The 288,358-nt window shown below is 44.2% G+C and overlaps 5 protein-coding genes and 3 long non-coding RNA genes across 13 annotated transcripts; 3 read left to right on the top strand and 5 right to left on the bottom strand.

Annotated features, from left to right (window-relative positions):
• Positions 1–30,413: 30,413 nt before the first annotated feature.
• LOC118965013 lies at positions 30,414–32,258 on the bottom strand. The gene is made up of 2 exons (XR_005052379.1): positions 30,761–32,258; positions 30,414–30,723 (listed from the first exon to the last, which is right to left on the bottom strand). It is a non-coding gene; the product is annotated as an uncharacterized LOC118965013 (long non-coding RNA).
• Positions 32,259–40,980: 8,722 nt separating this feature from the next.
• Positions 40,981–43,499, bottom strand: LOC118965012. Of its 2 annotated transcripts, none has more exons than XR_005052377.1 (4): positions 43,286–43,499; positions 41,520–41,637; positions 41,434–41,481; positions 40,981–41,229 (listed from the first exon to the last, which is right to left on the bottom strand). It is a non-coding gene; the product is annotated as an uncharacterized LOC118965012 (long non-coding RNA). The 2 variants fall into 2 exon arrangements; XR_005052378.1 differs by lacking the exon at positions 43,286–43,499 and adding an exon at positions 42,012–42,031.
• A 109-nt stretch (positions 43,500–43,608) lies between these two features.
• LOC118965011 lies at positions 43,609–46,827 on the bottom strand. 2 transcript variants are annotated; one of them, XR_005052375.1, is made up of 3 exons: positions 46,704–46,827; positions 46,132–46,169; positions 43,609–43,809 (listed from the first exon to the last, which is right to left on the bottom strand). It is a non-coding gene; the product is annotated as an uncharacterized LOC118965011 (long non-coding RNA). The 2 variants fall into 2 exon arrangements; XR_005052376.1 differs by having other exon boundaries at positions 43,609–43,793.
• Positions 46,828–49,059: 2,232 nt separating this feature from the next.
• LOC110513770 (solute carrier organic anion transporter family member 3A1-like) lies at positions 49,060–95,305 on the bottom strand. The gene is made up of 12 exons (XM_036981816.1): positions 94,917–95,305; positions 90,245–90,704; positions 77,295–77,393; positions 66,467–66,739; positions 66,125–66,289; positions 63,913–64,111; positions 59,520–59,812; positions 59,307–59,316; positions 57,433–57,589; positions 55,751–55,923; positions 50,741–50,805; positions 49,060–50,165 (listed from the first exon to the last, which is right to left on the bottom strand). The coding sequence occupies exons 1-12, from the start codon at positions 95,070–95,072 to the stop codon at positions 49,789–49,791; spliced, it is 2,427 nt and encodes an 808-aa protein (XP_036837711.1). The 5' UTR covers positions 95,073–95,305; the 3' UTR covers positions 49,060–49,788.
• On the top strand, positions 83,693–84,835 carry LOC110515482 (high choriolytic enzyme 1-like). Its single transcript, XM_021594372.2, has one exon. It carries the CDS (start codon positions 83,793–83,795, stop codon positions 84,588–84,590), a length of 798 nt encoding a protein of 265 aa, XP_021450047.2. The 5' UTR covers positions 83,693–83,792; the 3' UTR covers positions 84,591–84,835.
• An 8,813-nt stretch (positions 95,306–104,118) lies between the features above and the next one.
• LOC110525059 (WD repeat-containing protein 93) lies at positions 104,119–174,627 on the top strand. Its single transcript, XM_036981711.1, has 15 exons — positions 104,119–104,784; positions 105,132–105,396; positions 105,545–105,773; positions 106,647–106,711; positions 109,305–109,383; positions 115,163–115,312; positions 118,013–118,199; positions 125,961–126,031; positions 130,800–130,889; positions 131,655–131,786; positions 138,893–139,118; positions 140,499–140,559; positions 145,422–145,578; positions 167,933–168,125; positions 172,913–174,627. The coding sequence occupies exons 2-15, from the start codon at positions 105,136–105,138 to the stop codon at positions 173,001–173,003; spliced, it is 1,992 nt and encodes a 663-aa protein (XP_036837606.1). The 5' UTR covers positions 104,119–104,784; positions 105,132–105,135; the 3' UTR covers positions 173,004–174,627.
• A 10,818-nt stretch (positions 174,628–185,445) lies between these two features.
• On the top strand, positions 185,446–232,289 carry LOC118965010 (zinc finger protein 710-like). Of its 4 annotated transcripts, none has more exons than XM_036981710.1 (5): positions 185,446–185,574; positions 217,426–218,967; positions 225,696–225,887; positions 228,040–228,211; positions 230,144–232,289. In XM_036981710.1, exons 2-5 carry the CDS (start codon positions 217,468–217,470, stop codon positions 230,332–230,334), a joined length of 2,055 nt encoding a protein of 684 aa, XP_036837605.1. In that variant the 5' UTR covers positions 185,446–185,574; positions 217,426–217,467; the 3' UTR covers positions 230,335–232,289. The 4 variants fall into 4 exon arrangements, with proteins under 4 accessions (XP_036837605.1, XP_036837603.1, XP_036837602.1 ...); XM_036981707.1 differs by lacking the exon at positions 185,446–185,574 and adding an exon at positions 185,731–186,058; XM_036981709.1 differs by lacking the exon at positions 185,446–185,574 and adding an exon at positions 210,823–210,952.
• Positions 232,290–242,410: 10,121 nt separating this feature from the next.
• On the bottom strand, positions 242,411–287,375 carry LOC110498619 (isocitrate dehydrogenase [NADP], mitochondrial-like). The gene is made up of 11 exons (XM_036981706.1): positions 286,887–287,375; positions 284,520–284,611; positions 268,399–268,564; positions 267,440–267,600; positions 267,190–267,333; positions 265,291–265,414; positions 253,196–253,360; positions 249,161–249,273; positions 246,537–246,634; positions 243,830–243,922; positions 242,411–242,653 (listed from the first exon to the last, which is right to left on the bottom strand). Exons 1-11 carry the CDS (start codon positions 287,002–287,004, stop codon positions 242,569–242,571), a joined length of 1,359 nt encoding a protein of 452 aa, XP_036837601.1. The 5' UTR covers positions 287,005–287,375; the 3' UTR covers positions 242,411–242,568.
• Between the last annotated feature and the right edge of the window lie 983 nt (positions 287,376–288,358).

Below are 288,358 nucleotides of genomic sequence, written 5' to 3'. Positions count from 1 at the left end.
ACTAGAAAACATGTAGTATTTGTCTCCACTGGCGACTACTAGTAGAAAACATGCAGTATTTGTCTAATGGCTACTACTACTACTAGAAAACATGCAGTATTTGTCTGATGGCTACTACTACTAGTAGAAAACATGCAGTATTTGTCTGATGGCTACTACTACTAGTAGAAAACATGCAGTATTTGTCTGATGGCTACTACTACTACTAGAAAACATGCAGTATTTGTCTGATGGCTACTACTACTACTAGAAAACATGCAGTATTTGTCTGATGGCTACTACTACTAGTAGAAAACATGCAGTATTTGTCTGATGGCTACTACTACCACTAGAAAACATGCAGTATTTGTCTGATGGCTACTACTACTAGTAGAAAACATGCAGTATTTGTCTGATGGCTACTACTACTAGTAGAAAACATGCAGTATTTGTCTGATGGCTACTACTACTACTAGTAGAAAACATGCAGTATTTGTCTGATGGCATGGTGAACTCTCTCCAAGCAGGGCCAACACACCCTCATTAGACCCAGTACAAAGTCCTATTTAACCTTTAACCCTAAAGCCACAGAGTCATCATCCCTATGAAGGATTACCCCACATACACACTCATTACCGGACTGACAGTAATACACACAGCAGATCTCTCTCACACGCACACACACACACACACACACACACACACACACACACACAGCAGATTAAGGGTGTTTTGTGGAAAGCTTTCAGGATAAAGTAACACAAGGGTTTCAAATCTACCAGTAATTTACCAAAGTTACCGTAATATTCAGTCATTTTGGTAATTAACAGGTAATCTATGGTAACTTTGGTAATTCATGTATTGTATCCATATTGTCCATGAGTTTTTAGTAGATAGTCTATATGGTGAAAGAGAAAATTAATTGTTGTGTTTTGCATGCATGAATGTGATAATGCAGGGTGTTGAAAGGTGCTAAAACAAACAAACAAAAGGCCACCAAGAACCACAACACAATCTACAAAGGTGTCTGCATGGAGAGAGTCTCTTCCATGAATGTGGAAGAGGTCTATTTATCCTGGGACACACCTGGCCCAGGTGTTTCCCATGTAGCTGACGACCCTCCCAACTCCGCCCACCGGCATCCTAATAAGGAAACGAGAACAAAGAGAGAATACGGCAGACAGAGTGGGAGGGTCGTCACATGAACAAAAGCATCTGATCAACAATGGCCTTTTATTTTCAGTTAACTCTGCAACTCTTCCAACTATTGGCTTTTTTTCACAACTGCCAACAGTTTGGCGGCAAAACATTTACAACAAAGACATGTTGACATAGTAAGATAAATGAAAGTGTGTAAAATACATAACGGATATTTCATTTTGAAACCCTCATATTAAACACCAGTGGTATTGATATTTAGGATCATGTTTTACAGCCTTGTCATCATGTTAGATATAGAGCCTTCAGAAAGTATTCACACAGCTTTACTTTTTACACATGTTGTTGTGTTACAAATTTTAAATCAAATTGATTTAATTGAGAGAGAAAAAATGGTCAACGATCTACACAAAATATTCTGTTGGGTCAAAGTAGAATAAAAATTCTAACATTTGTGAAATAAATATGAAAAATAAAACAGTATTATATCTTGATTTAATAAGTATTTAACCCCCTGAGTCAATACATGTTAGAATCACCTTCGGCAGCGATTACAGCTGTGAGTTTAAGAGCATTGGGTTAGGGTTAGAGCATTGGAAAGGGTTAGGGTTAGAGTATTGGGTTAGGGTTAGGGTTAGAGCATTGGGTTAGGGTTAGAGCATTGGAAAGGGTTAGGGTTAGAGTATTGGGTTAGGGTTAGAGTATTGGAAAGGGTTAGGGTTAGAGCATTGGAAAGGGTTAGGGTTAGAGCATTGGGTTAGGGTTAGAGCATTGGAAAGGGTTAGGGTTAGAGCATTGGAAAGGGTTAGGGTTAGAGCATTGGGTTAGGGTTAGGGCATTGGGTTAGGGTTAGGGTTAGAGCATTGGGTTAGGGTTAGAGCATTGGAAAGGGTTAGGGTTAGAGTATTGGGTTAGGGTTAGAGCATTGGGTTAGGGTTAGAACATTGGGTTAGGGTTAGAGTATTGGGTTAGGGTTAGGGTTAGAGTATTGGGTTAGAGAATTGGGTTAGGGTTAGGGTTAGAGCATTGGGTTAGGGTTAGAGCATTGGGTTAGGATTAGAGCATTGGGTTAGGGTTAGAGCATTGGGTTAGGGTTAGAGCATTGGGTTAGGGTTAGAGTATTGGGTTAGGGTTAGAGTTAGAGCATTGGGTTAGGGTTAGAGCATTGGGTTAGGGTTAGAGTATTGGGTTAGGGTTAGAGTTAGAGCATTTGGTTAGGATTAGAGCATTGGGTTAGGGTTAGAGCATTGGGTTAGGATTAGAACATTGGGTTAGGGTTAGAGCATTGGGTTAAGGTTAGAGCATTGGGTTAGGGTTAGGGCATTGGGTTAGAGTTAGAGCATTGTGTTAGGATTAGAACATTGGGTTATGATTAGAACATTGGCTTAGGGTTAGAGCATTGGGTTAGGGTTAGAGTATTGGGTTAGGGTTAGGGTTAGAGCATTGGGTTAGGGTTAGGGTTAGAGCATTGGGTTAGGGTTAGAGCATTGGGTCAGGGTTAGAGCATTGGGTTAGAGTTAGAGTTAGAGCATTGGGTTAGGATTAGAGCATTGGGTTAGGGTTAGAGCATTGGGTTAGAGTTGGAGCATTGGGTTAGGGTTAGAGTATTGGGTTAGGGTTAGAGTTAGAGCATTGGGTTAGGATTAGAGCATTGGGTTAGGGTTAGAGCATTGGGTTAGGGTTAGAGCATTGGGTTAGGGTTAGAGCATTGGGTTAGGATTAGAGTATTGGGTTAGGATTAGAGCATTGGGTTAGGGTTAGAGCATTGGGTTAGGGTTAGGGTTAGAGCATTGGGTTAGAGCATTGGGTTAGGATTAGAGCATTGGGTTAGGATTGGAGCATTGGGTTAGGGTTAGGGTTAGAGCATTGGGTTAGGGTTAGAGCATTGGGTTAGGATTAGAGCATTGGGTTAGGGTTAGGGTTAGAGCATTGGGTTAGAACATTGGGTTAGGATTAGAAAATTGGGTTATTATTAGAGCATTCGGTTAGGGTTAGGGTTAGAGCATTGGGTTAGAGCATTGGGTTAGGATTAGAACATTGGGTTAGGGTTAGAGCATTGGGTTAAGATTAGAGCATTGGGTTAGGGTTAGAGCATTGGGTTAGGGTTAGAGCATTGGGTTAGGGTTAGAGCATTGGGTTAGGATTAGAGCATTGGGTTAGGGTTAGAGTTAGAGCATTGAGTTAGGGTTAGAGGATTGGGTTAGGATTAGAGCATTGGGTTAGGGTTAGAGTTAGATCATTGGGTTAGGATTAGAGCATTGGGTTAGGATTAGAGCATTGGGTTAGGGTTAGAGCATTGGGTTAGGGTTAGAGTATTGGGTTAGGGTTAGAGTTAAAGCATTTGGTTAGGATTAGAGCATTGGGTTAGGGTTAGAGCATTGGGTTAGGGTTAGAGCATTGGGTTAGGGTTAGAGCATTGGGTTAGGGTTAGAGCATTGGGTTAGGTTTAGAGTTAGGGTTAGAGTATTGGGTTAGGGTTAGAGCATTGGGTTAGGGTTAGAGTATTGGGTTAGGGTTAGGGTTAGAGCATTGGGTTAGGGGTATAACATTGGGTTTGAGCATTGGGTTAGGATTAGAACATTGGGTTAGGGTTAGAGCATTGGGTTAAGGTCAGAGCATTGGGTTAGGGTTAGGGTTAGGGTTGGAGTATTGGGTTAGAGCATTGGGTTAGGGTTAGAGTATTGGGTTAGGGTTAGCGCATTGGGTTAGGGTTAGAGCATTTGGTTAGGGTTAGAGTATTGGTTTAGGGTTAGAGATAAAGCATTTGGTTAGGATTAGAGCATTGGGTTAGGGTTAGAGCATTGGGTTAGGGTTAGAGCATTGGGTTAGGGTTAGAGCATTGGGTTAGGGTTAGAGCATTGGGTTAGGATTAGAGCATTGGGTTAGGATTAGAGCATTGGGTTAGGGTTAGAGTTAGAGCATTGAGTTAGGGTTAGAGGATTGGGTTAGGATTAGAGCATTGGGTTAGGGTAAGAGTTAGATCATTGGGTTAGGATTAGAGCATTGGGTTAGGGTTAGAGCATTGGGTTAGGGTTAGAGCATTGGGTTAGGGTTAGAGCATTGGGTTAGGTTTAGAGTTAGGGTTAGAGTATTGGGTTAGGGTTAGAGCATTGGGTTAGGGTTAGAGTATTGGGTTAGGGTTAGGGTTAGAGCATTGGGTTAGGGGTAGAACATTGGGTTTGAGCATTGGGTTAGGATTAGAACATTGGGTTAGGCTTAGAGCATTGGGTTAGGGTCAGATCATTGGGTTAGGGTTAGGGTTAGGTTTGGAGTATTGGGTTAGGGTTAGCGCATTGGGTTAGGGTTAGAGCATTTGGTTAGGGTTAGAGTATTGGGTTAGGGTTAGAGTTAAAGCATTTGGTTAGGATTAGAGCATTGGGTTAGGGTTAGAGCATTGGGTTAGGGTTAGAGCATTGGGTTAGGGTTAGAGTATTGGGTTAGGGTTAGCGCATTGGGTTAGGGTTAGAGCATTTGGTTAGGGTTAGAGTATTGGGTTAGGGTTAGAGTTAAAGCATTTGGTTAGGATTAGAGCATTGGGTTAGGGTTAGAGCATCGGGTTAGGGTTAGAGCATTGGGTTAGGGTTAGAGCATTGGGTTAGGGTTAGAGCATTGGGTTAGGATTAGAGCATTGGGTTAGGATTAGAGCATTGGGTTAGGTTTAGAGTTAGAGCATTGAGTTAGGGTTAGAGGATTGGGTTAGGATTAGAGCATTGGGTTAGAGTTAGATCATTGGGTTAGGATTAGAGCATTGGGTTAGGGTTAGAGCATTGGGTTAGGGTTAGAGCATTGGGTTAGGGTTAGAGTATTGGGTTAGGGTTAGAGTTAAAGCATTTGGTTAGGATTAGAGCATTGGGTTAGGGTTAGAGCATTGGGTTTGGGTTAGAGCATTGGGTTAGGGTTAGAGCATTGGGTTAGGATTAGAGCATTGGGTTAGGGTTAGAGCATTGGGTTAGGGTTAGAGCATTGGGTTAGGGTTAGAGCATTGGGTTAGGTTTAGAGTTAGGGTTAGAGTATTGGGTTAGGGTTAGAGCATTGGGTTAGGGTTAGAGTATTGGGTTAGGGTTAGGGTTAGAGCATTGGGTTAGGGGTAGAACATTGGGTTTGAGCATTGGGTTAGGATTAGAACATTGGGTTAGGGTTAGAGCATTGGGTTAGGGTCAGAGCATTGGGTTAGGGTTAGGGTTAGGGTTGGAGTATTGGGTTAGAGCATTGGGTTAGGGTTAGAGTATTGGGTTAGGGTTAGCACATTGGGTTAGGGTTAGAGCATTTGGTTAGGGTTAGAGTATTGGGTTAGAGTTAGAGTTAAAGCATTTGGTTAGGATTAGAGCATTGGGTTAGGGTTAGAGCATTGGGTTAGGGTTAGAGCATTGGGTTAGGGTTAGAGCATTGGGTTAGGGTTAGAGCATTGGGTTAGGATTAGAGCATTGGGTTAGGATTAGAGCATTGGGTTAGGGTTAGAGTTAGAGCATTGAGTTAGGGTTAGAGGATTGGGTTAGGATTAGAGCATTGGGTTAGGGTTAGAGTTTGATAATTGGGTTAGGATTAGAGCATTGGGTTAGGGTTAGAGCATTGGGTTAGAGGGTTAGGGTTAGGGTTAGGGTTAGAGCATTGGGTTAGAGCATTGGTTAGGATTAGAGCATTGGGTTAGGATTAGAGCATTGGGTTAGGGTTAGAGCATTGGGTTAGGGTTAGAGTATTGGGTTAGGGTTAGAGCATTGGGTTAGAGCATTGGGTTAGGGTTAGGGTTAGGGTTAGAGCATTGGGTTAGAGCATTGGTTAGGATTAGAGCATTGGGTTAGGATTAGAGCATTGGGTTAGGGTTAGAGCATTGGGTTAGGGTTAGAACATTGGGTTAGGGTTAGAGCATTGGGTTAGGATTAGAGCATTGGCTTAGGATTAGAACATTGGGTTAGGGTTAGAGTTAGAGCATTGAGTTAGGGTTAGAGGATTGGGTTAGGATTAGAGCATTGGGTTAGGGTTAGAGTCAGAGCATTGGGTTAGGATTAGAGCATTGGGTTAGGGTTAGGGTTAGAGCATTGGGTTATAGCATTGGGTTAGGATTAGAGCATTGGGTTAGGATTAGAGCATTGGGTTAGGGTTAGGGTTAGGGTTAGAGTTAGAGCATTGGTTTAGGGTTAGAGTTAGAGTATTGGGTTAGGGTTAGGGATAGAGCATTGGGTTAGGGTTAGGGTTAGAGTATTGGGTTAGAGCATTGGGTTAGGGTTAGGGTTAGAGTATTGGGTTAGGGTTAGAGCATTGGGTTAGGGTTAGAGCATTCGGTTAGGGTTAGAGTTAGAGCATTGGGTTAGGATTAGAGCATTGGGTTAGGATTAGAACATTGGGTTAGGGATAGAGCATTGGGTTAGGGTTAGAGCAATGAGTTAGGGTTTGAGTATTGGGTTAGGGTTAGAGTTAGAGCATTGGGTTAGGGTTAGAGCATTGTGTTAGGATTAGAGCATTGGGTTAGAGTTAGAGCATTGGGTTAGAGTTAGAGCATTGGGTTAGGATTAGAGCATTGGGTTAGGGTTAGAGCATTGGGTTGGGGTTAGAGCATTGGGTTAGGATTAGAACATTGGGTTAGGGTTAGAGCATTAGGTTAGGGTTAGAGTATTGGGTTAGGGTTAGGGCATTGGGTTAGGGTTAGAGCATTGGGTTAGGGTTAGAGCATTGGGTTAGGAGTAGAGCATTGGGTTAGGATTAGAGCATTGGGTTAGGGTTAGGGTTAGAGCATTGGGTTAGAGCATTGGGTTAGGATTAGAGCATTGGGTTAGGATTAGAGCATTGGGTTAGGGTTATGGTTAGAGCATTGGGTTAGGATTAGAGCATTGGGTTAGGGTTGGAGCATTGGGTTAGGATTAGAGCATTGGGTTAGGGTTAGGGTTAGAGTATTGGGTTAGAGCATTGGGTTAGGATTAGAACATTGGGTTAGGATTAGAGCATTGGGTTAGGGTTAGAGTATTGGGTTAGGATTAGAGCATTGGGTTAGGATTAGAGCATTGGGTTAGGATTAGAGCATTGGGTTAGTGTTAGGGTTAGGGCATTGGGTTAGAGCATTGGGTTAGGATTAGAGCATTGAGTTAGAGCATTGGGTTAGGATTAGAGCATTGGGTTAGGTTTAGAGCATTGGGTTAGGATTAGAGCATTGAGTTAGAGCAATGGGTTAGGATTAGAACATTGGGTTAGGATTAGAGCATTGGGTTAGGGTTAGGGTTAGAGCATTGGGTTAGAGCATTGGGTTAGGGTTAGAGCATTGGGTTAGGATTAGAACATTGGGTTAGGGTTAGAGCATTGGGTTAGGATTAGAGCATTGGGTTAGGGTTAGAGCATTGGTTTAGGGTTAGAGCATTGGGTTAGAGCATTGGGTTAGAGCATTGGGTTAGAGCATTAGGTTAGGGTTAGGGTTAGAGCATTGGGTTAGGGTTAGAGTTAGAGCATTGGGTTAGGGTTAGGGTTAGAGCATTGGGTTAGGGTTAGAGCATTGGGTTAGGGTTAGAGTATTGGGTTAGGGTTAGAGTTAGAGCATTGGGTTAGGGTTAGGGTTAGAGCATTGGGTTAGGCTTAGAGTTAGAGCATTGGGCTAGGGTTAGGATTAGAACATTCGGTTAGAGTTAGAGCATTGGGTTAGGGTTAGGGTTAGAGCATTGGGTTAGGGTTAGAGCATTGGGTTAGGGTTAGAGTTAGAGCATTGGGTTAGGGTTAGAGCATTGGGTTAGAGTTAGAGCATTGGGTTAGGGTTAGGGTTAGAGCATTGGGTTAGGGTTAGAGCATTGCACACTTGGATTGTATGATATTTCCACATTATTATTTTTTTGTAATTCTTCAAGCTCTGTCAAGTTTGTTGTTGATCATTGTTAGACAGACGTTTTCAAGTTTTGCCATAGATTTTCAAGTCAATTTATGTCAAAACTGGAACAAGACCTCTCAGGAACATTCAATGTCGTCTTGGTAAGCAACTCCAATGTATATTTAGCCTTGTGTTTTAGGTTACTGTCATGCTGAAAGGTGAACTGTTGGAAAGCAAACTGAAACAGGTTTTTGTCTAGGATTTTTCCTGTGCTTAGCTCTATTCCGTTTCTTTTTATGATAAACAAAACCTCCCTTGCCGATGACAAGCATACCCATAACATGATGCAGCCACCGCCATGCTTGAAAATATGAAGAGTGGTACTCAGTGATGTGTTGTATTAGTATTTATTATGGATCCTCAGTAGTTCCTACCAAGACAGCAGCTACTCTTCCTGGTGTCCAGCAAAATGTAGGCAGTTATACAATTTTAAAAACATTACAATACATTCACAGATTTCACAACACACTGTGTGCCCACAGGCCCCTACTCCACCACTACCACATATCTACAATACAAAAAACCCAAATCACGGCTGGCGAGAAGGACATGGAAATCTGCCCACTCTTCACAGGATTCGGAGAACCCTTCATGGATGGGTGAGAGGCAGGATAACCTGAGCCCATTGCTCCTGGTGTAGGCCTCTGACAGATGGAGAAGCCTCACTCGATCCAGAGCAAGGATGGAAGGTTGTCGACTTCGAAATCGTAGGAGTAGGCACTGTGGCCGCAGACACAGGTACCTACAGCGATGAAGGTATAGGAAGATCAGGCTCCAGGACAGCGAAACTATTCGTAGTTTGTATCTGTTCCGGGTCTCTCTTTGGGAGTGTAGACTGCTTTGCGGGAGGCCACTGTCTTTGGCTTCCAAGGCTCGTTACATGCGACCATTGTTCATTGCCATGCTCCTCTTGCTGTGCACCTTCGACTTGTAGATACAGCTCCTGCCACATTGGAACTGTGATTGATCAGTTTGTCCTGAAACAAAGCCTAGTAGATACAGCTCCTGCCACGTTGGAACTGTGATTGATCAGTTTGTCCTGAAACAAAGCCTAGTAGATACAGCTCCTGCCACATTAGAACTGTGATTGATCAGTTTGTCCTGAAACAAAGGCTAGTAGATACAGCTCCTGCCACATTGGAACTGTGATTGATCAGTTTGTCCTGAAACAAAGCCTAGTAGATACAGCTCCTGCCACGTTGGAACTGTGATTGATCAGTTTGTCCTGAAACAAAGCCTAGTAGATACAGCTCCTGCCACGTTGGAACTGTGATTGATCAGTTTGTCCTGATACAAAGCCTAGTAGATACAGCTCCTGCCACGTTGGAACTGTGATTGATCAGTTTGTCCTGAAACAAAGCCTAGTAGATACAGCTCCTGCCACATTGGAACTGTGATTGATCAGTTTGTCCTGAAACAAAGCCTAGTAGATACAGCTCCTGCCACGTTGGAACTGTGATTGATCAGTTTGTCCTGAAACAAAGCCTAGTAAATACAGCTCCTGCCACATTGGAACTGTGATTGATCAGTTTGTCCTGAAACAAAGCCTAGTAGATACAGCTCCTGCCACATTGGAACTGTGATTGATCAGTTTGTCCTGAAACAAAGCCTAGTAGATACAGCTCCTGCTAATTTGGAACTTTTCATGTATTTCTCCAGACAAAGAGGGCTCCATTGGAAAACTCATCTGGGACTAACTTTTTTACATTGATGGCTAGCAGCTTAGCGGCTCTGTCAAGCTTCAACCTGTCTGTGAAGCAGGCTTCAACCTGTCTGTCAAGCAGGCTTCAACCTGTCTGTGAAGCAAGATTCAACCTGTCTGTGAAGCAGGCTTCAACCTGTCTGTCAAGCAGGCTTCAACCTGTCTGTCAAGTAGGCTTCAACCTGTCTGTGAAGCAGGATTCAACCTGTCTGTGAAGCAGGATTCAACCGGTCTGTCAAGCAGGCTTCAACCGGTCTGTCAAGCAGGCTTCAACCGGTCTGTGAAGCAGGTTTCAACCTGTTTGTGAAGCAGGCTTCAACCTGTCTGTCAAGCTGGATTCCGGGACAAGAAATAGCAGGGTCCCAGCTGTTAAAAGCTAACCACATCAGGGAATCCACACAAAAACAAGTTTGGTAGTAACCTAGGAGGAGAGGTACAGGGTGGCTATAGCAGTCAAAGTCATTGATGAAGCAGACACCTGGTCTGTGGGATTAATACTCAGTGACAACCAAGGCCCAGGGGATATACCCCTCATAGAAATGGGGCGGTAGCACCAACTTGGGGACGAAGAAGGAGTTGTAGAGTCAGATGGCAAACACCACACTGATGCAGAACCAGCCCATGGGGTCCACCAAGTGCTGCCAGCTTCATGGCTCCTGTGACTTTGGGACACAGAGGGAGGACGTGTCATTTCCTCCCTATCAAGCTGGGGATATGTATTGATAAACGTATTACCTCTGTTTCTGAGCACACCGGTTAACTTCTAGTGTCACGGTCGTCATAAAGAGGAGACCAAGGCGCAGCGTGGTAAGCGAACATACTTATTTAATAGAAGAACAAACACTGAACAAAACTAACAAAACAAACGAACCGTGAAGCAAGATGGCTAATGCAGAACAGGCAACTAAATATAGAATAACAACCCACAAAATAACCAAGGAATATGGCTGCCTAAATATGGTTCCCAATCAGAGACAACGATAAACAGCTGCCTCTGATTGAGAACCAATCTAGGCAACCATAGACATATAAGCACCTAGACTAGAAAACCTCTAGACATACAATAACAACTAGACAATGCAAAACGAAACAAACCACCCTTGTCACACCCTGACCTAACCAAATAATAAAGAAAACAAAGATAACTAAGGTCAGGGCGTGACGTCTAGTGGCTACTTCCGGTGGATTTGCCACAAACATACTATGTATTCAGGACATAAAGTTCATTTCTTTGCCACATTTTTTTCAGATTGTCCTCAGTGCCTTGTTGCAAACAGGATGCATGTTTTGGAATATTGTTTATTCTGTACAGTCTTTTTTTCAGTCTGTCAATGAGGTTAGTATTGTGGAGTCACTATAATGTTGTTGATCCATCCTCAGTTCTCTCCTTTCACAGCCATTCATCTCTGTGTTTTAAAGTCACCATTGGCCTCATGGTGAAATCCTCTCTCTGGCAACTGAGTTAGGAAGGACGTCTGTATCTTTGTAGTGACGGGATGTGGCACCTTAATTGGGGAGGAAGGGAAAGTGGAATGAGTGGAATGGTATCAAATACATCAAACTCGTGGTTTGATGCCGTTCCATTCGCTCCGTTCCAGACATTATTATGAGCCGTCCTCCCCTCAGCAGCCTCCATTGATGTATTGATACACCATCCAAAGTGTAATTAATAACTTCACCATGCTCAAAGAGATATTCAATGTCTGCATTTAAAAAAAAAAATAGGCATTGGAAAACCTTCCAGGTCTTTGGGGTGGAATCTGTGTTTGAAATGCTCTGCTTGACTTGAGCTTTCAGATAATTGTATGTGTAGGGTACAGAGATGAGGTAGTCATTCAGAAATCAAGTCCACACAACTTATTATGTGACTTGTTAAGCTTATTTAGGCTTGCCATAACAACGGGCTTGAATACTTACTGATTCAAAACATTTCAGCTATTCATTTTTCATTCATTTGTAAACATTTTGAAAAACATAATTCCACTTTGACTTTATGGGGTACTGTGTGTAGGCGAGTGACATTATGGGGTATTGTGTGTAGGCCAGTGACATTATGGGGTATTGTGTGTAGGCCAGTGACATTATGGGGTATTGTGTGTAGGCCAGTGACTTTATGGGGTATTGTGTGTAGGCCAATGACATTATGGGGTACTGTGTGTAGGCCAGTGACATTATGGGGTATTGTGTGTAGGCCAGTGACATTATGGGGTATTGTGTGTAGGCCAGTGACATTATGGGGTATTGTGTGTAGGCCAGTGACATTATGAGGTACTGTGTGTAGGCCAGTGACATTATGGGTACTGTGTGTAGGCCAGTGACTTTATGGAGTATTGTGTGTAGGCCAGTGACATTATGGGGTATTGTGTGTAGGCCAGTGACATTATGGGGTATTGTGTGTAGGCCAGTGACATAATGGGGTATTGTGTGTAGGCCAGTGACATTATGGGGTATTGTGAGTAGGCCAGTGACATTACGGGGTATTGTGTGTAGGCCAGTGACATTATGGGGTACTGTGTGTAGGCCAGTGACATTATGGGGTATTGTGTGTAGGCCAGTGACATAATGGGGTATTGTGTGTAGGCCAGTGACATTATGGGGTATTGTGAGTAGGCCAGTGACATTACGGGGTATTGTGTGTAGGCCAGTGACATTATGGGGTACTGTGTGTAGGCCAGTGACATTATGGGGTATTGTGTGTAGGCCAGTGACATTATGGGGTATTGTGTGTAGGCCAGTGACATTATGGGGTATTGTGTGTAGGCCAGTGACATTATGGGGTACTGTGTGTAGGCCAGTGACATTATGGGGTATTGTGTGTAGGCCAGTGACATTATGGGGTATTGTGTGTAGGCCAGTGACATTATGTAGCATTGTGACATTATGGGGTATTGTGTGTAGGCCAGTGACATTATGGGGTACTGTGTGTAGGCCAGTGACATTATGGGGTATTGTGTGTAGGCCAGTGACATAATGGGGTATTGTGTGTAGGCCAGTGACTTTATGGGGTATTGTGTGTAGGCCAGTGACATTATGGGGTACTGTGTGTAGGCCAGTGACATTATGGGGTATTGTGTGTAGGCCAGTGACATTATGGGGTACTGTGTGTAGGCCAGTGACATTATGGGGTACTGTATGTAGGCCAGTGACATTATGGGGTATTGTGTGTAGGCCAGTGACTTTATGGGGTATTGTGTGTAGGCCAGTGACATTATGGGGTACTGTGTGTAGGCCAGTGACTTTATGGGGTATTGTGTGTAGGCCAGTGACATTATGGGGTATTGTGTGTAGGCCAGTGACATTATGGGGTATTGTGTGTAGGCCAGTGACATTATGGGGTATTGTGTGTAGGCCAGTGACATTATGAGGTACTGTGTGTAGGCCAGTGACATTATGGGTACTGTGTGTAGGCCAGTGACTTTATGGAGTATTGTGTGTAGGCCAGTGACATTATGGGGTATTGTGTGTAGGCCAGTGACATTATGGGGTATTGTGTGTAGGCCAGTTACATAATGGGGTATTGTGTGTAGGCCAGTGACATTATGGGGTATTGTGAGTAGGCCAGTGACATTACGGGGTATTGTGTGTAGGCCAGTGACATTATGGGGTACTGTGTGTAGGCCAGTGACATTATGGGGTATTGTGTGTAGGCCAGTGACATAATGGGGTATTGTGTGTAGGCCAGTGACATTATGGGGTATTGTGAGTAGGCCAGTGACATTACGGGGTATTGTGTGTAGGCCAGTGACATTATGGGGTACTGTGTTTAGGCCAGTGACATTATGGGGTATTGTGTGTAGGCCAGTGACATTATGGGGTATTGTGTGTAGGCCAGTGACATTATGTAGCATTGTGACATTATGGGGTATTGTGTGTAGGCCAGTGACATTATGGGGTACTGTGTGTAGGCCAGTGACATTATGGGGTATTGTGTGTAGGCCAGTGACATAATGGGGTATTGTGTGTAGGCCAGTGACTTTATGGGGTATTGTGTGTAGGCCAGTGACATTATGGGGTACTGTGTGTAGGCCAGTGACATTATGGGGTATTGTGTGTAGGCCAGTGACATTATGGGGTACTGTGTGTAGGCCAGTGACATTATGGGGTACTGTATGTAGGCCAGTGACATTATGGGGTATTTTGTGTAGGCCAGTGACATTATGGGGTATTGTGTGTAGGCCAGTGACATTATGGGGTACTGTGTGTAGGCCAGTGACATTATGGGGTATTGTGTGTAGGCCAGTGACATTATGTGGTATTGTGTGTAGGCCAGTGACATTATGGGGTACTGTGTGTAGGCCAGTGACATTATGGGGTATTGTGTGTAGACCAGTGACATTATGGGGTACTGTGTGTAGGCCAGTGACATTATGGGGTACTGTGTGTAGGCCAGTGACATTATGGGGTATTGTGTGTAGGCCAGTGACATTATGGGGTATTGTGTGTAGGCCAGTGACATTATGGGGTATTGTGTGTAGGCCAGTGACATTATGGGGTATTGTGTGTAGGCCAGTGACTTTATGGGGTATTGTGTGTAGGCCAGTGACATTATGGGGTACTGTGTCTAGACCAGTGACATTATGGGGTATTGTGTGTAGGCCAGTGACATTATGGGGTACTGTGTGTAGGCCAGTGACATTATGGGGTACTGTATGTAGGCCAGTGACATTATGGGGTACTGTGTGTAGGCCAGTGACATTATGGGGTATTGTGTGTAGGCCAGTGACATTATGGGGTATTGTGTGTAGGCCAGTGACATTATGGGGTACTGTGTGTAGGCCAGTGACATTATGGGGTATTGTGTGTAGGCCAGTGACATTATGGGGTATTGTGTGTAGGCCAGTGACATTATGGGGTACTGTGTGTAGGCCAGTGACATTATGGGGTACTGTGTGTAGGCCAGTGACATTATGGGGTATTGTGTGTAGGCCAGTGACATTATGGGGTATTGTGTGTAGGCCAGTGACATTATGGGGTATTGTGTGTAGACCAGTGACATTATGGGTTACTGTGTGTAGGCCAGTGACATTATGGGGTATTGTGTGTAGGCCAGTGACTTTATGGGGTACTGTGTGTAGGCCAGTGACATTATGGGGTACTGTGTGTAGGCCAGTGGCATTATGGGGTACTGTGTGTAGGCCAGTGACATTATGGGGTACTGTGTGTAGGCCAGTGACATTATGGGGGCCAGTGACCCCAAAAAATCTAAATGTTATCCATTTTAAATTCAGGCTGTAACACAACAAAATGGGGTGTGAATACTTTCTGAAGGCACTGTAAGTTGGGCCTTGATCTGTGGGCAGTATGTGGACAGTGTTGTTGTAGTTACTGTAGTGATGCTGGAGTTGGGCCTTGATCTGTGGGCAGTACGTGGACAGTGTTGTTGTAGTTACTGTAGTGATGCTGGAGTTGGGCCTTGATCTGTGGGCAGTACGTGGACAGTGTTGTTGTAGTTACTGTAGTGATGCTGGAGTTGGGCCTTGATCTGTGGGCAGTATGTGGACAGTGTTGTTGTAGTTACTGTAGTGATGCTGGAGTTGGGCCTTGATCTGTGGACAGTGTGTGGACAGTTTTGTTTGGTATTTGGAATTTTATTAGGATCCCCATTAGCTGTTGCAAAAGCAGCAGCTTCTCTTCCTGGGTCCCACACACAACATGAAACATAATACAGAATTGCATAATACAGAACATCATTAGACAAGAACAGCTCAAAAACAGTACTACATACATTAAAAAAAGGCACACACAGCCTCCATATCACTACATACACACACAGTCTCCATATCAATACATACACACACAGCCTCCATATCACTACATACACACACAGCCTCCATATCACTACATACACACACAGCCTCCATATCACTACATACACACACAGCCTCCATATCACTACATACACACACAGCCTCCATATCACTACATACACACACAGCCTCCATATCAATACATACACACACAGCCTCCATATCACTACATACACACACAGCCTCCATATCACTACATGCACACACAGCCTCCATATCACTACATACACACACAGCCTCCATATCACTACATACACACACAGCCTCCATATCAATACATACACACACAGCCTCCATATCACTACATACACACACAGCCTCCATATCAATACATACACACACAGCCTCCATATCACTACATGCACACACAGCCTCCATATCAATACATACACACACACTATCTGGGACCAATAGGGGAGAGTTGTTGTGCCGTGAGGTGTTGCTTTATCTGTTTTTTGAAACCAGGTTTGCTGTTTATTTGCGCAATATGAAATGGAAGGAAGTTCCATGCAATAAGGGCTCTATATAATACTGTACGTTTATCTTGAATTTGTTCTGGATTTGGGGACTATGAAAAGACCCCTGGTGGCATGTCTGGTGGGGTAAGTGTGTGTGTCAGAGCTGTGTGTAAATTGACTGCAAACAATTTGGGATTTCCAACACATGAATGTTTCTTATAAAAGAAGAAGTGATGCAGTCAGTCTCTCCTCAACTCTGAGCCAAGAGAGACTGGCAGCATAGTATTAATATCAGCCCTCCGATTATTTATTTTTTCTTTTTTCTTTATATAGCCCTTCGTACATCAGCTGATATCTCAAAGTGCTGTACAGAAACCCCAAACAGCAAGCAATGCAGGTGTAGAAGCACAGTGGCTAGGAAAAACTCCCTAGAAAGGCCAAAACCTAGGAAGAAACCTAGAGAGGAACCAGGCTATGTGGGGTGGCCAGTCCTCTTCTGGCTGTGCCGGGTGGAGATTATAACAGAACATGGCCAAGATGTTCAAATGTTCATAAATGACCAGCATGGTCGAATAATAATATGGCAGAACAGTTGAAACTGGAGCAGCAGCACGGCCAGGTGGACTGGGGACAGCAAGGAGTCATCATGTCAGGTAGTCCTGGGGCATGGTCCTAGGGCTCAGGTCAGTTGAAATTGGTCATTAATTGATTAAAATTAAGAGCAATACGTGCCCCTCTGTTGTGGGCCAGCTGCAGCTTAACTAGGTCTGTCCTTGAAGCACTGGACCACACGACTGGACAATAATCAAGATTAGACTAAACTAGAGCCTGCAGCACTGGACCACACGACTGGACAATAATCAAGATTAGACTAAACTAGAACCTGCAGAACCTATTTTTATGTTGTATATCACATCATTCTAATACATTATGTTGTATATCACATCATGTTGTATATCACATCATTCTAATACATTATGTTGTATATCACATCATGTTGTATATCACATCATTCTAATACATTATGTTGTATATCACATTATGTTGTATATCACATCATTCTAATACATCATGTTGTATATCACATCATTCTAATACATTATGTTGTATATCACATTATGTTGTATATCACATCATTCTAATACATCATGTTGTATATCACATTATGTTGTATATCACATCATTCTAATACATTATGTTGTATATCACATCATGTTGTATATCACATCATTCTAATACATCATGTTGTATATCACATTATGTTGTATATCACATCATTCTAATACATTATGTTGTATATCACATTATGTTGCATATCACATCATTCTAATACATTATGTTGTATATCACATCATTCTAATACATTATGTTGTATATCACATCATTATAATACATTATGTTGTATATCACATCATGTTGTATATCACATCATTCTAATACATCATGTTGTATATCACATCATTCTAATACATTATGTTGTATATCACATCATGTTGTATATCACATCATTCTAATACATCATGTTGTATATCACATTATGTTGTATATCACATCATTCTAATACATTATGTTGTATATCACATTATGTTGTATATCACATCATGTTGTATATCACATCATTCTAATACATTATGTTGTATATCACATTATGTTGTATATCACATTATGTTGTATATCACATCATTCTAATACATCATGTTGTATATCACATTATGTTGTATATCACATCATTCTAATACATTATGTTGTATATCACATTATGTTGTATATCACATCATTCTAATACATCATGTTGTATATCACATTATGTTGTATATCACATCATTCTAATACATTATGTTGTATATCACATCATGTTGTATATCACATCATTCTAATACATTATGTTGTATATCACATCATTCTAATACATCATGTTGTATATCACATTATGTTGTATATCACATCATTCTAATACATTATGTTGTATATCACATTATGTTGTATATCACATCATGTTGTATATCACATCATTCTAATACATTATGTTGTATATCACATCATTCTAATACATCATGTTGTATATCACATTATGTTGTATATCACATCATTCTAATACATCATGTTGTATATCACATTATGTTGTATATCACATCATTCTAATACATTATGTTGTATATCACATCATTCTAATACATCATGTTGTATATCACATCATTCTAATACATCATGTTGTATATCACATCATTCTAATACATTATGTTGTATATCACATCATTCTAATACATTATGTTGTATATCACATCATTCTAATACATTATGTTGTATATCACATCATTCTAATACATTATGTTGTATATCACATCATTCTAATACATTATGTTGTATATCACATCATGTTGTATATCACATCATTCTAATACATTATGTTGTATATCACATCATTCTAATACATCATGTTGTATATCACATTATGTTGTATATCACATCATTCTAATACATCATGTTGTATATCACATTATGTTGTATATCACATCATTCTAATACATCATGTTGTATATCACATCATTCTAATACATTATGTTGTATATCACATTATGTTGTATATCACATCATTCTAATACATTATGTTGTATATCACATTATGTTGTATATCACATCATTCTAATACATAATGTTGTATATCACATCATTCTAATACATTATGTTGTATATCACATTATGTTGTATATCACATCATTCTAATACATTATGTTGTATATCACATCATTCTAATACATCATGTTGTATATCACATTATGTTGTATATCACATCGTTCTAATACATTATGTTGTATATCACATCATTCTAATACATTATGTTGTATATCACATTATGTTGTATATCACATCATTCTAATACATTATGTTGTATATCACATCATTCTAATACATTATGTTGCATATCACATCTGGTCAACAGGTCTGGGACAAGGTAGTCTGGTAAACAGGTCCAGGACAAGGTAGTCTGGTAAACAGGTCCAGGACAAGGTAGTCTGGTAAACAGGTCTGGGACAAGGTAGTCTGGTAAACAGTAAACAGGTCCTGGACAAGGTAGCCTGGTAAACAGGTCTGGGACAAGGTAGTCTGGTAAACAGGTCTGGGACAAGGTAGTCTGGTAAACAGTAAACAGGTCTGGGACAAGGTAGTCTGGTAAACAGTAAACAGGTCTGGGACAAGGTAGTCTGGTAAACAGGTCTGGGACAAGGTAGTCTGGTAAACAGTAAACAGGTTTGGGACAAGGTAGTCTGGTAAACAGGTCTGGGACAAGGTAGTCTGGTAAACAGGTCCAGGACAAGGTAGTCTGGTAAACAGGTCTGGGACAAGGTAGTCTGGTAAACAGTAAACAGGTCCTGGACAAGGTAGCCTGGTAAACAGGTCTGGGACAAGGTAGTCTGGTAAACAGGTCTGGGACAAGGTAGTCTGGTAAACAGTAAACAGGTCTGGGACAAGGTAGTCTGGTAAACAGTAAACAGGTCTGGGACAAGGTAGTCTGGTAAACAGGTCTGGGACAAGGTAGTCTGGTAAACAGTAAACAGGTTTGGGACAAGGTAGTCTGGTAAACAGGTCTGGGACAAGGTAGTCTGGTAAACAGTAAACAGGTCTGGGACAAGGTAGTCTGGTAAACAGGTCTGGGACAAGGTAGTCTGGTAAACAGTAGACAGGTCTGGTACGAGGTAGTCTGGTAAACAGGTCTGGGACAAGGTAGTCTGGTAAACAGTAAACAGGTCTGGGACAAGGTAGTCTGGTAAACAGGTCTGGGACAAGGTAGTCTGGTAAACAGGTCTGGGACAAGGTAGTCTGGTAAACAGTAAACAGGTCCTGGACAAGGTAGTCTGGTAAACAGGTCCTGGACAAGGTAGTCTGGTAAACAGGTCCTGGACAAGGTAGTCTGGTAAACAGGTCTGGGACAAGGTAGTCTGGTAAACAGTAAACAGGTCCTGGACAAGGTAGTCTGGTAAACAGGTCCGGGACAAGGTAGTCTGGTAAACAGGTCCTGGACAAGGTAGTCTGGTAAACAGGTCCTGGACAAGGTAGTCTGGTAACAGGTCCAGGACAAGATAGTCTGGTAAACAGGTCCAGGACAAGGTAGTCTGGTAAACAGGTCTGGGACAAGGTAGTCTGGTAAACAGTAAACAGGTCTGGGACAAGGTAGTCTGGTAAACAGGTCTGGGACAAGGTGGTCTGGTAAACAGGTCTGGGACAAGGTAGTCTGGTAAACAGGTCTGGGACAAGGTAGTCTGGTAAACAGGTCCAGCACAAGGTAGTCTGGTAAACAGGTATGGGCCAAGGTAGTCTGGTAAACAGGTATGGGCCAAGGTAGTCTGGTAAACAGGTATGGGCCAAGGTAGTCTGGTAAACAGGTATGGGCCAAGGTAGTCTGGTAAACAGGTATGGGCCAAGGTAGTCTGGTAAACAGGTATGGGCCAAGGTAGTCTGGTAAACAGTAAACAGGTCTGGGACAAGGTAGTCTGGTTAAGAACAGTAAATCAGACCGGTGCGCATGTGAAAGAGCATTATAACTCCATCTGGAAAACGACTCCATTCAGCTTTTATGGTGACAATAACACCCTCATTTGCTGTGTACTTTAGAGTATTGGAATTAGGCCAAGACAGTATCTAAGGAAATATCAACGCATTGATCACGTCTTTGGAGGGGTTGGCAGAATGTTCTTTTGCACTGACATTTGCTTCATCCGGAACCTAAATTCAGTGGTGTAAAGTACTTCAGTAAAAATACTTTAAAGCACTTTAGTAATTTTTTAAGGTATCTGTACTTTACTTTATTATTTATATATTTTTAAAACTTTTACTTTTACTTCACTACATTCCTAAAGAAAATAATGTACTATTTTCTCCATAATTTTTCACTGATACTCAAAAGTACTCGGTACATTTTGACAGGAAAATGGTCTAATTCACACACTTATTAAGATAACATCCCTAGTCATCCCTACTGCCTCTGATCTGGCGGACTCGCTGAACAGAGAACCTCCCTGGTCATCCCCACTGCCTCTGATCTGGAGGACTCGCTGAACAGAGAACATCCCTGGTCATCCCCACTGCCTCTGATCTGGCAGACTCACTAAACAGAGAACATCCCTGGTCATCCCTACTGCCTCTGATCTGGAGGACTCACTGAACAGAGAACATCCCTGGTCATCCCCACTGCCTCTGATCTGGAGGACTCACTAAACAGAGAACATCCCTAGGCCTCCCTACTGTCTCTGATCTGGAGGACTCACTAAACAGAGAACATCCCTAGTCCTCCCTACTGCCTCTAATCTGGAGGACTCACTAAATAGAGAACATCCCTAGTCCTCCCTACTGCCTCTGATCTGGAGGACTCACTAAACAGAGAACATCCCTAGTCCTCCCTACTGCCTCTGATCTGGAGGACTCACTAAACAGAGAACATCCCTAGTCATCCCTACTGCCTCTGATCTGGAGGACTCACTAAACAGAGAACATCCCTAGTCCTCCCTACTGCCTCTGATCTGGAGGACTCACTAAACAGAGAACATCCCTAGTCATCCCTACTGCCTCTGATCTGGAGGACTCACTAAACAGAGAACATCCCTGGTCATCCCCACTGCCTCTGATCTGGAGGACTCACTAAAGAGAGAACATCCCTAGTCATCCCTACTGCCTCTGATCTGGAGGACTCACTAAACAGAGAACATCCCTGGTCATCCCCACTGCCTCTGATCTGGAGGACTCACTAAAGAGAGAACATCCCTAGTCATCCCTACTGCCTCTGATCTGGAGGACTCACTAAACAGATAACATCCCTAGTCCTCCCCACTGCCTCTGATCTGGAGGACTCGCTGAACAGATAACATCCCTAGTCCTCCCCACTGCCTCTGATCTGGCGGACTCACTGAACAGAGAACATCCCTGGTCCTCCCTACTGCCTCTGATCTGGAGGACTCACTGAACAGAGAACATCCCTGGTCATCCCTACTGCCTCTGATCTGGAGGACTCACTGAACAGAGAACATCCCTGGTCATCCCTACTGCCTCTGATCTGGCAGACTCACTAAACAGAGAACATCCCTAGTCATCCCCACTGCCTCTGATCTGGAGGACTCACTGAACAGAGAACATCCCTGGTCATCCCCACTGCCTCTGATCTGGAGGACTCACTGAACAGAGAACATCCCTGGTCATCCCCACTGCCTCTGATCTGGCAGACTCACTAAACAGAGAACATCCCTGGTCATCCCTACTGCCTCTAATCTGGAGGACTCACTGAACACACATGCTTCATCTGTAAGGTATGTCTGAGTGTTGAAGTGTGCCCCTGGTTATCCTTAAATTTAAAAACCAAGAAAATGGTGCCGTCTGGTTTGCTTAAACTAAGGAATTTTTAATTATTCATACATTTACTTTTGATACTTAAGTTTATTTCAACCAAATACTTTTAGTATTTTACTCAAGTAGGATTTTACTGGGTGACTTTCACAATTACTTTAATCATTTTCTATTACAGTTTTTTTGGATTGCTTACACACTCAAATTAACAGTAGTACACTATTAGACCTTACACTCAAGAAGCAAAACATCAGCCCCTATTTGCACAACTATAAGCACATTGTCAACCTCACACTTGTTGCAAAACTATACACACAGTGATTTGCAAAACACTAAACACACTTAACATACATTACACACAAACATCTATCATGAAGTCACGTCCTTGCAATACCAAAGCACTGACTGTCAAATTACCACACCGTCCAACCAATTGGTTCAACACAGTCATCAGGTGTGCAAACACTCGTTTGCTTAACTGTAGACACACCAATCAGGTGTATAAGCACTATAAAAAGCAGCAGGTGAGTTCATCGGTCTTCAAGCACAATGGAAAGAGTCAGAGAAAGAGTAAGACGAGGACGAGGAGGACGAGGAGGACGAGGAGAACGAGGACGAGGAGGAGAACGAGGAGGACGAGGAAGAGGATGAGGAGGAGGAGGAAGGGGAGGAAGAGGAAGACAAGAAGGTGCTCAAAGAGGACCGAATCTGACAAATGAGATCCGCGCAACACTGGTTGACCACGTTGTCAACCACTGCCTGACGCTGAGGGAGGCTGGACTGCGAGTACAGCCAAATCTAAGCCGATATACAGTCGCAAGTGTGATGAGAACATTTCGACTGGAAAATAGGTATTGTAAAAATATCATCATATCAAAAACATCTGCACGGTTTCAGTAACTGCTTACAGTACTGTATTCTATGCACTATCAGCACTTCTGTTACCTTTTCCTGTGAAATTACTGTACTATTGTATACTGGGTTTTTTTCTACATAGGATTGAGGGTCAGGGACGACAAGGGGGAAGGCCTCCTATGTTCACAGAACAGCAAGAGAGGGAGATAGTAAACATGGTTTTGGCCAACAATGCTATAACACTCAAGCAGCTCCAAGCTAACATTGTCAATAACCACGCCATTTTCAGCGATATCCATCAGGTCTCAACAGCAACACTGGCACGCATCCTAAACAAAAAACATATTCAAATGAAGCAAATTTATCGAGTGCCTTTCGAGCGCAATTCCGAAAGGGTGAAACGACTGCGGCATGATTATGCAGAGGTATGTATTCACTTTAGCAGTGTGATCTTGCATACTGTCTCATAATCTTTTACTGTACTGTAATATGTATACTAGATCTACACTGAACTACACAATTTTGCCTGACACTGTTTTACGAATGGATGGAGAGGAGGTCCAGCATGAGTTCATTTACGTAGATGAGGCTGGGTTCAACCTGACGAGAACACGAAAGAGGGGAAGAAACATCATTGGCAACAGTCAATGTCCCAGGGCAATGTGGGCATAATATAACACTCTGTGCAGCCATTATACAGAATGGGGTCCTCCACCGCCATGCCCATATGGGCCCTTACAACACAGCACTCATACTTACATTCTTGGACCAATTGCACAACATAACAGCAGCAAATCAAATCGATCATATGCAATACATTGTTGTCTGGGACAATGTGTCTTTCCACCGCTCTGCTCTGGTTCAGAACTGGTTTCAGCAACATCCACATTTCACCGTCCTATATCTTCCACCATACTCTCCATTCCTCAACCCTATAGAATAGTTTTTCTCGGCATGGCGGTGGAAGGTATATGATCTCCGTTCCAGGCTGAGGTACCCCTCATCCAAGCCATGGAGGAGGCCTGTGACCAGATGGAGGTAGCAGCAATGCAAGGATGGATTCGTCATTCAAGATGTTTCTTTCCAAGGTGTCTTGCTAATGGCAACATTGCCTGCGATGTTGATGAAATTCTCTGGCCAGATCCAGCTAGGCGAAGAGGCAATGTCTAGTTTTTATGTTGTTTTTTTTTACTTACAATACGTAAAGTGACGTTTGGTTACAGTATTATGAATCTCCTTGTCAACATTTTGGGCGTGTTGAGAAATAAATTAGTTTCTTCAGTCTGCAACATTGGTCTTGTGTAGTGTTTGGTGAATTTACATTATATTTGTACTTTGTTGATAGTAGCCTACTCTAGTCATAGGGAAGTAGAAGTGCTAAAAGTGTTTTAGGTTTATCACAGCAGAGTGTAACTCGTGTCAACAGAGTATAGTAATGTGGAAACGTGTGTGTTTCATATGGTAACAAAGTGTTGTTTTTATAAAGAAGTGTATAGTTTTTACAAGAGTGTTTAATTTTGCAAAGGATCTGTAGTGTTTTGTTACTTGGGTGTTGTGCTAATTGTGTGTAGTGTTTTGTTACTTGGGTGTTGTGCTAATTGTGTGTAGTGTTTTGAAAACACGGGCCCTGTTTTGAAAATCGTGCTTAAGCAATCAAAACAACTGTAAGGTATCCATACTTTTACTCAGTGCTTAATTTGTAAATCGGGAGGTGCCGGAACAAAAAGTGAGTGTGACTCTGAGGTAATCTCCTTTTATAATAAAGTATTATTATCATTGCTTTAGCGTAGTGTCATAGAGTAGTTGTGTACAGGCGCTTGCAGAAGTTGCACACATGGGGATTTGTTTGTAGCCTGGGGTCCAGGAAACATGTGGCACTTTTATGAACTCATTTCATGCAATTCTACATGACGGAATCTTTTTTAATCAATCAATAAATAAATGTCACAAAGTACTGTACAGAAACCCAGCCTAAAACACAAAACAGAAAGCAATGCAGATGTAGAAGCACGGTGGTAAAACGTCCTAGTAAGGCCTAGAAAGGCAGGAAAAAACCTAGAGAGGATCCAGACTCTGAGGGGTGGCCAGTCCTCTTCTGGTTTTGCCGGGTTGAGATTGAACATCTTGGCCATGTACTGTTATAAATGTTCATAGATGACCAGCAGTTTCAAATAATAATAATCCCAGTGGTTGTAGAGAGTGCAACAGGTCAGCACCTCATCAGTACTTTTAATACCCTGGTATCGACGGCTGATCACGCAGATAGTCTTTCTGCTCTTTCTGGTGGCGTCTGTGATGTTTTCTATGATGGGTTTGCCTGTAAAATACAGTTGGAAATAAAGTATTTGTAAACAGTGATTTATTGCGTCCCACTGCTGGCCTGCCTCAGACGCTAAGCAGGGTCGGTTCTGGTTGGTTTGTTTGACCTGACAAAGATCCTTTTCAGATGGAAACGTCAATAAAGCAGGGAATTGGGAGCTTTCGCAGTGTTCATGTTCTTTACTCGGTCCTGGCTGGTCCCTTGATGGGAGACCAGATGCTGCTGGAAGTGGAGTTGGGGGGCCAGTAGGAGGCACCCTTTCCTCTGGTCTAAAAAATATATCCCAATGCCCCAGGGCAGTGATTGGGGACATTGCCCTGTGTAGGGTGCCGTATTTTGGATCGGACTTTAAAAGGGTGTCCTGACAAAATTCCCAATCTGGCCCTAATACAATCCCCAGTTTCCAATTGGCTCATTCATCCCCCCTCCTCTCCTCTGTAACTATTCCCCAGGTCGCTGCTGTAAAATATGTTTTCAGTTAACTTACCTGGTAAAATAAGGGTTCAATAAAATGTGGTGATGTTTTGTCTGTGGCTCTGTTTTCAACACATGGCAGACCAGGAACTGGATATAGTCTTAACAATGTGGTGATGTTTTCAGACCAGGAACTGGATATAGTCTTAACAATGTGGTGATGTTTTCAGACCAGGAACTGGATATAGTCTTAACAATGTGGTGATGTTTTCAGACCAGGAACTGGATATAGTCTTAACAATGTGGTGATGTTTTCAGACCAGGAACTGGATATAGTCTTAACAATGTGGTGATGTTTTCAGACCAGGAACTGGATATAGTCCTAACAATGTGGTGATGTTTTCAGACCAGAAACTGGATATAGTCTTAACAATGTGGTGATGTTTTCAGCTTAACAATGTGGTGATGTTTTCAGACCAGGAACTGGATATAGTCCTAACAATGTGGTGATGTTTTCAGCTTAACAATGTGGTGATGTTTTCAGACCAGGAACTGGATATAGTCCTAACAATGTGGTGATGTTTTCAGACCAGGAACTGGATATAGTCTTAACAATGTGGTGATGTTTTCAGACCAGGAACTGGATATAGTCTTAACAATGTGGTGATGTTTTCAGACCAGGAACTCTGAATAGTCATTTTCCAGAGGGTCTGAATACTTATGTAAATAAGGTATTTCAGTTTTATTTCTTTAATTGCAGAAATGTCTAAAAACCTGTTTTCGCTTTGTCATTATGGGATGTTGCGTGTAGATTGATGAGAACATGTTTTTATTTAATCAATTTTAGAATAAGGCTGTTACCTCAATCTGAAATTACATTTAAATTTAAATCGTGCTAGAATGCGGCCCTTCCACGGTTCCGGAATTAATCTAGCCCCAACCCTCTAGAATTAGAATGAGTGACCCAATTCAACATCTATTCCATGTTGGTTCAATGTCATTTAATTAACAATGTTCCGACAGACATAAATACAAATCAAATTGTTAAAATTACGAGCCTAGTTGGTTTAGCCACAGAAAAAGGCAGGAACCTTCCCACTAGCCATGTTTGGCTGAGATATTGGATGAGCTGGATTTGCCGGGAGAAGAGTTTGGATTGGTCTGCAATGTCGCATGCTTCTGTCTATAACGTGAGCTGCTCAGTATGTGTTGATAGTCCTTTCTACCACGTTGTTTTTGAAAGATATAACGTTAGCCATCGAGAAATACAAAAGTTTTGCTACTTTGATGCCCTGAATTTAACAGGCCCTATCAACAGATCATTTGGAAAAAGTGATTGGCTACTTTCTAAATACATGCCACGGTCAGTGTGAACCAGAGTGACTTGACACAACGCTGCCAAACAAGATGTAGCTACAAACAGAACAGAGTTAAATATTTCCAGTCAGTGTGAACCGGAGTGACTTGACACAACGCTGCCAAACAAGATGTAGCTACAAACAGAACAGAGTTAAATATTTCCAGTCTATCGTGAAGCGTTCACCCATTTTACGGGTAAGAGTCTAGCTACATTTTCAGTTATTCCAAGTTTCTAATTTTGTCAGAAAGTCATTTTCATTGCAGGTTAAAGCGTTCTGTTCGCTAGCTAACGTTACATGTATGATCTGTGTAGTAATACTATTCAAATCATTTGCATTGCTAGTTATAGCTGCAGCAGTGTATGTCTAGAGGCAGCGGGTTAAACCGCTAGACCACCCTAGGCCATAATCTCATGTCATTATCTATATTATTATAATGTCATTATCTATATGTTATTATAATGTCATTATCTATATTATTATGATGTCATTATCTATATTATTATAATGTCATTATCTATATTATTATAATGTCATTATCTAGTTATAGCTGCAGCAGTGTATGTCTAGAGGAGGCAGCGGGTTACACCGCTAGACCACCCTAGGCCATAATCTCATGTCATTATCTATATTATTATAATGTCATTATCTATATTATTACAATGTCATTATCTATATTATTATAATGTCATTATCTATCTATGCTATAATAACATGTCATTATCTAGTTATATTATTATGTCATTATCATCTATGTTATTATTATGTCATTATCTATCTATGAGGAGGCAGCGGGTTAAACCGCTAGACCACCCTAGGCCATAATCTCATGTCATTATCTATATTATTATAATGTCATTATCTATCTATGCTATAATAACATGTCATTATCTATATTATTATACTGTCGTTATCTATATTATTATAATGTCATTATCTATATTATTATAATGTCATTATCTATATTATTATAATGTCATTATCTAGTTATAGCTGCAGCAGTGTATGTCTAGAGGAGGCAGTGGGTTAAACCGCTAGACCACCCTAGGCCATAATCTCATGTCATTATCTATATTATTATAATGTCATTATCTATATTATTATAATGTCATTATCTAGTTATAGCTGCAGCAGTGTATGTCTAGAGGAGGCAGCGGGTTACACCGCTAGACCACCCTAGGCCATAATCTCATGTCATTATCTATATTATTATAATGTCATTATCTATATTATTATAATGTCATTATCTAGTTATAGCTGCAGCAGTGTATGTCAAGAGGAGGCAGCGGGTTAAACCGCTAGACCACCCTAGGCCATAATCTCATGTCATTATCTATATTATTATAATGTCATTATCTATTTATGCTATAATAACATGTCATTATCTAGTTATATTAGTATGTCATTATCTATCTATGTTATTATTATGTCATTATCTATCTATGAGGAGGCAGCGGGTTAAACCGCTAGACCACCCTAGGCCATAATCTCATGTCATTATCTATATTATTATAATGTCATTATCTAGCTATGCTATAATAACATGTCATTATCTATATTATTATAATGTCATTATCTATATTATTATAATGTCATTATCTAGTTAAAGCTGCAGCAGTGTATGTCAAGAGGAGGCAGCGGGTTAAACCGCTAGACCACCCTAGGCCATAATCTCATGTCATTATCTATATTATTATAATGGCATTATCAATCTGTTATTATAATGGCATGATCTATTTATATTATTATGTCATTATCTATCTATGTTATTATTATGTCATTATCTATATACGCTATAATAACATGTCATTATCTATATATATATTATTATAATGTCATTATCTATTTATATTATTATAATGTCATTATCTATATATGCTATAATAACATGTCATTATCTATTAATATTATTATAATGTCATTATCAATCTATATTATTATAATGACATTATCTAGTTATATTATTATAATGACATTATCTAGTTGTATTATTATAATGTAATTATCTATCTATATTATTATAATGTCATTATCTATCTATGCTATAATAACATGCCATTATCTTTTTATATTATCATAATGGCATTATCAATCTATGTTATTATAATGTCATTATCTATCTATATTATTATAATGGCATTATCTATCTGTTATTATAATGTCATTATCTATTTATATTATTATGTCATTATCTATCTATGTTATTATGTCATTATCGATATGTTATTATAATGTCATTGTCTATCTGTTATTATAACATGCCATTATCTATCTGTTATTATAACATGCCATTATATATCTATGTTATTATAATGTCATTATATATTTATATTATTATGTCATTATCGATCTGTTATTATAATGCCATTATCAATCTGTTATTATAACATGTCATTATCTATTTACATTATTAAAATGTCATTATCTATGTAATTATGTCATTGTCAATCTATATTATTATGTCATGTCATTATCTACTTATGCCATTATAATGTCATTATCTATCTATGTGATTAAACTGTCAATATTTATCTATCTGTTATTATAATGTCATTATCAATCTATATTATATATTTTTTAAATTGGACTGTACACTTGTTTATTTCATGTGTAACACTGTGTTGTACTACTTTGCTTTATCTTGGCCAGGTTGCAGTTGTAAATGAGAACTTGTTCTCAACTGGCCTACCTGGTTATTATCAATCTATGTTATTATACTGTCATTATCTATCTATGTTATTATACTGTCATTATCTATCTATGTTATTATACTGTCATTATCTGTCTATGTTATTATAATGTCATTATCTATCTTGTCTGATAGTGTTTGCTTTGAATTTAATCATGGTAATGTTACCGTGGTAACATTTATTTTAAATGGTGCATAGCCGAAAAGGGGCCATGGGATTGAATCCCGACCTTAGTATGACTGTAAGAGGTTGACTGTAAGAGGCTGTATGACTGTAAGAGGGGATGGATGGAAGAGCTCCTTTCATATGCCCAACAATTCCATCTGCCGGACAGGAAGGGAACATACTGTATGTCATAAACAGAAACTTCTCTTTTTATTCAACAATAACAATATATTTTTCAACAGGAACTTAATATATTATTTATAGTATAATACTGTAATAGAACATCAACAGACTATAAATACTGTGTTGCAGTAAGGAGGACCAACAGGGCATAGTAAAAACTAAAATAGTATTTAATGTATTTACAATGAACATACAATCATGTCATATTTTACAAGTCATATACAGAACTTATCATTGTTCAATATAAATGTATGCATTTTGAAAAAAGGTCAAATAAGTTGAAGCATTTGGGACATATCTAAAAGTCCGACATGTTTAAAATACAGGAAGAGGATATTTTCATATTTCAATGCTTTTTGTTTTAAAAGATTTCCTGCAAAGTGCCATGAGCTTTTGGTGTATTTATCACCTTCTAACGCGAGCCAACACCCCACTGCCCCATTCAACCTTAATGAACCTGGTCAGCCCAGGGTTCCCCTTCAACCTTAATGAACCTGGTCAGCCCAGGGTTCCCCTTCAACCTTAATGAACCTGGTCAGCCCAGGGTTCCCCTTCAACCTTAATGAACCTGGTCAGCCCAGGGTTCCCCTTCAACCTTAATGAACCTGGTCAGCCCAGGTTCCCCTTCAACCTTATTGAACCTGGTCAGTCCAGTGTTCCCCTTCAACCTTAATGAACCTGGTCAGCCCAGGGTTCCCCTTCAACCTTAATGAACCTGGTCAGTCCAGGGTTCCCCTTCAACCTTAATGAACCTGGTCAGCCCAGGGTTCCCCTTCAACCTTAATGAACCTGGTCTGCCCAGGTTCCCCTTCAACCTTATTGAACCTGGTCAGTCCAGTGTCCCCTTCAACCTTAATGAACCTGGTCAGCCCAGGGTTCCCCTTCAACCTTAATGAACCTGGTCAGTCCAGGGTTCCCCTTCAACCTTAATGAACCTGGTCAGCCCAGGGTTCCCCTTCAACCTTAATGAACCTGGTCGGCCCAGGGTTCCCCTTCAACCTTAATGAACCTGGTCTGCCCAGGGTTCCCCTTCAACCTTAATGAACCTGGTCGGCCCAGGGATACCCTTCAACCTTAATGAACATAGTCAGTCCAGGGTTCCCCTTCAACCTTAATGAACCTGGTCAGTCCAGGGTTCCCCTTCAACCTTAATGAACCTGGTCGGCCCAGGGTTCCCCTTCAACCTTAATGAACATGGTCAGCCCATGGTTCCCCTTCAACCTTAATGAACCTGGTCAGCCCAGGGTTCCCCTTCAACCTTAATGAACATAGTCAGTCCAGGGCTCCCCTTCAACATTAATTAACCTGGTCAGTCCAGGGTTCCCCTTCAACCTTAATGAACCTGGTCAGCCCAGGGTTCCCCTTCTACCTTAATGAACCTGGTCAGTCCAGGGTTCCCCTTCAACCTTAATGAACCTGGTCAGCTCAGGGTTCCCCTTCAACCTTAATGAACCTGGTCAGTCCAGGGTTCCCCTTCAACCTTAATGAACCTGGTCAGCCCAGGGTTCCCCTTCAACCTTAATGAACATGGTCAGCCCATGGCTCCCCTTCAACCTTAATGAACCTGGTCAGCCCAGGGTTCCCCTTCAACCTTAATGAACCTGGTCAGTCCAGGGTTCCCCTTCAAACCAGAGCTGTGTTCACCACAGGGTTGGTGTCCATTACATTTAAATTCCAGGCAATTCAAAAAGTAAACCAAATTCCAATTCCAAATTGTCCTTATCAAAAAGCATAGTAGAGAATTGGAATTTCACTGTACTTCCTTGAAGATGCAGTCCGGGATGGAATTGCACAACAACAAAAAATAAACATATCATACTAAATGGATGATGTAGTACACAAAACACTGGCTAACTACCATCAGGTCTTAATGGCCTGGTACTCAGGGCTCTATTGTCCCTCCAACAGGTCCTAATGGCCTGGTACTCAGGGCTCTATTGTCCCTCCAACAGGTCCTAATGGCCTGGTACTCAGGGCTCTATTGTCCCTCCATCAGGTCTTAATGGCCTGGTACTCAGGGCTCTATTGTCCCTCCAACAGGTCCTAATGGCCTGGTACTCAGGGCTCTATTGTCCCTCCAACAGGTCCTAATGGCCTGGTACTCAGGGCTCTATTGTCCCTCCATCAGGTCTTAATGGCCTGGTACTCAGGGCTCTATTGTCCCTCCAACAGGTCCTAATGGCCTGGTACTCAGGGCTCTATTGTCCCTCCAACAGGTCCTAATGGCCTGGTACTCAGGGCTCTATTGTCCCTCCATCAGGTCTTAATGGCCTGGTACTCAGGGCTCTATTGTCCCTCCAACAGGTCCTAATGGCCTGGTACTCAGGGCTCTATTGTCCCTCCAACAGGTCCTAATGGCCTGGTACTCAGGGCTCTATTGTCCCTCCATCAGGTCTTAATGGCCTGGTACTCAGGGCTCTATTGTCCCTCCAACAGGTCCTAATGGCCTGGTACTCAGGGCTCTATTGTCCCTCCAACAGGTCCTAATGGCCTGGTACTCAGGGCTCTATTCTCCCTCCATCAGGTCTTAATGGCCTGGTACTCAGGGCTCTATCGTCCCTCCATCAGGTCCTAATGGCCTGGTACTCAGGGCTCTATCGTCCCTCCATCAGGTCTTAATGGCCTGGTACTCAGGGCTCTATTCTCCCTCCATCAGGTCCTAATGGCCTGGTACTCAGAGCTCTATTGTCCCTCCATCACGTCCTAATGGCCTGGTACTCAGGGCTCTATTCTCCCTCCATCAGGTCCTAATGGCCTGGTACTCAGGGCTCTATTCTCCCTCCATCAGGTCTTAATGGCCTGGTACTCAGGGCTCTATCGTCCCTCCATCAGGTCCTAATGGCCTGGTACTCAGGGCTCTATCGTCCCTCCATCACGTCCTAATGGCCTGGTACTCAGGGCTCTATTCTCCCTCCATCAGGTCCTAATGGCCTGGTACTCAGAGCTCTATTGTCCCTCCATCACGTCCTAATGGCCTGGTACTCAGGGCTCTATTCTCCCTCCATCAGGTCCTAATGGCCTGGTACTCAGGGCTCTATTCTCCCTCCATCACGTCCTAATGGCCTGGTACTCAGGGCTCTATTCTCCCTCCATCAGGTCCTAATGGCCTGGTACTCAGAGCTCTATTGTCCCTCCATCACGTCCTAATGGCCTGGTACTCAGGGCTCTATTGTCCCTCCATCAGGTCCTAATGGCCTGGTACTCAGGGCTCTATTGTCCCTCTATCAGGTCCTAATGGCCTGGTACTCAGGGCTCTATCGTCCCTCCAACCACTGATATTATTGCAAACGTCATGGAAAATCACATGAAACACTTATCCTCAAAAGAGTAGGCCTATCTTACTTTTAAAACTCAGGTTAAAACAGTGTAAAACATGGTTGCTGTGGATGTTGTTTCAAAGCCTAATACAACAAAATGGACAGCGCTTTCTAAAGTGATGATTCAGTCAAAACACCCATATGTATATTACAGTTTATGCACAGGCTTATGAGCCCAAGCCATCCTTATGGCATTACCCATCCTACCGCATGCATGGCAGAAAAACATCAAACAGATTTAAGATGTCTTTGGTACATAATTGGTCTAGCCTATACTCCAACATTAAACACATTCTAGTAACGGCCTTAGAGTGTGGACTGTACTACTGGGCATACTGGTGGACTGGTTACCTTATGCTACACTCCAACATTTATATCCATGAGTCTGGCAGAGAATGTAAAGCCCTAGGCCATGCGTTTGATTCAATGATTGAGCAGGGTGGCTTACAGTTAGCCTACAATTAGTGAATTTGTATTTCATTTTGAATAGCCTAGTAATAGGGAATGTTTAATATTTGAATAATGAATTGGGTGCCACATTACCTTTAGCTATCCATAATACAGTATCTTACCACTGTGCGTTTGTTTCCATCTCCTCCTCTCTCTCCTTTATTCCTTTCTGGAGCACACAGAGGGGCTGTCAACAGTTTAGTGAAGTACATTTCGTTATGAAAACATGTTACTGTCGATGTTTCCGAAAAGATTTCACTTGGTTTCCAAAATGAAGCACTGGGTAGCTGCAGGAACAAGGTTGGAGAGCCCATCCAGAGTTTTGTCGGAGGATCACCTGTCGGGCAGTGAGAGGCTGGCTGCTCCTCAAACTGCTTGATGCTGGAGTGAAATAAGTGTTTTTGTGTGCCCTAAAACTGAAACAACCTGGTGTTTACAACATGCAATGTTAGGCAAGAGTTGCTGAAAGGGTCTGAAAAAGTCAACCAACCCAGAACGCAACGCAAGTTTGAGGACAAAGAAATCCTTTTCTACCCAAGCTATGGGTGAGTAGCTGTGTCTAAACGGGTGAATTCAAGTCGAACCACCTAGCCTCCATCTCCCATCGAATCGTGGGATCTAAAGGGTTTCATTCCTATGCTGTGAGCTCTGAGCTACAGAGCTGTCTGTCCTCAGAAGACCCCTTCCAGAGAAAAGGGGGGGGACAGACTCCTAAGGGACACGGACACCGGGAAGACGAGCAACGAGGTGCGCAGGAGAAGTGCGTCATCGAACAACGGAACGGTCCACGCAGAGAATCCCCGGAGATCACCCCCCCACGTAATTACATCATTAGATTCTGACCCATAAGAGCGGCAGTTTGAGGCAAAGCTAAGGTTAGAATAGCATAGCTGACAAATTCACCCAAATGTATAGTTCTCTCGGGTACTTTCTCTTTTTCTCTCTCTTTTGAAATCCCCATTGTGGGTAACACGCGCCATAGTGTGTTGGCCCGTTATACTAAGTTCTAATCAATAGCCTAGAATGTGTTTTGTCTATGTGTATCTTTTATTATCATTTTAGTTTTTAGTAAATAATTCATTAGTGGGACCCGGGTCCGTGCAGATTCAAGGGCTATACAACGATCAGATTATGAGACTGATAGAGGAAACTGGTTAATTAGCGGCTGTTGTAAAATCGATATTCTGATATCCTTTGAGTTAATTTGGGAAATAGAAACTCAATACAAACTAGTTTTCCCATGGTGCCCCAGGTTAATGAGTTAATAATTGGTTAACAGGTTAATGAGTTAATAATTGGTTAACAGGTTAATGAGTTAATAATTGGTTAACAGGTTAATGACTTAATAATTGGTTAACAGGTTAATGAGTTAATAATTGGTTAACAGGTTAATGAGTTAATAATTGCTTGATTCAGTTAATCACGTAATTAAAAACTTGTAATCATTCGATGAACAACAGTCGTCACTTTAACCAATACAACGTCACGACACTACATTTGACAGAACTAGACCGCATGGTACACTCTGCCTGTCTCCTAAAGATGATCCACAGAAGGGTTGTTTGTACCTTATGACCCAGCAGACAAGCAGGGAGACACAGCTAGGAGCTGACAGCTAGGAGTATATAGCCTCCACATTGACTCTGTACCAGTACCCCCTGTATATAGCCTCCACATTGACTCTGTACCGGTACCCCCTGTAAATAGCCTCCACATTGACTCTGTACCAGTACCCCCTGTTTATAGCATCCACATGGACTCTGTACCAGTATCCCCTGTTTATAGCCTCCACGTTGACTCTGTACCGGTACCCCCTGTATATAGCCTCCACATTGACTCTGTACCGGTACCCCCTGTATATAGCCTTCACATTGACTCTGTACCAGTACCCCCTGTTTATAGCATCCACATGGACTCTGTACCAGTATCCCCTGTTTATAGCCTCCACGTTGACTCTGTACCGGTACCCCCTGTATATAGCCTCCACATTGACTCTGTACCGGTACCCCCTGTATATAGCCTCCACATTGACTCTGTACCAGTACCCCCTGTATATAGCCTCCACATTGACTCTGTACCGGTACCCCCTGTAAATAGCCTCCACATTGACTCTGTACCAGTACCCCCTGTTTATAGCATCCACATGGACTCTGTACCAGTATCCCCTGTTTATAGCCTCCACGTTGACTCTGTACCGGTACCCCCTGTATATAGCCTCCACATTGACTCTGTACCGGTACCCCCTGTATATAGCCTTCACATTGACTCTGTACTGGTACCCCCTGTTTATAGCCTCCACATTGACTCTGTACCAGTATCCCCTGTTTATAGCCTCCACATTGACTCTGTACCAGTACAAGGAACACCTATGTGAGAATGCTGTTCATTGACTACAGCTCAGCGTTCAACACCCTATTGCCCATGAAGCTCGTCACTAAGCTAAGGACCCTGGGACTAAACAGCTCCCTCCGCAACTGGATCCTGGACTTCCTGACGGACCGCCCCCAGGTGGTAAGGGTAGGCAACAACACGTCTGCCACGCTGATCCTCAACACTGGGGCCCCTCAGGGGTGTGTACTTAAGTCCCCTTCTGTACTCCATGTTAACCCACGACTGAGTGGCCAAACACGACTCCAACACCATCATTAAGTTTTCTGATGACACAACAGTGGTAGGCCTGATCACAGACAGCGATGAAACAGCCTATAGGGAGGAGGTCAGAGAACTGGCAGTGTGGTGCCAGGACAACAACCTCTCCCTCAATGTGAGCAAGACAAAGGAGCTGATTGTGAACTATAGGAAAAGGCGGGCCGAACAGGTCCCCATTAACATCAACGGGGCTGTAGTGGAGCGGGCTGAGAGTTTTAATTTCCTTGGTGTCCACATCACCAATGATCTATCATGGTCCAAACACACCAAGACAGTCGTGAAGAGGGCACGACAAAACCTTTTCCCTCTCAGGAGACTGAAAAGATTTGGCATGGGTCCCCAGATCCTCAAAAAGTTATACAGCTGCACCAATGAGAGCACCGGTTGCATCACTGCCTGGTATGGCGCAACAGAGGGTAGTGAGTACAGCCCTGTACATCACTGGGGCCAAGCTTCCTGCAATCTAGGAACAATATAATAGGTAGTGTCAGAGGAAAGCCCATAAAATTGTCAGAGACTCCAGTCACCCAAGTCATAGACTGTTCTCTTTGCTACCGCACGGCAAGTCTAGGGCCAAAAGGCTCCTTAACAGCTTCAACCCCCAAGCCATAAGACTGCTGAACAATTAATCAGATGGCCACCGGACTATTACATTGACTCCCCCTTCCAGTTGTTTTGTACAATGCTGCTACTCGCTGTTTATTATCTATGCATAGTCACTTCACCCCTACCTACATGTACAAATTATCTCTAAACTGTATCCCCGCACACTGACTCGGTACCGGTACCCCTGTATATAGCCTCCACACTGACTCGGTACCGGTACCCCCTGTATATAGCCTCCACACTGACTCGGTACCGGTACCCCCTGTATATAGCCTCCACACTGACTCGGTACCGGTACCCCCTGTATATAGCCTCCACATTGACTCTGTACCGTAATACCCTGTATATAGCCTCCACACTGACTCGGTACTGGTACCCCCTGTATATAGCCTCCACATTGACTCGGTACCGGTACCCCCTGTATATAGCCTCCACACTGACTCGGTACCGGTACCCCCTGTATATAGCCTCCACACTGACTCGGTACCGGTACCCCCTGTATATAGCCTCCACATTGACTCTGTACCAGTACCCCCTGTATATAGCCTCCACACTGACTCGGTACCGGTACCCCCTGTATATAACCTCCACACTGACTCGGTACCGGTACCCCCTGTATATAGCCTCCACATTGACTCTGTACCGTAATACCCTGTATATAGCCTCCACACTGACTCGGTACCGGTACCCCCTGTATATAGCCTCCACATTGACTCGGTACCGGTACCCCCTGTATATAGCCTCCACACTGACTCGGTACCGGTACCCCCTGTATATAGCCTCCACACTGACTCGGTACCGGTACCCCCTGTATATAGCCTCCACACTGACTCGGTACCGATACCCCCTGTATATAGCCTCCACATTGACTCTGTACCGGTACCCCCTGTATATAGCCTCCACATTCACTCTGTACCGGTACCCCCTGTCTATAGCCTCCACACTGACTCGGTACCGGTACCCCCTGTATATAGCCTCCAAACTGACTCTGTACCAGTACCCCCTGTATATAACCTCCACACTGACTCTGTACCAGTACCCCCTGTATATAGCCTCCACACTGACTCTGTACCAGTACCCCCTGTATATAACCTCCACACTGACTCTGTACCAGTACCCCCTGTATATAGCCTCCACACTGACTCTGTACCAGTACCCCCTGTATATAACCTCCACACTGACTCTGTACCAGTACCCCCTGTATATAGCCTCCACACTGACTCTGTACCAGTACCCCCTGTATATAGCCTCCACACTGACTCGGTACCGGTACCCCCTGTATATAGCCTCCACATTGACTCTGTACCAGTACCCCCTGTATATAGCCTCCACACTGACTCGGTACCGGTACCCCCTGTATATAGCCTCCACACTGACTCTGTACCGGTACCCCCTGTATATAGCCTCCACACTGACTCTGTACCAGTACCCCCTGTATATAGCCTCCACACTGACTCTGTACCAGTACCCCCTGTATATAGCCTCCACACTGACTCGGTACCGGTACCCCCTGTATATAGCCTCCACATTGACTCTGTACCAGTACCCCCTGTATATAGCCTCCACACTGACTCGGTACCGGTACCCCCTGTATATAGCCTCCACACTGACTCTGTACCGGTACCCCCTGTATATAGCCTCCACACTGACTCTGTACCAGTACCCCCTGTATATAGCCTCCACATTGACTCTGTACCGGTACCCCCTGTATATAGCCTCCACATTGACTCTGTACCGATACCCCCTGTATATAGCCTCCACATTGACTCTGTACCGGTACCCCCTGTATATAGCCTCCACATTGACTCTGTACCAGTACCCCCTGTATATAGTCTCCACATTGACTCTGTACCGGTACCCCCTGTATATAGTCTCCACATTGACTCTGTACCGGTACCCCCTGTATATAGCCTCCACACTGACTCTGTACCAGTACCCCCTGTATATAGCCTCCACATTGACTCTGTACCGGTACAACCTGTATATAGCCTCCACATTGACTCTGTACCGGTACCCCCTGTATATAGCCTCCACATTGACTCTGTACCAGTACCCCCTGTATATAGCCTCCACATTGACTCTGTACCAGTACCCCCTGTATATAGCCTCCACACTGACTCTGTACCGGTACCCCCTGTATATAGCCTCCACATTGACTCTGTACCAGTACCCCCTGTATATAGCCTCCACACTGACTCTGTACCGGTACCCCCTGTATATAGCCTCCACACTGACTCTGTACCAGTACCCCCTGCATATAGCCTCCACATTGACTCGGTACCGGTACCCCCTGCATATAGCCTCCACATTGACTCGGTACCGGTACCCCCTGCATATAGCCTTGTTATAGTTATGTTATTGTGTTTTTTTAAACTATTTTTTACCTTCGTTTTTTTGGTAAATATTTCCTTAACTCTTCTTGAACTTTGTTAAGGGCTTGTAAGTCAGCATTTCACTGTGAGGTCTACACCTGTTGGTTAAGGGCTTGTAAGTCAGCATTTCACTGTGAGGTCTACACCTGTTGGTTAAGGGCTTGTAAGTCAGCATTTCACTGTGAGGTCTACACTGTTGGTTAAGGGCTTGTAAGTCAGCATTTCACTGTGAGGTCTACACCTGTTGGTTAAGGGCTTGTAAGTCAGCATTTCACTGTGAGGTCTACACTGTTGGTTAAGGGCTTGTAAGTCAGCATTTCACTGTGAGGTCTACACTGTTGGTTAAGGGCTTGTAAGTCAGCATTTCACAGTAAGGTCTACACTTGTATTCGGCGCATGTGACAAATACAATTTGATTTGATTTGATCAGAGTTCACCATCTAAATGAGGCCCCAGGTCACTACACTGAGCCCTAGATTCTATCAGATCAGTGTTAACCCACAGTAACACAGAGTTCATCATCTAAATGAGCCCTAGATTCTATCAGATCAGTGTTAACCCACAGTAACACAGAGTTCATCATCTAAATGAGCCCTAGATTCTATCAGACCAGTGTTAACCCACAGTAACACAGAGTTCATCATCTAAATGAGCCCTAGATTCTATCAGATCAGTGTTAACCCACAGTAACACAGAGTTCATCATCTAAATGAGCCCTAGATTCTATCAGACCAGTGTTAACCCACAGTAACACAGAGTTCATCATCTAAATGAGCCCTAGATTCTATCAGATCAGTGTTAACCCACAGTAACACAGAGTTCACCATCTAAATGAGCCCTAGATTCTATCAGATCAGTGTTAACCCACATCATTGTTTTTGTTTAGGCGATGTTGGAGGTGTGCATTGGAACAGTCACATCCACAAGCGGCTCCCAGCGTTATACCTATCACAGACATTGCCATTGGATGCACCAATTCTTTCAATGACTTCCAATGAATGGAAGTTTACAAGTACAGTAGAGTTCCAGTCATTTTAATTAACGCTAGTTAGCATTGGCTCGCAAAATGACCTCCAACTTCCTCCATACTGCCGAGATATAGAAATGGTATCCACAAGTTAATCTGACTCTGGGGAAGCAGAAAAAATGCCAGAAATTGGCAGTATGGCTTTAACGCTGATCTGATTGAATGTAGGCCTGAGTTGGGCCTTGGTACTACTATAACCTGGTCCTACATCCCTTGGTACTCTGTCCTACTATAACCTGGTCCTACTATAACCTGGTCCTACTATAACCTGGCCCTACTACAACCTGGTCCTACTATAACCTGGTCCTACTATAACCTGGTCCTACTATAACCTGGTTCTACTATAACCTGGTCCTACATCCCTTGGTACTCTGTCCTACTATAACCTGGTCCTACTATAACCTGGTTCTACTACAACCTGGTCCTACATCCCTTGGTACTCTGTCCTACTATAATCTGGTCCTACTATAACCTGGTTCTACTACAACCTGGTCCTACATCCCTTGGTACTCTGTCCTACTATAACCTGGTACTACTATAACCTGGTTCTACTACAACCTGGTCCTACATCCCTTGGTACTCTGTCCTACTATAACCTGGTACTACTATAACCTGGTCCTACTATAACCTGGTCCTACTATAACCTGGTCCTACTATAACCTGGTCCTACTTTAACCTGGTCATACTATAACCTGGTCCTACTATAACCTGGTCCTACATCCCTTGGTACTCTGTCCTACTATAACCTGGTCCTACTATAACCTGGTCCTACTATAACCTGGTCCTACTATAACCTGGTCCTACATCCCTTGGTACTCTGTCCTACTATAACCTGGTCCTACTATAACCTGGTCCTACTATAACCTGGTCCTACATCCCTTGGTACTCTGTCCTACTATAATCTGGTCCTACTATAACCTGGTCCTACTATAACCTGGTCCTACTATAACCTGGTCCTACATCTCTTGTTACTCTGTCCTACTATAACCTGGTCCTACTATAACCTGGTCCTACTTTAACCTGGTCATACCATAACCTGGTCCTACTATAACCTGGTCCTACTTTAACCTGGTTATACTATAATCTGGTCCTACTATAACCTGGTCCTACTTTTACCTGGTCATACTATAACCTGGTCATACTATAACCTGGTCCTACTATAACCTGGTCCTACTATAACCTGGTCCTACTTTAACCTGGTCATACTATAACCTGGTCCTACTATAACCTGGTCCTACTATAACCTGGTCCTACTATAACCTGGTCATACTATAACCTGGTCCTACTATAACCTGGTCCTACTTTAACCTGGTCATACTATAACCTGGTCCTACTATAACCTGGTCCTACATCCCTTGGTACTCTGTCCTACTATAACCTGGTCCTACTATAACCTGGTCCTACTATAACCTGGTCCTACTATAACCTGGTCCTACTATGACATGGTCCTACTATAACCTGGTCCTACTATAACCTGGTCCTACTATAACCTGGTACTACTATAACCTGGTCCTACATCCCTTGGTACTCTGTCCTACTATAACCTGGTCATACTTTAACCTGGTCATACTATAACCTGGTCCTACTATAACCTGGTCCTACTTTAACCTGGTTATACTATAACCTGGTCCTACTATAACCTGGTCCTACTATAACCTGGTCCTACTATAACCTGGTACTACATCTCTTGTTACTCTGTCCTACTATAACCTGGTCCTACTATAACCTGGTCCTACTATAACCTGGTACTACTATAACCTGGTACTACTATAACCTGGTCCTACTATAACCTGGTCCTACATCCCTTGGTACTCTGTCCTACTATAACCTGGTCCTACTATAACCTGGTCCTACTTTAACCTGGTCATACCATAACCTGGTCCTACTATAACCTGGTCCTACTTTAACCTGGTTATACTATAATCTGGTCCTACTATAACCTGGTCCTACTTTTACCTGGTCATACTATAACCTGGTCCTACTATAACCTGGTCCTACTATAACCTGGTCCTACTTTAACCTGGTCATACTATAACCTGGTCCTACTATAACCTGGTCCTACTATAACCTGGTCATACTATAACCTGGTCCTACTATAACCTGGTCCTACTTTAACCTGGTCATACTATAACCTGGTCCTACTATAACCTGGTCCTACTATAACCTGGTCCTACTATAACCTGGTCATACTATAACCTGGTCCTACTATAACCTGGTCCTACTTTAACCTGGTCATACTATAACCTGGTCCTACTATAACCTGGTCCTACATCCCTTGGTACTCTGTCCTACTATAACCTGGTCCTACTATAACCTGGTCCTACTATAACCTGGTCCTACTATGACATGGTCCTACTATAACCTGGTCCTACTATAACCTGGTCCTACTATAACCTGGTACTACTATAACCTGGTCCTACATCCCTTGGTACTCTGTCCTACTATAACCTGGTCATACTTTAACCTGGTCATACTATAACCTGGTCCTACTATAACCTGGTCCTACTTTAACCTGGTTATACTATAACCTGGTCCTACTATAACCTGGTCCTACTATAACCTGGTACTACATCTCTTGTTACTCTGTCCTACTATAACCTGGTCCTACTATAACCTGGTCCTACTATAACCTGGTACTACTATAACCTGGTACTACTATAACCTGGTCCTACTATAACCTGGTCCTACATCCCTTGGTACTCTGTCCTACTATAATCTGGTCCTACTATAACCTGGTCCTACTTTAACCTGGTCATACCATAACCTGGTCCTACTATAACCTGGTCCTACTTTAACCTGGTTATACTATAATCTGGTCCTACTATAACCTGGTCCTACTTTTACCTGGTCAGACTATAACCTGGTCATACTATAACCTGGTCCTACTATAACCTGGTCCTACTATAACCTGGTCCTACTTTAACCTGGTCATACTATAACCTGGTCCTACTATAACCTGGTCCTACTATAACCTGGTCATACTATAACCTGGTCCTACTATAACCTGGTCCTACTTTAACCTGGTCATACTATAACCTAGTCCTACTACAACCTGGTCCTACATCCCTTGGTACTCTGTCCTACTATAACCTGGTCCTACTATAACCTGGTCCTACTATAACCTGGTCCTACTATAACCTGGTCCTACTATGACATGGTCCTACTATAACCTGGTCCTACTATAACCTGGTCCTACTATAACCTGGTACTACTATAACCTGGTCCTACATCCCTTGGTACTCTGTCCTACTATAACCTGGTCATACTTTAACCTGGTCATACTATAACCTGGTCCTACTATAACCTGGTCCTACTTTAACCTGGTTATACTATAACCTGGTCCTACTATAACCTGGTCCTACTATAACCTGGTCCTACTATAACCTGGTACTACATCTCTTGTTACTCTGTCCTACTATAACCTGGTCCTACTATAACCTGGTCCTACTATAACCTGGTACTACTATAACCTGGTACTACTATAACCTGGTCCTACTATAACCTGGTCCTACATCCCTTGGTACTCTGTCCTACTATAACCTGGTCCTACTATAACCTGGTCCTACTTTAACCTGGTCATACCATAACCTGGTCCTACTATAACCTGGTCCTACTTTAACCTGGTTATACTATAATCTGGTCCTACTATAACCTGGTCCTACTTTTACCTGGTCATACTATAACCTGGTCCTACTATAACCTGGTCCTACTATAACCTGGTCCTACTTTAACCTGGTCATACTATAACCTGGTCCTACTTTAACCTGGTCATACTATAACCTGGTCCTACTATAACCTGGTCCTACATCCCTTGGTACTCTGTCCTACTATAACCTGGTCCTACTATAACCTGGTCCTACTATAACCTGGTCCTACTATAACCTGGTCCTACTATGACATGGTCCTACTATAACCTGGTCCTACTATAACCTGGTCCTACTATAACCTGGTACTACTATAACCTGGTCCTACATCCCTTGGTACTCTGTCCTACTATAACCTGGTCATACTTTAAACTGGTCATACTATAACCTGGTCCTACTATAACCTGGTCCTACTTTAACCTGGTTATACTATAACCTGGTCCTACTATAACCTGGTCCTACTATAACCTGGTCCTACTATAACCTGGTACTACATCTCTTGTTACTCTGTCCTACTATAACCTGGTCCTACTATAACCTGGTCCTACTATAACCTGGTACTACTATAACCTGGTACTACTATAACCTGGTCCTACTATAACCTGGTCCTACATCCCTTGGTACTCTGTCCTACTATAACCTGGTCCTACTATAACCTGGTCATACCATAACCTGGTCCTACTATAACCTGGTCCTACTTTAACCTGGTTATACTATAATCTGGTCCTACTATAACCTGGTCCTACTTTTACCTGGTCATACTATAACCTGGTCCTACTATAACCTGGTCCTACTATAACCTGGTCCTACTTTAACCTGGTCATACTATAACCTGGTCCTACTATAACCTGGTCCTACTATAACCTGGTCATACTATAACCTGGTCCTACTATAACCTGGTCCTACTTTAACCTGGTCATACTATAACCTGGTCCTACTATAACCTGGTCCTACTATAACCTGGTCCTACTATAACCTGGTCATACTATAACCTGGTCCTACTATAACCTGGTCCTACTTTAACCTGGTCATACTATAACCTGGTCCTACTATAACCTGGTCCTACATCCCTTGGTACTCTGTCCTACTATAACCTGGTCCTACTATAACCTGGTCCTACTATAACCTGGTCCTACTATAACCTGGTCCTACTATGACATGGTCTTACTATAACCTGGTCCTACTATAACCTGGTCCTACTATAACCTGGTACTACTATAACCTGGTCCTACATCCCTTGGTCCTCTGTCCTACTATAACCTGGTCATACTTTAACCTGGTCATACTATAACCTGGTCCTACTATAACCTGGTCCTACTTTAACCTGGTTATACTATAACCTGGTCCTACTATAACCTGGTCCTACTATAACCTGGTACTACATCTCTTGTTACTCTGTCCTACTATAACCTGGTCCTACTATAACCTGGTCCTACTATAACCTGGTACTACTATAACCTGGTACTACTATAACCTGGTCCTACTATAACCTGGTCCTACATCCCTTGGTACTCTGTCCTACTATAACCTGGTCCTACTATAACCTGGTCCTACTTTAACCTGGTCATACCATAACCTGGTCCTACTATAACCTGGTCCTACTTTAACCTGGTTATACTATAATCTGGTCCTACTATAACCTGGTCCTACTTTTACCTGGTCATACTATAACCTGGTCCTACTATAACCTGGTCCTACTATAACCTGGTCCTACTATGACATGGTCCTACTATAACCTGGTCCTACTATAACCTGGTCCTACTATAACCTGGTCCTACTATAACCTGGTACTACTATAACCTGGTCCTACATCCCTTGGTACTCTGTCCTACTATAACCTGGTCATACTTTAACCTGGTCATACTATAACCTGGTCCTACTATAACCTGGTCCTACTTTAACCTGGTTATACTATAACCTGGTCCTACTATAACCTGGTCCTACTATAACCTGGTACTACATCTCTTGTTACTCTGTCCTACTATAACCTGGTCCTACTATAACCTGGTCCTACTATAACCTGGTACTACTATAACCTGGTCCTACTATAACCTGGTCCTACTTTAACCTGGTCATACCATAACCTGGTCCTACTATAACCTGGTCCTACTTTAACCTGGTTATACTATAATCTGGTCCTACTATAACCTGGTCCTACTTTTACCTGGTCATACTATAACCTGGTCATACTATAACCTGGTCCTACTATAACCTGGTCCTACTATAACCTGGTCCTACTTTAACCTGGTCATACTATAACCTGGTCCTACTATAACCTGGTCCTACTATAACCTGGTCATACTATAACCTGGTCCTACTATAACCTGGTCCTACTTTAACCTGGTCATACTATAACCTAGTCCTACTACAACCTGGTCCTACATCCCTTGGTACTCTGTCCTACTATAACCTGGTCCTACTATAACCTGGTCCTACTATAACCTGGTCCTACTATAACCTGGTCCTACTATGACATGGTCCTACTATAACCTGGTCCTACTATAACCTGGTCCTACTATAACCTGGTACTACTATAACCTGGTCCTACATCCCTTGGTACTCTGTCCTACTATAACCTGGTCATACTTTAACCTGGTCATACTATAACCTGGTCCTACTATAACCTGGTCCTACTTTAACCTGGTTATACTATAACCTGGTCCTACTATAACCTGGTCCTACTATAACCTGGTCCTACTTTAACCTGGTCATACTATAACCTGGTCCTACTATAACCTGGTCCTACATCCCTTGGTACTCTGTCCTACTATAACCTGGTCCTACATCCCTTGGTACTCTGTCCTACTATAACCTGGTCCTACATCCCTTGGTACTCTGTCCTACTATAACCTGGTACTACTATAACCTGGTACTACTATAACCTGGTCCTACTATAACCTGGTCCTACTATAACCTGGTCCTACTATAACCTGGTCCTACTATAACCTGGTCCTACTTTAACCTGGTCATACTATAACCTGGTCCTACTATAACCTGGTCCTACATCCCTTGGTACTCTGTCCTACTATAACCTGGTACTACTATAACCTGGTCATACTATAACCTGGTCCTACTATAACCTGGTCCTACTTTAACCTGGTCATACTATAACCTTGATAAAGGATAAATATATAAAATGTTTCAGTGGTAGATAGCTCGACAGATGTTTTTGAAGCAGAACATATAAAAATTGAATGTAAGTTTTACTAAAAACTAAAAGTGAGACCTAACTGTGTGACCGGGTCAGTATTTGACCGTTATCCATGAGAGAACTGTTTAGTCTTGGTCACAATGCATTTTGCGTGATAAAGTCTTCTGGAACATTCTGGATCTGAAGGCTAATAACTGCTCAATACAGATTTAACCCTTGGTAAACAATCAGCCACTCCCATGTCCGTGCAAGTGACATACTGAATATATGTTTACATGCATAAATCAGCAAGCTTTTTCATCAAAATAATATTATCACCTGCTGCCACTGTTATTGTTTTTTAAAATATGCTTTTGGAAGTTATAGTTTTTTCTTGATGGCAATTTATGTCTATCAAGGAAAAACATTTTAAATTAACAATACATTAATATAATAAGCAGAACAATATCGCTGCCAAACAGCCAGAGATATGGTTGAACTGACAACCATTTTCCTTGATCATGACTAGAGCCCAGAGTTATTCCTGGTTAGAAAAGCTCCTGGAAAACTGATGAATACGGCGTTTTAAAAGAAAAATCAGAAGGTAAGGTGTTGAGTGTCCAAACAGTTGAACTACTGATCTCTGTCTGAATCGTGTGCAGTGATGTCAGATTTACTAACACCACAGTGAATGAAGTAAAGGGATCAGCGATATGTAGTGCCAGAACATTCTAGACTTCTTCTATAAATATCACTATCTTCAATATATCTTTAACTCTAACTAGGTTTGCAAAACTCTAGTGAAATGACTACGTTTTCCAGAAATCCTACTTGGAAGGTTCCCAGAATCAGGGTGGAATAAGCAGGACATCTGGAATCCTTCAACTAGGATCTCTGGAAAACCATGGAAGTTTGGGAAAATTACTGGAATTCTGCAAACCTATCTCCAACTCACCTGTAGTGGAACTCTAACCTGCTAACCCACTAGCCTGCTGGTAAACCTGTCTATCATCTGTGGTGGAACTCTAACCTGCTAACCCACTAGCCTGCTGGTAAACCTGTCTATCATCTGTGGTGGAACTCGAACCTGCTAACCCACTAGCCTGCTGGTAAACCTGTCTATCATCTGTGGTGGAACTCTAACCTGCTAACCCACTAGCCTGCTGGTAAACCTGTCTATCATCTGTGGTGGAACTCGAACCTGCTAATCCACTAGCCTGCTGGTAAACCTGTCTATCATCTGTGGTGGAACTCTAACCTGCTAACCCACTAGCCTGCTGGTAAACCTGTCTATCATCTGTGGTGGAACTCTAACCTGCTAACCCACTAGCCTGCTGGTAAACCTGTCTATCATCTGTGGTCGAACTCTAACCTGCTAATCCACTAGCCTGCTGGTAAACCTGTCTATCATCTGTGGTGGAACTCTAACCTGCTAACCCACTAGCCTGCTGGTAAACCTGTCTATCATCTGTGGTGGAACTCTAACCTGCTAACCCACTAGCCTGCTGGTAAACCTGTCTATCATCTGTGGTGGAACTCTAACCTGGTAACCCACTAGCAAACCTGTCAGTCAAATGAAACATTGGTTTAATGGCAGGTTCAACTAGCATCCTTTAAGAGGATGGACTAGGACCAAACAACCAGTCAGAATAAAAAGACAATCATAAGCCGAAATCATTCAGATGATCTAGTGGGGATGCTTTCATATGTTCATTGGGACTGGTTGGAACTGAAAGAGATTTCCTATGATATGTAGAGCTGAGGAGAACAGACACTCTGAGGTGGATCAGGTCAGGACTGACCCTGTGGATCTGCACCCAGAGAGGACAACAAGTCCACCCCCTGTGGCCCTGACAAAACCCATTGAATTCTACCCAGCCAGTATTACCACTGTGTTGTCTACCACTGTGTTGGCTCAGAACAGTCATCCCAGGAGGAGACCTGTTAATGTGGATAAAACTGATCAGAAATGTCTATTAAAGACCAGAATAAAGAGTGAATAGTAGTGTGTTGTGACGGCAACAGCAGTCAGCCAGCAAGCCAGCCAGTTAGCTTGCCAGTCAGACAGCCAGCCAGTTAGCTTGCCAGCCAGCCAGCCAGTAGGTTAGCTTGCCAGTCAGGCAGTCAGCCAGCTTGCCAGTCAGGCAGCCAGCCAGTAGGTTAGCTTGCCAGTTAGGCAGTCATCCAGCTTGCCAGTCAGGCAGCCAGCCAGTTAGTTAGCTTGCCAGTCAGGCAGTCAGCCAGCTTGCCAGTCAGGCAGCCAGCCAGTAGGTTAGCTTGCCAGTCAGGCAGTCATCCAGTTAGTCGTCTCCCGGGTCTTGGAGAAACTATAAAACAGACTCCATGTTATAACTCATCTCTGGTTCCTCCAGGTTATATATAAATGTTGTCCGGTTGCCTGGGTTCTGGGTGATCTCCTTGCCGAGGTTGTCCAGAGTCACGTTGGAGGCAAACAGCTGGGTGGGAGTCAGGTAGCCTTCACTGTTCTTAATGTATTTCTTATAGTTGGTCCGGAGACACTGCCAAGTGGTGGTGTAAAGGATGAAGGCGGTGGACTTGAGAGCGATGGCGATACTCACGTAGAGGTGTCGATAGGCCACGTTGTCGTACAGCATGCAGGCTCCCTTATCTCCACAGACTGTGGACCAGAACAGGCAGGTGGAGTCGATGCCCATGCCGAAGATCAGAGGGGGAGGGATGAAACCTGGGAGGAGAGGGAACATAGATCAGACATTAGACCCAAAACTTAGATGCTGTGATTGTCTGGTTTGCTTGGTTCATTGTGGCTTGAAAATGCAAACACTAGATCAGCCATCATACTTAAACACATACAGTACAGCTAACATTACATTGAATGAATTCAGCTTGGTTTGTATTGTACATAAACAATGGAAATAAAGCCATGTTATTGATGACAGTGATCTCCTACCTAGTAGTCTCAGGCCCAGAAACATGTTATTGATGAGAGTGATCTCATACCTAGTAGTCTCAGGCCCAGAAACATGTTATTGATGACAGTGATCTCCTACCTAGTAGCCTCAGGCCCAGAAACATGTTATTGATGACAGTGATCTCCTACCTAGTAGTCTCAGGCCCAGAAACATGTTATTGATGACAGTGATCTCCTACCTAGTAGTCTCAGGCCCAGAAACATGTTATTGATGACAGTGATCTCCTACCTAGTAGTCTCAGGCCCAGAAACATGTTATTGATGACAGTGATCTCCTACCTAGTACTCTGAGGCCCAGAAACAAGTTATTGATGACAGTGATCTCCTACCTAGTAGTCTCAGGCCCAGAAACAGAACTCCAAGAGCGTAGGATTTTAGCTCAGGGCTCACTGTTCTGAAACACAAAGAAACACACTATAGAAAGCAGTCAAAATGTACAGCAGCAAGCCGTTACATCAGCAGCAAGCCATTACAGCAGCAGCATAGTAACAGCAGCATAGTAACAGCAGCATAGTAACACCAGCATAGTAACACCAGCATTGTAACACCAGCATAGTAACAGCAGCTTAGTAACAGCAGCATAGTAACAGCAGCCTAGTAACAGCAGCATAGTAACAGCAGCATAGTAACACCAGCATAGTAACATCAGCATAGTAACACCAGCATAGTAACAGCAGCATAGTATAGGGCTGCATGGTAGCCTAGTGGTTAGAGAGTTGGACTAGTAACCGAAAGGTTGCAAGTTCAAATCCCAGAGCTGACAAGGTACAAATCTGTCGTTCTGCCCCTGAACAGGCAGAAAACCCACTGTTCCTAGGCCGTCATTGAAAATACGAATTTGTTCTGCCTAGTAAATAAAGGTCAAATATTTTTTTTAAAAGTAACAGCAGTATAGTAACAGCAGCAAGCCGTTACAGCAGCAGAAAGCCGTTACAGCAGCAGCATAGTAACAGCAGCATAGTAACATCAGCATAGTAACAGCAGCAAGCCATTACAGCAGCAGCCATCCGTTACAGCAGCAGCATAGTAACAGCAGCATAGTAACAGCAGCATAGTAACAGCAGCATAGTAACAGCAGCATAGTAACATCAGCATAGTAACAGCAGCAAGCCATTACAGCAGCAGCAAGCCGTTACAGCAGCAGCATAGTAACAGCAGCATAGTAACAGCAGCATAGTAACATCAGCATAGTAACAGCAGCAAGCCATTACAGCAGCAGCAAGCCGTTACAGCAGCAGCATAGTAACAGCAGCATAGTAACAGCAGCATAGTAACAGCAGCATAGTAACAGCAGCATAGTAACAGCAGCATAGTAACAGCAGCAAGCCATTACAGCAGCAGCAAGCCGTTACAGCAGCAGCATAGTAACAGCAGCAGGCCATTACAGCAGCAGGCCATTACAGCAGCATAGTAACAGCAGCATAGTAACAGCAGCATAGTAACAGCAGCAAGCCATTACAGCAGCAGCAAGCCGTTACAGCAGCAGCATAGTAACAGCAGCATAGTAACAGCAGCAGGCCATTACAGCAGCAGGCCATTACAGCAGCAGCAAGCCGTTACAGCAGCAGCATAGTAACAGCAGCATAGTAACAGCAGCAGGCCATTACAGCAGCAGGCCATTACAGCAGCATCAAGCCATTACAGCAGCATAGTAACAGCAGCATAGTAACAGCAGCTTAGTAACAACAGCATAGTAACAGCAGTAAGCCATTACAGCAGCATAGTAACAGCAGCATAGTAACAGCAGCAAGCCATTACAGCAGCATAGTAACAGCAGCATAGTAACAGCAGCATAGTAACAGCAGCATGCCATTACAGCAGCATAGTAACAGCAGCATAGTAACAGCAGCAGGCCATTACAGCAGCATAGTAACAGCAGCAAGCCATTACAGCAGCATAGTAACAGCAGCAAGCCATTACAGCAGCATAGTAACAGCAGCATAGTAACAGCAGCATAGTAACAGCAGCATAGTAACAGCAGCAAGCCATTACAGCAGCATAGTAACAGCAGCATAGTAACAGCAGCATAGTAACAGCAGCCTAGTAACAGCAGCATAGTAACAGCAGCATAGTAACAGCAGCATAGTAACAGCAGCAAGCCATTACAGCAGCATAGTAACAGCAGCATAGTAACAGCAGCAAGCCATTACAGCAGCATAGTAACAGCAGCATAGTAACAGCAGCATAGTAACAGCAGCCTAGTAACAGCAGCATAGTAACAGCAGCATAGTAACAGCAGCATAGTAACAGCAGTAAGCCATTACAGCAGCATAGTAACAGCAGCATAGTAACAGCAGCATAGTAACAGCAGTAAGCCATTACAGCAGCATAGTAACAGCAGCATAGTAACAGCAGCATAGTAACAGCAGCAAGCCATTACAGCAGCATAGTCAATCAATCAATCAATCAAATTTATTTTATATAGCCCTTCGTACATCAGCTGATATCTCAAAGTGCTGTACAGAAACCCAGCCTAAAACCCCAAACAGCAAGCAATGCAGGTGAAGAAGCATAGTAACAGCAGCATAGTAACAGCAGCATAGTAACAGCAGTAAGCCATTACAGCAGCATAGTAACAGCAGCATAGTAACAGCAACATAGTAACAGCAGCATAGTAACAGCAGCATAGTAACAGCAGTAAGCCATTACAGCAGCATAGTAACAGCAGCATAGTAACAGCAGCATAGTAACAGCAGCATAGTAACAGCAGTAAGCCATTACAGCAGCATAGTAACAGCAGCATAGTAACAGCAGCATAGTAACAGCAGCATAGTAACAGCAGCATAGTAACAGCAGTAAGCCATTACAGCAGCATAGTAACAGCAGCATAGTAACAGCAGCATAGTAACAGCAGTAAGCATGTGGAAATAAAGGGATATTCATGATGGAATAAAGTGTAAGAAACCTAATGTGAACTGTTACAGGCTTTGGTTTGACCATTTCTGCTTTGGAGTTGGACTTTAGCACAGATTGGTTTCACATCCTTAGTCAGTATGTGTTACACCTGTTCTGGTTGTCACCTCGTTAGTCAGTATGTGTTACACCTGTTCTGGTTGCCATCTCGTTAGTCTGTAGGTGGTACACCTTTGCTGGTGTAATCTCATTAGTGGGAAGGTGTTTCTACTGTGCTGGCCCAGGTGTTATTTAAGAGTGTCTGGCCCAGGTGTTATTTAAGAGTGTCTGACCCAGGTGTTATTTAAGAGTGTCTGGCCCAGGTGTCATTTAAGAGTGTCTGGCCCAGGTGTTATTTAAGAGTGTCTGACCCAGGTATCATTTAAGAGTGTCTGACCCAGGTGTTATTTAAGAGTGTCTGACCCAGGTGTTATTTAAGAGTGTCTGACCCAGGTGTTATTTAAGAGTGTCTGACCCAGGTGTTATTTAAGAGTGTCTGACCCAGGTGTTATTTAAGAGTGTCTGGCCCAGGTGTTATTTAAGAGTGTCTGACCCAGGTGTTATTTAAGAGTGTCTGGCCCAGGTGTCATTTAAGAGTGTCTGGCCCAGGTGTTATTTAAGAGTGTCTGACCCAGGTGTTATTTAAGAGTGTCTGGCCCAGGTGTTATTTAAGAGTGTCTGACCCAGGTGTTATTTAAGAGTGTCTGGCCCAGGTGTCATTTAAGAGTGTCTGGCCCAGGTATTATTTAAGAGTGTCTGACCCAGGTGTTATTTAAGAGTGTCTGACCCAGGTGTTATTTAAGAGTGTCTGACCCAGGTGTTATTTAAGAGTGTCTGACCCAGGTGTTATTTAAGAGTGTCTGACCCAGGTGTTATTTAAGAGTGTCTGACCCAGGTGTTATTTAAGAGTGTCTGGCCCAGGTGTTATTTAAGAGTGTCTGACCCAGGTGTTATTTAAGAGTGTCTGGCCCAGGTGTCATTTAAGAGTGTCTGGCCCAGGTGTTATTTAAGAGTGTCTGACCCAGGTGTTATTTAAGAGTGTCTGGCCCAGGTGTTATTTAAGAGTGTCTGACCCAGGTGTTATTTAAGAGTGTCTGGCCCAGGTGTTATTTAAGAGTGTCTGGCCCAGGTGTTATTTAAGAGTGTCTGGCCCAGTGCTCCAGTTGCCTTGAGAGATGTGTGGGGTTAACACCTGTAGTTGGCTCCCAATCTGATTTCTAGAAAAACATCCTTTATCTGATTTCCTTGGTTTAGTATTGCACCACCTTTTTGGTTTGCTTCCTGTCTATAAGTTTGGTGTGGGTTTTTCGTTGCCTCTTCTTGGGGAAATTTAGTGGGCTCTCATGGTGGGTGTCTTTAAGGTTCCAGTTGTTGTTGCTAGTCAACTGTCAGTGGACACCCCCATGAGTGTCTTTCAGAACCCCTCCTAAACCTGTTTGGTTTTGGTTGGTGTCAGTGACTCTTTGTTCGTTCCCCTTCTGTTTCAGGAACATTAATTCTTGCTGGGGACCAGAATGATGACATCGAGGGTTAGAGGATTTCATTGATTAGGACCCTTTGACTATTGCAAATCCAGCAGCTACTCTTCCTGTGGTCCACATAACACAGGTACGTCTGAGTGGTCTAACCTGATGAGTATGATAACAGAGGGGGTCTGGGTTAGAGGTTACCTGATGAGTATGATAACAGAGGGGGTCAGGGTTAGAGGTTACCTGATAACATTGATAACAGAGGGGGTCTGGGTTAGCGGTTACCTGATGAGTATGATAACAGAGGGGGTCAGGGTTAGAGGTTACCTGATGAGTATGATAACAGAGGGGGTCAGGGTTAGAGGTTACCTGATGAGTATGATAACAGAGGGGGTCTGGGTTAGCGGTTACCTGATGAGTATGATAACAGAGGGGGTCAGGGTTAGAGGTCAGGGTTAGAGGTTACCTGATGAGTATGATAACAGAGTGTGTCTGGGTTAGAGGTCAGGGTTAGAGGTCAGGGTTAGAGGTCACATGATGAGTATGATAACATAGGGGGTCTGGGATAGAGGTCAGGGATAGAGGTCGGGGTTAGAGGTTACCTGATGAGTATGATAACAGAGGGGGTGTGGGTTAGAGGTCAGGGATAGAGATGACCTGATAACAGAGGGGGTCTGGGTTAGAGGTCAGGGTAAGAGGTTACCTGATGAGTATGATAACAGAGGGGGTCTGGGTTAGAGATCAGGGTTAGAGATGACCTGATGAGTATGATAACAGAGGGGGTCTGGGTTAGAGGTCGGGGATAGAGATGACCTGATGAGTATGATAACAGAGGGGGTCTGGGTTACAGGTCAGGGATAGAGATGACCTGATGAGTATGATAACAGAGGGAGTCTGGGTTAGAGGTCAGGGATAGAGATGACTTGATGAGTATGATAACAGAGGTGGTCTGGGCCAGAGGTCAGGGTTAGAGGTTACCTGATAAGTATGACGATCGAGGGTGTCTGGGCCATGGCTCCGATCATGCTGCACACACAGATGACACAAAGGAAGGTGATAAAGGCCTGTTGGCAGCCTGGACTGGGACATTTCCCCGGCAACGCCACCGACTCCTCCTCCTTACTGCTGATACACATACAGCTGGTCAGGTTCTGGAGGAGGACAGGAGAGGATATTACCTATAGATAGACAGCTGGTTCTGGAGGACAGGAGAGGATATCACCTATAGATAGACAGCTGGTTCTGGAGGACAGAAGAGGATATCACCTATAGATAGACAGCTGGTTCTGGAGGAGGACAGGAGAGGATATCACCTATAGATAGACAGCTGGTTCTGGAGGACAGGAGAGGATATCACCTATAGATAGACAGCTGGTTCTGGAGGACAGGAGAGGATATCACCTATAGATAGACAGCTGGTTCTGGAGGACAGAAGAGGATATCACCTATAGATAGACAGCTGGTTCTGGAGGACAGGAGAGGATATTACCTATAGATAGACAGCTGGTTCTGGAGGACAGGAGAGGATATCACCTATAGATAGACAGCTGGTTCTGGAGGAGGACAGGAGAGGATATCACCTATAGAAAGACAGTTGGTTCTGGAGGACAGGAGAGGATATCACCTATAGATAGACAGCTGGTTCTGGAGGAGGACAGGAGAGGATATCACCTATAGATAGACAGCTGGTTCTGGAGGAGGACAGGAGAGGATATCACCTATAGATAGACAGCTGGTTCTGGAGGACAGGAGGGGATATCACCTATAGATAGACAGCTGGTTATGGAGGAGGACAGGAGAGGATATCACCTATAGATAGACAGCTGGTTCTGGAGGACAGGAGAGGATATCACCTATAGATAGACAGCTGGTTCTGGAGGACAGGAGGGGATATCACCTATAGATAGACAGCTGGTTCTGGAGGAGGACAGGAGAGGATATCACCTATAGATAGACAGCTGGTTCTGGAGGAGGACAGGAGAGGATATCACCTATAGATAGACAGCTGGTTCTGGAGGACAGGAGAGGATATCACCTATAGATAGACAGCTGGTTCTGGAGGACAGGAGAGAATATTACCTATAGATAGACAGCTGGTTCTGGAGGACAGGAGAGGATATCACCTATAGATAGACAGCTGGTTCTGGAGGAGGACAGGAGAGGATATCACCTATAGATAGACAGCTGGTTCTGGAGGAGGACAGGAGAGGATATCACCTATAGATAGACAGCTGGTTCTGGAGGAGGACAGGAGAGGATATCACCTATAGATAGACAGCTGGTTCTGGAGGAGGACAGGAGAGGATATCCCCTATAGATAGACATACAGCTGGTCAGGTTCTGGAGAGGAGTGGATACAATATATAAACTATAGGAATCATTGGGCCCTGGTCTTAAGTAGTGCACTATATAGGGAATAGGGTGCCATTTGGGACTCACCCACATACTTCTATATAACACATGACTAATATAGCTTGCTCCTACAGTTTTGGTGACCCTGATATGATGTACCCGATGGGTTTATGTGATCTACTATCATGTGAATGGTGATGCAGCAATTCATGGGACAGCTGTATAGGACTTTTAGAACATGGTCTACTATGGATGTCAATGACAATGCAGCTGGCTGTAAAGGTCCTGCCAGAAGACCAGGGACTTACAGGTGTGAGGCAGCCGGCGAAGCAGGCTGAGAGGTAGGTGATCCCGTTGGAGCCACACACAGGGCTCACTGAGGCTGTGTAGCAGTTACAGTTGTTGATGCAGGCATGCTCCGGTCTCTGCCATGACCGCAGGGTCCTGGGAACAGGCAAACAGGTTCTGTTATATAGAAACCATGGCATTATCAAAACACTGGAAACATGCTGTGTACAATGATAGCTACAGTGGGGCAAAAAAGTATTTAGTCAGCCACCAATTGTGCAAGTTCTCCCACTTAGAAAGATGAGAGAGGCCTGTAATTTTCATCGTAGGTACACGTCAACTATGACAGACAAAATGAGAAAAAATATCCAGAAAATCACATTGTAGGATTTTTAATGAATGTTTTTGCAAATTATGGTGAAAAATAAGTATTTAGTCACCTACAAACAAGCAATATTTCTGGCTCTCACAGACCTGTAACTTCTTCTTTAAGAGGCTCCTCTGTCCTCCACTCGTTACCTGCATTAATGGCACCTGTTTGAACTTGTTATCAGTATAAAAGACACCTGTCCACACTCCAAACTCCACTATGGCCAAGACCAAAGGACACCAGAAACAAAATTGTAGACCTGCACCAGGCTGGGAAGACTGAATCTGCAATAGGAAAGCAGCTTGGTTTGAAGAAATCAACTGTGGGAGCAATTATTAGGAAATGGAAGACATACAAGACCACTGATAATCTCTCTCGATCTGGGGCTCCATGCAAGATCTCACCCCGTGGGGTCAAAATGATCACAAGAACGGTGAGCAAAAATCCCAGAACCACACGGGGGGACCTAGTGAATGACCTGCAGAGAGCTGGAACCAAAGTAACAAAGCCTACCATCAGTAACACACTACGCCGCCAGGGACTCAAATCCTGCAGACGTGTCCCCCTGCTTAAGCCAATACATGTCCAGGCCCGTCTGAAGTTTGCTAGAGAGCATTTGGATGATCCAGAAGAAGATTGGGAGAATGTCATATGGTCAGATGAAACCAAAAATATAACTTTTTGGTAAAAACTCAACTCGTCGTGTTTGGAGGACGAAGAATGCTGAGTTGCAACAATACCAGACAGTCTTGTCTGTATGTAGCCTGTTTGTCTGCATGGCAGTTGTTTTAGTGGTGTCGGAGTGTTACGGATACAGTTATCCTGTGTGTGTATCCTGTGTGTGTATCCTGTGTGTGTGTTTCTTTTCTCTCCTTCTCCCCTCACAGGTGAAAATCATCACTCCCCAATCAGTCAACAATCAATCATCAATCAGAAGACACACCTCCTCCTGTTTCCTACCCTATCACAGTTCCTTCCCCATGGTTTAAAAACCCCATCATTTGTTTGCTCTGCAGCTCAATCTCTTTGTAAATGCCATGTTGGTAGATCTCTGTTCTTCATGGAGTTCAGTAGCGCAATCTCTTTGTAAATGCCATGTTTGTAGATCTCTGTTCTTCGCTCGCTCTCTGTGTATTAATTAACCTCTCCTTTTGTTTGAGCATCTCCATAGCACTTTGTCATCACCTGTGAGTATTGTTTTTGGTTATGGTGTTTGTATTTAATTGCTGGTGGGAAAAGGGGAAACCAAGACAAGTCGCCCATGGGCATACACTACCCGTAGATAAACTTTGTTAAACACACTAGTTAGAACTGGGCGGACCACCCACTGTAATTTTGGTTAGTTAGTTAGCTGTTGTTAAAGTAGGCTAGTCTAGCTTAGGGGTGTTTTTGCATATTTATTGTTTCTTTCCTTGGGTCCAGCTCAGCCCCTTTTCCTGCTCCCCCCATTACCGTGTGTTTATAAATAAACCCTGAGTTTGACGGTATTATTTCAGTTGTCGTGGTTATTTCATTCACACTTACTTTGTCACAGCTATAATTTGCATGAGATATGTTACGGGTCTCATTACCATCCCCCCTAGACTGTCGGGCCAAAAGAGATTCGTAACACGGAGCATGGCAGTTGTTTTGGTGGTGTCGGAGCATGGCAGTTGTTTTAGTGGTGTCGGAGCATGGCAGTTGTTTTAGTGGTGTCGGAGCATGGCAGTTCTAAACTATCATCTATAGAGGCTACACTGTCGTCTATAGAGGCTACACTGTCGTCTATAGAGGCTACACTGTCGTCTATAGAGGCTACACTGTCGTCTATAGAGGCTACACTGTCGTCTATAGAGGCTACACTGTCGTCTATAGAGGCTACACTGTCGTCTATAGAGGCTACACTGTCGTCTATAGAGGCTACACTGTCGTCTATAGAGGCTACACTGTCGTCTATAGAGGCTACACTGTCGTCTATAGAGGCTACACTGTCGTCTATAGAGGCTACACTGTCGTCTATAGAGGCTACACTGTCGTCTATAGAGGCTACACTGTCGGTCGTCTATAGAGGCTACACTGTCGTCTATAGAGGCTACACTGTCGGTCGTCTATAGAGGCTACACTGTCGGTCGTCTATAGAGGCTACACTGTCGGTCGTCTATAGAGGCTACACTGTCGGTCGTCTATAGAGGCTACACTGTCGGTCGTCTATAGAGGCTACACTGTCGGTCGTCTATAGAGGCTACACTGTCGGTCGTCTATAGAGGCTACACTGTCGGTCGTCTATAGAGGCTACACTGTCGGTCGTCTATAGAGGCTACACTTTCTGTCGTCTATAGAGGCTACACTTTCTGTCGTCTATAGAGGCTACACTTTCTGTCGTCTATAGAGGCTACACTTTCTGTCGTCTATAGAGGCTACACTTTCTGTCGTCTATAGAGGCTACACTTTCTGTCGTCTATAGAGGCTACACTTTCTGTCGTCTATAGAGGCTACACTTTCTGTCGTCTATAGAGGCTACACTTTCTGTCGTCTATAGAGGCTACACTTTCTGTCGTCTATAGAGGCTACACTTTCTGTCGTCTATAGAGGCTACACTTTCTGTCGTCTATAGAGGCTACACTTTCTGTCGTCTATAGAGGCTACACTTTCTGTCGTCTATAGAGGCTACACTTTCTGTCGTCTATAGAGGCTACACTTTCTGTCGTCTATAGAGGCTACACTGTCGGTCGTCTATAGAGGCTACACTGTCGGTCGTCTATAGAGGCTACACTGTCGGTCGTCTATAGAGGCTACACTGTCGGTCGTCTATAGAGGCTACACTGTCGGTCGTCTATAGAGGCTACACTGTCGGTCGTCTATAGAGGCTACACTGTCGGTCGTCTATAGAGGCTACACTGTCGGTCGTCTATAGAGGCTACACTTTCTGTCGTCTATAGAGGCTACACTTTCTGTCGTCTATAGAGGCTACACTTTCTGTCGTCTATAGAGGCTACACTTTCTGTCGTCTATAGAGGCTACACTTTCTGTCGTCTATAGAGGCTACACTTTCTGTCGTCTATAGAGGCTACACTTTCTGTCGTCTATAGAGGCTACACTTTCTGTCGTCTATAGAGGCTACACTTTCTGTCGTCTATAGAGGCTACACTTTCTGTCGTCTATAGAGGCTACACTTTCTGTCGTCTATAGAGGCTACACTTTCTGTCGTCTATAGAGGCTACACTTTCTGTCGTCTATAGAGGCTACACTTTCTGTCGTCTATAGAGGCTACACTTTCTGTCGTCTATAGAGGCTACACTTTCTGTCGTCTATAGAGGCTACACTTTCTGTCGTCTATAGAGGCTACACTTTCTGTCATTTAGAGGCTACACTATTCAATAACCATTTTGAACTTTTAACTATGGTAGAGATAATAAGGGAGTGGTTTTATGACCGGAGGAGGAGGAGGTCAGAGACCTGGCAGTGTGGTACCAAGACAACCTCTCACTCAACGTGGGCAAGACAAAGGTGCTCATTGTGGACTACAGGAAACGGAGGGCCGAACATGTCCCCATTCACATCGACGGGCTGTAGTGGAGCGGGCCTAGAGCATCAAGTTCCTTGGGTTCCACATCACTAAGGACCTATCAATGTCCAAACACACCAACGCAGTCGTGAAAGAGGGAATTTCAATGCCTCTTCCCCCACAGGAGGCTGAAAAGATGTGGCATGGGCCCTCAGACCCTCAAAAAGTTATACAGCTGCACCATTGAGAGCATTTTGACTGGCTGCATTACCGCCTGGTATAGCAACTGCTCGGCATCTTACCACTAGGTGCAACTCAGGGTAGTGTCCAATACATCACTGGGGCCGAACTCCCTGCCATTCTGGACCTCTAGACAAGACGGTGTCAGAGAAAGGCCCTAAAAATGGTCAAGGACTCCAGCCACCCAAGCCATATAGACTGTTATCAATGCTACCGCACGGCAAGCGGTACCGGAGCCAGCCAAGTCTGGGACCAAAAGGCACCTGAACAACTTCTACCCCCATTATACTGCTGAACATTTGATCAAATGTCTACCCTGACTATTTACATTGACCCCCTTGATTATGTATTACATACACACACACACACACACACACACTTGTATATAGCCATGTTATTACCTGGTACTTCCTGTATATAACCATGTTATTACCTGGTACTCCCTGTATATAGTCATGTTATTACCTGGTACCCCTGTATATAGCCATGTTATTACCTCCCTGTATATAACCATGTTATTACCTGGTACTCCCTGTATATAACCATGTTATTACCTGGTACTCCCTGTATATAGTCATGTTATTACCTGGTACTCCCTGTATATAGTCATGTTATTACCTGGTACTCCCTGTATATAACCATGTTATTACCTGGTACTCCATGTATATAACCATGTTATTACCTGGTACTTCCTGTATATAACCATGTTATTACCTCCCTGTATATAGTCATGTTATTACCTGGTACTTCCTGTATATAGTCAGGTTATTACCTGGTCCTTCCTGTATATAACCATGTTATTACCTGGTACTCCCTGTATATAACCATGTTATTACCTGGTACTTCCTGTATATAACCATGTTATTACCTGGTACTTCCTGTATATAACCATGTTATTACCTGGTACTCCCTGTATATAACCATGTTATTACCTGGTACTTCCTGTATATAACCATGTTATTACCTGGTACTCCCTGTATATAACCATGTTATTACCTGGTACTCCCTGTATATAACCATGTTATTACCTGGTACTCCCTGTATATAGTCAGGTTATTACCTGGTCCTTCCTGTATATAACCATGTTATTACCTGGTACTTCCTGTATATAACCATGTTATTACCTGGTACTTCCTGTATATAACCATGTTATTACCTGGTACTCCCTGTATATAACCATGTTATTACCTGGTACTCCCTGTATATAACCATGTTATTACCTGGTACTTCCTGTATATAACCATGTTATTACCTGGTACTCCCTGTATATAACCATGTTATTACCTGGTACTCCTTGTATATAGTCAGGTTATTACCTGGTCCTTCCTGTATATAACCATGTTATTACCTGGTACTTCCTGTATATAACCATGCTATTACCTGGTACTTCCTGTATATAACCATGTTATTACCTGGTACTTCCTGTATATAACCATGTTATTACCTGGTACTCCCTGTATATAACCATGTTATTACCTGGTACTCCCTGTATATAACCATGTTATTACCTGGTACTCCCTGTATATAACCATGTTATTACCTGGTACTTCCTGTATATAACCATGTTATTACCTGGTACTCCCTGTATATAACCATGTTATTACCTGGTACTCCTTGTATATAGTCAGGTTATTACCTGGTCCTTCCTGTATATAACCATGTTATTACCTGGTACTTCCTGTATATAACCATGCTATTACCTGGTACTTCCTGTATATAACCATGTTATTACCTGGTACTTCCTGTATATAACCATGTTATTACCTGGTACTCCCTGTATATAACCATGTTATTACCTGGTACTCCCTGTATATAACCATGTTATTACCTGGTACTCCCTGTATATAACCATGTTATTACCTGGTACTTCCTGTATATAACCATGCTATTACCTGGTACTTCCTGTATATAACCATGTTATTACCTGGTACTTCCTGTATATAACCATGTTATTACCTGGTACTCCCTGTATATAACCATGTTATTACCTGGTACTTCCTGTATATAACCATGTTATTACCTGGTCCTTCCTGTATATAACCATGTTATTACCTGGTACTCCCTGTATATAACCATGTTATTACCTGGTACTTCCTGTATATAACCATGTTATTACCTGGTACTCCCTGTATATAACCATGTTATTACCTGGTACTTCCTTTACATCGCCTCGTTATTTTTAAAAATGGTTTTACTATTTCCTTTTATATTTAGAAAATATTTGTCTTAATTTTTAACTGTACTGTTGGGAATGGGCTCGTAAATAAGCATTTCACTGTACATCTACACCTTTTGTATTCTGCACATGTGGCCAATAAAATGTTATTAGATGTCCTGTAGTTGAAGGTGAGGAACAACTTGGTAACATTGTTGAACGCGCTAACAGTGATACGGTAGGCTACTCACGCGTTGCCGTAGGCGACAGTCACCCCGGCGACAGGGCCGGTCTCACAGCCGAGGAAGAGGAAGGAGACGTAACAGGCGGTGGAGACGAGGTTGACCCCCATGGCCATACGGATGGCCCCTAACGCTGACAGGTCTAACTTCTTCACCAAGAGACCACCCAGGAAGATACCCAGACACGCACACGGAATGGCTGTCATACCTATGGAGGAAGGGAGGGAGGGAGAGGACAGGGGTTATGGTTGGAAGGATAGAGGACAGTGTTAGGACCAGGGTTAGGGAGAGACAGAGGACAGGGGTTATGGTTGGAAGGATAGAGGACAGTGTTAGGACCAGGGTTAGGGAGAGACAGAGGACAGTGTTAGGACCAGGGTTAGGGAGAGACAGAGGACAGGGGTTATGGTTGGAAGGATAGAGGACAGTGTTAGGACCAGGGTTAGGGAGAGACAGAGGACAGTGTTAGGACCAGGGTTAGGGAGAGACAGAGAACAGGGGTTATGGTTGGAAGGATAGTGTTAGTACCAGGGTTAGGGAGAGACAGAGGACAGTGTTAGGACCAGGGTTAGGGAGAGACAGAGGACAGGGGTTATGGTTGGAAGGATAGAGGACAGTGTTAGGACCAGGGTTAGGGAGAGACAGAGGACAGTGTTAGGACCAGGGTTAGGGAGAGACAGAGGACAGGGGTTATGGTTGGAAGGATAGAGGACAGTGTTAGGACCAGGGTTAGGGAGAGACAGAGGACAGTGTTAGGACCAGGGTTAGGGAGAGACAGAGAACAGGGGTTATGGTTGGAAGGATAGTGTTAGTACCAGGGTTAGGGAGAGACAGAGGACAGTGTTAGGACCAGGGTTAGGGAGAGACAGAGGACAGGGGTTATGGTTGGAAGGATAGAGGACAGTGTTAGGACCAGGGTTAGGGAGAGACAGAGAACAGGGGTTATGGTTGGAAGGATAGTGTTAGGACCAGGGTTAGGGAGAGACAGAGGACAGGGGTTATGGTTGGAAGGATAGAGGACAGTGTTAGGACCAGGGTTAGGGAAAAGACAGAGGACAGTGTTAGGACCAGGGTTAGGGAGAGACAGAGGACAGGGGTTATGGTTGGAAGGATAGAGGACAGTGTTAGGACCAGGGTTAGGGAGAGACAGAGGACAGTGTTAGGACCAGGGTTAGGGAGAGACAGAGAACAGGGGTTATGGTTGGAAGGATAGTGTTAGTACCAGGGTTAGGGAGAGACAGAGGACAGTGTTAGGACCAGGGTTAGGGAGAGACAGAGGACAGGGGTTATGGTTGGAAGGATAGAGGACAGTGTTAGGACCAGGGTTAGGGAGAGACAGAGAACAGGGGTTATGGTTGGAAGGATAGTGTTAGGACCAGGGTTAGGGAGAGACAGAGGACAGGGGTTATGGTTGGAAGGATAGAGGACAGTGTTAGGACCAGGGTTAGGGAAAAGACAGAGGACAGTGTTAGGACCAGGGTTAGGGAGAGACAGAGGACAGGGGTTATGGTTGGAAGGATAGAGGACAGTGTTAGGACCAGGGTTAGGGAGAGACAGAGGACAGTGTTAGGACCAGGGTTAGGGAGAGACAGAGGACAGTGTTAGGACCAGGGTTAGGGAGAGACAGAGGAGAGGGGTTATGGTTGGAAGGGTAGAGGACAGTGTTAGGACCAGGGTTAGGGTGAGACAGAGGACAGTGTTAGGACCAGGGTTAGGGTGAGACAGAGGACAGTGTTAGGACCAGGGTTAGGGAGAGACAGAGGACAGTGTTAGGACCAGGGTTAGGGAGAGACAGAGGACAGTGTTAGGACCAGGGTTAGGGAGAGACAGAGGACAGTGTTAGGACCAGGGTTAGGGAGAGACAGAGGACAGGGGTTATCGTTGGAAGGATAGAGGACAGTGTTAGTACCAGGTTTAGGGAGAGACAGAGGACAGGGGTTATGGTTGGAAGGACAGTGTTAGGACCAGGGTTAGGGAGAGACAGAGGACAGGGGTTATGGTTGGAAGGACAGTGTTAGGACCAGGGTTAGGGAGAGACCAGAGGACAGTGTTAGGACCAGGGTTAGGGAGAGACAGAGGACAGAGAGGAGTGTGTGTGAGAAGGGGCCAATAACAAACACTGTGAATGAAGAAGGGAAAGGCCACAGGGTCATTGAAAACCACTATAGAAGTCCCATGTTTTATTATGCTCTGGTTTGGATGTAGTGATTAGCATTATCACCTAGCAGCTGATTGGCTGAGGAAGTGGTGAGGTTGAACTGCTGCTCCATGTACTTCCCTAGGAAGGTGGCGAAGCCTGCAACCACAGCGATCTCCATACAGGCTGCCAGCGAGATGCAGGTAAACACAGGGTTGGACAGGAGGTGCTTGGTCACCTTGGGGATGACTGTAAAGGGGTGGGGGGTGATTGAAACTGTGTACATCACAACATAATATCTTGTATGTATTTGACATGTGTACCGTATCCATGAACACCAGTCTGTTAATAAACGGAGAAGCAGACCTCTCCCCTGACCAACATCGCTGACATTACCATATTATTCTATGACAGTAGATATCTCACCTCTCATGTGCTCGCAGCAGGTCAGTCCACTATTGGCCTGGAAGCCATGGATCGCCCCATTAGTGGGCTTGTTCCCCTCGTAATCCCTGGACAGGGAGGGGGGCAACATGGCCTGTTCACTCTCCCCCGTACTGTCCACATCCTGCTCATTCAGGGACTGGGGGAAGCCGAACATGAAGAGGGAGGAGATGAAGAGTAAGGCACCGCAGAGCAAGAAGCCACCCCACCACGCACCAATCCACCTGGGGTCGTCAGGGCCGATGTCCAGCTTACCTGGCAACACAGGTAGAAAACACCAGGTTAAACACATATAACACAGTCAGGATACCAGGTTAAACACATATAACACAGTCAGGATACCAGGTTAATGTAACACAGTCAGGATACCAGGTTAATATAACACAGTCAGGATACCAGGTTAAACACATATAACACATTCAGGATACCAGGTTAAACACATATAACACAGTCAGGATACCAGGTTAATATAACACAGTCAGGATACCAGGTTAATATAACACAGTCAGGATACCAGGTTAATATAACACAGTCAGGATACCAGGTTAAACACATATAACACAGTCAGGATACCAGGTTAATATAACACAGTCAGGATACCAGGTTAAACACATATAACACAGTCAGGATACCAGGTTAAACACATATAACACAGTCAGGATACCAGGTTAAACACATATAACACAGTCAGGATACCAGGTTAATATAACACAGTCAGGATACCAGGTTAATATAACACAGTCAGGATACCAGGTTAATATAACACAGTCAGGATACCAGGTTAATATAACACAGTTAGGATACCAGGTTAATATAACACAGTCAGTATACCAGGTTAAACACATATAACACAGTCAGGATACCAGGTTAAACACATATAACACAGTCAGGATACCAGGTTAATATAACACAGTCAGGATACCAGGTTAATATAACACAGTTAGGATACCAGGTTAGTATAACACAGTCAGGATACCAGGTTAATATAACTGTTACGGATACAGTTATCCTGTGTGTGAGTATATAACTGTTACGGATACAGTTATCCTGTGTGTGAGTGTATCCTGTGTGTGTTTTCTTTTCTCTCCTTCTCCCCTCACAGCTGAAAATCATCACTCCCCAATCAGTCAACAATCAACCCATCAATCAGAAGACACACCTCCTCCTGTTTCCTACCCTATCACAGTTCCTTCCCCATGGTTTAAAAACCCCATCATTTGTTTGCTCTGCAGCTCAATCTCTTTGTAAATGCCATGTTGGTAGATCTCTGTTCTTCATGGATTTCAGTAGCTCAATCTCTTTGTAAATGCCATGTTTGTAGATCTCTGTTCTTCGCTCGCTCTCTGTGTATTAATTAACCTCTCCTTTTGTTTGAGCATCTCCATAGCACTTTGTCATCACCTGTGAGTATTGTTTTTGCTTATGGTGTTTTGCTGGTGGGAAAAGGGGAAACCAAGACAAGTCGCCCATGGGCATACACTACCCGTAGGTAAACTTTGTTAAAAGCACTAGTTAGAACTGGGCGGACCACCCACTGTATTTTTGGTTAGTTAGTTAGCTGTTGTTAAAGTAGGCTAGTCTAGCTTAGGGGTGTTTTTGGTTAGTTAGTTAGCTGTTGTTAAAGGAGGCTAGTCTAGCTTAGGGGTGTTTTTGCATATTTGTTTCTTTCCTTGGGTCCAGCTCAGCCCCTTTTCCTGCTCCCCCCATTGCCGTGTGTTTATCAAATAAACCTTGAGTTTGACGGTAGATTTCAGTTGTCCTGGTTATTACGTTCACACTTTTACTTTGTCACAATTATAATTTGCATGAGTTATGTTACGCGTCTCATTACCATCCCCCCCTAGACTGTCGGGCCAAAAGGGATTCGTAACAATAACACAGTCAGGATACCAGGTTAATATAACACAGTCAGGATACCAGGTTAAACACATAACACGGTCAGGATACCAGGATAAAAACATATAACACGGTCAGGATACCAGGATAAAAACATATAACACAGTCAGGATACCAGGTTAATATAACACAGTCAGGATACCAGGTTAATATAACACAGTCAGGATACCAGGTTAATATAACACAGTCAGGATACCAGGTTAATATAACACAGTCAGGATACCAGGTTAATATAACACAGTCAGGATACCAGGTTAATATAACACAGTCAGGATACCAGGTTAATATAACACAGTCAGTATACCAGGTTAAACACATAACACAGGGATACCAGGGGGGGAACACATATAACACAGTAGGGATACCAGGGGGAACACATATAACACAGTAGGGATACCAGGGGGAACACATATAACACAGTAGGGATACCGGGGGGGGGGGGGGGACATATAACACAGTAGGGATACCAGGGGGAACACATAACACAGTAGGGATAGCAGGGGGAACACATATAACACAGTAGGGATACCAGGGGGGGGGAACACATAACACAGTAGGGATACCAGGGGGGGAACACATATAACACAGTATGGATACCAGGGGGGGAAACATATAACACAGTAGGGATACCAGGGGGAACACATATAACACAGTAGGGATACCGGGGGGGGGGACATATAACACAGTAGGGATACCAGGCGGGGGGAACACATATACCACAGTAGGGATACCAGGGGGAACACATATAACACAGTAGGGATACCAGGGGGGGGGGGCATATAACACAGTAGGCATACCAGGGGGAACACATATAACACAGTAGGGATACCAGGGGGGGAAACATATAACACAGTAGGGATACCAAGGGGGGGACATATAACACAGTAGGGATACCGGGGGGGGGGGGGGACATATAACACAGTAGGGATACCAGGCGGGGGGAACACATATAACACAGTAGGGATACCAGGGGGAACACATATAACACAGTAGGGATACCAGGGGGGGCATATAACACAGTAGGGATACCAGGGGGGAACATATAACACAGTAGGCATACCAGGGGGAACACATATAACACAGTAGGGATACCAGGGGGAACACATATAACACAGTCGGGATACCAGGTTAATATAACAGTCAGGATACCAGGTTAAACATGTATAACACAGTCAGGATACCAGGTTAAACACATATAACACAGTCAGGATACCAGGTTAATATAACAAAGGCAAGATACCAGGTTAAGCACATATAACACAGTCAGGATACCCGGATAAACACATATAACTGTCAGGATACCAGGTTAAACACATATAACAGTCAGGATACCAGGATAAACACATATAACAGTCAGGATACCAGGATAAACACATATAACAGTCAGGATACCAGGTTAAACACATATAACACAGTCAGGATACCAGGTTAAACACATATAACACAGTCAGGATACCAGGTTAAACACATATAACACAGTCAGGATACCAGGATAAACACATATAACACAGTCAGGGTACCAGGTTAATATAACACAGTCAGGATACCAGGTTAATATAACACAGTCAGGATACCAGGTTAAACACATATAACACAGTCAGTGTACCAGGTTAATATAACACAGTCAGGATACCAGGTTAAACACATATAACAATCAGGATACAAGGATAAACACACATAACACAGTCAGGATACCAGGATAAACACATATAACACAGTCAGGATACCAGGTTAAACACATATAACACAGTCAGGATACCAGGTTAATATAACACAGTCAGGATACCAGGTTAATATAACACAGTCAGGATACCAGGTTAATATAACACAGTCAGGATACCAGGTTAAACACATATAACACAGTCAGGATACCAGGTTAATATAACACAGTCAGGATACCAGGTTAAACACATATAACACAGTCAGGATACCAGGTTAAACACATATAACACAGTCAGGATACCAGGTTAAACACATATAACACAGTCAGGATACCAGGTTAAACACATATAACACAGTCAGGATACCAGGTTAATATAACACAGTCAGGATACCAGGTTAATATAACACAGTCAGGATACCAGGTTAATATAACACAGTCAGGATACCAGGTTAATATAACACAGTTAGGATACCAGGTTAATATAACACAGTCAGTATACCAGGTTAAACACATATAACACAGTCAGGATACCAGGTTAATATAACACAGTCAGGATACCAGGTTAAACACATATAACACAGTCAGGATACCAGGTTAAACACATATAACACTGTCAGGATACCAGGTTAAACACCTATAACACAGTCAGGATACCAGGTTAATATAACACAGTCAGGATACCAGGTTAATATAACACAGTCAGGATACCAGGTTAAACACACATAACACAGTCAGGATATCAGGTTAATATAACACAGTCAGGATACCAGGTTAATATAACACAGTCAGGATACCAGGTTAATATAACACAGTCAGGATACCAGGTTAAACACATATAACACAGTCAGGATACCAGGTTAAACACATATAACACAGTCAGGATACCAGGTTAATATAACACAGTCAGGATACCAGGTTAATATAACACAGTCAGGATACCAGGTTAATATAACACAGTCAGGATACCAGGTTAAACACATATAACACAGTCAGGATACCAGGTTAATATAACACAGTCAGGATACCAGGTTAAACACATATAAGACAGTCAGGATACCAGTTTAAACACATATAACACAGTCAGGATACCAGGTTAAACACATATAACACAGTCAGGATACCAGGTTAATATAACACAGTCAGGATACCAGGTTAATATAACACAGTCAGGATACCAGGTTAATATAACACAGTCAGGATACCAGGTTAATATAACACAGTTAGGATACCAGGTTAATATAACACAGTCAGTATACCAGGTTAAACACATATAACACAGTCAGGATACCAGGTTAATATAACACAGTCAGGATACCAGGTTAAACACATATAACACAGTCAGGATACCAGGTTAATATAACACAGTCAGGATACCAGGTTAATATAACACAGTCAGGATACCAGGTTAAACACATATAACACAGTCAGGATACCAGGATAAACACATATAACACAGTCAGGATACCAGGTTAATATAACACAGTCAGGATACCAGGATAAACACATATAACAGTCAGGATACCAGGATAAACACATATAACACAGTCAGGATACCAGGATAAACACATATAGCAGTCAGGATACCAGGATAAACACATATAACACAGTCAGGATACCAGGTTAAACACATATAACACGGTCAGGATACCAGGTTAAACACATATAACACAGTCAGGATACCAGGTTAAACACATATAACACAGTCAGGATACCAGGTTAAACACATATAACACAGTCAGGATACCAGGTTAAACACATATAGCACAGTCAGGATACCAGGTTAATATAACACAGTCAGGATACCAGGTTAATATAACACAGTCAGGATACCAGGTTAATATAACACAGTCAGGATACCAGGTTAATATAACACAGTCAGGATACCAGGTTAATATAACACAGTTAGGATACCAGGTTAATATAACACAGTCAGGATACCAGGTTAATATAACACAGTCAGGATACCAGGTTAATATAACACAGTTAGGATACCAGGTTAATATAACACAGTCAGGATAGCAGGTTAATATAACACAGTCAGGATACCAGGTTAATATAACACAGTCAGGATACCAGGTTAAACACATATAACACAGTCAGGATACCAGGATAAACACATATAACACAGTCAGGATACCAGGTTAATATAACACAGTCAGGATACCAGGTTAATATAACACAGTCAGGATACCAGGTTAATATAACACAGTCAGGATACCAGGATAAACACATATAACAGTCAGGATACCAGGATAAACACATATAACACAGTCAGGATACCAGGATAAACACATATAGCAGTCAGGATACCAGGATAAACACATATAACACAGTCAGGATACCAGGTTAAACACATATAACACGGTCAGGATACCAGGTTAAACACATATAACACAGTCAGGATACCAGGTTAAACACATATAACACAGTCAGGATACCAGGTTAAACACATATAACACAGTCAGGATACCAGGTTAAACACATATAGCACAGTCAGGATACCAGGTTAATATAACACAGTCAGGATACCAGGTTAATATAACACAGTCAGGATACCAGGTTAAACACATATAACACAGTCAGGATACCAGGTGAAACACATATAACACAGTCAGGATACCAGGTTAAACACATATAACACAGTCAGGATACCAGGTTAAACACATATAACACAGTCAGGATACCAGGTTAGTATAACACAGTCAGGATACCAGGTTAATATAACTGTTACGGATACAGTTATCCTGTGTGTGAGTATATAACTGTTACGGATACAGTTATCCTGTGTGTGAGTGTATCCTGTGTGTGTTTTCTTTTCTCTCCTTCTCCCCTCACAGGTGAAAATCATCACTCCCCAATCAGTCAACAATCAACCCATCAATCAGAAGACACACCTCCTCCTGTTTCCTACCCTATCACAGTTCCTTCCCCATGGTTTAAAAACCCCATCATTTGTTTGCTCTGCAGCTCAATCTCTTTGTAAATGCCATGTTGGTAGATCTCTGTTCTTCATGGATTTCAGTAGCTCAATCTCTTTGTAAATGCCATGTTTGTAGATCTCTGTTCTTCGCTCGCTCTCTGTGTATTAATTAACCTCTCCTTTTGTTTGAGCATCTCCATAGCACTTTGTCATCACCTGTGAGTATTGTTTTTGCTTATGGTGTTTTGCTGGTGGGAAAAGGGGAAACCAAGACAAGTCGCCCATGGGCATACACTACCCGTAGGTAAACTTTGTTAAAAGCACTAGTTAGAACTGGGCGGACCACCCACTGTATTTTTGGTTAGTTAGTTAGCTGTTGTTAAAGTAGGCTAGTCTAGCTTAGGGGTGTTTTTGGTTAGTTAGTTAGCTGTTGTTAAAGTAGGCTAGTCTAGCTTAGGGGTGTTTTTGCATATTTGTTTCTTTCCTTGGGTCCAGCTCAGCCCCTTTTCCTGCTCCCCCCATTGCCGTGTGTTTATCAAATAAACCTTGAGTTTGACGGTAGATTTCAGTTGTCCTGGTTATTACGTTCACACTTTTACTTTGTCACAATTATAATTTGCATGAGTTATGTTACGCGTCTCATTACCATCCCCCCCTAGACTGTCGGGACAAAAGGGATTCGTAACAATAACACAGTCAGGATACCAGGTTAATATAACACAGTCAGGATACCAGGTTAAACACATAACACGGTCAGGATACCAGGATAAAAACATATAACACGGTCAGGATACCAGGATAAAAACATATAACACAGTCAGGATACCAGGTTAATATAACACAGTCAGGATACCAGGTTAATATAACACAGTCAGGATACCAGGTTAATATAACACAGTCAGGATACCAGGTTAATATAACACAGTCAGGATACCAGGTTAAACACATAACACAGGGATACCAGGGGGGGAACACATATAACACAGTAGGGATACCAGGGGGAACACATAACACAGTAGGGATAGCAGGGGGAACACATATAACACAGTAGGGATACCAGGGGGGGAAACATATAACACAGTAGGGATACCAGGGGGGGAACACATATAACACAGTAGGGATACCAGGGGGAACACATATAACACAGTAGGGATACCAGGGGGAACACATAACACAGTAGGGATACCAGGGGGGGGCATATAACACAGTAGGCATACCAGGGGGAACACATATAACACAGTAGGGATACCAGGGGGGGAAACATATAACACAGTAGGGATACCAAGGGCGGGACATATAACACAGTAGGGATACCGGGGGGGGGGACATATAACACAGTAGGGATACCAGGCGGGGGGAACACATATAACACAGTAGGGATACCAGGGGGAACACATATAACACAGTAGGGATACCAGGGGGGGCATATAACACAGTAGGGATACCAGGGGGGAACATATAACACAGTAGGCATACCAGGGGGAACACATATAACACAGTAGGGATACCAGGGGGAACACATATAACACAGTCGGGATACCAGGTTAATATAACAGTCAGGATACCAGGTTAAACATGTATAACACAGTCAGGATACCAGGTTAAACACATATAACACAGTCAGGATACCAGGTTAATATAACAAAGGCAAGATACCAGGTTAAGCACATATAACACAGTCAGGATACCCGGATAAACACATATAACTGTCAGGATACCAGGTTACACACATATAACAGTCAGGATACCAGGATAAACACATATAACAGTCAGGATACCAGGATAAACACATATAACAGTCAGGATACCAGGTTAAACACATATAACACAGTCAGGATACCAGGTTAAACACATATAACACAGTCAGGATACCAGGTTAAACACATATAACACAGTCAGGATACCAGGATAAACACATATAACACAGTCAGGGTACCAGGTTAATATAACACAGTCAGGATACCAGGTTAATATAACACAGTCAGGATACCAGGTTAAACACATATAACACAGCCAGTGTACCAGGTTAATATAACACAGTCAGGATACCAGGTTAAACACATATAACAATCAGGATACAAGGATAAACACACATAACACAGTCAGGATACCAGGATAAACACATATAACACAGTCAGGATACCAGGTTAATATAACAGGCAGGATACCAGGTTAAACACATATAACACAGTCAGGATACCAGGATAAACACATATAACACAGCCAGGATACCAGGATAAACACATATAACACAGTCAGGATACCAGGTTAATATAACAGGCAGGATACCAGGATAAACACATATAACAGTCAGGATACCAGGATAAACACATATAACACAGTCAGGATACCAGGATAAACACATATAACACAGTCAGGATACCAGGTTAATATAACACAGTCAGGGTACCAGGTTAATATAACACAGTCAGGATACCAGGTTAACCACACCATGGTTAACCACACCGCACCATGTACTCTCACTACTAGTGTCCCCCAGGGCTCGGTTTTAGGCCCTCTCCTCTTCTCTCTATAGACTAAGTCACTGGTCATATCCTCACATGGTCTCTCCTATCACTGCTATGAGGATGGACCTCTCCTCTTCTCTCTATAGACCAAGTCACTCAGCTCTGTCATATCACTGCTATGAAGATGACACTCAACTGCTTTTCTCCTTCCCCCTTCTGACACCCAGGTGGCAACACGCATCTCTGCGTGCCTGGCAGATATCTCAGCTTGGATGTCGGCCCACCACCTCAAGCTCAACCTTGACAAGACAGAGCTGCTCTTCATCCCAAAGAAGGCCTGTCCACTCAAAGACCTCTCCATCATGGTTGACAACTCCACACTGTCACCCTCCCAGAGTGCAAAGAACCTTGGCGTGACCCTGGACATCACCCTGTCATTCTCTGCAAACATCAAAGCAGTGACTCCTGCAGATTCATGCTCTACAACATCCATAGAGTACGACCCCCCCTCACACAGGAAGTGGCGCAGGTCCTAATCCAGGAACTTGTCATCTCCCTTCTGGACTACTGCAACTCGCTGTTGGCTGGGCTGCTCGCTTTTGCCATCAAACACCTGCAACTTATCCAGAATTCCAGTTGACGCTCGCATCCACTACAAGACCATGGTGCTTACCTACAGAACAGCAAGAGGAACTGCCCCTCCCTACCTTCAGGCTATGGTCAAACCCTACACCAACCCATCCACTACAAGACCATGGTGCTTACCTACAGAACAGCAAGAGGAACTGCCCCTCCCTACCTTCAGGCTATGGTCAAACCCTACACCAACCCATCCACTACAAGACCATGGTGCTTACCTACAGAACAGCAAGAGGAACTGTCCCTCCCTACCTTCAGGCTATGGTCAAACCCTACACCCCAACCCGAGCACTCCGTTCTGCCACCTCAGTTCTCTTGGCCCTCCCACCCCTACTTTATTAAGGAAAAGTGTACTTACTATGCCTCTGATATGTGGTTGTCCCACCCAGCTATCTTAAAATGAATGCACTAACTGTAAGTCACTCTAGATAAGAGCGTCTGCTAAATGACTATATGATTATGATTATATATATATACACATATGATTATATATTACACAGAAGACTCCAGGGGGAACAAATATTATATATACACAGTAGAGACTCCAGAGGGAACAAAGATTATATATATACACAGGAGACTCCAGGGGGAACAAAGTACATATATACATAGTAGAGACTCCAGAGGGAACAAAGATTATATATACACAGTAGAGACTCCAGGGGGAACAAAGATTATATATATACACAGGAGACTCCAGGGGGAACAAAGATTATATATATACACAGTAGAGACTCCAGGGGGAACAAAGATTATATATACACAGCAGAGACTCCAGGGGGAAGAAATATAACACTGTTTTTGTCACACAGCAGTAGAAACCAAGGAAAAGAGAGACACAGTGCTACGTATGGTGGAGAATTCAGCCAGAAGTTGTAGTGTATATTGTACCATATTGTTGTCTGAATGGGAGAGATACCCAGTAGGCTATGCTTGCATGTGTGTTAAACATGTTTTGACACAGGGATCACTTCCATATACTTCAAATGATCAAGACATTGCAGTACAATGCCACATTACTGTATTAAAGACATGGTCAGGGTCAGGATCAATTCCATTTCAATTCCAGTCAATATTAGGAAGTACACTGAAATTCCTATTCCAATTCTATTCAACACTTTTTCAATTGGGAACATTTGGAATTTGGTCTCCTTTTGGAATTGACTGGAATTTATGTAGAATTGACACCAACTCTGGACATATTACTAGGTAACAGGTACTGACTTGTGTCGATGAAGACAGCGTCCACATAGACTTTGGTGCAGAGGGATCCTAATATGAAGCCACAGGCTGGGCCAAACACCAGCGTGGAAAATACTATACCTAAAGAGAAACACAGACAAGACACTTTAATAGTAACATCCACAACGTCAAAAAGACACTTCTCATTGGTAAGGACACGTTTAGACAGATTTATACGAAGGCAAATGTAACCTTTCATAACTTTCCAGTGAAGGCAGAAAAATATACCTTCTTTTTATACAATTGGACGACTGTATGCTGCAATGTCACTTTTAGGAGCGACACGGCCAAATGCACAGAACTGGGAGTTATAGATCCGTCATTCGCATTGAAAGCAAGTCTAAGAAGCGGTAGATCTGTTCTATGTGCGCTATTTCTATGCTTCCTGTTCTGAAGTGTAGTTATTGTATCTTTTACTTGTGGTTTTGGACACCAGCTTCAAACAGATGAAAATACAACATTGTTGGTTCTGGAGAATATCACAGCGGTTTAGATGGTACAGTGGTTCTATACACTAGGCCTGCTTGTTTTGTCACATCAACTGAAAATAGATGAACTATTAGAATTTTAGCAACCAGGAAATGGCAGAGTGATTTCTACATAGCACCTTTAAAAGTTAGTTATTTTAAGAAATATACATATTTTCAGTTCTAAGCCACAAGAGGGCGCCACTACTCTGCACATATCTCTCTGACCAGGACCCTTAACACGTTGCCACTACCCTGCATATCTCTCTGACCAGGACCCTTAACACGTTGCCACTACCCTGCATATCTCTCTGACCAGGACCCTTAACACGTTGCCACTACCCTGCATATCTCTCTGACCAGGACCCTTAACACGTTGCCACTACCCTGCATATCTCTCTGACCAGGACCCTTAACACGTTGCCACTACTCTGCACATATCTCTCTGACCAGGACCCTTAACACGTTGCCACTACCCTGCATATCTCTCTGACCAGGACCCTTAACACGTTGCCACTACCCTGCATATCTCTATGACCAAGACCTGTTGTCATCAGATCCCTGACAGCTAAGCATCACAACTTACAGTTAGTTACCCTTCAAGTCCTGTTGTCATCAGATCCCTGACAGCTCAGCATCAAGATGGGAGGGCCAGGGAGAACCTTCGAGAACATCTCCTGATGAAATCATTGGCCACTCTAACCGATGGATCACTAGTCACTTTATTAACCCCACTTTAATAATGATGTTTAGACATCTTGCACTACTCATCCCAGATGTATATACTGTATTTTATACCTTCCAGTTCCAGCTGACAGAACCTTCCATTTACAGCTGTCCCCTGACCCTCACTTCTTCATTCTCTCCTCACAAACACATGAGCCTTTGAACAGGGCCATTGAGGAAGGCTCGGTTTATGTCAGGGATACAGTCAGGGATACGGCTGGGTAGCAGTGTGTACAGGACAGAGAGAGGCTGGGTAGCAGTGGGTACAGGCTGGGTACAGGACAAAGAGAGGCTGGGTAGCAGTGGGTACAGGCTGGGTACAGGACAGAGAGAGGCTGGGTAGCAATGGGTACAGGCTGGGTACGGGTACAGGACAGAGAGAGGCTGGGTAGCAGTGGGTACAGGCTGTGTACAGGACAAAGAGAGGCTGGGTAGCAGTGGGTACAGGCTGGGTACAGGACAGAGAGAGGCTGGGTAGCAGTGGGTACAGGCTGGGTACAGGACAGAGAGAGGCTGGGTAGCAGTGTGTACAGGCTGGGTACGGGTACAGGACAGAGAGAGGCTGGGTAGCAGTGGGTACAGGCTGGGTACAGGACAGAGAGAGGCTGGGTAGCAGTGGGTACAGGCTGGGTACAGGACAGAGAGAGGCTGGGTAGCAGTGTGTACAGGCTGGGTACGGGTACAGGACAGAGAGAGGCTGGGTAGCAGTGGGTACAGGCTGGGTACAGGACAGAGAGAGGCTGGGTAGCAGTGGGTACAGGCTGGGTACAGGACAGAGAGAGGCTGGGTAGCAGTGTGTACAGGCTGGGTACGGGTACAGGACAGAGAGAGGCTGGGTAGCAGTGGGTACAGGCTGGGTACAGGACAGAGAGAGGCTGGGTAGCAGTGGGTACAGGCTGGGTAAAGGACAGAGAGAGACTGGGTAGCAGTGGGTACAGGCTGGGTACGGGTACAGGACAGAGAGAGGCTGGGTAGCAGTGGGTACAGGCTGGGTACAGGACAGAGAGAGGCTGGGTAGCAGTGGGTACAGGCTGGGTACAGGACAGAGAGAGGCTGGGTAGCAGTGGGTACAGGCTGGGTACGGGTACAGGACAGAGAGAGGCTGGGTAGCAGTGGGTACAGGCTGAGTACAGGACAGAGAGAGGCTGGGTAGCAGTGGGTACAGGACAGAGAGAGGCTGGGTAGCCATGGGTACAGGCTGGGTACAGGACAGAGAGAGGCTGGGTAGCAGTGGGTACAGGCTGGGTACAGGACAAAGAGAGGCTGGGTAGCAGTGGGTACAGGCTGGGTACAGGACAGAGAGAGGCTGGGTAGCAGTGGGTACAGGCTGGGTACAGGACAGAGAGAGGCTGTTAGCAGTGGTTACAGGCTGGGTACAGGACAGAGAGAGACTGGGTACAGGCTGGGTACAGGACAGACAGAGGCTGGGTAGCAGTGGGTACAGGCTGGGTACAGGACAGAGAGAGGCTGACATATGGCTGATCTCATCATACTACTGACTGAGGGACATATGGCTGATCTCCATATCATACTAATAACTGAGGGACATATGGCTGATCTCATCATACTACTGACTGGGGGACATATGGCTGATCTCCAGTTCATACTACTGACTGAGGGACATATGGCTGATCTCCATATCATACTACTGACTGAGGGACATATGGCTGATCTCCATATCATACTACTGACTGAGGGACATATGGCTGATCTCCATATCATACTACTGACTGAGGAACATATGGCTGATCTCATCAGACTACTGACTGAGGGACATATGGCTGATCTCCATATCATACTACTAACTGGGGGACATATGGCTGATCTCATCATACTACTGACTGAGGGACATATGGCTGATCTCATCATACTACTGACTGAGGGACATATGGCTGATCTTCATATCATACTACTGACTGAGGGACATATGGCGGATCTCATCATACTACTGACTGAGGGACATATGGCTGATCTCATCATACTACTGACTGAGGGACATATGGCTGATCTCATCATACTACTGACTGAGGGACATATGGCTGATCTCATCATACTACTGACTGAGGGACATATGGCTGATCTCATCATACTACTGACTGAGGGACATATGGCTGATCTCATCATACTACTGACTGAGGGACATATGGCTGATCTTCATATCATACTACTGACTGAGGGACATATGGCGGATCTCATCATACTACTGACTGAGGGACATATGGCTGATCTCATCATACTACTGACTGAGGGACATATGGCTGATCTCATCATACTACTGACTGAGGGACATATGGCTGATCTCCATATCATACTACTGACTGAGGGACATATGGCTGATCATGCCCCAGGACTACCTGACATGATGACTCCTTGCTGTCCCCAGTCCACCTGGCTGTGCTGCTGCTCCAGTTTCAACTGTTCTGCCTTATTATTATTCGACCATGCTGGTCATTTATGAACATTTGAACATCTTGGCCATGTTCTGTTATAATCTCCACCCGGCACAGCCAGAAGAGGACTGGCCATCCCACATATGCTCTCTCTAATTCTCTCTTTCTTTCTCTCTCTCGGAGGACCTGAGCCCTAGGACCATGCCCCAGGAATACCTGACATGATGACTCCTTGCTGTCCCCAGTCCACCTGACTGTGCTGCTGCTCCAGTTTCAACTATTCTGCCTTATTATTATTCGACCATGCTGGTCATCTATGAACATTTGAACATCTTGACCATGTTTTGTGATAATCTCCACCCGGCACAGCCAGAAGAGGACTGGCCACCCCACATAGCCTGGTTCCTCTCTAGGTTTCTTCCTAGGTTTTGGCCTTTCTAGGGAGTTTTTCCTAGCCACCGTGCTTCTACACCTGCATTGCTTGCTGTTTGGGGTTTTAGGCTGGGTTTCTGTACAGCACTTTGAGATATCAGCTGATGTACGAAGGGCTATATAAATAAATTTGATTTGATTTGATCTCATCATACTACTGACTGAGGGACATATGGCTGATCTCCATATCATACTACTGACTGAGGGACATATGGCTGATCTCCATATCATACTACTGACTGAGGGACATACAGCTGATCTCATCATACTACTGACTGAGGGACATATGGCTGATCTCATCATACTACTGACTGAGGGACATACAGCTGATCTCATCATACTACTGACTGAGGGACATATGGCTGATCTCCATATCATACTACTGACTGAGGGACATATGGCTGAACTCCATATCATACTACTGACTGAGGGACATACAGCTGATCTCATCATACTACTGACTGAGGGACATATGGCTGATCTCATCATACTACTGACTGAGGGACATACAGCTGATCTCATCATACTACTGACTGAGGGACATACGGCTGATCTCCATATCATACTACTGACTGAGGGACATATGGCTGATCTCATCATACTACTGACTGAGGGACATATGGCTGATCTCCATATCATACTACTGACTGGGGGACATATGGCTGATCTCCATATCATACTACTGACTGAGGGACATATGGCTGATCTCCATATCATACTACTGACTGAGGGACATATGGCTGATCTCATCATACTACTGACTGAGGGACATATGGCTGATCTCCATATCATACTACTGACTGGGGGACATATGGCTGATCTCCATATCATACTACTGACTGAGGGACATATGGCTGATCTCATCATACTACTGACTGGGGGACATATGGCTGATCTCCATATCATACTACTGACTGGGGGACATATGGCTGATCTCCATATCATACTACTGACTGAGGGACATATGGCTGATCTCATCATACTACTGACTGAGGGACATATGGCTGATCTCCATATCATACTACTGACTGAGGGACATATGGCTGATCTCCATATCATACTACTGACTGGGGGACATATGGCTGATCTCCATATCATACTACTGACTGAGGGACATATGGCTGATCTCTATATTATACTACTGACTGAGGGACATATGGCTGATCTCTATATTATACTACTGACTGAGGGACATATGGCTGATCTCCATATCATACTACTGACTGAGGGACATACAGCTGATCTCATCATACTACTGACTGAGGGACATATGGGTGATCTCATCATACTACTGACTGAGGGACATATGGCTGATCTCCATATCATACTATTGACTGAGGGACATATGGCTGATCTCATCATACTACTGACTAGGGGACATATGGCTGATCTCATCAACTTTATTATCATCTGGATGGACAAATGGATGTGCTTTTCATTCATCACATGTAACTTTAATAAAGATACAACAGTATATTTGGGTAATAGGTTAGCTATTTTATAAACTATGAGAACAGGGGTGTTTCCTGCAAACAAAGCAGCTTAAACCCTTAGTGAGGACTGTTTAAGACAACATGGCTAAGAGAGGTCCGTCAGTGAGCTAGTCCCACCCAGAATAGCCCTAATGGATGAGCTGGAGACTGGACCAGCTGGAAACCGACCTGTGTGTGTGTGTGTGTGTGTGTGTGTGTGTGTATGTGTGTGTGTGTGTGTGTGTGTGTGTGTGTGTGTGTGTGTGTGTGTGTGTGTGTTGCAGGCCTGGTTCTAACATTTTTGGGGCCCCCCGCCAAGAGATCAAATAAATATTGTGGCCCCTCTCTTGAACGTTAAAGTACATGCCCTGCAGTTCTACACATTTTGCCATGGGGAGTTGAGAAAATGTTGCATTTTTAAAGCCAGTTTTCTGCAGTTGTACACATTTTGCCATGTTAATGATATCTGAGTGATACTGACTAATAATTCTAAACATTGTTATCTGGCTGATTGAAGGTCAGTGACTGATATAACAAGTGAAAAACAGCTGATGCACAACCACATTTCAAACTTGCACCTTGTGTATTCTACTAATTTAACTCTCAACAGTAAGTTGAGACCCTGAGTTTCCCCCCAAAAATGATATGATTACATTTTTGGGGTCGGCGACCGCTCATGTCGCTTATGCCTGGAGCCGGCCCAGTAGTCCTAATGGTGGTTTTAAACAAGAACTCCAGCCTAGTAAATGAATCCTTGTGTAAACTGTAGATGGAGTCCTCCCTTCAGAAGTTTATTTAGAACTAACAACATGGACCCCAACCCTTAATCCTCCTGCAGACACACCTGTAGAGGTCTGTATAAAAGCCCAGGACTGACCAGACAGAATCACACATCAAGACTCAGTGCCAAGGAGCCTCTCCAAAGCATCTCAAAGACCAAGACATCTAGAGTATCTCCACTGCCAGATCCAAGGAGCCATCCACACACTGAAGATGGAGCAAAGCCCCTCTCTAACCATCCTGCTGCTGGTACTGGGCCTCTCTCAGGCCCAAATGGACCACAGTGGACCAGCCATGTGGATAGACCACCTTGAGGCTGTAGACATCACTGAGAGAATTCTGACCGCTAATAACGGCTCTGATGAGATGCTGATGGAGGGAGACCTGGTGGTACCAAGAACCAGAAACGCCATGCAGTGCATGCAAGGAGGAAACAGCTGCCTGTGGAACAAAGCCTCTGGCGGATACGTTGAAGTGCCCTACACAATAGAAGACAGCAGATTCACTCCCTCCGACAGGAAGGAGATTGAGCACGCCGTCCAGTCGTTCCACAGCAAGACCTGCATTCACTTTGTGCCACGTGGCAACCAGAAAGACTACATCAGCTTTGAGAGTTTGAACGGCTGCTACTCTTCTCTCGGGAGAATTGGAGGGAAACAGACGGTCTCTGTTAACAGCGTTGGCTGCATCTTTCTCGGCATCATTCAGCACGAGACCCTCCATGCTCTGGGATTCCAGCACGAGCAAACCAGGAGCGACCGTGACCAGTACATCAGGATCAACTGGAGTAACATCGACTCTAACATGGCCTATAACTTCGATAAACAAAACACCAACAACCTGAACACTCCCTATGACTACAGCTCTGTCATGCACTATGGAAAAACAGCCTTCTCTATCAACGGGATGGACACCATCACCCCCATCCCCAACCCCGACGTGTCCATCGGCCAGAGACAGGGGTTGTCCACCACTGACATCCTGAGGATCAACCGACTCTACGGCTGCTGAGAGGAAGACATCAAGTCACAGGAGGAGGAGAGTAAAGGTGAAGATGTCTACAATACATCTGACACATTATCCAGTGTCCTGTTCATTCAAATCATCAGCCGTGTGTTATTCACAATAATTCACGGCTTCTCATGTCTTATTGCCTTATCGGATTTAGATCAAATAAATATTTTGTAGTACAGAACAATGTGGTTTTCTGTATCACTTTGGATTGAAACATAGAAATAAAAGCATTTGAAACAACATTATTGAATCTTCATGTGTTTCTCTGATGACACTATGGTGCTGTATATATGTTGACAATGTATCCTCCAATGTTTCCGGAAGTTGCTGTAGCCTGGTTCTAGCCTGCTGGTAGCCTGGTTCTAGCCTGCTGGTAGCCTGGTTCTAGCCTGCTGGTAGCCTGGTTCTAGCCTGCTGGTAGCCTGGTTCTAGCCTGGCGGTAGGCTGGTTCTAACCTGCTGTAGCCTGGTTCTAGCCTGCTGGTAGCCTGGTTCTAGCCTGCTGGTAGCCTGGTTCTAGCCTGGCTGGTTCTAGTCTGCCGGTAGCCTGGTTCTAGCCGGGCGGTAGGCTAGTTCTAGCCTGCCGGTAACCTGGTTCTAGTCTGCCGGTAGCCTGGTTCTAGTCTGCCGGTAGCCTGGTTCTAGCCTGCTGGTAACCTGGTTCTAGCCTGCTGGTAACCTGGTTCTAGCCTAGGGGTAGCTTGGTTCTAGCCTGCTGGTAGCATGGTTCTAGCCTGCTGGTAGCCTGGTTCTAGCCTGCTGGTAGCTTGGTTCTAGTCTGCTGGTAGCCTGGTTCTAGCCTGCAGGTAGCCTGGTTCTAATCTGGTGGTAACCTGGTTCTAGCCTGGCGGTAGGCTGGTTCTAACCTGCTGTAGCCTGGTTCTAACCTGCTGGTAGCCTGGTTCTAGCCTGCTGGTAGCCTGGTTCCAGCCTGGCGGTAGACTGGTTCTAGCCTGCTGGTAGCATGGTTCTAGCCTGCTGGTAGCATGGTTCTAGCCTGCTGGTAGCTTGGTTCTAGCCTGGTAGTAGCCTGGTTCTAGCCTGGCAGTAGCTTGGTTCTAGTCTGCTGGTAGCCTGGTTCCAGTCTGCAGGTAGCCTAGTTCTAGCATGCAGGTAGCTTGGTTCTAGCCTGCTGGTAGCATGGTTCTAGCCTGCTGGTAGCTTGGTTCTAGCCTGGTGGTAGCTTGGTTCTAGTCTGCTGGTAGCTTGGTTCTAGTCTGCTGGTAGCCTGGTTCTAGTCTGCAGATAGTCTGGTTCTAGTCTGGTGGTAACCTGGTTATAGCCTGCTGGTAGCCTGGTTCCAGCCTGCTGGTAGCTTGGTTCTAGCCTGGTGGTAGCTTGGTTCTAGTCTGCTGGTAGCTTGGTTCTAGTCTGCTGGTAGCCTGGTTCTAGTCTGCAGATAGTCTGGTTCTAGTCTGGTGGTAACCTGGTTATAGCCTGCTGGTAGCCTGGTTCCAGCCTGGCGATAGACTGGTTCTAGCCTGCTGGTAGCCTGGTTCTAGCCTGCCGGTAGCCTGGTTCTAGCCTGCTGGTAGCCTGGTTCTAGTCTGGCGATAGCATGGTTCTAGCCTGCTGGTAGCCTGTTTCTAGCCTGCTGGTAGCCTGGTTCTAGCCTGCCGGTAGCCTGGTTCTAGCCTGCTGGTAACCTGGTTCTAGCCTAGGGGTAGCTTGGTTCTAGCCTGCTGGTAGAATGGTTCTAGCCTGCTGGTAGCTTGGTTCTAGCCTGGTGGTAGCCTGGTTCTAGCCTGCTGGTAGCTTGGTTCTAGTCTGCTGGTAGCCTGGTTCTAGCCTGCAGGTAGCCTGGTTCTAGTCTGGTGGTAACCTGGTTCTAGCCTGGCGGTAGGCTGGTTCTAACCTGCTGTAGCCTGGTTCTAACCTGCTGGTAGCCTGGTTCTAGCCTGCTGGTAGCATGGTTCTAGCCTGCTGGTAGCATGGTTCTAGCCTGCTGGTAGCTTGGTTTTAGCCTGGTAGTAGCCTGGCTCTAGCCTGGCAGTAGCTTGGTTCTAGTCTGCTGGTAGCCTGGTTCCAGTCTGCAGGTAGCCTAGTTCTAGCATGCAGGTAGCTTGGTTCTAGCCTGCTGGTAGCATGGTTCTAGCCTGCTGGTAGCTTGGTTCTAGCCTGGTGGTAGCTTGGTTCTAGTCTGCTGGTAGCTTGGTTCTAGTCTGCTGGTAGCCTGGTTCTAGTCTGCAGATAGTCTGGTTCTAGTCTGGTGGTAACCTGGTTCTAGCCTGGTAGTAGCCTGGTTCTAGCCTGGCAGTAGCTTGGTTCTAGTCTGCTGGTAGCCTGGTTCCAGTCTGCAGGTAGCCTAGTTCTAACATGCAGGTAGCTTGGTTCTAGCCTGCTGGTAGCATGGTTCTAGCCTGCTGGTAGCTTGGTTCTAGCCTGGTGGTAGCTTGGTTCTAGTCTGCTGGTAGCTTGGTTCTAGTCTGCTGGTAGCCTGGTTCTAGTCTGCAGATAGTCTGGTTCTAGTCTGGTGGTAACCTGGTTCTAGCCTGCTGGTAGCCTGGTTCCAGCCTGGCGATAGACTGGTTCTAGCCTGCTGGTAGCCTGGTTCTAGCCTGCCGGTAGCCTGGTTCTAGCCTGCTGGTAGCCTGGTTCTAGTCTGGCGATAGCCTGGTTCTAGCCTGCTGGTAGCCTGGTTCTAGCCTGCTGGTAGCCTGGTTCTAGCCTGCCAGTAGCCTGGTTCTAGCCTGCTGGTAACCTGGTTCTAGCCTGCTGGTAACCTGGTTCTAGCCTAGGGGTAGCTTGGTTCTAGCCTGCTGGTAGCATGGTTCTAGCCTGCTGGTAGCTTGGTTCTAGCCTGGTGGTAGCCTGGTTCTAGCCTGCTGGTAGCTTGGTTCTAGTCTGCTGGTAGCCTGGTTCTAGCCTGCAGGTAGCCTGGTTCTAGTCTGGTGGTAACCTGGTTCTAGCCTGGCGGTAGGCTGGTTCTAACCTGCTGTAGCCTGGTTCTAACCTGCTGGTAGCCTGGTTCTAGCCTGCTGGTAGCCTGGTTCCAGCCTGGCGGTAGACTGGTTCTAGCCTGCTGGTAGCATGGTTTTAGCCTGCTGGTAGCATGGTTCTAGCCTGCTGGTAGCTTGGTTCTAGCCTGGTAGTAGCCTGGTTCTAGCCTGGCAGTAGCTTGGTTCTAGTCTGCTGGTAGCCTTGTTCTGTCTAATGACACATTAACTACAGAGGTCTAATGACACAGTGACTACAGAGGTCTAATGACAGTGTTATTAGGCCTCTGTAGTCACTGTGTCATTAGGCCTCTGTAGTCACTGTGTCATTAGACCTCTGTAGTCACTGTGTCATTAGACCTCTGTAGTCACTGTGTCATTAGACCTCTGTAGTCACTGTGTCATGTAGTCACTGTGTCATTAAACCTCTGTAGTCACTGTCATTAGGTTTACGTAACCTAGTGACTGGTCAGAATCAGTCCCTCAGTCAGCCCCTTAGTCACGCCATTAGTCTTGATGGTGATTTAAATGTAGGGGAGAGATTAATTTGAGAGTTAATCCAGGGCTAGTATTTATTAGTTAGAGCCACAGAGTTAATCCAGGGCTAGTATTTATTAGTTAGAGCCAGAGAGTTAATCCAGGGCTAGTACTTGTTAGTTAGAGCCAGAGTTAATCCAGGGCTAGTACTTGTTAGTTAGAGACAGAGTTAATCCAGGGCTAGTATTTATTAGTTAGACCCACAGAGTTAATCCAGGGCTAGTACTTGTTAGTTAGAGCCAGAGAGTTAATCCAGGGCTAGTACTTGTTAGTTAGAACCACAGAGTTAATCCTGGGCTAGTACTTGTTAGTTAGAGCCAGAGTTAATCCAGGGCTAGTACTTGTTAGTTAGAACCACAGAGTAAATCCAGGGATAGTACATGTTAGTTAGAGCCAGAGAGTTAATCCAGGGCTAGTATTTATTAGTTAGAGCCAGAGAGTTAATCCAGGGCTAGTACTTGTTAGTTAGAGCCAGAGAGTTAATCCAGGGCTAGTATTTATTAGTTAGATCCAGAGAGTTAATTCAGGGATAGTACTTGTTAGTTAGAGACAGAGTTAATCCAGGGCTAGTACTTGTTAGTTAGAGCCACAGAGTTAATCCAGGACTAGTACTTGTTAGTTAGAGCCACAGAGGTAATCCAGGGCTAGTACTTGTTAGTTAGAGCCACAGAGGTAATCCAGGGCTAGTACTTGTTAGTTAGAGCCACAGAGGTAATCCAGGGCTAGTACTTGTTAGTTAGAGCCACAGAGGTAATCCAGGGCTAGTACTTGTTAGTTAGAGCCACAGAGGTAATCCAGGGATAGTACTTGTTAGTTAGAGCCACAGAGGTAATCCAGGGCTAGTACTTGTTAGTTAGAGCCACAGAGGTAATCCAGGGCTAGTACTTGTTAGTTAGAGCCACAGAGGTAATCCAGGGCTAGTACTTGTTAGTTAGAGCCACAGAGGTAATCCAGGGCTAGTACTTGTTAGTTAGAGCCACAGAGGTAATCCAGGGCTAGTACTTGTTAGTTAAGAGACAGAGTTAACCCAGGGATAGTACTTGTTAGTTAGAGCCCGAGAGTTAATCCAGGGATAGTACTTGTTAGTTAGAGACAGAGTTAATCCAGGGCTAGTGTTTATTAGTTAGAGACAGAGAGTTAATCCAGGGCTAGTACTTGTTAGTTAGAGCCACAGAGTTAATCCAGGGTTAGTACTTATTAGTTAGAGCCACAGAGTTAATCCAGGGCTAGTACTTGTTAGTTAGAGCCAGATAATGTTGTAAAGAATGGAGTCATTATGATATAGTGTTGAATTGAGTTTTTCTTCTCATTTACTAGCCACTGTATTCTGCCTGTTGTGCTGATGCTAAATTACCTCATTACCATCTGTTACTGTCCTCATCATTCTCTCTCAGCACTTAACCTCTATGGCAGGGGTCGGCAACTGGCAGCCCGCGTGCCAAAATCGGCCTGCCAGTCATTTGTTTTGGGCTCCCCCAAAGCTTTTTGCAAAAAAACATTACAATAATAATTGGTCCAAAAAGACTAAAAACCGCCAGGAATCCAGCGAAAAAAAGAAATGTGATCGTGTCTCAATGTAATCAAGCTATGAAATTACTATGGAACAACTTTTACAAATACAATCTCTTTTTGGGTCAATTTAATTGTGGTCAATTTAGAGTGTACAAATTATTATAATTATGTTCCATTCTCCCAACCATCTGCTCTGACATGAATCAGCCCTAGGCTGAATGTAGTTACCTACCTCTGCCCTATGGTGTGCGTTTCCAAACACATCACAGGAATACTAACAAGTAGTTAGTCATGTTCCAATAGGTTATATTGTCACTGATCAGGGAACCAAATTCAACTCCAAGCTCATAAAGCAGCATCACAGACAGCATGGCACAACCCGTTACCACCCTCAAACTGACGGGCTGGTTGAACGTTTCAGCGAGGTGCTCCAAGTTATTTTGTTCTAAAGTGTGTGGTCCTACTCACCTACAGTATATACAGAGAGAACCTGCTGGAATTGTGGTTAGGGTTATTGTGGTTAGGGAGTGGTAGTTAACTGACCTCTATATACAGTATCACGAGTCACTACTTTCTTCCTAATGCGTGTGGTCCTACTCCATATACAGAGACGAGTAACAGTTGTTCCATTATTAATATGTATATTATATAAGGTTGATATACTCACCTATATACAGAGAGGAGTCTTTCCTCTTAACGTGGTCGTCTATGTAGGACACCCCTAGAGGCTGTACTGGTGTTGCCCCGATCCCCAGCAGTACCTGGGCCCCTATCAGCAGCAGGTACATCATGTTGGTGTTGGACTTGTTCCCACACAGGAAGGCGGAGTCTCTGCCCTCAGTCCTGGTCATGTTGGAACACACATCCCTCCCGTCCTCCGCGTGCCACCCATCCCCGGCCTCATACTCATACTGGTGGGTCAGGAACTCTGGCAGGGCGGAGAGCAGCGCGCCCAGCGCCATGACGAGGCCTCCACAGCCAATCAGACGCGGCCGATGGGCCTTTGCGCCGAAGTAGCTGACAAATAGGATGAGGGCCAGGTTGCCGATCTCGAAGCTGCTGGCGATCACGCCCACGTCGGCGGACTGGAGGTTGAAGCGGCGCTCCAGGGTGGTCAGAACACTCACCTAGAAACACAATGTTATATCTGTCTACGTAGTGTGGAGGAGAGGGCAATCTGTCTATGTAGTGTGGAGGAGAGGGCTATCTGTCTATGTAGTGTGGAGGAGAGGGCTATCTGTCTACGTAGTGTGGAGGAGAGGGCTATCTGTACTATGTAGTGTGGGGGAGAGGGCTATCTGTACTATGTAGTGTGGGGGAGAGGGCTATCTGTCTATGTAGTGTGGGGGAGAGGGCTATCTGTCTATGTAGTGTGGACGAGAGGGCTATCTGTCTACGTAGTGTGGAGGAGAGGGCTATCTGTCTACGTAGTGTGGACGAGAGGGCTATCTGTCCACGTAGTGTGGAGGAGAGGGCTATCTGTCTATGTAGTGTGGACGAGAGGGCTATCTGTCTATGTAGTGTGGACGAGAGGGCTATCTGTCTACGTAGTGTGGACGAGAGGGCTATCTGTCTACGTAGTGTGGAGGAGAGGGCTATTAGTACTATGTAGTGTGGGGGAGAGGGCTATCTGTACTATGTAGTGTGGGGGAGAGGGCTATCTGTCTATGTAGTGTGGACGAGAGGGCTATCTGTCTACGTAGTGTGGGGGAGAGGGTTATCTGTCTACGTAGTGTGGAGGAGAGGGCTATCTGTCTATGTAGTGTGGGGGAGAGGGCTATCTGTCTATGTAGTGTGGAGGAGAGGGCTATCTGTCTATGTAGTGTGGGGAGAGGGCTATCTGTCTATGTAGTGTGGAGGAGAGGGCTATCTGTCTATGTAGTGTGGGGGAGAGGGCTATCTGTCTATGTAGTGTGGAGGAGAGGGCTATCTGTCTATGTAGTGTGGAGGAGAGGGCTATCTGTCTATGTAGTGTGGGGGAGAGGGCTATCTGTCTATGTAGTGTGGGGGAGAGGGCTATCTGTCTATGTAGTGTGGAGGAGAGGGCTATCTGTCTATGTAGTGTGGAGGAGAGGGCTATCTGTCTATGTAGTGTGGGGGAGAGGGCTATCTGTCTATGTAGTGTGGGGGAGAGGGCTATCTGTCTATGTAGTGTGGAGGAGAGGGCTATCTGTCTATGTAGTGTGGAGGAGAGGGCTATCTGTCTACGTAGTGTGGAGGAGAGGGCTATCTGTCTACGTAGTGTGGAGGAGAGGGCTATCTGTCTATGTAGTGTGGAGGAGAGGGCTATCTGTCTATGTGGTGTGGGGGAGAGGGCTATCTGTCTATGTAGTGTGGAGGAGAGGGCTATCTGTCTATGTAGTGTGGGGGAGAGGGCTATCTGTCTATGTGGTGTGGGGGAGAGGGCTATCTGTACTATGTAGTGTGGGGGAGAGGGATATCTGTCTATGTAATGTTGGGGAGAGGGCTATCTGTCTATGTAGTGTGGGGGAGAGGGCTATCTGTAGTGTGGAGGAGAGGGATATCTGTAGTATGTAGTGTGGGGGAGAGGGTTATCTGTACTATGTAGTGTGGGGGAGAGGGATATCTGTACTATGTAGTGTGGGGGAGAGGGATATCTGTACTATGTAGTGTGGGGGAGAGGGATATCTGTACTATGTAGTGTGGGGGAGAGGGATATCTGTACTATGTAGTGTGGGGGAGAGGGATATCTGTACTATGTAGTGTGGGGGAGAGGGATATCTGTACTATGTAGTGCGGGGGAGAGGGATATCTGTAGTATGTAGTGTGGGGGAGAGAGATATCTGTACTATGTAGTGTGGGGGAGAGAGATATCTGTAGTATGTAGTGTGGGGGAGAGGGATATCTGTCATTTGTAGTGTGGGGGAGAGGGATATATGTACTATGTAGTGTGGGGGAGAGGGTTATCTGTACTATGTAGTGTGGGGGAGAGGGATATCTGTAGTATGTAGTGTGGGGGAGAGGGTTATCTGTACTATGTAGTGTGGGGGAGAGGGATATCTGTAGTATGTAGTGCGGGGGAGAGAGATATCTGTACTATGTAGTGTGGGGGAGAGGGATATCTGTACTATGTAGTGCGGGGGAGAGGGATATCTGTACTATGTAGTGTGGGGGAGAGGGATATCTGTACTATGTAGTGTGGGGGAGAGGGATATCTGTACTATGTAGTGCGGGGGAGAGGGATATCTGTAGTATGTAGTGTGGGGGAGAGGGATATCTGTACTATGTAGTGTGGGGGAGAGAGATATCTGTACTATGTAGTGTGGGGGAGAGGGATATCTGTAATTTGTAGTGTGGGGGAGAGGGATATCTGTACTATGTAGTGTGGGGGAGACGAGGAGCCTATAAGGTTGACATCTCAAATCAAATCACACTTTATTTGTCACATGCGCTAAACACAACCTCTTATAAGGGCTTGTTAAGTAAGCATTTCACTGTAAGGTCTACTACACCTGTTGTATTCAGCATTTCACTGTAAGGTCTACCTACACCTGTTGTATTCAGCATTTCACTGTAAGGTCTACCTACACCTGTTGTATTCAGCATTTCACTGTAAGGTCTACTACACCTGTTGTATTCAGCATTTCACTGTAAGGTCTACCTACACCTGTTGTATTCAGCATTTCACTGTAAGGTCTACTACACCTGTTGAATTCAGCATTTCACTGTGAGGTCTACTACACCTGTTGTATTCAGCATTTCACTGTAAGGTCTACTACACCTGTTGTATTCAGCATTTCACTGTAAGGTCTACCTACACCTGTTGTATTCAGCATTTCACTGTAAGGTCTACTACACCTGTTGTATTCAGCATTTCACTGTAAGGTCTACTACACCTGTTGTATTCAGCATTTCACTGTAAGGTCTACCTACACCTGTTGTATTCAGCATTTCACTGTAAGGTCTACTACACCTGTTGTATTCGGTGCATGTGACAATACAATTTGATTTGATCTAGGGCCTACTGGTCAACATTTGGGTTCTAATATCATGATCTACATCTATTATTGAATAATGTGGCGATTTAGTAAGTAGAGGAGACTAAACTGAATACTTTTAGACTTTAACTCAAGTTGGATTTTACTTGGTGACTTTTTCTATTAAGGTATCTTTACTTTTACTCAAGTATGACAATTGGGTACTTTTTCCACCACTTGTGGTTAGGGGGCTTGGACATAAGGGGACACTATTAATTGTACACTAAGCACTGCACTACAGACCAGCCCAACACCTCAAATCAAATTGCCCACATCTGCATTATTGAAAATATGTCAACTGAAATTAGGAGGGGGGGGGTCTGGTGGTACAACAACAGTTATTCAACAAGTCTATTATGCACCATGCGTATCATAGCCCCAGCTAGTTCCAACAGTTATTCAACAAGTCTATTATGCACCATGCGTATCATGGCCCCAGCTAGTTCCAACAGTTATTCAACAAGTCCATTATGCACCATGCGTATCATAGCCCCAGCTAGTTCCAACAGTTATTCAACAAGTCTATTATGCACCATGCGTATCATAGCCCCAGCTAGTTCCAACAGTTATTCAACAAGTCTATTATGCACCATGCGTATCATGGCCCCAGCTAGTTCCAACAGTTATTCAACAAGTCTATTATGCACCATGCGTATCATAGCCCCAGCTAGTTCCAACAGTTATTCAACAAGTCTATTATGCACCATGCGTATCATAGCCCCAGCTAGTTCCAACAGTTATTCAACAAGTCTATTATGCACCATGCGTATCATGGCCCCAGCTAGTTCCAACAGTTATAATCAAAAGCAGTGTTGGTTTATCTGCAGGTTCATACTGATGAGGCCTGTCATAAATACAGTATCGGCCATGTGATGCTGGTGCTCCACTGGTGAATACCACCTGCCTGCCTCACGACAGAGGCCCATCATCTGTTAAGAAGATGTAGCCTAACTGCCATCAAAATACACATTTTATACTGAGACCAGATGTCACCTGGTGAACCGGTCAAAAACGTGTTTGTGCGTTGTTACGTGTCGTGGCAACCATTCTACTGGTGCAGTCTCTTAGCCTGATGCGTCTGCGTTATAAATCAATGGACAGTGGAAATTGGAAGGCTCCGTGATATGAGCCTGATTTCATGTGAACACAAAACAACACCGCCGGCGACATTGTTGTGCATGAATGTTGATTCTGGCGAGCTCCGTGTGTAAGGGCCACGACCTAACGTCACGGTTTCTCACCAAAAGAAAATCGCCTACATCGCATGTGAAGGGGAACAAACATGATTTCCCATCACTGGAAGGTTGGGACGTTCGACAGCGTTCTGAGAGGATAACTTACCAGATACGCGCCAACCGTCCCCTGCGCCAGCATCAGCGCACATTCCGATACTAGAAATATTTTGATATTAGAAAAACATGAAGTATGTTTCTGGTTATCATCGTGTTCGGGGTCTTCGGTACTCCTCTCTGTACAGATCTGATTTTTCACCTGCATCCTTTCAGAAAAGGTACGGCTGGAAGCTACACAGATCCAGTCTAATGATGACCATTTCCAGCGATATAACTTAGTCTATTGCAGGAGAACCAGCTGTCACTAGCCGGTTCGAATTATTAACCCTGCTACAGTATGTCCACACACCATAAACATGGTCGGAAAACGGCAATGCATTATTCTGAAGACCTTATTGGTCTGGTGGGTCCGGGCGGCTTCTAAACATCCCTGGTGCGTCGACTCAGCTCCAGCAGGAATGAATGCGCCCCCCATCAGACGTAACGTTGAAGGACATTGTTTTTCCGCCGACGGTATATTGATATCTCTAACCGCGGCAATTATCAAATTCCATAACAGCGGAACGTCAGAATCCAGGTCTCCATATCGTGCAGGTTGTTTTTCACAGAGAAATGCAATGATCACACACCGTACCGTGCGTGTTGCGTTACTACGTAGCCTCCTCTCTCAGTGCAGCTGGATAACCTGCATCAAAATACCAGCCCCAAGCTCTCTCTCTCTGCCCCTCTTTCTCTCTGCCTATTTCGCTCTCTGCCTATTTCTCTCCCTTTCTCTGCCCATTTCTCTAGCTCACTGCTCTCCCTTCCATCTCTATCACATCTTAAATTTAAGTAGTCCATCCATTCCTGACTATATTAAACTTTACGAGATTACCCAGACTATTTACATTGCCTGCCCCCCTGTTTTTACACTGCTGCTACTCACTGTTTCTTATCTATGCAGTCACTTTACCCCTACCTACATGTACAAATTACCTCGACTAACCTGTACCCCCAACTGGGTATCGGTACCCCCTGTATATATCCTTGGTATTGTTATTTTATTGTGTTACCTTTTATTTTATATTTTAATTTATTTTATTTTGTAAATATTATTTAGTAAATATATTTATTGAACTGAATTGTTGGTTAAGAGTTTGTAGAGTAAGCATTTCACGGTACAACACCTGTTGTATTCGGCCCATGTGACAAATACAATTTGATTGTGTCCAAGTATTGATTTTCTACATTTGTATTTGTATTTATTAGGGATCCCCATTGCCAAGGCAACAGCTACTCTGTACCTGTGTGTGTGTGTGTCTCTTCACAGTCCCCGCTGTTCCATATGGTGTATTTTTATGTTTTTTTAAATCGGATTCTACTGCTTGCATCTGTTACCTCCTAAATAGATCCACAGACAATGCAATCGACATCGCACTGCAAACTGCCCAATTCCACCTGGAAAAGAGAATACCTCTGTAAGAATGCTGTTCATTGACTAAAACTTAGCCTTCAACACCATAGTAACCTCCAAACTCATCATTAAGCTCGGGGCCCTTGGTCTGAGCCCCACCCTGTGCTACTGGGTCCTGGACTTCCTGACGGGCCGCCCCACAGGAAGGCTAAAAACATAATCAAGGACACCAACCACCCAAGCCATGGCCTGTTCACCCCGCTACTATCCAGAAGGCTAGGTCAGTACAGGTGCATCAAAGCTGGCACCAAGAGACTGAAAAACATCTTCTATGTCAAGGCCATCACACTGTTAAATAGCCATCACTAGCCGGCTACCACCCGGTTACTCAACCCTGCACCTTAGAGGCTGCTGCCCTGTATACATATGTAGCAGTGTGATGTTGTTCCCCTAGATTATGCACCAAGTTGCACACAATGACCAGTTCAAATAGGCCAGGTCAAGAGGGAATGTTAATAATTTGATAATAATAATAATAATTCAGTGTATTTTTTTATTTAATTACAGCTGCATAGCTAATGTTTTTCTTTGGTGTACAAACACTTTTCATATCAATATTGTACATACATGTGATTGTAAAAGTTTTGTATATTTTGGTTTGGCCCATTGCGGGTATCTGTATTTCCATACCCCCTTATTGTTCTCTTTTGCCTGACCTTCAGCTAGCAAGGTATGTTGTTCTTGGCTCCGAAATTGTTCAATATAAAACCGTCATAATGTTACACAATGTACTGTTATGCTACCATAAGTTTGTTACAATGTGGACAATATAAAGATTTATGTTAACAAGTTTCACAAAGCTCCCTAACTAGGGTATCTATTGTAACTTGTGAGTACTTGGGACAGTGTTTGAGTGAGTGTCCATGTGCTTGCTCAGGTGCCTGAGAGCTATGACTGCGCCAAGGGTTAACATAATGTGTTCTGTCTCTTCGTGTGCAGGTATGTCTTTATGTTGTCTGAATGATGTTCTGTATCATTTTACTGGTATTGTATGGTGTGCTGTTGTGCATTGAATGTGTGTTGTCTCTTCGTGTGCAGGTATGTCTTTATGTTGTCTGAATTATGTTCTGTATAATTTTACTGGTATTGTATGGTGTGCTGTTGTGCACCCAGCACCTGTTATTTCCTTTTGGTTGTCTTTTGCCTGACCTCCAGCTAGCAAGGTGCCTGAGAGCTAGGACCGCACCAAGGGTTAACATAATGTGTGTTGTCTCTTTGTGTGCAGGGCAAATAAAAATAATTACAGTGCCTTGCGAAAGTATTCGGCCCCCTTGAGCTTTGCGACCTTTTGCCACATTTCAGGCTTCAAACATAAAGTTATAAAACTGTAATTTTTTGTGAAGAATCAACAACAAGTGGGACACAATCATGAAGTGGAACGACATTTATTGGATATTTCAAACTTTTTTAACAAATCAAAAACTGAAAAATTGGGCGTGCAAAATTATTCAGCCCCTTTACTTTCAGTGCAGCAAACTCTCTCCAGAAGTTCAGTGAGGATCTCTGAATGATCCAATGTTGACCTAAATGACTAATGATGATAAATACAATCCACCTGTGTGTAATCAAGTCTCTGTATAAATGCACCTGCACTGTGATAGTCTCAGAGGTCCGTCAAAAGCGCAGAGAGCATCATGAAGAACAAGGAACACACCAGGCAGGTCCGAGATACTGTTGTGAAGAAGTTTAAAGCCGGATTTGGATACAAAAAGATTTCCCAAGCTTTAAACATCCCAAGGAGCACTGTGCAAGTGATAACATTGAAATGGAAGGAGTATCAGACCACTGCAAATCTACCAAGACCTGGCCGTCCCTCTAAACTTTCAGCTCATACAAGGAGAAGACTGATCAGAGATGCAGCCAAGAGGCCCATGATCACTCTGGATGAACTGCAGAGATCTACAGCTGAGGTGGGAGACTCTGTCCATAGGACAACAATCAGTCGTATATTGCACAAATCTGGCCTTTATGGAAGAGTGGCAAGAAGAAAGCCATTTCTTAAAGATATCCATAAAAAGTGTAGTTTAAAGTTTGCCACAAGCCACCTGGGAGACACACCAAACATGTGGAAGAAGGTGCTCTGGTCAGATGAAACCAAAATTGAACTTTTTGGCAACAATGCAAAACGTTATGTTTGGTGTAAAAGCAACACAGCTGAACACACCATCCCCACTGTCAAACATGGTGGTGGCAGCATCATGGTTTGGGCCTGCTTTTCTTCAGCAGGGACAGGGAAGATGGTTAAAATTGATGGGAAGATGGATGGAGCCAAATACAGGACCATTCTGGAAGAAAACCTGATGGAGTCTGCAAAAGACCTGAGACTGGGACGGAGATTTGTCTTCCAACAAGACAATGATCCAAAACATAAAGACAAATCTACAATGGAATGGTTCAAAAATAAACATGTCCAGGTGTTAGAATGGCCAAGTCAAAGTCCAGACCTGAATCCAATCGAGAATCTGTGGAACGAACTGAAAACTGCTGTTCACAAATGCTCTCCATCCAACCTCACTGAGCTCGAGCTGTTTTGCAAGGAGGAATGGGAAAACATTTCAGTCTCTCGATGTGCAAAACTGATAGAGGCATACCCCAAGTGACTTACAGCTGTAATCGCAGCAAAAGGTGGCACTACAAAGTATTAACTTAAGGGGGCTGAATAATTTTGCACGCCCAATTTTTCAGTTTTTGATTTGTTAAAAAAGTTTGAAATATACAAAAAATGTTGTACCACTTCATGATTGTGTCCCACTTGTTGTTGATTCTTCACAAAAAAATACAGTTTTAAATCTTTATGTTTGAAGCCTGAAATGTGGCAAAAGGTTGCAAAGTTCAAGGGGGCCGAATACTTTCGCAAGGCACTGTAAACTAGCAGACCTTCAGTTGTGGCAGCGTCCTAATTAAAATGACACAACGCAGAGTGTTGGTCTGTAGTGACGCCTCTAGCACTGAGAAGCATGACCAACTGGCAAGTGTCTTCACTGACATTTTCAACCTGTCCCTGTCCGAGTCTGTAATACCAACATGTTTTAAGCAGACCACCCTAGTGTTCTTGGGCACAGGGACTAAGGTAACCTGCCTAAATGACTACCGACCTGTAGCACTCACGTCTGTAGCGATGAAGTGCATTTAAAGGCTGGTCATGGCTCACATCAACACCATCATCCCAGAAACCCTAGATCCACTCCAATTTGCATACCACCATAACAGATCCACAGATGATGCAATCTCTATTGCACTCCACGCCGCCCTTTCCCACATGGACAAAAGGAACATCTGCGTGAGAATGCTATTCATTGACTACAGCTCAGCGTTCAACACCATAGTGCCGTCAAAGCTCATCACTAAGCTAAGGACCCTGGGACTAAACACCTCCCCCTGCAACTGGATCCTGGACTTCCTGACGGGCCGCCCCCAGTTGGTAAGGGTAGGTAACAACATATCCGCCACGCTGATCCTCAACACAGGGGTCTCTCAGCGGTGCGTGCTCAGTCCCCTCCTGTACTCCCTGTTCACTCATGACTGCACGGCCAGGCATGACTCCAACACCATTAAGTTTGCAGATGACAACAGTGGTAGGCCTGATCACCGACAACGATGAGACTGTAGGGAGGAGGTCAGAGACCTGGCCGTGGGGGCCAGGACAACAACCTCTCCCTCAACGTGATCAAGACAAAGGAGATGATTGTGGACTACAGGAAAAAGAGGACAGAGCACACCCCCATTCTCATCGACGGAGATGTAGTGAAGCAGGTTGAGAGCATCAAGTTCCTTGGTGTCCATATCACCAACAAACTAACATGGTCCAAGCACACCAAGACAGTTGTGAAGAGGGCACAACAAAACCTATTTCCCCTCAGGAAACTGAACAGTTTTGGCATGGGTCCTCAGATCCTCAAAAGGTTCTACAGCTGCACAATCGAGAGCATGGTTGCATCACCGCCTGGTATGGCAACTGCTCGGCCTCCGACCGCAAGGCACTACAGAGCGTAGTGCGTACGGCCCAGTACATCACTGGGGCAAAGCTCCCTGCCATCCAGGACATCTATACCAGGCAATGTCAGAGGAAGGCCCTAAACATTGTCAAAGACTCCAGCCATCCTAGTCATAGACTGTTCTGTCTGCTACCGCACGGCAAGCGGTACTGGAGCGCCAAGTCTAGGTCCAAGAGGCTTCTAAACAGCTTCTACATCCAAGCCATAAGACTCCTGAACATCTAATCAGATGGCTACCCAGACTATTTGCAATGCCACCCCCCTCCTCTTTTACACCGCTGCTACTCTCTGTTGTTATCATGTATACAGTCACTTTAATAACTCTACCTACATGTACATATTACCTCAATTACCTCAACTAACCGGTGCCCCTGTACCGGTACTCCCCTGTATATAGTATCGCTATTGTTATTTTACTGCAGCTCTTTAATTACTTGTTACTTTTATTTCTTATTCTTATTTGTACTGCATTGTTGGTTGGTGGCTCGTAAGTAAGCATTTCACTGTTGTATTCGGCGCATGTGACTAATAAAATTTGATTTAGGCCACTTTAAGCATCGGCTATCAAAGCAGCTTACAGATCATTGCACCTGTACCTACAGTGGGGCAAAAAAGTATTTAGTCAGCCACCAATTGTGCAAGTTCTCCCACTTAAAAAGATGAGAGATACTTATTTTCCACCATAATTTGCAAATAAATTCATAAAAAATCCTACAATGTGATTTTCTGGATTTTTTTTCTCATTTTGTCTGTCATAGTTGAAGTGTACCTATGATGAAAATTACAGGCCTCTCTCATATTTTTAAGTGGGAGAACTTGCACAATTGGTGGCTGACTAAATACTTTTTTGCACCACTGTAACCCTGTAAATAACCCATCCAACTACCTCATCCCCATATTGTAATTATTATATTTTTTTTTGCTCCTTTGCACCACCAGTATCTCTACTTGCACATTCATATTACTCAACTTGTCACGTTCTGACCCTAGTTCTTGTGTTATTTCTTTGTTTTAGTTGGTCAGGACATGAGTTGGGTGGGCACTGTCATCTGTGATCTTTGTGATATGACTTTCTTTCTTTAAGCACGTACTGATGTCACTTCATATTTTTGTTCTTAAAGTCTACAAACGCTCTACGTTTATTCACTCTGTGAGGGTTGGATCTTATATGCTACTTTTATTATTGTCCTGTAAATGGTTCAGTGCCTACAATTTAGGCTGTGTGTAGAATGGGGCATAAAGGAAATTACCTCTACTAATAAATTACTACTAGAATATAGTGATAAGGAAAACAGCATACACATTTGGCTTGTGTATTCATTTGCCTATAACTAATCATAATTCCATTATTTTTACAGAAAAAGAGAATACTTCAAAATGAGAAGATCCTGCCATGGTAAAGATGACTGGGAGGACATAAAGTGTAGCAGGACACATTCAGCTGTGGGGTCTTTGTAATGCAGGGTTGATAGTTAGATTTTCAATAATGAGTGGTTAGCTTTTATGTGACAATTAGGTCAAAAACTCTATTTTATTTGTTGGTGTAGATGGCCAAGGAAGTTGCACAGAACTTCCCCAACATCCCCTCCCAAATTGATATGGAACCTTCAAAAACACATGGAGCAACTGCAAAAAGAAATGGCTGAGGATATACTAAAAATGTCTGGTATGTAATGACAAAGTAAATGTCAATTCTTTATTTTTATGTAGTTGGGACAGCCATATGTTCAGTTCATACCTATGATTTCGGAGTTCAACAAAGCCAACAACTGCTTCATGTGTGCCACTGATAAAGAACCTGGATGTGGCCCAAAGACTGACTGGGTTAGTAACTTTATTTAACATGTTTATAATCTTTTGACAACAGTAACGGCATGTCAGACAATTCACGATATAACACAATGGATGGATAATTTGTAATTCGTCATACTGCATTAATATTTGATATTATTTATAACGTGTTCCGCTTTGTTTTGATTGGATGTTTTGCATGCCAACGGTGGTTCCATGTGTTGTAACTAGGAATGAAGACAAAAGGGTTCAACATAGGAAATAACACAAACTGGAAGTGCAGTCTTTGTTGTTGAAAACGTATGCTATACCCCATCCACACTGAAGAGGCTCTGAAATGTACATCAACCAGGGATAAAGAGAAAGTTAACATTGTGAAATGTTTCATGCTTAATTGAAGTTAAGCGTCTGTTGACATGTTGGAAAATATTAAAGGTCTACAATTTCTGTTTAATTTGTCAATATTCCATTTTTATTCATTGATTTACTGGCCCCCATTACTGTGGTTACATGTTCAGTATATGTATTGACCAGACTACCTCACCAGCTCACTCTCCATCCCTGTTCAGTATATGTATTGTCCAGACTACCTCACCAGCTCACTCTCCATCCCTGTTCAGTATATGTATTGTCCAGCCTACCTCACCAGCTCACTCTCCATCCCTGCTTTGGACAATTATTAGCATGACTCTCGTACTTTGCCCTTTTCCTTTATGGTTGATATTAACGACGAAAGGAGATATTATCTGTCTCTGTCCTATTGTGTACCACTGTTAAATACTGTGGAAAAATAAAAAACTGGGAAAATAAGTACTTAGAACTACCAATTATTGTAGATAAATATTAAAGAAAAGGGTAAACACAACACTGGACTGAACCCCCTAATTTTCAAACTAATATTAATGTAACGTAAACTCACCCCATTCCATACAAATGTGCGTAACCGCGACATTCAAACGAGGCTACAAAGAAAACTAATGGGACTGTAGCGACTGTGTTGACTAGGGGGCGTGAACTAGGTTTCTATACAAGCGTTGATCGACATGGTAATGGCTCTATAGTATTGGAGAAAAGTTTAAAAAACTGACCTTCCGTTACATCTTGACGTGTCATGTCGTAACGTACAGCACGCATAAAGCAACTATTTCTGTCTTACAATCTCTCTCCACCAGGTGTAGCACTTCTATCATCCTTTAAAAACAAGAAATGGACAGTAAGTAAGGGGGGGATACCTAGTCATGTTTTGCTTCATAATTGCATGCGATCATCATTCTCAAAGCCGCTGTTTACTTCTAAGATCACTTTGGCACTGCCCTAAAACCCGATTCAAATTCGACACAAATGTTCAAATAGGTATGTAATGACACATTATATAAACTATTTATAGTGTTTTATTTACATTTTAGAGGCGATAAGGTGATAAGTTGGACAGATCTAGTGAAAAAAGCTATTTTCCCACACGACAACATCTGTCCTTCTCACTATCACGCATTAGTTTCGCTTCAACACCCGCCATTTTTAAAAAGACCGACGGGGCTCATTGCCTGCTTGAATTATGCAGAAACGGGCAGAGTTTAGGTCATGTAATTGATTTTGTTGGAAAGGGGAGAAATTGTGCTTTACAATGGTATTGACATTACAGTGATCTGGAAGTATTACGTTTTTGGGGCGCTAAAATAAGGGCAATTGTACGGACCAAGGCGATGTAGGAGTTTACGTTACAACAATATAGAAGATACATGACTAGAGGTTATGTAATATGGGTGCATATCCACTGCATGCTTCTTAGGTGTGCAATTGACATGACCAAGGGGCTTTTGCAAATTTGAAACTATGAAAAATGTATGTTACACCTCGTGATTTTACAGTACACAAACAAGAGTGTGCAAAATAGAAGGGTAGTCAGTGGACATTAGGTCACATGACCAAGGAGCTATTGAAATTTTACATTTTGAAAAATGCATGTAAACCCCTGTGAGATGAAAATGGACAAACTGAAGCGTGTGCAATGTGTGTCTATGCCATCGGGTTAGCTACAACCAGTTTTGAAAGTGTTTGGAGTAATGGTTAAAGAGCTATTGAAATTTGAAAAATGTGATTTGTCACTATGTTGACGGTCCCTAACTGCTGTTGGTGGACGTAAGGAAAACTACAGGCGAATATCCTTCGAATATCCAACCTGAAACTGTCTTTACCTCGGTCTCTCAACACCTGTTGAATACGCCCGGTGTCAGTAAACGTTGGCAAAACATACATTGTTGCCAGCATCACAGTTGCAGTCACCTACGCTCTGGATAACATGAAACCAGCCTAACCAGCTCTGCTAGGGCGAGTAAAATGGTCAGTGAACGGTTGTCTCACGGTAGCCAGTTATCTCTCTCGTTAGCCAGTTATCTCTCTCTGTAGCCAGTTATCTCTCTCGGTAGCCAGTTATATCTCTAGTTATCTCTCTCGGTAGCCAGTTCGCTTGAGCGCATGACTGTTGGTTCCACGCAGCAGAGTAAAGGGAGGCGTTGTTGTCATGACGACTCTACACAACTCACCGGAAAGAAATGTGTTGCAAGGTCAGTGCTTTACGGGATAATTTTCAACTTCAACTGGGGATGTCCCGAAGATCCAAATTAGCAAGGATCATATGTTAAGGACGGGCTTTGGTTATCCAATTTCTGACGTGAAAGGTAATAGTAACTTCTAACTTCAAAGTGAACAATGAAGCCAAATGTAATTTTATTTTGTGTCGACAGTATATTAACTAGCAAGTACTTCTGTGTCTCTTGTCAGAAGAGTTTTGAGAAAAGTCTGTGTGTAAAGCTTCACAATGTTTGTTTCCAATGCCACTGATGCTAACGTAACGTTAGCTAATAAGGAGACAAACGACACTAGCTAGCAACTCGGGTAAGAAAACTTTCCAATCAGTGTTAAGGCAGAACACTCTTGATTGGTTGATCGATCAAAAGGGGTATGATGACATCAGTATTTAACCTTCCCAGGTATTGATGACATTACGACATATCCGCTTTCTCAGCAGGATGCCAGTATACATCAGAAAAGGGCCTGCAGATATCCCCGAGCCCCCCGACAGCGGCCACGGTGATGACCAGGAGGAGTTGTTCCTGAGTGACCCGGATCAACTCCAGGACCAGCTCCCCCAGCCGTTCAGAATGATAGACAAGGTCCTGGACAGACTTGTAGACAGGGCATGGGACTTCATCTCACAGAGAGAAACTGTCAGGGTCACAGAGCAAGCTATTAAAACTATACCCGTTATGCAGGTCTCAGGGGACGTAAAGGTACTAACCCATATATTTTCTCATTTATCTTCTTTTAGCCTTATAAACTTCTGTTATGTTATTGACATGATGAAACTTGATGCATAAAACCCAGTCTAATTGTGTTCACCACATGATAGTCCAACACATATCCTGTGTTTGTTCTCAGCTCCCTGTGAGGACCAACTGCATGGCCTGCTCTGAGGATGGCAGGTACATCTTCCTGGGTCACTCCCACGGGCTGTCTGTTATGGCTCAGCCTCAGGGTATCACCACCTCCTCCTCTTCCTCTCCCTACTGTGTGCCAGTATGGCAGGAGGACCAGGTAGAGATCACCTCTCTTCACATCACCTGTCTGGGGGAGATGGTCTACCTGCTGGCATCCCTGGATGATATGGGTAACACCACACATTTAAACAGAACACTATTATATCATATGTCTATGGGTAACACCACACATTTAAACAGAACACTATTATATCATATGTCTATGGTAACACCACAGAATTACACTATTATATCATATGTCTATGGGTAACACCACACATTTAAACAGAACACTATTATATCATATGTCTATGGTAACACCACACATTTAAACAGAACACTATTATATCATATGTCTATGGTAACACCACAGAATTACACTATTATATCATATGACTATGGTAACACCACAGAATTACACTATTATATCATATGTCTGTGGGTAACACCACACATTTAAACAGAACACTATTATATCATATGTCTATGGTAACACCACAGAATTACACTATTATATCATATGTCTATGGGTAACACCACATAATTATACTATTATATCATATGTCTATGGTAACACCACATAATTATACTATTATATCATATGTCTATGGTAACACCACAGAATTACACTATTATATCATATGTCTATGGGTAACACCACAGAAATACACTATTATATTGTATGTCTATGGGTAACACCAAAACTATTCTAGTTGTTCTTTCTATCTCCTCACCCACCTCCTCCTCTCCCTCATCCATCTCCTCTCCCTCCTCTTCTATGAACTCCTCACCCACCTCCTCCTCTCCCTCATCCATCTCCTCTCCCTCCTCTTCTACGAACTCCTCACCCACCTCCTCCTCTCCCTCATCCACCTCCTCTCCTTCCTTTTCTACCAATTCCTCACCCACCTCCTCTCCCTTATCCATCTCCTCTTCCTCCAACTCCTCACCTCCTTCCCCTCTTCCTCTACTTCTTCCTCTTACACCTCCTCATCTGACTGTAGGTGTTGCCAGACTGTTTGCTTATTACTCAGAAACCAGCCACCTGATAAAAGTCATGAATGAAACAGTAAGTTTGTTCTTTATTTTTTCCATTGGCTCATTCATCCCCCCTCCATCCCTCCTCTATCCTCTCCCCTGTAAATGTTCCCCAGGTCGTTGCTGGAAATGAGTGTTCTCAGTCAACTGATCTGGTAAAATAAATCATTATTTAATGACCATTTTGATTCAGTTTTGTTTTTATCGCAATATGTTATTGTTAGGAATTCAGTTAGTCAGTTTTCCATTATAACATCCCACCATTAGGGGGCAGCATTCAGAAGGTACTTTGAGCACCAGCAAGGCTAGATAAAGGAGTATGTAGCTCACAGGTGTGAGTGAGGTTAGTGCTATCCGGAATCCTTGGGACTAGGGCTGTGGCAGTCATTACATTTTGTCAGCCGGTAACTGTCATGCAAATGACTGCCGGGCTTACGGTAATTCACCTTTAATTAACATAAACACATGTAGCATCTCCAGGCCTCCACGCATACAAGCCGCTGATGTGCACCTTTTTTAAGAAAAGTCCATTTAATATCTATAATTTATTTTAGACAGGTCTAAAGAAACATTATGATATGAAGAGTAAAGGTATTTCAGGAGAACAGAATAGCATTTTTGATGTTTTTCTGCAAAGTGTAATATGCGGTAGGCTATTGTATAACAGCACAATCATTTTATTAAATCCTGTCATTTTTGGGGGGCTTGGGCTCATGTATAGGCCGAGGAGTACTCATCAGCTTGGGCTCATGTATAGGTCGAGGAGTACTCATCAGCTTGGGCTCATGTATAGGCCGAGGAGTACTCATCAGCTTGGGCTCATGTATAGGCCAGAGGAGTACTCATCAGCTTGGGCTCATGTATAGGCCAGAGGAGTACTCATCAGCTTGGGCTCATGTATAGGTCGAGGAGTACTCATCAGCTTGGGCTCATGTATAGGCCGAGGAGTACTCATCAGCTTGGGCTCATGTATAGGCCAGAGGAGTACTCATCAGCTTGGGCTCATGTATAGGCCTGAGGAGTACTCATCAGCTTGGGCTCATGTATAGGCCGAGGAGTACTCATCAGCTTGCGCTCATGTATAGGCCGAGGAGTACAGCTTGGGCTCATGTCGCCAATGTCCAGTAGACCCTGCCACATACCTCTGGTAAGGTAGTAGTTTTGGAATTGTTAGTTAGATTACTCGTTGGTTATTACTGCATTGTCGGAACTAGAAGCACAAGCATTTCGCTACACTCACATTAACATCTGCTAACCATGTGTATGTGACAAATAGATTTGATTTGAGCTTGGGCTCATGTATAGGCCTGAGGAGTACTCATCAGCTTGGGCTCATGTATAGGCCGAGGAGTACTCATCAGCTTGGGCTCATGTATAGGCCTGAGGAGTACTCATCAGCTTGGGCTCATGTATAGGCCTGAGGAGTACTCATCAGCTTGGGCTCATGTATAGACCGAGGAGTACTCATCAGCTTGGGCTCATGTATAGGCCGAGGAGTACTCATCAGCTTGGGCTCATGTATAGACCGAGGAGTACTCATCAGCTTGGGCTCATGTATAGACCGAGGAGTACTCATCAGCTTGGGCTCATGTATAGGCCTGAGGAGTACTCATCAGCTTGCGCTCATGTATAGGCCCGAGGAGTACTCATCAGCTTGGGCTCATGTATAGGCCGAGGAGTACTCATCAGCTTGGGCTCATGTATAGGCTGAGGAGTATTCATCAGCTTGGGCTCATGTATAGGCTGAGGAGTATTCATCAGCTTGGGCTCATGTATAGGCCCGAGGAGTACTCATCAGCTTGGGCTCATGTATAGGCCGAGGAGTACTCATCAGGTCTAATATGCAGATTGGTGTTCTACATGCAGCATCTTAAATGCTTTGAATTAATCATCACCTTAGAAAGGCTGTCCATATAGTTGTTTGCCTTTGAAACAACATCCAATGACCATGTTTTCCACTCAGTTTCAACCTGTTGAAGTTATTTCTTCAAATTGATCAATCACAGTGAGTTCAAACAATGTAGCCTAATTTAATTTTAAAAGTATGATACTGTTTTGATGACAAGGTTTTGATGCGATTTTTCGATTTCATTTGCATTGATGTCAGAGTGATTACTGGGACACTGAGTACCAGACCATTAGGGACCTGATGGAGGGACAATAGACCCCTGAATACCAGACCATTAGGGACCTGATGGAGGGACAATATAGCCTGAGTGCCAGGCCATTAGGTCCTGATGGAGGGACAATAGACAATAGGCCCTGTCATTAGCAAGGTGGGTACTACCAATGCATCAGCGCCATTCATGTACAGAGTAGGAGGAGATTACGGTGACTCGCGGTCAAGGTGACTAGTTGAAGAAAGAAAATATGTAATTGACCCAAACTACTCTTGGAAGCAGCTCAGGATAAGAGCGGCTGCTAAATGGGGTAAATGTAAACTTCAATGGGGACGTCCCAAGAATCCCAGATAGCAAGGTCCCTGTCAGTGATTGGCGGGTGATTGCAGAGTCTGAGGTGGAAGGCAATGGACATAGTTTGTCTAGTTGGTTTCATCCCAGTTATCATTAGATTATATCATATCATTATATTATATCTTATCATGAACCTTTTAATGTGACCAGGATGACCTCAACCAGAGAAGTGTCTGTGTGAAGTTTGAACTGTCCAGAGGAGGAGACTACGGAGCTGCTACCATCAGCTGTAAGGTTTATTACACAACACAGATCATGGTCACACCTCATCTGCATAATGATGAATACACCATCCTGAATATTAAATTACACAGATCATGGTCACATCTCATCTGCATAATGATGAATACATCATCCTGAATATTAAATTACACAACACAGTAATTTATTGATTATCTGTGGTATGAGTATAAACAATATTGTTTCTAGTGGAGTTACAAGTCAAGTGTCCTGGCACCTGGCTTCCCAACAGTTCAAAAGATTGACGAGTGACGGAAGTGATAGTTAGTCCTAGGTATGCAGGCCTTTTCATCTGTTTAGTCCAGTCCTAAGTATGCAGGCCTTTCCATCTGTTTAGTCCTAAGTATGCAGGCCTTTCCATCTGTTTAGTCCTAAGTATGCAGGCCTTTTCATCTGTTTAGTCCAGTCCTAAGTACAGTATGCAGGCCTTTCCATCTGTTTAGTCCAGTCCTAAGTATGCAGCCCTTTTCATCTGTTTAGTCCAGTCCTAAGTACAGTATGCAGGCCTTTCCATCTGTTTAGTCCAGTCCTAAGTACAGTATGCAGGCCTTTCATCTGTTTAGTCCTAGGTATGCAGGCCTTTTCATCTGTTTAGTCCAGTCCTAAGTACAGTATGCAGGCCTTTTCATCTGTTTAGTCCTAAGTATGCAGGCCTTTTCATCTGTTTAGTCCAGTCCTAAGTACAGTATGCAGGCCTTTCCATCTGTTTAGTCCAGTCCTAAGTATGCAGGCCTTTCCATCTGTTTAGTCCAGTCCTAAGTACAGTATGCAGGCCTTTCCATCTGTTTAGTCCAGTCCTAAGTACAGTATGCAGGCCTTTCATCTGTTTAGTCCTAGGTATGCAGGCCTTTTCATCTGTTTAGTCCAGTCCTAAGTACAGTATGCAGGCCTTTCCATCTGTTTAGTCCAGTCCTAAGTACAGTATGCAGGCCTTTTCATCTGTTTAGTCCAGTCCTAAGTATGCAGGCCTTTTCATCTGTTTAGTCCAGTCCTAAGTACAGTATGCAGGCCTTTTCATCTGTTTAGTCCAGTCCTAAGTATGCAGGCCTTTTCATCTGTTTAGTCCAGTCCTAAGTACAGTATGCAGGCCTTTTCATCTGTTTAGTCCAGTCCTAAGTATGCAGGCCTTTTCATCTGTTTAGTCCAGTCCTAAGTACAGTATGCAGGCCTTTTCATCTGTTTAGTCCAGTCCTAAGTACAGTATGCAGGCCTTTTCATCTGTTTAGTCCAGTCCTAAGTATGCAGGCCTTTTCATCTGTTTAGTCCAGTCCTAAGTACAGTATGCAGGCCTTTCATCTGTTTAGTCCTAGGTATGCAGGCCTTTTCATCTGTTTAGTCCAGTCCTAAGTACAGTATGCAGGCCTTTTCATCTGTTTAGTCCAGTCCTAAGTACAGTATGCAGGCCTTTCCATCTGTTTAGTCCAGTCCTAAGTACAGTATGCAGGCCTTTCCATCTGTTTAGTCCAGTCCTAAGTACAGTATGCAGGCCTTTCCATCTATTTAGTCCAGTCCTAAGTACAGTATGCAGGCCTTTTCATCTGTTTAGTACAGTCCTAAGTACAGTATGCAGGCCTTTCCATCTGTTTAGTCCAGTCCTAAGTATGCAGGCCTTTCCATCTGTTTAGTCCAGTCCTAAGTACAGTATGCAGGCCTTTTCATCTGTTTAGTCCTAAGTATGCAGGCCTTTTCATCTGTTTAGTCCAGTCCTAAGTACAGTATGCAGGCCTTTCCATCTGTTTAGTCCAGTCCTAAGTATGCAGGCCTTTCCATCTGTTTAGTCCAGTCCTAAGTACAGTATGCAGGCCTTTCCATCTGTTTAGTCCAGTCCTAAGTACAGTATGCAGGCCTTTCATCTGTTTAGTCCTAGGTATGCAGGCCTTTTCATCTGTTTAGTCCAGTCCTAAGTACAGTATGCAGGCCTTTCCATCTGTTTAGTCCAGTCCTAAGTACAGTATGCAGGCCTTTTCATCTGTTTAGTCCAGTCCTAAGTACAGTATGCAGGCCTTTTCATCTGTTTAGTCCAGTCCTAAGTACAGTATGCAGGCCTTTCCATCTGTTTAGTCCAGTCCTAAGTACAGTATGCAGGCCTTTCCATCTGTTTAGTCCAGTCCTAAGTACAGTATGCAGGCCTTTCCATCTATTTAGTCCAGTCCTAAGTACAGTATGCAGGCCTTTTCATCTGTTTAGTACAGTCCTAAGTACAGTATGCAGGCCTTTCCATCTGTTTAGTCCAGTCCTAAGTATGCAGGCCTTTCCATCTGTTTAGTCCAGTCCTAAGTACAGTATGCAGGCCTTTCCATCTGTTTAGTCCAGTCCTAAGTATGCAGGCCTTTTCATCTGTTTAGTCCAGTCCTAAGTACAGTATGCAGGCCTTTCTATCTGTTTAGTCCAGTCCTAAGTATAGTATGCAGGCCTTTCCATCTGTTTAGTCCAGTCCTAAGTACAGTATGCAGGCCTTTTCATCTGTTTAGTCCAGTCCTAAGTACAGTATGCAGGCCTTTCCATCTGTTTAGTCCAGTCCTAAGTATGCAGGCCTTTCATCTGTTTAGTCCAGTCCTAAGTATGCAGGCCTTTTCATCTGTTTAGTCCAGTCCTAAGTATGCAGGCCTTTCATCTGTTTAGTCCAGTCCTAAGTATGCAGGCCTTTTCATCTGTTTAGTCCAGTCCTAAGTACAGTATGCAGGCCTTTCATCTGTTTAGTCCTAGGTATGCAGGCCTTTTCATCTGTTTAGTCCAGTCCTAAGTACAGTATGCAGGCCTTTTCATCTGTTTAGTCCAGTCCTAAGTACAGTATGCAGGCCTTTCTATCTGTTTAGTCCAGTCCTAAGTATAGTATGCAGGCCTTTCCATCTGTTTAGTCCAGTCCTAAGTACAGTATGCAGGCCTTTTCATCTGTTTAGTCCAGTCCTAAGTACAGTATGCAGGCCTTTCCATCTGTTTAGTCCAGTCCTAAGTATGCAGGCCTTTCATCTGTTTAGTCCAGTCCTAAGTATGCAGGCCTTTTCATCTGTTTAGTCCAGTCCTAAGTATGCAGGCCTTTCATCTGTTTAGTCCAGTCCTAAGTATGCAGGCCTTTTCATCTGTTTAGTCCAGTCCTAAGTACAGTATGCAGGCCTTTCATCTGTTTAGTCCTAGGTATGCAGGCCTTTTCATCTGTTTAGTCCAGTCCTAAGTACAGTATGCAGGCCTTTTCATCTGTTTAGTCCAGTCCTAAGTATGCAGGCCTTTTCATCTGTTTAGTCCAGTCCTAAGTACAGTATGCAGGCCTTTCCATCTGTTTAGTCCAGTCCTAAGTACAGTATGCAGGCCTTTCCATCTGTTTAGTCCAGTCCTAAGTACAGTATGCAGGCCTTTCCATCTATTTAGTCCAGTCCTAAGTACAGTATGCAGGCCTTTTCATCTGTTTAGTACAGTCCTAAGTACAGTATGCAGGCCTTTCCATCTGTTTAGTCCAGTCCTAAGTATGCAGGCCTTTCCATCTGTTTAGTCCAGTCCTAAGTACAGTATGCAGGCCTTTCCATCTGTTTAGTCCAGTCCTAAGTATGCAGGCCTTTTCATCTGTTTAGTCCAGTCCTAAGTACAGTATGCAGGCCTTTCCATCTGTTTAGTCCAGTCCTAAGTATAGTATGCAGGCCTTTCCATCTGTTTAGTCCAGTCCTAAGTACAGTATGCAGGCCTTTTCATCTGTTTAGTCCAGTCCTAAGTACAGTATGCAGGCCTTTCCATCTGTTTAGTCCAGTCCTAAGTATGCAGGCCTTTCCATCTGTTTAGTCCAGTCCTAAGTACAGTATGCAGGCCTTTCCATCTGTTTAGTCCAGTCCTAAGTACAGTATGCAGGCCTTTCCATCTGTTTAGTCCAGTCCTAAGTATGCAGGCCTTTTCATCTGTTTAGTCCAGTCCTAAGTATGCAGCCCTTTTCATCTGTTTAGTCCGGTCCTAAGTACAGTATGCAGCCCTTTTCATCTGTTTAGTCCGGTCCTAAGTACAGTATGCAGGCCTTTCCATCTGTTTAGTCCAGTCCTAAGTACAGTATGCAGGCCTTTCCATCTGTTTAGTACAGTCCTAAGTACAGTATGCAGGCCTTTTCATCTGTTTAGTCCAGTCCTAAGTACAGTATGCAGGCCTTTCCATCTGTTTAGTACAGTCCTAAGTACAGTATGCAGGCCTTTCCATCTGTTTAGTCCGGTCCTAAGTACAGTATGCAGGCCTTTCCATCTGTTTAGTCCAGTCCTAAGTACAGTATGCAGGCCTTTCCATCTGTTTAGTACAGTCCTAAGTACAGTATGCAGGCCTTTTCATCTGTTTAGTCCAGTCCTAAGTACAGTATGCAGCCCTTTTCATCTGTTTAGTCCAGTCCTAAGTACAGTATGCAGGCCTTTTCATCTGTTTAGTCCAGTCCTAAGTTCAGTATGCAGCCCTTTTCATCTGTTTAGTCCAGTCCTAAGTACAGTATGCAGGCCTTTCCATCTGTTTAGTCCAGTCCTAAGTATGCAGGCCTTTCCATCTGTTTAGTCCAGTCCTAGGTATGCAGGCCTTTTCATCTGTTTAGTCCTAAGTATGCAGGCCTTTTCATCTGTTTAGTCCTAGGTATGCAGGCCTTTTCATCTGTTTAGTCCAGTCCTAAGTACAGTATGCAGGCCTTTTCATCTGTTTAGTCCAGTCCTAAGTATGCAGGCCTTTTCATCTGTTTAGTCCAGTCCTAAGTACAGTATGCAGGCCTTTTCATCTGTTTAGTACAGTCCTAAGTACAGTATGCAGGCCTTTCCATCTGTTTAGTCCAGTCCTAGGTATGCAGGCCTTTTCATCTGTTTAGTCCAGTCCTAAGTATGCAGGCCTTTTCATCTGTTTAGTCCAGTCCTAAGTACAGTATGCAGGCCTTTCCATCTGTTTAGTCCAGTCCTAAGTATAGTATGCAGTCCTTTCCATCTGTTTAGTCCAGTCCTAAGTACAGTATGCAGGCCTTTTCATCTGTTTAGTCCAGTCCTAAGTACAGTATGCAGGCCTTTCCATCTGTTTAGTCCAGTCCTAAGTATGCAGGCCTTTCCATCTGTTTAGTCCAGTCCTAAGTACAGTATGCAGGCCTTTCCATCTGTTTAGTCCAGTCCTAAGTACAGTATGCAGGCCTTTCCATCTGTTTAGTCCAGTCCTAAGTACAGTATGCAGGCCTTTCCATCTGTTTAGTCCAGTCCTAAGTACAGTATGCAGGCCTTTCCATCTGTTTAGTCCAGTCCTAAGTACAGTATGCAGGCCTTTCCATCTGTTTAGTCCAGTCCTAAGTATGCAGGCCTTTTCATCTGTTTAGTCCAGTCCTAAGTATGCAGCCCTTTTCATCTGTTTAGTCCAGTCCTAAGTACAGTATGCAGGCCTTTCCATCTGTTTAGTCCAGTCCTAAGTACAGTATGCAGGCCTTTCCATCTGTTTAGTCCAGTCCTAAGTACAGTATGCAGGCCTTTCCATCTGTTTAGTCCAGTCCTAAGTATGCAGGCCTTTCCATCTGTTTAGTCCAGTCCTAAGTACAGTATGCAGGCCTTTCCATCTGTTTAGTCCAGTCCTAAGTACAGTATGCAGGCCTTTCCATCTGTTTAGTCCAGTCCTAAGTACAGTATGCAGGCCTTTCATCTGTTTAGTCCAGTCCTAAGTATGCAGGCCTTTCCATCTGTTTAGTACAGTCCTAAGTATGCAGGCCTTTCCATCTGTTTAGTCCAGTCCTAAGTATGCATCTAGAATATTTCATTCAATCCTCATATTATTTTCATGTCTCCCAACAGGTAATGGTTGTCAGTGTTTAGAGGTGTACAGGTTCCCTAAAGACTCCTGGCTGAAAGAGCTGTCCCAGCATGCACCTGGAATAGGAGATACAGGCAAACTGTCTCCTGTCGCCATGCTGATGAAGATCAAACCACCTAAACCTCACACAGGTACTTCCCATGACATACTGTCGTACCAAACTTTAACAGATCACGGTAGGGTTGTTCCATGTCATTTCAGCAAGACATGACCCCCACCATCTCAGATCAATCTGAAATAGTTTCTGTTGTAGAAACAGATAAGTTCAGCATTCCTGAATTATTATTTTGATAAAAATATAATTTTATCTCTAAGAAATTAAGCTTATTGATTTTATTTTAATTTATAGGATTCATATAATATTCAATAAAAATAGTACCTAACATCCAATTTGGACCCATCTTTATTTCTGACAATGAGTCCAACATGAGAAATCGAAATAAATGGTCAAAATCCATCCACGGACCGCCCCCCATGACCGCCCCCCACACCAATCCCAACCCAACAACGAGTATATAGTATCAGTTGTTGGTGGTCCAGGGAGGTGGTGGTCAAGGGAGAGGAGGAGGTGGTGGTCCAGGGAGAGGAGGAGGAGGTGGTCCAGGGAGAGGAGGAGGTGGTGGTCCAGGGAGAGGAGGAAGAGGTGGTCCAGGAGGAGGAGGAGGTGGTCCATGGAGAGGAGGAGGTGGTCCAAGGAGAGGAGGAGGAGGTCCAGGGAGAGGAGGAGGTGGTGGTCCAGGGAGAGGAGGAGGAGGTCCAGGGAAAGGAGGACGAGGAGGTGGTCCAGGGAGAGGAGGAGGTCTAGGGAGAGGAGGAGGTGGTCCAGGGAGAGGAGGAGGAGGTGGTCCAGGGAGAGGAGGAGGAGGTGGTCCAGGGGGAGGAGGTGGTCCAGGGAGAGGAGGAGGAGGTGGTCCAGGGAGAGGAGGAGGTGGTGGTCCAGGGAGAGGAGGAGGAGGTGGTCCAGGGAGAGGAGGAGGAGGAGGTGGTCCAGGGAGAGGAGGTCCAGGGAGAGGAGGAGGTCCAGGGAGAGGAGGAGGAGGAGGTCCAGGGGGAGGAGGAGGAGGAGGTCCAGGGAGAGGAGGAGGTCCAGGGAGAGAAGGAGGAGGAGGAGGTCCAGGGAGAGTAGGCAGAGGTGGTCCAGGGAGAGGAGGAGGTCCAGGGAGAGGAGGAGGAGGTCCAGGAAGAGGAGGAGGTGGTGGTCCAGGGGGAGGAGGAGGAGGTCCAGGGAGAGGAGGAGGAGGTCCAGGAAGAGGAGGAGGTGGTGGTCCAGGGAGAGGAGGAGGAGGTCCAGGGAGAGGGAGAGGAGGAGGTGGTCCAGGGAGAGGAGGAGGTGGTCCAGGGAGAGGAGGAGGAGGTCCAAGGAGAGGAGGAGGCAGTCCAGGGAGAGGAGGAGGAGGCAGTCCAGGGAGAGCAGGAGGAGGTAGTCCAGCGAGAGGAGGAGCGGTATGATGGCAGCCCTTGCTTTGGTTTTGTTAACCTGGCCACTGTTTCAAATGCTAACTTTTTAGCATTTGCGGCACAAATCCCATGCAAGTCAACAGTACATATATTAGCATTTTTGTGCTTCATATCTAAGTCAGATTATACAGTTACACAATCAATTTCTTTGATTCTTTAGGATGATTTGTATTTATTATGGATCCCCATTACTCTTCCTGGGGTCTGGCAAAATGAAGGTAGTTATACAAACATTACAATACATTCACTACAGAATTCACAACATACTGTGTGTGCCCTCAGGCCCATACTCCACTACCACATATCTACAATGCAAAATCCACGTGTTTGTGTGTGTGTGTATAGTGCGTATGTTATCGTGTTTGTATGCATGTGTCTGTGCCTATGTTTGTGTTACTTTACAGTCCTCGCTGTTCCATAACATGTATTTTTACCTGCTTTTTAAATCTGATTCTACTGCTGCATCAGTTACCTGATGTGGAATAGAGTTCCATCTAGTCATGGCTCTATATAGTACTGTGCATCTCCCATAGTCTGATCTGGACTTGGGGACTGTGAAGAGACCTCTTTTGGATTGTGTCTCACGGTTTGTATAACATGGCAGCCTTCCAAATGGCACCCTATTACCTATATAGTGTTCTAATGAACATGAAGCATGAAAATGCTATTATAAGTACCATTGACTTGCATTGAATTTGTGCGACAAATGCTAAGAAGTTAGCACTTAAAACAGTGGCTGAAAAACCCAAGCATGGGTTGCTGTCACACCTTGTCAATAGACAACCAATGTCATTTTGCAATTTGGGTGAACAATCCCTTTAACATTGGAGGGGTCTTCAAACTTTTCCCACCTAATAGCATGAACAGCACCATCTAGGGGTCAGAACCTGTATTGTCGTTGTTGGGGTGTTGTGGGTGTGGGGTCTGAGTGGCTATTGACCATTCCTTTGGATTCCTCATGTCAGACTCATTAGTAGAAACAGTTTGGTCCAAATTGGATGTTAGGTACTATATTTATTGAATATTATATGAATCCTATAAATTAAAAAGGCCAATTTGGCTGCAATCAATTAGCTTAATTTCTCAGATATCAAATTATATTTCAACAAAATAATTTGCAGGAATGCTAATCTTATCTGTTTCTAACAACAGAAATAATTTCAAAACGATCTGAGACTGTGGGTGTCGACCCGGTAACCAAACAGTAGTTTAAAAAATATATTGTAAAGACAGTGTATCAACATGAGAATAACAGATTTATTTATTTAATTAGGCAAGTCAGTTAAGAACATTGTTTCAATGTGAGAATAACAGATATACATTGTATCAACATGAGAATAACAGGAAGGCAATATGTCTGTCATATTTGATAGGCTCTACCATGAAGAGTCCATTTGAGGTGTTGCAGAAGACCGAGGATGGCAATGTGATTGGCTCAGGACAGAACCACCTGATCAGCAGTCGCCAATGGGAGGACCAGGACGCTGTGTTTAAGTCTGTATACAGGAAGTACATGGTTACTAACCCCAGCAACACTACAGACCCAGAGGACAGACCCAGGTAAACACTACAGTTGAATGAGAGTGGTTAGTCTTAAAATCCTCAGATTGTAATGATAACAGAAAATAAGACCTGACAGGGCCCTGTGTCCTCAGTCTGAATCAGACTATACCCAGACAGCTACTGATGATCTGTTAGGGCCCTGGGTCCTCAGTTTGAATCAGACTATACCCAGACAGCTACTGATGATCTGTTAGGGCCCTGGGTCCTCAGTCTGAATCAGACTATACCCAGACAGCTACTGATGATCTGTTAGGGCCCTGGGTCCTCAGTCTGAATCAGACTATACCCAGACAGCTACTGATGATCTGTTAGGGCCCTGGGTCCTCAGTCTGAATCAGACTATACCCAGGCAGCTACTGATGATCTGTTAGGGCCCTGGGTCCTCAGTCTGAATCAGACTATACCCAGACAGCTACTGATGATCTGTTAGGGCCCTGGGACCTCAGTTTGAATCAGACTATACCCAGACAGCTACTGATGATCTGTTAGGGCCCTGGGTCCTCAGTCTGAATCAGACTATACCCAGACAGCTACTGATGATCTGTTAGGGCCCTGGGTCCTCAGTCTGAATCAGACTATACCCAGACAGCTACTGATGATCTGTTAGGGCCCTGGGACCTCAGTCTGAATCAGACTATACCCAGACAGCTACTGATGATCTGTTAGGGCCCTGGGTCCTCAGTCTGAATCAGACTATACCCAGACAGCTACTGATGATCTGTTAGGGCCCTGGGTCCTCAGTTTGAATGGGCGGCCTGGGCGGCCGGGTAAGCCTGGGCGGCCGGGTAAGGAAGTTGTTGATTGCTAATGAGATGATTAATCTGGCCTGGGCGGCCGTGTAAGGAAGTTGTTGATTGCTAATGAGAGTATTAATCTGGCCTGGGCGGCCAGGTAAGGAAGTTGTTGATTGCTAATGAGATGATTAATCTGGCCTGGGCGGCCGGGTAAGGAAGTTGTTGATTGCTAATGAGATGATTAATCTGGCCTGGGCGGCCGTGTAAGGAAGTTGTTGATTGCTAATGAGAGGATTCGATTAATCTGGCCTGGGCGGCCGGGTAAGGAAGTTGTTGATTGCTAATGAGAGGATTAATCTGGCCTGGGCGGCCGGGTAAGGCAGTTGTTGATTGCTAATGAGAGGATTAATCTGGCCTGGGCGGCCGGGTAAGGAAGTTGTTGATTGCTAATGAGAGGATTAATCTGGCCTGGGCGGCCGTGTCAGGCAGTTGTTGATTGCTAATGAGAGGATTTGATTAATCTGGCCTGGGCGGCCGGGTAAGGAAGTTGTTGATTGCTAATGAGAGGATTAATCTGGCCTGGGCGACCTTGTAAAGTTGTTGATTGCTAATGAGAGGATTAATCTGGCCTGGGCGGCCAGGTAAGGAAGTTGTTGATTGCTAATGAGATGATTAATCTGGCCTGGGCGGCCGGGTAAGGAAGTTGTTGATTGCTAATGAGATGATTAATCTGGCCTGGGCGGCCGTGTAAGGAAGTTGTTGATTGCTAATGAGAGGATTCGATTAATCTGGCCTGGGCGGCCGGGTAAGGAAGTTGTTGATTGCTAATGAGAGGATTAATCTGGCCTGGGCGGCCGGGTAAGGAAGTTGTTGATTGCTAATGAGATGATTAATCTGGCCTGGGCGGCTGTGTAAGGAAGTTGTTGATTGCTAATGAGAGGATTCGATTAATCTGGCCTGGGCGGCCGGGTAAGGAAGTTGTTGATTGCTAATGAGAGGATTAATCTGGCCTGGGCGGCCGGGTAAGGAAGTTGTTGATTGCTAATGAGAGGATTAATCTGGCCTGGGCGGCCGTGTCAGGCAGTTGTTGATTGCTAATGAGAGGATTTGATTAATCTGGCCTGGGCGGCCGGGTAAGGAAGTTGTTGATTGCTAATGAGAGGATTAATCTGGCCCTGGCGACCTTGTAAAGTTGTTGATTGCTAATGAGAGGATTAATCTGGCCTGGGCGGCCGGTTAAGGAAGTTGTTGATTGCAAATGAGAGGATTAATCTGGCCTGGGCGGCCGTGTCAGGCAGTTGTTGATTGCTAATGAGAGGATTAATCGGGCCTTGGCGGCCGTGTAAGGAAGTTGTTGATTGCTAATGAGAGGATTAATCTGGTCTGGGCGGCCATGTCAGGAAGTTGTTGATTGCTAATGAGAGGATTAATCTGGCCTTGGCGACCGTGTCAGGAAGTTGTTGATTGCTAATGAGTGGATTAATCTGGCCTGGGCGGCCGTGTAAGGAAGTTGTTGATTGATAATGAGAGGATTAATCTGGCCTGGGCGGCCATGTCAGGAAGTTGTTGATTGCTAATGAGAAGATTAATCTGGCCTGGGCGGCCGTGTAAGGAAGTTGTTGATTGCTAATGAGAGGATTAATCTGGCCTGGGCGGCCGTGTAAGGAAGTTGTTGATTGATAATGAGACGATTCGATTAATCTGGCCTGGGCGGCCGTGTAAGGAAGTTGTTGATTGCTAATGAGAGGATTAATCTGGCCTGGGCGGCCGTGTAAGGAAGTTGTTGATTGCTAATGAGAGGATTCGATTAATATGGCCTGGGCGACCGGGTAAGGAAGTTGTTAATTGCTAATGAGAGGATTAATCTGGCCTGGGCGGCCGTGTAAGGAAGTTGTTGATTGCTAATGAGAGGATTAATCTGGCCTGGGTGGCCGTGTAAGGAAGTTGTTGATTGATAATGAGATGATTAATCTGGCCTGGGCGGCCGGGTAAGGAAGTTGTTGATTGCTAATGAGAGGATTAATCTGGCCTGGGCGGCCGTGTAAGGAAGTTGTTGATTGCTAATGAGAGGATTAATCTGGCCTGGGCGGCCGTGTCAGGCAGTTGTTGATTGCTAATGAGAGGATTTGATTAATCTGGCCTGGGCGGCCGGGTAAGGAAGTTGTTGATTGCTAATGAGAGGATTAATCTGGCCTGGGCGACCGTGTAAAGTTGTTGATTGCTAATGAGAGGATTAATCTGGCCTGGGCGGCCGGGTAAGGAAGTTGTTGATTGCTAATGAGAGGATTAATCTGGCCTGGGCGGCCGTGTCAGGAAGTTGTTGATTGCTAATGAGAGGATTAATCTGGCCTGGGCGGCCGTGTCAGGCAGTTGTTGATTGCTAATGAGAGGATTAATCTGGCCTGGGCGGCCGTGTAAGGAAGTTGTTGATTGCTAATGAGAGGATTAATCTGGCCTGGGCGGCCGTGTCAGGCAGTTGTTGATTGCTAATGAGAGGATTAATCGGGCCTTGGCGGCCGTGTAAGGAAGTTGTTGATTGCTAATGAGAGGATTAATCTGGCCTGGGCGGCCATGTCAGGAAGTTGTTGATTGCTAATGAGAGGATTAATCTGGCCTTGGCGACCGTGTCAGGAAGTTGTTGATTGATAATGAGAGGATTAATCTGGCCTGGGCGGCCGTGTAAGGAAGTTGTTGATTGATAATGAGAGGATTAATCTGGCCTGGGCGGCCATGTCAGGAAGTTGTTGATTGCTAATGAGAAGATTAATCTGGCCTAGGCGGCCGTGTAAGGAAGTTGTTGATTGCTAATGAGAGGATTAATCTGGCCTGGGCGGCCGTGTAAGGAAGTTGTTGATTGATAATGAGAGGATTAATCTGGCCTGGGCGGCCGTGTCAGGCAGTTGTTGATTGATAATGAGAGGATTAATCTGGCCTGGGCGGCCGTGTAAGGAAGTTGTTGATTGATAATGAGAGGATTAATCTGGCCTGGGCGGCCGTGTAAGGAAGTTGTTGATTGATAATGAGAGGATTAATCTAGCCTGGGCGGCCGTGTCAGGCAGTTGTTGATTGATAATGAGAGGATTAATCTGGCCTGGGCGGCCGTGTAAGGAAGTTGTTGATTGATAATGAGAGGATTAATCTGGCCTGGGCGGCCGGGTAAGGAAGTTGTTGATTGATAATGAGAGGATTAATCTGGCCTGGGCGGCCGTGTCAGGAAGTTGTTGATTGCTAATGAGAGGATTAATCTGGCCTGGTCGGCCGTGTCAGGCAGTTGTTGATTGCTAATGAGAGGATTAATCTGGCCTGGGCGGCCGTGTAAGGAAGTTGTTGATTGATAATGAGATGATTAATCTGGCCTGGGCGGCCGGGTAAGGAAGTTGTTGATTGCTAATGAGAGGATTAATCGGGCCTTGGCGGCCGTGTAAGGAAGTTGTTGATTGCTAATGAGATGATTAATCTGGCCTGGGCGGCCATGTCAGGAAGTTGTTGATTGCTAATGAGATGATTAATCTGGCCTGGGCGGCTGTGTAAGGAAGTTGTTGATTGCTAATGAGAGGATTAATCTGGCCTGGGCGGCCGGGTAAGGAAGTTGTTGATTGCTAATGAGAGGATTAATCTGGCCTGGGCGGCCGTGTCAGGCAGTTGTTGATTGCTAATGAGAGGATTTGATTAATCTGGCCTGGGCGGCCGGGTAAGGAAGTTGTTGATTGCTAATGAGAGGATTAATCTGGCCTGGGCGACCTTGTAAAGTTGTTGATTGCTAATGAGAGGATTAATCTGGCCTGGGCGGCCGGTTAAGGAAGTTGTTGATTGCTAATGAGAGGATTAATCTGGCCTGGGCGGCCGTGTCAGGCAGTTGTTGATTGCTAATGAGAGGATTAATCGGGCCTTGGCGGCCGTGTAAGGAAGTTGTTGATTGCTAATGAGAGGATTAATCTGGCCTGGGCGGCCATGTCAGGAAGTTGTTGATTGCTAATGAGAGGATTAATCTGGCCTTGGCGACCGTGTCAGGAAGTTGTTGATTGATAATGAGTGGATTAATCTGGCCTGGGCGGCCGTGTAAGGAAGTTGTTGATTGATAATGAGAGGATTAATCTGGCCTGGGCGGCCATGTCAGGAAGTTGTTGATTGCTAATGAGAAGATTAATCTGGCCTGGGCGGCCGTGTAAGGAAGTTGTTGATTGCTAATGAGAGGATTAATCTGGCCTGGGCGGCCGTGTAAGGAAGTTGTTGATTGCTAATGAGAGGATTCGATTAATATGGCCTGGGCGACCGGGTAAGGAAGTTGTTAATTGCTAATGAGAGGATTAATCTGGCCTGGGCGGCCGTGTAAGGAAGTTGTTGATTGCTAATGAGAGGATTAATCTGGCCTGGGTGGCCGTGTAAGGAAGTTGTTGATTGATAATGAGATGATTAATCTGGCCTGGGCGGCCGGGTAAGGAAGTTGTTGATTGCTAATGAGAGGATTAATCTGGCCTGGGCGGCCGTGTAAGGAAGTTGTTGATTGCTAATGAGAGGATTAATCTGGCCTGGGCGGCCGTGTCAGGCAGTTGTTGATTGCTAATGAGAGGATTTGATTAATCTGGCCTGGGCGGCCGGGTAAGGAAGTTGTTGATTGCTAATGAGAGGATTAATCTGGCCTGGGCGACCGTGTAAAGTTGTTGATTGCTAATGAGAGGATTAATCTGGCCTGGGCGGCCGGGTAAGGAAGTTGTTGATTGCTAATGAGAGGATTAATCTGGCCTGGGCGGCCGTGTCAGGAAGTTGTTGATTGCTAATGAGAGGATTAATCTGGCCTGGGCGGCCGTGTCAGGCAGTTGTTGATTGCTAATGAGAGGATTAATCTGGCCTGGGCGGCGTGTAAGGAAGTTGTTGATTGCTAATGAGAGGATTAATCTGGCCTGGGCGGCCGTGTCAGGCAGTTGTTGATTGCTAATGAGAGGATTAATCTGGCCTGGGCGGCCGTGTCAGGCAGTTGTTGATTGCTAATGAGAGGATTAATCGGGCCTTGGCGGCCGTGTAAGGAAGTTGTTGATTGCTAATGAGAGGATTAATCTGGCCTGGGCGGCCATGTCAGGAAGTTGTTGATTGCTAATGAGAGGATTAATCTGGTCTTGGCGACCGTGTCAGGAAGTTGTTGATTGATAATGAGAGTATTAATCTGGCCTGGGCGGCCGTGTAAGGAAGTTGTTGATTGATAATGAGAGGATTAATCTGGCCTGGGCGGCCATGTCAGGAAGTTGTTGATTGCTAATGAGAAGATTAATCTGGCCTAGGCGGCCGTGTAAGGAAGTTGTTGATTGCTAATGAGAGGATTAATCTGGCCTGGGCGGCCGTGTAAGGAAGTTGTTGATTGATAATGAGAGGATTAATCTGGCCTGGGCGGCCGTGTCAGGCAGTTGTTGATTGATAATGAGAGGATTAATCTGGCCTGGGCGGCCGTGTAAGGAAGTTGTTGATTGATAATGAGAGGATTAATCTGGCCTGGGCGGCCGTGTAAGGAAGTTGTTGATTGATAATGAGAGGATTAATCTGGCCTGGGCGGCCGTGTCAGGCAGTTGTTGATTGATAATGAGAGGATTAATCTGGCCTGGGCGGCCGTGTAAGGAAGTTGTTGATTGATAATGAGAGGATTAATCTGGCCTGGGCGGCCGGGTAAGGAAGTTGTTGATTGATAATGAGAGGATTAATCTGGCCTGGGCGGCCGTGTCAGGAAGTTGTTGATTGCTAATGAGAGGATTAATCTGGCCTGGTCGGCCGTGTCAGGCAGTTGTTGATTGCTAATGAGAGGATTAATCTGGCCTGGGCGGCCGTGTAAGGAAGTTGTTGATTGATAATGAGATGATTAATCTGGCCTGGGCGGCCGGGTAAGGAAGTTGTTGATTGCTAATGAGAGGATTAATCGGGCCTTGGCGGCCGTGTAAGGAAGTTGTTGATTGCTAATGAGAGGATTAATCTGGCCTGGGCGGCCATGTCAGGAAGTTGTTGATTGCTAATGAGAGGATTAATCTGGCCTTGGCGACCGTGTCAGGAAGTTGTTGATTGATAATGAGAGGATTAATCTGGCCTGGGCGGCCGTGTAAGGAAGTTGTTGATTGATAATGAGAGGATTAATCTGGCCTGGGCGGCCATGTCAGGAAGTTGTTGATTGCTAATGAGAAGATTAATCTGGCCTGGGCGGCCGTGTAAGGAAGTTGTTGATTGCTAATGAGAGGATTAATCTGGCCTGGGCGGCCGTGTAAGGAAGTTGTTGATTGATAATGAGAGGATTAATCTGGCCTGGGCGGCCGTGTAAGGAAGTTGTTGATTGATAATGAGAGGATTAATCTGGCCTGGGCGGCCGTGTCAGGCAGTTGTTGATTGATAATGAGAGGATTAATCTGGCCTGGGCGGCCGTGTCAGGCAGTTGTTGATTGATAATGAGAGGATTAATCTGGCCTGGACGGCCGGGTAAGGAAGTTGTTGATTGATAATGAGAGGATTAATCTGGCCTGGGCGGCCGTGTCAGCGTGTTTTGCACCTGGTGAAGTTGATTAGTTTTGGAACCAGGCTGCCTCCCGGGTGTGAGCCAGGTGCCCAGCTCTGTCCCACAGCGGACTCAGATCAAAACACAAGTGATGTAATTAACCACTGCAGTTATTAGTATGATTCTGTGTTTTCACATTACAAAAGTTATTTATTTTGATAAAAACACTTTATCTGCCTTCCCACTGAAAACTAGTTCTAAAATCCAAACATGTATTTTATGCAAAAGAGATGTATGTTTCTGGATGATGCACCATGCTGCCTTGTTGACAACATGACCGAGTGATGCAGATTACTGTTCCATTTGAGAAGGGCCACCGACCGGTGCGCCTCGGCTCAGCATAATGGAATCCGCCCATTGCTTGCCTTTGGACTTCAATCACTCCATCATGAGCTCATGTTGACATCGACTTTAGACTTGGAAATGAAAGGTGCACTAGTGTTTTAACCGTGGAGATGACGTGTTAGTGTTGTAACCATGGAGATGCTGTGTTTGAAGCTGTGTGACCAGTCACTTCCTGCTTCCTGGAGGTCTGTTTCCTGTCCTGGGAGGAGTTAAGCCTCAGACAGGTGGGTTAAGACAATTTAACAAATGTTTTTTCATTACTTGTGAATATCATGAATTTGTTTTAAAATATTTTATTGATGCCATCAGTTCTGTATTTAAATCTTTAATTGATGCCATGGGTTCTGTATTTAAATCTTTAATTGATGCCATGGGTCCTGTTGCAGATTGAGATCGACAACACATAAAATATCAATTTTATCCGCTCTTAAATCAAATGTTTTTATCTTACTCTCTTCTTAGAAGCATCCCTTCTATTTGTAGTAAAATACATCCCCTTTATCAAATTAAAATCAAATGTATTTATAAAGCACTTTTTACATCAGCAGATGTCACTAAGTGCTGTACAAAAACCCTGCCTAAAACAACAAGTAATGCAGATGTAGAAGCACTGTGGCTAGGAAAAACTTCCTAGAAAGGCAGGAACCTAGGAAGAAACCTAAAGAGGAACCAGGCTCTGAGGTGTGGCCAGTCCTCTTCTGGCTCTGCCGGGTGGAGATTTTAAGAGTACATGGCCATTAAGGCCAGATTGTTCTTCAAGATGTTCAAACATTCATAGATGACCAGCAGGGTCAAATAATAATCACAGTGGTTGTAGAGTATTCAACATGTGAGTACCTCAGGAGTAAATGTGAGTTGGCTTTTCATAGCCGAACATTCAGAGGTTGAGACAGCAGGTCTGGAACAGGGTAACACGTCTGGTGAACAGGTCAGGGTTCCATAGCCGCAGGCAGAACAGTTGAAACTGGAGCAGCAGCATGGCCAGATGGACAGGGGACAGCCAGGAGTCATCAGGCCAGGTAGTCCAACCTTGAAATCAGCCCTAGCCTTAACAGGGAGCCAGTGTAGAGAGGCTAGCACTAGAGTAATATGATCACATTTTCTTCTTCTAGTGAAGATTCTAGCAGCCGTGTTTAGCAATAACTGAAGTTTATTTAGTGATTTATCTGGGTAGCAGGAGAGTAGAGCATTGCAGTAGTCTAATCTAGAAATAACAAAAGCATGAATTAGCTGCATCATTTTTGGAAAAAAAGATTCTGAATTTTGGCCTCCTGGGTGGCGCAGTACTAGCTGTGCCACCAGAGATTCTGGGTTCAAACCCATTGGGCGGTGCACAATTGGCCCAGCGTTGTCCGGGTTAGGGAGGGTTTGCCCGGCAGGGATATCCTTGTCTCATCGCACACTAGCGAATCCTGTGGCGGGCCGGGCGCAGTGCACGCTGACCAGGTCGCCAACTATTTTGTCCAAGTTTAAAAGTAAAACATTTGCCGCCATCCACTTCCTTATGTCTGAAACACAGGCTTCCAGGGTATGCAATTTTGGTGCTTAACCATGTTTCATCTAAATGTCCAGCTGTGTGTCATCCGTATAGCAGTAAAAGTTGACATTGTGTTTCTGAATGACATCACCAAGAGGTAGAATATATAGTGAAAACAATAGTAGTCCTAAAACGTAACCTTGAGGAACACCGAAATTTACCAATGATTTGTGAGAGGACAAACCATCCACAGTGACGAACTGATAACATCTAAACCAGGCAAGAACTTGTCCCTGCAGATCAATTAGGCTTTCCAAAAGAATGTGGTGATCGATGGTGTCAAAAGCAGCACTGAGGTCTAGGAGCATGAGGACAGATGCAGAGCCTTGGTTTGACGGCATTTAAAAGTCAATTTACTCAGTACAGAGTTCAGTGTGTCAAATCGGAGGGCCTGTTGTCCGGACCTCTGGCAGTCTCTATGGGGGTGCCACAGGGTTAAATTCTCGGGCCGACTCTTTTCTCTGTATACATCAATGATGTCGCTCTTGCTGCTGGTGATTCTCTGATCCACCTCTACGCAGACGATACCATTCTGTATACTTCTGTCCCTTCTTTGGACACTATGTTAACTAACCTCCAAATGAGCTTCAATGCCACACAACTCTCCTTCCGTGGCCTCCAACTGCTTTTAAATGCAAGTAAAACAAAATGCATGCTCTTCAACCGATCGGTTCTGACTTAGAATATGTGGATACCTAGGTGTCTGGTTAGACTGTAAACTCTCCTTCCAAAATTAAATCTAGGATCGGCATCCTATTTCGGCTCGGGAGAGACGAAGGTTGAAAGTCATGCGTCCTCCGATACACAACCCAACCAAGCCGCACTGCTTCTTAACACAGCACGCATCCAACCCGGAAGCCAGCCGCACCAATGCGCCGGAGGAAACACAATTGGCCTAGCGTCACCCGGGTTAGGGAGGGCTTGGTCTCATCGCGCACCAGCAACTCCTCCTAAGCCCTCCCTAACCTGGGCGACGCTAGGCCAATTGTGCGTCGCCCCATGGACCTCCCGGTGCACGGTGTTTCCTCCGGCGCATTGGTGCGGCTGGCTTCCGGGTTGGATGCTCCCGGTCGCGGCCGGTTACGACAGAGCCTGGGCACGAACCCAGGGACTCTGATGGCACAGCTGCAGTACAGCGCCCTTAACCACTGCGCCACCCGGGAGGCCCCTTTAAGAGGTTTTAAGAGTCCCTCAGTAGAGTCAGAGAGAGAGGGAAGGGAGAAAGGTATTTATGGGGGGGGGTCATAAACCTTACCCACAGGCCAACGTCATGACACTACCCACCACTGCGACCTGTATGCTCTCATTGGCTGGAACTCACTTCATATTTGTCATATTTCATATTTGTCATATTTCATACTGGCTCCGGGTCATCTATAAGTCTCTGCTTGGTAAAGCCCCGCCTTATCTAAGCTCACTGGTCACCATAGCAGCACCCGTCCGTAGCACACGCTCCAGCAGGTATATTTCACTGGTCACCCCCAAAGCCAAATCCTCCTCTGGCCGCCTTTCCTTCCAGTTCTCTGCTGCCAATGACTGGAACGAATTGCAAATATCACTGAAGCTGGAGACTCATATCTCCCTCACTAACGTTAAGCACCAGCTGTCCGATCAGCTCAAAGATCACTGCACCTGTACATAGCCCATCTATAAATAGCCCATCCAACTACCTCAGCCCGGTGGGATTCGAAATGGTAGGGCAGGATGGATATAGGTTTACATATATATATATATATATACAGTTGAAGTCGGAAGTTTACATACACGTTAGCCAAATAACGTTTAAACTCAGTTTTTCACAATTCCTGACATTTAACTCTAGTAAAACTTCCCAGTGTTAGGTCAGTTAGGATCACCACTTTATTTTTAGAATGTGAAATGTCAGAATAATAGTAGAGAGAATGATTTATTTCAGCTTTTATTTCTTTCATCACATTCCCAGTGGGTCAGAAGTTTACATACACTCAATTAGTATTTGACAGCATTGCCTTTAAATTGTTTAACTTGGGTCAAAACTTTCAGGTAGCCTTCCACAAGCTTCCTACAATAAGTTGGGTGAATTTTGGCCCATTCCTCCTGGCAGAGCTGGTGTAACTCAGTCAGGTTTATAGGCATCCTTGGTCGCACACACTTTTTCAGTTCTGACCGACACATTTTCTATATGATTGAGGTCAGTGCTTTGTGATGGCCACTCCAATACCTTGACTTTGTTGTCCTTAAGCCATTTTGCTACAACTTTGGAAGTATGCTTGGGGTCATTGTCCATTTGGAAGAGCCATGCAACCAAGCTTTAACTTTAACTGATGTCTTGAGATGTTGCTTCAATATATCCACATAATTTTCCCTCCTCATGATGTCATCTATTATGTGACGTGCACTATTCCCTCCTGCAGCAAAGCACCCCCACAACATGATGCTGCCATCCCCGTGCTTCACGGTTGGGATGGTGTTCTTCGGCTTGCAAGCCTCTCCCTTTTTCCTCCAAACATACCGATGGTCATTATGGTCAAACAGTTCTATTTTTGTTTCATCAGACCAGAGGACATTTCTCCAAAAAGTACAATCTTTTCGCGCCCAGGCTCTGTCGTAACCGGCCGCGACCGAGAGGTCCGCGGGGCGACGCTCAATTGGCCTAGCGTCCTACAGTCAAAAGTTGACACACCTACTCATTCAAGGTTCACCTTTATTTGTACTACTTTCTACATTGAAAAATAATAGTGAAGACACATTTTACATGTTCCTATCCAATTGTGTTTTTTTGTTTGTTTCTTTGCGTTGTTTGTAATGTATTTTTTAAACTTATTTTGTACATAATGTTGCTGCTACCATCTCTTATGACCAAAAATAACTTCTGGACATCAGAACTGTGATTACTGACCACGAACTGGCAGAATACTTTTCCTTTAACGAGCCTGACGTGAATGACATACTGTTTTCCCGGGAACAGGCCCAGATCCATAATTTGCATGACGAGAAGGCAGAGAAAAATAAAATCGATGACCTACGCATAATAATACAAGAATTAAAGCAGGAAGCAACAGTGACTCGGTCTATAAAAAAGTGGTCAGATGAAGCAGATGCAAAGCTACAGGACTGTTTTGTTATCACAGACTGGAACATGTTCCGGGATTCCTCCGATGGCATTGAGGAGTACACCATATCAGTCATTGGCTTCATCAATAAGTGCATTGATGACGTCGTCCTCACAGTGACAGTACGTACATACCCCAACCAGAAGCCATAGATTACAGGCAACATCCGCACTGAGCTAAAGGCTAGAGCTGCCGCTTTCAAGGAGCGGGACTAACCCTGAAGCTGATAACAATCCCAATATGCCCTCCGACAACCATCAAACAGGCAAAGCGTCATACTATTATACTATTGGTCCTAGGTCCTGGCAGTTCAGAGCAGACTCAGGACAACTGATTCCATGTCGCCTGTCTGTCTCTCTCCAGGAGGAGTGGCTGTAGTTGTGTGTCTGTGGTGGAGCGGCAGACACAATCTGCTGCAGTACTTACTGTGTAAAGCTCCCAAAGACAAACCAGGTAGGTTGGGGGTCATTTAGTCACATGTACTATGCGATAACAGTAGGATCTGTGATGTTAAAAAAGATCCTGAGTTTGTATTCAAGTGTCTGATCTAGGATCAGTTTTATCATTGAGATTATTACAAATATAATTACATGGACAGGGGGAACTGATCCTAGACTCTGAAAGGCTTTATGAATACAGGCCCTTCTACTGTATGTCAGTATATTACCAGAATGTTCTGGGTGTAGTATATGTTCATGACCAGCAGGAGGCCAGCAGTGTTGCATAATAAATGTTTATTAAAAAAAAATGTTTTTACCTTTATTTAACTAGACAAGTCAGTTAATAAGAACACATTCTTATTTACAATGACGGCCTACCAGGGAACAGTGGGTTTATTGCCTTGTTCAGGGGCAGAACAACAGATTTTTACCTTGTCAGCTCGGGGATTCAATCCAGCAACCTTTCAGTTACTGGCCCAACGATCTAACCACTAAGCTACCTGCCGTCCCTCCACTCTAACCGCTAAGCTACCTGCCGCCCCTCCACTCTAACCACTAAGCTACCTGCCGCCCCTCCACTCTAACCGCTAAGCTACCTGCCGCCCCTCCACTCTAACCGCTAAGCTACCTGCCGCCCCTCCACTCTAACCACTAAGCTACCTGCCGCCCCTCCACTCTAACCACTAAGCTACCTGCTGGTTACTGGCCCAACGATCTAACCGCTAAGCTACCTGCCGCCCCAAAAGTAGCTTCTCATCATGTTGTCTCTTTGTTCCAGACCCGGAGCCCAAGCCTGATGCGTTATGGCCTAATGCCCAGGAGATCCTGTGTTCTGCTGTTAGCAGCTGTACTAGACACATAACTCTGGGACTGGTTACTGGACTGGTCACTGTCTGGGACAGACACTTAGGTGAGTTCACTGTGCACACAGTTACCTAAATGTTACACTAAATATCTGTGTGTCCCTTTCTGAAAAGACTGCGCATGCACGATAATGTTGAGATTGATGAAGTGTCCAGTTCTAAATCAGACCTGTGGTAAACCTGTGTACGCGTGAACGAGCATTAAAACTCTGCTTGGAAAACAATAACACCCTCATTTGCTGTGTGCTTTGGAAGTATTGGAATTAGGCCAAGAAATATCAATTCATGGTGAACTTGATCACGTCTTTGGAGGGGTTGGCATGTTTCCTTTTGCACTGACATTTCTTTTGCACTGACATTTGCTGTAGCCTATCTGTCTGTTTCTGAAAGACTAAAATAATTGCACATTGTTGTGGACCTGTAAAAATAGTTTGAATTCAAGAATGTTTTGTCTCGGCCTTCGGCCTGTACATCACGGTGGCGAGGCATATGAACTAACAGGTTATAGAGCAAACAACGAAATTATCACAACACAGGTTGGAATATGGCTTTTATTTCTGTCTTGGCTTCCCCAGTGATTTTACCCAGGCATCGCTACTGGTTCCACCTGATGGCGAAACTGGAGTTGCATCGCATCTGCTTCATGCACAAATTCATGTTGTTTCCATGACCAGAGAAAGGGTAGTGGTGCATGGGTAAAATCACTGGGGAAGCCATATCACAACCTATGTTTTGTGATGAATTTTGTTTGCTCTGTAATCTGTTTGTTCATATGCCACCGTGGTATGTAGGCCTAAGGCGGAGACAATAAGAAGACATAGTGGCTGAATAAAAAGAGAGCTACCTCTGTCCGGTGGAGTCCACAAAGCATATTGCATGTAACAAACAGTTACATGACCTACAGCACGGTCAAGCAAGTTAATGTTACCGCAAGAGACAAAGAAAACAGGAGCTGCCTCCAGCACCTACTGGTAGAGAAACGCCAACGCCAATCCTCCTCTCTTTCATGTTGACGAAACGGTCTATGACTCTGTCATACAGTACACGCTTTTATTTTGTTGTCCAAGGCTACCTGGCTAAAATGCTTGCTCGCTAGCCTAACTTCCTTTCATGGGCAAGTTAGCTAGTTTAATGAAAAGCATGAACTGGTGCACACCCAGAGAAAATGATTTAGTGTAGAGGTGCTGATTAACGGAGAATAACCTGGAAGCTATGAAAACAAAGACAGTTGCACACTCCATATATATATATACAGTGGGGAGAACAAGTATTTGATACACTGCTGATTTTGCAGGTTTATAGGTGATGAATGGAGAACAGGAGGGCTTCTTAAAGAAAAACTAACAGGTCTGTGAGAGCCGGAATTCTTACTGGTTAGTAGGTGATCAAATACTTATGTAATGCAAAAAAATGCAAATTAATTACTTAAAAATCAGACAATGTGATTTTCTGGATTTTTGTTTTAGATTCCGTTTCTCACAGTTGAAGTGTACCTCTGATAAAAATTACAGACCTCTACATGCTTTGTAAGTAGGAAAACCTGCAAAATCGGCAGTGTATCAAATATTTGTTCTCTCCACTGTATATATAAAACCTCCCAGTAACTTTTTGGGTAAAAAACAACCAACGTAGGGCCTCCCGAGTGACGCAGTACACGCTAACACGGTTGCCAGGTGCACAGTGTTTCCTCCGACACATTGGTGCGGCTGGCTTCCGGGTTAAGTTGGCATTGTGTCAAGACGCAGTGCGGCCTGGTTTGGTTGTGTTTCGGAGGATGCACGGCTCTCGACCTTTGCCTCTCCTGAGCCGTACGGGAGTTGCAGCGATGAGACACGACTGTAACTTCCAATTGGGTACCATGAAAAAGGGGTTAAAATAAAATAGATGGGGCCTCCCGGGTGGCCTAGGGGACTGCATCACAGCGCTAGCTGTGCCACCAGAGACTCTGGGTTCAGCCCAGGCTCTGTCGCAGCCGGCCGCGACCGGGAGGTCCGTGGGGACTGCATCGCAGCGCTAGCTGTGCCACCAGAGACTCTGGGTTCGCGCCCAGGCTCTGTCGCAGCCGGCCGCGACCGGGAGGTCCGTGGGGACTGCATCGCAGCGCTAGCTGTGCCACTAGAGACTCTGGGTTCAGCCAAGGCTCTGTCGCAGCCGGCCGCGACCGGGAGGTCCGTGGGGACTGCATCGCAGCGCTAGCTGTGCCACCAGAGACTCTGGGTTCAGCCCAGGCTCTGTCGCAGCCGGCCGCGACCGGGAGGTCCGTGGGGACTGTGTCGCAGCGCTAGCTTGCCACCAGAGACTCTGGGTTCGCGCCCAGGCTCTGTCATAGCCGGCCGCGACCGGGAGGTCCGTGGGGACTGCATCGCAGCGCTAGCTGTGCCACCAGAGACTCTGGGTTCAGCCCAGGCTCTGTCACAGCCGGCCGCGACCGGGAGGTCTAGGGGACTGCATCGCAGCGCTAGTTGTGCCACCAGAGACTCTGGATTCAGCCAAGGCTCTGTCGCAGCCGGCCACGACCGGGAGGTCCGTGGGGACTGCATTGCTGTGCTAGCTGTGCCACCAGAGACTCCGGGTTTGCGCCCAGGCTCTGTCCCAGCCGGCCGCGACCGGGAGGTCCGTGGGGACTGCATCGCAGCGCTAGCTGTGCCACCAGAGAATCTGGGTTCAGCCCAGGCTCTGCCGCAGCCGGCCGCGACCGGGATGTCCGTGGGGACTGCATCGCAGCGCTAGCTGTGCCACTAGAGACTCTGGGTTCAGCCAAGGCTCTGTCGCAGCCGGCCGCGACCGGGAGGTCCGTGGGGACTACATCGCAGCGCTAGCTGTGCCACTAGAGACTCTGGGTTCAGCCAAGGCTCTGTCGCAGCCGGCCGCGACCGGGAGGTCCGTGGGGACTGCATTGCAGCGCTAGCTGTGCCACCAGAGACTCTGGGCTCAGCCCAGGCTCTGTCGCAGCCGGCCGCGACCGGGAGGCTCAGACTGAAATGTCATACTTTTTGACCAGACCGCAACAGATATTTGGCCTACACATAAAGAGACAGAAGGGCGCTGTTTCGCTCGCTTGGATGCTTTCTCCGGTGAGATACATTCAGCCTCATGCGAATTGAAGGAGAATTATGAAACAGAGAGAGAAAAAAGATTATTGTTTTTTTTTCTTGGTAAATTTTTGGGGAAGCTTGGCTTCCCTTGGCTTCCATGAATACACACCACTGGTTGTTAATAATAGTACAAATGCAGGGTTATCGATACACTTTGCTATTCATTCGTTGCAGCTGCAGCAAGAGTGGAAGTAGAGAAGCACATTTTATGTTTTGTAATAAAGTTGAATAAAAACAGTGTTGACAGTGGTGAATAAAAACAGTGTTGACAGTAGTGAATAAAAACAGTGTTGACAGTGGTGAATAAAAACAGTGTTGACAGTGGTGAATAAAAACAGTGTTGACAGTGGTGAATAAAAACAGTGTTGACAGTAGTGAATAAAAACAGTGTTGACAGTAGTGAATAAAAACAGTGTTGACAGTAGTGAATTAAAACAGTGTTGACAGTAGTGAATAAAAACAGTGTTGACAGTAGTGAATAAAAACAGTGTTGACAGTAGTGAATTAAAACAGTGTTGACAGTAGTGAATTAAAACAGTGTTGACAGTAGTGAATTAAAACAGTGTTGACAGTGGTGAATATAAATAGTGTTGACAGTAGTGAATAAAAACAGTGTTGACAGTAGTGAATTAAAACAGTGTTGACAGTAGTGAATAAAAACAGTGTTGACAGTAGTGAATAAAAACAGTGTTGACAGTAGTGAATTAAAACAGTGTTGACAGTAGTGAATAAAAACAGTGTTGACAGTAGTGAATAAAAACAGTGTTGACAGTAGTGAATTAAAACAGTGTTGACAGTAGTGAATAAAAACAGTGTTGACAGTAGTGAATTAAAACAGTGTTGACAGTGGTGAATAAAAACAGTGTTGACAGTAGTGAATTAAAACAGTGTTGACAGTAGTGAATAAAAACAGTGTTGACAGTAGTGAATAAAAACAGTGTTGACAGTAGTGAATAAAAACAGTGTTGACAGTAGTGAATAAAAACAGTGTTGACAGTAGTGAATTAAAACAGTGTTGACAGTAGTGAATTAAAACAGTGTTGACAGTAGTGAATTAAAACAGTGTTGACAGTAGTGAATAAAAACAGTGTTGACAGTGAGGAATTAAAACAGTGTTGACAGTAGTGAATTAAAACAGTGTTGACAGTGGTGAATAAAAACAGTGTTGACAGTAGTGAATTAAAACAGTGTTGACAGTAGTGAATTAAAACAGTGTTGACAGTGGTGAATAAAAACAGTGTTGACAGTAGTGAATTAAAACAGTGTTGACAGTAGTGAATTAAAACAGTGTTGACAGTGGTGAATAAAAACTTAAACATGAATTCACTCATAAAAACAGGGATCGTGGAAGCTGTAGGCTGGTATCAGACTTTGCTGTGGCCGGGATCGTGGAAGCTGTAGGCTAGTATCAAACCTTGCTGTGGCAGGGATCGTGGAAGCTGTAGGCTGGTATCAGACTTTGCTGTGGCCGGGATCGTGGAAGCTGTAGGCTAGTATCAAACCTTGCTGTGGCAGGGATCGTGGAAGCTGTAGGCTAGTATCAAACCTTGCTGTGGCCGGGATCGTGGAAGCTGTAGGCTGGTATCAGACTTTGCTGTGGCCGGAATCGTGGAAGCTTTAGGCTAGTATCAAACCTTGCTGTGGCAGGGATCGTGGAAGCTGTAGGCTGGTATCAAACCTTGCTGTGGCCGGAATCGTGGAAGCTGTAGGCTGGTATCAAACCTTGCTGTGGCCGGGATCGTGGAAGCTGTAGGCTGGTTTCAAACCTTGCTGTGGCCGGGATCGTGGAAGCTGTAGGCTGGTATCAGACTTTGCTGTGGCCGGAATCGTGGAAGCTGTAGGCTGGTATCAGACTTTGCTGTGGCCGGAATCGTGGAAGCTTTAGGCTAGTATCAAACCTTGCTGTGGCCGGGATCGTGGAAGCTGTAGGCTGGTATCAGACTTTGCTGTGGCCGGAATCGTGGAAGCTTTAGGCTAGTATCAAACCTTGCTGTGGCCGGAATCGTGGAAGCTGTAGGCACGGTGATTTGAGCTATCCGATTGGCCAGCGGCACTCAATTTATCTACAGACCTTCCGGGTAGGCGGAGTTTGTCTTTTCAGACAAATTAAAGGGTTAAAATGGGAACACTGTCTACCCAGAGCGCAGGGCTTCTGAATCAAGTGCACCTACCGCCAACATGGCTTCTGAATCAAGTGCACCTACCGCCAACATGGCTTCTGAATCAAGTGCACCTACCGTCAACAGGGCTTCTGAATCAAGTGCACCTACCGCCAACATGGCTTCTGAATCAAGTGCACCTACCGCCAACAGGGCTTCTGAATCAAGTGCACCTACCGCCAACATGGCTTCTGAATCAAGTGCACCTACCGTCAACAGGGCTTCTGAATCAAGTGCACCTACCGTCAACATGGCTTCTGAATCAAGTGCACCTACCGCCAACATGGCTTCTGAATCAAGTGCACCTACCGTCAACAGGGCTTCTGAATCAAGTGCACCTACCGCCAACATGGCTTCTGAATCAAGTGCACCTACCGTCAACAGGGCTTCTGAATCAAGTGCACCTACCGTCAACAGGGCTTCTGAATCAAGTGCACCTACCGTCAACAGGGCTTCTGAATCAAGTGCACCTACCGTCAACAGGGCTTCTGAATCAAGTGCACCTACCTTCAACAGGGCTTCTGAATCAGGTGTACCTACCGCCAACATGGCTTCTGAATCAAGTGCACCTACCGTCAACAGGGCTTCTGAATCAAGTGCACCTACCGTCAACAGGGCTTCTGAATCAAGTGCACCTACCGTCAACAGGGCTTCTGAATCAAGTGCACCTACCGTCAACAGGGCTTCTGAATCAAGTGCACCTACCGTCAACAGGGCTTCTGAATCAAGTGCACCTACCGACAATATGGCTTCTGAATCAAGTGCACCTACCGCCAACAGGGCTTCTGAATCAAGTGCACCTACCGTCAACAGGGCTTCTGAATCAAGTGCACCTACCGTCAACATGGCTTCTGAATCAAGTGCACCTACCGTCAACATGGCTTCTGAATCAAGTGCACCTACCGTCAACATGGCTTCTGAATCAGGTGCACCTACCGTCAACAGGGCTTCTGAATCAAGTGCACCTACCGTCAACATGGCTTCTGAATCAAGTGCACCTACCGCCAACATGGCTTCTGAATCAGGTGCACCTACCGTCAACAGGGCTTCTGAATCAAGTGCACCTACCGTCAACATGGCTTCTGAATCAAGTGCACCTACCGCCAACATGGCTTCTGAATCAAGTGCACCTACCGTCAACATGGCTTCTGAATCAAGTGCACCTACCGCCAACATGGCTTCTGAATCAAGTGCACCTACCGTCAACAGGGCTTCTGAATCAAGTGCACCTACCGCCAACATGGCTTCTGAATCAAGTGCACCTACCGTCAACATGGCTTCTGAATCAAGTGCACCTACCGCCAACATGGCTTCTGAATCAAGTGCACCTACCGTCAACATGGCTTCTGAATCAAGTGCACCTACCGCCAACATGGCTTCTGAATCAAGTGCACCTATACGAATAAAAACAAAAGGAGTGCAAGTCTTTATCGTTGGCTTTTGTACCGAAATGTTTGGTGGTCGACTAGGAATGCCTTGAAGATCGGCCAGTCGATTGACCGGTTGGTGACCATTGGTCTAAAGTTTGCGTGAGGATAAGCACATTCTCATATTTTATTTTTTATTTAACCGTTATTTAATATCAAGTTCAGTTTTTATGAATGCCAACTTCTGCCTGAACCAGTGCATGTTTTGGGATATATTTTGATGAATACGCAACGTTAATAAATGAGGCCCCTGGTAAAAAGCACACAACCATAATATTTCAAAGTAAATGTTTTCTTATTTCTTTGTTTTGTTTACCTCAGTTATAAGTTTCCATTTCATATGTACAGACCCTGGAGCCTGTTTCTTATCTGTGTAAGGACCTAGCTGCGCTGTATGGATTTATTTCCTAATTGGATTTAGTGAAAATGACTATGTGCAGTAAGTCTCTCATCTCTCTCCTCCATTATGTAGGTCTTCCTCTGTCTGTTGTCTCAGTGGAAGCAGACAGTGTGTTCAGCAGCATAATATTTGTGGATTACTGGCCTAGTACGGCTACTGAGGATGCCCTACTCAGCCAGGGTCCGAACCACAGCAGCACACTGGTCCATCTACTGGTCACCTGTAAGAGTGGAGCATGTCATCTAGTCGACGCAGGAAGAGGACTGGACTCTCATAATGTCACACAACTATCAGAAAGGTTTACAGTATTCTGTTCTACACAAGGTTAACTTGAATAACCCATACCAAGTTACATTACATAAGCATTGATAGAAACGTGATGCACTGCTCTATAACTTCCTGTCTACTATCTTTCAGACCATCAGATCCAGGCTGTTTCCCCTCCCTCTATAACTTCCTGTCTCTCCTGTCAGACCATCAGATCCAGGCTGTTTCCCCTCCCTCTATAACTTCCTGTCTCCTATCTGTCAGACCATCAGATCCAGGCTGTTTCCCCTCCCTCTATAACTTTCTGTCTCTCCTGTCAGACCATCAGATCCAGGCTGTTTCCCCTCCCTCTATAACTTCCTGTCTCTCCTGTCAGACCATCAGATCCAGGCTGTTTCCCCTCCCTCTATAACTTCCTGTCTAATATGTTTCAGACCATCAGATCCAGGCTGTTTCCCCTCCCTCTATAACTTCCTGTCTCCTATCTGTCAGACCATCAGATCCAGGCTGTTTCCCCTCCCTCTATAACTTCCTGTCTCCTATCTGTCAGACCATCAGATCCAGGCTGTTTCCCCTCCCTCTATAACTTCCTGTCTCCTATCTGTCAGACCATCAGATCCAGGCTGTTTCCCCTCCCTCTATAACTTCCTGTCTCCTATCTGTCAGACCATCAGATCCAGACTGTTTCCCCTCCCTCTATAACTTCCTGTCTCTCCTGTCAGACCATCAGATCCAGGCTGTTTCCCCTCCCTCTATAACTTCCTGTCTCCTATCTGTCAGACCATCAGATCCAGGCTGTTTCCCCTCCCTCTATAACTTTCTGTCTCTCCTGTCAGACCATCAGATCCAGGCTGTTTCCCCTCCCTCTATAACTTCCTGTCTCTCCTGTCAGACCATCAGATCCAGGCTGTTTCCCCTCCCTCTATAACTTCCTGTCTAATATGTTTCAGACCATCAGATCCAGGCTGTTTCCCCTCCCTCTATAACTTCCTGTCTCCTATCTGTCAGACCATCAGATCCAGGCTGTTTCCCCTCCCTCTATAACTTCCTGTCTCCTATCTGTCAGACCATCAGATCCAGGCTGTTTCCCCTCCCTCTATAACTTCCTGTCTCCTATCTGTCAGACCATCAGATCCAGGCTGTTTCCCCTCCCTCTATAACTTCCTGTCTCCTATCTGTCAGACCATCAGATCCAGGCTGTTTCCCCTCCCTCTATAACTTCCTGTCTCCTATCTGTCAGACCATCAGATCCATGCTGTTTCCCCTCCCTCTATAACTTCCTGTCTCCTATCTGTCAGACATCAGATCCAGGCTGTTTCCCCTCCCTCTATAACTTCCTGTCTCTCCTGTCAGACCATCAGATCCAGGCTGTTTCCCCTCCCTCTATAACTTCCTGTCTCCTATCTGTCAGACCATCAGATCCAGGCTGTTTCCCCGTGGTGACTGCTGCTGTTCCGTTCCTCCAGCGCCTGGTAAACCATCTTTATTATGTTGACTCTCTCTGGCCACCGGGTCCATCTCTCAGTCTCATTAGATGTTGTGATGCTGGACTAGTGTGTTTCTCTGTTTCACTGTCGTCTGTCCATGACAGACCATCACTACTCCTATCTTCTCTTATCTTATCGTACGACTCCTATCTTAGGAGAATTCAACCTTACAGTGACATGCTTACTTACAAGCCCTTAACCAACAATGCAGTTTTAAGAAAAATACAAGAAAAAAGTATGAAATAAAAGTAACAAATAATTAAAGAGCAGCAGTACAATAACAAAAGTGAGGCTATAAACAGGGTGGGGTGGGGGGGGGGGGGGGTACAGAGTCAATGTGGAGTCTATATACAGGGGGTACCGGTACAGAGTCAATGTGGAGGCTATATACAGGTGGTACCGGTACAGAGTCAATGTGGAGGCTATAAACAGGGTGGTGGGGGGGGGGGGGGGGGGGGGGGTACAGAGTCAATGTGGAGTCTATATACAGGGTGGTGGGGGGGGGGGGGGTACAGAGTCAATGTGGAGGCTATATACAGGGTGGGGGGGGGGGGGGGGTACAGAGTCAATGTGGAGTCTATATACAGGGTGGGGGGGGGTACAGAGTCAATGTGGAGGCTATATACAGGGTGGGGGGGGGGGGGGGTACAGAGTCAATGTGGAGTCTATATACAGGGTGAGGGGGGCAGTACAGAGTCAATGTGGAGTCTATATACAGGGGGGGGGGGTACAGAGTCAATGTGGAGTCTATATACAGGGTGGGGGGGGCAGTACAGAGTCAATGTGGAGGCTATAAACAGGGGGGGGGGGGGCAGTACAGAGTCAATGTGGAGTCTATATACAGGGTGAGGGGGGCAGTACAGAGTCAATGTGGAGTCTATATACAGGGGGGGGGGGGTACAGAGTCAATGTGGAGTCTATATACAGGGTGAGGGGGGCAGTACAGAGTCAATGTGGAGTCTATATACAGGGTGAGGGGGGCAGTACAGAGTCAATGTGGAGGCTGTATACAGGGTGGTGGGGGGGGGGGGTACAGAGTCAATGTGGAGGCTATATACAGGGTGGGGGGGGGGGTACAGAGTCAATGTGGAGGCTATATACAGGGTGGGGGGGGGTACAGAGTCAATGTGGAGTCTATATACAGGGTGGGGGGGGTACAGAGTCAATGTGGAGGCTATATACAGGGTGGGGGGGGGGGGGGGTACAGAGTCAATGTGGAGTCTATATACAGGGTGAGGGGGGCAGTACAGAGTCAATGTGGAGTCTATATACAGGGGGGGGGGGGGTACAGAGTCAATGTGGAGTCTATATACAGGGTGGGGGGGGCAGTACAGAGTCAATGTGGAGGCTATAAACAGGGGGGGGGGGGGGGGGGGCAGTACAGAGTCAATGTGGAGTCTATATACAGGGTGAGGGGGGCAGTACAGAGTCAATGTGGAGTCTATATACAGGGGGGGGGGGGGGGTACAGAGTCAATGTGGAGTCTATATACAGGGTGAGGGGGGCAGTACAGAGTCAATGTGGAGTCTATATACAGGGTGAGGGGGGCAGTACAGAGTCAATGTGGAGGCTATATACAGGGTGGGGGGGGGGGCAGTACAGAGTCAATGTGGAGTCTATATACAGGGTGAGGGGGGCAGTACAGAGTCAATGTGGAGGCTATATACAGGGGGTACCGGTACAGAGTCAATGTGGAGGCTATATACAGGAGGTACCGGTACAGAGTCAATGTGGAGGCTATATACTGGGGGTACCGGTACAGAGTCAATGTGGAGGCTATATACAGGGTGAGGGGGGCAGTACAGAGTCAATGTGGAGGCTATATACAGGGTGGGGGGGCAGTACAGAGTCAATGTGGAGGCTATATACAGGGGGTACCGGTACAGAGTCAGTGTGGAGGCTATATACAGGGGGTACCGGTACAGAGTCAGTGTGGAGGCTATATACAGGGGGTACCAGTACAGAGTCAATGTGGAGGCTATATACAGGGGTACCAGTACAGAGTCAATGTGGAGGCTATATACAGGAGGTACCGGTACAGAGTCAATGTGGAGGCTATATACTGGGGGTACCGGTACAGAGTCAATGTGGAGGCTATATACAGGGGGTACCGGTACAGAGTCAATGTGGAGGCTATATACAGGGGGTACCGGTACAGAGTCAATGTGGAGGCTATATACTGGGGGTACCGGTACAGAGTCAATGTGGAGACTATATACAGGGGGTACCGGTACAGAGTCAATGTGGAGGCTATATACAGGAGGTACCGGTACAGAGTCAATGTGGAGGCTATATACTGGGGGTACCGGTACAGAGTCAATGTGGAGGCTATATACAGGGTGAGGGGGGCAGTACAGAGTCAATGTGGAGGCTATATACAGGGTGGGGGGGCAGTACAGAGTCAATGTGGAGGCTATATACAGGGGGTACCGGTACAGAGTCAGTGTGGAGGCTATATACAGGGGGTACCGGTACAGAGTCAGTGTGGAGGCTATATACAGGGGGTACCAGTACAGAGTCAATGTGGAGGCTATATACAGGGGGTACCAGTACAGAGTCAATGTGGAGGCTATATACAGGAGGTACCGGTACAGAGTCAATGTGGAGGCTATATACTGGGGGTACCGGTACAGAGTCAATGTGGAGGCTATATACAGGGGGTACCGGTACAGAGTCAATGTGGAGGCTATATACAGGGTGTTACGGTACAGAGTCAATGTGGAGGCTATATACAGGGGTTACCGGTACAGAGTCAATGTGGAGGCTATATACAGGGGGTACCGGTACAGAGTCATTGTGGATGCTATATACAGGGGGTACCGTTACGGAGTCAATGTGGAGGCTATATACAGGGGGTACTGGTACAGAGTCAATGTGGAGGCTATGTACAGGGGGTACTGGTACAGAGTCAATGTGGAGGCTATATACAGGGGGTACCGGTACAGAGTCAGTGTGGAGGCTATATACAGGGGGTACCGGTACAGAGTCAGTGTGGAGGCTATATACAGGGGGTACCGGTACAGAGTCAATGTGGAGACTATATACAGGGGGTACCAGTACAGAGTCAATGTGGAGGCTATATACAGGGGGTACCAGTACAGAGTCAATGTGGAGGCTATATACAGGAGGTACCGGTACAGAGTCAATGTGGAGGCTATATACTGGGGGTACCGGTACAGAGTCAATGTGGAGGCTATATACAGGGGGTACCGGTACAGAGTCAATGTGGAGGCTATATACAGGGGGTACCGGTACAGAGTCAATGTGGAGGCTATATACAGGGTGTTACGGTACAGAGTCAATGTGGAGGCTATATACAGGGGTTACCGGTACAGAGTCAATGTGGAGGCTATATACAGGGGGTACCGGTACAGAGTCAATGTGGAGGCTATATACAGGGGGTACTGGTACAGAGTCAATGTGGAGGCTATATACAGGGGGTACCAGTACAGAGTCAATGTGGAGACTACAGTGGGGAGAACAAGTATTTGATACACTGCCGATTTTGCAGGTTTTCCTACTTACAAAGCATGTAGAGGTCTGTAATTTTCATCAGAGGTACATTTCATCTGTCAGAGACGGAATCTAAAACAAAAATCCAGAAAATCACATTGTATGATTTTTAAGTAATTAATTTGCATTTCAACAGCAGAATGATTTATGATAATTTTGTTATCCAGAGTTTGAAGTGGGCTTAATGGGTACGTGTCCTAATAGGTCAACTTATTCTGCATCTCCTGATATGGAACTGGAACTCCCTGTTAGTGGTCCACAATGTGGATACAAAACATCTGAGGTTTGGATCATTATGGAGTGACACTTAAATACATTCTCTAACTCTCCTATTTTATCTGACATGATCTGACTCTGCTGTTGTTTCTGATGGTCCCTGGGAAACAGGCTCTGATCATGTTTCTGATGGTCCCTGGTTAACAGGCTCTGATCATGTTTCTGATGGTCCCTGGTTAACAGGCTCTGATCATGTTTCTGATGGTCCCTGGTTAACAGGCTCTGATCATGTTTCCTGATGGTCCCTGGTTAACAGGCTCTGATCATGTTTCCTGATGGTCCCTGGTTAACAGGCTCTGATCATGTTTCCTGATGGTCCCTGGTTAACAGGCTCTGATCATGTTTCCTGATGGTCCCGGGTTAACAGGCTCTGATCATGTTTCTGATGGTCCCTGGTTAACAGGCTCTGATCATGTTTCTGATGGTCCCTGGTTAACAGGCTCTGATCATGTTTCTGATGGTCCCTGGTTAACAGGCTCTGATCATGTTTCTGATGGTCCCTGGTTAACAGGCTCTGATCATGTTTCTGATGGTCCCTGGTTAACAGGCTCTGATCATGTTACCTGATGGTCCCTGGTTAACAGGCTCTGATCATGTTTCCTGATGGTCCCTGGTTAACAGGCTCTGATCATGTTTCTGATGGTCCCTGGTTAACAGGCTCTGATCATGTTTCTGATGGTCCCTGGTTAACAGGCTCTGATCATGTTTCCTGATGGTCCCTGGTTAACAGGCTCTGATCATGTTTCTGATGGTCCCTGGTTAACAGGCTCTGATCATGTTTCTGATGGTCCCTGGTTAACAGGCTCTGATCATGTTTCTGATGGTCCCTGGTTAACAGGCTCTGATCATGTTTCCTGATGGTCCCTGGTTAACAGGCTCTGATCATGTTTCCTGATGGTCCCTGGTTAACAGGCTCTGATCATGTTTCCTGATGGTCCCTGGTTAACAGGCTCTGATCATGTTTCTGATGGTCCCTGGTTAACAGGCTCTGATCATGTTTCTGATGGTCCCTGGTTAACAGGCTCTGATCATGTTTCCTGATGGTCCCTGGTTAACAGGCTCTGATCATGCAGAGGAATGGGAAGATCCTCCTCCAAGACATGGTAGACAGGAGAGTAGTGTGCTGCTTCTCCCTCCCAGACACTCATCTCCTGGCCAATCCCTGGAATCCTGTGTTTCTACTGGACCCCACGCAGCAGTCTCTGCTCATACCAGGTACTGGAACGTCTTGCAAGACAAAAAAGATAAACATTTTATTTCATACTCTGCTTAGATTTATATGACATGGACCAATTATACTAAACCAACGTTTGTGTTTGCTTGGTTCTGAAGCCTCTGTTCATAAGAGGTACTGGAACATTGGGCAATAGTGTATCTTGAAAGGCATATTTTATACATATTTTAATCTAGATTATTTCTGGATTTAGTTTAGTGCTGAGTTGATGATGACAATGTTTAAGACAACAGGATTCTAATATCCCAGAACTCTTTGCAACAATATGATCAGTTATGTTAGTAATGTTGCTGGTAGATAGTAATGTTGCTAGTAGATAGTAATGTTGCTAGTAGATAGTAATGTTGCTGGCAGTTAGTAATGTTGCTGGTAGTTAGTAATGTTGCTGGTAGTTAGTAATGTTGCTGGTAGATAGTAATGTTGCTGGTAGTGTAAGGGCGTTCGTCTGTAGGAGGAGGAGAAGCGGACCAAAGCGCAGCGTGGTGGTTATTCATATTTTAATAAATGACTACACATGAACAAACTAACGAAAACAAGAAATGTGAGAACGCAAAACAGTCCTATCCTGTGACGACAAACACAGTGACAGGAACAATCACCCACAAACACACAGTGAAACCCAGGCTACCTAAGTATGATTCTCAATCAGAGACAACTAATGACACCTGCCTCTGATTGAGAACCATACTAGGCCGAAAACATAGAAATGCCCCAAAACATAGAAAAACAAACATAGACTGCCCACCCAACTCACGCCCTGACCATACTAAATAAATACAAAACAACAGAAATAGAGGTCAGAACGTGACAGTACCCCCCCCCAAAGGTGCGGACTCCGGCCGCAAAACCTTGACCTATAGGGGAGGGTCTGGGTGGGCGTCTGTCCGCGGTGGCGGCTCTGGCGCGGGACGCGGACCCCACTTCACCATTGTCTTAGTCCGCCTTATTGTCCGCCTCCCTGGCTTACTCACCATGGCCACCCCTCTCAATGACCCCACTGGACAGAGGGGCTGCTCGGGACAGAGGGGCAGCTCGGGACAGAGGTGAAGCAGCTGCTCGGGACAGAGGGACAACTGCTCGGGACAGAGGGGCAGCTGCTCGGGACAGAGGGGCGATAGCAGCTCGGGACAGAGGGGCGATAGCAGCTCGGGACAGAGGGGCGATAGCAGCTCGGGACAGAGGGGCGGCAGCTGCTCGGGACAGAGGGGCAGCTGCTCGGGACAGAGGGACAGCTGCTCGGGACAGAGGGGCGGCAGCAGCTTGGGACAGAGGGGCAGCTGCTCGGGCGGCCCCTGGCTGACTGACGGCACTGGCGGCCCCTGGCTTACTGGCGGCCCCTGGCTGACTGGCGGCACTGGCGGCCCCTGGCTTACTGGCGGCCCCTGGCTTACTGGCGGCACTGGCGGCCCCTGGCTGACTGGCGGCACTGGCGGCCCCTGGCTGACTGGCGGCACTGGCGGCCCCTGGCTGACTGGCGGCACTGGCGGCCCCTGGCTGACTGGCGGCACTGGCGGCCCCTGGCTGACTGGCGGCACTGGCGGCCCCTGGCTGACGGGCGGCACTGGCGGCCCCTGGCTGACGGGCGGCACTGGCGGCCCCTGGCTGACGGGCGGCACTGGCGGCCCCTGGCTGACGGGCGGCACTGGCGGCTCCTGGCAGACGGGCGGCACTGGCGGCTCCTGGCAGACGGGCGGCGTTGGCGGCTCCTGGCAGACGGGCGGCGTTGGCGGCGCTGGGCAGACGGACGGCGCTGGTGCCGCTGGGCAGACGGGAAGCTCAGCTGGCGCTGGGCAGACGGGAAGCTCAGCTGGCGCTGGGCAGACGGGAAGCTCCGGCAACGCTGGAGAAGAGGAAGGCCCTGGTAGCGCCGGAGAGGCGGGAGACTCCGGCAGCGGCGCCGGACAGGCGGGAGGCTCCGGCAGCGGCGCCGGACAGGCGGGAGGCTCCGGCAGCGGCGCCGGACAGGCGGGAGGCTCCGGCAGCGGCGCCGGACAGGCGGGAGGCTCCGGCAGCGGCGCCGGACAGGCGGGAGGCTCCGGCAGAGGCGCCGGACAGGCGGGAGGCTCCGGCAGAGGCGCCGGACAGGCGGGAGGCTCCGGCAGAGGCGCCGGACAGGCGGGAGGCTCCGGCAGAGGCGCCGGACAGGCGGGAGGCTCCGGCAGAGGCGCCGGACAGGCGGGAGGCTCCGGCAGCGGCGCCGGACAGGCGGGAGGCTCCGGCAGAGGCGCCGGACAGGCGGGAGGCTCCGGCAGAGGCGCCGGACAGGCGGGAGGCTCCGGCAGCGGCGCCGGACAGGCGGGAGGCTCCGGCAGAGGCGCCGGACAGGTGGGAGGCTCCGGCAGCGCTGGAGAGGAGGAAGCCCCTGTAAGGATGGGCCGGAGAGACAGCCTGGTACGGGGGGCTGCCACCGGAGGGCTGGTGCGTGGAGGTGGTGACGGATAGACCGGGCCGTGAAGGCGTACTGGAGATCTTGAGAGCAGGGCTGGCACCAACCGCCCTGGCTGGATCTTCACCCTAGCCCGGCAGATGTGGGGAGCTGGGATGTAGCGCACCGGGCTAAGCACGCGTACTGGGGACACCGTGCGCACAACTGCATAACACGGTGCCTGACCAGCACCACGCCCGCCACAGTTAGCACTGCTAGGAGCACTGTAGTGCTGAGATGGCACAGGACGTGCAAGGCTAGGGAGATGCACAGGAGGCCTGGTGCGTGAGGCTGGCACAGTCTTCACCAGACCCCTCGCACGCACCTCAGGATGAGTATGGAGAGCTGACCCCGGTGCCATTAAATCCCTGACACGCTCCGTCGGGCGAATGTCGTGCCTCATGCACCAAACCAGCAAGTCCCTCATATCACTCCCCTCCAATTTCCCCATTAACTCCTTCACAGTCTCTGCTTCGCTCACCTCCAACACCAGCTCTGGTTCTGAGCTCCTCCTTGGCTCCTCACGATAAACGGGGGGAGTTGGCTCAGGTCTGACTCCTGACTCTGCCACACTCCCCCTGTGCCCCCCCCCCAAGAAATTTTTGGGGGTGACTCTCGGGCTTCCATCCGCTCTGCCGTGCTAGTTCCTCATAATGCCGCCTCTCTGCTTTTGCTGCCTCCAGCTCGGCCTTGGGGCGGCAATATTCTCCTGGCTCTGCCCAGGGTCCTTTCCCGTCTAGAATCTCCTCCCAAGTCCATCTCTCCAAGTAGTGCAGCCTCTCCCACTGCTGATTTTGCTGCTGCTGCTGTTGCTCCTGCTGCACCAGTCGCTTCTCCTGCTGCTGCTGTTGCTGCTGCCTCTGTTTACCACGCCGCTTGGTCCTTGGTAGGTGGGTGATTCTGTAAGGGCGTTCGTCTGTAGGAGGAGGAGAAGCGGACCAAAGCGCAGCGTGGTGGTTATTCATATTTTAATAAATCACTACACATGAACAAACTAACGAAAACAAGAAATGTGAGAACGCAAAACAGTCCTATCCTGTGACGACAAACACAGTGACAGGAACAATCACCCACAAACACACAGTGAAACCCAGGCTACCTAAGTATGATTCTCAATCAGAGACAACTAATGACACCTGCCTCTGATTGAGAACCATACTAGGCCGAAAACATAGAAATGCCCCAAAACATAGAAAAACAAACATAGACTGCCCACCCAACTCACGCCCTGACCATACTAAATAAATACAAAACAACAGAAATAGAGGTCAGAACGTGACAGGTAGTTAGTAATGTTGCTGGTTGTTAGTAATGTTGCTGGTAGATAGTAATGTTGCTTGTAGATAGTAATGTTGCTGGTAGATAGTAATGTTGCTGGTAGATAGTAATGTTGCTTGTAGATAGTAATGTTGCTTGTAGATAGTAATGTTGCTGGTAGTTAGTAGTGGCTCTGTAGTTAGTAATGTTGCTGGTAGTTAGTAGTGGCTCTGTAGTTAGTAATGTTGCTGCTAGTTAGTAATGTTGCTGGTAGTTAGTAGTGGCTCTGTAGATAGTAATGTTGCTGGTAGTTAGCAATGTTGGTGGTAGTTAGTATTGTTGCTGGTAGATAGTAATGTTGCTGGTAGTTAGTAATGTTGCTGGTAGATAGTAACGGCTCTGGTAGATAGTAACTACTCTGGTAGTTAGTAATGTTGCTGGTAGAGAGTAATGTTGCTGGTAGTTAGTATTGTTGCTGGTAGATAGTAACGGCTCTGGTAGATAGTAACTGCTCTGGTAGTTAGTAATATTGCTGGTAGAGAGTAATGTTGCTGGTAGATAGTAATGTTGCTGGTACATAGGTAACACTTCTGGTAGATAGTTACGGCTCTGGTAGATAGTAACGGCTCTGGTAGATAGTAATGTTGCTAGTAGTTAGTAATGTTGCAGGTAGTTAGTAATGTTGCTGGTAGTTAGTAATGTTGCTGGTAGTTAGTAATGTTGCTGGTACATAGTAACGGCTTTGGTAGATAGTAACGGCTCTGGTAGATAGTAACGGCTCTGGTAGATAGTAACGGGGCTGGTAGATAGTAACGGCTCTGGTAGATAGTAACGGCTCTGGTAGATAGTAACGGCTTTGGTAGATAGTAACGGGGCTGGTAGATAGTAATGTGGCTGGTAGTTAGTAATGTTGCTGGTAGTTAGTAATGTTGCTGGTAGTTAGTAAAGTTGCTGGTACATAGTAATGTTGCTGGTAGATAGTAACGGCTTTGGTAGATAGTAACGGGGCTGGTAGATAGTAATGTGGCTGGTAGTTAGTAATGTTGCTTGTAGTTACTAATGTTGCTGGTAGTTAGTAATGTTGCTGGTAGTTAGTAACGGCTCTGGTAGATAGTAACGGGGCTGGTAGATAGTAACGGGGCTGGTAGATAGTAACGGGGCTGGTAGATAGTAACGGGGCTGGTAGATAGTAACGGGGCTGGTAGATAGTAACGGGGCTGGTAGATAGTAACGGCTCTGGTAGATAGTAACGGGGCTGGTAGATAGTAACGGGGCTGGTAGATAGTAACGGGGCTGGTAGATAGTAACGGCTCTGGTAGATAGTAACGGCTCTGGTAGATAGTAACGGGGCTAGTACATAGTAATGTTGCTGGTAGATAGTAACGGCTCTGGTAGATAGTAACGGGGCTGGTGGATAGTAACGGCTCTGGTAGATAGTAACGGGGCTGGTAGATAGTAACGGCTCTGGTAGTGCTGAGATGGCACAGGACGTGCAAGGCTAGGGAGATGCACAGGAGGCCTGGTGCGTGAGGCTGGCACAGTCTTCACCAGACCCCTCGCACGCACCTCAGGATGAGTATGGAGAGCTGACCCCGGTGCCATTAAATCCCTGACACGCTCCGTCGGGCGAATGTCGTGCCTCATGCACCAAACCAGCAAGTCCCTCATATCACTCTCCTCCAATTTCCCCATTAACTCCTTCACAGTCTCTGCTTCGCTCACCTCCAACACCAGCTCTGGTTCTGAGCTCCTTCTTGGCTCCTCACGATAAACGGGGGGAGTTGGCTCAGGTCTGACTCCTGACTCTGCCACACTCCCCCTGTGCCCCCCCCCCAATAAATTTTTGGGGGTGACTCTCGGGCTTCCATCCGCTCTGCCGTGCTAGTTCCTCATAATGCCGCCTCTCTGCTTTTGCTGCCTCCAGCTCGGCCTTGGGGCGGCAATATTCTCCTGGCTCTGCCCAGGGTCCTTTCCCGTCTAGAATCTCCTCCCAAGTCCATCTCTCCAAGTAGTGCAGCCTCTCCCACTGCTGATTTTGCTGCTGCTGCTGTTGCTCCTGCTGCACCAGTCGCTTCTCCTGCTGCTGCTGTTGCTGCTGCCTCTGTTTACCACGCCGCTTGGTCCTTGGTAGGTGGGTGATTCTGTAAGGGCGTTCGTCTGTAGGAGGAGGAGAAGCGGACCAAAGCGCAGCGTGGTGGTTATTCATATTTTAATAAATCACTACACATGAACAAACTAACGAAAACAAGAAATGTGAGAACGCAAAACAGTCCTATCCTGTGACGACAAACACAGTGACAGGAACAATCACCCACAAACACACAGTGAAACCCAGGCTACCTAAGTATGATTCTCAATCAGAGACAACTAATGACACCTGCCTCTGATTGAGAACCATACTAGGCCGAAAACATAGAAATGCCCCAAAACATAGAAAAACAAACATAGACTGCCCACCCAACTCACGCCCTGACCATACTAAATAAATACAAAACAACAGAAATAGAGGTCAGAACGTGACAGGTAGTTAGTAATGTTGCTGGTTGTTAGTAATGTTGCTGGTAGATAGTAATGTTGCTTGTAGATAGTAATGTTGCTGGTAGATAGTAATGTTGCTGGTAGATAGTAATGTTGCTTGTAGATAGTAATGTTGCTTGTAGATAGTAATGTTGCTGGTAGTTAGTAGTGGCTCTGTAGTTAGTAATGTTGCTGGTAGTTAGTAGTGGCTCTGTAGTTAGTAATGTTGCTGCTAGTTAGTAATGTTGCTGGTAGTTAGTAGTGGCTCTGTAGATAGTAATGTTGCTGGTAGTTAGCAATGTTGGTGGTAGTTAGTATTGTTGCTGGTAGATAGTAATGTTGCTGGTAGTTAGTAATGTTGCTGGTAGATAGTAACGGCTCTGGTAGATAGTAACTACTCTGGTAGTTAGTAATGTTGCTGGTAGAGAGTAATGTTGCTGGTAGTTAGTATTGTTGCTGGTAGATAGTAACTGCTCTGGTAGTTAGTAATATTGCTGGTAGAGAGTAATGTTGCTGGTAGATAGTAATGTTGCTGGTACATAGGTAACACTTCTGGTAGATAGTTACGGCTCTGGTAGATAGTAACGGCTCTGGTAGATAGTAATGTTGCTAGTAGTTAGTAATGTTGCAGGTAGTTAGTAATGTTGCTGGTAGTTAGTAATGTTGCTGGTAGTTAGTAATGTTGCTGGTACATAGTAACGGCTTTGGTAGATAGTAACGGCTCTGGTAGATAGTAACGGCTCTGGTAGATAGTAACGGGGCTGGTAGATAGTAACGGCTCTGGTAGATAGTAACGGCTTTGGTAGATAGTAACGGCTCTGGTAGATAGTAACGGCTTTGGTAGATAGTAACGTGGCTGGTAGTTAGTAATGTTGCTGGTAGTTAGTAATGTTGCTGGTAGTTAGTAATGTTGCTGGTAGTTAGTAAAGTTGCTGGTACATAGTAATGTTGCTGGTAGATAGTAACGGCTTTGGTAGATAGTAACGGGGCTGGTAGATAGTAATGTGGCTGGTAGTTAGTAATGTTGCTTGTAGTTACTAATGTTGCTGGTAGTTAGTAATGTTGCTGGTAGTTAGTAACGGCTCTGGTAGATAGTAACGGGGCTGGTAGATAGTAACGGGGCTGGTAGATAGTAACGGGGCTGGTAGATAGTAACGGCTCTGGTAGATAGTAACGGGGCTGGTAGATAGTAACGGGGCTGGTAGATAGTAACGGGGCTGGTAGATAGTAACGGGGCTGGTAGATAGTAACGGCTCTGGTAGATAGTAACGGCTCTGGTAGATAGTAACGGGGCTAGTACATAGTAATGTTGCTGGTAGATAGTAACGGCTCTGGTAGATAGTAACGGGGCTGGTGGATAGTAACGGCTCTGGTAGATAGTAACGGGGCTGGTAGATAGTAACGGCTCTGGTAGTGCTGAGATGGCACAGGACGTGCAAGGCTAGGGAGATGCACAGGAGGCCTGGTGCGTGAGGCTGGCACAGTCTTCACCAGACCCCTCGCACGCACCTCAGGATGAGTATGGAGAGCTGACCCCGGTGCCATTAAATCCCTGACACGCTCCGTCGGGCGAATGTCGTGCCTCATGCACCAAACCAGCAAGTCCCTCATATCACTCTCCTCCAATTTCCCCATTAACTCCTTCACAGTCTCTGCTTCGCTCACCTCCAACACCAGCTCTGGTCTGAGCTCCTCCTTGGCTCCTCACGATAAACGGGGGGAGTTGGCTCAGGTCTGACTCCTGACTCTGCCACACTCCCCCTGTGCCCCCCCCCCAAGAAATTTTTGGGGGTGACTCTCGGGCTTCCATCCGCTCTGCCGTGCTAGTTCCTCATAATGCCGCCTCTCTGCTTTTGCTGCCTCCAGCTCGGCCTTGGGGCGGCAATATTCTCCTGGCTCTGCCCAGGGTCCTTTCCCGTCTAGAATCTCCTCCCAAGTCCATCTCTCCAAGTAGTGCAGCCTCTCCCACTGCTGATTTTGCTGCTGCTGCTGTTGCTCCTGCTGCACCAGTCGCTTCTCCTGCTGCTGCTGTTGCTGCTGCCTCTGTTTACCACGCCGCTTGGTCCTTGGTAGGTGGGTGATTCTGTAAGGGCGTTCGTCTGTAGGAGGAGGAGAAGCGGACCAAAGCGCAGCGTGGTGGTTATTCATATTTTAATAAATCACTACACATGAACAAACTAACGAAAACAAGAAATGTGAGAACGCAAAACAGTCCTATCCTGTGACGACAAACACAGTGACAGGAACAATCACCCACAAACACACAGTGAAACCCAGGCTACCTAAGTATGATTCTCAATCAGAGACAACTAATGACACCTGCCTCTGATTGAGAACCATACTAGGCCGAAAACATAGAAATGCCCCAAAACATAGAAAAACAAACATAGACTGCCCACCCAACTCACGCCCTGACCATACTAAATAAATACAAAACAACAGAAATAGAGGTCAGAACGTGACAGGTAGTTAGTAATGTTGCTGGTTGTTAGTAATGTTGCTGGTAGATAGTAATGTTGCTTGTAGATAGTAATGTTGCTGGTAGATAGTAATGTTGCTGGTAGATAGTAATGTTGCTTGTAGATAGTAATGTTGCTTGTAGATAGTAATGTTGCTTGTAGTTAGTAGTGGCTCTGTAGTTAGTAATGTTGCTGGTAGTTAGTAGTGGCTCTGTAGTTAGTAATGTTGCTGCTAGTTAGTAATGTTGCTGGTAGTTAGTAGTGGCTCTGTAGATAGTAATGTTGCTGGTAGTTAGCAATGTTGGTGGTAGTTAGTATTGTTGCTGGTAGATAGTAATGTTGCTGGTAGTTAGTAATGTTGCTGGTAGATAGTAACGGCTCTGGTAGATAGTAACTACTCTGGTAGTTAGTAATGTTGCTGGTAGAGAGTAATGTTGCTGGTAGTTAGTATTGTTGCTGGTAGATAGTAACTGCTCTGGTAGTTAGTAATATTGCTGGTAGAGAGTAATGTTGCTGGTAGATAGTAATGTTGCTGGTACATAGGTAACACTTCTGGTAGATAGTTACGGCTCTGGTAGATAGTAACGGCTCTGGTAGATAGTAATGTTGCTAGTAGTTAGTAATGTTGCAGGTAGTTAGTAATGTTGCTGGTAGTTAGTAATGTTGCTGGTAGTTAGTAATGTTGCTGGTACATAGTAACGGCTTTGGTAGATAGTAACGGCTCTGGTAGATAGTAACGGCTCTGGTAGATAGTAACGGGGCTGGTAGATAGTAACGGCTCTGGTAGATAGTAACGGCTTTGGTAGATAGTAACGGCTCTGGTAGATAGTAACGGCTTTGGTAGATAGTAACGTGGCTGGTAGTTAGTAATGTTGCTGGTAGTTAGTAATGTTGCTGGTAGTTAGTAATGTTGCTGGTAGTTAGTAAAGTTGCTGGTACATAGTAATGTTGCTGGTAGATAGTAACGGCTTTGGTAGATAGTAACGGGGCTGGTAGATAGTAATGTGGCTGGTAGTTAGTAATGTTGCTTGTAGTTACTAATGTTGCTGGTAGTTAGTAATGTTGCTGGTAGTTAGTAACGGCTCTGGTAGATAGTAACGGGGCTGGTAGATAGTAACGGGGCTGGTAGATAGTAACGGGGCTGGTAGATAGTAACGGCTCTGGTAGATAGTAACGGGGCTGGTAGATAGTAACGGGGCTGGTAGATAGTAACGGGGCTGGTAGATAGTAACGGGGCTGGTAGATAGTAACGGCTCTGGTAGATAGTAACGGCTCTGGTAGATAGTAACGGGGCTAGTACATAGTAATGTTGCTGGTAGATAGTAACGGCTCTGGTAGATAGTAACGGGGCTGGTGGATAGTAACGGCTCTGGTAGATAGTAACGGGGCTGGTAGATAGTAACGGCTCTGGTAGTGCTGAGATGGCACAGGACGTGCAAGGCTAGGGAGATGCACAGGAGGCCTGGTGCGTGAGGCTGGCACAGTCTTCACCAGACCCCTCGCACGCACCTCAGGATGAGTATGGAGAGCTGACCCCGGTGCCATTAAATCCCTGACACGCTCCGTCGGGCGAATGTCGTGCCTCATGCACCAAACCAGCAAGTCCCTCATATCACTCTCCTCCAATTTCCCCATTAACTCCTTCACAGTCTCTGCTTCGCTCACCTCCAACACCAGCTCTGGTTCTGAGCTCCTTCTTGGCTCCTCACGATAAACGGGGGGAGTTGGCTCAGGTCTGACTCCTGACTCTGCCACACTCCCCCTGTGCCCCCCCCCCAAGAAATTTTTGGGGGTGACTCTCGGGCTTCCATCCGCTCTGCCGTGCTAGTTCCTCATAATGCCGCCTCTCTGCTTTTGCTGCCTCCAGCTCGGCCTTGGGGCGGCAATATTCTCCTGGCTCTGCCCAGGGTCCTTTCCCGTCTAGAATCTCCTCCCAAGTCCATCTCTCCAAGTAGTGCAGCCTCTCCCACTGCTGATTTTGCTGCTGCTGCTGTTGCTCCTGCTGCACCAGTCGCTTCTCCTGCTGCTGCTGTTGCTGCTGCCTCTGTTTACCACGCCGCTTGGTCCTTGGTAGGTGGGTGATTCTGTAAGGGCGTTCGTCTGTAGGAGGAGGAGAAGCGGACCAAAGCGCAGCGTGGTGGTTATTCATATTTTAATAAATCACTACACATGAACAAACTAACGAAAACAAGAAATGTGAGAACGCAAAACAGTCCTATCCTGTGACGACAAACACAGTGACAGGAACAATCACCCACAAACACACAGTGAAACCCAGGCTACCTAAGTATGATTCTCAATCAGAGACAACTAATGACACCTGCCTCTGATTGAGAACCATACTAGGCCGAAAACATAGAAATGCCCCAAAACATAGAAAAACAAACATAGACTGCCCACCCAACTCACGCCCTGACCATACTAAATAAATACAAAACAACAGAAATAGAGGTCAGAACGTGACAGGTAGTTAGTAATGTTGCTGGTTGTTAGTAATGTTGCTGGTAGATAGTAATGTTGCTTGTAGATAGTAATGTTGCTGGTAGATAGTAATGTTGCTGGTAGATAGTAATGTTGCTTGTAGATAGTAATGTTGCTTGTAGATAGTAATGTTGCTGGTAGTTAGTAGTGGCTCTGTAGTTAGTAATGTTGCTGGTAGTTAGTAGTGGCTCTGTAGTTAGTAATGTTGCTGCTAGTTAGTAATGTTGCTGGTAGTTAGTAGTGGCTCTGTAGATAGTAATGTTGCTGGTAGTTAGCAATGTTGGTGGTAGTTAGTATTGTTGCTGGTAGATAGTAATGTTGCTGGTAGTTAGTAATGTTGCTGGTAGATAGTAACGGCTCTGGTAGATAGTAACTACTCTGGTAGTTAGTAATGTTGCTGGTAGAGAGTAATGTTGCTGGTAGTTAGTATTGTTGCTGGTAGATAGTAACTGCTCTGGTAGTTAGTAATATTGCTGGTAGAGAGTAATGTTGCTGGTAGATAGTAATGTTGCTGGTACATAGGTAACACTTCTGGTAGATAGTTACGGCTCTGGTAGATAGTAACGGCTCTGGTAGATAGTAATGTTGCTAGTAGTTAGTAATGTTGCAGGTAGTTAGTAATGTTGCTGGTAGTTAGTAATGTTGCTGGTAGTTAGTAATGTTGCTGGTACATAGTAACGGCTTTGGTAGATAGTAACGGCTCTGGTAGATAGTAACGGCTCTGGTAGATAGTAACGGGGCTGGTAGATAGTAACGGCTCTGGTAGATAGTAACGGCTTTGGTAGATAGTAACGGCTCTGGTAGATAGTAACGGCTTTGGTAGATAGTAACGTGGCTGGTAGTTAGTAATGTTGCTGGTAGTTAGTAATGTTGCTGGTAGTTAGTAATGTTGCTGGTAGTTAGTAAAGTTGCTGGTACATAGTAATGTTGCTGGTAGATAGTAACGGCTTTGGTAGATAGTAACGGGGCTGGTAGATAGTAATGTGGCTGGTAGTTAGTAATGTTGCTTGTAGTTACTAATGTTGCTGGTAGTTAGTAATGTTGCTGGTAGTTAGTAACGGCTCTGGTAGATAGTAACGGGGCTGGTAGATAGTAACGGGGCTGGTAGATAGTAACGGGGCTGGTAGATAGTAACGGCTCTGGTAGATAGTAACGGGGCTGGTAGATAGTAACGGGGCTGGTAGATAGTAACGGGGCTGGTAGATAGTAACGGGGCTGGTAGATAGTAACGGCTCTGGTAGATAGTAACGGCTCTGGTAGATAGTAACGGGGCTAGTACATAGTAATGTTGCTGGTAGATAGTAACGGCTCTGGTAGATAGTAACGGGGCTGGTGGATAGTAACGGCTCTGGTAGATAGTAACGGGGCTGGTAGATAGTAACGGCTCTGGTAGTGCTGAGATGGCACAGGACGTGCAAGGCTAGGGAGATGCACAGGAGGCCTGGTGCGTGAGGCTGGCACAGTCTTCACCAGACCCCTCGCACGCACCTCAGGATGAGTATGGAGAGCTGACCCCGGTGCCATTAAATCCCTGACACGCTCCGTCGGGCGAATGTCGTGCCTCATGCACCAAACCAGCAAGTCCCTCATATCACTCTCCTCCAATTTCCCCATTAACTCCTTCACAGTCTCTGCTTCGCTCACCTCCAACACCAGCTCTGGTTCTGAGCTCCTTCTTGGCTCCTCACGATAAACGGGGGGAGTTGGCTCAGGTCTGACTCCTGACTCTGCCACACTCCCCCTGTGCCCCCCCCCCAAGAAATTTTTGGGGGTGACTCTCGGGCTTCCATCCGCTCTGCCGTGCTAGTTCCTCATAATGCCGCCTCTCTGCTTTTGCTGCCTCCAGCTCGGCCTTGGGGCGGCAATATTCTCCTGGCTCTGCCCAGGGTCCTTTCCCGTCTAGAATCTCCTCCCAAGTCCATCTCTCCAAGTAGTGCAGCCTCTCCCACTGCTGATTTTGCTGCTGCTGCTGTTGCTCCTGCTGCACCAGTCGCTTCTCCTGCTGCTGCTGTTGCTGCTGCCTCTGTTTACCACGCCGCTTGGTCCTTGGTAGGTGGGTGATTCTGTAAGGGCGTTCGTCTGTAGGAGGAGGAGAAGCGGACCAAAGCGCAGCGTGGTGGTTATTCATATTTTAATAAATCACTACACATGAACAAACTAACGAAAACAAGAAATGTGAGAACGCAAAACAGTCCTATCCTGTGACGACAAACACAGTGACAGGAACAATCACCCACAAACACACAGTGAAACCCAGGCTACCTAAGTATGATTCTCAATCAGAGACAACTAATGACACCTGCCTCTGATTGAGAACCATACTAGGCCGAAAACATAGAAATGCCCCAAAACATAGAAAAACAAACATAGACTGCCCACCCAACTCACGCCCTGACCATACTAAATAAATACAAAACAACAGAAATAGAGGTCAGAACGTGACAGGTAGTTAGTAATGTTGCTGGTTGTTAGTAATGTTGCTGGTAGATAGTAATGTTGCTTGTAGATAGTAATGTTGCTGGTAGATAGTAATGTTGCTGGTAGATAGTAATGTTGCTTGTAGATAGTAATGTTGCTTGTAGATAGTAATGTTGCTGGTAGTTAGTAGTGGCTCTGTAGTTAGTAATGTTGCTGGTAGTTAGTAGTGGCTCTGTAGTTAGTAATGTTGCTGCTAGTTAGTAATGTTGCTGGTAGTTAGTAGTGGCTCTGTAGATAGTAATGTTGCTGGTAGTTAGCAATGTTGGTGGTAGTTAGTATTGTTGCTGGTAGATAGTAATGTTGCTGGTAGTTAGTAATGTTGCTGGTAGATAGTAACGGCTCTGGTAGATAGTAACTACTCTGGTAGTTAGTAATGTTGCTGGTAGAGAGTAATGTTGCTGGTAGTTAGTATTGTTGCTGGTAGATAGTAACTGCTCTGGTAGTTAGTAATATTGCTGGTAGAGAGTAATGTTGCTGGTAGATAGTAATGTTGCTGGTACATAGGTAACACTTCTGGTAGATAGTTACGGCTCTGGTAGATAGTAACGGCTCTGGTAGATAGTAATGTTGCTAGTAGTTAGTAATGTTGCAGGTAGTTAGTAATGTTGCTGGTAGTTAGTAATGTTGCTGGTAGTTAGTAATGTTGCTGGTACATAGTAACGGCTTTGGTAGATAGTAACGGCTCTGGTAGATAGTAACGGCTCTGGTAGATAGTAACGGGGCTGGTAGATAGTAACGGCTCTGGTAGATAGTAACGGCTTTGGTAGATAGTAACGGCTCTGGTAGATAGTAACGGCTTTGGTAGATAGTAACGTGGCTGGTAGTTAGTAATGTTGCTGGTAGTTAGTAATGTTGCTGGTAGTTAGTAATGTTGCTGGTAGTTAGTAAAGTTGCTGGTACATAGTAATGTTGCTGGTAGATAGTAACGGCTTTGGTAGATAGTAACGGGGCTGGTAGATAGTAATGTGGCTGGTAGTTAGTAATGTTGCTTGTAGTTACTAATGTTGCTGGTAGTTAGTAATGTTGCTGGTAGTTAGTAACGGCTCTGGTAGATAGTAACGGGGCTGGTAGATAGTAACGGGGCTGGTAGATAGTAACGGGGCTGGTAGATAGTAACGGCTCTGGTAGATAGTAACGGGGCTGGTAGATAGTAACGGGGCTGGTAGATAGTAACGGGGCTGGTAGATAGTAACGGGGCTGGTAGATAGTAACGGCTCTGGTAGATAGTAACGGCTCTGGTAGATAGTAACGGGGCTAGTACATAGTAATGTTGCTGGTAGATAGTAACGGCTCTGGTAGATAGTAACGGGGCTGGTGGATAGTAACGGCTCTGGTAGATAGTAACGGGGCTGGTAGATAGTAACGGCTCTGGTAGTGCTGAGATGGCACAGGACGTGCAAGGCTAGGGAGATGCACAGGAGGCCTGGTGCGTGAGGCTGGCACAGTCTTCACCAGACCCCTCGCACGCACCTCAGGATGAGTATGGAGAGCTGACCCCGGTGCCATTAAATCCCTGACACGCTCCGTCGGGCGAATGTCGTGCCTCATGCACCAAACCAGCAAGTCCCTCATATCACTCTCCTCCAATTTCCCCATTAACTCCTTCACAGTCTCTGCTTCGCTCACCTCCAACACCAGCTCTGGTTCTGAGCTCCTTCTTGGCTCCTCACGATAAACGGGGGGAGTTGGCTCAGGTCTGACTCCTGACTCTGCCACACTCCCCCTGTGCCCCCCCCCCAAGAAATTTTTGGGGGTGACTCTCGGGCTTCCATCCGCTCTGCCGTGCTAGTTCCTCATAATGCCGCCTCTCTGCTTTTGCTGCCTCCAGCTCGGCCTTGGGGCGGCAATATTCTCCTGGCTCTGCCCAGGGTCCTTTCCCGTCTAGAATCTCCTCCCAAGTCCATCTCTCCAAGTAGTGCAGCCTCTCCCACTGCTGATTTTGCTGCTGCTGCTGTTGCTCCTGCTGCACCAGTCGCTTCTCCTGCTGCTGCTGTTGCTGCTGCCTCTGTTTACCACGCCGCTTGGTCCTTGGTAGGTGGGTGATTCTGTAAGGGCGTTCGTCTGTAGGAGGAGGAGAAGCGGACCAAAGCGCAGCGTGGTGGTTATTCATATTTTAATAAATCACTACACATGAACAAACTAACGAAAACAAGAAATGTGAGAACGCAAAACAGTCCTATCCTGTGACGACAAACACAGTGACAGGAACAATCACCCACAAACACACAGTGAAACCCAGGCTACCTAAGTATGATTCTCAATCAGAGACAACTAATGACACCTGCCTCTGATTGAGAACCATACTAGGCCGAAAACATAGAAATGCCCCAAAACATAGAAAAACAAACATAGACTGCCCACCCAACTCACGCCCTGACCATACTAAATAAATACAAAACAACAGAAATAGAGGTCAGAACGTGACAGGTAGTTAGTAATGTTGCTGGTTGTTAGTAATGTTGCTGGTAGATAGTAATGTTGCTTGTAGATAGTAATGTTGCTGGTAGATAGTAATGTTGCTGGTAGATAGTAATGTTGCTTGTAGATAGTAATGTTGCTTGTAGATAGTAATGTTGCTTGTAGTTAGTAGTGGCTCTGTAGTTAGTAATGTTGCTGGTAGTTAGTAGTGGCTCTGTAGTTAGTAATGTTGCTGCTAGTTAGTAATGTTGCTGGTAGTTAGTAGTGGCTCTGTAGATAGTAATGTTGCTGGTAGTTAGCAATGTTGGTGGTAGTTAGTATTGTTGCTGGTAGATAGTAATGTTGCTGGTAGTTAGTAATGTTGCTGGTAGATAGTAACGGCTCTGGTAGATAGTAACTACTCTGGTAGTTAGTAATGTTGCTGGTAGAGAGTAATGTTGCTGGTAGTTAGTATTGTTGCTGGTAGATAGTAACTGCTCTGGTAGTTAGTAATATTGCTGGTAGAGAGTAATGTTGCTGGTAGATAGTAATGTTGCTGGTACATAGGTAACACTTCTGGTAGATAGTTACGGCTCTGGTAGATAGTAACGGCTCTGGTAGATAGTAATGTTGCTAGTAGTTAGTAATGTTGCAGGTAGTTAGTAATGTTGCTGGTAGTTAGTAATGTTGCTGGTAGTTAGTAATGTTGCTGGTACATAGTAACGGCTTTGGTAGATAGTAACGGCTCTGGTAGATAGTAACGGCTCTGGTAGATAGTAACGGGGCTGGTAGATAGTAACGGCTCTGGTAGATAGTAACGGCTTTGGTAGATAGTAACGGCTCTGGTAGATAGTAACGGCTTTGGTAGATAGTAACGTGGCTGGTAGTTAGTAATGTTGCTGGTAGTTAGTAATGTTGCTGGTAGTTAGTAATGTTGCTGGTAGTTAGTAAAGTTGCTGGTACATAGTAATGTTGCTGGTAGATAGTAACGGCTTTGGTAGATAGTAACGGGGCTGGTAGATAGTAATGTGGCTGGTAGTTAGTAATGTTGCTTGTAGTTACTAATGTTGCTGGTAGTTAGTAATGTTGCTGGTAGTTAGTAACGGCTCTGGTAGATAGTAACGGGGCTGGTAGATAGTAACGGGGCTGGTAGATAGTAACGGGGCTGGTAGATAGTAACGGGGCTGGTAGATAGTAACGGGGCTGGTAGATAGTAACGGGGCTGGTAGATAGTAACGGGGCTGGTAGATAGTAACGGCTCTGGTAGATAGTAACGGGGCTGGTAGATAGTAACGGCTCTGGTAGATAGTAACGGCTCTGGTAGATAGTAACGGGGCTAGTACATAGTAATGTTGCTGGTAGATAGTAACGGCTCTGGTAGATAGTAACGGGGCTGGTGGATAGTAACGGCTCTGGTAGATAGTAACGGGGCTGGTAGATAGTAACGGGGCTGGTAGTGCTGAGATGGCACAGGACGTGCAAGGCTAGGGAGATGCACAGGAGGCCTGGTGCGTGAGGCTGGCACAGTCTTCACCAGACCCCTCGCACGCACCTCAGGATGAGTATGGAGAGCTGACCCCGGTGCCATTAAATCCCTGACACGCTCCGTCGGGCGAATGTCGTGCCTCATGCACCAAACCAGCAAGTCCCTCATATCACTCTCCTCCAATTTCCCCATTAACTCCTTCACAGTCTCTGCTTCGCTCACCTCCAACACCAGCTCTGGTTCTGAGCTCCTTCTTGGCTCCTCACGATAAACGGGGGGAGTTGGCTCAGGTCTGACTCCTGACTCTGCCACACTCCCCCTGTGCCCCCCCCCCAAGAAATTTTTGGGGGTGACTCTCGGGCTTCCATCCGCTCTGCCGTGCTAGTTCCTCATAATGCCGCCTCTCTGCTTTTGCTGCCTCCAGCTCGGCGTTGGGGCGGCAATATTCTCCTGGCTCTGCCCAGGGTCCTTTCCCGTCTAGAATCTCCTCCCAAGTCCATCTCTCCAAGTAGTGCAGCCTCTCCCACTGCTGATTTTGCTGCTGCTGCTGTTGCTCCTGCTGCACCAGTCGCTTCTCCTGCTGCTGCTGTTGCTGCTGCCTCTGTTTACCACGCCGCTTGGTCCTTGGTAGGTGGGTGATTCTGTAAGGGCGTTCGTCTGTAGGAGGAGGAGAAGCGGACCAAAGCGCAGCGTGGTGGTTATTCATATTTTAATAAATCACTACACATGAACAAACTAACGAAAACAAGAAATGTGAGAACGCAAAACAGTCCTATCCTGTGACGACAAACACAGTGACAGGAACAATCACCCACAAACACACAGTGAAACCCAGGCTACCTAAGTATGATTCTCAATCAGAGACAACTAATGACACCTGCCTCTGATTGAGAACCATACTAGGCCGAAAACATAGAAATGCCCCAAAACATAGAAAAACAAACATAGACTGCCCACCCAACTCACGCCCTGACCATACTAAATAAATACAAAACAACAGAAATAGAGGTCAGAACGTGACAGGTAGTTAGTAATGTTGCTGGTTGTTAGTAATGTTGCTGGTAGATAGTAATGTTGCTTGTAGATAGTAATGTTGCTGGTAGATAGTAATGTTGCTGGTAGATAGTAATGTTGCTTGTAGATAGTAATGTTGCTTGTAGATAGTAATGTTGCTGGTAGTTAGTAGTGGCTCTGTAGTTAGTAATGTTGCTGGTAGTTAGTAGTGGCTCTGTAGTTAGTAATGTTGCTGCTAGTTAGTAATGTTGCTGGTAGTTAGTAGTGGCTCTGTAGATAGTAATTTATTTTATATATATATATATTTTTTTTTAACCTTTATTTAACCAGGCAAGTCAGTTAAGAACAAATTCTTATTTTCAATGACGGCCTAGGAACAGTGGGTTAACTGCCTGTTCAGGGGCAGAACGACAGATTTGTACCTTGTCAGCTCGGGGGTTTGAACTTGCAACCTTCCGGTTCCTAGTCCAACTCTCTAACCACTAGGCTACCCTGCCGCCCCAATGTTGCTGGTAGTTAGCAATGTTGGTGGTAGTTAGTATTGTTGCTGGTAGATAGTAATGTTGCTGGTAGTTAGTAATGTTGCTGGTAGATAGTAACGGCTCTGGTAGATAGTAACTACTCTGGTAGTTAGTAATGTTGCTGGTAGAGAGTAATGTTGCTGGTAGTTAGTATTGTTGCTGGTAGATAGTAACGGCTCTGGTAGATAGTAACTGCTCTGGTAGTTAGTAATATTGCTGGTAGAGAGTAATGTTGCTGGTAGATAGTAATGTTGCTGGTACATAGGTAACACTTCTGGTAGATAGTTACGGCTCTGGTAGATAGTAACGGCTTTGGTAGATAGTAACGGGGCTGGTAGATAGTAATGTGGCTGGTAGTTAGTAATGTTGCTGGTAGTTAGTAATGTTGCTGGTAGTTAGTAAAGTTGCTGGTACATAGTAATGTTGCTGGTAGATAGTAACGGCTTTGGTAGATAGTAACGGGGCTGGTAGATAGTAATGTGGCTGGTAGTTAGTAATGTTGCTGGTAGTTAGTAATGTTGCTGGTAGTTACTAATGTTGCTGGTAGTTAGTAATGTTGCTGGTAGTTAGTAACGGCTCTGGTAGATAGTAACGGGGCTGGTAGATAGTAACGGGGCTGGTAGATAGTAACGGGGCTGGTAGATAGTAACGGCTCTGGTAGATAGTAACGGCTCTGGTAGATAGTAACGGCTCTGGTAGATAGTAACGGGGCTGGTAGATAGTAACGGCTCTGGTAGATAGTAACGGCTCTGGTAGATAGTAACGGGGCTAGTACATAGTAATGTTGCTGGTAGATAGTAACGGCTCTGGTAGATAGTAACGGGGCTGGTAGATAGTAACGGCTCTGGTAGATAGTAACGGGGCTGGTAGATAGTAACGGTTCTGGTAGATAGTAACGGCTCTGGTAGATAGTAACGGGTCTGGTAGATAGTAACGGGGCTGGTACATAGTAATGTTGCTGGTAGATAGTAACGGCTCTGGTAGATAGTAACGGGGCTGGTAGATAGTAACGGCTCTGGTAGATAGTAACGGGGCTGGTAGATAGTAACGGGGCTGGTAGATAGTAACGGCTCTGGTAGATAGTAACGGATCTGGTAGATAGTAACGGGGCTGGTAGATAGTAACGGGGCTGGTAGATAGTAACGGCTCTGGTAGATAGTAACGGGGCTGGTAGATAGTAACGGGCTGGTAGATAGTAATGGCTCTGGTAGATAGTAACGGGTATGGTAGATAGTAACGGCTCTGGTAGATAGTAACGGGGCTGGTAGATAGTAACGGGGCTGGTAGATAGTAACGGCTCTGGTAGATAGTAACGGGGCTGGTAGATAGTAACGGCTCTGGTAGATAGTAACGGGGCTTGTAGATAGTAACGGCTCTGGTAGATAGTAACGGGGCTGGTAGATAGTAACGGGGCTGGTAGATAGTAAAGTTGCTGGTACATAGTAATGTTGCTGGTAGATAGTAACGGCTCTGGTAGATAGTAACGGGGCTGGTAGATAGTAACGGCTCTGGTAGATAGTAACGGGGCTGGTAGATAGTAAAGTTGCTGGTACATAGTAATGTTGCTGGTAGATAGTAACGGGGCTGGTAGATAGTAACGGGGCTGGTAGATAGTAACGGGGCTGGCCCAGCTGCTAGGAGTGCTTGGGTTTTGTTCTTACTTTACCTCACGTCTTCTTTACCTCATGGTTCTAAAGCAACACACCTGATGTCATGTCATGAAAAACCATCTGGCCTTAATGGTGATATATGCTCCTAAATCTCCACCGGTACAGAAGAGGACTGGCCGCCCCTTTACCAGGTAAAGCCAGGAGAGGACTGGCCACCCCTTTACCAGGTACAGCCAGGAGAGGACTGGCCACCCCTTTACCAGGTACAGCCAGGAGAGGACTGGCCACCCCTTTACCAGGTACAGCCAGGAGAGGACTGGCCACCCCTTTACCAGGTACAGCCAGGAGAGGACTGGCCACCCCTTTACCAGGTACAGCCAGGAGAGGACTGGCCGCCCCTTTACCAGGTACAGCCAGGAGAGGACTGGCCACCCCTTTACCAGGTACAGCCAGGAGAGGACTGGCCACCCCTTTACCAGGTACAGCCAGGAGAGGACTGGCCGCCCCTTTACCAGGTACAGCCAGGAGAGGACTGGCCACCCCTTTACCAGGTACAGCCAGGAGAGGACTGGCCACCCCTTTACCAGGTACAGCCAGGAGAGGACTGGCCACCCCTTTACCAGGTACAGCCAGGAGAGGACTGGCCACCCCTTTACCAGGTACAGCCAGGAGAGGACTGGCCACCACTCTGAGCCCGGTTCCTCTCTACCAGGTACAGCCAGGAGAGGACTGGCCCTCTGAGCCCGGTTCCTCTCTACCAGGTACAGCCAGGGGAGGACTGGCCCTCTGAGCCCGGTTCCTCTCTACCAGGTACAGCCAGGAGAGGACTGGCCCTCTGAGCCCGGTTCCTCTCTACGAGGTACAGCCAAGAGAGGACTGGCCACCACTCTGAGCCCGGTTCCTCTCTACCAGGTACAGCCAGGAGGGGACTGGCCACCACTCTGAGCCCGGTTCCTCTCTACCAGGTACAGCCAGGAGAGGACTGGCCACCACTCTGAGCCCGGTTCCTCTCTACCAGGTACAGCCAGGAGAGGACTGGCCACCACTCTGAGCCCGGTTCCTCTCTACCAGGTACAGCCAGGAGAGGACTGGCCCTCTGAGCCCGGTTCCTCTCTACCAGGTACAGCCAGGAGAGGACTGGTCACCACTCTGAGCCCGGTTCCTCTCTACCAGGTACAGCCAGGAGAGGACTGGCCCTCTGAGCCTGGTTCCTCTCTACCAGGTACAGTCAGGAGAGGACTGGCCCTCTGAGCCCGGTTCCTCTCTACCAGGTACAGCCATGAGAGGACTGGCCCTCTGAACCTGGTTCCTCTCTACCAGGTACAGCCAGGAGAGGACTGGCCCTCTGATCCCGGTTCCTCTCTACCAGGTACAGCCATGAGAGGACTGGCCCTCTGAACCTGGTTCCTCTCTACCAGGTACAGTCAGGAGAGGACTGGCCCTCTGAGCCCGGTTCCTCTCTACCAGGTACAGCCAGGAGAGGACTGGCCCTCTGAACGCGGTTCCAGGCTTTTCTACCTCTGGTGACCAGCAACTGATCCCCTCTTTATGGTCTAATATATTTTAAATGGAAAATATTGTTAGTTTACATTTACTGACCTACAGGATATCAACATAGCCTTTAACTGTTATATAAAATAACTCAATTCAGTTTTAATGGTGGGATATTAAGCAATTCCTTCTCCCCCAGGTGATCAGCGTCCTGACAGTGGGGAGGAGGGGGAGGACAGAGGGAGTCGACTCTTTGTGTTCCGTCTCCGAGATGCTGCTGTCGTCAAGCCGTACAGACACGAATATGTCGGCAGAGCATCATCACCCCAGGGCCAATCAGGGACAGGCACCTCTAACTTGGAGGAAACATGCAACCTGTATTTCCAACAAAGGTTTGTTTACAGGCTCAGCTCTGTTTAAGAACGGATTTATTCAGCCTTTCTAGGTGCAGGAACAACTGTCAGTCCAACTGCTATTACTGTACCTACAGCTAAACGCCATTATCACAATAATATGTTGTCTTTCCAGATCAGTTTGGACTCATCCAGACACACTTCAAAATTAATCTCTGATTGTTTGTTCCTGTTAAACACTAGTTGCTGAAACAGAGTTGATGACATCAGAGTGTGAAACAACCGGCATTTAATACTGTGTTAGGTTCTAAATAAACAGAGTACAAACTAACGGTAGGAAAAGCTCAAACCAAATGTATTCACCCAATGGGTCAGACAGCTGAACAGACAAAAACGTATTTAAACAAGCACTGGAATTTACCCTTCCTCCTATGCTGAGTCTCCTCCTTGCACATCTGGACAGCCAAAACATCTCTGTTGCTGGACAGGACTTTAGTGATGCCTGTTCTTTCTCACTTCATCTGACCTCGGCCCAAATCCCTCACTCCTCCCCAACTCACGGCCGTCCTGTTGACTCGTCCCAGACTGAGGCCCTTCTCCTTTCCATAGGGTACCTGGTGTCTAACAATAACATGTTATGACAGAATGTAAATGTTCTGCATCCCCCCTCTCTCTCCCCCAGTAACATGTGTAAGCATATTTCAAGTTTTGAAGTCAGAACCCATCAACAGTATGTCAGTGGTCTAGTTATAACATCAGGTGGTGACGTCATATGGCATGGAATTGGTCTGATATAACATGAAACTAGGAAAAGCTGTGGCACATCTGAATGGGCTTGTTGCAGGTGCCTGGGGGAATAATCAGAAACTCTAATGAAAAGAGAGCCACACACACTGCTTTTACCAGTATGACTTGGGTCAGTGTTTTTCAAAGCTCCTCGGGGACCCCCAGACATTTCACAATGTTGTTGTAGCCCTGAACTAGCTCAATGATTGACCTAGTCAAGGGCTTGATGATTAGTTGACAAGTTAACTCAATGATTGACCTAGTCAAGGGCTTGATGATTAGTTGACAAGTTAACTCAATGATTGACCTAGTCAAGGGCTTGATGATTAGTTGACAAGTTAACTCAATGATTGACCTAGTCAAGGGCTTGATGATTAGTTGACAAGTTAACTCAATGATTGACCTAGTCAAGGGCTTGATGATTAGTTGACAAGTTAACTCAATGATTGACCTAGTCAAGGGCTTGATGATTAGTTGACAAGTTAACTCAATGATTGACCTAGTCAAGGGCTTGATGATTAGTTGACAAGTTAACTCAATGATTGACCTAGTCAAGGGCTTGATGATTAATTGACAAGTTAACTCAATGATTGACCTAGTCAAGGGCTTGATGATTAGTTGACAAGTTAACTCAATGATTGACCTAGTCAAGGGCTTGATGATTAGTTGACAAGTTAACTCAATGATTGACCTAGTCAAGGGCTTGATGATTAGTTGACAAGTTAACTCAATGATTGACCTAGTCAAGGGCTTGATGATTAGTTGACAAGTTAACTCAATGATTGACCTAGTCAAGGGCTTGATGATTAGTTGACAAGTTAACTCAATGATTGACCTAGTCAAGGGCTTGATGATTAGTTGACAAGTTAACTCAATGATTGACCTAGTCAAGGGCTTGATGATTAGTTGACAAGTTAACTCAATGATTGACCTAGTCAAGGGCTTGATGATTAGTTGACAAGTTAACTCAATGATTGACCTAGTCAAGGGCTTGATGATTAGTTGACAAGTTAAATCAGCTGTATTAGCTCTGGAATAGTTCAAATACCTTGAATGGCTGAGAGGTTTAATACGTGTTGGCCTGTTGTATTGGGTCCCAAGGAGAGGTTTAAAATGTGTTGGCCTTGGCCTGTTGTATTGGGTCCCAAGGAGAGGTTTAATACGTGTTGGCCTTGGCCTGTTGTATAGGGTCCGAAGGAGAGGTTTAATACGTGTTGGCCTTGGCCTGTTGTATAGGGTCCCAAGGAGAGGTTTAATACGTGTTGGCCTTGGCCTGTTGTATTGGGTCCCAAGGAGAGGTTTAATACGTGTTGGCCTTGGCCTGTTGTATTGGGTCCCAAGGAGAGGTTTAATACGTGTTGGCCTGTTGTATTGGGTCCCAAGGAGAGGTTTAATACGTGTTGGCCTTGGCCTGTTGTATTGGGTCCCAAGGAGAGGTTTAAAACGTGTTGGCCTTGGCCTGTTGTATTGGGTCCCAAGGAGAGGTTTAATACGTGTTGGCCTTGGCCTGTTGTATAGGGTCCCAAGGAGAGGTTTAATACGTGTTGGCCTGTTGTATTGGGTCCCAAGGAGAGGTTTAATACGTGTTGGCCTTGGCCTGTTGTATTGGGTCCCAAGGAGAGGTTTAAAACGTGTTGGCCTTGGCCTGTTGTATTGGGTCCCAAGGAGAGGTTTAATACGTGTTGGCCTTGGCCTGTTGTATTGGGTCCGAAGGAGAGGTTTAAAACGTGTTGGCCTTGGCCTGTTGTATTGGGTCCCAAGGAGAGGTTTAATACGTGTTGGCCTTGGCCTGTTGTATTGGGTCCGAAGGAGAGGTTTAAAACGTGTTGGCCTTGGCCTGTTGTATTGGGTCCCAAGGAGAGGTTTAAAACGTGTTGGCCTGTTGTATTGGGTCCCAAGGAGAGGTTTAAAACGTGTTGGCCTTGGCCTGTTGTATTGGGTCCCAAGGAGAGGTTTAATACGTGTTGGCCTTGGCCTGTTGTATTGGGTCCCAAGGAGAGGTTTAAAACGTGTTGGCCTTGGCCTGTTGTATTGGGTCCCAAGGAGAGGTTTAATACGTGTTGGCCTTGGCCTGTTGTATTGGGTCCGAAGGAGAGGTTTAAAACGTGTTGGCCTTGGCCTGTTGTATTGGGTCCCAAGGAGAGGTTTAATACGTGTTGGCCTTGGCCTGTTGTATTGGGTCCGAAGGAGAGGTTTAAAACGTGTTGGCCTTGGCCTGTTGTATTGGGTCCCAAGGAGAGGTTTAAAACGTGTTGGCCTGTTGTATTGGGTCCCAAGGAGAGGTTTAAAACGTGTTGGCCTTGGCCTGTTGTATTGGGTCCCAAGGAGAGGTTTAATACGTGTTGGCCTTGGCCTGTTGTATTGGGTCCCAAGGAGAGGTTTAAAACGTGTTGGCCTTGGCCTGTTGTATTGGGTCCCAAGGAGAGGTTTAATACGTGTTGGCCTTGGCCTGTTGTATTGGGTCCCAAGGAGAGGTTTAATACGTGTTGGCCTTGGCCTGTTGTATTGGGTCCCAAGGAGAGGTTTAATACGTGTTGGCCTTGGCCTGTTGTATTGGGTCCCAAGGAGAGGTTTAATACGTGTTGGCCTTGGCCTGTTGTATTGGGTCCCAAGGAGAGGTTTAAAACGTGTTGGCCTTGGCCTGTTGTATTGGGTCCCAAGGAGAGGTTTAATACGTGTTGGCCTTGGCCTGTTGTATTGGGTCCCAAGGAGAGGTTTAAAACGAGTTGGCCTGTTGTATTGGGTCCCAAGGAGAGGTTTAAAACGTGTTGGCCTTGGCCTGTTGTATTGGGTCCCAAGGAGAGGTTTAAAACGAGTTGGCCTGTTGTATTGGGTCCCAAGGAGAGGTTTAAAACGTGTTGGCCTTGGCCTGTTGTATTGGGTCCCAAGGAGAGGTTTAAAACGAGTTGGCCTGTTGTATTGGGTCCCAAGGAGAGGTTTAAAACGTGTTGGCCTTGGCCTGTTGTATTGGGTCCCAAGGAGAGGTTTAAAACGTGTTGGCCTTGGCCTGTTGTATTGGGTCCAAAGGAGAGGTTTAAAACATGTTGGCCTGTTGTATTGGGTCCCAAGGAGAGGTTTAAAACGTGTTGGCCTTGGCCTGTTGTATTGGGTCCCAAGGAGAGGTTTAAAACGTGTTGGCCTGTTGTATTGGGTCCCAAGGAGAGGTTTAAAACGTGTTGGCCTTGGCCTGTTGTATTGGGTCCCAAGGAGAGGTTTAAAACGTGTTGGCCTTGGCCTGCTGTATTGGGTCCCAAGGCGAGGTTTAAAACGTGTTGGCCTGTTGTATTGGGTCCCAAGGAGAGGTTTAAAACGTGTTGGCCTTGGCCTGTTGTATTGGGTCCCAAGGAGAGGTTTAATACGTGTTGGCCTTGGCCTGTTGTATTGGGTCCCAAGGAGAGGTTTAAAACGTGTTGGCCTTGGCCTGTTGTATTGGGTCCCAAGGCGAGGTTTAAAACGTGTTGGCCTGTTGTATTGGGTCCCAAGGAGAGGTTTAAAACGTGTTGGCCTGTTGTATTGGGTCCCAAGGAGAGGTTTAAAACGTGTTGGCCTGTTGTATTGGGTCCCAAGGAGAGGTTTAAAACGTGTTGGCCTGTTGTATTGGGTCCCAAGGAGAGGTTTAATACGTGGTTTTAACACGGGGTTTTCTACAGTAGTCTGTTGTATTGTGTGTAATAGTCCTGGGGGTTTTCTACAGTAGTCTGTTGTATTGTGTGTAATAGTCCTGGGGGTTTTCTACAGTAGTCTGTTGTATTGTGTGTAATAGTCCTGGGGGTTTTCTACAGTAGTCTGTTGTATTGTGTGTAATAGTCCTGGGGGTTTTCTACAGTAGTCTGTTGTATTGTGTGTAATAGTCCTGGGGGTTTTCTACAGTAGTCTATTGTATTGTGTGTAATAGTCCTGGGGGTTTTCTACAGTAGTCTGTTGCGTACAACTGCCCTGGTTGTGTGTCTGTGTATTGTGTAATTGGTGATTTCCACAGTACTCTATTGTATATACTGTAATTGTTCTGGCTTTGTGTGTTTGTCTGTATTGTGTTTCAGGGTTCAATCTGTGGAGGAGAGAAACAAAGTCATGACTGAGACATGGAACCAGCTCCAAGAGCATGCCGCCATGGTGCTCTTACAGAACTGACAGCAAGTTGTTACCATCTAACAGAACTGACAACAAGTTGTTACCATCTAACAGAACTGACAACAAGCGGTTACCATCTAACAGAACTGACAACAAGCGGTTACCATCTAACAGAACTGACAACAAGCTGTTACCATCTAACAGAACTGACAACAAGCGGTTACCATCTAACAGAACTGACAACAAGCGGTTACCATCTAACAGAACTGACAACAAGCGGTTACCATCTAACAGAACTGACAACAAGCTGTTACCATCTAACAGAACTGACAACAAGCTGTTACCATCTAACAGAACTGACAACACCCTGTTACCATCTAACAGAACTGACAACAAGCTGTTACCATCTAACAGAACTGACAACAAGCTGTTACCATCTAACAGAACTGACAACAAGCGGTTACCATCTAACAGAACTGACAACAAGCGGTTACCATCTAACAGAACTGACAACACCCTGTTACCATCTAACAGAACTGACAACAAGCTGTTACCATCTAACAGAACTGACAACAAGCGGTTACCATCTAACAGAACTGACAACAAGCTGTTACCATCTAACAGAACTGACAACAAGCTGTTACCATCTAACAGAACTGACAACAAGCTGTTACCATCTAACAGAACTGACAACAAGCTGTTACCATCTAACAGAACTGACAACAAGCTGTTACCATCTAACAGAACTGACAACACCCTGTTACCATCTAACAGAACTGACAACAACAACTTGTTACCCTCTTACAGAACCAACACCATGTTACCCTCTTACAGAACCAACACCCTGTTCCCCTCTTACAGAACCAACACTCTGTTACCCTCTTACTGAACCAACACCCTGTTCCCCTCTTACAGAACCAACACCCTGTTCCCCTCTTAATGAACCAACACCCTGTTACCATTTTACAGAACCAACACCCTGTTACCATCTTACAGAACCAACACCCTGTTCCCCTCTTACAGAACCAACACCCTGTTACCCTCTTACTGAACCAACACCCTGTTCCCCTCTTACAGAACCAACACCCTGTTACCCTCTTACTGAACCAACAGCCTGTTCCCCTCTTACAGAACCAACACCCTGTTACCCTCTTACAGAACCAACACCCTGTTACTATTTTACAGAACCAACACCCTGTTACCATCTTACAGAACCAACACCCTGTTACCATTTTACAGAACCAACACCCTGTTCCCCTCTTACAGAACCAACACCCTGTTACCCTCTTACAGAACCAACACCCTGTTACTATTTTACAGAACCAACAGCCTGTTCCCCTCTTACAGAACCAACACCCTGTTCCCCTCTTACAGAACCACCAGAAGCAGGACATTACCACGGCCACATGTCTTCCGTCACTACAAAGACTGACACATGAAAACCTACAGGATATATTGATTGAATACTACATCTCCCTCAGCGTAACCTTTGTTCTTCCAGGTTGGCATCTTGACTTTTAGGAAAAGCGGTAATGGAAGGTTTTACATTATTAGGTTTGATGTTAGCATATGTTACAGGCAATAATGTATGGGTTCTTACATCTGCTTTCTTAGATCCACTGAAGAATGGACCATGCTTTGATAGGGCTTTGAATAAATTGGGAGATTAAGACTAAAATGTAAATACAGTGTCACAACCAAGTGTCTCACACCAAACAAACGTTCCTTATATTGACAGGGTGTTCTGTCTTAGCCCAACATCTACATCCTTCTGAGGTATCATGCCTCAGAAGTCTCCAATATGACTATTTATTTATGAGAAAACCTAACCCTGTCTTCGCCCCTTATCGAAGGTAATGTCACAGTCCGCTCTGCTGAGCATGACACTTTGTGTCCAAGGAAAAAACAGATTTTCAGTTTATCCCTCTACTCTTCTCACATTCACTTAGCTATGGAACATCATCTTTCTCTGACAACCATGTTTCTGTAAAATAATACATTATATTGTGTCCTAAATGTGACCGACCGCCTTGAATCGGCCTAGGGGACACGCAGCCCGCGTACAGCAGTTGGACAGAGGGAGATTCCAGCTCAAAGCACTATACTTGTACGGCTCCGGTTACCTTGGATAAAGAAGGACTTTTTTAAAAGAACAGTTTTCTTTAATATTTCTTAGACAAGAAGATACAACAGAGATCCAGAGGAAACTAGAATTGCCCATATATAGATGCCTTGTTCAAAACAACTGGGAACTCTTGGAAAAAGTAGGAGTTGGATGACCAATGTTCAATTAGATTTTTCCCAGTCTGAGTTTTTTCGAGTTCCGAGTTGATTTGAACGCGGCAAGAGTTGCAATCTGGTCTCGAAACTCGATGATCAACTCTTCTTAGCCACACAGTTTATATTCTACACATACACGTAATTTACAGTCCAGCAAATGGTCACAGCTGTCTGCCATTCCTGGGTTGGCCATTAACTGCAGCTCAAAACCAGCTCAGAATCCGTTACCCGTTCTAACTTCAAAACCAGCTCAGAATCAGTTACCCATTCTAACTTCAAAACCAGCTCAGAATCAGTTACCCATTCTAACTTCAAAACAAGCTCAGAATCAGTTACCCATTCTAACTTCAAAACCAGCTCAGAATCAGTTACCCATTCTAACTTCAAAACCAGCTCAGAATCAGTTACCCATTCTAACTTCAAAACCAGCTCAGAATCAGTTACCCATTCTAACTTCAAAACCAGCTCAGAATCAGTTACCCATTCTAACTTCAAAACCAGCTCAGAATCAGTTACCCGTTCTAACTTCAAAACCAGCTCAGAATCAGTTACCCATTCTAACTTCAAAACCAGCTCAGAATCAGTTACCCATTCTAACTTCAAAACCAGCTCAGAATCAGTTACCCGTTCTAACTTCAAAACCAGCTCAGAATCAATTACCCATTCTAACTTCAAAACCAGCTCAGAATCAGTTACCCATTCTAACTTCAAAACCAGCTCAGAATCAGTTACCCGTTCTAACTTCAAAACCAGCTCAGAATCAGTTACCCATTCTAACTTCAAAACCAGCTCAGTCCCCTCCCCCTCGCGCTTGCTATTGATGGAAACAGACTGAACTCTTGCTCTGCCCAATCAAACTGCCCCGTTTGTGCCATCTGCCTAGGCATTGACTGGTAGCGGTAAAGGGCCTGGGCTAAACCAATACAAATGTTCAGACTTTTGAACTCTGTATTGTTGGGAAAGGGCTTGTAAGGAAGCAGTTCACGGTAAAGTCTACACCTGTTGTATTCAGCTCATGTGACAAATAATATTAGATTGTTGATTAGACCAGATCTTTCATGCACATTGCTAGATATTTGACTCAAAGTATTTCTGGCATGTTTCACAGGCTCTGACTGTATGCTCTATATCAGCATTCATATTGGGCCAGAATAACACTGCTTCTGCACGTAATTTGGATTTTTCAACCCCTAGATGGCCCTCATGTACAGTGGCAAGAAAAAGTACCTCTTGGAATGTACTGGATTTCTGCATAATTTGGTCATAAAATTAGATCTGATCTTCATCTAAGTCACAACAACAGACAAACAAACAGTCTGCTAAAACTAATAACACACAAATTGTATTTTTCTTGTCTATATTGACTACATCATTTAAACATTCAGTGTAGGTTGGAAAAAGTATGTGAACCCCTAGGCTAATGATTCTACAAAAGATAATTGGAGTCAGCTAACCTAGAGTCCAATCATTGAGATGAGATTGGAGATGTTGGTTGGAGCTGCCCTTGGAAATACCATTAATACATACTGTATTAATGATACCAGGGTAGGTTTATGTTATTCTATAGACCATACTGTATTAATGATACCAGGGTAGGTTACTTTATGTTATAGAATAACATAAAGTAACCTACTCTGGTATCATTAATACAGTATGGTCTATAGAATAACATAAAGTAACCTACCCTGGTATCATTAATACAGAATGGTCTATAGAATAACATAAAGTAACCTACCCTGGTATTATTAATACAGTATGGTCTATAGAATAACATAAAGTAACCTACCCTGGTATCATTAATACAGTATGGTCTATAGAATAACATAAACCTACCATCATTAATACAGTATGGTCTATAGAACAACATAAAGTAACCTACCCTGGTATCATTAATACAGTATGGTCTATAGAATAACATAAACCTACCCTGGTATTATTAATACAGCATGGTCTATAGAATAACATAAAGTAACCTACTCTGGTATCATTAATACAGTATGGTCTATAGAATAACATAAAGTAACCTACCCTGGTATCATTAATACAGTATGGTCTATAGAATAACATAAAGTAACCTACCCTGGTATCATTAATACAGTATGGTCTATAGAATAACATAAACCTACCCTGGTATTATTAATACAGCATGGTCTATAGAATAACATAAAGTAACCTACCCTGGTATCATTAATACAGTATGGTCTATAGAATAACATACAGTAACCTACTCTGGTATCATTAATACAGTATGGTCTATAGAATAACATAAAGTAACCTACTCTGGTATCATTAATACAGTATGGTCTATAGAATAACATAAACCTACCCTGGTATTATTAATACAGCATGGTCTATAGAATAACATAAAGTAACCTACTCTGGTATCATTAATACAGTATGGTCTATAGAATAACATAAAGTAACCTACCCTGGTATTATTAATACAGTATGGTCTATAGAATAACATAAAGTAACCTACTCTGGTATCAATAATACAGCATGGTCTATAGAATAACATAAAGTAACCTACTCTGGTATCATTAATACAGTATGGTCTATAGAATAACATAAACCTACCCTGGTATTATTAATACAGCATGGTCTATAGAATAACATAAAGTAACCTACCCTGGTATCATTAATACAGTATGGTCTATAGAATAACATAAAGTAACCTACCCTGGTATCATTAATACAGTATGGTCTATAGAATAACATAAAGTAACCTACTCTGGTATCATTAATACAGTATGGTCTATAGAATAACATAAACCTACCCTGGTATTATTAATACAGCATGGTCTATAGAATAACATAAAGTAACCTACCCTGGTATTATTAATACAGCATGGTCTATAGAATAACATAAAGTAACCTACCCTGGTATCATTAATACAGTATGGTCTATAGAATAACATAAAGTAACCTACTCTGGTATCATTAATACAGTATGGTCTATAGAATAACATAAAGGAACCTACCCTGGTATTATTAATACAGTATGGTCTATAGAATAACATAAACCTACCCTGGTATTATTAATACAGTATGGTCTATAGAATAACATAAAGTAACCTACTCTGGTATCATTAATACAGTATGGTCTATAGAATAACATAAACCTACCCTGGTATTATTAATACAGCATGGTCTATAGAATAACATAAAGTAACCTACCCTGGTATCATTAATACAGTATGGTCTATAGAATAACATAAAGTAACCTACTCTGGTATCATTAATACAGTATGGTCTATAGAATAACATAAACCTACCCTGGTATCATTAATAAAGTATGGTCTATAGAATAACATAAAGTAACCTACCCTGGTATCATTAATACAGTATGGTCTATAGAATAACATAAAGTAACCTACTCTGGTATCATTAATACAGTATGGTCTATATAATAACATAAAGTAACCTACTCTGGTATCATTAATACAGTATGGTCTATAGAATAACATAAAGTAACCTACCCTGGTATTATTAATACAGTATGGTCTATAGAATAACATAAAGTAACCTACTCTGGTATCATTAATACAGCATGGTCTATAGAATAACATAATAACATAAAGTAACCTACCCTGGTATCATTAATACAGTATGGTCTATAGAATAACATAAACCTACCCTGGTATTATTAATACAGCATGGTCTATAGAATAACATAAAGTAACCTACCCTGGTATCATTAATACAGTATGGTCTATAGAATAACATACAGTAACCTACCCTGGTATCATTAATACAGTATGGTCTATAGAATAACATAAAGTAACCTACTCTGGTATCATTAATACAGTATGGTCTATAGAATAACATAAAGTAACCTACTCTGGTATCATTAATACAGTATGGTCTATAGAATAACATAAAGTAACCTACTCTGGTATCATTAATACAGTATGGTCTATAGAATAACATAAAGTAACCTACCCTGGTATCATTAATACAGTATGGTCTATAGAATAACATAAAGTAACCTACTCTGGTATCATTAATACAGTATGGTCTATAGAATAACATAAACCTACCCTGGTATTATTAATACAGCATGGTCTATAGAATAACATAAAGTAACCTACCCTGGTATCATTAATACAGTATGGTCTATAGAATAACATAAAGTAACCTACCCTGGTATCATTAATACAGTATGGTCTATAGAATAACATAAAGTAACCTACTCTGGTATCATTAATACAGTATGGTCTATAGAATAACATAAACCTACCCTGGTATTATTAATACAGCATGGTCTATAGAATAACATAAAGTAACCTACCCTGGTATCATTAATACAGTATGGTCTATAGAATAACATCAAGTAACCTACTCTGGTATCATTAATACAGTATGGTCTATAGAATAACATAAAGTAACCTACCCTGGTATTATTAATACAGTATGGTCTATAGAATAACATAAACCTACCCTGGTATTATTAATACAGTATGGTCTATAGAATAACATAAAGTAACCTACTCTGGTATCATTAATACAGTATGGTCTATAGAATAACATAAACCTACCCTGGTATCATTAATACAGTATGGTCTATAGAATAACATAAAGTAACCTACCCTGGTATCATTAATACAGTATGGTCTATAGAATAACATAAAGTAACCTACTCTGGTATCATTAATACAGTATGGTCTATATAATAACATAAAGTAACCTACTCTGGTATCATTAATACAGTATGGTCTATAGAATAACATAAAGTAACCTACTCTGGTATCATTAATACAGCATGGTCTATAGAATAACATAATAACATAAAGTAACCTACCCTGGTATTATTAATACAGTATGGTCTATAGAATAACATAAAGTAACCTACCCTGGTATTATTAATACAGTATGGTCTATAGAATAACATAAAGTAACCTACCATCATTAATACAGTATGGTCTATAGAATAACATAAAGTAACCTACTCTGGTATCATTAATACAGTATGGTCTATAGAATAACATAAAGTAACCTACCCTGGTATCATTAATACAGTATGGTCTATATAATAACATAAAGTAACCTACTCTGGTATTATTAATACAGTATGGTCTATAGAATAACATAAAGTAACCTACCCTGGTATCATTAATACAGCATGGTCTATAGAATAACATAAACCTACCCTGGTATTATTAATACAGCATGGTCTATAGAATAACATAAAGTAACCTACCCTGGTATCATTAATACAGTATGGTCTATAGAATAACATAAAGTAACCTACCCTGGTATCATTAATACAGTATGGTCTATAGAATAACATAAAGTAACCTACTCTGGTATCATTAATACAGTATGGTCTATAGAATAACATAAAGTAACCTACCCTGGTATCATTAATACAGTATGGTCTATATAATAACATAAAGTAACCTACTCTGGTATTATTAATACAGTATGGTCTATAGAATAACATAAAGTAACCTACCCTGGTATCATTAATACAGCATGGTCTATAGAATAACATAAACCTACCCTGGTATTATTAATACAGCATGGTCTATAGAATAACATAAAGTAACCTACCCTGGTATCATTAATACAGTATGGTCTATAGAATAACATAAAGTAACCTACCCTGGTATCATTAATACAGTATGGTCTATAGAATAACATAAAGTAACCTACCCTGGTATCATTAATACAGTATGGTCTATAGAATAACATAAAGTAACCTACCCTGGTATTATTAATACAGTATGGTCTATAGAATAACATAAAGTAACCTACCTTGGTATCATTAATACAGTATGGTCTATAGAATAACATAAAGTAACCTACCCTGGTATTATTAATACAGTATGGTCTATAGAATAACATAAAGTAACCTACCCTGGTATCATTAATACAGTATGGTCTATAGAATAACATAAAGTAACCTACCATCATTAATACAGTATGGTCTATAGAATAACATAAAGTAACCTACTCTGGTATCATTAATACAGTATGGTCTATAGAATAACATAAAGTAACCTACTCTGGTATCATTAATACAGTATGGTCTATAGAATAACATAAAGTAACCTACTCTGGTATCATTAATACAGTATGGTCTATAGAATAACATAAAGTAACCTACCCTGGTATCATTAATACAGTATGGTCTATAGAATAACATAAAGTAACCTACTCTGGTATCATTAATACAGTATGGTCTATAGAATAACATAAACCTACCCTGGTATTATTAATACAGCATGGTCTATAGAATAACATAAAGTAACCTACCCTGGTATCATTAATACAGTATGGTCTATAGAATAACATAAAGTAACCTACCCTGGTATCATTAATACAGTATGGTCTATAGAATAACATAAAGTAACCTACTCTGGTATCATTAATACAGTATGGTCTATAGAATAACATAAACCTACCCTGGTATTATTAATACAGCATGGTCTATAGAATAACATAAAGTAACCTACCCTGGTATCATTAATACAGTATGGTCTATAGAATAACATCAAGTAACCTACTCTGGTATCATTAATACAGTATGGTCTATAGAATAACATAAAGTAACCTACCCTGGTATTATTAATACAGTATGGTCTATAGAATAACATAAACCTACCCTGGTATTATTAATACAGTATGGTCTATAGAATAACATAAAGTAACCTACTCTGGTATCATTAATACAGTATGGTCTATAGAATAACATAAACCTACCCTGGTATCATTAATACAGTATGGTCTATAGAATAACATAAAGTAACCTACCCTGGTATCATTAATACAGTATGGTCTATAGAATAACATAAAGTAACCTACTCTGGTATCATTAATACAGTATGGTCTATATAATAACATAAAGTAACCTACTCTGGTATCATTAATACAGTATGGTCTATAGAATAACATAAAGTAACCTACTCTGGTATCATTAATACAGCATGGTCTATAGAATAACATAATAACATAAAGTAACCTACCCTGGTATTATTAATACAGTATGGTCTATAGAATAACATAAAGTAACCTACCCTGGTATTATTAATACAGTATGGTCTATAGAATAACATAAAGTAACCTACCATCATTAATACAGTATGGTCTATAGAATAACATAAAGTAACCTACTCTGGTATCATTAATACAGTATGGTCTATAGAATAACATAAAGTAACCTACCCTGGTATCATTAATACAGTATGGTCTATATAATAACATAAAGTAACCTACTCTGGTATTATTAATACAGTATGGTCTATAGAATAACATAAAGTAACCTACCCTGGTATCATTAATACAGCATGGTCTATAGAATAACATAAACCTACCCTGGTATTATTAATACAGCATGGTCTATAGAATAACATAAAGTAACCTACCCTGGTATCATTAATACAGTATGGTCTATAGAATAACATAAAGTAACCTACCCTGGTATCATTAATACAGTATGGTCTATAGAATAACATAAAGTAACCTACTCTGGTATCATTAATACAGTATGGTCTATAGAATAACATAAAGTAACCTACCCTGGTATCATTAATACAGTATGGTCTATATAATAACATAAAGTAACCTACTCTGGTATTATTAATACAGTATGGTCTATAGAATAACATAAAGTAACCTACCCTGGTATCATTAATACAGCATGGTCTATAGAATAACATAAACCTACCCTGGTATTATTAATACAGCATGGTCTATAGAATAACATAAAGTAACCTACCCTGGTATCATTAATACAGTATGGTCTATAGAATAACATAAAGTAACCTACCCTGGTATCATTAATACAGTATGGTCTATAGAATAACATAAAGTAACCTACCCTGGTATCATTAATACAGTATGGTCTATAGAATAACATAAAGTAACCTACCCTGGTATTATTAATACAGTATGGTCTATAGAATAACATAAAGTAACCTACCCTGGTATCATTAATACAGTATGGTCTATAGAATAACATAAAGTAACCTACCCTGGTATTATTAATACAGTATGGTCTATAGAATAACATAAAGTAACCTACCCTGGTATCATTAATACAGTATGGTCTATAGAATAACATAAAGTAACCTACCATCATTAATACAGTATGGTCTATAGAATAACATAAAGTAACCTACCATCATTAATACAGTATGGTCTATAGAATAACATAAAGTAACCTACCCTGGTATTATTAATACAGTATGGTCTATAGAATAACATAAAGTAACCTACCCTGGTATCATTAATACAGTATGGTCTATAGAATAACATAAAGTAACCTACTCTGGTATTATTAATACAGTATGGTCTATAGAATAACATAAAGTAACCTACCCTGGTATCATTAATACAGTATGGTCTATAGAATAACATAAACCTACCCTGGTATCATTAATACAGTATGGTCTATAGAATAACATAAACCTACCCTGGTATTATTAATACAGTATGGTCTATAGAATAACATAAAGTAACCTACCCTGGTATTATTAATACAGTATGGTCTATAGAATAACATAAAGTAACCTACCCTGGTATTATTAATACAGTATGGTCTATAGAATAACATAAAGTAACCTACTCTGGTATCATTAATACAGTATGGTCTATAGAATAACATAAAGTAACCTACTCTGGTATCATTAATACAGTATGGTCTATAGAATAACATAAAGTAACCTACCCTGGTATCATTAATACAGTATGGTCTATAGAATAACAAAAAGTAACCTACCCTGGTATTATTAATACAGCATGGTCTATAGAATAACATAAAGTAACCTACCCTGGTATCATTAATACAGTATGGTCTATAGAATAACATAAAGTAACCTACCCTGGTATTATTAATACAGTATGGTCTATAGAATAACATAATTAATGTAATTGGTTCAGAGTTTGTTTTGATATTTTAACCTGCGTGTCATGATCGCATTTGGTGTAGGGGGACAAAATAAATGTATGCATGATAGCGCATGATGGCGCACGCGCGCAGCCGGTTTGGGTTCTGTGTATGTGCTGTTATTGTGAAGTGGAAACGTCTATGAGCCGAGAAGTGGAAGGCCATACAAGCTCACAGAACGGGACCGCCAAGTGCTGAAGTGTGTACAGCATAAAAATCATCTGTCCTCGGTTGCAACACTCACTACCGAGTTCCAAACTGAGGAATTAAAGGAATTACTCTCCTTCAAAAATACAAGGCAAGTCTGGGCCTGCGCCATAGAGATAGATAGAGGACTCATCTTTATATCTGTTGCCATTATAGCATAAAATCAAATCTCTCCCATTATAGCATAACAGCATGGGCAGCGCCATTGAGGCAATCTCCATATTGAAGTAGTAATTTTTCTTCATGATGATCCAGATAGGACATGACTCCAACAGGGTTATCGGGATGGATCAGCCAATAAAGTTGGAAGTCCCACCCAGTTAACTATATTAAATACAACCTATATTAATAGAATCTTTTGGCGACTAGGGGCCTCTATTATTCTCTATGGTCTGCACCAAGCCTGTCTGCAGGGTATATTGTGCTAGAGCGCCCTCTGGTGGCTTAACGCTCAATAAGGACTTAATGAGATATTATTCATTATTAGTATCAGTTATAAATAGAGAGTAATGAGAAGAACATTTTAATAATTAATGCCAATATTGGTTGCAGACCTTGCGGACCAAACTCCACTCCATGGTGAAGGAAGTTTACGAACTTCACCAACAGAGTGGAGAAGAGACCAGGCTTTGCGGAATCTAGCCCCGACTATATCGATTATTATTATTATCAGTTATAAATAGAGAGTAATGAGAAGAACATTTTTATAATTATTGCCTCTATTGGTTGCATGTGGCAGACCTTGCGGACCAAAGTCCACTCCATGGTTAGAGACCTTTGTAACAATAGTTGCTTTCCTTTCTTTGCTTGCTGAAATCCATACATTTTCAATAAACGTGAATACAACCACCGACTTTTTGCTTGTTTCCGTTTCTCGAAGGTGGCAACTCAGCACACGTGTCAATGTAAATCCGATGAAGTGTGTAAATGAAACCTATATAAAAATATTTATATGATTTCTCCCTCGTTATTTCTCAGTATCTCTAGAGTCTGGACAGAAATGTGCCAAGTCAATAAAGTTATGGAACAAATGTATTGTTTACTGGCGCCTGTAATGATCTACATTTGAATGGTTGTCACTAGCTGTAGATCGTGTGATTTGATTGGACACAAAGGCATACGTCATGTCATCCCTTTACTTCAGAAACGAGAATAAACGTCGGTGGTTGTATTTGATGAATGTTTATTGAAAAAGTATAGATTTCAGCAAACAAAGAAAGGCACGCAACTACAGAGGACAAACATAGATACAAGGTAGGCGTTTCATGATTTTTGACCTTGAGCGAATCGATGAAGTCGGAGCGAGATTCCGCAAAGCCTGGTCTCTGCTCCACTCTCTCTGATGGTGAAGTTCACTATAAACTTCCTTCACCATGGAATGAGGTTTAGTCCGCTAGGGGCAGACCTTGAGTTGGAGCCTATTGGCCTACCGAAATGTGGTCTATGACTAAAAAGAAAGTAAAGGTGGTAAATGTATTATATCTTAGTAAAAATGGCAATACGAACGAGGTGTCTATTCTCCATGTCAGTTTATCAGCACTTCTCTCCTGTCTGCCAGCGAGGAGGAGGAGGAGGAGGTCTCTGTTGTTTCTTCATTTACGTCACCCCTCTTTCAATCCCTTCCTCCTTCCGTCCTGCTCTACATACAACGTCAACGGGGGACACCACGTTCAAACTGGTTTCTCATATTAACACCCACCACAATCACTTCGCCACCATAAACCTCTTTTGGAACCAGGTGAGTTGAATATATGTTCATTGGTGAAATAAAGGAAGGAAACAACAGAGCGAATAGAGTAGACCGGCCGGAGAGGCGACAGTGTTTCTAGTCTAGCGTCATTTATCTCATTCCTTTTCACTCGGTTTGGAAATGGCTCTCTGTGTATCGCGAGTGTGTAATGTGCTTGTTTACGCGGTTGTTTCGTTATCTTTATGGCGGTTAACATCGGCTTGTAAACAAAAAGCCAGTCTACGTCAGCCACTATGTAGCCAAAATGTCGTCTTTTATTTGACTTCCACACTCTATGTCCCATGCCACAAACCGATGGCGTCGTGAGGGTGGGATGGAGGGAGTGTGAAAGAGACCCATAAACGAGTAGCGAGGCCACACTAGGTATCCCCATCTCAGAGCTGAGCCCTCCATGCCACTAGCGGGTCTGGCCGAACCTATCTTTAGTAGGCCCGTCCAGAACCTGTCTTTCTTCAACTTAGTTTTCCTGCCAAGTTATCGGCCCATTTAAAGATACAGCGCGTGTTCAGAGGCTAATAATGACCAACCAATTGAAACAAGTCCCGATGTTTTTTTGTGCTGTTGGATACAATTGGTACGACCATGGAGGAATGGTTAGGCTACTTTGAAACTGATAATGTAGGTCTGCCAGGTCTGAGTTGGTGAAGATACGTTGTTGCAGACACTCCATTGCATCAACATGCAATAGACTCGAGGCTGATGCTTCTTGTTCCAAATGAATGGATTTCTGACCCAATCTCTAGTCTTTTGTGAAGCATCAGCATTAGCCTCAACAACAATTAAAATCTAGTCCAGGGGAACACAGTTCTGGCCCTACCAGGTCTGGTGTACTGCTGCTTTTCTGTTCTACCTGATAATGAATTGCACCCACAATACAGTCAGGGACAGATATTTAGGCAACACAATGATATGGATTATTGTACTGCATTACAGGTACGCCCAATGTAATAGATAATTAATAGTAGTCAGATCTTGGTGAATAAACACTGCATACCAGGTGCTACTGAACATCTGGTTTATGAGTTGATAGTCTGGTACTGGAGATTACAGTAATGTCATGGAGGTGGTACAGTAGATTATAGTAATGTCATGGAGGTGGTATAGTAGATTATAGTAATGTCATTGAGGTGGTACAGCAGATTATAGTAATGTCATGGAGGTGGTACAGTAGATTATAGTAATGTCATGAAGGTGGTTCAGTAGATTATAGTAATGTCATGGAGGTGGTACAGTAGATTATAGTAATGTCATTGAGGTGGTACAGCAGATTATAGTAATGTCATGGAGGTGGTCATGTTGATTATAGTAATGTCATGGAGGTGGTACAGTAGATTATAGTAATGTCATTGAGGTGGTACAGCAGATTATAGTAATGTCATGGAGGTGGTATAGTAGATTATACTAATGTCATGGAGGTGGTCATGTAGATTATAGTAATGTCATGGAGGTGGTACTGTAAATTATAGTAATGTCGGAGGTGGTATAGTAGATTATAGTAATGTCATGAAGGTGGTTCAGTAGATTATAGTAATGTCATGGAGGTGGTACTGTAGATTATAGTAATGTCATGAAGGTGGTTCAGTAGATTATAGTAATGTCATGGAGGTGGTACTGTAGATTATAGTAATGTCATGGAGGTGGTCATGTTGATTATAGTAATGTCATGGAGGTGGTACTGTAGATTATAGTAATGTCATGAAGGTGGTTCAGTAGATTATAGTAATGTCATGGAGGTGGTACTGTAAATTATAGTAATGTCGGAGGTGGTATAGTAGATTATAGTAATGTCATGAAGGTGGTTCAGTAGATTATAGTAATGTTATGGAGGTGGTACTGTAGATTATAGTAATGTCATGGAGGTGGTACAGTAGATTATAGTAATAGTAATGTCATGGAGGTGGTACAGTAGATTATAGTAATGTCATGGAGGTGGTACTGTAGATTATAGTAATGTCACGGAGGTGGTACTGTAGATTATAGTAATGTCATAGAGGTGGTATAGTAGATTATAGTAATGTCATAGAGGTGGTACAGTAGATTATAGTAATGTCACGGAGGTGGTATAGTAGATTATAGTAATGTCATGGAGGTGGTTCAGTAGATTATAGTAATGTAATGGAGGTGGTACTGTAGATTATAGTAATGTCATGGAGGTGGTACAGTAGATTATAGTAATGTCATTGAGGTGGTACAGCAGATTATAGTAATGTCATGGAGGTGGTACAGTAGATTATAGTAATGTCATGGAGGTGGTACTGTAAATTATAGTAATGTCGGAGGTGGTATAGTAGATTATAGTAATGTCATGAAGGTGGTTCAGTAGATTATAGTAATGTCATGGAGGTGGTACTGTAGATTATAGTAATGTCATGGAAGTGGTACAGTAGATTATAGTAATGTCATGGAGGTGGTACAGTAGATTATAGTAATAGTAATGTCATGGAGGTGGTACAGTAGATTATAGTAATGTCATGGAGGTGGTACTGTAGATTATAGTAATGTCACGGAGGTGGTACTGTAGATTATAGTAATGTCATGGAGGTGGTACTGTAGATTATAGTAATGTCATGGAGGTGGTACAGTAGATTATAGTAATGTCATGGAGGTGGCACAGTAGATTATAGTAATGTCATGGAGGTGGGACAGTAGATTATAGTAATGTCATGGAGGTGGTACAGTAGATTATAGTAATAGTAATGTCATAGAGGTGGTACAGTAGATTATAGTAATGTCACGGAGGTGGTATAGTAGATTATAGTAATGTCATGGAGGTGGTACTGTAGATTATAGTAATGTCATGGAGGTGGTACAGTAGATTATAGTAATGTCATGGAGGTGGCACAGTAGATTATAGTAATGTCATGGAGGTGGGACAGTAGATTATAGTAATGTCATGGAGGTGGTACAGTAGATTATAGTAATGTCATGGAGGTGGTACTGTAGATTATAGTAATGTCATGGAGGTGGGACAGTAGATTATAGTAATAGTAATGTCATAGAGGTGGTATAGTAGATTATAGTAATATCAATGCGGTGGTACAGTAGATTATAGTAATGTCATGGAGGTGGTACAGTAGATTATAGTAATGTCATGGAGGTGGTACTGTAGATTATAGTAATGTCATGGAGGTGGTACAGTAGATTATAGTAATGTCATGGAGGTGGTACAGTAGATTATAGTAATGTCATGGAGGTGGTACAGTAGATTATAGTAATGTCACGGAGATGGTACTGTAGATTATAGTAATGTCATGGAGGTGGTACTGTAGATTATAGTAATGTCATGGAGGTGGTACAGTAGATTATAGTAATGTCATGGAGGTGGTACTGTAGATTATAGTAATGTCATGGAGGTGGTACAGTAGATTATAGTAATGTCATGGAGGTGGTACAGTAGATTATAGTAATGTCATGGAGGTGGGACAGTAGATTATAGTAATAGTAATGTCATAGAGGTGGTATATTAGATTATAGTAATATCAATGCGGTGGTACAGTAGATTATAGTAATGTCATGGAGGTGGTACAGTAGATTATAGTAATGTCATGGAGGTGGTACTGTATATTATATTAATAGTAATGTAATAGTGGTACAGTAGATTATAGTAATGTCATGGAGTTGGTCATGTTGATTATAGTAATGTCATGGAGGTGGTCATGTTGATTATAGTGATGTCATGGAGGTGGTACAGTAGATTATAGTAATGTCATTGAGGTGGTACAGTAGATTATAGTAATGTCATGGAGGTGGTACAGTAGATTATAGTAATGTCATGGAGGTGGTACTGTAGATTATATTAATAGTAATGTAATAGTGGTACTGTAGATTATAGTAATGTCATGGAGGTGGTCAGATTGATTATAGTAATGTCATGGAGGTGGTACAGTATATTATAGTAATGTCATGGAGGTGGTACAGTAGATTATAGTAATGTCACGGAGGTGGTACAGTAGATTATATTAATAGTAATGTAATAGTGGTACAGTAGATTATAGTAATGTCATGGAGGTGGTCATGTTGATTATAGTAATGTCATGGAGGTGGTACTGTAAATTATATTAATATCGGAGGTGGTGCAGTAGATTATAGCAATAGTAATGTCATGGAGGTGGTCATGTTGATTATAGTAATGTCATCTCTGTACAGCACTTTGAGATATCAGCTGATGTACGAAGGGCTATATAAAATAAATTTGATTGATTGATTGATTGATGTCATGGAGGTGGTACAGTAGATTATAGTAATGTCATGGAGGTGGTACTGTAAATTATAGTAATGTCATGAAGGTGGTTCAGTAGATAATAGTAATAGTAATGTCATTGAGGTGGTACAGGAGATTACCATTCGGGCTTCAGTAAAAAACATAGCACAATTACAGCAGGCATGAATGTTTTAAATGATATCACTGAAGCCCTTGACAAAAAACAGCACTGTGGCTTTTGATACAGTTGATCATGCTATACTGAGACAGAGATTGTCGAGAGTAGGTCTTTCGGAGCATGCAGTTGCATGGTTTGCTAACTATCTGTCTGATAGAACTCAGTGCACTCTGTTTGATGGGCTCATTTCTGTCTGTAGTGGTGTGCCCCAGGGCTGTGTACTTGGTCCCATCTTATTCACTATTTATATTAATCATTTAGACAAAAATGTGCAAAATGCACAACTTCACTTATGCTGATGATACTGTTATTTATTGTTGTGCCTCGTCTCTCACAAAAGCTTTCCAGAACTTGCAAACTGCTTTTTATACTGTTCAACATACCTTTCAATTAAAGCTTATCCTCAATACTGACAAAACTAAACTACAGGTGTTTTCTAAAGCAAGAAATAGACCTCTGAACCTTTCACCTATTACTACCTGTCAGGGCAAGGAGATTGAGACTAACCTCATATAAATATCTTGGAATTTGAATTGATGATGGCCTCTTTTTTAAATTGCACATTCAAGAACTTACAAAAAAATGTAAACTGAAGTTGGGATTTTATTTTAGGAACAAGGCCTGTTTTTCTTTTGAAGCCAGAAGGAGGCTAGTATCAGCTACATTTATGCCTATACTAGACTATGGGGATATTTTATATATGAATGCTTCTGCTCAGTGTTTGGAATCAATTGACACCCTTTACCATGGCACATTGAGATTTATTTTAAACTGCAAAACCCTTACACACCACTGCACTTTATATACCAGGGTTGACTGGCCTTCTCTAGTCACTCGTAGGCTCAGTCACTGGTATACTTTTTTTATAAAGCCATTTTGGGTTTACTACCTTTTTATTTGGCCATTTTTATTGTTCAGAAAAGGGCTTTTATGTTCTCTGTCATCGGCTTGTAACACCTTTACATCATATTTTTCAACTGGAAGAACTTGTCCCGATTGGTGTTTTTTCCCCACCTTCATTTAACCAGGTAGGCCAGTTGAGAACATGTTCTCATTTACAAATGCGACCTGGCCAAGATAAAGCAAAGCAGTGCGACACTGCTTTGTGATGCCGGTGATGTCTGGTGAGGACCTGCCTTACAACAGGCCTAACAAACCCTCGGTCCAGCCTCTCTCAGCCTATTGCGGACAGTCTGAGCACTGATGGAGGGATTGTGTGTTCCTGGTGTAAATCGGGCAGTTGTTGCCATCCTGTACCTGTCCCGCAGGTGTGCTGTTCGAATGTACTGATCCTGTGCAGGTGTTGTTGCACGTGGTCTGCCACTGCGAGGATGATCAGCTGTCCGTCCTGTCTCCCTGTTGCGCTGTCTTAGGTGTCTCATATTACGGACATTGAAATGTATTGCCCTGGCCACATCTGCAGTCCTCATGCCTTCTTGCAGCATGCCCAAGGCTCGTTCACGCAGATGAGCAGGGACCCTGGGCATCTTTCTTTTGGTGTTTTTCAGAGTCAGTCACTCTTTAGTGTCCTAAGTTTTCATAACTGTGACCTTAATTGCCTGTAAGCTGTTAGTGTCTTAACGACCGTTCCACAGGTGCATGTTCATTCATTGCTTATGGTTCATTGAACAAGCATGGTTAACAGTGTTTAAACCTTTTACAATGAAGATCTGTGAAGTTATTTGGATTTTTACGAATTATCATTGAAAGACAGAGTTCTGAAAAAGGGACGATTCTTTTTTTTGACTCAGTTTAGTGCCAACCATCAAACCACAACTCTTAACTTCTTGATCCTACTTGAGACGCAGACGTCTCAAGTAGGCACCTGGAAATGCAAATGCGCTACGCTAAATGCTAAATGTACTCGTTAAAACTCAAACGTTCATTAAAATACACATGCAGGGTATTGAATTAAAGTTACACTCGTTGTGAATCTAGCCAACAAGTCAGATTTTTAAAATGCTTTTCGGCGAAAGCATGAGAAGCTATTATCTGATAGCATGCAACACCCCAAAATGCCTGAAGGCGACGTAAACAAAATAATTAGCGTAGCCGGCGCTACACAAAAACGCAGAAATAAAATATAAAACATTCATTACCTTTGATGATATTCTTTGTTGGCACTCCTATATGTCCCATAAACATCACAAATTGGTCTTTTTCCCGATTAAATCCGTCCATGAATGCCCAAAATATCCATTTGTATAGCCTGTCTGCTTCACGAAAAAAGCTCTCTTCCAACACGCAACGTCATTTTTAAAAATGATATAAGTTGCCTATATTCTTTGACAAAACACTTCAACCTACTTTTGTAACCCAACTTTAGGTATTTGTAAACGTTAATAAGCGATCAAATTGATCACTGGGCGATCAGTATTCAATAGCAGCTACTCAAGAAAACAATGTCCATTTTTCAATCTTCCAAAATCGATTGAGGTAGGCTGGATGGAATGACGGATCTATTGGTAATGTCTCAAAGGATTTTTGTCAATGAAAATGACGTTTTTGGCGACATCGTGTGGAAGCTGTAGGAAATGCATCCGTGTCCATATTAAATTTGGTGAAAGGGGCGCATGGATACTTTTTTCAGCTTTCAGTGACAAGTTTTTCTTGCGCTTTTCGATGAAACACACGCTCTGTTATAGTCACAGCCGTGATTTAACAAGTTTTAGAAACTTCAGAGTGTTTTCTATCCACACATACTAATCATATGCATATACTATATTCCTGGCATGAGTAGCAGGACGCTGAAATGTTGCGCGATTTTTAACAGAATGTTCGAAAAAAGAGGGGGTAGGATGAAGAGGTTAACCACTTAGCTAGATAGCGAACTAGCTACTAAATTAGAGCAAAGCATTAAATGCATTGCATTTATCACATTTTAGACAGTTAGTTGGTTATAAGATATCTAGCTGGCAAACATTTAGTTGTGAATTCCAGATCACCTGGCATGAGCTGCACAACAGTGAGTGACTTACAAGGCTCCGGTCTCTCATTGTTGTGTGCTTGTAAACAAATATCACGTGACTGAGGACGAGCAAAAAGAAATTAAGAACCTGGTCTTCTTTATCTCCTGTTGTATTGCACAAGTTGACTTCAGCTATTTACTTAAAATGGCTACAAATATTACCATTTGTTTAAAAAAACTTCAAAGAAATAGTTTCAACGGTATTTAAAAACCATCCCATGGCTTTTTCCAAATACCTTTGTATACGGTGTACTAGTACTAACCAACAAACCACAACTCTAAACTGGTACCAATCTAGCCTCGTTGCCAGTCTGTTTAGCTAAAATTAATGTTACGTGTCAAAGAGACTGGTCTTTCTTCAAAATTGCCATTAATGAACTTGAGGAGAACAGAAGATTTGATCTTGATTGGATAACCCCCACAGCTATCCTCCAATCAAAGGTTATGCAAATATTTGAACATGTGTTTTTCTCCACAGATTGTGTTCGTGTCCGGTTGCTGAGTGACTGTATTTGGTTTGTCCGCACGAAACCAGTCTGTCTGTTGCTAGCTCACATCAAATTCCTCTAACTATATATACTGAACAAAAATATAAACACAACATGCTATAATTTCAAAGATTTTACTGAGTTACATTTTGTAAAATGTTACATGAACTGTATTAGGCCTGAATCTATGGATTTCACATGACTGGGAATACAGATATGCATCTGTTGGGCATAGATACCTTTTTATTTTTTAAAGGTAGGGTCATGGATCAGAAAACCAGTCAGTATCTAGTGTGACCACCATTTGCCTCATGCATCTCTTTCACATAGAGTTGATAAGGCTGTTAATTGTGACCTGTGGAATGTTATGCCACTCCTCTTCAATGGCTGTGTGAAGTTGACAGACAGAACACTATTAGAACCCTGTGATGGACTGGACAGGACAGACAGAACACTATTAGAACGCTGTCATGGACTGGACAGGACAGACAGAACACTATTAGAACCCTGTGATGGACTGGACAGGACAGACAGAACACTATTAGAACCCTGTGATGGACTGGACAGGACAAACAGACAGAACACTATTAGAACCCTGTGATGGACTGGACAGGACAAACAGACAGAACACTATTAGAACCCTGTGATGGACTGGACAGGACAGACAGAACACTATTAGAACCCTGTGATGGACTGGACAGGACAAACAAGCTGTGCATTATCATACAGAAACATGAGGTGATGGACTGGACAGGACAAACAAGCTGTGCATTATCATACAGAAACATGAGGTGATGGACTGGACAGGACAAACAAGCTGTGCATTATCATACAGAAACATGAGGTGATGGACTGGACAGGACAAACAAGCTGTACATTATCATACAGAAACATGAGGTGATGGACTGGACAGGACAAACAAGCTGTACATTATCATACAGAAACATGAGGTGATGGACTGGACAGGACAAACAAGCTGTACATTATCATACAGAAACATGAGGTGATGGACTGGACAGGACAAATAAGCTGTGCATTATCATACAGAAACATGAGGTGATGGACTGGACAGGACAAATAAGCTGTGCATTATCATGCTGAAACATGAGGTGATGGACTGGACTAGAGGTCGACCGATTAATCGGAATGGCCCATTAATTAGGGCCGATTTCAAGTTTTCATAACAATCGGAAATCGGTATTTTTGGGTGCCGATTTTTTTTTTTTTTATGTAATTTTTTTAGACCTTTTATTTAATCTTTATTTAACTTGGCAAGTCAGTTAAGAACACATTCTTATTTTCAATGACGGCCTAGAAACGGTGGGTTAACTGCCTCGTTCAGGGGCAGAACAACAGATTTTCACATTGTCAGCTCGGGGGATCCAATCTTGCAACCTTACAGTTAACTAGTCCAACGCAATAACGACCTGCCTCTCTCTCATTGCACTCCACAAGGAGACTGACTGTTACACGAATGCAGTAAGCCAAGGTAAGTTGCTAGCTAGCATTAAACTTATCTTATAAAAAACAATCCATCATAATCACTAGTTAACTACACATGGTTGATGATATTATTAGATATTATCTAGCGTGTCCTTCGTTGCATATAATCTGACTGAGCATACAAGTATCTGACTGAGTGGTGGCAGGCAGAAGCAGGTGCGTAAACATTCATTCAAACAGCACTTTCGTGCATTTTGCCAGCAGCTCTTCATTGTGCGTCAAGCATTGCGCTGTTTATGACTTCAAGCCTATCAACTCCCGAGATGAGGCTGGTGTGACCGAAGTGAAATGGCTAGCTAGTTAGCGCGCGCTAATAGCCTTTCAAACTTCACTCGCTCTGAGCCTTGGAGTGGTTGTTTCCTTTGCTCTGCATGGAGTGGTTGTTTCATTTGCTCTGTATGGGTAACACTGCTTCGTTGTGTTGCTGATCCGAGCCCAGGGAGGAGCGAGGAGAGGGACGGAAGCTATACTGTTACACTGGCAATACTAAAGTGACTATAAGAACATCCAATAGTCAAAGGTAAATGAAATACAAATGGTAAAGAGAGAAATAGTCCTATAATTCCTATAGTAACTACAAACTAAAACTTCTTACCTGGGAATATTGAAGACTCATGTTAAAAGGAACCACCAGCTTTCATATGTTCTCATGTTCTGAGCAAGGAACTGAAACGTTAGCTTTCTTACATGGCACATATTGCACTTTTACTTTCTTCTCCAACACTTTTGTTTTTGCATTATTTAAACCAAATTTAACATGTTTCATTATTTACTTGAGGCTAAATTGATTTTATTGATGCATTATATTAAGTTAAAATAAGTGTTAATTCAGTAATGTTGTAATTGTCATTATTACAAATAGATTTTTTTTTAAATCGGCCGATTAATCGGTATTGGATTTTTTGGTCCTCCAATAATCGGTATCGGTATTGGCGTTGAAAAATCATAATCAGTCGACCTCTAGACTGGACAGGACAAACAAGCTGTGCATTATCATACTGAAACATGAGGTGATGGACTGGACAGGACAAACAGTATGTACATTATCATGCTGAAACATAAGGTGATCGTGGCGGATGAATAACAAGACAATGGGCCTCAGGATCTCGTCACGGTATCTCTGTGCATTCAAATTGCCATCGATAAAATGCAATTGTGTTCGTTGTCCGTAGTTTATGCCTGCCCATACCATAACCCCACCATGGGGCGCTTGCCCACAAAAGCTATACACGTGGTCTGCGGTTGTGAGGCCAGTTGGATGTACTGCAAAATGAGTGATCTAAAACAATGTAAAGAAATGAACATGAAATTCTCTGGCAACAGCTCTGGTGGAAATTTCTGCAGTCAGCATGCCAATTGCATGCTTCCTCAAAACTTGAGACATCTGTGGCATTGTGTTGTGTGACAAAACTGCACATTTTACAGTGGCATTTTTATTGTCCCCAGCACAAGGTGCACCTGTGTAATGGTCATGCTGTTTAATCAGCTTTTTGATTAAACACACCTGTGAGGTGGATAGAATATCTTGGCAAAGGAGAAATGCTCACTAACAGAGATGTAAACAAATTCGTCCACAATATTTTTGAGAAATCAGCTTTTTGTGCGTATGGAACATTTCTGTGATATTTTTTTTCAGCTCATGAAACATGGGACCATGTTGCATCATGTTGCATTTATATTGTTGTTCAGCATGGGTTAGGGTTAGGGTCAGTATGGTTTAGGGTTAGGGTTAGCATGGTTTAGGGTTAGGGTTAGGGTCAGTATGGTTTAGGGTTAGGGTTAGCATGGTTTAGGGTTAGGGTTAGGGTTAGGGTCAGCATGGTTTAGGGTTAGGGTTAGGGTTAGGGTCAGCATGGTTTAGGGTTAGGGTTAGGGTCAGCATGGTTTAGGGTTAGGGTTAGGGTTAGGGTCAGCATGGTTTAGGGTTAGGGTTAGGGTTAGGGTCAGTATGGTTTAGGGTTAGGGTTAGGGTCAGCATGGTTTAGGGTTAGGGTTAGGGTTAGGGTCAGCATGGTTTAGGGTTAGGGTTAGGGTTAGGGTCAGTATGGTTTAGGGTTAGGGTTAGCATGGTTTAGGGTTAGGGTTAGGGTTAGGGTCAGTATGGTTTAGGGTTAGGGTCAGTATGGTTTAGGGTTAGGGTTAGGGTCAGTATGGTTTAGGGTTAGGGTCAGTATGGTTTAGGGTTAGGGTCAGCATGGTTTAGGGTTAGGGTTAGCATGGTTTAGGGTTAGGGTTAGCATGGTTTAGGGTTAGGGTTAGCATGGTTTAGGGTTAGGGTTAGCATGGTTTAGGGTTAGGGTCAGTATGGTTTAGGGTTAGGGTCAGCATGGTTTAGGGTTAGGGTCAGCATGGTTTAGGGTTAGGGTCAGTATGGTTTAGGGTTAGGGTTAGCATGGTTTAGGGTTAGGGTTAGGGTTAGGGTCAGTATGGTTTAGGGTTAGGGTCAGTATGGTTTAGGGTTAGGGTTAGGGTCAGTATGGTTTAGGGTTAGGGTTAGGGTCAGTATGGTTTAGGGTTAGGGTTAGGGTCAGTATGGTTTAGGGTTAGGGTTAGGGTCAGTATGGTTTAGGGTTAGGGTTAGGGTCAGCATGGTTTAGGGTTAGGGTTAGGGTTAGGGTCAGCATGGTTTAGGGTTAGGGTTAGGGTTAGGGTCAGTATGGTTTAGGGTTAGGGTTAGCATGGTTTAGGGTTAGGGTTAGGGTTAGGGTCAGTATGGTTTAGGGTTAGGGTCAGTATGGTTTAGGGTTAGGGTTAGGGTCAGTATGGTTTAGGGTTAGGGTCAGTATGGTTTAGGGTTAGGGTCAGCATGGTTTAGGGTTAGGGTTAGCATGGTTTAGGGTTAGGGTTAGCATGGTTTAGGGTTAGGGTTAGCATGGTTTAGGGTTAGGGTTAGCATGGTTTAGGGTTAGGGTCAGTATGGTTTAGGGTTAGGGTCAGCATGGTTTAGGGTTAGGGTCAGCATGGTTTAGGGTTAGGGTCAGTATGGTTTAGGGTTAGGGTTAGCATGGTTTAGGGTTAGGGTTAGGGTTAGGGTCAGTATGGTTTAGGGTTAGGGTCAGTATGGTTTAGGGTTAGGGTTAGGGTCAGCATGGTTTAGGGTTAGGGTTAGGGTTAGGGTCAGCATGGTTTAGGGTTAGGGTTAGGGTTAGGGTCAGTATGGTTTAGGGTTAGGGTTAGCATGGTTTAGGGTTAGGGTTAGGGTTAGGGTCAGTATGGTTTAGGGTTAGGGTCAGTATGGTTTAGGGTTAGGGTTAGGGTCAGTATGGTTTAGGGTTAGGGTCAGTATGGTTTAGGGTTAGGGTCAGCATGGTTTAGGGTTAGGGTTAGCATGGTTTAGGGTTAGGGTTAGCATGGTTTAGGGTTAGGGTTAGCATGGTTTAGGGTTAGGGTTAGCATGGTTTAGGGTTAGGGTCAGTATGGTTTAGGGTTAGGGTCAGCATGGTTTAGGGTTAGGGTCAGCATGGTTTAGGGTTAGGGTCAGTATGGTTTAGGGTTAGGGTTAGCATGGTTTAGGGTTAGGGTTAGGGTTAGGGTCAGTATGGTTTAGGGTTAGGGTCAGTATGGTTTAGGGTTAGGGTCAGCATGGTTTAGGGTTAGGGTCAGCATGGTTTAGGGTTAGGGTCAGTATGGTTTAGGGTTAGGGTTAGCATGGTTTAGGGTTAGGGTCAGCATGGTTTAGGGTTAGGGTTAGGGTCAGCATGGTTTAGGGTTAGGGTCAGTATGGTTTAGGGTTAGGGTTAGCATGGTTTAGGGTTAGGGTCAGTATGGTTTAGGGTTAGGGTTAGCATGGTTTAGGGTTAGGGTTAGGGTTAGGGTCAGTATGGTTTAGGGTTAGGGTTAGGGTTAGGGTCAGTATGGTTTAGGGTTAGGGTTAGGGTTAGGGTCAGTATGGTTTAGGGTTAGGGTTAGGGTCAGTATGGTTTAGGGTTAGGGTTAGGGTCAGTATGGTTTAGGGTTAGGGTTAGGGTCAGTATGGTTTAGGGTTAGGGTCAGTATGGTTTAGGGTTAGGGTTAGGGTCAGTATGGTTTAGGGTTAGGGTTAGGGTTAGGGTCAGTATGGTTTAGGGTTAGGGTTAGGGTCAGTATGGTTTAGGGTTAGGGTTAGGGTCAGTATGGTTTAGGGTTAGGGTTAGGGTCAGTATGGTTTAGGGTTAGGGTCAGTATGGTTTAGGGTTAGGGTTAGGGTTAGGGTCAGTATGGTTTAGGGTTAGGGTTAGGGTTAGGGTCAGTATGGTTTAGGGTTAGGGTTAGGGTCAGTATGGTTTAGGGTTAGGGTTAGGGTCAGTATGGTTTAGGGTTAGGGTTAGGGTCAGTATGGTTTAGGGTTAGGGTTAGGGTCAGTATGGTTTAGGGTTAGGGTTAGGGTCAGTATGGTTTAGGGTTAGGGTTAGGGTTAGGGTCAGTATGGTTTAGGGTTAGGGTTAGGGTCAGTATGGTTTAGGGTTAGGGTTAGGGTTAGGGTCAGTATGGTTTAGGGTTAGGGTTAGGGTCAGTATGGTTTAGGGTTAGGGTTAGGGTCAGTATGGTTTAGGGTTAGGGTTAGGGTCAGTATGGTTTAGGGTTAGGGTTAGGGTTAGGGTCAGTATGGTTTAGGGTTAGGGTTAGGGTTAGGGTCAGTATGGTTTAGGGTTAGGGTTAGGGTCAGTATGGTTTAGGGTTAGGGTTAGGGTCAGTATGGTTTAGGGTTAGGGTTAGGGTCAGTATGGTTTAGGGTTAGGGTCAGTATGGTTTAGGGTTAGGGTTAGGGTCAGTATGGTTTAGGGTTAGGGTTAGGGTTAGGGTCAGTATGGTTTAGGGTTAGGGTTAGGGTTAGGGTCAGTATGGTTTAGGGTTAGGGTTAGGGTTAGGGTCAGTGTGGTTTAGGGTTAGGGTTAGGGTTAGGGTCAGTATGGTTTAGGGTTAGGGTTAGGGTTAGGGTCAGTATGGTTTAGGGTTAGGGTTAGGGTTAGGGTCAGTATGGTTTAGGGTTAGGGTTAGGGTCAGTATGGTTTAGGGTTAGGGTTAGGGTTAGGGTCAGTATGGTTTAGGGTTAGGGTTAGGGTCAGCATGGTTTAGGGTTAGGGTCAGCATGGTTTAGGGTTAGGGTTAGGGTCAGCATGGTTTAGGGTTAGGGTCAGGGTTAGGGTCAGCATGGTTTAGGGTTAGGGTTAGGGTTAGGGTCAGCATGGTTTAGGTCAGAGACTCTATAAAATGTTGGCAATGCGCTGGTTAGAATGGAGTTACTGTAGCATTCTGAATGGGATTTCACATGTACTTGTTAGTATTGCTAACCTACGGATTACAGAGGCTCAGTGGGGTTCCAAAATAGCAGCCCTGGTGTTCAGTGCTGGTATTACCGAATGTCCCTGGATGGCACACGGTCGGTATGAAGGTGTGATATAAAGATTATCACCCAAACCTACCAGGCTGTGATAGACTGACAGGATGCTCTCAATGGTGCATCTGTAGGCGGTCTTAGGGGGCCAACCTCCTGATATTGAAGAGATGCTGTTACACCATTTTCACTCAACTCTGTAACTGTTCTAAAGTTACAGTTGGCTTTGTGAAATCCCTGAACAGTTTCCTTTCTCTCTGACAACTGAGTTAGGAAGGACATCTGTATCTTTGTAGTGACTGGGTATAATGATACGCCATCCAAATTGTAATTAATAACTTCACCATGTGCAAAGGGATATTCAATGTTCAATATCCATCTACCAATAGGTGCCCTTCTTTACGAGGCATTGGAAAACGTCCCTGGTCAAAATGTGGAAAAAGTCAAGAGGTGTGAATACTTTCTGAAGGCACTATAGGTCCTTAGTGATGTGGACACCGAGGAGCCTAAAGCTCTCAACCCGCTCCACTACAGCCCTGTCGATGTGAATGGGGGCGTGCTTGGTACTCCGTTTCCTGTAGTCCACCATCAACCAGTTTTGATAGTAAAGTGGAAAGTGCAAGAACAAAATTATTTTGGGATTCTTGCGAGGGCCTAGTGTACTGTCGTCTTGTTGTAGTCTTGTGTTCAGCCCACTGCCTCTCTCTTAATTAATGAACTCAACAGTTGTTATCATCACTCTAATCATAAAAATGAAAATTGAGGTGTTGGCTTTGGGGATGACCAGTGAGATATACCTGCTGGAGCACATGCTACGGGTGGGTGTTGTTATCGTGACCAGTGAGCTGAGATAAGGCGGAGCTTTACCTAGCATAGATTTATAGATGACCTGGAGCCAGTGGGTCTGGCGCCGAATATGTAGCGAGGGCCAGCCGACTAGAGCATACAGGTCGCAGTGGTGGGTAGTATAAGGGATTAGATCTCTACTGTCCATAATCTATTAGATCTATACTGTCTATAACCTATTAGATCTCTACTATCTATAACATATTAGATCTCTACTGTCCATAATCTATTAGATCTCTACTGTCTATACATCTCTACTGTCTACAATATATTAGATCTCTACTGTCTATAATCTATTAGATCTATACTATCTATAACCTATTAGATCTCTACTGTCTATAACCTATTAGATCTCTACTCTCTAAACTCTATTAGATCTCTACTGTCCATAATTTATTAGATCTCTACTGTCTATAACCTATTTGATCTCCACTATCTATAACCTATTAGATCTCTACTGTCTAACCTATTAGATATCTACTGTCTATACTCTATTATATATCTACTGTCTATAACCTATTAGATCTCTGTCTATAACCTATTAGATCTCTGTCTAAAACCTATTAGATCTCTACTGTCTATAACCTATTAGATTTCTACTGTCTACAATCTATTAGATCTCTACTGTATGTAATCTACTGTATTATATTTCTGTCAATAACTTATTAGATCTCCACTGTCTATAATCTATTAGATCTCTACTGTCTATAACCTATTCGATCTCTACTGTCTATAACCTATTATGTTTCACTGTCATCATTAGAACTTGCTGGGCCCATTGGTGAGAGGAGGAAGGTGCAGTAGAACTGTAGTCTATGGAACCAGTACATAGGACACATTTTAATGGTCCAGTAAAACTATGTTGAATGTTTAACCTGGTAGACTACCTCCTACCTTACAGCAAGCAGGTGAATGTTTAACCTGGGAGACTACCTCCTACTTTACAGCAGGTGTGTTGATTGTTTAACCTGGTAGACTACCTCCTACCTTACAGCAGGTGTGTTGAATGTTTAACCTGGTAGACTACCTGCTACCTTACAGCAGGTGAATGTTTAACCTGGTAGTCTACCTCCTACCTTACAGCAGGTGAATGTTTAACCTGGTAGACTACATCCTACCTTACAGCAGGTGAATGTTTAACCTGGTAGACTACCTCCTACCTTACAGCAGGTGAATGTTTAACCTGGTAGACTACCTCCTACCTTACAGCAGGTGTGTTGAATGTTTAACCTGGGAGACTACCTCCTACCTTACAGCAGGTGAATGTTTAACCTGGTAGACTACATCCTACCTTACAGCAGGTGTGTTGAATGTTTAACCTGGTAGACTACCTCCTACCTTACAGCAGGTGAATGTTTAACCTGGTAGACTACATCCTACCTTACAGCAGGTGAATGTTTAACCTGGTAGACTACCTCCTACCTTACAGCAGGTGAATGTTTAACCTGGTAGACTACATCCTACCTTACAGCAGGTGAATGTTTAACCTGGTAGACTACCTCCTACCTTACAGCAGGTGAATGTTTAACCTGGTAGACTACCTCCTACCTTACAGCAGGTGTGTTGAATGTTTAACCTGGGAGACTACCTCCTACCTTACAGCAAGTGTGTTGAATGTTTAACCTGGTAGACTGCCTCCTACCTTACAGCAGGTGAATGTTTAACCTGGTAGACTACATCCTACCTTACAGCAGGTGAATGTTTAACCTGGTAGTCTACCTCCTACCTTACAGCAGGTGAATGTTTAACCTGGTAGACTACCTCCTACCTTACAGCAGGTGTGTTGAATGTTTAACATGGGAGACTACCTCCTACCTTACAGCAGGTGAATGTTTAACCTGGTAGACTACCTCCTACATTACAGCAAGTGTGTTGAATGTTTAACCTGGTAGACTGCCTCCTACCTTACAGCAGGTGAATGTTTAACCTGGTAGACTACATCCTACCTTACAGCAGGTGAATGTTTAACCTGGTAGACTACCTCCTACCTTACAGCAGGTGAATGTTTAACCTGGTAGACTATCTCCTACCTTACAGCAGGTGAATGTTTAACCTGGTAGACTACCTCCTACCTTACAGCAGGTGAATGTTTAACCTGGTAGACTACCTCCTACCTTACAGCAGGTGTGTTGAATGTTTAACCTGGTAGTCTACCTCCTACCTTACAGCAGGTGAATGTTTAACCTGGTAGACTACCTCCTACCTTACAGCAGGTGAATGTTTAACCTGGTAGACTACCTCCTACCTTACAGCAGGTGAATGTTTAACCTGGTAGACTACCTCCTACTTTACAGCAGGTGAATGTTTAACCTGGTAGACTACCTCCTACCTTACAGCAGGTGAATGTTTAACCTGGTAGACTACCTCCTACCTTACAGCAGGTGTGTTGAATGTTTAACCTGGTAGACTACCTCCTACCTTACAGCAGGTGAATGTTTAACCTGGTAGACTACCTCCTACCTTACAGCAAGTGTGTTGAATGTTTAACCTGGGAGACTACCTCCTACCTTACAGCAGGTGAATGTTTAACCTGGTAGACTCCCTCCTACCTTACAGCAGGTGTGTTGAATGTTTAACCTGGTAGTCTACCTCCTACCTTACAGCAGGTGAATGTTTAACCTGGTAGACTATCTCCTACCTTACAGCAGGTGAATGTTTAACCTGGTAGACTACCTCCTACCTTACAGCAGGTGAATGTTTAACCTGGTAGACTACCTCCTGCCTTACAGCAGGTGAATGTTTAACCTGGTAGACTACCTCCTACCTTACAGCAGGTGAATGTTTAACCTGGTAGACTACCTCCTACCTTACAGCAGGTGTGTTGAATGTTTAACCTGGTAGTCTACCTCCTACCTTACAGCAGGTGAATGTTTAACCTGGTAGACTACCTCCTACCTTACAGCAGGTGTGTTGAATGTTTAACATGGGAGACTACCTCCTACCTTACAGCAGGTGAATGTTTAACCTGGTAGACTACCTCCTACATTACAGCAAGTGTGTTGAATGTTTAACCTGGTAGACTGCCTCCTACCTTACAGCAGGTGAATGTTTAACCTGGTAGACTACATCCTACCTTACAGCAGGTGAATGTTTAACCTGGTAGACTACCTCCTACCTTACAGCAGGTGAATGTTTAACCTGGTAGACTATCTCCTACCTTACAGCAGGTGAATGTTTAACCTGGTAGACTACCTCCTACCTTACAGCAGGTGAATGTTTAACCTGGTAGACTACCTCCTACCTTACAGCAGGTGTGTTGAATGTTTAACCTGGTAGTCTACCTCCTACCTTACAGCAGGTGAATGTTTAACCTGGTAGACTACCTCCTACCTTACAGCAGGTGAATGTTTAACCTGGTAGACTACCTCCTACCTTACAGCAGGTGAATGTTTAACCTGGTAGACTACCTCCTACCTTACAGCAGGTGTGTTGAATGTTTAACCTGGTAGTCTACCTCCTACCTTACAGCAGGTGAATGTTTAACCTGGTAGACTATCTCCTACCTTACAGCAGGTGAATGTTTAACCTGGTAGACTACCTCCTACCTTACAGCAGGTGTGTTGAATGTTTAACCTGGTAGTCTACCTCCTACCTTACAGCAGGTGAATGTTTAACCTTTTAGACTACCTCCTACCTTACAGCAGGTGAATGTTTAACCTGGTAGACTACCTCCTACCTTACAGCAGGTGAATGTTTAACCTGGTAGACTACCTCCTACCTTACAGCAGGTGTGTTGAATGTTTAACCTGGTAGTCTACCTCCTACCTTACAGCAGGTGAATGTTTAACCTGGTAGTCTACCTCCTACCTTACAGCAGGTGAATGTTTAACCTGGTAGACTACCTCCTACCTTACAGCAGGTGAATGTTTAACCTGGTAGTCTACCTCCTACCTTACAGCAGGTGAATGTTTAACCTGGTAGACTACCTCCTACCTTACAGCAGGTGAATGTTTAACCTGGTAGTCTACCTCCTACCTTACAGCAGGTGAATGTTTAACCTGGTAGACTACCTCCTACCTTACAGCAGGTGAATGTTTAACCTGGTAGACTACCTCCTACCTTACAGCAGGTGAATGTTTAACCTGGTAGACTACCTCCTACCTTACAGCAGGTGAATGTTTAACCTGGTAGACTACCTCCTACCTTACAGCAGGTGAATGTTTAACCTGGTAGACTACCTCCTACCTTACAGCAGGTGAATGTTTAACCTGGTAGTCTACCTCCTACCTTACAGCAGGTGAATGTTTAACCTGGTAGACTACCTCCTACCTTACAGCAGGTGAATGTTTAACCTGGTAGACTACCTCCTACCTTACAGCAGGTGAATGTTTAACCTGGTAGACTACCTCCTACCTTACAGCAGGTGTGTTGAATGTTTAACCTGGTAGTCTACCTCCTACCTTACAGCAGGTGAATGTTTAACCTGGTAGTCTACCTCCTACCTTACAGCAGGTGAATGTTTATTATTTTATTATTATTTATTTATTTATTCCTGGCTAGGGTACAGGGTCTGTGCCTGGCTAGGGTACAGGGTCTGTGCCTGGCTAGGGTACAGGGTCTGTGCCTGGCTAGGGTACAGGGTCTGTGCCTGGCTAGGGTCTGTGCCTGGCTAGGGTCTGTGCCTGGCTAGGGTCTGTGCCTGGCTAGGGTACAGGGTCTTTGCCTGGCTACGGTCTGTGCCTGGCTAGGGTCTGTGCCTGGCTAGGGTACAGGGTCTATGCCTGGCTAGGGTACAGGGTCTGTGCCTGGCTAGGGTCTGTGCCTGGCTAGGGTACAGGGTCTGTGCCTGGCTAGGGTACAGGGTCTATGCCTGGCTAGGGTACAGGTCTATGCCTGGCTAGGGTACAGGGTCTATGCCTGGCTAGGGTACAGGGTCTGTGCCTGGCTAGGGTCTGTGCCTGGCTAGGGTCTGTGCCTGGCTAGGGTACAGGGTCTGTGCCTGGCTAGGGTACAGGGTCTGTGCCTGGCTAGGGTACAGGGTCTATGCCTGGCTAGGCTACAGGGTCTTTGCCTTGCTAGATGACCATAGGCTAACGTGGTTCGGACGTTTCGGCTCCCATGGGTATGAAGATACAGGGAGTATAGCTCCATGAACCTGTGTTCTTGAATTCACTGATCGAACTAATATTCTCAAGCTGTCTGTGTATTAAACGGTTTTGTGGTCGCCATGTTTGTGTAACAACACATCATGGAGCAAGACTTTATCTCTCCTCTCTCTATATGTTTCTCTCTCTCTTTCCCTTCCCCCTCTCTCTCTTTCTGTTCCTCTGTCCTTCTCTCATTCTCCCCCACTCTCTGTCTCTGCCTCTCTCTCTCGGTCTTGTTTCTCTCTTTCCCTTCCCCCTCTCTCTCTTTCTGTTCCTCTTTGCTCTGTCCGTCTCTCATTCTTCCCCACTCTCTCTGTCTCTGCCTCTCTCGCTCTTGGTTTCTCTCTCTTTTGCTCTCGGTTTCCATCTCACTCACTCACTCCCTTCCTACTCCCTCCCTCCTTCGCTCCATTGCGCTCTCCCTCTCTCTCTTTCTCTCTCTCTCTCTCTCTCCCCCTCCCTCCCTCCCTCCCTCTCTCTGCATTCCCTCCCTCCCTCTCACGTTGCACCCTGCCCCTCCCGTTCTCTTTCTCTCTCTCTCTCTCTCTCTCTCTCTCTCTCTCTCTCTCTCTCTCTCTCTCTCTCTCTCTCTCTCTCTCTCTCCCTCCCTCTCACGTTGCACCCTGCCCCTCCCGTTCTCTTTCTCTCTCACATTGCTCCCTGCCCCCATCTCCTCTCTCTTTCTCTCTTTCTCTCTCTACTATTCTCCCTTCCCCCACTGCTGCTGCCTCTTATTTTCCTTCTCCCTCACTCCACCATTTCACTCCCTCCCTCCCCTGTTCTCTTTATCTCCTCCCTTCCCTCCCCCCTCAATCCCTCTTTCATTCCATGCAATCATCTGTTCTAGCTCTCTCTCTGCTCTCTTTCTCTCTGCTCACTCTCTCTCCCTCTCTCCCTGTGCTTCCTCCATTACGCCCCCATTTTGTCCTCTCCTCTGAAAGCGTATCCTCCCTCTTCCCTCTTTCCACCATGTTCTCTCCATCTGTTTTCTCCCTCTCTCCTTCATATTCTCTCCATCATGTTGTTCCCCCTCTTCCAGACCATGTATTATACCAACTTTACTGACTGATATTTGATTCAGAAATATGCTTTAAACAAACCTCTGTGAATCTGATCTACTTAAAGCTAGTGTTAGTTATCTCTAGAAGTGTCCCAGTGTGTTGTTGTCTAACCATTACTCATTAGAATCATGGTGTCTCACATACTGTCTATTACAACACCAGACCAGGGGACAGTGTTGAGCCCAGTTTCCCCCAGTACTAGTGTAGTGTTGACCAGGGGACAGTGTTGAACCCAGTTTCCCCCAGTACTAGTGTAGTGTTGACCAGGGGACAGTGTTGATCCCAGTTCCCCCAGTACAAGTGTAGTGTTGACCAGGGGACAGTGTTGAGCCCAGTTTCCCCCAGTACTAGTGTAGTGTTGACCAGGGGACAGTGTTGAGCCCAGTTTCCCCCAGTACTAGTGTAGTGTTGACCAGGGGACAGTGTTGAGCCCAGTTTCCCCCAGTACTAGTGTAGTGTTGACCAGGGGACAGTGTTGAACCCAGTTTCTCCCAGTACTAGTGTAGTGTTGACCAGGGGACAGTGTTGAGCCCAGTTTCCCCCAGTACTAGTGTAGTGTTGACCAGGGGACAGTGTTGAACCCAGTTTCCCCCAGTACTAGTGTAGTGTTGACCAGGGGACAGTGTTGAGCCCAGTTTCCCCCAGTACTAGTGTAGTGTTGACCAGGGGACAGTGTTGAGCCCAGTTTCCCCCAGTACAAGTGTAGTGTTGACCAGGGGACAGTGTTGAGCCCAGTTTCCCCCAGTACTAGTGTAGTGTTGACCAGGGGACAGTGTTGAACCCAGTTTCCCCCAGTACTAGTGTAGTGTTGACCAGGGGACAGTGTTGAGCCCAGTTTCCCCCAGTACTAGTGTAGTGTTGACCAGGGGACAGACCAGGGGACAGTGTTGATCCCAGTTCCCCCAGTACTAGTGTAGTGTTGACCAGGGGACAGTGTTGAACCCAGTTTCCCCCAGTACTAGTGTAGTGTTGACCAGGGGACAGTGTTGAGCCCAGTTTCCCCCAGTACTAGTGTAGTGTTGACCAGGGGACAGACCAGGGGACAGTGTTGATCCCAGTTTCCCCCAGTACTAGTGTAGTGTTGACCAGGGGACAGTGTTGATCCCATTTTCCCCCAGTACTAGTCTAGTGTTGACCAGGGGACCAGGGGACAGTGTTGATCCCAGTTCCCCCAGTACTAGTGTAGTGTTGACCAGGGGACAGTGTTGAGCCCAGTTTCCCCCAGTACTAGTGTAGTGTTGACCAGGGGACAGTGTTGAGCCCAGTTTCCCCCAGTAGTGGTGTAGTGTTAACCAGGCAAGTCAGTTAAGAATAAATTATTATTTACAATGACGGCCTACCCCGGAGATGCTTGGCCAATTGTGCACCGCCATATGGGACTCCCAATCACAGCCGGATGTGATCCCACCTGGATTCAAACCAGGGACTGTAGTGTCTTAGACAGCTGCACCACTCGGGAGCCCAAAATTCATGATTATTTGATTCAGTCAGTATTCTTCTAGTGTAACTATCAACCTGGTTGGTTTCATAACAGAAGAGCATCTGAGGAAACTATACTGAACAAAAATATAAACACAACATGCCAGAATTGCAAATATTCTACTGAGTTACAGTTCATAAGGAAATCAGTGTAATAAATGCATTAGGTCCTAGTCTATGGATTTCACAGGACTGGGAATACAGATATGCATCTGTTGGTCAAAGATAACTGTTTAAAACAGATAGGGGTGTGGATCAGAAAACCTGTCAGTATCTGGTGTGACCACCGTTTGCCTCGTGCAGCGCGACACATCTCCTTCACATAGAGTTGATCAGGCTGTTGATTGGGGCCTGTGGAATGTTGTGCCACTCCTCTTCATTCCCAAACATGCTCAATGGGTGACATGTCTGGAGAGTATGCAGGCCATGGAAGAACTGGGACATTTTCAGCTTCCAGGAATTGTGTACAGACCCTTGCGACATGGGACCGTGCATTATGGCACGACAATGGGCGTTAGGATCTCATCACGGTATCTCTGTGCATTCAACTTGCCATCGATAAAATGGAATTGTGTTCGTTGTCCGTAGCTTATGCCTGCCCATACCATCTGCCCGGTACAGTTGAAACCGAGATTCATCTGTGAAGGGCACACTTCTCCAGCGTGCCAGTGGTCATCGAAGGTGAGCATTTTACCCACTGTAATCGGTTACTACGCCAAACTGCAGTCATGTCAAGACCCTGGTGAGGACGACGAGCAGATGAGCTTCCCTGAGATGGTTTCTAACAGTTTGTGTATAAATTCTTTGGTTGTGTAAACTCAGTTTCATCAGCTGCCTCGGTGGCTGGTCTCAGACCATCCCACAGGTGAAGAAGCCCAATGTGGACGTCCTGGGCTGCCGTGGTTACACGGTTGTGAGGCCGGTGGGGGACCATTCTTGATCCACATGGGGAAACTGTTGAGTGTGAAAGACCCAGCAGCGTTGCAGTTCTTGACTCAAACCTACTACCATAACCGTTCAAAGGCACTTTGTCTTGCCCGTTCATCCTCTGTTTGGCACACATACACGATCCATGTTTCAATTGTCTTAAGGCTTAAACATCCTTCTTTAGCCTGTCTCTTCCCCTTCATCTAAACTGATTGAAGTGGATAGATCGAGAGCATCCTGACCTGTTGCATCCCCGCCTGGTATGGCAACTGCTCGGCATCTGACCGTAAGGCGCTACAGTGGGTACATGTACAAATGACCCCCGCACACTGACTTGGCCTCGTTATTGTTATTTTGTGTTATTTTTTCACATTTTTTACTTTAGTTTATTTGGTAAATATTTTCTTAACTCTTTCTTGAACTGCACTGTTGGTTAAGGGCTTGTAAGTCAGCATTTCACTGTGAGGTCTACACCTGTTGGTTAAGGGCTTGTAAGTAAGCAGGTCTACAGTTGTTGTATTCGGCGCATGTGACAAAGTTTGATTTAACAAGTGACATCGATAAGGGATCATAGTTTTCACCTGGTCAGTCTGTCATGGAAAGAGCTGGCGCTCATAATGTTTTGTACTTGTGTGGAGAGAGAGAGAGAGAGAGAGAGAGAGAGAGACACACACACACTCTGGTAGGGGGAGGAGCCAGAAGGCCCGCCTCCTTCCTGAGTATAAATAGGAGCAGAACACTTCCTCTCTTCTGTCTCTGAGACACTCTGTCTCTCTGTCTGGAGAATGAGGTCCTTGAAGCACCTGAAACATCACAACAGGAAGAATGTGGTGAGTTCTGGGCTGGTAACCACAGGATTAAGGTTAACATTTACCTTTGGTGTGTTCAGTAGTTTGGTTTAGTGGTGATTAGTTGGAACATTCACAGTTTGAGAAAATGTGATATTTGTTGTTTAAAATGTTCTCCCTCCTTTTAGGTGAAACCTTTCTCCATATTTCGTCCCAACAGCCTCAAATGTCTGTTTAAAGCTCTTTCAACTCGCTCTCTTTCTTCATGATCTAATCTTTCATTTTGTCATCTCTCTCTCTCTCTCTCTGTCTCTCGCTCTCTCTCTCTGTCTCTCGCTCTCTCTCTCTGTCTCTCGCTTTCTCTCTCTGTCTCGCTCTCTCTCTCTGTCTCTCGCTCTCTCTCTGTCTCTCGCTCTCTCTCTCTGTCTCTGTCTCTGTCTCTCTCTCTGTCTCTCTCTCTCTCTGTCTCTCTCTCTCTCTCTCTCTGTCTCTCTGTCTCTCTGTCTCTCTCTCTCTCTGTCTCTCTGTCGCTCTGTCGCTCTCTCTCTCTCTGTCGCTCTCTCTCTCTGTCTCTGTCTCTCTCTCTCTCTGTCGCTCTCTCTGTCGCTCTGTCTCTCGCTCTCTCTCTCTGTCTCTTTCTTCATGATCTAATCTTTCATTTTGTCATCTCTCTCTCTCTCTTCATGATCTAATCTTTCATTTTGTCATCTCTCGTGCTCTCTCTGTCTCTCTCTCCCTCTCTACACGATTTAATCTTTCATTTTGTCTGCCTTTCATTTAGTCATTTCTTTCTCTCCCTCTTGCTTGCTCACTCCCTCTCCCCCTCCCTTTTCTCTCCCCTCCCTTTCCTCTCTTTTTTGTTTGCTCACTGCCTCCCTCTCCCCCTCCCGCCTCTTTCACCCTCTCACTCTCATTCTCTGCCCTCCCTTCCTCTTTTCTCTCCAGTGTCTCTCTTTTCATTCTCTCTCTCCCTCCCCCTCCCTTTCCTTCTCTCTCTTTCTCCGTCCCCCCTTTCCTTCTCTCTTTCTCCCTCCCTCCCCTCCCTTTCATTCTTTCTCCTTTCTTTCCTTCTCTTTCTCCCTCCCCCTTCTTTCTCCCTCCCTCTTTCCTTCTTTCTCCCTCCCTCTTTCCTTCTTTCCCCCTCCCTCTTTCCTCCTTTCCCCCTCCCTCTTTCCTTCTTTTTCTCTCCCTCTTTCCTTCTCTCTCTTTATCCCTCCCTCTCTTTCTCCTTCTCTCTTTCTCCTTCTCTCTCTTTCTCCTTCTCTCTCTCTTTCTCCTTCTCTCTCTCTTTCTCTCTTTCTCTTTCTCCTTCTCTCTCTCTTTCTCTCTTTCTCTTTCTCCTTCTCTCTCTCTTTCTCCTTCTCTCTCTCTTTCTCTCTCTCTCTCTTTCTCTCTCTCTCTTTCTCCCTCTTTTTCTCTCTCTTTCTCTCTCTTTCTCTCTCTTTCTCTTTCTCTTTCTCTTTCTCTCTCTCTTTCTCTCTCTCTTTCTCTCTCTCTTTCTCCCTCTCTCTCTTTCTCCCTCTTTTTCCCACTCTCTCTTTTTCTCCCTCCCCCTCTCTTTCTCCCCCCTTTTCATTCATCCTCTTTCTCCCCTCCCCCTCTCCTCCATCACCTGCTTTCATTTTCCTCTCTCTCTCTCTCTCTCTCTCTCTGTGTCTGTTCTCTCTGTCCTCTCTCTCTCGCTCTCTCTTTGTGTCTGTTCTCTCTGTCCTCTCTCTCTCTCGCTCTCTCTCTCTGTGTCTGTTCTCTCTGTCCTCTCTCTCTCTCTCTCTCTGTGTCTGTTCTCTCTGTCCTCTCTCTCTCGCTCTCTCTTTGTGTCTGTTCTCTCTGTCCTCTCTCTCTCGCTCTCTCTCTCTCTGTGTCTGTTCTCTCTGTCCTCTCGCTCTCTCTCTCTCTCTCTCTAACTGTTCTCAGACCAGATCTGTCACCATATCATATTATCATGTAAGAACAACAGTTTGTTACCATGAAAGTGTAGCTGTAGTCTTCTTACTGTGTGTGTTTTGCAGCTGTGTGGATTCATTCAGTTAGCTACATGTTCAGATTATATTATGGATCGGTATAGAATCTAGATGAATCTAAAGTAAAGGATTGTGAATGGGGATTTGATTTGGTTGGTCCTCAACACACAGCTCCAACACTTCATTCAGCATAAATGACAGCCCTGAGACAGTGTGCCCCGGAGCAGGGTAGTTCTGAAGGTTTCTTTGCCATAGAAATTGGCTGACTAAAAGGTGAGCCTCTCATGTCACCTGTTATCCCGAGTTCAACTCAGTTGACCAACGTTAGATAGTTGACTCCTCTATCAAGATTCCTAATCCGCCTCTGTCATTTTACAGTTTAGTCATTTAGCAGACGCTCTTATCCACAATGAATTACAGGAGCAATTAGAGTGAAGTGCATTGCTCAAGGGCACGTCGACAGATTCTTTACCTAGTTGCCTCTGGGATTCGAACCGACCTTTCAGTTGCTGGCTCTTAACCGATAGGCTACCTCAGTTGAGTTGCTGTTATTGGTATTGATTATGGTTGACCAGGGGCTGATGGGTGATATTATTGATGATGGTTGACCAGGGGCTGATGGGTGATATTATTGATGATGGTTGACCAGGGGCTGATGGGTGATATTATTGATGATGGGTGACCAGGGGCTGATGGGTGATATTATTGATGATGGGTGACCAGGGGCTGATGGGTGATATTATTGATGATGGGTGACCAGGGGCTGATGGGTGATATTATTGATGATGGTTGACCAGGGGCCGATGGGTGATATTATTGATGATGGGTGATATTATTGATGATGGGTGACCAGGGGCTGATGGGTGATATTATTGATGATGGTTGATATTATTGATGATGGTTGACCAGGGGCTGATGGGTGATATTATTGATGATGGGTGATATTATTGATTACTGTTGATATTATTGATGATGGGTGATATTATTGATGATGGTTGACCAGGGGCTGATGGGTGATATTATTGATGATGGGTGATATTATTGATTATGGTTGACCAGGGGCTGATGGGTGATATTATTGATGATGGGTGATATTATTGATGATGGTTGACCAGGGGCTGATGGGTGATATTATTGATGATGGGGGATATTATTGATGATGGGTGACCAGGGGCTGATGGGTGATATTATTGATGATGGTTGATATTATTGATGATGGTTGACCAGGGGCTGATGGGTGATATTATTGATGATGGGTGATATTATTGATGATGGTTGACCCGGGTTGAGAGGTGATATTATTGATGATGGTTGACCAGGGGCTGATGGGTGATATTATTGATGATGGTTGACCCGGGTTGAGAGGTGATATTATTGATGATGGTTGACCAGGGGCTGATGGGTGATATTATTGATGATGGTTGACCAGGGGCTGATGGGTGATATTATTGATGATGGTTGACCAGGGGCTGATGGGTGATATTATTGATGATGGTTGACCAGGGGCTGATGGGTGATGTTATTGATGATGGTTGACCAGCGGCTGATGGGTGATATTATTGATGACGGTTGATATTATTGATTCTGGTTGACCAGGGGCTGATGGGTGATATTATTGATGATGGTTGACCAGCGGCTGATGGGTGATATTATTGATGACGGTTGATATTATTGATTATGGTTGACCAGGGGCTGAGGGGTGATATTATTGATGATGGGTGATATTATTGATATTATTGATGATGGTTGATATTATTGATGATGGGTGATATTATTGATAATGGGTGATATTATTGATGATGGGTGATATTATTGATGATGGTTGACCAGGGGCTGATGGGTGATATTATTGAATGGGTGATATTATTGATGATGGGTGATATTATTGATGATGGTTGACCAGGGGTTGATGGGTGATATTATTGATGATGGGTGATATTATTGATGATGGTTGACCAGGGGCTGATGGGTGATATTATTGATGATGGTTGACCAGGGGCTGATGGGTGATATTATTGATGATGGTTGACCAGGGGTTGATGGGTGATATTATTGATGATGGTTGACCAGGGGCTGATGGGTGATATTATTGATGATGGGTGATATTATTGATTATGGTTGACCAGGGGCTGATGGGTGATATTATTGATGATGGTTGACCAGGGGCTGATGGGTGATATTATTGATGATGGTTGACCAGGGGTTGATGGGTGATATTATTGATTATGGGTGATATTATTGATTATGGTTGACCAGGGGCTGATGGGTGATATTATTGATGATGGTTGACCAGGGGCTGATGGGTGATATTATTGATGATGGTTGACCAGGGGTTGATGGGTGATATTATTGATGATGGGTGATATTATTGATGATGGTTGACCAGGGGCTGATGGGTGATATTATTGATGATGGTTGACCAGGGGCTGATGGGTGATATTATTGATGATGGTTGACCAGGGGCTGATGGGTGATATTATTGATGATGGTTGACCAGGGGCTGATGGGTGATATTATTGATGATGGGTGATATTATTGATGATGGTTGACCAGGGGCTGATGGGTGATATTATTGATGATGGTTGACCAGGGGTTGATGGGTGATATTATTGATGATGGGTGATATTATTGATGATGGTTGACCAGGGTCTGATGGGTGATATTATTGATGATGGTTGACCAGGGGCTGATGGGTGATATTATTGATGATGGTTGACCAGGGGCTGATGGGTGATATTATTGATGATGGTTGACCAGGGGCTGGTGGGTGATATTATTGATGATGGTTGACCAGGGGCTGATGGGTGATATTATTGATGATGGTTGACCAGGGGTTGATGGGTGATATTATTGATGATGGTTGACCAGGGGCTGATGGGTGATATTATTGATGATGGTTGACCAGGGGCAGATGGGTGATATTATTGATGATGGGTGATATTATTGATGATGGTTGACCAGGGGCTGATGGGTGATATTATTGATGATGGTTGACCAGGGGTTGATGGGTGATATTATTGATGATGGGTGATATTATTGATGATGGTTGACCAGGGTCTGATGGGTGATATTATTGATGATGGTTGACCAGGGGCTGATGGGTGATATTATTGATGATGGTTGACCAGGGGCTGATGGGTGATATTATTGATGATGGTTGACCAGGGGCTGATGGGTGATATTATTGATGATGGTTGACCAGGGGCTGATGGGTGATATTATTGATGATGGTTGACCAGGGGCTGATGGGTGATATTATTGATGATTGTTGACCAGGGGTTGATGGGTGATATTATTGATGATGGGTGATATTATTGATTATGGTTGACCAGGGGTTGATGGGTGATATTATTGATGATGGGTGATATTATTGATGATGGTTGACCAGGGGCTGATGGGTGATATTATTGATGATGGGTGATATTATTGATGATGGTTGACCAGGGGCTGATGGGTGATATTATTGATGATGGGTGACCAGGGGTTGATGGGTGATATTATTGATGATGGTTGACCAGGGGCTGATGGGTGATATTATTGATGATGGTTGACCAGGGGCTGATGGGTGATATTATTGATGATGGGTGATATTATTGATGATGGTTGACCAGGGGCTGATGGGTGATATTATTGATGATGGTTGACCAGGGGTTGATGGGTGATATTATTGATGATGGGTGATATTATTGATGATGGTTGACCAGGGTCTGATGGGTGATATTATTGATGATGGTTGACCAGGGGCTGATGGGTGATATTATTGATGATGGTTGACCAGGGGCTGATGGGTGATATTATTGATGATGGTTGACCAGGGGCTGATGGGTGATATTATTGATGATGGTTGACCAGGGGCTGATGGGTGATATTATTGATGATGGTTGACCAGGGGCTGATGGGTGATATTATTGATGATTGTTGACCAGGGGTTGATGGGTGATATTATTGATGATGGGTGATATTATTGATTATGGTTGACCAGGGGTTGATGGGTGATATTATTGATGATGGGTGATATTATTGATGATGGTTGACCAGGGGCTGATGGGTGATATTATTGATGATGGGTGATATTATTGATGATGGTTGACCAGGGGCTGATGGGTGATATTATTGATGATGGGTGATATTATTGATGATGGTTGACCAGGGGCTGATGGGTGATATTATTGATGATGGTTGACCAGGGGCTGATGGGTGATATTATTGATGATGGTTGACCAGGGGCTGATGGGTGATATTATTGATGATGGTTGACCAGGGGCTGATGGGTGATATTATTGATGATGGGTGATATTATTGATGATGGTTGACCAGGGGCTGATGGGTGATATTATTGATGATGGTTGACCAGGGGCTGATGGGTGATATTATTGATGATGGTTGACCAGGGGCTGATGGGTGATATTATTGATGATGATTGACCAGTGTTGAGAGGTGATGTTAGTGATGAATTCTCTCCTCACTGACTCTGCTGCTATCTCTGATCAACATCATAGATAGTAAAGATGTGTTGACTGCATTAATAACCTTGTCTCCCTCTTTGTGTCTCAGGAGGAAGCCAGCAGGCGCCTGGTTAGATGTGAGCCCAGGGAGATGGCCAGACAGGTTGATTCTGGCACTCAGACTGATCCTGTGGTGGTTCTGTCTCTAGCCCAGGCTGCTGTTCTGGGGCTCATCTCTCAGAATGAGGTGTTTGGTGCTACCATCGCTCCTAATGGTTTCTACACAGGAGAACCTAAAGAGTCCCCTGCCCTGCCTGTAGAGGGGGTGGATTACGAATACGCTGATCAGCTGATAGGAGCTAACGGAGATTACCTGGGAGACAACCTGCCTGAAGACGGACACATGCAGCCCAGCTGTAGCCAGAGGAGGTGGCACGGACCACCCCCCGAGGGGAAGATGGTAGGGCCCGAGCGCCATGCTGGAGTGCCTGTGGACGGGTCATCCCAAGTGAAAGGAGAAGGGGTTATCACTGGCCTGACGTCCTGTGTTCACATGCTGAACAACCTGGCTACTACTAGAGGGGGATTGGTCCAGGTTGACCCCGCCTCTCTCCGTGCCGCCGCCCAAAAAGGCTGTGCCGAGTGTGACAGAGACATGTCCAGCCAGCAGGCTAACACACACCCTCACACACACTCCCAGGCAGGGCACAGCCATAAAGGGGAGCCGGGGCATCGAGGCCTGCAGGGGCAGAGGGGGCATCAGGAGAGAGCAAGGGAGGAGGAGGAGGAGGGAGAGCAGGGAAACAGCCTGATGAAAGGAGGACAGGAGGAGACTATCAGCAGCTACTTCCAGTCCAGTGAGGTGGGGGGGTATGAGGGGGGGGAGATCTACCATGAGAACAGCCAGGGTATGATGTGGGGCAACCAGCTGGAGCAGGGAGTAGGGGGAAGAGGAGTAGCAGGAGCAGGAAGAGGAGGGACCCATCGTCACCACGGCCGGAGGGTTGACCGTCTAGACATCAACATCCAGATAGATGAGTCGTACTGCGTGGACATGGGGGAGGGGCTGAAGAGATGGAAGTGTCGAATGTGTGAAAAGTCTTACACCTCCAAGTACAACCTGGTAACTCACATCCTGGGTCACCAGGGCATCAAGCCCCACGCCTGCCCCCACTGTGGGAAGCTGTTTAAACAGCCCAGCCACCTGCAGACCCACCTGCTCACCCACCAGGGAACTAGGCCTCATAAATGCACCGTGTGTAAGAAGGGTTTCACCCAGACCTCCCACCTGAAGAGACACATGCTGCAGCACACCGACGTCAAACCTTACAGCTGCCGCTTCTGTCGCCGTGGCTTCGCCTACCCCAGCGAGCTCCGCGCCCACGAGACCAAACACGAGCGCGGGCGCTGCCACGTGTGTTCCCAGTGTGGCATGGAGTTCCCCACCTACGCCCATCTGAAGCGCCACCAGACCAGCCACCAGGGACCAACTAGTTACCAGTGTACAGAGTGCAACAAGTCCTTCACCTATCGCAGCCAGCTGCAGAACCATCTACTGAAACACCAGAGTCCTCGGCCATACTCCTGTTCCCACTGTGGGCTGGAGTTTGTCCAGCTGCACCATCTCCGCCAGCACGCCCTCACACACAAGGTACCTAACTCTGACCCCTACCCATAACCCTCCGCCAGCACGCCCTCACACACAAGGTACCTAACTCTGACACCTGACCCTTACCCATAACCCTCCGCCAGCACAGCCTCACACACAAGGTACCTAACTCTGACCCCTACCCATAACCCTCCGCCAGCACGCCCTCACACACAAGGTACCTCACTCTGACCCCTGACCCCTAACCTTAACCCTCCGCTAGCACGCCCTCACACACAAGGTACCTAACTCTGACCCCTACCCATAACCCTCCGCCAACACGCCCTCACACACAAGGTACCTCACTCTGACCCCTAACCTTAACCCTCCGCTAGCAGCCCTCACACACAAGGTACCTAACTCAGACCCCTACCCATAACCCTCCGCCAGTACGCCCTCACGCACAAGGTACCTAACTCTGACCCCTACCCATAACCCTCCGCCAGCACGCCCTCACACACAAGGTACCTAACTCTGACCCCTGACCCCTAACCATAACCCTCCGCCAGCACGCCCTCACACACAAGGTACCTAACTCTGACCCCTGACCCCTACCCATAACCCTCAGCCAGCACGCCCTCACACAAGGTACCTAACTCTGACCCCTACCCATAACCCTCCGCCAGCACGCCCTCACACACAAGGTACCTAACTCTGACCCCTGACCCCTGACCCCTACCCATAACCCTCCGCCAGCAAGGCCTCACACACAAGGTACCTAACTCTGACCCCTACCCATAACCCTCCGTCAGCAAGGCCTCACACACAAGGTACCTAACTCTGACCCCTACCCATAACCCTTCGCCAACACGCCCTCACACACAAGGTACCAAACTCTGACCCCTACCCATAACCCTCCGCCAGCACAGCCTCGCACACAAGGTACCTAACTCTGACCCCTGACCCCTACCCTTAACCCTCCGCTAGCAGCCCTCACACACAAGGTACCTAACTCTGAACCCTGACCCCTACCCATAACCCTCCGCCAGCACGCCCTCACACACAAGGTACCTAACTCTGACCCCTGACCCCTACCCATAACCCTCCGCCAGCACGCCCTCACACACAAGGTACCTAACTCTGACCCCTGACCATAACCCTCCGCCAGCACGCCCTCACACACAAGGTACCTAACTCTGACCCCTACCCATAACCCTCCGCCAGCATACCCTCACACACTACAAGGCCGAAAGGTACACTACATGGCCAAACGTATGTGGACACCCTTTCAAATGATTGGAATCAGCTATTTCAGCCACACCAGTTGCTGACAGGTGTATAAAATTGAGCGCACAGCCATGCAATCTCCATAGACACACATTTGAAATGGAATTTCCTTACCTAAGAGCTCAGTGACTTTCAACGTGGCACTGTCATAGGATCCCACCTTTCCAACATGTCAGTTCATGAAATTTCTGCCCTTGTAGAGCTGCCCCGGTCAACTGTAAGTGCTGTTATTGTGAAGTGGAAATGTCTAGGAGCAACAACGGCTCAGCCGCAAAGTGGTAGGGCACACAATCTCACAGAACGGGACCGCCGAGTGCTGAAGCGCGTAAAAATGGTCTGTTCTCGGTTGCAACACTCGATACAGAGTTCCAAACTGCCTTTCATTTTTCCCCATGGTGGATTTTTAGAGACATTTCAAATATGAGCTGTGATTTGTGTGGGCTTACCCATGCGTGGCGTTTTGATGGCTGTAATAATCTCTCTAAGGTGCCTTTTATAAATATATTCACCAACCAAAACATGTTGGCACAACAACTGTTCGTCGGAAGCCTCATGAAATGGGTTTCCATGGCCGAGCAGCCACACACAAGCCTAAGATCACCATGCGCAATGCCAAGTGCCGGCTGGAGTGGTGTAAAGCTCGCCACCATTGCATCCTGGAACAGTAGAAACGCGTTCTCTGGAGTGATGAATCACCCTTCACGATCTGGCAGTCTGATGGACAAATCTGGGTTTGGTGGGTGCCAGGTAACTCTACCTGCCCAAATGAATAGTGCCAACTGTAATGTTTGGTGGAGGAGGAATAATGGTCTGGGGCTGTTTTTCATGGTCTGGGCTAAGCCCCTTTGTTCCAGTGAAGGGAGATCTTAACGCTACAGCATGCATTCTAGGTGATTCTGTGCTTCCAACTTTGCAGCAACAGTTTGGGGGAAGGCCCTTTCCTGTTTCAGCATGATAATGTCCCCATGCACAAAGTGAGGTCCATACAGAAATGGTTTGTCGAGATCGGTATGGAAGAACTTGACTGGCCTGCACACAGCCCTGACCTCAATCCCATCGAACACATTTGGGATGAATTAGAACGCCGACTGTGTGCCGACCTCACTAATGCTCTTGTGCCTGAATGGAAGAAAGTCCCTGCAGCAATGTTCCAACATCTAGTGGAAAGCCTTCCCAGAAGAGTGGAGGCTGTTAAAGCAGCAAAGGGGGGGCCAAGTCCATATTAATGCCCATGATTTTGGAATGAGATGTTGGACGAGCAGGTGTCCACATACCTTTGGCCATGTAGCTAATCCTAACCCCTGACCTTTAACCCTAGCCTTCTGCCAGCATCCCTCACCCACAATATACCTAAACCATAACTCTAACCGCTGACCTTCAACCCTAGCCCTCCACCAGCATCCCTCAACCACAACATACCTAAACCCTAACTCTAACCCCTGACCTTTAACCCTAGCCTTCTGCCAGCATCCCTCACCCACAATATACCTAAACCATAACTCTAACTGCTGACCTTCAACCCTAGCCTTCTGCCAGCATCCCTCACCCACAATATACCTAAACCATAACTCTAACCGCTGACCTTCAACCCTAGCCCTCCGCCAGCATCCCTCATCCACAAGGTACTGACCGTCTGAGACCACTGGAACCCCTAGTTCTAACCATAACCCAGAAGGTTTCAAAGGCCATGGTAGACTGACTGCTCTCAGTGGTTCAGTTTAGTTAGTCTTTATTAAAAGTAGTTATTTCCAGGAACTGTATATAGTCCTTGGTTCTGATTAGATGACCAACCTGAGAGGTGTAGTCAGTGGTGTTGGTGTAGATTAGATGACCAACCTGAGAGATGTAGTCAGTGGTGTTGGTATAGATTAGATGACCAACCTGAGAGATGTAGTCAGTGGTGTTGGTATAGATTAGATGACCAACCTGAGAGATGTAGTCAGTGGTGTTGGTATAGATTAGATGACCAACCTGAGAGGTGTAGTCAGTGGTGTTGGTATAGATTAGATGACCAACCTGAGAGATGTAGTCAGTGGTGTTGGTATAGATTAGATGACTAACCTGAGAGATGTAGTCAGTGGTGTTGGTATAGATTAGATGACCAACCTGAGAGATGTAGTCAGTGGTGTTGGTATAGATTAGATGACCAACCTGAGAGATGTAGTCAGTGGTGTTGGTATAGATTAGATGACCAACCTGAGAGATGTAGTCAGTGATGTTGGTATAGATTAGATGACCAACCTGAGAGATGTAGATTAGATGACCAACCTGAGAAGTGTAGTCAGTGGTGTTCGTATAGATTAGATGACCAACCTGAGAGATGTAGTCAGTGGTGTTGGTATAGATTAGATGACCAACCTGAGAGATGTAGTCAGTGGTGTTGGTATAGATTAGATGACCAACCTGAGAGGTGTAGTCAGTCAGTGGTGTTGGTATAGATTAGATGACCAACCTGAGAGGTGTAGTCAGTGGTGTTGGTATAGATTAGATGACCAACCTGAGAGGTGTAGTCAGTCAGTGGTGTTGGTATAGATTAGATGACCAACCTGAGAGATGTAGTCAGTGGTGTTGGTATAGATTAGATGACCAACCTGAGAGGTGTAGTCAGTGGTGTTGGTATAGATTAGATGACCAACCTGAGAGATGTAGATTAGATGACCAACCTGAGAGATGTAGTCAGTGGTGTTGGTATAGATTAGATGACCAACCTGAGAGATGTAGATTAGATGACCAACCTGAGAGATGTAGTCAGTGGTGTTGGTATAGATTAGATGACCAACCTGAGAGGTGTAGTCAGTCAGTGGTGTTGGTATAGATTAGATGACCAACCTGAGAGATGTAGTCAGTGGTGTTGGTATAGATTAGATGACCAACCTGAGAGGTGTAGTCAGTCAGTGGTGTTGGTATAGATTAGATGACCAACCTGAGAGGTGTAGTCAGTGGTGTTGGTATAGATTAGATGACCAACCTGAGAGGTGTAGTCAGTCAGTGGTGTTGGTATAGATTAGATGACCAACCTGAGAGATGTAGTCAGTGGTGTTGGTATAGATTAGATGACCAACCTGAGAGGTGTAGTCAGTGGTGTTGGTATAGATTAGATGACCAACCTGAGAGATGTAGTCAGTGGTGTTGGTATAGATTAGATGACCAACCTGAGAGATGTAGTCAGTGGTGTTGGTATAGATTAGATGACCAACCTGAGAGATGTAGTCAGTGGTGTTGGTATAGATTAGATGACCAACCTGAGAGATGTAGATTAGATGACCAACCTGAGAAGTTTAGTCAGTGGTGTTCGTATAGATTAGATGACCAACCTGAGAGATGTAGTCAGTGGTGTTCGTATAGATTAGATGACCAACCTGAGAGATGTAGTCAGTGGTGTTGGTATAGATTAGATGACCAACCTGAGAGATGTAGATTAGATGACCAACCTGAGAGATGTAGTCAGTGGTGTTGGTATAGATTAGATGACCAACCTGAGAGATGTAGATTAGATGACCAACCTGAGAGGTGTAGTCAGTCAGTGGTGTTGGTATAGATTAGATGACCAACCTGAGAGATGTAGTCAGTGGTGTTGGTATAGATTAGATGACCAACCTGAGAGGTGTAGTCAGTCAGTGGTGTTGGTATAGATTAGATGACCAACCTGAGAGGTGTAGTCAGTGGTGTTGGTATAGATTAGATGACCAACCTGAGAGGTGTAGTCAGTCAGTGGTGTTGGTATAGATTAGATGACCAACCTGAGAGATGTAGTCAGTGGTGTTGGTATAGATTAGATGACCAACCTGAGAGGTGTAGTCAGTGGTGTTGGTATAGATTAGATGACCAACCTGAGAGATGTAGTCAGTGGTGTTGGTATAGATTAGATGACCAACCTGAGAGATGTAGTCAGTGGTGTTGGTATAGATTAGATGACCAACCTGAGAGATGTAGTCAGTGGTGTTGGTATAGATTAGATGACCAACCTGAGAGATGTAGTCAGTGGTGTTGGTATAGATTAGATGACCAACCTGAGAGATGTAGTCAGTGGTGTTGGTATAGATTAGATGACCAACCTGAGAGGTGTAGATTAGATGACCAACCTGAGAGATGTAGTCAGTGGTGTTGGTATAGATTAGATGACCAACCTGAGAGATGTAGTCAGTGGTGTTGGTATAGATTAGATGACCAACCTGAGAGGAGTAGTCAGTGGTGTTGGTATAGATTAGATGACCAACCTGAGAGATGTAGTCAGTGGTGTTGGTATAGATTAGATGACCAACCTGAGAGATGTAGTCAGTGGTGTTGGTATAGATTAGATGACCAACCTGAGAGATGTAGTCAGTGGTGTTGGTATAGATTAGATGACCAACCTGAGAGGTGTAGTCAGTGGTGTTGGTATAGATTAGATGACCAACCTGAGAGGAGTAGTCAGTGGTGTTGGTATAGATTAGATGACCAACCTGAGAGATGTAGTCAGTGGTATTGGTATAGATTAGATGACCAACCTGAGAGATGTAGTCAGTGGTGTTGGTATAGATTAGATGACCAACCTGAGAGATGTAGTCAGTGGTGTTGGTATAGATTAGATGACCAACCTGAGAGATGTAGATTAGATGACCAACCTGAGAGATGTAGTCAGTGGTGTTGGTATAGATTAGATGACCAACCTGAGAGGTGTAGTCAGTCAGTGGTGTTGGTATAGATTAGATGACCAACCTGAGAGATGTAGTCAGTGGTGTTGGTATAGATTAGATGACCAACCTGAGAGATGTAGTCAGTGGTGTTGGTATAGATTAGATGACCAACCTGAGAGATGTAGTCAGTGGTGTTGGTATAGATTAGATGACCAACCTGAGAGATGTAGATTAGATGACCAACCTGAGAGATGTAGTCAGTGGTGTTGGTATAGATTAGATGACCAACCTGAGAAGTGTAGTCAGTCAGTGTAGTCAGTCTGTCAGTTCCACAACTGAATGCATTCAACTGAAATGTGTCTTCCACATTTAACCCATCTCTCTGAATCAGAGAGGTGCGGGGGGCTGCCTTAATTGACATCTACGTCATTGGCGCCAGAGGAGAAGTTGTTGGGGGTAACTGCCTTGCCCAAGGGCAGAACGGCAGACTTTTCAACTTGGCCGACACGGGGATTCGAACTAGCGACCTTTCGGTTACTGGGCCAAAGCTCTTAACCGCTGGGCTACTTGTGTCTGTCTGTCTGCTATCTAGAACAAAGAATACTTGATCTTTCATGTATCCCAATCAGACCTGGCTCAGATGCATATGAATCATATCAGTACTAGAGCTGTGCTTGATTTAGTGTGCAATGGAATGCAATAATCCCAAACAGGCCAACCAAGTTAAGTACCATCAAGCCTTTAGAAGTATTTGACCAAGCTAGGTCTGATCCCAGTATAGTCATGCTTTTCCTTCAGCTTCTTTACAGAATTTGAACTAACTTCATGTTCATTCATTCTTCTGCAATTGTCCTCATCTAACTGTCCTCCTGTGTTCTTATTGGTCAGGGAATGAAGGGTCATAAGTGTGAGGTGTGTTCCCGTGAGTTCACCTTGTCAGCCAACCTGAAGAGACACATGTTGATCCACAACAGCATCAGACCCTTCCAGTGTCACATCTGCTTCAAGAGCTTCATCCAGAAACAGACGCTCAAAACGCACATGATCGTCCACCTGCCCGTCAAACCCTTCAAATGCAAGGTGAGTTTATATCCAGGGTTGGAACAAGTTCAGGGAACACAACCGGAAAATAACAGCAAGGGAACCTGGAAGGAACGTGATCCATACTGTTCCGGAACATAACTGTTATTTTAAAAGCATGGGAACCGGTTAATAACGTTATGTTATGTTCCAGGCATTTGTTTCTAGTCCTACAACAAAACGCCTATACAAAGCCCCCACGCTGTCACTCAAACGTATTCTGTCTGCCTGCCAGGTGAAAATCTTTACCTGTCTGTGTTTAGGCTACCTGCCCCTCCCCCCTCCGAAGCATAGGCTACTGTACTGAGTACAAGCTTGATTCAGAAGATAGGGAGACAGGTTTTTATTAGCTAGAGAAGAATGGATTCACTTTTTCAGACACTATAGGCCTGGTATCACATTTCATGTTGGCTTTACACTACATCACCAACAGTATGTGGACATCTTCTCGTCAAATATCTCATTCCAAAATTATGGACATTAATATGGAGTTGGTCCCCCCTTTGCTGCTATAACAGCCTCCACTCTTCTGGGAAGGCTTTCCACTAGATGGAACATTGCTGCTATAACAGCCTCCACTCTTCTGGGAAGGCTTTCCACTAGATGGAACATTGCTGCTATAACAGCCTCCACTCTTCTAGGAAGGCTTTCCACTAGATGGAACATTGCTGCTATAACAGCCTCCACTCTTCTGGGAAGGCTTTCCACTAGATGGAACCTTGCTGCAGGTACTTGCTCCCATTCAGCCACAAGAGCATTAGTGAGGTCGGGCACTCATGTTGGGCAATTAGGTCTGGCTCGCAGTTGGCGTTCCAATTCATTCCATGGGTGTTCGGTGGGGTTGAGGTCAGGGCTGTGTGCAGGCCAGGCATACCGACCTCGACAAACCATTTCTGTATAGACCTCACTTTGTGCACAGGGGCATTGTCATGCTGAAGCAGGAAAGGGCCTTCCCCAAACTGTTGTAACACAGTTGGAAGAACAGTATCGTCTAGAATGTTGTTGAATGCTGTAGCGTTAAGATCTCCCTTCACTGGAACTAAGGGGCCTAGCCCGAACCATGAACAGCCCCAAACATTCCTCCTCCACTAAACTTAACAGTTGGCACTATTTATTCAGTCACGTAGCATTCTACTGGCATCTGCCAAACACAAATTTGTCCGTCTGACTGCCATTTCCACTGCTCCAGAGTCCAATGGCAGCGAGCTTTACACGACTCCAGCCGACGCTTGGCATTGCACATGGTGATCTTAGGCTTGTGTGTGATCTTAAGCTGCTCGGCCATGGAAACCCATTTTATGAAGCTCCCGACAAACAGTTCTTGTGCTGACGTTGCTTCCAGAGGCAGTTTGGAACTTGGTAGTGAGTGTTGCATCCGAGGACAGACAATTGTTACGCGCTTCAGCACTCGGCGTTCCCGTACTGTGGGCTTGTGTGGCCTACCACTTCGCGGCTGAGTCGTTGTTGCGCCTGGTATATGACCTGGTGAGTTTATATATTATATATGACCTGGTGAGTTTATATATTATATATGACCTGGTGAGTTTATATACTGTATTATTTTTATTTATTTATTTTTTATTTTACCTTTATTTAACCAGGCAAGTCAGTTAAGAACAAAGCAGTGACTACAGTTAGGTCTTGGGGGTTGGTTAATAGGGACTGGTAGCAGGGACTACAGTTAGGTCTTGGGGGTTGGTTAATAGGGACTGGTAGCAGGGACTACAGTTAGGTATTGGGGGTTGGTTAATAGGGACTGGTAGCAGGGACTACAGTTAGGTCTTGGGGGTTGGTTAATAGGGACTGGTAGCAGCCAGGGACTACGGTTAGGTCTTGGGAGTTGGTTAATAGGGACTGGTAGCAGTGACTACAGTTAGGTCTTGGGGGTTGGTTAATAGGGACTGGTAGCAGGGACTACAGTTAGGTCTTGGGGGTTGGTTAATAGGGACTGGTAGCAGGGACTACAGTTAGGTCTTGGGGGTTGGTTAATAGGGACTGGTAGCAGGGACTACAGTTAGGTCTTGGGGGTTGGTTACTCCCTCAAATAGGGACTTGTAGCAGGGACTACAGTTAATAGCCATGTCCTGATGTTGTCAAGCCAAACGATCACGATTATGAACATATACTGTTACTCGTGCTTTGACTTTTCCAGGTGTGCGGGAAGTCGTTCAACAGAATGTACAACCTGCTGGGTCACATGCACCTCCACGCCGGCTCCAAACCCTTCAAGTGTCCTTACTGCTCCTCCAAGTTTAACCTGAAGGGGAACCTCAGCCGACACATGAAGGTCAAACACGGCATGGACATCTCACCTGACGGACAAGGTAGGGCTTGACCCCTAACCCTTTACCCTAACCATTTACCTTAATCCAAACCCTTTACTCTGAGACCAAACCCCTAACGCTTTACCCTAACGCTTTACCCTAACGCTTTACCCTAAGACCAAACCCTTTACCCTAACCCTTTACCCTAAGACCAAACCCTTTACCCTAAGACCAAACCCTTTACCCTAACCCTTTACCCTAAGACCAAACCCTTTACCCTAATGCTTTTACCCTTTACCCTAAGAACAAACCCTTTACCCTAATGCTTTACCCTAACCCAGCATGAACATCTACCCTGACGGACAAGGTGGGGCTTTATCCCTAACCCTTTACCCTAACCCAGCATGAACATCCCCCCTGACGGACAAGGTGGGGCTTTATCCCTAACCCTTTACCCTAACCCAGCATGAACATCTCCCCTGACGGACAAGGTGGGGCTTTATCCCTAACCCTTTACCCTAACCCAGCATGAACATCCCCCCTGACGGACAAGGTGGGGCTTTATCCCTAACCCTTTACCCTAACCCTAACCCAGCATGGACATCTCCCCTGACGGACAAGGTGGGGCTTTACCCGTTTACCATAACCCTAACCCAGCATGAACATCTCCCCTGGTGGGGCTTTACCCTTTACCCTAAGAACAAACCCTTTACCCTAATAACCCTTTACCCTAACCCAGCATGAACATCCCCCCTGACGGACAAGGTGGGGCTTTATCCCTAACCCTTTACCCTAACCCAGCATGAACATCTCCCCTGACGGACAAGGTGGGGCTTTATCCCTAACCCTTTACCCTAACCCAGCATGAACATCCCCCCTGACGGACAAGGTGGGGCTTTATCCCTAACCCTTTACCCTAACCCTAACCCAGCATGGACATCTCCCCTGACGGACAAGGTGGGGCTTTACCCGTTTACCATAACCCTAACCCAGCATGAACATCTCCCCTGACGGACAAGGTGGGGCTTTACCCGTTTACCATAACCCTAACCCAGCATGAACATCTCCCCTGATGGACAAGGTAGGGCTTTACTCTCCTTCCTCTCATCTCACGATCCATCACTTATTTATTCAGCCACCTAACTACCATTCCTGTAGCCTTCTTATTGTAGGCTTAGTGTTCGTAACAGTCAATGAGCAGCCTGACTTGGTGGTTGTATATCCTGTTTGTTAAAACTTTGTTTGTGATCCTGTTGGTTCTACCACTGTGTTCTGGGTTAGGGTTTGTTCTTACACTGTGTTCTGGGTTGGGGTTAGGGTTGGTTCAACCACTGGGTTCTGGGTTGGTTCAACCACTGGGTTCTGGGTTTGTTCAACCTCTGGGTTGGGGTTAGGGTTGGTCCTACCACTGTGTTCTGGGTTGGAGTTGGTTCAACCACTGTGTTCTGGGTTGGGGTTAGGGTTGGTTGTACCACTGTTCTGGGTTGGGGTTAGGGTTGGTTCTACCACTGTTCTGGGTTGGGGTTTGTTCTACCACTGTTCTGGGTTGGGGTTAGGGTTGGTTCTACCACTGTGTTCTGGGTTGGGGTTTGTTCTACCACTGTTCTGGGTTGGGGTTGGTTTGACCACTGTGTTCTGGGTTGGGGTTAGGGTTTGTTCTACCACTGTTATGGGTTGGGGTTTGTTCTACCACTGTTCTGGGTTGGGGTTGGGGTTGGTTTGACCACTGTGTTCTGGGTTGGGGTTAGGGTTTGTTCTACAACTGTTCTGGGTTGGGGTTGGTTCTACCACTGGGTTGCGGTTGGTTCTACCACTGGGTTGGGGTTGGTTCTACCACTGTGTTCTGGGTTGGGGTTGGTTCAACCACTGTGTTCTGGGTTGGGGTTGGTACAACCACTGTGTTCTGGGTTTGGGTTGGTACAACCACTGTGTTCTGGGTTGGTTCAACCACTGTACTCTCCCTAACAGCCCTGTTTCTCTATATGTTCCCAGATGCTCTTCCTGAGATGGAGGGCCAGGGCCACTATGAGGAGGACAACTTTGACTTTGGGACCTCAGGGGCAAACAACAACATGGATAATGGAGGCTCCCAGAACCTCACCAAGCTCACCACGGCCAACATGGACGACATGGACAACTATTACAACTTTGGGAAGGATACAGCTAACTACAACACGTCTTGAGCAGTAGGAGAATAGTGTTAATGGACTACAGACCATTAGACACCATGGATTAATGGAGAAGAGACCATGGGTTAATGGTGGACTAACTGCAGACCATGGGTTAATGAGGAAGAGTCCATGGGTTATTGGTGGACTAACTACAGACCATGGGTTATTGGTGGACTAACTACAGACCATGGGTTATTGATGGACTAACTACAGACCATGGGTTATTGGTGGACATTCTACAGACCATGGGTTATTGGTGGACTAACTACAGACCATGGGTTATTGGTGGACTAACTACAGTCCATGGGTTATTGGTGGACTAACTACAGACCATGGGTTAATGAGGAAGAGTCCATGGGTTATTGGTGGACTAACTACCGACCATGTGTTAATGTAGAGGAGACCATGGGTTATTGGTGGACTAACTACAGACCATGGGAAAACAGAAAGGAAAATGCCACACTGCTGCTCATGCTCCCAGATATTTATTTATAACGTTTCCACCCTTAGGTCTTCATCAGGTATCCAGGACCTAATGGTGGAAACATTGTTATAAATAAATATCTGGGAGCATGAGCAGCAGTGTGGCGTTTTCCTTTCTGTTTTCCATGAGTTTACCTAGAACTCCGGCACCTGTGGAAAGTACCTGGATGTGTGTATGTTCTTCAGCTTTTGTTAATGGAGAGGACACCATGGGTGGGGAACAGACAACATGGCTGCCGTACTGTGGCAGTGAGAGAGACTGGGTTAGGGCGTGCTGTGGCAGTGAGAGAGACTGGGTTAGGGCGTGCTGTGGCAGTGAGAGAGACTGGGTTAGGGCGTGCTGTGGCAGTGAGAGAGACTGGGTTAGGGCGTGCTGTGGCAGTGAGACTAGGTTAGGGCGTGCTGTGGCAGTGAGACTAGGTTAGGGCGTGCTGTGGCAGTGAGACTAGGTTAGGGCGTGCTGTGGCAGTGAGTCTAGGTTAGGGCGTGCTATGGCAGTGAGACACAGGGAGGGGGTTCATGGACTCTTTAAGAACCAGAACTGACCTGTCCTGATGGAGGGGCAGGACATGCACTTCAACAGCCAATCCGCTCCACCCGTATCTGATAGAAGTGACTCTGAGACTGACGATTGGGTCTAGAAGTCCTTTGGGATATTCTACCAGACATGATTGGTCTAAAGTCCTTTGGGATAATCTACCAGACATGATTGGTCTAGAAGTCTTTGGATATTCTACCAGACATGATTGTTCTAGAAGTCCTTGGGATATTCTACCAGACATGATTGGTCTAGAAGTCCTTGGGATATTCTACCAGACATGATTGGTCTAGAAGTCCTTGGGATATTCTATCAGACATGACTAAAGACTATAGTGACAGATCTAAACTCTGATAAGTTGTGGTATGGAACTGTATCAGCACTCAGAAATCAGTTTTACACAGAAACATCTTACCTACCATGGAATCATTCACCAATCAGTATGTTTTGACAGAAGGCCGTGCCAGATGCAGTATAACTCTGATCTTAGATCCAACTAGACACACTGTATACAGCGCCTTCAGAAAGTCTTCACACCCCTGGACTTTTTACACATGTTGTGTTACAGCCTGAATTTAAAATGGATTCAATGTCACTGGCCTACACACAATAATACCCCATAATGTCAAGGTGAATTTATGTTTGTATACTTTTTTAGTCCGTAAGTATTCAACCCCTTTATTATGGCCAGCCTAAATAAGTTCAGGAATAAAAATGTGCTTACCAAGTTGCATGGACTCAGTCTGTGTGCAATAATGCTGTTTAGCATGTTTCTTGAATGACCACCTTATCTCTGTACCCCACACATACAGATAATTGTAAGGTCCCTCAGTCGAGCAGTGAATTTCAAACACAGATACAACCACAAAGACCAGAGAGGTTTTCCAATGCTTTGCAAAGAAGGGCACCTATTGGTAGATGGGTAAAATAAAAAAGCAGACATTGATTATCTCTTTGAGCAGGGTGAAGTTTTTAATTACACTTTGGATAGCATATCAATATACCAAGTCACTACAAAGATGCAGGTGTCCTTCCTAACTCAGTTGCAGGAGAGGAAGGAAATCGCTCAGGGATTTCACCATAAGGCCAGTGACTTTAAAACAGTTAGAGTTTAATGGCTGTGATAGAAAACTGAGGATGGATCAACAACATTGTAGTTACTCCACAATACTAACTTGAATGACAGAGTGAAAAGAAGGACGCCTCTACAGAATACAAATATTCTAAAACATGCATCCTTTTGTAAGGCACTAAAGTAATACTACAAAAAATGTCAAAGAAATTAACACTTTGTATTCAGGACATAAAGTTATGTTTGGGGCACATCCAATACAACACATCACTGAGTACCACTCTCCATATTTTCAAGCATGGTGGTGACTGCATCATGTTATGGGTTTGCTTTTCATCATTAAGGACTGGGGAGGTTTTCAGGATAAAAAAGAACCGAATGGAGCTAAGCACAGACAAAATCCTAGAGGAAGACCTGGTTCAGTCTGCTTTCCAACAGACACTGGGAGATGAATTCACCTTTCAGCAGGACAAAAACTTAAAATACAAGGCCAAATATACACTGAACAAAAATATAAACGCAACATGCTACAATTTCAAAGATTCTACTGAGTTACAGGTCATAAGGAAATGAGTCAATTGAAATAAATTCATTAGCCCATAATCTATGTGAAATACAGATACCTTAACAAAAAGGTATGTGCATGGATCAGAAAACCAGTCAGTATCTTTAAAAAAAATGTTTTACCTTTATTTAACTAGGCAAGTCAGTTAAGAACAAATTCTTATTTTCAATGACGGCCTAGGAACAGTGGGTTAACTGCCTGTTCAGGGTCAGAACGACAGATTTGTACCTTGTCAGCTCGGCGATTTGAACTTGCAACCTTTCGGTTACTAGTCTAACACTCTAACCACTAGGCTACCCTGCTGCCCATTTGGTGTGACCCGCATTTGCCTCAAGAACCGCAACACATCTCCATCGCATAGAGTTGATAAGGCTGTTAATTGTGACCTGTGGAATGTTATGCCACTCCTCTTCAATGGCTGTGTGCAGTTGCTGGATATTGGCAGGAACTGGAACACACTGTCATACACGTTGATACAGAGCATCCCAAACATGCTCAATTAGTGACATGTCTGGTGAGTATGCAGGCCATGGAAGAACTGGGACATTTTCAGCTTCCATGAATTGTGTTCAGATCCTTGTGACATGGGTCTGTGCATTATCATACTGAAACATGAGGTGATGGCGGTGGATGAATGGCACGACAATGGGCCTCAGGATCTCATCACGGTATCTCTGTGCATTCAAATTGCCATCGACAAAATGCAGTTGTGTTCATTATCCATAGTTTATGCCTGCCCATACCATAACCCCACCACCACCATGGGGTACTCTGTTCAAAACGTTGACATCAGCAAACCTCTCGTACACTCAACGCCATACACACTGTCTGCCATCTGCCCGGGACAGTTGAAACTGGGATTAATCCGTGAAGAGCACCCTTCTCCAGCGTGCCAGTGACAATTGAAGGTGAGCATTTTCCCACTGAAGATGGTTACGACGCCGAACACGCAGATGAGCTTCCCTGAGACAGTTTTTGACAGTTTGTGCAGAAATTCTTCGGTTGTGCAAACCCACAGTTGAGACTTCTTGGCATTGTGCTGTGTGACAAAACTGCACATTTTTGTGGCCTTTTATTGTCCCCAGCACAAGGTGCACCTGTGTCATGGTCATGCTGTTTAATCAGCTTTTTGATAAAACACACCTGTGAGGTGGATGGATTATCTTGGCAAAGGATAAATGCTCACTAATGGATGTCAACAAATTAGTGCACAACATTTGAGTGAAATAAGCTTTTTGTGTGTATGAAACATTTCTGGGATCTTTTATTTCAGCTCATTAAACATGGGATCAACACTTATCTATTTTTGTTCAGTATACATTTGAGTTGCTTACCAAGATGACATTGAATGTTTCTGTGTGGCCTAGTTACAGTTTTTACTTAAAACTACTTGAAAATCTATGGCAAAATGGCAGTCTAGCAATGATCAACAACCAACTTGACAGAGCTTGAAGAATTAAAGAGCTCTTAGAGACTTACCCAGAAAGACACAGGTGTAATCGTGTATTGACATGTATTGACTGAGGGGGTTGAATACTTATCTAATCACAATATATTAGTGTTTTATTTTTCTTTCTTTTTTACAGATGTTAGAATCTTTCTTCCACTGTGACGGAGTATTTTGTGTAGATCGTTGACAAAAAAATGACAATTAAATCCATTTTAATCCCACTTTGTAAAACAACCAAATCTGGAAAGAGTCGAGAGGTACTTTCTATTAGACATTGATACATATAACAGGTTTGAATGATCTTCACAACATGTCTGTTCTGCAGCATGGAGGAGCACAGGAACAGTCTTCTATGAGCTGATCTGGAGTCAGGTCTATACTTCCCAAATTGACTGCTGTCTGCTGTTTCTGCTGGCTAATACTACAACATGTTGCTGATGTGTAACCACTTACAGTACTGTCTCCTTACTCTACAAACAAACCTTTTTCCCCCACCTTGTTTCACTTGGTTTAGCTTGACATTCAGACCAGATCTGGACCGGGCTACCTGAGACGGTACGACCAGATCTGGATCGGGCTACCTGAGACGGTACGACCAGATCTGGACCGGGCTACCTGAGATGGTACGACCAGATCTGGACCGGGCTACCTGAGACGGTACGACCAGATCTGGACCGGGCTACCTGAGACGGTACGACCAGATCTGGACCGGGCTACCTGAGACGGTACGACCAGATCTGGACCGGGCTACCTGAGACGGTACGACCAGATCTGGACCGGGCTACCTGAGATGGTACGACCAGATCTGGACCAGGCTACCTAAGATGGTACAAGCAAGACTTTTAACTACACACAGTGGTCAATACAAGCAGGACTCTGTAACATCACACAGTGGTCAATAACTGGCCCGGGCACATTTTTTAGACCATTCCATTGGTCCTAAAGTGTCCCGGAGCAATGGGCGAGTTAAAACTAATTCACCCTCTCTCTGGTTCTGTTTTGGGGAACACCTGCCCCCCCATCCTACTATGCAGGGAGCCTTGATTCACACTAAAACTAAAACCGTGGTATAGTTGTTTTTTGGAATGAAGAAAATCCAACTGAAACCTCACATTACTATTTAATAAAGGTTCTTTGGTTTCTGTTTTTCAGTCTTGTTTTAATCTGTCTGCATTCTGTAATTCCTCAAACTGAACTTTTGTTGTAATGACTAGACAGTATGTTTCAACCTTGTAAGTTAGTACAGTATATAACCCTATTGTGCTCCCGTATCATACAGTCAAAGAGTCCAACTGCTTCTGTAGTCTAATCATGTCTTTTTAACCCTGGAATTGTTTAGCCCAGCCTGTGATGTCATGTTTCAGTTGGAATCTACTTGTGCCTCCATGTCGCCACCTGCTGTACAGACAACACAGTAGGAACAGCTTTCTGAATCTTGCCTGTGAAATAATCTGTGGCCCTCCATTAGTGGTACAGTGACTCCCGGACGTCAGAGGAATTTTTCCTTCCCTGGGCTGGAAGATCAGCCGCCTCTGTCCATTTGATAAATAGTTCAATAAAAAACTTGAATAGCCACCAAGAAATATTCAAATGAAACTTGGTGTAGTGTGAACACCACAGTGTGGAGTCCAAAGGTGTTAAGGAGCGCTGCCATCCCTCCCTGAGATGCTCATTGCTGTCAGTGTCCTACAGCGTGGAGACGTCAGCATCCTACAGCGTAAAGACGTGAGCACAGCGTAGAGACAGTGACCATACATACATACCCCAACCAGAAGCCATGGATTACAGGCAACATCCACACTAAGCTAAAGGCTGCCGCTTTCAAGTAGCAGGACTCTAATCCTGAAGCTTATAAGAAATTCCAAAATCCCTGACGAACCATCAAACAGGCAAAGTGTAAATACAGGACTAAGATCGAAACGTACTACACCGGCTCTGACGCTTGTCGGATGTGGCAGGGCTTGGAAACCATTACAGACTACAAAGGGAAGCACAGCCAAGAGCTGCCCAGTGACACGAGCCTACCAGATTAGCTAAACTACTTCTACGCTCGCTTCGAGACAAATAAAATCATTCTAAAATATTTGAAAGCCAGGTTAACAAACAGATCACCGTACCTTCTCCACTATGCAATCTGGTTTCCGAGCTGGTCAAGGGTGCACCTCAGCCACGCTCAAGGTCTTAAACGCTATCATTATCACCAACAATAAAAGACAGTACAGTGCAGCCGTCTTCATCGACCTGCCAAGGCTTTCGATTCTGTCAATCACCGGATTCTTATTGGCAGACTCAATAGCCTTGGTTTCTCAAATGACTGCGTCGCCTGGTTCACCAACTACTTCTCAGATAGAGTTCAGTGTGTCAAATCGGAGGGCCTGTTGTCCGGACCTCTGGCAGTCCCTATGGGGGTGCCACAGGGTTCAGTTCTTGGGCCGACTCTTTTCTCTGTATATATCAATGATGTCCCTCTTGCTGCTGGTGAGACGACACCATTCTGTATACATCTGGCCCTTCTTTGGACACTGTGCTAACAAACCTCCAAACGAGCTTCAATGCCATACAACACTCTTTCCAAGGCCTACAACTGCTTTTAAATGCAAGTAAAACTAAGTGCATGCTCTTCAACCGATTGCTGCTCGCACCCTCCCGCCCGACTAGCATCACTACTCCGGACGGTTCTGACTTAGAATATGTGGACAACTACACATACCTAGGTGTCAGGTTAGACTGTAAACTCTCCTTCCAGACTCACATTAAGAATCTCCAATCCAAAATTAAATCTAGAATCGGCTTCCTATTTCGCAACAAAGCCTCCTTAACTCATGCTGCTGAACATACCCTCGTAAAACTGACTATCCTGCCGATCTTTGACTCCGGTGATGTCCTTTATAAAATAGCCTCCAACACTCTACTCAGCAAACTGGATGCAGTCTATCACAGTGCCATCTGTTTGGTCACCAAAGCCCCATTCACCACCCACCACTGCGACCTGTATGCTCTCGTTGGCTGGCCCTCACTACATATTCGTCGCCAAACCCACTGGCTCCAGGTCATCTATAAGTCTATGCTAGGTAAAGCTCCACCTTATCTCAGCTCACTGGTCACCATAGCAACACCCACCCGTAGCACGCGCTCCAGCAGGTATATTGCACTGGTCATCCCCAAAGCCTATTCCTCCTTTTGCCGCCTTTCCTTCCAGTTCTTTGCTGCCAATGACTGGAGCAAATTTCAAAAATCACTGAAGCTGGAGTCTTACATCTCCCTCTCTAACTTTAAGCATCAGCTGTCAGAGCAGCTTGCCGATCACTGTACCTGTACACAGCCAATCTGTAAATAGCACACCCAACTACCCCCATATTGTTATTTATCCTCTTGCTCTTTTGCACCCCAGTATCTACTTGCACATCATCATCTGCACATCTATCATTCCAGTATTAATGCTAAATTGTTTTTATTTAGCCTCTATGGCCTATTTATTGCCTTACCTCCCTACTCTTCTACATTTGCACACACTGTACATAGATTTTTATATTGTGTTATTGACTGTACGTTTGTTTATGTGCAACTCTGTGTTGTTGTTTTTGTCGCACGGCTTTGCTTTATCTTGGCCAGGTCGCAGTTGTAAATGAGAACATGTTCTCAACTGGCCTACCTGGTTAAACAAAGGTGGAAAAAAAATAACATGCATGAGAGCACCAGGTGTTCCAGACGACTGTGCGATCACGCTCTCCGTAGCTGATGTGAGTAAAACCTTTAAACAGGTCAACTTTCACAAGGCCGCAGGGCCAGATGGATTGTCAGGACGTGTACTGCGAGCATGCGCTGACCGGCAAGTGTCTTCACTGACATTTTCAACCTCTCCCTGTCCAAGTCTGTAATACCAACATGTTTTAAGCAGACCACCATAGTCCCTGTGCCCAAGAACACTAAGGTAATCTGCTTAAATGACTACCGGCCCGTAGCACTCACGTCTGTAGCCATGAAGTGCTTTTAAAGGCTGGTCAACACCATTATCACTTCAACACCATTATCCCAGAAACCCTCGAGCCACTCCAATTTGAATACCGCCAACAGATCCACAGATGATGCAATCTCTATTGCACTCCACACTGCCCTTTCCCACCTGGACAAAAGGAACACCTATGTGAGAATGCTATTCATTGACTACAGCTCAGCGATCAACACCATAGTGCCCTCAAAGCTCATCACTAAACTAAGGACCCTGGGACTAAACACCTCCCTCTGCAACTGGATCCTGGACTTCCTGACGGGCCAGCCCCCAGGTGGTAAGGGTAGGTAACAACACATCTGCCATGCTAATCCTCAACACAGGGGCCCCTCATGGGTGCGTACTCAGTCCCCTCCTGTACTCCCTGTTCACTCATGACTGCACGGCCAGGCATGACTCCAACACCATCATTAAGTTTGACGATGACACAACAGTGGTAGGCCTGATCACCGACAACAACGAGACAGCCAATAGGGAGGAGGTCCGAGACCTGGCCGTGTGGTGGTAGGACAACAACCTCTCCCTCAACGTGATCAAGACAAGGCAGAAGGAGGACCGAGCACGCCCCCATTCTCATCGACGGGGCTGTAGTGGAGCAGGTTGAGAGCTACAAATTCCTTGGTGTCCACATCACCAACAAACTAACATGACAGCACACCAAGACAGTTGTGAAGAGGGCACGACAAAATCTATTCCCCCTCAGTAGACTGAAAAGATTTGTCATGGGTCCTCAGATCCTCAAAAGGTTCTACAGCTGCAAAATCGAGTTCATCCTGACTGGTTGCATCACTGCCTGGTAGGGCAACTGCTCGGCCTCCGACCGCAAGGCACTTCAGAGGGTTGTGCGTACGGCCCAGTACATCACTGGGGCCAAGCTTCCTGCCATCCAGGACCTCTATATCAGGCAGTGTCAGAGGAAGGCCCTAACAATTGTCAAAGACTCCAGCCACCCCAGTCATAGACTGTTCTCTCTGCAACCGCACGGCAAGCCGTACCGGAGCGCCAAGTCTAGGTTCAAGAGGCTTCTTAAAAGCTTCTACCCCCAAGCCATAAGACTCCTGAACAGCTAATCAAATGGCTACCGAAACTATTTGCACTGCCCCCCCCCCCCCCCCCCCCCCCCACCCCCACCCCCCTTTCACGTTGCTGGTACTCTGATATTATCTATCCATAGTCACTTTAATAACTCTACCTACATGAACATATTACCGGTGCCCCCGCACATTGACTCTTTACCAGTACCACCTGTATATAGTCTCGCTATTGTTATTTTACTGATGCTCTTTAATTACTGGTTCCTGTTATTTCTTATTGTTATTCATATTTTTTAAACTGCATTGTTGGTTAGGGGCTTGTAAGTAAGCATTTCACGGCGCATACAATTTGATTTGAGACGTTAGTACAGTGTAGCGACGTCAGCAGCCTACAGTGTAGAAGTCTTTGATTTGAGTAGTCGGCACAGCGTGGAGACGTGGGCACAGCGTGGAGACGTGGGCACAGAGCGTGGAGACGTGGGCACAGAGCGTGGAGACGTGGGCACAGAGCGTGGAGACGTGGGCACAGAGCGTGGAGACGTGGGCACAGCGTGGAGACGTGGGCACAGCGTGGAGACGTGGGCACAGCGTGGAGACGTCGGTGTCGGTAGTCTACAGTGTAGAAGTCTTTACATGGAAACTGATGACTGTACATACTGCATTTATTGAGATTTTTTTTTTTTTCAATTATACAACATTCAAGAGTAATCTACGCTTAATTGAAATGGTTCTTTTAAATTGATCCCTGGTATTGATCTCATTATATGAATAATAGGTTATTAATCATATGAATCCAGAATGTATTGGACCACAGACAAGAAAATAAAATGAAGTCTCCCCTGTCAATGGGAAGGCAGAGAAACACACTACTAGTAACACATCTGATTGGCACAAATAGTCCATAGCACAAACTGTCAGGAAAATATCAAACGTGTTCCCTTCAAACAGGATACACAGCTAATTGAAATATTGGGGTCAAAACGAGTTAGGTTAACGCTACATAAACAAGGTCAAAAACTTGTACGGACGCAATTTTTTGATTATTTCAAAGTTGTCTGTTTGAACTAGGGTTAGGGTAATTAAAAAAATATATATTTTCAAGGCAAGTCAATTAAGAACAAACATAGAGAGAGACAGCGACAACACTACATAGAGACACCACAACACTACATAGAGAGACACCACAACACTACATAGAGAGAGACACCACAACACTACATAGAGAGAGACACCACAACACTACAGAGAGACACCACAACACTACAGTGCCTTGCGAAAGTATTCGGCCCCCTTGAACTTTGCGACCTTTTGCCACATTTCAGGCTTCAAACATAAAGATATAAAACTATATTTTTTGTGAAGAATCAACAACAAGTGGGACACAATCATGAAGGGGAACGACATTTATTGGATATTTCAAACTTTTTTAACAGATCAAAAACTGAAAAATTGGGCGTGCAAAATTATTCAGCCCCTTTACTTTCAGTGCAGCAAACTCTCTCCAGAAGTTCAGTGAGGATCTCTGAATGATCCAATGCTGACCTAAATGACTAAAGATGATAAATACAATCCACCTGTGTGTAATCAAGTCTCCGTATAAATGCACCTGCACTGTGATAGTCTCAGAGGTCCGTTAAAAGCGCAGAGAGCATCATGAAGAACAAGGAACACACCAGGCAGGTCCGAGATACTGTTGTGAAGAAGTTTAAAGCCGGATTTGGATACAAAAAAATTTCCCAAGCTTTAAACATCCCAAGGAGCACTGTGCAAGCGATAATATTGAAATGGAAGGAGTATCAGACCACTGCAAATCTACCAAGACCTGACCGTCCCTCTAAACTTTCAGCTCATACAAGGAGAAGACTGATCAGAGATGCAGCCAAGAGGCCCATGATCACTCTGGATGAACTGCAGAGATCTACAGCTGAGGTGGGAGACTCTGTCCATAGGACAACAATCAGTTGTATATTGCACAAATCTGGCCTTTATGGAAGAGTGGCAAGAAGAAAGCCATTTCTTAAAGATATCCATAAAAAGTGTCGTTTAAAGTTTGCCACAAGCCACCTGGGAGACACACCAAACATGTGGAAGAAGGTGCTCTGGTCAGATGAAACCAAAATTGAACTTTTTGGCAACAATGCAAAACGTTATGTTTGGCGTAAAAGCAACACAGCTGAACACACCATCCCCACTGTCAAACATGGTGGTGGCAGCATCATGGTTTGGGCCTGCTTTTCTTCAGCAGGGACAGGGAAGATGGTTAAAATTGATGGGAAGATGGATGGAGCCAAATACAGGACCATTCTGGAAGAAAACCTGATGGAGTCTGCAAAAGACCTGAGACTGGGACGGAGATTTGTCTTCCAACAAGACAATGATCCAAAACATAAAGCAAAATCTACAATGGAATGGTTCAAAAATAAACATATCCAGGTGTTAGAATGGCCAAGTCAAAGTCCAGACCTGAATCCAATCGAGAATCTGTGGAAAGAACTGAAAACTGCTGTTCACAAATGCTCTCCATCCAACCTCACTGAGCTCGAGCTGTTTTGCAAGGAGGAATGGGAAAAAATGTCGGTCTCTCGATGTGCAAAACTGATAGAGACATACCCCAAGCGACTTACAGCTGTAATCTCAGCAAAAGGTGGCGCTACAAAGTATTAACTTAAGGGGGCTGAATAATTTTGCATGCCCAATTTTTCAGTTTTTGATTTGTTAAAATTTTTTGAAATATCCAATAAATGTCGTTCCACTTCATGATTGTGTCCCACTTGTTGTTGATTCTTCACAAAAAAATACAGTTTTATATCTTTATGTTTGAAGCCTGAAATGTGGCAAAAGGTCGCAAAGTTCAAGGGGGCCGAATACTTTCGCAAGGCACTGTACATAGAGAGAGACACCACAACACTACATAGAGAGAGACACCACAACACTACATAGAGAGAGACACCACAACACTACATAAAGAGAGACACCACAACACTACAGAGAAACACCACAACACTACAGAGAGACACCACAACATGGCAGCAACACAGATCTAATCTAAGGTAGTGTTAGTTTGTTTTGTGGTGTTGGTGTTGTCCTCCTCCTCTTCACTTGCCCAGAGCCTTGTCCAGGTTGGTCCTGATGGCGTCCAGAAAGTCGGATGTGTTGACGTAATGTTCATTCAGCTTGCAGCTGCAAAATCACATGACAGGTTGGATTAGATTAAACACTTTAATGATAGACAGGTGTGTACGACAACACTAACGGCTCTATTCAATCCGATTGCATTGTGGTAATGATGATGAAACTAAGGAGAGGAGAGGAGAGACCAGCATAACCCGAACAGAGGAGAGGAGAGACAACCCTAACGGAGGAGAACCCTAACGGAGGAGAGGAGAGACCTAACCCTGACGGAGGAGCGACCTAACCCTAACAGAGGAGAGGAGCGACCTAACCCTAACGGAGGAGCGACCTAACCCTAACGGAGGAGCGACCTAACCCTAACGGAGGAGAGACCTAACCCTTAACGGAGGAGAGGAGCGACCTAACCCTAACGGAGGAGAGGAGCGACCTAACCCTAACGGAGGAGAGGAGAGACCTAACCCTAACGGAGGAGAGGAGCGACCTAACCCTAACGGAGGAGAGGAGCAACCTAACCCTAACGGAGAAGCGACCTAACCTAACCCTTAACGGAGGAGTGACCTAACCCTTATCGGAGGAGTGACCTAACCCTTAACGGAGGAGATACCTAACCCTTAACGGAGGAGATACCTAACCCTTAACGGAGGAGAGACCTAACCCTTAAAGGAGGAGAGACCTAACCCTTAACGGAGGAGTGACCTAACCCTTAACGGAGGAGTGACCTAACCCTTAACGGAGGAGAGACCTAACCCTTAACGGAGGAGATACCAAACCCTTAACGGAGGAGATACCTAACCCTTAACGGAGGAGATACCTAACCCTTAACGGAGGAGATACCTAACCCTTAACGGAGGAGTGACCTAACCCTTAACGGAGGAGAGACCTAACCCTTAACGGAGGAGTGACCTAACCCTTAACGGAGGAGTGACCTAACCCTTAACGGAGGAGAGACCTAACCCTAACGGAGCTCCGAGACTAAACAGTATTGGTTGTTTGAAGTAACTTCTTTGCTGTTGTAATATCGCAAACAGAAAACAAGTTTCACCATTACGGATTCCAGCTTTGAAACTGGCTTATAACCCGCAATCTGATTGAATCATAGGTTTCAGTTGGCCGGGGTTATACTGTGGACATGAATGTACTGTACTGTCTAGTGTAGTCACTTGGCCAGGGTTATACTAAGGACATGACTGTACTGTATAGTGTGGTATATATGCATGTAGTCACTTGGCCAGGCCGTGGATGCAGCCGGCCAGGTCCTTGGTCATCACACCACTCTCCACGATCTCCACACACACCCTCTCCAGAGTCTGGGAGAACCTACAGGTCAACAGGGGTTAGGGTTAGTTACCTACAGGGGTCAATGAGACAACAGCATGTTAAGTATATTACAGGTTTTAGTAGTTATTGATAAAATCAAATGTTATTTGTCACATGCGCCAAATACAACAGGTGAAATGCTTACTTTACAAGCCCTTAACCAACAATGCAGTTTTAAGAAAAATAAGTGTTAAGTAAAAAATTAATTAAAAAAAGAACAAATTCTTAAAGAGCAGCAGTAAAATAACAGTAGCGAGGTTATATACTGGGGGTACCGGTACAGATGTGCAGTGGCACCGATTAGTCGAGCAGCGTGAAAGAGGGGGTGGGGGAGACAATGCAAATAGTCTGGGTAGCCATTTGATTAGATGTTCTGGAGTGTTATGGCTTGGGGGTAGAAGCTGCTAAGAAGTATTTTGGACCTAGACTTGGTGCTCCGGTACCACTTGTCGTGCAGTAGCAGAGAGAACAGTCCATGACTAGGGTGGCTGGAGTCTTTGGCAGTTGTTAGGGCCTTCCTCTGACACCGCCTGGTATAGAGGTCCTGGATGGCAGGAAGCTTGGCCCCAGTGATGTACACACTAACCACTGTAGTGCTTTGCGGCCGGAGGCCGAGCAGTTGCCATACCAGGCAGTGATGCAACCAGTCAGGATAATCTCGATGGTGCAGCTGTAGAACTTTTTGAGGATCTGGGGACCCATGCCAAATATTTTTAGTCTCCTGAGGGAGAATTAGGTTTTTTGTCACGCCCTCTTCACAACTGTCTTGGTGTGTTTGGACCATGATAGTTCGTTGGTGATGTGGACACCAAGGAACTTGAAGCTCTCAACCTGCTCCACTACAGCCCCGTCGATGAGAATGGGGGCGTGCTCGGTCCTCCTTTTTCTGTAGTCCACAATCATCTCCTTTGCCTTGATCACGTTGAGGGAGAGGTTGTTATCCTGGCACCACAAGGTCAGGTCTCTGACCTCCCAATAGGCTGTGTCATCATTGTCGGTGATCAGGCCTACCATTGCTGTGTCATCAGCAAATTTAATGATGGTGTTGGAGTCATGCCTAGCCGTGCGGTCATGAGTGAACAGGGAGTACAGGAGGGGACTAAGTATACACCCCTGAGGGGCCCCCGTGTTGAGGATCAGCGTGGTAGATGTGTTGTTACCCACCCTTACCACCTGGGGACAACCTGTCAGGAAGTCCAGGATCCAGTTGCAGAGGGATGTGTTGAGTCCCAGGGTCCTTAGCTTAGTGATGATGATGAGCTGTGAGGGCACTATGGTATTGAACGCTGAGTTGTAGTCAATTAATAGCATTCTCACGTAGGTGTTCCTTTTGTCCAGGTGGGAAAGGGCAGTGTGGAGATTAAATAGAGATCGCGTCATCTGTGGATCTGTTGTGGCGGTATGAAAATTGGAGTGGGTCTAGGGTTTCTGGGATAATGGTGTTGATGTGACCATGACCAGCCTTTCCAAGCTACAGACGTGAGTGCTACGGGTCGGTAGTCATTTAGGCAGGTTACCTGAGTGTTCTTTGGCAAAGGGACTATGGTTGTCTGCTTGAAACATGTTGGTATTACAGACTCAGTCAGGGACAGGTGGAAAATGTCAGTGAAGGCACTTGCCAGTTGGTCAGTGCATGCTCGGAATACATGTCCTGGTAATGTGAATGTACACGTCCTGGCCTTGTGAATGATGAGAGCGTAGCTGATGTGATGTACAGTCATCCGGAACAGCTGATGCTTTCATGCATGCTTCAGTGTTGCTATTCTCGAAGCAAGCATAGAAGTAATTTAGCTTGTCAGGTAGGCTCGTGTCACTGGGCAGCTCGTGGCTGTGCTTCCCTTTGTAGTCTGTAATAGTTTGCAAGCCCTGCCACATTCTATGAAAGTCGGGGCCAGTGTAGTACGATTCGATCTTAGTCCTGTATCGATGCTTTGCCTGTTTAATGGTTCGTCGGAGGGCATAACGGGATTTCTTATAAGTGCCCGGGTTAGACTCCCGCTCCTTCAAAGCGGCAGCTCTACTCTTTAGCTTAGTCCGGATGTTGCCTGTAATCCATGGCTTCTGGTTGGGGCATGTATGTACGTACGGTCACAACATCATCAATGCACTTATTGATGAAGCCAGTGACTGATGTGGTGTACTCCTCAATGCCATTGGAAGAATCTCGGAACATATACTTGTCTGTGCTAGCAAAACAGTCCTACATCATCTTACCACATCCTTATTGACCGAGTCACTGGTGCTTCCTGCTTTAGTTTTTGCATTCAAGTCCCCGGCCACTAGCTAGCGCCACTTTCTGGATGAGCGTTTTCCTGTTTGCTTATGGCCGTATACAGCTCATTGAGTGCGGACTTAGTGCCAGCATCGGTTTGTGGTGGTAAATAGACAGCTAAGAAAAATATAGATAAACTCTCTTGGTAACGGGTTTTAGTAGTTATTGAGATATTACAGGGTTTTAGTAGTTATTGAGATATTACAGGGTTTTAGTAGTTATTGAGATATTACAGGGTTTTAGTAGTTATTGAGATATTACAGGGTTTTAGTAGTTATTGAGAAATTACAGGGTTTTAGTAGTTATTGAGATATTACAGGTAAGCGTTTCAGTAGTCATTACCTGATGAGGTCTGGGTTTCCATCCAGTTTCCCTCGGTGTTCCAGCCCTCTGGTCCAGGCAAAGATACTGGCGATGGGGTTGGTGCTGGTGGGTCGGCCCTACAGGACGAGAGAGGACAGTGCCCTGTTTTTATCTGCCGCTAACATGCATCCTTCGTCCTGTCATGACTGTCCTGTGAGGATCCGACTGGATCAGATCAGCTTGGCAATGGATGACAGAAATCAGACCCTCTCACCCACAGAGGGGGGGGGGGGGGGCTGCTGGGGGGTTGACACCTCACGCCCAATTGTAAATTAAAGGAGAGAACATCCCTCTCCAAATTCACACAGGAATGTTCAACACAGAGACTTTTCCCACTGAAACTAATGTGATATGGGTTGTTATTTTGTGATGTCATAAAAAATACTGTAACTTCAAAAGTATATACACTTCATTTACGAAATCTCCATCCTTTACATTGTGAACAATGATGAAAGTATTTATGTTAAGATATTCATGTGATTTTAGGAGCCATAAGAGATCATTTGTCGCCTATAAACTTTGCACAGTAAGTAGCCGCGCATTAGTGAGGTCAGCGAGTGTGTCAGTCTGACGGAACGGTCCCTTTTGACCAGAAAGTACATCAAATTATTGGTAATAAAATGAACATTTAGACCAGAGAGGCGTGTAGTTGCAGCTCACATCCAAAGTGGTTCGAACTCTGAATATCAACGAGGTAGAGGCGAGAGGAGGCGAGAAGCTCACGGATAATGACTGGTACAGCTGATTAGCTGTCCTAAGTAAAGTATCTAGAGAAGCACATTTAAGTGGGACCATTCTACTACTCTTCAAACTGTCGTATTCTACTACTCTCATCACCCTTGTGAACCATCAACAAGGCTGGCTAGCCTATCTTCAAAGAAGCAGCTTCCAGAGCGAATGGAAGGAGAATAAACTCTGTAGTTTTGTTCAGGACGACACGACAAGTCACTGGGCAGAGAAGAGCAACAGTGGAAGAGACGGGTGAACCCTCTTGGACAATCAGAGCCTTACAAGCGTGCTGCGGAAAGGCTCAACAACCTTCCTATGAAGGACCTGGTTCCGACAGAGATCCATGGCAAACTAAGGAATTTACACATAAAAACATGAATGCTTTCTTACTCCAAATGGGTGGCGTGTCATGTGCAAAGTATATGATTACTGTGAGAGTAGTTCCTCCAATGTATCAACGGGTTAGGGTTAGGGTTACCCTAACCCCAACCCAAAGTATATGATTACTGTGAGAGTAGTTCCTCCAATGTATCAACGGGTTAGGGTTACCCTAACCCCAACCCAAAGTATATGATTACTGTGAGAGTAGTTCCTCCAGTGTATCAAAGGTTTAGGGTTAGGGTTACCCTAACCCAAAGTATATGATTACTGTGAGAGTAGTTCCTCCAATGTATCAACGATAAGTGTCTCTCTCTCCCTCTCCATCTCCTTTGTAACAAGTTGTGTCAGTACGCTAGGGACCTGTTCCTAATGTATTAAGTGTGTCTGTTTATCCTGTGTTATCATTTAGTTAGCTAGTAAATAAATTATTAAACCAATTTGTGTAGTACTGAATCATAAGTAAGGCTGGGTTTTTTGCAGATGCAGGTTACGACTGTTCAGAATGATGATATGACACGAGGTTATGATTAATACGTTGGTTTATGATAGGTAAACCCTTTAGATTTTCATTCGGGAGATGGTAACTCTTTAAACAACCGCTTTCATGGTGCCTCAAATTCCTAATGAGTTCATTGTTACATGTTTAATTTATTCGGGTAACAATTAAACATAGTTGATTAGATAAATAACAGGCAATAGAATAATGAAAGTAAAGTCACGACAATCCTGATCCTGCCCATTTTACAATAGAATATTATAATATAATAATATATATCAGAATATATACAGCACCAGTCAAGTCAAGTTTGTACCAGTCAAAAGTTTAGAACACCTACTCATTCAAGGGTTTTTCTTTATTTGTACAATTTTCTACATTGTAGAATAATAGTGAAGACATCAACACTATGAAATAACACATGGAATCATGTAGTGACCAGAAAAGTGATAAAGAAATCAAAATATATTTTGTATTTCAGATTCTTCAAAGTAGTCAACCTGTGCCTTATGTGTTATTTCATAGTGTTGATGTCTTCACTATTATTCTACAATGTAGAAAATTGTACAAATAAAGAAAAACCCTTGAATGAGTAGGTGTTCTAGAACCCTGGAATGAGTAGGTGTTCTAGAACCCTGGAATGAGTAGGTGTGTCCAAACTTTTGACTGGTACTGTATGTATTATTTTATCATCTAAAAATGTGGGTACAATCAGAATGAGGACAAGATCAGGACAAACAATTCATGTTAGAACCAGGTATTAACATGCCTAGTGAAATGGTTCTGGTAGCTCTACCATACAGGAGGATAGTTTTAACAGTGACATGGTGGTCTACCCTACAAGAGGAGAGGATATTTGTAACAGTTACTGTCTATGCAACAGCAGCAGCATTAGCAATTAGACTGAATTTCCCACCAGCGTGGAAAGGTCCTAATGCTCAGTTGCTGGTTACCATGGCGTGAGTCAGGGATAGAATTAGGGTTAGAGGTTCCTTACCCTCTGGTGTTGGCGGTAGTGCCGTGTCACAGTGCCGTGGGCTGCCTCTGCCTCAATGGTCTTCCCATCAGGACACACCAACACTGACGTCATTAGACCCAGGGAGCCAAAACCTATGCAACAACAACAAGAGGGTGTCTATGAGGACTGGCCACCCTTCATAGCCTGGTTCCTCTCTAGGTTCTGGCTTTTCTAGGAAGTTTTTCCTTGCCACCTTCTACACCTGCATTGCTTGCTGTTTGGGGTTTTAGGCTGGGTTTGTGACATCAGCTGATGTAAGAAGGGCTTTATAAATACATTTGATTTGATTTGATATACTATTACAGGCACCCGACCAGGCCCAGATCCCGGTGATTCGCTGGAAAAGGAAATGGAGGTTTTGCGGAAAGAGATCAGGGTGCCTTGTGAGGATCAGGCGACGAGTGTCTAATCTGCCCTTGCCTTCCATCCTGCTAGCTAACGTTCAATTGCTGGGAAAATAAATCTAACAAACTGAAAACACGTACATCTTACCTACAGGACATTTATAACTGTAATATCTTATGTTTCACCGAGTCGTGGCTGAACGACGATATTAAGAACATACAACTGGCGGGTTATACACTATCGTCAGGACAGAACAGCAGCCTCTGGTAAGACATTTGTAAACAATAGCTGGTGCACAATATCTAAGGAAGTCTCAAGGTTTTGCTCGCCTGAGGTAGAGTATCTCATGCATGATAAACTGTAGACCGCACTATCTACCTCTAGAGTTTTCATCTGTATTTTTCGTGGCTGTTTACATACCACCACAGCCCGAGGCTGGCACTAAAACCACACTAAATGAGCTGTATTCCACCAAAAGCAAACAGAAAAGCGCTCATCCAGAGGCGGCGCTCCTAGTGGCCGGGGACTTTAATGCAGGGAAAATTAATTAAGTTTCCCTAATTTCTATCAGCATGTTAAATGTGCAACCAGAGGGAAAAAAATTCTAGACCACCTTTACTCCACACACAGAGCCACGTACAAAGCTCTCCCTCACCCTCCATTTGGCAAATATGACCATAACTCTATCCTCCTGATTCCTGCTTACAAGCAAAAATTAAAGCAGGAAGCACCAGTAACTTGGTCTATAAAAAAGTGGTCAGATGAAGCAGATGCTAAGCTACAGGACTGTTTTGCTAGTACAGACAGGAATATGTTACGGGATTCTTCCGGTGACATTGAGGAGTACACCACATCAGTCACTGGCTTTATCAATAAGTGCATCGAGGACATCGTCCCCACAGTGACTGTACATACTCCGAGCATGCGCTGACCAACTGGCAAGTGTCTTCACTGACATTTTCAACCTCTCCCTGTCTGAGTCTGTAATACCAACAAGTTTCAAGCAGACTACCATAGTCCCTGTGCCCAAGAACACCAAGGTAACCTGCCTAAATGACTACTGACCCGTAGCACTCACGTCTGTAGCCATGAAATTCTTTAAAAGGCCCTTTGGGCATCGGTGTAAAAATACTTTAAAGTACGACTTGTGTAGTTTTTTGTGGTATCTGTAATTTTGGCAACCTTTACTTCACTACATTCGTAAAGAAAATAATGTACTTTTTACTCCATACATTTTCCTTGACACCCAAAATAACATCCCCTGGTCATCCCTACTGCCACTGGTGTGGCAGACTCACTAAACACAAATGCCTTGTTTGTAAATCATGTCTGAGTGATGTCTGGCTATCCGTCAATAAAAGTACAAAAAATACAATGGTGCCGTCTGGTTTGCTTAATATAAGGAATTTGAAATAGTTTATATTTTTACTTTTACTTTTGACACTTAAGTACATTGTTCCCCTGGCTATCCGTCAATAAAAAAATAAACTACAATTGTGTCGTCTGGTTTAATATAAGGAATTTGAAATGATTTATACTTTTAAGTGTCATTAATATTTATAACATGTTTTTATCTGGACACTTTCTGTTTAACTGGAATTGTTCCTTGATGTAGGCTACTACCACTTTTAGTCTTCATCTTTACTACACTACTCACTGTGAAGAATGTTGAATGGGTGAAGACAAAGGAGAGCTCTCCAGTAGGTACCAAAACATTCAAAGGCCCTTTTCTCAAAAGTGAGTTTACAAGTTAATCAACATTCAAAGCAGATGAAGTGTATGAAATACCATTTTGTAGCTCTGAGTATCTACTTTTATCCAATGTAAAAATTAAAAAGAAATTAAAAATAAAATGTTGCTACATAAGACCAATTTGAGCTGGTCAGTCACATTTAAACTTTTAATTTTTAATTTCTTTTTTTATATCTCAAAAAACATAATTCCACTTTGACAATATGGGGTATTGTGTGTAGGCCAGTGATACAAAATCGAAATTGTATTAATTTTAAATTCAGGCTGTAACTCTACAAAATGTGTAAAAAGTCAAGGGATGTGAACACTTTCTAAAGGAACTGTACATCCAGACTTTCTGATGTGATTATACTTTAAGAGGACTCCTGCTAGCTACAAGGTGGACCTTTCTCAGCAATAAAAACATGAAACCCTTAGAAGTTAAGAGAAAATATGAGGTTATATTGGACGATGATTGGAACATATGTATGTACAGTTAGACTGTGGTTTCACCTTGAGCCAGTATGTCAGACTGAACGTTTTCATAATAATAATAACTATATTACTGTATGTATAAACAGTATATTATATATTAGTGTTGGTCTCACATTGGGACAGTATGTCAGACTGAAGAATTCCATTATGGTTTTATTATCATTATATATTATTACTGTATGTACAGTACCTGTCAAAAGTTTGCACACACCTACTCATTCAAGGGTTTTTCTTTATTTGTAAAATATTAGTGAAGACATTAAAACTGTGAAATAAAACATATGGAATCATGTAGTAACCAAAAAAGTGTTAAACAAATCAAAATAGATTTTAGATTCTTCAAAGTATCCACCCTTTGCCTCGATGACAGCTTTGCACACTCTTGGCATTGTCTGAAACAGCATCATGAGGAATGCTTTTCCAAGGAGTTCCCACATATGCTGAGCACTTGTTGGCTGCTTTTCCATCACTCTGCGGTCCAACTTATCCCAAACCATCTCAACTGGGTTGAGGTCAGATGATTGTGGAGGCCAGATCATCTGATGCAGCACTCCAATACTCTCCTTGGTCAAATAACCCTTACACAGTGTGGCGCTGTGTTGGGTCACTGTCCTGTTAAAAAACAAATGATAGTCCCACTAAGCACAAACAAGATGGGATGGCGTATTGCTGCAGAATGCTGTGGTAGTCATGCTGGTTAAGTGTGCCTTGAATTTTAAATAAATCACTGACAGTGTCACAAGCAAAGCACCATCACACCTCCTCCTCCATGCTTCACGGTGTGAACCACACATGTGGAGATCCTACGTTCACCTACTCTGCGTCTCACAAACACACGGCGGTTGGAACCAAAAATCTCAAATTTAGACTCATGAGACCAAAGGACAGATTTCCACCGGTCTAATGTCCAAATCTGTCCAATGTCCATTGCTCATGTTTCTTGGCCCAAGCAAGTCTCTTATTGGTGTCCTTTAGTAGTGATTTCATTGCAGCAATTTGACCATGAAGGCCTGATTCAAGCAGTCTCCTCTGAACAGTTGATGTTGAGATGTGTCTGTTACTTGAACTCTGTGAAGCATTTATGAACATGTCCTCTGCAGCAGAGGTAATTTTGGGTCTTCCATTCCTGTGGCGGTCCTCATGAGAGCCAGTTTCATCATAGCGCTTGATGGTTTTGAGAATGCCAAGAGTTTGCAAAGCTGTCGTCAAGTCAAAGGTTGGCTACTTTAAAGAATTTTAAATATAAAATATGTTTAGATTTATTTAACACTTTTTTGGTTACTACATGATTTCATATGTGTTATTTTATAGTTTTTATGTCTTCACTATTATTTTACAATGTAGAAAATCGTAAAAATCAAGAAAAACCATTGAATGAGTAGGCGTCCAAACTTTTGACTGGTACTGTATATACAGTATATTATATATTAGTGTTGGTCTCACCTTGAGCCAATATGTCAGACTGAACGTCTCCATCGTAGTTCTTGCAGGCCCAGACGAAGGCTCCGGAGGACTTGAGGACTTGTGCTACCATGTCATCAATGAGGCGGTGCTCGTACCAGATCTTCAGCCTGTCAAACTCTGGCTTGTAGTTCCTGTAGAGAACACAGGGGAGCTTTTAAAGCAGGCCTAGATTAACTGTTAACACTGGGGAAGAATCAGCAAGGAATGATACTGTCTACCTTGGCAAGCCACTTTGGCATGTCAATAACTTTATATGGTTTTTATGTGATCTTTTTTTATGGTGAATAGACTGTGGCCTCTATTCAATCCGTATCATGGAATTTCAGCATGGTAAAGAATGATAAGAAAATGGCGCCAGAGGGGATGGCTACCGTTTTACAGGCTCCTAACCAATTGTGCTATTTTGTGTGTTTTTTCGCATTGTTTGTAACTTATTTTGTACATAATGCTGATGCTACCATCTCTTATGGCCGAAAAGAGCTTCTGGATTACTCACCTCAAACTGGATGAAGATTTTTTTTCTTTAATGAGTATGACGTGAATGACATAATGTTGCTCCCAGACAAGGCCAAAATCCCTTTTATTCACACGAAGAAAGGAAGGAAATAACATGGGTGCAGATCAGGGTGCCTTGTGAGAATTTGTCGGCTACTGGGTAACCCGCCTCTACCATCCGTTCTATTGGCCATCGTGCAATCACTGGAGAATAAACTGGATGAGCTCCGTTCGAGACTAATGGGACATTAACATTGTTATATCTTATGTTTCACTGAATCATGGCTGAACGACGACAACGATAATATAAAGTTGGCTGGGTTTTCCGTACATCGGCAGGACAGAACAGCTATGTCAGGTAAGACAAGGGGTGGGTGTGTGTCTATTTGTCAATAACAGCTGGTGCGCGATACAGGACTAAGATTGAATCCTACTCCACCAGCTCTGATGCTCGTCGGTTGTGGCAGGGCTTGCAAGCTATTACAGACTACAAAGAGAAACCCAGCCGCGAGCTGCCAAGTGACGCCTTCCAGATGGGCTAAATGCTTTTCATGCTCGCTTCGAGGCAAGCAACACTGAAGCATGCATGAGAGCATCAGCTGTTTCAGATGACTGTGTGATTAGCCGACGTGAGCAAAACCTTTAAAACAGGTCAACATTCACAAGGTAGCGGGGTCAGATGGATTACCAGGACGTGTACTCAGAGTATGTGTGGACTAACTGGCAAGTGTCTTCACTGACATTTCCAACCTCTCCCTGACCAAGTCTGTAGTACCTACATGTTTCAAGCAGACCACCATAGTCCCTGTGACCAAGAAAGCAAAGGTAACCTGCTTAAATGACTACTGCTGCTCTGTAGCATTCATGTCGGTAGCCATGAAGTACTTTGAAAGGCTGGTCATGGCTAACATCACCTCCATCATCCCGGAAACGCTAGACCCACTCCAATTCGCATATCGCCCCAACAGATGAAGCAATCCCAATCGCACTCAACACTGCCCTTTACCACCTGGACACAAGGAACACCTATGTGAGAATGCTGTTCATTGACTAAAGCTCAACGATCAACACCATAGTGCCCACAAAGCTCACCAATAAGCTAAGGACCCTGGGACTAAACACCTCCCTCTGCAACTGGATCCTGGACTTCCTGATGGGCCATCCCCAGGTGGTAAGGGTAGGCAACAACACATCTGCCACGTCGATCCTCAACACAGAGGCCCCTCAGGGGTGCGTGCTTAGTCCCCTCCTTAGTCCCATTCACAAACGACTGTGTGGCAAGCACGACTCCATCACCATCATTAAGTTTGCTGATGACACCAAGGTGGTAGGCCTGATCACCGACAACAATGAGACAGTCGGTCAGAGGCCGTCAGAGACCTGGCTGTGTGGCCCTCAACGTGATCAAGACAAAGGAGATGATCGTGGACTACAGGAAAAGGAGGACCCAGCACACCCCCATTCACATCGACGGGGCTGTAGTGGAACAGGTTGAGAGCTTCAAGTTCCTTGGCGTCCACATCACCAACAAACTATCATGGTCCAAACACTCAAAGACAGTCGTGAAGAGGGCACGACAATGCCTTTTCCCCCTCAGGGGCTTGAAAAGATTTGGCATGGGTCTCCAGATCTTCAAAAAGTTCAGCTGCACCATTGAGAGCATCCTGACCAGTTGCATCACTACCTGGTATGGCATCATTACCTGGTATGGCATCACTACCTGGTATGGCAACTGCTCGACATCCGATCATAAGGTGCTACGAGGGTAGTGCGTCCGGCCCAGTACATCACTGGGGCCAAGCTTCGTGCTATCCAGGACCTCCATATTAGGCCGTGTCAGGCGAAGGCCCAAAAATGTGTCAAAGACTACAGTAACCCAGTCATAGACTGTTCTCTCTGCTACCGCACTGTCATGGTCCACCTGTCACCAGAGGGCGTTAGAGACCATCCTAGAGACATTGACGACACTCAGGTGTGTCCAATTTACCCATTATGATTTCCCTGTTAAACGAAGTGATTTCTATTGTCCTTTGCAAAAGCTTGAATTATTTACCATGTGCGTTCGTTTCCTGGGTGAGTTTTTGAGACTTAGTGTTTGTTGTTTTTTCAAGTATACTGTGATCCTGTGGCCACCGTTTCTCAGTAAAGTATTATGTTTATCCTGAACCACTGATTCCTCGTCTGGACTCTTCTCTGCACCTGCCTCCAACCTTATCACATTACAGCAAGCTTCTGCCAAAACATTGACCCAGCAGAGATCACCCAGATCAAGAATGTTGTTACCCACCTGGACTCCATCACCTTCCTGATTACCTCCCCTACATCTGTCACTCCCTTTGGTTTCTGTTCCTTTGTTTTACAGTGCCTTGCGAAAGTATTCGGCCCCCTTGAACTTTGCGACCTTTTGCCACATTTCAGGCTTCAAACATAAAGATATAAAACTGTATTTTTTTGTGAAGAATCAACAACAAGTGGGACACAATCATGAAGTGGAACGACATTTATTGGATATTTCAAACTTTTTTAACAAATCAAAAACTGAAAAATTGGGCGTGCAAAATTATTCAGCCCCCTTAAGTTAATACTTTGTAGCGCCACCTTTTGCTGCGATTACAGCTGTAAGTCGCTTGGGGTATGTCTCTATCAGTTTTGCACATCGAGAGACTGAAATTTTTTCCCATTCCTCCTTGCAAAACAGCTCGAGTTCAGTGAGGTTGGATGGAGAGCATTTGTGAACAGCAGTTTTCAGTTCTTTCCACAGATTCTCGATTGGATTCAGGTCTGGACTTTGACTTGGCCATTCTAACACCTGGACATGTGTGTTTTTGAACCATTCCATTGTAGATTTTGCTTTATGTTTTGGATCATTGTCTTGTTGGAAGACAAATCTCCGTCCCAGTCTCAGGTCTTTTGCAGACTCCATCAGGTTTTCTTCCAGAATGGTCCTGTATTTGGCTCCATCCATCTTCCCATCAATTTTAACCATCTTCCCTGTCCCTGCTGAAGAAAAGCAGGCCCAAACCATGATGCTGCCACCACCATGTTTGACAGTGGGGATGGTGTGTTCAGTGTGACGAGCTGTGTTGCTTTTACGCCAAACATAACATTTTGCATTGTTGCCAAAAAGTTCAATTTTGGTTTCATCTGACCAGAGCACCTTCTTCCACATGTTTGGTGTGTCTCCCAGGTGGCTTGTGGCAAACTTTAAACAACACTTTTTATGGATATCTTTAAGGCTTTCTTCTTGCCACTCTTCCATAAAGGCCAGATTTGTGCAATAGACAACTGATTGTTGTCCTATGGACAGAGTCTCCCACCTCAGCTGTAGATCTCTGCAGTTCATCCAGAGTGATCATGGGCCTCTTGGCTGCATCTCTGATCAGTCTTCTCCTTGTATGAGCTGAAAGTTTAGAGGGACGGCCAGGTCTTGGAAGGAGTATCAGACCACTGCAAATCTACCATTTCAATATTATCGCTTGCACAGTGCTCCTTGGGATGTTTAAAGCTTGGGAAATCTTTTTGTATCCAAATCCGGCTTTAAACTTCTTCACAACAGTATCTCGGACCTGCCTGGTGTGTTCCTTGTTCTTCATGATGCTCTCTGCGCTTTTAACGGACCTCTGAGACTATCACAGTGCAAGTGCATTTATACTGAGACTTGATTACACACAGGTGGATTGTATTTATTATCATTAGTCATTTAGGTCAACATTGGATCATTCAGAGATCCTCACTGAACTTCTGGAGAGAGTTTGTCTAACTCCATCAAGGATGAACTGGCCTCTCGGGAACTGGAAGAGGACCTTGAGTCCCTGATAATTCTGGCAACCAGAATCGACAACTGCCTCAGAGAACACGTGAAACAGCGCCTTTTTGACACCACCCCATTATCCTGGTTTCCTGAGTACCCCAAGCTCCCCGAACCCATTATTGAGGAGCCAATGCAGCTGGGACGCACATGTCTGAGCCCACAGGTGCATGTGCGAAGGCTTCTGCCTCTACTGCGGAGGTCTCGATTTCGATTTCAGCCTATCGCCCGGGATCCAAGAATCAGAAAGCAGACGCCCTGTCCCGCCAACAAGATGTCCCTAACGAGGAGAGGGACTCCGAGCCCATCATCCCCAGCTCCCACATTGTGGCCGCTGTGATATGGAGTATTGAGACCACGATCCGACAAGCCCAGACCCGAGAACCTGACCCTGGTGGGGAACCCACTAACAGACTCTACGTTCTGCAATCAGCCCGTTCTCGAGTACTACAATGGGGACACTCCTCTAAATTACCTGGGCATCCAGGGGTTAATCGGACTCTGGAGTTCCTGAGGCAGAAATTCTGGTGGCTCAACATGATTGAGGTGAGATCCTTTGTTGTGCCCTGTTCCACCTGTGCCCAAAGCAAGTCCTTACGCCAGCAACCGGCTGGGTTGCTACAACCTCTGCCCATTCCCAGCGAGCCCTGGTCCCACCTGTCTGTAGACTTTATCAGAGGGTTACCTCCATCCCAAGGGCTTACCACTACCCTGGTGGTCGTTGATCGGTTCTCCAAGGCAGCCCATTTCATTGCCTTAGACAAGTTGCCTTCAGCGAAGAAGACCGCTGATCTCATGATTACCCATCTCTTTCAACTACACCTGTCGGATTCGACGCATGTGACAACTACAATTTCTTTGATGATTTTGATTGAAATTTAAAGGCAATGTTCCCGCGTTAGCAGAGACTGCATCCACGGTAAACACTGCAGATGTCATCTCAATAGGAAATGACCTTTACATTTCCAGTGCTCTATCAGGCGATACAGATTGAATAGTTGTTCTTCTAGTTAGGTATAATATGGTGAATAGACTTTATATATGGTTATAAATATGGTGAATAGACTATATCTAGTTAATTATAAATATGGTGAATAGACTATATCTAGTTATAAATAGATATGGTGAATAGACTATATCTAGTTATAAATATGGTGAATAGACTATATCTAGTTAATTATAAATATGGTGAATAGACTATATCTAGTTATAAATAGATATGGTGAATAGACTATATCTAGTTATAAATATGGTGAATAGACTATATATATGGTTATAAATATGGTGAATAGACTATATCTAGTTAATTATAACTATGGTGAATAGACTATATCTAGTTAATTATAACTATGGTGAATAGACTATATCTAGTTAATTATAACTATGGTGAATAGACTATATCTAGTTATAAATATGGTGAATAGACTATATCTAGTTATAAATATGGTGAATAGACTATATCTAGTTAATTATAACTATGGTGAATAGACTATATCTAGTTAATTATAACTATGGTGAATAGACTATATCTAGTTAATTATAACTATGGTGAATAGACTATATCTAGTTAATTATAACTATGGTGAATATACTATATCTAGTTAATTATAACTATGGTGAATAGACTATATATATGTTTATAAATATGGTGAATAGACTATATATATGTTTATAAATATGGTGAATAGACTATATATATGTTTATAAATATGGTGAATAGACTATATATATGTTTATAAATATGGTGAATAGACTAGATCTAGTTAATTATAAATATGGTGAATAGACTAGATCTAGTATAAATATGGTGAATAGACTATATATATGTTTATAAATATGGTGAATAGACTATATCTAGTTAATTATAAATATGGTGAATAGACTATATATATGTTTATAAATATGGTGAATAGACTATATCTAGTATAAATATGGTGAATAGACTATATCTAGTTAATTATAAATATGGTGAATAGACTATATCTAGTTAATTATAAATATGGTGAATATACTATATCTAGTTATAAATATGGTGAATAGACTATATCTAGTTAATTATAAATATGGTGAATAGACTATATCTAGTTAATTATAAATATGGTGAATATACTATATCTAGTATAAATATGGTGAATAGACTATATCTAGTTAATTATAAATATGGTGAATAGACTATATCTAGTTAATTATAAATATGGTGAATAGACTATATCTAGTATAAATATGGTGAATAGACTATATCTAGTTAATTATAAATATGGTGAATAGACTATATCTAGTTAATTATAAATATGGTGAATATACTATATCTAGTATAAATATGGTGAATAGACTATATCTAGTTAATTATAAATATGGTGAATAGACTATATCTAGTTAATTATAAATATGGTGAATAGACTATATCTAGTTATAAATATGGTGAATAGACTATATCTAGTTATAAATATGGAGAATAGACTATATCTAGTTAATTATAAATATGGTGAATAGACTATATCTAGTTAGTTATAGATATGGTGAATAGACTATATCTAGTTAATTATAAATATGGTGAATAGACTATATCTAGTTAGTTATAGATATGGTGAATAGACTATATCTAGTTAATTATAAATATGGTGAATAGACTATATCTAGTATAAATATGGTGAATAGACTATATCTAGTTAATTATAAATATGGTGAATAGACTATATCTAGTTAGTTATAGATATGGTGAATAGACTATATCTAGTTAATTATAAATATGGTGAATAGACTATATCTAGTATAAATATGGTGAATAGACTATATCTAGTTAGTTATACATATGGTGAATATACTAGATCTAGTTAATTATAAATATGGTGAATAGACTATATCTAGTTAATTATAAATATGGTGAATAGACTATATCTAGTTAATTATAAATATGGTGAATAGACTATATATATGGTTATAAATATGGTGAATAGACTATATCTAGTTAGTTATAAATATGGTGAATATACTATATCTAGTTAGTTATAAATATGGTGAATATACTATATCTAGTTAGTTATAAATATGGTGAATAGACTATATCTAGTTAGTTATAAATATGGTGAATAGACTAGATCTAGTTAATTATAAATATGGTGAATAGACTATATCTAGTTAATTATAAATATGGTGAATAGACTATATCTAGTTAGTTATAAATATGGTGAATATACTAGATCTAGTTAGTTATAAATATGGTGAATATACTATATCTAGTTAGTTATAAATATGGTGAATATACTAGATCTAGTTAATTATAAATATGGTGAATAGACTATATCTAGTTAATTATAAATATGGTGAATAGACTATATCTAGTTAATTATAAATATGGTGAATAGACTATATATATGGTTATAAATATGGTGAATAGACTATATCTAGTTAGTTATAAATATGGTGAATATACTATATCTAGTTAGTTATAAATATGGTGAATATACTAGATCTAGTTAGTTATAAATATGGTGAATAGACTATATCTAGTATAAATATGGTGAATAGACTATATCTAGTTAATTATAAATATGGTGAATAGACTATATCTAGTTAATTATAAATATGGTGAATATACTATATCTAGTTAATTATAAATATGGTGAATAGACTATATCTAGTTAATTATAACTATGGTGAATAGACTATATCTAGTTAATTATAAATATGGTGAATAGACTATATCTAGTATAAATATGGTGAATAGACTAGATCTAGTTATAAATATGGTGAATAGACTATATCTAGTTAATTATAAATATGGTGAATAGACTATATCTAGTTAATTATAAATATGGTGAATATACTATATCTAGTTAATTATAAATATGGTGAATAGACTATATCTAGTATAAATATGGTGAATAGACTAGATCTAGTTATAAATATGGTGAATAGACTATATCTAGTTATAAATATGGTGAATAGACTATATATATGTTTATACATATGGTGAATAGACTATATCTAGTATAAATATGGTGAATAGACTATATCTAGTATAAATATGGTGAATAGACTATATCTAGTATAAATATGGTGAATAGACTATATCTAGTATAAATATGGTGAATAGACTATATATATAGTTATAAATATGGTGAATAGACTATATCTAGTTAGTTATAGATATGGTGAATAGACTATATCTACAGTAGTTAGGTATAGTCTATATCTAGAATAGTATAAATGTGGAATGCAGTGCAACTCTATACAGTAGGCTGCCAGTTGCATGTCTTACTCCTCAAAGATCTCTACTTCCGGCGCCGACAGAGATGGCCGCCTCGCTTCGCGTTCCTAGGAAACTATGCAGTTTTTTGTTTTTTTACGTGTTATTTCTTACATTAGTACCCCAGGTCATCTTAGGTTTCATTACATACAGTCGAGAAGAACTACTGAATATAAGATCAGCATCAACTCACCATCAGTACGACCAAGAATATGTTTTTCGCGACGCGGATCCTGTGTTCTGCCTTACAAACAGGACAACGGAGTGGATCCTATGCAGCGACCCAAAAAAACGACTCCGAAAGAGAGGGAAACGAGGCGGTCTTCTGGTCAGACTCCGGAGACGGGCACAGCGCGCACCACTCCCTAGCATTCTTCTTGCCAATGTCCAGTCTCTTGACAACAAGGTTGATGAAATCCGAGCAAGGGTAGCATTCCAGAGGGACATCAGAGACTGTAACGTTCTTTGCTTCACGGAAACGTGGCTTACTGGAGAGACGCTATCCGAAGCGGTGCAGCCAACAGGTTTCTCCACGCATCGCGCAGACAGGAAAAAACATATTTCTGGTAAAAAGAGGGGCGGGGGCGTATGCCTTATGACTAACGTGACATGGTGCGATGAAAGAAACATACAGGAACTCAAATCCTTCTGTTCACCTGATTTAGAATTCCTCACAATCAAATGTAGACCGCATTATCTACCAAGAGAATTCTCTTCGATTATAATCACAGCCGTATATATCCCCCCCCAAGCAGACACATCGATGGCTCTGAACGAACTTTATTTAACTCTCTGCAAACTGGAAACAATTTATCCGGAGGCTGCATTCATTGTAGCTGGGGATTTTAACAAGGCTAATCTGAAAACAAGACTCCCCAAATTTTATCAGCATATCGATTGCGCAACCAGGGGAGGAAAGACCTTGGACCATTGTTACTCTAACTTCCGCGACGCATATAAGGCCCTGCCCCGCCCCCCTTTCGGAAAAGCTGACCACGACTCCATTTTGTTGATCCCTGCCTACAGACAGAAACTAAAACAAGAGGCTCCCACGCTGAGGTCTGTCCAACGCTGGTCCGACCAAGCTGACTCCACACTCCAAGACTGCTTCCATCACGTGGACTGGGAGATGTTTCGTATTGCGTCAGATAACAACATTGACGAATACGCTGATTCGGTGTGCGAGTTCATTAGAACGTGCGTTGAAGATGTCGTTCCCATAGCAACGATTAAAACATTCCCTAACCAGAAACCGTGGATTGATGGCAGCATTCGTGTGAAACTGAAAGCGCGAACTACTGCTTTTAATCAGGGCAAGGTGTCTGGTAACATGACCGAATACAAACAGTGCAGCTATTCCCTCCGCAAGGCTATCAAACAAGCTAAGCGCCAGTACAGAGACAAAGTAGAATCTCAATTCAACGGCTCAGACACAAGAGGCATGTGGCAGGGTCTACAGTCAATCACGGACTACAGGAAGAAACCCAGCCCAGTCACGGACCAGGATGTCTTGCTCCCAGGCAGACTAAATAACTTTTTTGCCCGCTTTGAGGACAATACAGTGCCACTGACACGGCCTGCAACGAAAACATGCGGTCTCTCCTTCACTGCAGCCGAGGTGAGTAAGACATTTAAACGTGTTAACCCTCGCAAGGCTGCAGGCCCAGATGGCATCCCCAGCCGCGCCCTCAGAGCATGCGCAGACCAGCTGGCCGGTGTGTTTACGGACATATTCAATCAATCCCTATACCAGTCTGCTGTTCCCACATGCTTCAAGAGGGCCACCATTGTTCCTGTTCCCAAGAAAGCTAAGGTAACTGAGCTAAATGACTACCGCCCCGTAGCACTCACATCCGTCATCATGAAGTGCTTTGAGAGACTAGTCAAGGACCATATCACCTCCACCCTACCTGACACCCTAGACCCACTCCAATTTGCTTACCGCCCAAATAGGTCCACAGACGATGCAATCTCAACCACACTGCACACTGCCCTAACCCATCTGGACAAGAGGAATACCTATGTGAGAATGCTGTTCATCGACTACAGCTCGGCATTCAACACCATAGTACCCTCCAAGCTCGTCATCAAGCTCGAGACCCTGGGTCTCGACCCCGCCCTGTGCAACTGGGTACTGGACTTCCTGACGGGCCGCCCCCAGGTGGTGAGGGTAGGCAACAACATCTCCTCCCCGCTGATCCTCAACACTGGGGCCCCACAAGGTTGCGTTCTGAGCCCTCTCCTGTACTCCCTGTTCACCCACGACTGCGTGGCCACGCACGCCTCCAACTCAATCATCAAGTTTGCGGACGACACAACAGTGGTAGGCTTGATTACCAACAACGATGAGACGGCCTACAGGGAGGAGGTGAGGGCCCTCGGAGTGTGGTGTCAGGAAAACAACCTCACACTCAACGTCAACAAAACTAAGGAGATGATTGTGGACTTCAGGAAACAGCAGAGGGAACACCCCCCTATCCACATCGATGGAACAGTAGTGGAGAGGGTAGCAAGTTTTAAGTTCCTCGGCATACACATCACAGACAAACTGAATTGGTCCACTCACACAGACAGCATCGTGAAGAAGGCGCAGCAGCGCCTCTTCAACCTCAGGAGGCTGAAGAAATTTGGCTTGTCACCAAAAGCACTCACAAACTTCTACAGATGCACAATCGAGAGCATCCTGGCGGGCTGTATCACCGCCTGGTATGGCAACTGCACCGCCCTCAACCGTAAGGCTCTCCAGAGGGTAGTGAGGTCTGCACAACGCATCACCGGGGGCAAACTACCTGCCCTCCAGGACACCTACACCACCCGATGTCACAGGAAGGCCATAAAGATCATCAAGGACATCAACCACCCGAGCCACTGCCTGTTCACCCCGCTATCATCCAGAAGGCGAGGTCAGTACAGGTGCATCAAAGCTGGGACCGAGAGACTGAAAAACAGCTTCTATCTCAAGGCCATCAGACTGTTAAACAGCCACCACTAACACTGAGTGGCTGCTGCCAACACACTGACACTGACTCAACTCCAGCCACTTTAATAATGGGAATTGATGGGAAATGATGTAAATATATCACTAGCCACTTTAAACAATGCTACCTTATATAAATGTTACTTACCCTACATTATTCATCTCATATGCATACGTATATACTGTACTCTATATCATCGACGGTATCCTTATGTAATACATGTATCACTAGCCACTTTATACTATACTATGCCACTTTGTTTACATACTCATCTCATTTGTACATACTGTACCCGATACCATCTACTGTATCTTACCTATGCTGCTCTGTACCATCACTCATTCATATATCCTTATGTACATATTCTTTATCCCCTTACACTGTGTACAAGACAGTAGTTTTGGAATTGTTAGTTAGATTACTTGTTATTACTGCATTGTCGGAACTAGAAGCACAAGCATTTCGCTACACTCGCATTAACATCTGCTAACCATGTGTATGTGACAAATAAAATTTGATTTTGATTTGATTTGATTTGATTTGATTTGGAAGATATCCTTGAAGCGTCCGTCGTAGTACTTAAGGATGGTGTTCTTAGTGCTCATGTATAGAGGCCACCTCTTATTGATGGCATACTGGAAACAGCTGTGGGCAAACCCTGTGATGGACTGGACATGACAGAAAACAGTATTAGATCAATGTGATGGACTGGACATGACAGACAGAACACTATTAGAACCCTGTGATAGACTGGACAGGACAGACAGAACACTATTAGAACCATGTGATGGACTGGACAGGACAGATAGAACACTATTAGAACCATGTGATGGACTGGACAGGACAGACAGAACACTATTAGAACCCTGTGATGGACTGGATAGGACAAACAGGCTGTACATTATCATACTGAAACATGAGGTGATGGACAGGACAGGACAAACAGGCTGTACATTATCATGCTGAAACATGAGGTGATGGACAGGACAGGACAAACAGGCTGTACATTACCATGCTGAAACATGAGGTGATGGACAGGACAGGACAAACAGGCTGTACATTATCATGCTGAAACATGAGGTGATGGACAGGACAGGACAAACAGGCTGTACATTGTCATACTGAAACATGAGGTGATGGACAGGACAGGACAAACAGGCGCTACATTATCATGCTGAAACATGAGGTGATGGACTGGACATGACAAACAGGCTGTACATTATCATGCTGAAACATGAGGTGATGGACAGGACAGGACAAACAGGCTGTACATTGTCATACTGAAACATGAGGTGATGGACAGGACAGGACAAACAGGCTCTACATTATCATACTGAAACATGAGGTGATGGACTGGACAGGACAAACAGGCTGTACATTATCATACTGAAACATAAGGTGATCGTGGCGGATGAATAACAAGACAATGGACCTCAGGATCTCGTATCGGTATCTCTGTGCATTCAAATTTCCATCGATAAAATGCAATTGTGTTCATTGTCCATAGCTTATGCCTGCCAATACCATAACCCCACCGCCACCATGGGGCATTCTGTTCACAACATTGACATCAGCAAACCGCTGGCCCACAAAACACTACCAGTTGCCTGGTACAGTTCAAACCGGGAATCATCCCTGAAGAGCAAACTTCTCCAGCGTGCCAGTGGCCATCGAAGATGAGCATTTGCCCACTGAAGTCGGTTATGATGCCGAACTGCAGTTAGGTCAAAACCCTGGTGAGGACGACGAGCACAAGATAAGCTTCCCTGAGACGTTTCTTACAGTTTGTGCAGAAATTCTTCAGTGGTGCAAACCCACAGTTTCATCAGCTGTCCGTCTGGCTGGTCTCAGATGATCCAGCTGGTGATGAAGCCGGATGTGAAGGTCCTGGGCTGCCGTGATTACACGTGGTCTGCGGTTATGAGGCCATTTGGATGTACTACCAAATTCTCTAAACCGATGTTGGAGGAGGCTTATGGTAGAGAAATTAACATTACATTCCCTGGCAACATTCCTGAAGTCAGCATGCCAATTGCACACTCTGTGGCATTGTGTTGTGTGACAAAAGTGCACATTTTAAAGTGGCCTTTTATTGTCTCCAGCACAAGGTGCACCTGTGTAATGATTATGCCGTTTAATCAGCTTCTTTACTTTCCACACCTGTCAGGTAGATGGATTATCTTGGCAAAGGAGAAGTGCTCACTAACAGGGATGTAAACACATTTGTCCACCAAATTTGAGAGAAATAAGCTTTTTGTGCATAGAGAACATTTCTGAGATCTTTTATTTCAGCTCATAAAACATGGGACCAACACTTTACATGTTGCGTTTATATTTTTGCTCAGTTTATGTTCTTTAATGTCAAAGGCAAATTTCACTCCTTGGATGGAAAATAAAGTGTGTAACTTAAAAAAAAAAAAAGAACCTGCCCCAGCCTGCTCACCTCATCAGTATTGTACATGCCCAACCCACAGCCTCCTGAGACGAAGTCAAAGACCTCCCACTCACTCCCCTTGCTGCCATCAGCTGGGGTGAACACCATCTTAAACTTCCCTGGCTTGGTGATCACAAAGTCAGTGGCTCTGTACTGTGGAACAACACAACAACAAACATCAACAACAGAACATTCCTCACATGCTCTGTGATTGAATACAAATCTAATCTAAAACACGTATTGTATGTTACTTATCTACCTGGTCACCAAAGGCGTGTCTGCCGATCGTTATTGGCTGCGTCCAACCAGGGACCAGACGGGGAATGTTCTTGCAGATGATCGGCTCTCGGAAGACGGTTCCGCCCAGAATGTTCCTGATGCTTCCGTTGGGACTCTTCCACATCTTCTTCAGCTTGAACTCTGTTAGGGTTAGAGATGGAGGCCTGAGTTAACCTATTAGACCTAACCATAACTCTAACCCTGACCTTACTACATCTAGCCCAGGTAACTATATATCTAACCCAACTACACCTAGCCCAGGTAACTAACTATCTATCTAACCCAACTACACCTAGCCCAGGTTACTAACTAACTAACTAACTATCTATCTAACCCTGACCTTACTACATCTAGCCCAGGTAACTAACTATCTATCTAACCCTGACCTTACTACATCTAGCCCAGGTAACTAACTATCTATCTAACCCTGACCTTACTACATCTAGCCCAGGTAACTAACTATCTATCTAACCCTGACCTTACTACATCTAGCCCAGGTAACTAACTATCTATCTAACCCTGACCTTACTACATCTAGCCCAGGTAACTATCTACCTAACCCTGACCTTACTACATCTAGCCCAGGTAACTAACTATCTATCTAACCCTGACCTTACTACACCTAGCCCAGCTAACTATCTACCTAACCCTGACCTTACTACATCTAGCCCAGGTAACTAACTAACTATCTATCTAACCCTGACTCTTCCACATCTTCAACTCTGAGGAGTAAGGGTCATGGATGAAGGCCTGACAGGAGTTATGCTGTTAACTGTCAAACTGCAGTGCTGATCTACCTCCTGACACTGAAACCATGGTCAAACAAATATTTATAGAAACACTTTAATAAGTGTTATCCCCTGGGATTCAAATATCCATCTTGTGGATGTATGATGTATTTCTAACCAGAGAATGTATGTCTGTGATTAAAGTAGATACCATCGACTCTGGCTTCATCCGGGGTGATGGTGGCACACTTGACAGCCACGTTGTACTTCATGGTGGCGATGGCTGAGTCAATGGTGACCTGGTCGTCTGTCTGGTCGCGGCACGGCAGACCAAGGTCATAATACTTCAGCTCCACGTCCACGTTTGACAAGACCAGCTGGAACAATATAACACATTTAATGAGGATGGAGGAGAGGAGAGGAGTGGGTATATGTGTTTGGTTGGGGTGCCTGCAAAGTAAATTGAAATATAGTTGCCAAAATTATATAATTACTCCGGTCTATACAGAAATAAATAAAATCACTAAAAATAACACTACATGACCAAAAGTAATATGGAGTTGGTCCCCCCTTTGCAGCTATAACAGCCTCCACTCTTATGGGAAGGCTTTAATATGGAGTTGGTCCCCCCTTTGCAGCTATAACAGCCTCCACTCTTCTGGGAAGGCTTTCCACTAGATGTTGGAACAATGCTGCAAGGACTTGCTTCCATTCAGCCACAAGAGCATTAGTGAGGTCGGGCACTGATGTCGGGCAGTTAGTTCTGGCTCGCAGTTGGCGTTCCAATTCATCCTAAAGGTTTTCGATTGGGTTGAGGTCAGGGCTCTGTGCAGGCCAGTCAAGGGGCCTCCCGAGTGGCGCAGCTACAGATCTGAGGCCTGGGTTCAGACCTGGGTTCATTCCCGGGCTGTGCCACAACCGGCCGTGGATGGGAGTCCCATAGGACGGCACACAATTAGCCTAGCATCATACAGGTTAGGGGAGGGTTTGGACAGGGGGCTTTACTTGGCTAATCACGCTATAATGACTCCTTGTGGCGGGCTAGGAGCCTGCAGGCTCACCTCAGTCACCAGTTGAATGGAACGCATGACTCCACCTTCACCTCTGACACAAGATTGAAAAGGGGGGTAAAAATAAAAATGTATCTTCCCTGGAACTAAGTGGCATAGCCCGAACCATGAAAAACAGCCCCAGACCATTATTCCTCCTCCACCAAACTTTACAGTTGACACGTTGCATTCGGGCAGGCAGCGTTCTCCTGACATCCGCCAAATCCAGATTCGTCCGTCGGACTACCAGATGGTGAAGCGTGATTCATCACTCCAGAAAAAGCATTTCCACTGCTAAAGAATCCAATGGCAGCGCGCTTTACACCACTCCAGCCGACGCTTGGCATTGCGCATGGTGATCTTAGGCTTGTGTGCAGCTGCTCATGAAGCTCCCGATTAACAGTTACTGTGCTTGACGTTGCTTCCAGAGGCAGTTTGGAACTCGGTAGTGAGTGTTGCAACAGAGGACAGACAGCACTCGGCGATCCCATTCTGTGAGCTTGCGTGGCCTACCACTTAACGGCTGAGGTGTTGTTGCTCCCAGATGTTTCCACTTCACAATAACAGCCCTTACAGTTGACCGGGGCAGCTCTAACAGGGCAGAAATTTGACAAACTGACTTGTTGGAAAGGTTGCATCCTATGATGGTACTATGTTGAAAGTCACTGAGCTCTTCAGTAAGGCCATTCTACAGCCAATGTTTGTCTATGGAGATTGCATGACTGTGTACTCGATTTTATAAACCTGTCAGCAACAGATGTGGCTGAAATAGCCGATTCCACTCATTTGAAGAGGTGTCCACATACTTTTGTATATATAGTGTACTTCACCAGAGAGCATGATGTAGCCACAGAGGATCATCAGCTTCTTTTAAAGCTCAGAGCATGACATGACATGACATGACAGAGCATGACATGACATGACATGACATGACATGCTCAGAGCATGACATTTGTCTCTTTCACACCGAGGCCTGGTGATTATTTGAGGGGAGAGTGGTGGAACAATTTTTCAAATACTGCGAGGAACTATTATCATTCATAATGGATAAAAATAAACAGACTTCATTGACTTTGTGAGGTAAATAAAAAATGGCTGAGAACCTCAGCATGTTCGTGGTGGTGAGTAAAGACAATCAAAAAGCAGACATCCAGTTAGCCTATGCATGCTAATGCTCGTGCTCTCTCAACAGAGCAGAGAAACCAGACACATGCTCATTGTTCACATGGAGTGCTCCTAGCAAAAAAACAAGGAAAAAATTGACCACACTCTTAAACTATGGTATGAAATAAACCAAAACTTGTTTCTCACAAGTGTAGCAGGTTATGAACTCTGCAAACATCATTTCCACTCCGACTTCACAGTCAACATCACAGTAAATGACTGTAGGCCTAATTAATTCATGCATTAACAGAAATGTATGTAACCAAATTACGGGGATTAAGGGTAAATTTACTACTGGTGACATATGTAATGGGGAATTGATCAAAATAAACAATCAACGGGCAAACAATTAACACAATAAAACAATGAATGCGCAAGAATTAGGGGGAGACAGCTCAACGCATTCTGGAGATATGAACACATTCTGGAGATATGAACACATTCTGGAGATATGAACACATTCTGGAGATATGAACACATTCTGGAGATATGAACACATTCTGGAGATATGAACACATTCTGGAGAGAGAAGCACCAATATCTTCGCTTACAACCCTCCTCTTCTTCTCATCTCAACATTTCAAATGATACTGAAGGCATATCATCTTCATTCATATTTTAGATGCATTGCTTTTCACAGACAGCTGCATCTCAATAATCAGCGAGGCCTATTGCCATGCACACTGCCCATGTCACAGGCTTGGTATATAGACCTACAGGCTTGGTATATAGACCTACAGGCTTGGTATATAGACCTACAGGCTTGGTATATAGACCTACAGGCTTGGTATATAGACCTACAGGCTTGGTATATAGACCTACAGGCTTGGTATATAGACCAACAGGCTTGGTATATAGACCAACAGGCTTGGTATATAGACCTACAGGCTTGGTATATAGACCCTACAGGCTTGGTATATAGACCTACAGGCTTGGTATATAGACCTACAGGCTTGGTATATAGACCTACAGGCTTGGTATATAGACCTACAGGCTTGGTATATAGACCTACAGGCTTGGTATATGGGCCTACAGGCTTGGTATATAGACCCTACAGGCTTGGTATATAGACCTACAGGCTTGGTATATAGACCTACAGGCTTGGTATATAGACCCTACAGGCTTGGTATATAGACCTACAGGCTTGGTATATAGACCTACAGGCTTGGTATATAGACCTACAGGCTTGGTATATAGACCTACAGGCTTGGTATATAGACCTACAGGCTTGGTATATAGACCCTACAGGCTTGGTATATAGACCTACAGGCTTGGTATATGGGCCTACAGGCTTGGTATATAGACCCTACAGGCTTGGTATATAGACCTACAGGCTTGGTATATAGACCTACAGGCTTGGTATATAGACCCTACAGGCTTGGTATATAGACCTACAGGCTTGGTATATAGACCTACAGGCTTGGTATATAGACCTACAGGCTTGGTATATAGACCTACAGGCTTGGTATATAGACCTACAGGCTTGGTATATAGACCTACAGGCTTGGTATATGGACCTACAGGCTTGGTATATAGACCCTACAGGCTTGGTATATAGACCTACAGGCTTGGTATATAGACCCTACAGGCTTGGTATATAGACCTACAGGCTTGGTATATAGACCTACAGGCTTGGTATATAGACCCTACAGGCTTGGTATATAGACCTACAGGCTTGGTATATAGACCTACAGGCTTGGTATATAGACCCTACAGGCTTGGTATATAGACCTACAGGCTTGGTATATAGACCTACAGGCTTGGTATATAGACCTACAGGCTTGGTATATAGACCTACAGGCTTGGTATATAGACCTACAGGCTTGGTATATGGGCCTACAGGCTTGGTATATAGACCCTACAGGCTTGGTATATAGACCTACAGGCTTGGTATATAGACCTACAGGCTTGGTATATAGACCCTACAGGCTTGGTATATAGACCTACAGGCTTGGTATATAGACCTACAGGCTTGGTATATAGACCTACAGGCTTGGTATATAGACCTACAGGCTTGGTATATAGACCTACAGGCTTGGTATATAGACCTACAGGCTTGGTATATAGACCTACAGGCTTGGTATATGGACCTACAGGCTTGGTATATAGACCCTACAGGCTTGGTATATAGACCTACAGGCTTGGTATATAGACCCTACAGGCTTGGTATATATACCTACAGGCTTGGTATATAGACCTACAGGCTTGGTATATAGACCCTACAGGCTTGGTATATAGACCTACAGGCTTGGTATATAGACCTACAGGCTTGGTATATAGACCCTACAGGCTTGGTATATAGACCTACAGGCTTGGTATATAGACCTACAGGCTTGGTATATAGACCCTGCAGGCTTGGTATATAGACCCTACAGGCTTGGTATATAGACCTACAGGCTTGGTATATAGACCTACAGGCTTGGTATATAGACCCTACAGGCTTGGTATATAGACCTACAGGCTTGGTATATAGACCCTACAGGCTTGGTATATAGACCTACAGGCTTGGTATATAGACCCTACAGGCTTGGTATATAGACCTACAGGCTTGGTATATAGACCCTACAGGCTTGGTATATAGACCCTACAGGCTTGGTATATAGACCTACAGGCTTGGTATATAGACCTACAGGCTTGGTATATAGACCCTACAGGCTTGGTATATAGACCTACAGGCTTGGTATATAGACCCTACAGGCTTGGTATATAGACCTACAGGCTTGGTATATAGACCTACAGGCTTGGTATATAGACCTACAGGCTTGGTATATAGACCCTACAGGCTTGGTATATAGACCTACAGGCTTGGTATATAGACCTACAGGCTTGGTATATAGACCTACAGGCTTGGTATATAGACCTACAGGCTTGGTATATAGACCTACAGGCTTGGTATATAGACCTACAGGCTTGGTATATGGGCCTACAGGCTTGGTATATAGACCCTACAGGCTTGGTATATAGACCTACAGGCTTGGTATATAGACCTACAGGCTTGGTATATAGACCCTACAGGCTTGGTATATAGACCTACAGGCTTGGTATATAGACCTACAGGCTTGGTATATAGACCTACAGGCTTGGTATATAGACCTACAGGCTTGGTATATAGACCTACAGGCTTGGTATATAGACCTACAGGCTTGGTATATGGACCTACAGGCTTGGTATATAGACCCTACAGGCTTGGTATATAGACCTACAGGCTTGGTAGATAGACCCTACAGGCTTGGTATATAGACCTACAGGCTTGGTATATAGACCTACAGGCTTGGTATATAGACCCTACAGGCTTGGTATATAGACCTACAGGCTTGGTATATAGACCTACAGGCTTGGTATATAGACCCTACAGGCTTGGTATATAGACCTACAGGCTTGGTATATAGACCTACAGGCTTGGTATATAGACCTACAGGCTTGGTATATAGACCTACAGGCTTGGTATATAGACCTACAGGCTTGGTATATGGACCTACAGGCTTGGTATATAGACCCTACAGGCTTGGTATATAGACCTACAGGCTTGGTATATAGACCCTACAGGCTTGGTATATAGACCTACAGGCTTGGTATATAGACCTACAGGCTTGGTATATAGACCTACAGGCTTGGTATATAGACCTACAGGCTTGGTATATAGACCTACAGGCTTGGTATATAGACCCTACAGGCTTGGTATATAGACCTACAGGCTTGGTATATAGACCTACAGGCTTGGTATATAGACCCTGCAGGCTTGGTATATAGACCCTACAGGCTTGGTATATAGACCTACAGGCTTGGTATATAGACCTACAGGCTTGGTATATAGACCCTACAGGCTTGGTATATAGACCTACAGGCTTGGTATATAGACCCTACAGGCTTGGTATATAGACCTACAGGCTTGGTATATAGACCCTACAGGCTTGGTATATAGACCTACAGGCTTGGTATATAGACCCTACAGGCTTGGTATATAGACCCTACAGGCTTGGTATATAGACCTACAGGCTTGGTATATAGACCTACAGGCTTGGTATATAGACCCTACAGGCTTGGTATATAGACCTACAGGCTTGGTATATAGACCCTACAGGCTTGGTATATAGACCTACAGGCTTGGTATATAGACCCTACAGGCTTGGTATATAGACCTACAGGCTTGGTATATAGACCCTACAGGCTTGGTATATAGACCTACAGGCTTGGTATATAGACCTACAGGCTTGGTATATAGACCTACAGGCTTGGTATATAGACCTACAGGCTTGTGATTTGAAACAATCCACAGTATCCAATATATCGAGTGGAACGTCATAAAATACCTCAACATTTCCTTTTGCACAAAAACAGCTGTCTGTCCAGAGCTCACTGGTGGGAAACTCTGAGGGCTCTGAAAAGGCTAGTTGATACATTGTTGCAAGTTTGCAAGCAACATCTTTGGCCAGAGCTTCATATATACAGTCGTTGGGCAAGACCCAGTTGATTGATTTGATAGGCTACCATGTTACACTTCACTAGTGATAGCTCAAGTCAAGACAGATAGAAAGGGAGGGGGGCAGACAGGCGGTGTAGAGAGATGAATGCAATTGAAAGAACCTGCATTTTCATCAGGATATTTTGTTGGATTTATGTATTTTTACTTAGTTGACAATGGAAGTTATAGGCTTACTAGTACATTGGCCACCTCTCATTTCTTTAGCCGCCAATGGCTCACGGTGAATCAATGTGTCCATAATATTTATTATGACAGAGGCTGTTGGTCTCGCATGGGTGGAATTTCCATTTTTAGATTTTTATCATTTTAATCCTGATTTGTATTATTAACCACATGAGAAATGAATACGTTATAATTGAAATTAAATTGTTTCACGAATATGTGCATATGAAAATCATAACTGGCAAACAGATCGGTAGAAATGGTAGGATAAATTGTAGCTTCCCCAAACTTGAAATTCACGCATCCTAGGAATAGACTGTTGTTAAGAGAGCGCACGTTTCTTTGTATTTTATGTTACAAATTTGCTACATTTACACTATCTGACCAAAAGTATGTGGACACGCCTTCAAATTAGTGGATTCAGCTATTTCAGCCACACCTGTTGCTAAAAGTCACTGAACACTTCAGTACGGGCCATTCTACTACCAATGAGTGTCTATGGAGATTGCATGCCTGTGTGCTCGATTTTATACACCTGTCAGCAAGTGTACATTTACCAAATTCGTAACATATTGTACGAATTATGATTCGTAACATCCTGTATGATTTGAATTCCATCTAGGTGGCTAATATTCACTAACTGGCTAACGTTAGCTGGGTTTAGGGGTTAAGGTTACATTTAGGAGTTAGGTTAAAAGTAGTTCAAAAATAGCTACAATTTTTTTTTCTAATTAGCTAAAATGCTAAAGTTGTCCATGATGAGATTCGAACTCGCAACCTTTGGGTTGCTAGGAGTTCGCGTTATATGAGTTACAGTTCAAATAAGGAAATGGATTTAACATGACTGGGAGTACAGATATGTATCTGTTGGTCACAGATAGCTTTTTAATAAAAGTAGAGGTGTGGATCAGAAAACCAGTCAGTATCTGGTGTGACCACCATTTGCCTCATGCAGAAAGACACATCCCCTTGCATAGAGTTCATCCGGCTGGTGATTGTGGCCTGTGGAATGTTGTGCCACTCCTCTTCAATGGTTGTGTGAAGTTGCTGGATATTGGCAGGAACTGGAACACGCTGTCATACACGTCACTCCATTCACAACGTTGATATCTGCAAACCACTTGCCCACACGACGCCATACCGTCTGCCATCTGCCCGGTACAGTTGAAAAAGTTGATTAAGTTAATTCATTTGTGAAGAGCACACTTCTCCAGCGTGCCAGTGTCATCAAAGGTGAGCATTTGCCCACTGAAGTTGGTTACAACGCCAAACTGCAGTCAGGTTAAGACCCTGGTGAGGACAACGAGCACACAGATGAGCTTCCCTGAGACGTTTCTGACAGTTCGTGCAGAAATTATTCAGTTGTGTGAACCCAGAGTTTAATCAGCTGTTCGGGTGGTTAGTCTCAGACGATCCAGCAGGTAAAGAAGCCGGAAGTGGAGGTCTTGGACTGGCGTGGTTACACGTGGTCTGCGTTGTTTTTAGGCCGGTTAACTGTATTGCCAAATTGTCTAAAACAACGTTGGAGGCAGCTTATGGTAGAGAAATGGCCATTCAATTCTCTGACAACAGCTCTGGTGGACATTCCTGCAGGCAGCATGCCAATTGCACGCTACCTCAAAACTTGAGACATCTGTGGCATTGTGTTGTGTGAAAGAACTGCACATTTTAGAATGGCTTTTTATTGTCTCCAGCACAAGGTGCACCTGTGTAATGATCATGCTGTTTAATCAGCTTCTTGATATGCCACAGCTGTCATGTGGATGGATTATCTTGGCAAAGGTGAAATGCTCACTAACAGCAATGTAAGCAAATTTGTGCACAACATTTGAGAGAAATAAGCATTTTGTGAGTATGGAACATTTCTGGGATCTTTTATTTCAGGTCATAAAACATGGGAATGAAGTGGATACTTTCTGTCCATAATTAATCCATCGTTTCCTCAGACATTACAAGACCTGGTCAGGACAGTGGTCTATAGTGTACAGTACTGTTAGAGTGGTCAGGACAGTGGTCCATGGTGTACAGTACTGTTAGTGTGGTCAGGACAGTGGTCGGTCCATGGTGTACAGTACTGTTAGAGTGGTCAGGACAGTGGTCTATAGTGTATAGTACTGTTAGAGTGGTCAGGACAGTGGTCTATAGTGTACAGTACTGTTAGAGTGGTCAGGACAGTGGTCCATGGTGTACAGTACTGTTAGAGTGGTCAGGACAGTGGTCCCTGGTGTACAGTACTGTTAGAGTGGTCAGGACAGTGGTCTATAGTGCATAGTACTGTTAGAGTGGTCAGGACAGTGGTCTATAGTGTACAGTACTGTTAGAGTGGTCAGGACAGTGGTCTATAGTGTACAGTACTGTTAGTGTGGTCAGGACAGTGGTCCATGGTGTACAGTACTGTTAGAGTGGTCAGAACAGTGGTCCATGGTGTACAGTACTGTTAGAGTGGTCAGGACAGTGGTCTATAGTGTACAGTACTGTTAGAGTGGTCAGGACAGTGGTCCATGGTGTATAGTACTGTTAGAGTGGTCAGGACAGTGGTCCATGGTGTACAGTACTGTTAGAGTGGTCAGGACAGTGGTCCATGGTGTACAGTACTGTTAGAGTGGTCAGGACAGTGGTCCATAGTGTACAGTACTGTTAGAGTGGTCAGGACAGTGGTCCATGGTATACAGTACTGTTAGAGTGGTCAGAACAGTGGTCCATGGTGTATAGTACTGTTAGAGTGGTCAGGACAGTGGTCTATGGTGTACAGTACTGTTAGAGTGGTCAGGACAGTGGTCTATGGTGTACAGTACTGTTAGAGTGGTCAGGACAGTGGTCCATGGTGTACAGTACAGTTAGTGTGGTCAGGACAGTGGTCCATGGTTTACAGTACTGTTAGAGTGGTCAGGACAGTGGTCTATAGTGTATAGTACTGTTAGAGTGGTCAGGACAGTGGTCTATAGTGTACAGTACTGTTAGAGTGGTCAGGACAGTGGTCTATAGTGTACAGTACTGTTAGTGTGGTCAGGACAGTGGTCCATGGTGTACAGTACTGTTAGAGTGGTCAGAACAGTGGTCCATGGTGTACAGTACTGTTAGAGTGGTCAGGACAGTGGTCCATGGTTTACAGTACTGTTAGAGTGGTCAGGACAGTGGTCTATAGTGTACAGTACTGTTAGAGTGGTCAGGACAGTGGTCCATGGTGTACAGTACTGTTAGAGTGGTCAGGACAGTGGTCCATGGTGTACAGTACTGTTAGAGTGGTCAGGACAGTGGTCTATAGTGTACAGTACTGTTAGAGTGGTCAGGACAGTGGTCCATGGTGTACAGTACTGTTAGAGTGGTCAGGACAGTGGTCCATGGTGTACAGTACTGTTAGAGTGGTCAGGACAGTGGTCCATGGTGTACAGTACTGTTAGAGTGGTCAGGACAGTGGTCTATAGTGTACAGTACTGTTAGAGTGGTCAGGACAGTGGTCCATGGTGTACAGTACTGTTAGTGGTCAGGACAGTGACTTATCAATGGCTCCTGGACTCATAGGAAGTCCACTGTGTGCAGCTCACCCTGCACTATCAGCTCCACTATAAATAACATGAGGAAGTCTACTTCTGATAAGCTTCCCAGTAAAGCATTAAAATCAATCAAACCCAGAAAGGTGCTAAAAAATAGCCCATATTAACATAAACAGCCTGAGAAACAAGGTTCATGAAGTCAATAACTTACTTGTAACAGATGACATTCATATTCTGACTATCTCTGAAACACACTTAGATAATACCTTTGATGATACAGTGGTAGCAATACATGGTTATAAGATCTACAGAAAATGCCAATGGGGGCGGTGTTGCGGTCTATATTCATTCCTGTAAAACTTAGAGAGGATCTCATCTTAAATACTGTTGAAGTAATATGGCTACAGGTTCATCTGCCTCACCTAAAGCCCATTCTGGTGGGAAGATGCTATAGACCACCAAGTGGTCACCACTAACAGTGTGTGAAATGCTTGATGTTTTTTATTTGATTTATTTAACCTTTATTTAACCAGGTAGGCCAGTTGAGAACAAGTTCTCATTTACAACTGTGACCTGGCCAAGATAAAGCATAGCAAAGCAGTGTGACACAGACAACAACACAGAGTTACACATGGAATAAACAATAAACAAGCCAATAACACAATAAACAAGTCAATGACACAGTAGAAAAAAGAAAGTCTATATAGAGTGTGTGCAAAAGACATGAAGAGGTAGGCAATAAATAGGTGATAGGAGCGAATAATTACAATTTAGCAGATTAACACTGGAGTGATAAATGAGCAGATGATGATGTGCAAGTAGAGATACTGGTGTGCAAAAGAGCAGAAAGTAAATATAAACAATATGGGGATGAGGTAGGTAGATTGGGTGGGCTATTTACAGATGGACTATGTACAGCTGCAGCGATCGGTTAGCTGATGTTTAAAGTTGGTGAGGGAAATAAAAGTCGTCAGCGATTTTTGCATGTATGTGATATCAACATAGAAGTATATTTTCTTTGGTGATTTAAATATTGACTGGCTATCATCAAGCTGCCCACTCAAGAAAAAGCTTCAAACTGTAAACTGTGTAACGCTGACACTACACATCCAAGTATATGTGATCAAATTATGAAAGACAACCATTGTACTTTTAAATTCTGTAAAGTGAGTGTGGAAGAGGTGAAAAATTGTCCATCAACAATTACAAGCCACCGGGGTCTGACAACCTGAATGAAAAATTACTGAAGATAATAGTGGATGATATTGCCACTCCTATTTGCCATTTTTTCAATATAAGCCTACTAGAAAGTGTGTGCCCTCAGGCCTGGAGGAAAGCTAAAGTCATTCCGCTACCTAAGAATATTAAAGCCCCCTTTACTGGCTCAAATAGCCGACCAATCAACCTGTCACCAACCCTTAGTAAACTTTTGGAAAAAATTGTGTTTGACCAGACACAATGCTATTTCACAATAAACAAATTGACAACAGACTTTCAGCACGCTTATAGGGAAGGACCTTCAACAAGCACAGCACTTACACAAATTACTGATGATTGGCTGAGAGAAATGTATAATGAATAAATTGTGGGGGCTGTTTTGTTAGACTTTTGACATTATCGATCATAGTCTGCTGCTGGAAAAATGGATGTGTTATGGCTTTACACCCCCTGCTATATTGCGGATAAAGAGTTACTTGTCTAACAGAGGGTGTTCTTTAACCTTGCCAAACAAAATCCAGGTAGAATCGGGAATTCCCCAGGGCAGCTGTTTAGGCCCCTTTCATTTTAAATCTTTAGTAATGACATGCCACTGGCTTTAAGTAAATGTATGTCTATGCATGTGGCTGACTCAACACTATACACATCAGCTACTACAGCGACTGAAATGACTGGAACACGTTTTATTTTATATTATTTAACTACGCAAATCAGAACACATTCTTATTTTACAATGACGGATTACCCCGGCCAAACCATCCACTGACCCGGACGACGCTGGGCCAATTGTGCGCCGCCCTATGACACTCCCAATCACGGCCGGGTTGAGATACAGCCCGGGATCGAACCAGGGTCTGTAGTGATGCCTCTAGTACTGAGATGCAGTACCTTACACCGCTGCGCCACTCGGGAGCCCCAACACTTAAAGAGCTGCAGTTAGTTTCAGAATGGGTGGCAGGAAGGGCCTCCCGGGTGGCGCAGTTGTTAAGGGCGCTGTACTGCAGCGCCAGCTGTGCCATCAGAGTCCCTGGGTTCGCGCCCAGGCTCTGTCGTAACCGGCCGCGACCGGGAGGTCCGTGGGGCGACGCCTAACGTCGCCCGGGTTAGGGAGGGCTTGGTCGGTAGGGGTGTCTTTGTCTCATCGCGCACCAGCGACTCCTGTGGCGGGCTGGGCGCAGTGTGCGCTAACCAAGGTGGCCAGGTGCACGGTGTTTCCTCCGGCGCATTGGTGCGGCTGGCTTCCGGGTTGGATGCGTGCTGTGTTAAGAAGCAGTGCGGCTTGGTTGGGTTGTGTATCGGAGGACGCATGACTTTCAACCTTCGTCTCTCCTGAGCCCGTACGGGAGTTGTAGCGATGAGACAAGATACAGTGCCTTGCGAAAGTATTCGGCCCCCTTGAACTTTGCGAACTTTTGCCACATTTCAGGCTTCAAACATAAAGATATAAAACTGTATTTTTTTGTGAAGAATCAACAACAAGTGGGACACAATCATGAAGTGGAACGACATTTATTGGATATTTCAAACTTTTTTAACAAATCAAAAATGGAAAAATTGGGCGTGCAAAATTATTCAGCCCCTTTACTTTCAGTGCAGCAAACTCTCTCCAGAAGTTCAGTGAGGATCTCTGAATGATCCAATGTTGACCTAAATGACTAATGATGATAAATACAATCCACCTGTGTGTAATCAAGTCTCCGTATAAATGCACCTGCACTATGATAGTCTCAGAGGTCCGTTAAAAGCGCAGAGAGCATCATGAAGAACAAGGAACACACCAGGCAGGTCCGAGATATTGTTGTGAAGAAGTTTAAAGCCAGATTTGGATACAAAAAGATTTCCCAAGCTTTAAACATCCCAAGGAGCACTGTGCAAGCGATAATATTGAAATGGAAGGAGTATCAGACCACTGCAAATCTACCAAGACCTGGCCGTCCCTCTAAACTTTCAGCTTATACAAGGAGAAGACTGATCAAAGATGCAGCCAAGAGGCCCATGATCACTCATGGATGAACTGCAGAGATCTACAGCTGAGGTGGTGTCCATAGGACAACAATCAGTCGTATATTGCACAAATCTGGCCTTTATGGAAGAGTGGCAAGAAGAAAGCCATTTCTTAAAGATATCCATAAAAAGTGTTGTTTAAAGTTTGCCACAAGCCACCTGGGAGACACACCAAAGATGTGGAAGAAGGTGCTCTGGTCAGATGAAACCAAAATTGAACTTTTTGGCAACAATGCAAAATGTTATGTTTGGCGTAAAAGCAACACAGCTCGTCACACTGAACACACCATCCCCACTGTCAAACATGGTGGTGGCAGCATCATGGTTTGGGCCTGCTTTTCTTCAGCAGGGACAGGGAAGATGGTTAAAATTGATGGGAAGATGGATGGAGCCAAATACAGGACCATTCTGGAAGAAAACCTGATGGAGTCTGCAAAAGACCTGAGACTGGGACGGAGATTTGTCTTCCAACAAGACAATGATCCAAAACATAAAGCAAAATCTACAATGGAATGGTTCAAAAATAAATATATCCAGGTGTTAGAATGGCCAAGTCAAAGTCCAGACCTGAATCCAATCGAGAATCTGTGGAAAGAACTGAAAACTGCTGTTCACAAATGCTCTCCATCCAACCTCACTGAGCTCGAGCTGTTTTGCAAGGAGGAATGGGAAAAAGTTCAGTCTCTCGATGTGCAAAACTGATAGAGACATACCCCAAGCGACTTACAGCTGTAATCACAGCAAAGGTGGCGCTACAAAGTATTAACTTAAGGGGGCTGAATAATTTTGCACGCCCAATTTTTCAGTTTCTGATTTGTTAAAAAAGTTTCAAATATACAATAAATGTCGTTCCACTTCATGATTGGGTCCCACTTGTTGTTGATTCTTCACAAAAAAATACAGTTTTATATCTTTATGTTTGAAGCCTGAAATGTGGCAAAAGGTCGCAAAGTTCAAGGGGGCCGAATACTTTCGCAAGGCACTGTAGTAGCTACTACAACAATTGGATACCACGAAATTGGGGAGAAAAAGGGGTAAAATTCAAAAAGAAAAAAAAAGAATGGGTGGCAGGGAATAAGTTTGTCCTAAATATTTCCAAAACTAAAAGCATTGTATTTTGGACCAACATTTCACTAAACCTCAACTAAATCTTGTAATGAATAATGTGGAAATTGAGCAAGTTGAGGTAACGAAACTGCTTGGAGTAACCCTGGATTGTAAACTGTCATGGTCAAAACATATTGATACAACAGTAGCTAGGATGGGGAGAAGTCTGTCCATAATAAAGCGCTGCTCTGCCTTCTTAACAACACTAACAACAAGGTAGGTCCTACAGGCCCTAGTTTTGTCACACCTGGACTACTTTTCAGTAGTGTGATCAGGTGCCACAAAGAGGGACTTTACAGTTGGTTCAAAACAGGGCAGCATGGCTGGCCCTTAAAAGTACACGGGGAGCTAACATGAATGATATGCATGTCAATCTCTCATGGCTCAAAGTGGAGGAGAGATTGACTTCATCACTACTTGTTTTTGTAAGAAGTGTTGACATGCTGAATGCACCGAGCTGTCTGTTTAAACTATTAGCACACAGCTCGGACATTCATGCATGCCCCACAAGACATGCCACCAGAGGTCTCTTCACATGTTCAGAACAGACTATGGGAGGCGCACAGTACAACATAGAGCCATGACTACATGGAACTCTATTCCACATCAGGTAACTGATCCAAGCAGTAGAATCAGATTTTTTTTTAAAGGTAAAAATAGACCTTATGGAGAAGCAGGTACTGTGAAGAGAAACAAACACAAAGATACAGACATGCATACAAGCGCTAGCACACAAACTCTACACACAGGTAAATTGTAATATTTTTGTTTGGCGGTATTATACATTTTGTATTGTAGATATGTAGTGTTAGAGTTAGGGGTTAGAGGTCCATGGTGTACAGTAGAGTTAGGGGTTAGAGGTTCATGGTGTACAGTAGAGTTAGAGGTCCATGGTGTACAGTAGAGTTAGGGCTTAGAGGTCCATGGTGTACAGTAGAGTTAGGAGTTAGAGGTCCATGGTGTACAGTAGAGTTAGGGCTTAGAGGTCCATGGTGTACAGTAGAGTTAGGGGTTAGAGGCCCATGGTGTAGAATTAGGGTTAGAGGTCCATGGTGTACAGTAGAGTTAGGGGTTTGAGGTCCATGGTATACAGTAGAGTTAGGGGTTAGAGGTCCATGGTGTACAGTATAGTTAGGGGTTAGAGGTCCATGGTGTACAGTAGAGTTAGGGGTTTTGAGGTCCATGGTGTACAGTATAGTTAGGGGTTAGAGGTCCATGGTGTACAGTAGAGTTAGGGGTTAAAGGTCCATGGTGTACAGTATAGTTAGGGGTTAAAGGTCCATGGTGTACAGTAGAGTTAGGGGTTAGAGGCCCATGGTGTAGAGTTAGGGGTTAGAGGTCCATGGTATACAGTAGAGTTAGGGGTTAGAGGTCCATGGTGTACAGTAGAGTTAGGGGTTAGAGGTCCATGGTGTACAGTAGAGTTAGGGGTTAGAGGCCCATGGTGTAGAGTTAGGGGTTAGAGGTCCATGGTATACAGTAGAGTTAGGGGTTAGAGGTCCATGGTGTACAGTAGAGTTAGGGGTTAGAGGTCCATGGTGTACAGTAGAGTTAGGGGTTAGAGGTCCATGGTGTACAGTAGAGTTAGGGGTTAGAGGTCCATGGTGTACAGTAGAGTTAGGGGTTAGAGGTCCATGGTGTACTACAGTACCTTCTCCTTGATGAACTCCCAGATGATCCTTGTCATCTCATCTCCATCCATCTCCACCACCGGCTGGTTCACCTTGATACGCTTAACTACATCTAAAACCATTAAACATTAAACCATTTTTACAGTAACATTTGAAACCATTAAACACATTATTACAGTGACATCTGAAACCATTCAACTTTAAACATATTACAGTAACGGTTGAAAACATTAAACACATTACAGTAACATCTGAAACCATTAAACCATTAAACACATGATTACAGTGACATCTGAAACCATTAAACACATGATTACAGTGACATCTGAAACCATTAAACACATGATTACTGTGACATCTGAAACCATTAAACCATTAAACACATGATTACTGTGACATCTGAAACCATTAAACACATGATTACTGTGACATCTGAAACCATTAAACCATTAAACACATGATTACTGTGACATCTGAAACCATTAAACACATGATTACAGTGACATCTGAAACCATTAAACCATTAAACACATGATTACAGTAACATCTGAAACCATTAAACACATGATTACAGTGACATCTGAAACTATTAAACACATGATTACAGTGACATCTGAAACCATTAAACACATGATTACTGTGACATCTGAAACTATTAAACACATGATTACAGTGACATCTGAAACCATTAAACACATGATTACTGTGACATCTGAAACCATTAAACACATGATTACTGTGACATCTGAAACCATTAAACACATGATTACAGTGACATCTGAAACTATTAAACCATTAAACACATGATTACAGTAACATCTGAAACCATTAAACCATTAAACACATGATTACAGTAACATCTGAAACTATTAAACACATGATTACAGTGACATCTGAAACTATTAAACACATGATTACAGTAACATCTGAAACCATTAAACATGAAACACATGATTACAGTCAAATCTGATACCATTAAACATGTAACACATGATTACAGTAAAATCTGAAACCAATAAACATGTTATTACAGTGACTCAACATGGTCCACCTTGATATGTTTAGCTGCATCTGGAAACACCAGGTGAAACCATTGAACAAACACATTTTTACAGTAACATGTTATTACAGTAACACATCTAAACCCATTAAACACATTTTTACAGTAACATTTTATTACAGTAACACATCTGAAACCATTAAACATGTAACACATCATTACAGTAACATCTGAAACCATTAAACATATTACAGTAACATGTGAAACCAACAAACACATTACAGTAATATCTGAAACCATTCAAACATTACACATTATTACAGTAACATCTGAAACCATTTAACACATTTTTACAGTAACACATCAAAAACCATTAAACACATTATTACAGTAACATGTTATTACAGTAACATCTGAAACCATAAACATGTAACACATCATTACCGTAACATCTGAAACCATTAAACATGTAACACATCATTACAGTAACATCTGAAACCATCAAACATGTAACACATCATTACAGTAACATCTGAACCATAAACATGTAACACATCATTACAGTAACATCTGAAACCATTAAACATGTAACACATCATTACCGTAACATCTGAAACCATTAAACATGTAACACATCATTACAGTAACATCTGAAACCATAAACACATTACAGTAACATCTGAAACCATTAAACAATAAACACATGATTACAGTAACACATTATTACAGTAACACATTTTTACAGTAACATGTTATTACAGTAATATCTGAAACCATTAAACACATCATTACAGTAACATGTTATTACAGTAACACACTGTCTGGTCCACCTTGATGTGTTTAGCTGCATCTGGAAACACCAGGTCATATTAAACATTAAAAACATACATTATTACTACAGTATAGTAACACATGACACCATGTCAGATTCAGAACAGCCAGACAACCCCCCCCCCCCCCCAGCCTTAAAATGTTAGCACTCATATACTGTCTGGACTTTGGCACCTGGCATAAAGTATGCCAGTACATTATACCGTTGTTGAATTGTAATTGTATGTATTGAGGTCGCCTACAATGTGTGATGTGACAATGTTACCTCTGTTTTTTTAACATTCTACACAGTTTGTCAACTTTTACAATATTCCAAATCCCCATAATTTCACAGTTCCCACCATATGTTCTGATGCCACGACATCGCATTGCTGTGACACAAACAATACGACGTAACAAATCAAAGGTCACTCCTGCACATCCACTACTTTGTACATAAAATACATTGGCAATGTATACTCTGAACAGATGAATCTATTCCATGCGAGGACGACTGTGCAGTGAAACCAGGCTACCTTAGCAGCTAGAGGAGTTTTGGTTCAGTTTAAAGACTCACAGTTTCTGTGTCGCAGACTCTGGCACACGGCGGCAGCAGGCGCAAGCATAGCAGGGTTTTCGGTAAACGTCGCTCCATACCTCGAGACGGAGGACAGAACCCTAAGGTATCCCGTCATGGTTCACCGGAGAGACGGTTATGACCACGAGGACAGGCCTTATATGAATGAATACCCGACAGCCGGTAAATAAATTAGGCTATGTATATTTTATGGGCGTCCGTCCGGTTATATTCAACACACTTAAGCGTCACCAATCAAGTTTCCATCCAACCATTTCATGCAGATGAATGACCTGACCTATGAAAAAAGTAATGACAGGGCTGATGTAAACATGAAATGCCGGTATTTATTTTTTTAAATGCTGACAGATATATTGTTCATTCGACATGGTGGGATCTTTTTGTGTCTGTAAAATGTATTATGCGAGAAATGGAGGTGGATACGCAAATATTGATTTAATAAACTTGGAGTCACACAATGATACGTTGTGTGGTCCTACCACTAGGACTCTGGAAAGCATGCAATTTATAAGGCTACAGATAAAATAAATGATGAACTTCACCGGGTGGTGAATGTGGAAGGTGATGAGCTTGATGCACCTTTCCAATAAATATCGAGGGTTTTATTCTGGTGACATGATGAGCGATGCTTGGCTGCCGATTGACAAATACAAATAATATCGCTCTTCTCCATAATAAACTCATAATGTAGGTAGCCTACCCGCTCTATATCTGCGAGCTGTTAATTATCTACTAATAATATCGCTCTTCTCCATAATAAACTCATAATGTAGGTAGCCTACCCGCACTATATCTGTGAGCTGTTAACTACTAATAAACTCATAATGTAGGTAGCCTACCCGCACTATATCTGTGAGCTGTTAACTACTAATAAACTCATAATGTAGGTAGCCTACCCGCACTATATCTGTGAGCTGTTAACTACTAATAAACTCATAATGTAGGTAGCCTACCCACACTATATCTGTGAGCTGTTAACTACTAATAAACTCATAATGTAGGTAGCCTACCCGCACTATATCTGTGAGCTGTTAACTACTAATAAACTCATAATGTAGGTAGCCTACCCGCACTATATCTGTGAGCTGTTAACTACTAATAAACTCATAATGTAGGTAGCCTACCCGCACTATATCTGTGAGCTGGTAACTACTAATAAACTCATAATGTAGGTAGCCTACCCACTCTATATCTGTGAGCTGTTAACTAATAATACTATTGCTCTTCTCCATTATAAACTCATATTGTAGGTAGCCTACCCGCTCTATATCTGCAAACTGTTTACTACTAATAATCTCATGATGTACAGTGGGGCATAAAACGTATTTAGTCAGCCACCAATTGTGTAAGTTCTCCCACATAAAAAGATGAGAGAGGCCTGTAATTTTCATCATAGGTACACTTCAACTATGACAGACAAAATGAGAAAAGAAAATCCAGAAATCACATTG

Source organism: Oncorhynchus mykiss, chromosome 6, assembly GCF_013265735.2.
Source record: "Oncorhynchus mykiss isolate Arlee chromosome 6, USDA_OmykA_1.1, whole genome shotgun sequence".
In the NCBI taxonomy this organism is placed as follows: Eukaryota; Metazoa; Chordata; class Actinopteri; order Salmoniformes; family Salmonidae; genus Oncorhynchus; species Oncorhynchus mykiss.
The sequence above is the reverse complement of the archived record's forward strand: the minus strand, read 5'-3'. Positions and strand labels throughout refer to the sequence as shown.

Excerpts from the sequence above, each read along its gene's own strand:
- LOC110515482 (XM_021594372.2), top strand. The coding sequence starts at position 83,793 with ATGGAGCAAAGCCCCTCTCTAACCATCCTGCTGCTGGTACTGGGCCTC.
- LOC110513770 (XM_036981816.1), bottom strand. The coding sequence starts at position 95,072 with ATGCAGGTGAAAAATCAGATCTGTACAGAGAGGAGTACCGAAGACCCC. Across the intron at positions 66,290-66,466 it reads CTGCTGCGAGCACATGAGAG|TCATCCCCAAGGTGACCAAG; the intron begins GTGAGATATCTA and ends ACCCCTTTACAG. Across the intron at positions 55,924-57,432 it reads TCGCCGGCTGCCTCACACCT|AACCTGACCAGCTGTATGTG; the intron begins GTAAGTCCCTGG and ends GTCCTCCTCCAG.
- LOC110525059 (XM_036981711.1), top strand. The coding sequence starts at position 105,136 with ATGCCAGTATACATCAGAAAAGGGCCTGCAGATATCCCCGAGCCCCCC. Across the intron at positions 130,890-131,654 it reads AGCTCCCAAAGACAAACCAG|ACCCGGAGCCCAAGCCTGAT; the intron begins GTAGGTTGGGGG and ends TCTTTGTTCCAG. Across the intron at positions 145,579-167,932 it reads GCAGTCTCTGCTCATACCAG|GTGATCAGCGTCCTGACAGT; the intron begins GTACTGGAACGT and ends CTTCTCCCCCAG.
- LOC118965010 (XM_036981707.1), top strand. The coding sequence starts at position 185,792 with ATGTATTATATCTTAGTAAAAATGGCAATACGAACGAGGTGTCTATTC. Across the intron at positions 225,888-228,039 it reads TCAAACCCTTCAAATGCAAG|GTGTGCGGGAAGTCGTTCAA; the intron begins GTGAGTTTATAT and ends TGACTTTTCCAG. Across the intron at positions 228,212-230,143 it reads CATCTCACCTGACGGACAAG|ATGCTCTTCCTGAGATGGAG; the intron begins GTAGGGCTTGAC and ends ATATGTTCCCAG.
- LOC110498619 (XM_036981706.1), bottom strand. The coding sequence starts at position 287,004 with ATGACGGGATACCTTAGGGTTCTGTCCTCCGTCTCGAGGTATGGAGCG. Across the intron at positions 284,612-286,886 it reads GAGTCTGCGACACAGAAACT|ATGTAGTTAAGCGTATCAAG; the intron begins GTGAGTCTTTAA and ends TAATGGTTTTAG. Across the intron at positions 246,635-249,160 it reads ACTACCGCCAACACCAGAGG|GGCCGACCCACCAGCACCAA; the intron begins GTAAGGAACCTC and ends CTCGTCCTGTAG.